Source organism: Erythrolamprus reginae, chromosome 7, assembly GCF_031021105.1.
Source record: "Erythrolamprus reginae isolate rEryReg1 chromosome 7, rEryReg1.hap1, whole genome shotgun sequence".
Lineage (NCBI taxonomy): Eukaryota > Metazoa > Chordata > Lepidosauria > Squamata > Dipsadidae > Erythrolamprus > Erythrolamprus reginae.
The window spans coordinates 55,496,689-55,776,235 of record NC_091956.1 but is presented as its reverse complement, the minus strand read 5'-3'; the positions used below and the strand labels follow the sequence as shown (position 1 = coordinate 55,776,235).

General features: G+C 40.1%; 1 long non-coding RNA gene across 1 annotated transcript; it reads left to right on the top strand.

The window, feature by feature from the left end:
• The first annotated feature begins 36,991 nt into the window (after positions 1-36,991).
• Positions 36,992-250,703, top strand: LOC139170407 (uncharacterized). The gene is made up of 4 exons (XR_011559623.1): positions 36,992-37,074; positions 38,483-38,544; positions 249,155-249,205; positions 250,643-250,703. It is a non-coding gene; the product is annotated as an uncharacterized lncRNA (long non-coding RNA).
• Positions 250,704-279,547: the final 28,844 nt, after the last annotated feature.

Below are 279,547 nucleotides of genomic sequence, written 5' to 3'. Positions count from 1 at the left end.
TAAATATAAATAAATAAATAAATAAATAAATAAATATGCCACCCCTCTCTGTGGACTTCATGAACTCAATACAGAAAGGCTGAAAGTGTTTAGTATATTCTGGTTTCCCAATCTTGGAAGTATAAAGAACAAAAGTATAAAGTTTGAAACCTATTCTTTCAGACTCCAGAATAATTTCACTAGCTTTTGAATAAAACCCTCCAGTTTATGTGAGTAGCCTTTCTATCTTTTAATGCTTCCCAAAAAGTCTCCTGGCAAAAAGAAACCATTCTATTTCCCCCACTCTTTAACAAATTTACAGTCGTAAGAGAAAAAAAAAGATGGAAGAATTAGGAAGAAACCATCAAATATTTACAAATTGTAATAGGAATGTTTAGCTGACCTTGGGAATAGAGAAGGAAGGAGCAAGCCATTAAAGGAAGAAATGATCACACAGTTTTGAGAAAGCAGAAAAAAAGTGAGAAAGAAATTCACAACAATTCCACCTTGATTTTGTATACTATAAGATGTAACAGTGAGAAACTAGGACAGGCTTTCAAGATTCCTTACCATGCTGAAAAGCATTTATGAATCCCTGCTGTGCCTGTTTTTTGATCTGGCCTGTCTCAAAAGGCTGGTACAAAAAGATGTCTAGGCCTTTTTAAGCTGGGCAAAAATGCACTTGTCTGGAAATATACTCTATGAAAATAAGGCAGTCTCTATAAAGTTGTGGATTAAGCAAATGTGATGTGATTCCTCCAAAGCAGATGAGCTAAGGGCAGATTACAAAAAAAAGAATATTTTTTTTCTGAATAATTTTACTAAAGGTTATATTATTTGTGTTATTTAATGTATTAATTTGTTAAAGTTTGTTTTCATTCTGCATTTATTGTTATTTAATAATAAATAAGTCAAGGTAGTGAACATACTGAGTTTATCTTTCTCCTATTTTCTCCACAAAAACAACCCTGTGAAGTGGGTTAAGCTAAGAGAGAGTGACTAGTACAAAGACACCCAGCTTTTTGTTTTACTTTATACAAAAAAATTATGCAACTACAGAATTTTTTTTAAAAAATACATTACAAATTGTAAGGAATGTGCAGAAGAATAAAACAGAAAAAAAGAAAGAAACATCCTTTATCCCAGTAAGAATAATCAACCTTAACCATTTATTACTACCTCTTAATGTATAAATCCTTCCTTTCCCTTTAAATAAATCCCTCCATTTCCCTTTCAAATAATCTAAGTTTAGTCTCACTCAAAAAAAAGAACGGAACATTGCCAGAAGTAATCACCATCATCCAATTCTAATATTAAACTTTTAAACTTCCCTGAAAAGAACAAACCGTTTCTGTAACTTCAGTCAAATAAACCAATTCTATATTCTTTCTTCAAACAAACTCTAATATTCTCAATGGAAGTTTTTAACATCTGTCTTCCTATAAGCTTCTCACAAAATTGTTGTCTTCATCTGCCCCTTTGTAGGGGCAGCAGTGCAGCAACTCCAGCAAATCCCTCCTGTAAATTCACTATAATGAGATAATCCAGATTGCTTATCTGATTTCTATTTCTGTTTCTTTTTTCAATTTTCAACTTTCATTTGTAAATCCATTATTTCCATCTTGTTCTTGTAAGCTGCAATTTTTCATTCCACCTGTTCAATTGTATTCAATGGGACTTGTTCCTCTACAATAGCATCAATTGATGCTACAAAAGGGTTGTATGTTCTCCTTTCTGTGTAGCTATCTAGCGCCCTCTAATGTTTAATCTTTAAAGTCTTATATCAAAATAACCATGGCAACAGCACTTAGATTTATGCACCATTCAATAGTGCTTTATCTCTAAACGGTTTACAAAGTCAGCATATTGCCCCAACAATCTGGGCCCTCATTTTCCTAACCTTGGAAGGCTGAATAGACCTTGAACTGGTCAGGATTGAACTTCTGGGTGTGGGCAGAGTTAGCTTGCAATACTGCATTTTAACCACTGCATTACCATGGCTGATGAAAGCAAAGGATTTTCGAGAAACCGTTGGATCAACTTAAAAAACTTAAATTAAGTCCAGCTGAGCCTTTAATGCATACATAATTAACAAAGGAGCATTTTTGTAGCTCAGGGTTGAAATGAGGGATCCTTTGTGTTTTTTGAGCTTGCTTGTTTTCATGCAGATGCTTCATTACCTGTTGTAGTTGGCTCTGGCCCAGCTCCTGCCCCAAGGAATGTGGAGGTGGATGCAGGAGAAACATCAACATGTCATAGGCCTGTTTTATTGCCGACAGAGTCGGGTAGTGCAGTTTCCTTGGACGAAGAAGGGGGGGGGTGACTTGGAAGAGGGGGGCTTGGCACACAGCCTAGGAAGCCAATCTCCATTATCTTCGGTTGATTCCGATGAGGAAGTATTACACCCACGCATGCAAAGAATTATGCATAGAAGAGACCAATTGCAGAAATATTACAGGAGATAAGAGAGGCCACCTGTGTTTGGGTGGGGCTCCAGTAATTAGAGCTGCTGATATAAATAGCAGTGTGTTGGTTTGGCCGTTGTGGAAGATTATCTGAGCGTTGTTCTTCAGGACTGTGCCTTGCTGTTTCCGGACTTTGTTTGTTGATTTTTCACGACTTTGAAACCAAAGCAGAGCAAAGTGTGTGTGTGTTTCACTTTATGGAAGAAGAAGGGCTGTGACGGTTCTTCACAGCTGCTAGCTAAGTACTTAAAGACTGATTAAGGGGATTGTACAGACTACCAGGTTGTTTTGGGACAAGTGCTCTTTGCAATACAAAAAGGGTGCATTGTTTCTTTTGAATCTTAGTGATAAAGAACGTTGTTTTTGAACTTTCAAGAGTGTGTGTCTGAAATTTGTACCCTTGAATTTTCTGGAGACTCTTACCATAGAGCCAGGCAGAACCTTACCCAAAGTAGGTAACATCATCAATGTACTGATGATTTTACCTAGTTTTGGTAATGAAACATCTGCAAAAAACCCCAAGCAAGTTCAGAGAGCACCAAGGATCCCCCCCCCCATATAAAATTTTCTAAAGCTGACAAAATCAGCCCTCACTGATTAATATAAAGAATATTATTTATTTTTAATATTTTAAAAAGTGACAATAATTACTTGCATAGTTAGGTTCTTTCCCCAACCCTCTTCTGGGGTGAAATTCAGCAGGGTCCAACAGAATTTGGTACCAGTAGCAGAAATTTTGAGTAGTTTGGAGAACTGGCAAATACCACCAGTGGCTGGCCCCAGAGTAGGGTGGTAATGGAGATTTGCAGTATCTTTCCCCTGCCATGCCCACCAAGTCATGCCCACAGAACCAGCAGGGAAAACTTTTGAATTTCACCCTTGGTTTCTCCCCATTTTAAAGGAGAAGAAGGAACGGGGAGAAGACAATGAGCAGCAAGATGGATAAACTCAACTATAATAGTGATGGGTGGACTAGTGGAAGACCTGTAGGACCAGGTGATTGGGAACAGAATATCCTGGAGATTAGCTATATGGTTTATAGGAGTTGACAGTGATGCATAATCAATAGCAAGCTGTATCATTATAGTTCAGAGATAAAAGAGCAAGCTATAACAGCAAAGAAGCTACCAGAACTACTGTTTCTGAAGACAGCAATTTATACCGCAATTTATTGGCTGGTATCTTTTAAAATACATACACCAAACTTTCAATTTACCAGTTATTTAAATGATGGGAGAAATTCGTCTTCTTGATAGTAATGGAAAGAGGTGGGTGTGCCTGTTGTCAAAATTAGAAAATAAGCCAATTTTTAAAAATTGCAACTGAATTTTCCTGCTGGCTCAGAAGTTGTTCTAATTCTCCAAGGCTGTAGATGAAATGGATGAACACAGTGTGGTTTGAAAATTGTGTGTGAAGATGGGTATTCACTTTTTTAAAAAGTGGGTTATTAAGCTTCATTGAGATCACTTTGCATCCTATGTTAGTCATGAAAATTGTGGTGGCCAAATTTCATCAGCACAATTTGGAAGGAAAACATAAGTTTGAAGGAGGCCATTCTTGTGTCAGAACAATATGTGCATCCAATGTATCATAATTTGACAGTGCTTTAAATAGCTGTTATATACAGCCTAATAACCTCCAGTTTAGTCCTTTGACACTCAAATGTTAGTTTTCTGCTTGCTTATCCTTGCATCTCGACGCTATGTATGGTAGCATCTTTTTTGTCTAGATTAGTTTTTGCAGTAGCTTATCTTCTGCAAGAGCTCTAGATAATCTTACCTAGGTTACCTTTTCCAAGAGCTCAAGCCTATAACAGATCAATTGCATTTCCTAAAGCTTGGAATGCTCCCAGATTGTATTTCTATATTATGATGATGATGATGATGATGATGATGATGATGATGATGATAATAATAATAATAATAATAATAAAGCTCAGTTCAGATAAAATACAACATTGCTAATGTTCTTGATGTGGGCATACAATTATCGTGATGGAACAATCAAGTTACTTACTAAATCATGTATTCAAACTGAGTTTCCTCTGAATTTTGTACAATCTGAATGGTTTATGGCTTTTTAATGACTAGTTAGAATGTAGGAGTCTTTTAATAAAACCTAGCAACTCTGTATATTTCCCAGCAAATTTTTAGAAATACCCTATTCTCTCATTGTTCGTGAAGTGAGAGTGTAACAATGTGGTGGCATATATTTTACTGCTGTATTAAAGAAGAACAAATTGCATCCTGCTGCTTTTTTGCCTTATTAATATTGAACATTTGGTGCTGGATAATCTATCCTCCAAACCCAAGCTTAGGAGGCAATGCTACGGGTCATTGATAGTTTTTCTTGGCACCTGTTTTGCCAGGAAGTAAATAATGAAAATGATAGGATGCAAATATTTGCTGCCGCTGCACTTTGCAGGAAAAAGAAAACATTTTAAATCATTTGAAAAGTATTTTAGATGTCTTCCAAAGGGTCTGTAAGCAGTGGTGGGCTACTAGCCAGAACGCTAAATTGCATTCACCGCCACGGCTCGTAAGTGCTTGTGGGGCCAGCGTGATTGTGCTTCTGCACCTATGGAGGTAGCAAAATCGTGCATGGAGCCGGAGGTCAGCCCGTGTTTCGGCATGCACGGAAGCAAAAAACCCTCGCTGAAACATGGGTGCACCTGCAGCTCCATGCGCGATTTTGCTACATCCACAGGTGCAGAAGAACAATCGCACTGGCCCCACAAGCACTTACAAGCCATGGCGGTGAGTGCAATTTAGCATTCTGGCTAGTAGCCCACCACTGCTTACAGACCCTTTGGAAGACATCTAAAATACTTTTCAAATGATTTAAAATGGTTTTTTTTTCCTGTAAAGTACAGCGGCAGCAAATATTTGCATCCTATCATTTTCATTCCCGGCTCCCTACAAGGAGGCACTAGTGCACCCCCTTCTCAAGAAGCCTTCCCTGGACCCAGCCATTCTCAACAACAATTGTCCAGTCTCCAACCTTCCCTTTATGGGGAAGGTTCTTGAGAAGGTGGTGGCACTCCAGCTCCAGTGGTCCTTGGAAGAAGCCGATTATCTAGACCCTCAGCAGTCAGGATTCAGGCCCGGCTACAGCACGGAAACTGCTTTGGTCACATTGATGGATGATCTCTGGCGGGCCTGGGACAGGGGTTTATCATCTGTCCTGGTGCTTCTTGACCTCTCAGCGGCTTTCGATACCATCGACCATGGTATCCTTCTGTGCCGGCTGGAGGGCTTACGAGTGGGAGGCACTGTTCTTCAGTGGTTCTCCTCCTACCTCTCCAGTTGGTTGCATCAGTGTTAGTAGGGTGTCAGAGGTCGACCTCTAGGTTCCTCCCTTGTGGGGTGCCTCAGGGGTCGGTTCTCTCCCCCCTGCTATTTAATATCTACATGAAACCGCTGGACGAGATCATCCAGGGGCATGAGGTGATACCCAGCTGTACATCTCCACCCCATGTCCAGGAAATGTACACAGTACACGGATGATACCCAGCTGTACATCTCCACCCCATGTCCAGTCAATGAAGCAGTGGAAGTGATATGCCGGTGCCTGGAGGCTGTTAGGGTCTGGATGGGTGTCAACAGACTCAAACTAAATCCTGATAAGACAGAGTAGCTGTGGGTTTTACCTTCCAAGGACAATTCCATCTGTCTGTCCATCACCCTGGGGGGGGAATTACTGACCCCCGCAGAGAGGGTCCGCAACTTGGGCATCCTCCTCGATCCACAGCTTATATTAGAGAACCATCTTTCAGCTGTGGCAAGGGGGGCATTTGCCCAGGTTCGCTTGGGGCACCAGTTGCGGCCCTACCTGGACCAGGACTCACTGCTCATGCCCTCATCACCTCGAGGTTCAACTACTGTAACGCTCTCTACATGGGGCTACCTTTGAAGAGTGTTCGGAAACTTCAGATCGTGAAAAATGCAGCTGCGAAAGCAATCATGGGCTTCCCCAGGTATGCCCATGTCACACCAACACTCTGCGGTCTGCATTGGTTGTCGATCAGTTTCCGGTCACAATTCAAAGTGTTAGTTATGACCTATAAAGCCCTTCATGGCATCGGACCAGAATATCTCTGAGACCGCCTTCTGCCACACGAATTGACTGGTTAGGTCCCACAGAGTTGGCCTTCTCCAGGTGCCATCGATGAAACAATGTCGTCTGACGGCCCCGACCCTCTGGAACCAACTCCCCGAAGAGATTAGGATTGCCCCACCCTCCTTGCCTTTCGCAAACTGCAAGCCACCTCTGCCGTTAGGCATGGGGAAATTGATTCCCCAGGGCCGTTTCCACTTTACGTATGGTTTGTATGAGACGTATGATTGTGTTTTATATAAAGGGTTTTAAATTGTTTTTAACTATTGGATTTGTATTGTTCTGTTGTTGTGAGCCGCTCCGAGTCTCCGGAGAGGGGCAGCATACAAACCTAATAAATAAATAAATAAATAAATAAATAAATAAATAAATAAAAAATAAATATATGTTTCTATATTCTTATCTCCAAATGTCAATAAATTAAGTCAACTCTTTGGGTTAGAACAGTGTATCTCAACTTTGGCAGTTGTAAGATGTGTGGACTTTAACTCCCAAAATTCCCCAGCCAGAATTTATTTTATTGAAGACAGGACTCAAAAAAGACACAGAGGTCTACCCTCTAGAGCAATAAATTATGTAATTCATTTTCAGAATTCTGAAACTTAGTTTTTGAGCAAAACAAGCTTTTTTTGTAGAATAAATTCTATTTATTTATTTATTGCATGCTTTTAAAGAAGTTATTTATTCTACTTTTTAGAATTTATTTATTCTATAAAGAAGATTTTTGGGACAATCCACTTGGATGCAAGATGATTATTTAGTCCTGAGTTGGCCAGGATAAGTTTTTAAATGTCCTGTTATTTATTCAATGTACAATTCTGACACCGAGAAGAGTTGTATCAAAATAGCTAACCATCACTTATTGCAGGGGAGATCCTAACTCCCAATTCAGAGATCCTAACTCCCAATTCAAAGGCTACTTGGAGATAGCCATGACTTTACAGGGAGAAATGCTATTCCAAAGAGGGAGAGTAATAGTTGAAAAGTCCTGCCTTTATGACCCCAGAAGATAACATCTAATGAAAATAATGAGCCTCTGAAGGATCTAGCAAAAAAGTCAAGATAACAGCCTCCATCATGTAATAGAAACTCTGCCTGTTTTATTTACATTGCACATCTAACACACTTTTTTTTAAAAAATAACACAGCTTCAGTTGCATCAAGCTGGCTCCCATCATGATTGATTTGACCATACCTTTCAGATATACTGCTTCCAAATCTTGTTGGATGAGCAGATATTGTGAACAGCGGGCAGAATCTTATCCAGGTGTTCAGCCAGGTGACCTTGAATCTCACCCAAAATTACATGTGGAGATCAAAGCCTCGTTACATTGTATCTTCAGATGTTGAGAAGTCTTTTGTGCTGATTGATTTCAAATGAATTTGAGTGTTACAAATCAGTCTGCGAAAGTTGTACGTTTCAAAGGTGCTAAAAGAGGGAGGTAAAATGCATGCCTGACATTCTTCAAAGGCATAACTTTTGAATTGTTTCAATTTTTTCAGGATGTATTTGTCTTCTGAGTTTGTTATAAGCCACCGTGGACAATTGCTGAATGACATCACTGTCTTTGTTGTCATCTAAAAGGCATCTGACTTTTTCCAGTCCAGGTACGGTAGACTTAATTCTGAATGGTTGAAACAGATTAGGTTAAGAATTCAGAACTACAGTTTTAGAAGGAAGAGATGCTACCCAAATTAACCATGGATGTCAAAATGTATGCAAAGTTTCTGTTCTCCTAACAGGGAGGGTATGCATATATGCCCAAACATGTTGGAAAATAGGATAGCATTAGAGTAAAAAGATGGTTGCACCAGCCTTTCTGAATTGGATCTTCTCCAGATATACAATTTTCACTTCTCAGAGTTTCCAAGTCATTATTATCTTTTTTGGAGATTCCAATGCTACAGTCTGAAATCCCTAAGATTGGGAAAGACTGTGTTATACTATTGACTTGCAGGACATTTTTGTTAATTGAAATCCTTACCCAAACTGATGTTTACTGAATTAAAAAAGAATTTCAGGGCCTGGCCTAAAATTTAAGATTTCAACCTACACCACAGGTAAGATAACTCAGGATGTTAAGTAATAGCTTGATAAAAAATATTGGATAGGCATCCAAAAATATTGGATTTGTTATCGATTTTCTTCTTTTGGGACGAGTATGTTTTTTTAATCCTTGATAATCTAACAAGCCGGTGCAGATCTGGGGACTGTCCCAATTTTGTTACTTTTTTAAAGTGCCCATTTCATTTATAGTAGTCATTATTTATGCAGGGTGGTCCTTTTTTAAACAACAACAATAACAACAACAAATACTGTGGGGAGATGAAATGAGAGGTTGATTGGTTCAGGGCTCTCATCATTTCTGCTCCCTCATTCTGTCTCTAGATTAATTCCAGTCTGCCTGTTCATTAGCATTTTGCAAAAGATAGCAGCCTGTGCTGAATCAATAAAGCATTGTTGCAGGTTTAGAAGGAAAAGGCATATGAAAACAGGATGATTTAAATCTCTTTAAGTTATTTATACCTTTTAAAATATCCCCAAAGCGGTTACCTTTTTGATGTATGTATTGCTTGATTGATTTGGATTCCTCTAACAGGAGGCACACTTCATTTGGAGCTTTCTCAAGGCTGTGAAATGAATAGATTTGTTTTAGTTGCAAACCACTAGGAGTTAATCAATTGTGTACAAAATAGCAGTGCTGCCTGTGTTGGGTTGGACTTTGAAGGGTTTAATACTAATCGGGCGGATAGCTACACCTGCTTAGCATTTGTTTAGCAATAAGAGTTGATAAGGTGTTGATTTAAAACAAAACCCTAAGCGTAGCTGCAGCACTCTCTTGGATTGTTAGACTGTTGGATTGTAAATGTCACAGAATTAAATGATTTATTCTTTATTTATATACAAGCTTTATTACTGTTTTATTACTTTCTGTGGTTTTACAATGGAAAGCATGTAAGAAAATGGTATAATTTAAGCGGCGTTAAAACAGAAATAACCAAGCCTACCTATTCCCACCCCTTCACCTTCCCCCCACAAACAAATTTCCAGTTCCACTCACACAAGTGCTATGACCCAACTAATATGAGCCAGCAGTGTGCAGCAGCTGCCAAAAAAAAGCCCACACTGCATTAATAGAGGCATAGAATCAAGATCAAGTGAAGTGTTAATACTACTTTATAATGCCTTGATAAGGCCATACTTGGAATACTGCATTTGGTTTGTTTGTTTGTCTGTTTATTTATTTGATTTGATTTGATTTGTATGCCGCCCCTCTCCGTAGACTCGGGGCGGCTAACAACAATAATAAAAACAGCGTTTGACAAATATAATAGCTAAAATAGCTAAAAACCCTTATTAAAAAACCCCAAACATACACACAAATATACCATGCATAAATTGTATAGGCCTGGGGGGAAGGAATATCTCAATTCCCCCATGCCTGATGACAGAGGTGGGTTTTAAGGAGCTTACGAAAGGCGAGGAGAGTGGGGGCAATTCTGATCTCTGGGGGGAGTTGGTTCCAGAGGGTTGGGGCCACCACAGAGAAGGCTCTTCTCCTGGGTCCCGCCAGACGACATTGTTTAGTCGACGGGACCCGGAGAAGGCCCACTCTGTGGGACCTAACCGGTCACTGGGATTTTTGCGGCAGAAGGCGGTCCTGGAGATATTCTGGTCCGATGCCATGAAGGGCTTTATAGGTCATATCCAACACTTTGAATTGTGAATGGAAACTGATTGGCAACCAATGAAGACTGCGGAGTGTTGGTGTAACATGGCCATACTTAGGGAAGCCCATGATTGCTCTCGCAGCTGCATTCTGCACGATCTGAAGTTTCCGAACACTTTTTAAAGGTAGCCCCATGTAGAGAGTGTTACAGTAGTCGAGCCTCGAGGTGATGAGGGCATGAGTGACTGTGAGCAATGACTCCCGGTCCAAATAGGGCCGCAACTGGTGCACTAGGAGAACTTGGGCAAACGCCCCCCTCGCCATAGCTGAAAGATGTTTCTCTAATGTGAGCTCTGGATCAAGGAGGATGCCCAAGTTGCGGACCCTCTCTGAGGGGGTCAATGATTCCCCCCCCAGGGTGATGGAAGGACAGATGGAATTGTCCCTGGGAGGCAAAACCCACAGCCACTCCGTCTTATCAGGGTTGAATTTGAGTCTGTTGACACCCATCCAGACCGTAACAGCCTCCAGGCACTGGCACATCACATCCACTGCTTTGTTGACTGGACATGGGGTGGAGATGTACAACTGGGTATCATCTGCGTACTGATGATAACTCACCCCATGCCCTTGGATGATCTTGCCCAGCGGTTTCATGTAGATATTAAATAGCGGGGGGGAGAGGACCGACCCCTGAGGCACCCCACAAGGGAGAAGCCTAGAGGTCGACTTCTGACCCCCCACTAACACCGACTGTGACCAACCGAAGAGGTAGGAGGAGAACCAATGGAGAACAGTGCCTCCCACTCCCAATCCCTCCATCCGGCGCAGAAGGATACCCTGGTCGATGGTATCGAAAGCCGCTGAGAGGTCAAGAAGCACCATGTAAACTGGATGTCGAAAAACTGCAGAGAAGTGCAACAAAGATAATTAGAGGACTGGGGGCTAAAACCTATAAAGAATGGTTTCTAGAACTGGATATGTCTATTTTAATGAAAAGAAGGACTAGGGGAGACATGATAACAGTGTTCCAATATCTCAGGGGTTGCCACAAAGAAGAAGTAATCAAACAATTCTCCAAGGCACCTGAGGGTAGGTCAAGAAGCAATGGGTGGAAATTAATCAAGGAGAGAAGGTAAGGAGAAATTCCCTGATAGTTAGAACAATTAAGCATTGGAACAGCTTGCCTCCAGAATGTTCCAACACTGGAAGTTTTTAATAAGATGTTGGATAATCATTTGTCTGAAGTGTTGTAGGGTTTCCTGCCTAAGCAGGAAGTTAGACTAGAAGACCTCCAAGGTCCCTTCCAATTCAGTGTTGTTGTTGTTATTGTTATTGTTGTTGTTGTTGTTGTTTATTTCATCAAGTTTGCTGTCTTTCCAGGAAGTTGGACTAGAAGACCTCCAAGGTCCCTTCCAACTCACTGTTGTTGTTTATTTCATCATCAAGTTTGCTGTCTTTCCAGGAAGTTGGACTAGAAGACCTCCAAGGTCCCTTCCAACTCACTGTTGTTGTCGTTGTTTATTTCATCATCAAGTTTGCTGTCTTTCCAGGGAGTTGGACTAGAAGACCTCCAAGGTCCCTTCCAACTCATTGTTGTTGTTATTGTTGTTGTTGTTGTTTATTTCATCATCAAGTTTGCTGTCTTTCCAAGAAGGGAGTTTTAGATAACCTGCAGCCTCTGGTCATCAAAAGTTTACCCTTGCCTATATTGCCAGCATATTTATAACCTGCTCTAGCCTATAAATGTTTTGACTGCCCCATTATTTAACAGCTCAGCAACTGCAAAAAGGGGGAGGTTGCCATGGCATCCGAGTCACTGTTCTTCTCTCCTCTGCAAGAAATTAAAAAGGCAAGGGAGTCCAAAGGAGATAACCAGTTCAGTCCCGAAACAACATATATTATGGTGGAGTCAAAATAATTTGAAATGCTGTCTTCACTTACTTGTCAAGTGCTGAAAGGGAAAGCTTTAAAGCAGGCAGCAGTTAGGATCAGGGTAATGTGCGTGGGTCATTTTCACATTTAAGTGCTTTTCACCCCATGCCTTGATTCATCGATGCACAATTTGACAATTATATTGGAATTGTTTGAAGCAATGTGACATACTCATCATGGATCATAGATGGTGTGTTGCTAAAATAGGGAAGCTTATTCAAGAACACAAATGAAGCTTCAAATATGTAAAATTTATTTGATTGTGACATTTTGAGAGTGACAGAAGAGGCGGCTTAGTAATAATCTATTACAATTCCTAATAAAAGTCATTGAGAGATAATGAAGCCTAGGAGATGACACGGAACAAAGAATGTGCTAAGAAATGGCTAGGGGGGAATCTTTCAAATTTTACACGTAATTGATTTTCAATTGTACATGTTTAGACCAAAGATGGATAAAGCATGTGGCAAACCGAATGCAAATTACTCAACCACACTTTAATTTAGAAACAGAATAGAATTTGTGGATGTTCTTGGGGGACAAGAGAAATAAATGCTGCATAGGGAATTCTCAGACAAGGGAGGGAGGAACCCACTTAACTTCCCACCCAAATAGATCAGATGGTAAAAAGAGACAGTGGGAAGTTTGAACCTTTCGTCTATGGGTGTCAGGTTTGCTACATCATGATGCAGTCACATGCCATTTTACGCTGTTTTCCCCCTTCACAGAACTGGGGTAAGTATGGACTACACATGACGCATCCAGCCCGCGGCCACCAGTTGGATACCCCTGCTTTAGTCCTACAAGATTCTGTTAATGCAGCTTTACAATAAAATAGATTTAATTCATCTAATTCTGTTTCCTGTCTTAGCTAATATTTTACATCAAGGCTTTATAAATGATCTCAGTGGTTTTGTAACTGGATGATGACTTAATGGTCAAAAAGGCATCTGTATTTAGCCAGTTCCCATAGCTCCATCTGTAATAGTAGATGATAACCCTATAGTGGCACAAATCCAGTGGTCAATCAAGTGCATTTTGGAAACTCCTAAGCATGGATCAGGAAATGATACCTCTCTTCCACTATTATTCCCTGGGAGCTGATATGCAAGAGTTAGGGTTAAGAATTCAGAAGATTTTACCCAATTATTAGGAATCCTGTAGTAGCTTTTCTCACCTAATGTTCTAATTTGTCAAATCATCTAAACTTAGGGTCATTATTACATATGGCAGCAGGGAATTCATCAATTTTACTAGGCTTCATGTAAGAATTAGGAAATACTGCTTTGTTTAGCTTATATATATATTTATTAGATTTGTATGCCGCCCCTCTCCTCAGACTTGGAGTGGCTCACAACAATAATAAAACATGAATGAACAAATGAACAAATCTAATATTTAAAAGAAAATATCTAAAAACCCATTATTTAAAAAACGTACAACACAAGCATACCATACATAAAACTATATAAGCCTAGGGGAGATGTCTTAATTCCCACATGCCTGGCGATATAGGTGGGTCTTAAGCAATTTACGAAAGACAAGGAGGGTGGGGGCAGTTCTGATCTCTGGGGGGGAGTTGATTCCAGAGAGCCAGGGCCACCACAGAGAAGACTCTTCCCCTGGGGCCTGCCAGATGACATTGTTTAGTCGACAGGACCTGGAGAAGACCAACTCTGTGGGACCTTATCGGCCGCTGGGATTCGTGCGGCAGAAAACGGTCTCGGAGGTATTCTGCTCTGAGAATACTGGTGAATACAGTGATCCCCCGAGTTTCGCGATCTCGATCTTTGCGAAATGCTATATCGCGATTTTTCCACCCGATGACGTCACTCCCTTCCTTTCTCATCTTTATTTCTCTCTCTCTTTCTCTATCTTGCTTCTTCCTCTCTCACACTCTCTTCCTCCCTCTCTCATCTCTTTCTTTCCTTCTCTCTCTTTCTCTATCTCTCCCCCTCTTGCTCGGCGGGCGGGTGAACGGGCAAGCGAGCAGCCGGGTGGGCGGGCGAACGGGCAAGCGGAGCGGCCGGGCGGGCGGGTGAACGGGCAAGCGGAGCAGCCGGGAGGGCGGGCGAATGGGCAAGCGGAGCGGCTGGGCGGGCGGGTGAACGGGCAAGCGAGCAGCCGGACGGGCGGGTGAACGGGCAAGCGGCAAGCGATCTTGGGGTTTCCCCTTTGCCTGGGCGGCGGGAAGACCCAGGGAAGGTTCCTTCGGCCACCCAACAGCTGATCTGCTCCGCAGCGCGGCAGCAGCGAGGAGTCGAAGATGGGGTTTCCCCGTTGCCTGTATATTTATGGGAGTAGAAATTATTTTTGTTCTGGATAAATTAATAAAATAGGCAGCTAATGTAGATGTTAGATCAGACTAAATGGAAAGATACGTGTTGGCCTGATTCATCTTTATTTGGAATTGGCCCATGTAACAAAGTAACCAGTAACAGTAGTGAATTTAAGTTCGCGGCAAAAGAAAAAGGTCTCTGTATTTAAAGGGCTTTCTGATTGTAGGCACAGCTTTGACAGCCATTTGGATTTTCCCACCCGCGATTTAGTCAATCAGCGGGTGGGTATGTAGATGAGTAGATTTAAACAGATATTAACATAACTTAGTGACATATCCTTATTTACATAGGTGCATAACAGTAGGTGTCAGTTCCTGTCAGTTCAGTGTTATCATGATACCTTGTAATACAGAAATGAGTTCAATTTTCCAGAGACAGAAACATGGAATAAACATAGCTGTGAATAATTGTCTTGATTATTTGCAGTTGCATACATGGAACAAGGTAGACTTTGATCTCCTGTGAACGTCAAGGATGAGAACAAGCTGTTTCCCCCCTGGAAAACATGGGTGAAACAGCTGATCAAAGAAGTCCTTAGCTTCAATATCAGATGGTTCTTTTTGTAGTCTCATGAGTAAAAATGGAAGTAGAGATGGAAACCTTCAGACTATCCCCAGAATTATGATGATTAAATCGGAGTCATGACTCATAATGACCCAATTTAATTATTCTGTAAATCAATTTGGGAGCTAATAGACATCATGCAAGAGATATTAATTAATTAATTAATTAGAGGAGCGGCTAAAAACAATAATAAAAACAGCATATAACGAATCTAATATTTAAAATAATTAAAAAACCCTTATTAAAAACCAAACAAGCACACAGAGAAACATACCATGTATAAATTGTATAGGCCTAGGGGGAAAGGATATCTCAGTTCCCCCATGCCTGATGACAGAGGTGGGTTTTAAGGAGCTTACGAAAGGCGAGGGTGGGGGCAATTCTGATCTCTGAGGGGAGCTGGTTTCATAGAGCCAGGGCTGCCACAGAGAAGGCTTTTCCCCTGGGTCCCGCCAATCGACATTGTTTGAATATCTATCTAATCTTAATTTCTGCTAGCATCTTTGTTTATTTAGATTTGTGAATACATAATACATAGCCCAATAAGGAAGGCATGGGGGAAAACCTCAGAAATGGGCATGAGGATTCTGCAATTATTTGCCACATCCTACTGTCTCCATGAGGTTGAAGAATGTATATAAATCAGTATTCTGTTATGCCTCATATTTTAGTAGTTCAAAGCCTAATTTAATAGCTTAGAAAGATATTCAAAGGAATGCCTCTAACTAAAATTTTGAATGGGCCAGATTATAGATAAGCTTATGAAATGGGTACCAATGGGTATTTAATAAAAATATACATTAAAAAAATGAAGTTGCTTCCTATCATTCTCTGTAGTTACCCAGAATATTCTGTACTGTTTTATCTCTTTTCTCTTTTTCATGGTAGATATGTACATGTTGAAACAGAAAATGAGAAGGATCTTCCTCCCAATTTCTACTCTTTAGAAGTACTTTTGGATCTATGTGGATCTGGAGAATTCTCAGCTTTCTGATTCAAGCATATTTACATGTACAGTAGTGGCCAAAATTGTGAAAACCTTTTGGGGAAAATGTATTTTTGAGATTTGATGGCTAATAACACCACTTTGTTTTTTGGAGTAGTACCATAAAATTGTATATCAATGGAAAGATAATTTAATCAAGAATGTAATGCAACAACATTTGTTCAATTATCTGTATTCTATGAAAAGTTATAGCCAAATAATCAGAAAAGGGAAGCACAACTTGCTTAGGTTGATATCAGGTTGCTTCATGTGATTGTAGCCAATGAGCAATGTAGAATAGTGGAGAGCCAATGAGGTGTCATCTTGTTTTGACAATGAGCCAATCAGATCAAAGTAGTATTCAGTTATTGATGTCATGTATTGAGGCTGATAGGAAGACATTTGTCAGTGTGTTATATGATCGCTATCAAGTTGGTTACGTTTTTTGTGTTCTTTCATTTAGTGAGCTTGTAAAATATAATAAAATTAAAGTAATGGTGCAAAAAAGTTGACTAGCTGCCCAGAAAGCAATGTAAAATAGTATGATTAAGTGAACAAGGCTACAGTTATAAAGAAATAGAAGAAAAATTGGTGGAAATTTAACCAATTTCTAAGTTTTTGAAGGGGTATAAGGATAGTCAGTCACTAAAAAACCACACTGGTAAAGGCAGGAAAAGGTGCACAACAGCAAGTGATATTAGAATTAAGAGACTGTGCCTACATGATAGAAGAAAATCATCTGGGTGTATACAAGATGAAATGGCACAATGTAATGTGCAAGGACTTTTTGGCGCAGATTTCAGGAAATTGGCCTAAAATCTAGAATTCTATGAAAAAAGTCACTTTTACCTCTCAAACAAAGGTTGAAAACTCTAAATTGGATTAAAACCCATGTTACCTGGACAGAAGAACAATGCAACAGTGTTGAGACCAAGATCTTGCTGTTTGCTAGTGATGGCATAAAAATACACTTTTCCCAAAAGGTTTCCACAATTTTGTCCAATACTGTATATGCATGCACACACACAGCATGTAAGAGAAACAAATTAGAATTTTAAAATACATTTACCTTAGTTCCCTGGTGGAAGCCCTGGCTTCAGTTTCATTTTTCAAACTCAAGGGAGAATTTGTTTGTCTTAATTATGAACAGTAATTTTAATATTTTTCTTACTTTTGTCTATTGTTCAGTGATATTTCCAGATAATCAAGCCGTAAATTCATCACATCACATTATACTATAGCCATCTGGACATTTCTAAAAAGTAAAACAACAACAACGTTTGTCATACTTTCATTTCTGTAGAACCATAGGCCACTTACAAATTCAGGAAGTTAAAGCTAGATTTAAAAGATGTTGGTGAGTTCTTTAGCTGATCAATTGTCTTGATCTGCTAAACATAATCTCTACAGAAGATTTATTTTTTTATTTTATTGGATTTGTATGCCGCCCCTCTCCGAGGACTCAGGGCGGCTCACAACATATATAAATAATACAATCCAAATAATACATAAAAACAATCCTTAAAAATCTACTTTAAAAACTTCCATTACCATTCATTCAACAAGATGATGTTTTCCTCTCAAACCTCAGAAGTCTACAAATCCTAAAGAGTCATGGTTCTAAAAAATTGAACATTTTATCTAAGAGCTGGATGATCTCCATAAAATCAGTAATAAAAAAGCTCCTGCTGCTGTTATAGAGAGTAAATGCAACTTTTCAAAAAAGTTAAACTTCTTGTGACCTAACTCCATTAATAAAACAATATGGCAAGGGTGTCAAATTCAAGGGCCACAGGCTGCAGCCGCCCTGTTGGGTGCTTAGATCTGGCCTCTGGGCCACCTTGGAAATAGTGAAGGACTGCCAGGGGTGGGCTACTGCCCGGACCGGGGGGGGGGGGGGATGCGGATGCAGTGGGTTAGCGAAAATGGAGCTCCACCCCAAAGCACCCAATTTGCACTGAAAGATGTTGAAAGAAAGTGCAGGGCATTCTGCATAAGCCACAGTGGGTAGTAAAAATTTTGGTAGCCCTTCACTGAGGACTGCCCATGGTACCTCTGCCAATGAAAATGGAGCTTTGTTTTCACTGGCAGGAGGATTCCCCCCAGCCCTGCCCAGGCCATCACATGTGCTCCTGACACAAGTGATATTGAGCTGGCCCTGCCCAACCTAGCCTTCCGACCCCTTAGGTCAAACACAACCCTGATGTGGCCCTCCATGAAATTGAGTTTGACACCCCTGCCTTATGGCAATTAATAATAAATTAATAATTACCATCATTAAATGATTCTATTTTACTTAAATAAAGTAAGAAGCCTTAGTGAGAAAAATAGTATGGATATTTTTAGATATCTTTAAACAGTCTCAGGTTAAATCTTTTTCTGTTATTTTTTTTCCCCAAAGAATATGAAAATCCAACGTAAAATACTGTATATGAAGTTTTTTCAGAACAATTTTTTGAGTTCTCTTTTCGAGATGTTTCCCAAATACAGCTTTGTGAGGCAAATATGAGGGCTGCAGTATAGAACATGATCTTCTATTATCTGCTTAAATTATGTTTAAAAACAACAAGCAAGAAACCGAGCTATAGCTCATTTTTTATGATCATAGTAAAAAAATGGCCTTTCCTCTAGCTATTTATGCCACTGGGATTTAGCAAAGCCAAGGAGATAATAAAGCGATTATGGTGTATTATGCTCTAGACAATTCCCCAGCCGTTTCTCTATATTCTTTGGAGGTCTAAAAACTAAGAAGACTGTTTTTATTGGTACATCTTGATGGGCTGATAATTCCAGTGGAAAATATCCCATCTCTTCCTATGCTGCTCCCTTTCAATGGCAGTAACGACACTCTTATAAGTCTTCCTACTACTGAATTCCTAGGATCATTCAGCTGGCTTTATGTGTTTTGCTTATTACCAGGGCCAAGCATAGGTCATACATGAAAGGTAGTTACATTTTGTGTGATAGTTTGTCACCAACAAAGGTTAATGTCTGCTTTAAGCTGAGAGTTGCCACTAGGTAACAAAATATTTCTTTCTCCTTTCTTCTAGCTTTGATTTTTTTTTTCAAAATCATTTTTCTTAAGGATGGTTTGGTTATGCTGATCTTGTAATTGCAGAAAATAGAGTTAAAATAAGCAAATGCAATTTATCAGATTATTCTAACCATATTGTTTGCTAGATATTGTTTTGCATGCTGATCTTTCCCAATTATTTTGCCTGCTTTTCTTTTAATATTTGTGTAACTCTTAGGGGGAAGGAACCCATAAATGAATTGGCAACCAATACAGATCCAGCAACTTTGGAAAAATGCACTCCAGAAAGCAATTATAAGAGGGTCAGCTGGCAGTATTATTTTGCATCTGTTGGAAGTTGCTGAGCAGCACTGTAAATTATGCATCCAAAATGCCTTTCCTGGATCTATTCCTCTCCAGATCTGTGGAATTCAGTGTTCCATATTCTGGCTGGGAAGCATACAGTTAAGGAATGAGACAAATGAGGATAAATAAGTCAGACCTATGGAAACTGCATAGATCTAAAACTTACTGGATGATGTGTATACTTTCAGTAGCAGAGAGTATGAAAGGTTATCAGTCTTTTTTATTTCACTTTGGATAGGAAACAAAAGTAAAAAAAATATTCTTTTGGAAATGGCATCATTTGGATAAAAATGAACATCATTGCATGGTTTTCATACTTCATAAGATCCTTGATTTTAAGTCTGGAATTGTGGCAATATATATGGAATTATTATGTGTAAAATATGTGCATTTTAAAAATACTATCTGTGCGCTAAATGACAAAACTTTTCTTGGATGCAGATTTGCCTTTCATCATTCTAGCTATTGTCCATCCACTGCAGGATGAAAGTGTCTTCTGCATGTTTCCAACCAATACTGTCTTAAACTTTCATTTTGCCAATTGGGCTTGCAATACTTGTTGATGTCATCACTCCATCTTGTTTTCAGTCTCTTTTGTGGATGCTTTTTATCATGAAATCTATTCTATGACTGCCTTAGTCTACCTACTATCAGTTAACTGCCTTTATTACTGGTTATATGGGGAACTTTATCTTGCTTTATAAGTGCTTGCTGTTTTTTATACTTCTCATGATTAGGCTGAAGTTTAGGAATTATTCTAGTTTTACTAACATTACTTCTAGGGACCCAACGTTTAGAAGCACCAGCCTGATATTCATTAGAACCTTAGCGTGGGTTTATATGTCACATCAAACTACATAATTGTGAATCATAATTTACTAAATAAATACAATGAACAGTTTTTCACATTATACAGTACCAAGTGCTAAACAAACCACATTTAAGGGGGAAGGAGGTAAATTTGATCCTCTGTAGGAAGTAACATGTGAAATCATAGTTTGAATTATAGTTCAAGGTTACATTGTCATATTCATAATCTAGATTTTCAGAGGTTTATAGCATAGGGCATTTAAAAAAAAATTCACCCATGATTGGGAAAAAAAGAGCTGGGCATAAAGTCATGTTATGACAGTGAAGAATCTAAACTGCATATTCAACTTTCATTTGTATGTGTGCGTAAGCAATCATAGCACTTTGCTATACAGATATTGTTTACAACTCCATGAAATGGAAAGGCATTGATAAAATTCAGTGATATGGTTGTAATATACAAAATGACTATTTTTGTTCATAGTTCTACTATTCTAAGTGCATTTATTCCTAAAATACATTTTACTTATAATCTTTTAACCTGATTTTTGGCATTAAAAAAGAAATCCAAAAAACCATTGTGGTTGTAACCTAAGTTTTAGTTATCTAGGCAGTGCTCAGATTTGCTTGTTTTATGATTTATACAATAAATATCTATAAAAGCCAGCAATGCGTGCATGCAGCAAAGCAAAACAAAACCAGAAATATCCTTGTTATCAGATTAGATAAAATGAACCTGTTTTTTATTTATTTAGCATATTTATATAGCCACTCATCTCCTAAAAATAACTCTGGTGTAAACAATTTAACACAGCAATACACTTTTAAAAACAGGCATTATTAAAAATGGAAAAACAATTCATGTTTAATGTAATATACCAAGCATAGGAGAGATAAATGATATGAACAGTGATGGAGCCATCTTAAAATGTCATTGGTCTTCTGGGACCCCCAGTCCTGCTTGACATAGTTAGGTTTTGAGGGACTTCTAGACCAGGGCTTTCAAACCTTAGCAACTTTAAGACTTGTGGACTTCAACTCCCAGAATTCCTCAGCCAGGAAGGAAGGAGCTACCCTCATTTAGCATGGGTGGGAGAGTATTAGGTTGGTGTCACAGCAGATAAACTTTCCTCCTAGGACTCATTAATGAAGGAGTTGCTGGTATATGGGACTCTTAGCATGCTTTCGATGCCAGATCTGATGGGGTAATTGAAGAGAGGAAGTCCCTCAGATAGCCTGGTCCCATGTCATGAAAGGATTTTAAAAATTTAAACCTTGAATTGGACCCAGGAGCATACTACAACCAAAGCAGCTTGCCTCACAAAAAAACCTGGGTTCCTCCCAGTTCAGACTGGTTCGCCTGAACCATTAGCAATCTGCTGGTGACATCATGATGATGTAACAGGATTGGTTTGGTCATTGCCAGTCCATGGACGCCACCATCTTTTATTTATTTATTTGTATTTATTTTATTTGGGGGGAATATTTTTCCAGTTATTTTTTTCTAGGTGTGCATGTGCTGTTTTGCAAGCATACACACCTGCCTGCACCACTGCAGTCTGCACTAGTGGAGCCTTAGACAACTGTGTGGCTTGAAGCCACAGATCCTGGACTCTACGGTCCCAAGGCAGTGATTTATTCACAGCCGCCTGCATTCGGAAGGCTTCATCTTATTGAAGCCAAGTGGTCCCCACAAACTCATAATAAGCTCTCAAGATAATGTCTTGATATTTCACCAGAACTGGAGACTGGGCAAGATCTTTTTCTATCACCACCACACGGTAGATCATAAAAGAGTAAAGCCGTATGCTAAGATATTTCTCCACCTTCTGTTTCTTAGGACGATCTGTATCCTTATCCTCCTCCTTCTCCTTTTTACCGTATCACTGTATAATAGGGAGAAAATGTCTACATACTCCCCCCTCCAAATCTTCTCCTTAGTGCGGGGAGTAGATGAAAACCTAGAGGTGTGCTTAAGAGCTTAGGTATGCATTAAGAACTTAGTGTTCTTAATGGCTCCATTGTGGTTGAGAACTTGATGTCTTCTCCTCTTTTTTCTCTGACCTGTGGGAGAATTACTGTTTTGCAGTCTTCTCATAAGGAGCAGGCACCTGGAGTACAACTGGGTGATCCCTCATCTTCTTATTGTCCAGAGAGTCTGTCAAACAAAGTTGCTGATGATCCATCAGTCATAGACATGTCATTGTCTCTGCAAATCCAGAGACATCTAAATTGCTAATTTTCTTGCCCAGAAGACTGATTTTGAGGTCTCTGAGGTACAGTTTTTCTACATAATTTTTCATCTATTATTTCAATCTTCTTTCTTAATCAGATATTTGCTTGCCAGGTCTTTTTTTAAATGACCATCTTTGTATAACATTTCCTTTGATTTCTATAATTTTAAAATCGATCTCTTTTCCTTTTGTTTTGATAGTTGCTCTCAATTTCTTTGCATTGTGTATTGAGATGTATCTGTTTTCTTCTTTTCTGGAATTTGGAATGTATTTTGAAATTATTTGTTGCTTTTTCTTTTCATCTCTCCATGGCTGTTATTAACTGATAGACAAATTTAATGTTTTGATTTTTGTAGTGTGGAATATTTTTAATTGCTTTATCTTTGATGATATTATATTATTGGTCCAGAGGTCTTCATGTGCTTTGTCAAATCTGATGTCAGCCCTGGAGTGAACCTGGCTGAGGCCATCTTTATGGCTTCAGGATTGCTACAAGATGTGAGGGGGGAAAATAGATAGCTGGTGCTTTGTAGCCAAAATATAGTTTTCCTATTGGAACCAAGGACATTTCAGCAGGTGGCTGGAAAGAGGAGGAACAGAGTAGCCAACCAATGGGGCATCACTTCTATTGGACAATGTGGTGGATGATTAAGAAACTTTCATTTTTTGAATTAGGTGAAAACTGTGGGAACTTTCAGAGTTGGTTTTCACCAGTTGTGCCAATGTGATATATCCAATAAATAGTTCTTTGAGGAATCTAGAGCCGGAGTGGCGACTCAGTCTTCCATCCTTTCGAGGCGGGTAAAGTGAGGACCCGAATTGTGGGGGCATTATTTATTTACTTACTTACTTACTTACTTTACTTACTTACTTACTTACTTACTTACTTACTTACTTACTTACTTATTTGATTTGTATGTCGCCCCTCTCCGTAGACTCTGGGCGGCTCACAACAACAATAAAACAATTCAAGACAAATCTAATAATTTAAAAACATTAAAAAAAAAACCCGTCATTAAAGCAGACATACACAATATGCTGGCTCTTTTAAAAAGTGCTATTGCTAACATGTTTTAAGCTGCCCTGAGTCTAAGGAGAACGGTGGCATAAAATTGAATAAATAAAATAAATAAATAAAATAAATCTACCTGCCTCAGAGTTCGACTTTCAATGCGTGCATTACTTGGAACGCTGACATCTGGTTCATTACATTTCTTTCTTTTCTTGTTCTGAATTCTTATCTGGAATATTGTTTCGATCCCATATTGTTGGCTTTCATAGTCATCAAAAAAGACCCAGCAAGCAAAGATCTGTTTAAGAAAGAAGATCCAGTGAATAGAATTATGTAGAAAAACAGTACCTCAGAGACCCAAATCAGATTTGCTTGCTTTGTTTAGTTTCAATTGGAATTTTGCAAAAATGAATTCCTGTTTTAAATATAGTAAACATCAACTCTGCAGAATTTACCATCTTTGCCTGCAACTTATATAATTAATCTAATTTTAAGATTGCTCATCAATTGATGTGCATGTGTTGAGCTTCCTTTTACATTATTGGAAAAAGATTTAATATAAACATGTTTTCCTGGCAGGACTTTATTAGTCTGTCACTGTCAGCTGTTTTGTTTCTTATACTAAAAACAAAATTTCCAATTATTCCAAATGCTCATTTATTTATTAATTTATTTTTTATCTCATATATGTTGAGTTTGATATCTTTATTTGGGGTGTAGGTGGATCTTGTATTGACAAGCTGTCACAGCTGGGCAAATAATTGTTCAGTAACTGCTTCACTGCATCTGTGTATTGACGTTAGCACTCTTATACAGAATAGAATATAGAATACATAATAAAAGAGTTGGAAAGGATCTTGGAAGTCTTCTAATCCAAACCCGTCATTCTGATATCTGATATCATTCTAGACAAATGGCTGTCCAATTTCTTCTTAAAAACCTGCAATAATGAGGCTCCAACAACTTTTGGAGCCAAGCTGTTCTATTGATTAATTGTTTTGTCAGGAAATCTCTCCTTAATTCTAGGTTGAATCTCTCTTTGATAATCTTCCCTCCATTTCATCTTGTTCGGTTCTCAGGTGATTTGGAAAATAGGTTGACCATTCTTCTCTCAAATATTGGAAGACTGCTATCATGTCACCCCTAGTTCTTCTCCTTGTTAGATTGAACACACCTAGTTATTTTTCTCTGCATATTTTCTAGAGTATCAAATCTTTAAAAAAATACTGTGGTGACCAGAACGTATTGCAATACTTCAAATGTGGTGCATTACCAGTGCAGTATAAAGCTTATACTGATTCTTCATGTCATCTTTATACTATTCCTCTGTTGATGTAGCCTTGTACTTCATTGGCTTTTTTTGAGGCTGTAGCATACTGCTGGCTTATACTTGTGGTTTTTCACTATGACACTTATACTTTATATTTATTAATTTGTCCAATACACAATACATATTGAAGAGAATAGACATGTAGTATTATATATAAGGAAAAGGATAGAAGAAAGCATATAAAAAAAGAGGAGAAGATATATGAAAGGAAGAAAAGATATATGAGATATGAGATAAGGAGAGACAATTGGACAGGGGACGAAAGGCACACTAGTGCACTTATGTACGCCCCTTACTGACCTCTTAGGAACCTGGAGAGGTCAATCATGGATAGTCTAAGGGAGAAAACTGACTACTGAGTCCGGTAATGAGTTCCACGCTTCGACAACTCGATTGCTAAAGTCATATTTTTTACAGTCAAGTTTGGAGCGATTAATATTAAGTTTGAATCTGTTGCGTGCTCTTGTGTGTTGCGGTTGAAGCTGAAGTAGTCATTGACAGGCAGGATGTTGCAGCATATGATCTTGTGGGCAATACTTAAATCATGTTTTAGGCATTGTAGTTCTAAGCTTTCTAGATCCAGGATTGTTAGTCTATTTTCATACGGTATTCTGTTTCGAGAGGAGGAATGAAGGGCTCTTCTGGTGAAGTATCTTTGGACGTGTTCGAGGGCGTTGATGTGAGAGATGTGGTATGGGTTCCAGACAGATGAGCTGTATTCAAGGATGGGTCTGGCAAATGTTTTGTAGGCTCTGGTGAGTAGTGTGAGAATGCCAGAGCAGAAGCTACGTAGGATCAGGTTAACAACTCTAGAAGCCCTTTTGGCGATATTGTTGTTAGATCCATTGAGCCATTTGCCGCTTATTGTATACCTGCACATTTGGTTTTTCTTGTCTGTCTAAGATCTTACTTTTCTAAAGAGTTTGTCTTCTAAATGTTGGCTACCCCCCCCCAGCTTTAGCACTTGTGTAAATATGGCTTCTTAACCCTAATCCTATGCTCTTGTCTATATGACCCAAAATGAAATTTGAGACCTTGTAGATTATTTGTCATGCGGATCTGAAATTTGTGATTAATTGACTTTTTCAAGGGTTTCTTACTATGAATGTGGGTTTTTTTTTGTTTACTTTTTCCTACACACTGATTGTTACAAATTAATTACACCCAAAACAGTACAAGTGTATAGCAAATGCGAACAAAACAACAGTTAATTTCTTCTGTGATTTTCTTGTACACTGTAGAAGAGTTGGTGTGCCTTTGATGTGATATGATACATTCTAGTTTATTTCAGTTTTTGATTCCTAGTATCTCAATTTTCAAGATCTTGATGATCTTAGATGAGCTTAGAGAGGGCTGTAAAGCACTGTGAAGCAGTATATAAATCTAAGTCCTATTGCTATTACTATCTTGTTCTGACATCAAGATTGTCTTGTTTTATGTTTCTGACACTACACGTACCAGTACCATATACATTTTTCCAGCTTCAAACCTGTTTTACTCTACATAACCTCAGTGCTACTCTGAACAGTCGTCTGTTCTTTCTGAGTGAGTCATTGAATAACTTCAAACCAGTGGCTTCATTTTCCTCTTCAATAACACCTTTGTAGTTATTGTCCTAACTCTGAGTATCTATTTGTTTTCTTGGCAAAAAACTAGACTGGGTTTCCTTCCCTTTTCTAAGAGGAACATGTAGTGAAGGGCCACCAAACCTTTTACTACCACACTGTGGGCATGGCTTATACAAGAGGTCCTGCATTTTCTTTCAACATCTTTCAGTGCAAATTGGGTGCTTTGGGGTGGAGCTCCATTTTTGCCCCCCGCCCCATCCAGGCAGTAGCTCATCCCTGGGAACACGCTTAGTCTATCCCATTATGTATGCACATCCAACATGAGTATTCTTCTGGGGCTGCTTATTCCCAACAAAGCTCACAGGGTGATCAGCATGTACAAACATCTTCAGCACCAGAAAGTGGTTCATGAAGAGGGCTATGAAGGGGAATATGAAGGAGATTCATGAACAGGATATTTGACTAAGCCATCCTGAGCTACACATTGAGCTTGATGGGATGCAATAAGAAAAGTATGCTTTTCCTTCTACTTCATGGATGAAACACATTTTGTATTCAATTGATTAGAGTTATTACACCATGCCCTGGAACTAACCCAGCATAATCTGTGATCACTTATACCAGTAATATTCATCTTGAGCACCACTTCCAAACAGACAGCAAAAACAGAGTATTGAATGGCTAGTGGTTATAATTGGCTAGATAGATTGCAAGTTTCAAAAGCCTCAACCCGAAGGCACAAAATATTTTCAAAGGAATGATCCCTAATTAAGCACAAACATTTACAAGACCTCTGATGAATTGGGAGTGCCTCTGTGCTTGTGTATTGCAACTTAAATTCCTCAAACACTGTTGGACCACATTAAACATTTTACTAAAGCATTTGATTTTATTACTGCTCCAGAAACCCAGTTGCTTATGTACACGCAGAGCTGGCAGTGTTTGAATGGGGAAATATTCAAAAAAGCACCACCAGGAGAGATTTTTTGAAAAGCAACTGTTGTAAATCTCACTGGATATAAAAGGCTTGAAGAGTGGCACATAATCCTGGAGTTGGCAAGGTCTTTTTAACCTTGCCCTTATTTTATTCTTCATTCTTGTTTTTAATTATACAGTATGCCTTTGATACATTTTGTTGTGTGTTTCTTGCAAGCCATCCAGAGTCAGTTGGATAGTGAACAGGGTTGTGTCTAAATATGATAAATAAATAATCAAACAATGTGATTCCTTGATTCACAGGGCACAAAACCACGTAGGGCATTGAGCCTGCTATTTTACTTTTTCTACCTGCTGATCCAAAGCCAGGCTGTTAATTCTCCAGCACGCAGTGTACATTTTTTAGAAGAAAGTCCTTCTGGTACCATTGGCAGACATCATATACATGCTAGTCCAACTGACTTAGCATGGGGTCACATTGGTGGCAGTAAATAATGATAGAATTCCTTCTCCAGCACTATTTCAATTTTATGCTAGGATGAAAAACCCTCATTTTCAAAGCTGCACATGCTTATGTGACTTTATAAATGGAAAATATCAATACTGGATTTGACAAATATTTCTCAGTCAGATGAATGACAAGCTGAATACACCTGTGGAAATATTGCACAGTACTGGAAGCCTGACATGTGATCCTTTTAGACCCAGATGATACGAAGCCAATAAAACATTAGGCAGTTGTTACAAAGTAGAGGTGTGCATGTGTGGCTGTCCATGATTACTTTATAAAGTATGCACAATTACAAATTCCCTGAACTTTCCAAAAAATAAGTGGCATGTCACCTGTAATTAAAAAAAACACATCTCACAGTGAGGTCTCCTTCTAAGTACATGTTTTGTCACTATCTTTTAGGATAAATATAAGTCATTCTTTTGGAGGATGGGTTCCATTCAGTTAGCAGTTAGAAGCAAGAAATAATATAAAGCTGCAGCAAGCAGCATAGCCTTCACGTAGCCTTTTAAAATTAATAGACAACTTCAAAAACAAATAATGTGAGTGTTGTACATACTCCTGGTCAGTTGGAGGATGATGAAGAACTTGAGGACTCTGATACAGATGGTGTTTATGAATTATTGGTGGGCCCGGGGTTACAGGTAGTAGAACAGGTGGGAGGCCAGCCACAGGATGTTGCTATGAGTCCAGAATCTAGTGAGGAAGAATCAGACGTTCGTTGGGTCGATCCTAAATTCAGAAGGGTCCAAAAACGTAAGGAACAAGTGTTTGGAAGAAGATATTAAGGGGAGGAATGGGTTAAATACTGGAGTGATGTAGTTGGTACATCAGGGGGTCAGTGGGGAAGAAGGGTGGAGTTTCAATGTTGTAGAACAAAAATGGAAGGTGTTCCCGTTCAGCTTGCAAGCAAGCAAACTCATTCTGTGTTATTTTCTAGTCATTTTTGTTGTTTTTGAATCATGCTGTGAGTACATAAATCTTGGTGAATGGAGGAGGCTGGGAGGAATGCAAAAGGAATGTAATTATGAGAGATAACGGGAGAACAAGAAATGTGCTAGTATGAAGTGTATTTTGAATACAGAAGGAAGAAAATAAAGATGGAGTTTCTTTGTTTATGAAATACTGCATTTAGTAAGTTATTTGTAATAGCTAAAATTCTACCAGAAACCAGAACAGTGAGGAAGTATTATGATATTTTTTTTGCATGTAAATGAATTATTTTATATGTTGGAGATAAACCACATTCCACATTTGACAGATATTCTTTTTAAACTCAGTGTAAACCGCTCGAAACTCGACTGCAGAAAATACGACTACAGCAAAAGAGCGACCAATGCCTGGAATATGCTACCTGACTCTGTGGTTTCTTCCTCAACGCCCCAAAAACTTTAAGCTTAGACTGTCTACAATCGACCTCACCCCATACCTAATAGGTCTGTAAGGGGTATGCATACGCACATCATTGTGCCTACCATCCCTGACGTACTGTCCTATTGTCCAAATTTACCTGTACCTACTTTTCTTTTGTTTATGTTCATACCAATACCTGCTATCTTGTACATGTTTTGATTGACTGACTAACTAACTAACTAACTAACTAACTAACTAACTAACTAACTAACTAACTAACTAATATTCGCATTTGCAAAATGCTGCAAAGAATGTACAATATTTCAAGTTTGCCAGTATTCTTCATAAGGTAAAGAGCAAATTTTACAGGAGGATCTGAAAAGCAAAGAATTTTCAGATCCACATTATTATAGTCACAAGTGGATGTCATACTTTCACACCCACAATTTGGGATAGAAAATCAATAGCTATCACACCTAATTCTAATAACACAAAAGCTTGGGTTAGATATGTCCCCTTTCTTGTATAAATTTTAAAAAACTCCTTGGCTTGGTATACTTGTCCAAATAAAATGAAACAAATTTCATTTTATATTAGTGGATGGAATTCTTAAAACCATTTAAATAATTAATAAGTATCATTTTTTTGTTGCCAAAAATCTGACTCCCCTTCCCTTTTGTAGGCTCACTGCTGCTCATTATCTCAAGGAGGTGAAACAGAGGAGAAACATCTGGAGTGCCGCTAAAGGAAGATTCATAATATAGGTTATCAATTTTTAAAGTATGTAATTTTAAATAAATGGAAGGATTAGAGAAGACATCTGGTTTCAGGTAACTTTCCATCTTAAGACAAATGCTGGTGAAGCTTTCACTGTCTCTGTCACACAATACTAGGATGAGGGGGCATTCCATAAAGCTCATAGGTAAGAAAGTGAGGACAAATAAAGGGAAATATTTCTTCACCCAGAAGGTTATTGGTACAGAATTCACTTCCAGAAGAGGTCGTGACAGCTGTCAGCCTTGATAGCTTCAAGCAGGATTAGACAGATTCATGGATGCCAAGTGTATCGGTGGTTATTGAAATGGATGTCCAAGTGCCGCCTCTATGTTGGTTGAGGCAGGCAGGATTCCCTTGGGTACCATTTGTTGGGGGTCAGGGGAAAGGGAGGGTTTTGCCTTCTCTTTCTGCACAAGATCCCCATGTACAATTGGTGGGCCACTGTGTGATACACAATGCTGGACTCGATGGGCTTTGGCCTGATTCAGCATGGCTTTTCTTATGTTCTTATGTTCACTGCTTCATTAATATGAAAATTCCCCTTTCAGTTTTGATAGCTCACCAAGTTGCAATGCTGATATTAAACAGCCATTTTGAATCTGGGGGATATTTTTTTCCTAATGACCAGATCCATATAAGAAGCAGAATCACATCAGCTCCTGCAACTTGGACTGATGAGTTACTGATGAGTTATTCAACACTTTATATCAGCAAGCATTTTGAAAGTGCTGTTATATCCATGCCCAATTATTTCATTAAAGCATTTACTGAAAGAAATGGTATGCTTAGCCAGAAAACCAGTAAGGATTAATGTTTCTTTGTGACCCATAATGATGGTGACTTTCAGCATTTTGTTTAGCAAAACAAGATCTGCTGAAACAAATCTGTTCTGGGAAATGCCAGCTCTAATTCACATTATAATCAAATAAATTAAGTCTTAGGTCAATGATGGCGAATTTATGGCACAAGTGCCACAAGTGACATTTGGAGCCATATCTGCTGGCACGCAAGCCATTGCCCTAGCTCAGCTGCAGCACACATGTGGGTGCCCACCAGCTGGTTTTTGGCTTGCACAGTGGCTCTGGGAAGGCATTTTTGCCTCCAGAGCGCCTCCAGGGAGGCAGGAGATGGCATATTGCTCTCTCAAGCTCCAAGAAAGCCTTTGGAGCCTTGGGAGGGTGAAAAATGGGCCTATTGGGCCCATTGGAAATCAGAAAATGGGAGAGCAGGGGCACTTGAAAAGCATTGAATATGGGTGTGGGCATGCACACTCATGCGGTAGCGCACACAGGCACTATTTTGACACTCAAGGAAAGAAAGGTTCTCCATCACTCTCTTTGGTCTTAATAAAGTCACAGGAGTCTTCTGAGCTATTGATATTTCATATTTATTGAGGAAGTAAGAAATTCATACCATTTTTAATAGTATACAGTACATAAATTACAATCAATCTGACAAATACATTTCCCTTTTATCAAGCAGTGTATAATTAAGCAAGACTGGGATTCTTTGAATTATTTGAGACTATGCTCTCTTCTTGTGGTCAATGTTCCCTCTAATTTTTCCCCGATGTGGGCGGAAAAGTATAGTGTCTGAGCTGCAGTCCCTTTGGGACTGGGCGGCATAGAAGTATAAACAAACAAACAAACAAACAAACAAACAAACAAATAAATAAGAAAAAATTCCCTTCTTTTTTATTAAAAGAAATTAATAATAAAACAAAACCAAAATCTATTACTATTATTACTATCTTCTCTTTTTCCATCCCTGTCTCCTCCCCTCTTGTGTGTGTGTGTGTGTGAACTCTTGGACCATTTCCAGTAACAGGTGAGCTATTGGAAATGGTTCAATAGTTCACACACACACACACATACACAAACGGCTGGGTTTTTTTCCTTTGTTATTATTTGGGTGTTTTTTACCATATGCTTTAAATCAAGAGTCATTTCTCTCTCTTTCTCATTCTCTCTCCCCCTCTTGCTCTCTCTCTCTTTTTTCACTTTCTCTGTCCCTCTCTTTCTATCTCTCTCCCCCTCTTTCTCTCTCTTTCTCTGTTTTCTTTCTCTCTCTATTGCTTTCTTTCTTTCTCTCTCTCTTTCTATCTCTTTCTTTCTTTCTCTCTCTCTTTCTTTCTCTTCTCTCTCTTGCTATGTCTCTCTCCCTGCTCTTTCTCTCTCTCTCTCTCTCACTTCTCCCGCGGCGGTGGCTGCAGCTTCTCCTCCTCCTCCACTTCTGCGCTCCCAGCCAGGGGGCTGCGAGAGAGGGCTTTCTCCGTGCGCTTCAGGAATGCCCGCCCCACCCCTCTCGCAGCCCCTTCGCTGAGAGCGCTTTCCTCCCGAGCTTTCAGCAAGGGGGCTGTGAGAGCGCTTTCTCCGAGTTCTTCGGGAACGCCTGCCCTGCCTCTACTGCAGCCCCCTTGCTGAAAGCTCAGGAGGAAAGTGCTCCCAGCGAAGGGGCTGTGAGAGAGGTGGGGCAGGCATTCCCGAAGCACGCGGAGAAAACTCTCTCTTGCAGCCCCCTGGCTGGGAGCGCAGGAGGTGGAGGAGGAGGAGAGGGGGTGGATCGGGTGGGCGGGGGGCAGGGCCGAGAGGCCAGGGGCACGGTGGGGAGGCAGGGGCGGCTGCGGCTCCCTTTCCTTTTACTGCCGGTGCCTCCCCGCCCCCCCGCGGGCTGGCAGGGGGATGGGGAGCACGCGCCCATGGAAAAGGGCATGTGCGGGGGTATTTGGGGGTGCGCGCCTGCTCACAGGCGCAGCTTACGGGGAACGGTGCTTGTGGTCCTAGGATTACCTTTAAGTTGCTGAGCTCCACACCATGCCTCAAGTCTAAAGTCAAATCAGATGAGGAGAATGGCACCAATTCCTCCTCACCAACCCTGTTGGTAGATCCTGAAATGGTTACCAGCCAAGAATTAGACCTTCCGAACTAAGGTCTATGCTGCTACCTTGCTAGGACCAGAGTGGCACAGTTGTTAGCTAACTGCTAGTTGTAGTTCAGCGGTTCAAATCTCATCACCAGCTCAAAGTTGACTCAGCCTTCCATCCTTCAGAGGTGGGTAAAATGAGGACCCAGATTGTTAAGGGAAATATGCTGATTCTGTAAACCACTTAGAGAGGACTGCAAAAAGCACCAGGAAGCGGTATATAAGTCTAAATGCTATTGCTATTGCTATTGCAAAAAGGATAGAATTAGGTTTTACATGTATGAGGAGTATATCTTAAGAAACGTCTGGTTCCTGCTTTCCTCATGATTCATCAGGAAAGCAGGAACCAGAGGAGTCCTGGCAGATGCGGTGAGCTGTTTCATCCTTGCACTGGAGTGGACCCCGACCTCCGCGGACGGGTCGCAGATAGCGGATGGGCTGGTCACAGACAGCGGGCAGGCCGGATGCAACCTGCGTGCCGCCCCTTGCCCAGGTCTGCTCTAAAGAAATCTGTGATATTTTTGAACAATGGAATTCTTGACTTCCAATTTAATATATTCTAATATATGCTGGTATTAAATCAATACTAAATAATTCTGGCAACAAGTTCCTTTATTTCCATATCACACTGATCAAAATATTATTAATAATTTCTGCCAAAGCCAAAATATCGACTTTGTACCACTTATCAAAACCTGAAATACCTGCCTCAATCTGAGTTCAAAACAGGAAATATTTCTAGGCACCAATACAAAATCTGTTCAATTGGGAATGACAAGCAAGGTAAATTATGTAGTGAAATAACAAAAACAAGGAATGGACTATGTTTTGTGTATGGAGCTGACGAGAGGAAAAGAGAGAAAGAAAAAGGAGTTATTGGTAAAATCAGAATAATCCTAGGAATCTTTTTACAGTGTAAAGAGTAAGTAAATGTAAGGTAATGAGTATTACCTGCCCTTCCAGGAAAAAAGCTTTCCTGGACATCCATATTAAACCAGTTAAACTAGATTCACTAAGAGAGAATCCATGCTACACAGAAGTTAAACTTCAAAACATCTTTGGGTCCTAAACAAGCAACATTAATTTTTTCCTCTTAGGGGTGGGTTAGTCTTTGCCTTTTCTGGGGGAAAAAGAGTAATAAATATATGCAGTACACCTATGAAATTTTCATACCCTATTTTTTCTGCACACAACTGTAAATCCATTTCACTTGTCTACCACTTTTTAAAACCAATTCATCCTGGAAGGAAAACTACAACATGTAATATAGAACATCACAGCAGCAGACAAGCTCCATTTCCATTTTCTATCATATTCTAGCTTTGAAGTTCAGGATAACATGCTGTGTCTAATTATATTTTAGATTGAATCAAGTTTACTTTAAAGAACAACCTTCTCTTTGAAAAGTCTGTGTGTATCTCTTTCTAAGTATAAAATCAGTTTATACATCTCTAATCAGTTTTATGATTAGTTGAAGGGTGGTCATGAAAGGTGGTCAGAACTGCAGAAAAAACAATTGCTGCCAACCTGCCTTCCATTGAGGACCTGTATACTGCATGAGTCAAAAAGAGGGCAGTTAAAATATCTACTGACCCCTCACATCCTGGACACCAATTGTTTCAATCCCTACCCTCAAAACGTCGCTACAGAACACTGCACACCAAGACAACTAGACACAAGAACAGTTTTCCCCCCAACACCATCACTCTACTAAATAAATAATTCCCTCGACACTGTCAAACTTTTTACTAAGTCTGCACTTCTATTTCTACTAGTTTTTTCTCATCATTCCTATCATCCTTTTCCTCCCACTTAGGACTGTATGACTGTAACTTGTTGCTTGTATCCTAAGTTTTTTATTAATATTGATTGCTTCTTCATTGCTTATTTGACTCCTAGGACAATAATTAAGTGTTGTACCACATGATTCTTGACAAATGTATCTTTTTCTTTTATGTACATTGAGAGCATATGCACCAAGACAAATTCCTTGTGTGTCCAATCACGCTTGGCCAATAAAGAATTCCATTCCATTCTATTCCATTCCATTCAATTCTATTCTATTCGCCAACATTTACATCTTAGAAGGGCAACATTTGATGAACAGAGTTTTCTTTTGTAAAAGAACAGTTCACATTTTATGTGGGGAAACCCATAAGGAGTGGAGTATGGATGAGGAAAGGCCTTTGTGCAGTCTGCTTATCTTTTGTATTCTAATTTAATACAAACATAAAATTAGCTTTCCTGATTGCTGATCCGTCTCCTGCCTATATTGCTTATTGCAGGGTACTTCATATGCCTCCAAGATAATAGACTGACAGATTTTGGACTTTATGAGGCTACCTTTAGATGGTATCGCAATGAAAAGGAAACTACTGCTTTAAGAATGAAGGTCATAGCTAGTGTTGGGCGAACCAAACTTGCACAATTCGGGTCTGTACCGAATTTTGTGCCATTCGTGACACCGAACTCAAACCCGAATTTTTTTAAAATTTTGGGCAAAGTTCGGATTTGGGTTCTGCTTGGGTTCTCCCATCATGGCATTCCCCACCTCCTTTTGCTTGCCGCGCTGCAAGCAAAAGGAGCTGGGAAACCCCACAATGGAATTCCGGGGGCAAAGCTTTGACATCACATATACTTCTTCCTGACCTCCCTTTACTTGCTTGGAAGATAGGGCAAAAGCAACGCTAGTTTTATGGTGCGATGGTTAGCACTCTGGACTTTGAATCCTGCGATCCGGGTTCAAAACTCGGTGGAACCTCCTTTTTAAAAAAATTGTTTAATTTTAATTTATTTATTTATTTATTTATTTATCATCATCATCATCATCATCATCATCATCATCATGCTTCTTTATATAATAAAAAAGGTTTGGGTCCTTTTAATGGTTTCTTAGCGGGAAAAAAAGAAAGCATTAAAAGGACCCTCCAGCTCTTTGGGGGCAAAAGGGAATCTTCCCGATGTGCCCATGGAAATAATTAATAAATGATGATGATGATGATGATGATGATGATAATAAATAAATAAATAAATAAAAAAGTAAAAAAGTAAAAACAAGGTTCCACCGAGATTTGAACCCGGATCACTGGATTCAAAGTCCAGAATGCTAACCATCACACCATAGAACTAATGATGCTTTTGCCTTATCTTCCAAGCAAAACAAAGGGAGGTCCTTTCAGCAAAAGGAACTGGGAAATCCCACAATGGGATTCTGGGGACGGAGTTTCGATATCACAGAGTGTTCAGGTTCGGGTTTGGGTTTGGCCGAGCTCACCCGAAATTCATGGCAAGTTCAGCAGAACTTGCCGAACCTGAACACCATTGGGTTTGCCCATCACTAGTCATAGTAAAGGACAATGACATAGGATTGCATCACTTAAAACCTGGGAATGGGATCAAGGTAGCTTGATGGGGAAATGGTGAGAAAAGATGCCAAGTTATCAGCCTTGAAGAATATCCCTGCTGGACAGTGATTCTCCAAGACAAATGTAATAGTATAGGGCAGTGATGGTGAACCTATGGCATGGGTGCCACAGATGGCATGTGGAGCCATAACTGCTGGCACACGAGCCATTGCCCTAGCTCAGCTCCAATGTGCATGTGTGTGCCAGCCAGCCGAATTTTGGCTTGTACAGAGGCTCTCGGAGAGTGTTTTTGGCTTCCAGAGAGCCTCCGGGGGATGGGGAGAGTGTTTTTACCTTGCCCCAGCTCCAGGGAAGCCTTTGAAGCCTGGGGAGGGTGAAACATGAGCCTACTGGGCCCACAAGAAATTGGAAACAGGCCATTTCCAGCCTCCAGAGAGGCTCCAGGTAGCAGGGGAAGCTATTTTCACCCTCCTCAGGTATTGAATTATGGGTGTAGGCACTCACGTATGTACGATAGAGTGCGCATACTCTTTTTGGCACCTGAGGAAAAAAAGGTTTGCTATCACTGGTATAGGGGATTGACGTATAATATCAGGGTAATCAGACATATAGTATCAGGGTAATGGTGATTTAAAGCTGACCTGCTGATGTAAGGCTGTAAATTGAAATGCTGATGCAATGAGAATGACTTAGCAGGGTTACTGCCACTTTAAGAAGCTGTCTATATAAGGGAGACCATGAGAGGAGATCTCTCTCTCTTTCTCCTCATGTTCAATCTGCCTTGTAGTTCTTCGTATAGAGTTGAAGACTGAATGTTTGCCTGGTATGTGCCTACCATGTGTATGTATGCATGTAGAAATCTTGCAAATAAACCATTGTTAGTAAGACAAACCTCTGTTTACTGTATTTTTCTCCTGGGCTGTCTCAAAATAGTAGTCACACTGTTCAGTCTGACAGGTTATGGGTCCAGTCCAGAGGGAAGGCCAGAGTGACTAGAGGGACTGGAAAGAAGAGAAACCCAGTGAGCGCTTGCACCAGAGCCAGAGGGATTAGCTTTACTAGATAAATGGTCAAAGCAATGGAAACTGCAGTTTAATGTTTCCAAATGTAAAATAATGCACTTGGGGAAAAGGAATCCTCAATCTGAGTATTGCATTGGCAGTTCAGTGTTGGCAAATACTTCAAAAGAAAAGGATTTAGGGGTAGTGATTTCTGACAGTCTCAAAATGGGTGAACAGTGCGGTCGGGCGGTAGGAAAAGCAAGTAGGATGCTTGGCTGCATAGCTAGAGGTATAACAAGCAGGAAGAGGGAGATTGAGATCCCCTTATATAGAGCGCTGGTGAAACCACATTTGGGATACTGTGTTCAGTTCTGGAGACCTCACCTACAAAAAGATATTGACAAAATTGAACGGGTCCAAAGACGGGCTACAAGAATGGTGGAAGGTCTTAAGCATAAAACGTATCAGGAAAGACTTCATGAACTCAATCTGTATAGTCTGGAGGACAGAAGGAAAAGGGGGGACATGATCGAAACATTTAAATATGTTAAAGGGTTAAATAAGGTTCAGGAGGGAAGTGTTTTTAATAGGAAAGTGAACACAAGAACAAGGGGACACAATCTGAGGGGAGATTGGGGGAAGTTGGGGGAAAGATCAAAAGCAACATGAGAAAATATTATTTTAACTGAAAGAGTAGTAGATCCTTGGAACAAACTTCCAGCAGACGTGGTTGATAAATCCACAGTAACTGAATTTAAACATGCCTGGGATAAACATATATCCATTGTAAGATAAAATACAGGAAATAGTATAAGGGCAGACTAGATGGACCATGTGGTCTTTTTCTGCCGTCAGTCTTCTATGTTTCTATGTTTCTATGATTGTGTAACGTGGTTTGATAGTGGTTAGTGGCTTGTGAAAAAAAGCAGGCAACATGGCCTTTTCATCCTTTCCATCCCTCAGCAAACACCATGTACTTTCAAAAAATATCTATTTGCTGTTTTAGAAGTTCAGTTATGGGCCACTCTGTTTGACATAAATGGTGTGATGACTCAGCAATTAAAGATTGCTGAGTCTTTATGTCCCCACCGTACATGGGGGGGGGGGGGTTGTCCCTCTCATTGTCATAAAGCAATGAGCAGCATCCCTTTTCATAGGGTGAGTCTAATGGGACATCTAATCTAAAATATAAGCTTTACATATATTTCTTTTAAAATCCTTATCTTCTAGGCCAAAACAAAGATCGCTGTTGCAGATATGATTCTAACAGGAGCTTTAAAATGACAGCCAGGGTAAGCTTTGCATCAGAATTCTACAGAGTTGGAATTTAATTTTTGTTTACCATGCGTAATGCTGAGAGAGAGCTTGGATGAAAATACCTGCTTAACAAAAAGAGTTTCTTTGCAGATTTGTTGTGCTGCGCAAAAGAATAAGCCCTTGGCAGGTGGCTGCTATGCACTCTTTGTGCTACCAATCTGATACTTTGTCCCAGAACTTCAAAGCTCTCTCTTACTGGGGACAAAGAACACAATAAAAGGAAAGACTTACCCTTGTGCTTCTTTCTCTCCAGATGTTTACAAAGCATTTATTATAGTTGTTACAAATTGCACTATGATCCTAAAGTGAAAGTAGGTAATAAATAAGGCTGTTCACGTTCTCCACCTTTCATTATACAGTGACCATAAGGCCAAGTAAATGTATTAGTAGAGAGGAAGGCCATTTGAAGAATGTTGTGAAAAAGGCCTCAGCAAAATACCAGAGCCCTGATTCTTTTGACACAGGCCGTAGGTTTAAATCCAGTTAGGATAATATCAGAGAATACATGTACACCATACAGCTACACCTACACATATACACCTACAAATACACATATACATATAATACATATGCCGGGGTAGTGCAGCAGGTAGAGTGCTGTACTGCAGGGCACTGAAGCTGACTGTAGATCTGAAGGTCAGCGGTTCAAATCTCATCACCGGCTCAAGGTTGATTCAGCCTTCCATCCTTCCGAGGTGGGTAAAATGAGGACCCGAATTGTGGGGGCAATAGCCTAGCTCTGTTAAAAAGTGCTATTGCTAACATGTTGTAAGCCGCCCTGAGTCTAAGGAGAAGGGCAGCATAAAAATTGAATAAATAAATAAATATACATAAGAGCTGTATGCACATTGCGACATTTCACACATGCACGTTCCCCAGTGTGATTTTGCTTCCGCGCATGCGCAGACAGATGATTTTTCTTTTGCGCATGCAGAGAGAGCCGAAAAATCACCAAAATATGAAAAAAAGAGATGGCGACGTGCAAGGACCGGCAAAGATAGCACCAGAGCGGTTGTGCCAAAATTGTAAAAATTAGCAGGCTACTACTGCAACGGGCTACTACTGGAGCACCAGTAGGAATCCACCTCTGATACACATACAGATATACACACTGTATGTGTGATGGACAGACTTTCTCTGTCCATCTGTCCATCATCTTGTCTGTCTGTCTGTCTGCCAGTCTGTCTGTCTGTCTGTCTGTCTCTCTCTACATACATACATACATACATACATACATACATACATACATACATTAACTGTAAATTAATTGAGTCTATGTTTATCATCAGACCAATGCTAGAAGAGGAACAGTAGATTTCCTATTCTAATATTGTGTAATAATTATTTCCCATGGCTAAAAAAAAAAGCAACCCACTATTCTTGTAATTTTGACAGATTTCCAAACACTGTGGTTATGGTTAACAAGAACATGTGCGTCTTTAATAAACAGCAGTTGGTCCAGAATGATATTAGCAGTCCTGTCAATGTCAGTTTCAAACGTAGCTCTAATTGGACAAGACCACACCATATGGAGTAAGGTTCCAATTCCTGAATTCTTCACCAAAGCAGGATGATTGGAACCAACTTTTATTCAACTTCTATCTCTGAAACATTCAGTATACATAGAGCACATTGTTACTATTATCCTCGTTTAAATTCTCAGGAAATGTATTTTACATTACTTAATGTGATTATACACTCATTTATCAGGAGCTTCCTGAATTCAGAATCTGCAGTATATCTATCAAAAGTAGTAGGGCTATGTACGTTTTGAAAATAGTTAATAAGAAATGCTACAAATCTCTGACAAGCACATACTTCTCTGGTTCTTGTTCTGTCTGGGTCACTCCAGAAGCCAAGACCAACCCAAAAAGAGAAGCCCGACACACCGGTAAAAGGCAAAGGCAGTTTATAAAATTCAAGAAAAACACAGGTAACAGAAAATGTCCTTACAAACAGGAAAACGCTGTATCTTCAGATATATCCACGAAGACAAAAGTCCATGCAGCAATACAGGATTCTTGCTGCCAAGACGAGGCTGTAGATAGCAGACCTACACCTCCCACGGGTCTTTCAAACTGCTGGGCCACAAGCCAGGAACAGAGATGTCGAGAACAAAGCAGGACACCATAACTCCAATTGAAAACACTCCACCTGGCTTCAAGGGCTTGCCTGCCTTTTAAACCCTGCTAAGGAGGACCACACCCAAGCCCAGCTGTTCCTAATTCAGTGCTGATAATACTTCTTTAATTGCTCCTTTCTTTGATCTGAACGTCTCTGTCGCATGTCAATGACGGCTTGTGCGTCATCACCTAATGACTCCAAGCTACTGGCTGGGGAGAGTCCCCCCCTGGGGCTCTCATGCTGTTCTCCTTCATCCCATTCCTGACTTTCCTCTCCCCCGTCCAACTGTTCAGCCCTCTCCTCTTCGCTGTCCTCCTCCTCCGGGCATGGAGCCAGCAGAGACACAGCTGGTCCCTGAGCAGCCTCAGGCTGAATCACAACAGTTCTCATCAGCTTTTATACAAATCTGAGGGTGGTGGTGGTGGTGAGAGAAGATACCAAGGACTTTAGATTTTAGAAGAGAATATGTATAGTTCAGTGTTAAACTGTGGTACATTTGGGTATTCTGAGCTGCAGACATTTCATTACCAGATAATATCTTCAGTGTTCTTCAGTGCAGTGACTTTAATTAGCTGACTCTTTAAAGGAAAGACAGTGACTTGTGCAGAAGTTTGGAAAAAGACCTGGCTGCATTAATTATTAGCCGAAAAGCATTTCTTCTGATCATTATTGAAGTACATAAACCCTTAAAGTTCAGCTAACCAACAATAACAGCGGATTAAATCTGGAACATTGGTATGGTCTTTATCTTTACTTTCCCACTATGGGTTTCTTTGATGAGCGAAAAGTCTATACGGAAGAACATTCTAAATCAATAATTTTCCTTAATAAGATTTTGGAATGAATAAAGAACCTATTACTTTCACCTCCTGTGCAACTCTAATGGTGCCAGTGGCATTCATTTCCCAGTTTAAATTACTCTGATGCTTGTTACAGCAAAAGACAGGGATATGTTTATTGCTTTATTAAAAAATCATCCTTGGCTGAAAGGTGCACTTGTTCACTGTGATTGATGAGAAAGGAGTCTTTGCTTTTCCCTCTTTTTCAAAATCAAGTATGCATAATCAATTTGTCATTAAAATGGAAATAAGTTCAGGTAATGATAACCCGTAGAAATTAATGCATTCCAGCATAAGAATAAATGTTATATATTCATTATAAAATCGAGCTCCCAATTTAAAGGTGATTCAATTTTTTCCAGACTTGCAAAAAAGTCCACAAAAGTTACTGGTTTGCTAAGTTTGTGTGTTTAAATAAATAAATAAATTAAATTCTTCATCTTCTGTTGTCTCCTGATATTAATATATCAATTATCCACACATTCTTATTTCCAACCACACTTAAATATGGTATGTTAGGCATCAAGACTTTATCAATATGTATTTGGAAATGCCATAATATTGTAACTTGCTCATTTTCAACTTCTGTTTCATCTGCCATATATATTCCCACCAAATTTTCAATATTGACGTGATAATTTTTATGGATGTTCCAGTGAATGGATTTGGTGACTGTATAATATTATTGTTTATAATCAATTTATTCAATCTTCTTTATTAGTCACATTTCATGCTTGATATCATCCAACTGTAAACTGTTCAGAAAGTTGTAGATTTGATCCAGATGGCTTCTGAAGGTTTGGCCATTTGGCATTTAAACTCCATTATGGATTTCCCCCCCAATTTATTGCACCTGTGTCACATTTCTCTAAACTATGTTCCATTGTCATATCATTGCTAAAAATTCTTACTATGTTTGTCAGTTAATGGATTACAATTTCTGATTTTCCTAAAGTTCTAGATCAACCATATATATAGCAAATGTGGGATTTTATTAATATTTTCTGTATTAGGCAAACTTTGTTTATTTAAAAATGACTGAATATGGGATCATGGTAATCACAAATAGTAAGGATGACAATGAATTACTCCAGAAGATGCCTTTTCTAATGTTGACAAATCCATATTTTTCATTTGCAATCACCAATTCTGTCTTCCACAGCTTCATTATTATTAATTTTTTAAATAAACATTGTAGTGTTTTTTACTGATGCAAATTGCTTCCAAACGTTTGATGATCCAACTGTGAGATAATGAATCAAACACCTTTTTATAATCTATCCAGATTTCATGTAAATTGGTTGTTTGGTTTTTGAAATTCTTCAAAATTACTTTGTCAGTCAGAACCTGATCTTTGTAACTCACCCTTTCCTTTCCTTTCCTTTCCTTTCCGTTCTACTCAAAGAATATTATTTTCTTCTGTCTACTATTATGCCTGTGTATAATTTAAATAATATAGGCAAGTATATAAGCATATTGTTTCCTGATGTTGTCCTTTTCACTGGATCCTTTCGAAACAGGTATATTTTGCCCATTAATAACCAGTTGCAGATGTTTCCTTTATGTAATGTTTCATTAAACTACTTAGCTGTAATTGGATGCAAGCTAGTCCAATATAGGAGCCCCAAGCCATACAATCGATCATTTTAAAGAGATTTCAAGTTTTTAATTCTTATCACTTGATTTTTTAACAATTTCTGCTGTTATTATTACTTATTCCATGTGACTTTTACTAAATTCATCTTCAAATTCTTCCATTCATTGAGAATTTTTATTATACTTGTTTTCAGTTTCCCATGCATTTCCCCAAAACTGGATTGCTTCCTTTTTTCTATTTTCAGAATTTCTATTGCTATTTATATGTTGGTGGAATTATCTCTGATCTGACTAACGTAGCTGATTTTGCTAAAATTGGATGATTCGTGCCTCATAATAGTCAATTTTCCCCAATGATTTGTCTGTGATTTCCAGAGCTTCTTCAGGTTGACCATCCTTGGTCTGATCTTGGTTGTTTTCTTGCAGACATTTCATTACTCAAACTAGATAATTATTAGTGACTAGCACTGATGATATTACCTAGTTGGGATAATGAACTACCAAGCTCAAAGACTACTATGGATACCTCATTTAAACCCAAGCTACAAATATTCTCCTTTATTGGTTTCTTCAAATTTTATGGTGCTGACCATTAAAAAAAACTTTTTAAAAATTGTGTTAAACCTTAAGATTCTTCAAAATTCGTTGTTTCATATTCTTTAAATTGCTTGCACCTGAACTTTCTTTATCTTGGCCTCCTGTTCAGTGGTGACAGAACGATGGGGAGATTGAAGAGAGGTTCTGACAGGATGGGTGGGAGAGGAAATGGAAGGATTGAGTAGCTGGTCAGTCATTTGGTCATTAGCACTCTCCCTGAGAGCCATTGAGGCCACTTGTGCCCTCAGGGTCACCTGAATCTTGGAGGGGATTATGCATTAAAAAAAACCCCTTAAGGCCTGATCATTAGCAAACTATTTTTCTCCACTTTCATTCCTAGCCTGTAAATCTTTTATAACTCAATGATAAAACCGTAGACATTAACATTTTCAAGAAAGATACAAAATGGAAAAGAACACAAATACAGAAAATCAGTCAAACAAGGAAGGAAGGAAAAAATGAAGGAATTATAATTAGCACCAGAAAATATCACTGTTATGATTACTTTCCTTTTCCAGCTTTTCTTTTCTTATTGGGTTTCTTATGACTTTTCACAGCTGACATTCCCAAACTGCTTCATGGGGCATCCATTTCAATACAGAAAGTTGCATTGTCTGTATCAAAAGGCATAGTGCTCAGTGAGAGGACTCTTTTCTAATAGGCTTTTTGTAGTGTTCTTTCCCTTAAAGTGGACTAAAATGGTTTTCATTATCTTCATTTCATTTCAATTTTTTAATTTCATGTCATTCTTTAATTTAATTTAATTTAATTTAATTTAATTTAATTTAATTTAATTTAATTTAATTTAATTTAATTTAATTTAATTTAATTTAATTTAATTTAATTTAATTTAATTTAATTTAATTTAATTTAATTTAATTTAATTTAATTTAATTTAATTTAATTTAATTTAATTTAATTTAATTTAATTTAATTTAATTTAATTTAATTTAATTTAATTTAATTTAATTTAATTTAATTTAATTTAATTTAATTTAATTTAATTTAATTTAATTTTTTAATTTAATTTAATTTTTTATTTCATTTCATTTCATTTCATTTTATTATTTTATTATTTTATTATTTTATTATTTTATTTTATTTATTTCACTCCAAAACGGACTCAGAGGGGCTAACAACAATCATAAATATAATAGTAATAAAAAAGTAATAAAATACAACAATAAAATCAACAATGCAGTAAAAATAATATCATAAAAAAACCCATACATACTTGCAGTCAATCCTAATTCCTGCCAGAAAAACCAGTTTCCTTCAAAAAAGAAACTCATCGCTTAAATCAATGCTCAGATGCCACCTTCTTTTGCCAAGTAGATCAAACATGGGTTTTGTGGAGACTGAACATCTTTGTTACAAAAAATGAAGAAGGGGGAAGGAAGAAAAGCAGCTATTTGTGTAGGGCAGAGTTAAAGTTATTAGAAACGGCCCTGGGTCACAGGGGGTCGGTGAGAAATGACCACTTAAGTTCCTCCAGCTTTCAAGTTGAAAGGGTGAGGGTTGCTTTGGAGAAGAAAGGATACCAATGTCATCGGCGGGATGCCCATTTTTCTACAGGAATAATAAAAAAGTGTAGATCTAGGTGAATTAAGAGAATGAAAAAGCACCACATCATGCTGAATTGTGTGTTTGACAGTAGCCCTATATACCTGCAGTGTTTAAAATTTAGCCATTTAAGCTTCAATGCACTGGTAAGTCAAAGGTTCAAGGGAAGAAAAGACCAAGGTTGAATTTCTTGAGGTTTTATTCTCTACAAATTCTATGTAATTCTAAGTACTGTATCTGCATTCACTAAGTCTATCTTAAATATCAACACCTATACAGTGGAACCTCGACATACGAGCAGCTCTACTTACGAGCTACTCGAGATAAGAGCTGGGAGGGGAGCGACATTTTTGTTCACCTCCCGAGCTCACATTCGGGATACGAGCGCCAAGGAGCTGTCTCCTGAAGCCGAACGCTAACTTCCGCGTTCGGCTTCAGGAGACAGCTCCTTGGCGCTCGTATCCCGCGTGTTTTAAAAGGTTGCAGCCGGCCTGGGGGGCTCGCTGGGGTGCTGGCAAGCCCCCCAGGCCGGCTGCAACCTTTTAAAACACGCGTGCCGCTTCGCAGCTGTCTCCTGAAGCCGAACGCTAACTTCCGCGTTTGGCTTCAGGAGACAGCTGCGAAGCGGCGCAGGTGTTTTAAAATGTCGCAGCCGGCCTGGGGGGCTCGGGGGCTTCCCCCCGAGCCCCCCAGGCCGGCTGCGACGTTTTAAAACACGCGCGCCACTTCGCAGCTGTCTCCTGAAGCCAAACGCGGAAGTTAGCGTTTGGCTTCAGGAGACAGCTGCGAAGTGGCGCGGGTGTTTTAAAACGTCGCAGCCAGCCTGGGGGGCTCGGGGGGAAGCCCTCGAGCCCCCGAGGCCGGCTGCGACGTTTTAAAACACCCGCGCCGCTCCGCAGCTGTCTCCTGAAGCCAAACGCTAACTTCCGCGTTCGGCGGCAGCGGTTTTTTTTGTTGTTGCACGGATTAATTGACTTTACATTGTTTCCTATGGGAAACAATGTTTCGTCATACGAGCGTTCCGACTTACGAGCCTCCTTCCGGAACCAATTAGTCTCGTAAGTCGGGGTTCTACTGTATTCACAAGTGACCAATCTTTCACAGTCTATGCAATAACTTTTCTTACATCTCAGCCCTAAACATGTTCATTCTGAAGTTTATTTATTTTGCTTCTGTATTGCCTAATCTAAGTGACTTGTGCTTTGCAGGATAAATGTGATCAATAATAAGATCATAGTTATTAATCTTGAGAGTTTAGTTAAAAACATACCTAATACATGTAGTTCTTGACTGACAATCATTCACTTAACAACCGTTTGGAAGCTTCAGGCTTCCAAAATTTTCACTATCACACTGTGGGCGTGGCTTATGCAGGGCGCCCTGCATTTTCTTTCAACATCTTTCAGTGCAAATTGGATGTTTTGGGGTGGAGCTCCATTTTCGCTACCCCATTGCGTTCCCCACTGTCCAGGAAGTAGCCTATCCCTGGTCTGAAGCTACAATGACATGGGAAAAAACTGAATTACAACTGGTTCTCACTTTTATGACCATCTTAGCATCCCCATGATAACATAATTAAAATCCAGGCTCTTGGAAACTTACAGTGTTCCTGGGATAATGTAATTACCATTTGCAAGCTTCCCAGGTGGCTTCCAAGGTAAGCTTGATTTGCTTAAATGACTGAATGATTGACAGTGAAAATTCTGACCCTTATTTTATCATTTCATTTCAATTTTTTTATTTCATTTCATTCATTATTTTATTTTATTTTATTTTATTTTATGTTATGTTATGTTATGTTTTGTTTTGTTATGTTATGTTATTTTATTTTATTTTATTTATTTTATTTTATTTTATTTTATTTTATTTTATTTTTTATTTTATTTTATTTTATTTTATTTTATTTTATTTTATTTTATTTTATTTTATTTTATTTTATTTTATTTTATTTTATTTTATTTTATTTTATTATTTTATTTCATTTCATTTCATTTCATTTTATTTTATTTTATTTATTTCACTCCAAAACGGACTCAGAGGGGCTAACAACAATCATAAATACAATAGTAATAAAAAAGCAATTAAATACAACAATAAGATCAACAATGCAGTAAAAACAATATCATAAAAAAACCCATACATACTTGCAGTCAATCCTAATTCCTGACAGAAAAACCAGGTCTTAACAGCTTTCCAGAAGACCGCTAGGGAGGAGATAGTGCGGATCTCTGGGGGCAGTTGATTTCACAGGGTCAAAGCCACCACAGAGAAGGCTCTTCTTTGAGGTCCCACCAACTGACATTGTTTGGCGCATGGGACCTGGAGAAGGCCAACTCTGTAGCCCCTTACTGGTCTCAGCAAGGTATGAGGGAGGATTGTAAGTCAAGTACTACCTGTAAAAAAATATGAATGCATTCCAGCCATTCCAATGAGGCATATGTGCATTTCTCATTTAGTATCCTGAAATTTAGAAACATTGGTTGCTCTCCTGTAATCTTTGAGAATTCAATAATGTTCTGTTTTAGATCTTTCTTTCTCGCAGCCTGAAGTGCTTTGCTGTGAGAAATGTAATACTTAATGGTTTCTGGGTTTCAGCAAACAGATATACCTGGCTGACCTTGTCTCTGCTCACAATTTAAGCTGTGTTGGATCTAATTAGTACAGTTGGGTTCCCAGGCTGAACAGTAGACAGGGAAAATAAAACAAAATTCCAAAGAAGGCAGTTCCAAACCACGTCTATTCAATCACCAGGAAAACCATTTGGCTATGTACATTCAATTCTATCAAAGCTAAACTTGACTCAAATACATTTTTACCATGTCCTAACTTTCCCAAGTGACTTATATACTTTTTGAAACTTTGTAGTGATAAGCTCCATGATTTTTCTTTTAAAATATTGTGAAACTGCAATCTTTTATAAAAAAAAAATTGCATACTCATTGCAATTATTTTGACCTTAGGAGGGTTTCTCATGGAAGCGGAGTCTAATTTTGATTTCATTTATGATTTTTAAAATATAAAATGGATATTTATTAACTATAAAGTTATAAAAATTGCATTAAAACGGGAAAGAGGCAAGACAAAAACTAAGTAAAAGGCACTCTTTGGAGGTAAGCCTGATAGCCATTTTCACTAAAATATATATGATAAGCTCTTCCCCAAGATTTAATATTGTTATTATTTATTACTAATATTTTGGTTGAGTATTTTCTTTAATATAAGAAAAATAACCTACTATATTTGAAGAGTTTCGATACTGCTAAACTGGGTGCTTACATCTTTCATTTTGGTTCAAATTACAATGTGCATAAAGATGAGTTAAATGTTTTTAGTGTCCATTAGCTCTGGCAAATAAATGAAGTATGAAGTGGCAATGCCTCCCTTGTGAAAAAAAAATCAGGTGCATTGACAGTCTGGGTGAACCCATTTCATGGTCTTGATTATAGTAAATGGATGTTCTTAGCTGTTATGCTATTTTTTTGTCATTTTAAATTTGGGATATTTTTACTATGTTTTTGTTGTGTTTTTAACTGTTAGCTGTCCACATATAATGAGATGATTGGACCTAACAATTTATTCAATAAATATAAAGTAAGTAAATAAAGGACTTCTAGAGATCTCTAGCCAGTCATAGTCCAGAATTGGCTTTTGGATCAGATGAACCTGTAGCCTAATCCAACAAGATGGGTGTTAGACAGGGTGAATGGAATGTCAGAAGTTGCTTCAAAACAACAGCTCTTTATTTGGCAACTATTTACAACCCAGCAAAGGCTCTGTCTGACAGCCAGCCTCCAGGGGGTAGGGAAGGTGTTTTTGCCCTCCCCAAGCTCCAAGAAAGCCTCTGGAGACTGGGGAGGGCGAAAAAGGGGACTACAGGGCACATTGGAAGACAGGAAATGGGCTGTTTCCAGCCTCCAGAGGGCCTTTAGCAGGCAGGGAGGCAACTTTCACCCTGGGGAGGGTGAAAAACAAGCCTACTGGGACCACCAGAAGTCAGGAAACGGGGGCGCTAGAGGGTCATGTGCGCATGTGTGGGAGTTGGGGGAGCACGGGATGGTCATTGTTATTATTATTTATTAGATTTGTGTGCCGCCCCTCTCTTTAGACTCGGGGAGGCTCACAGCATACAATAAAACAATTCATAACAAATCTAATAAATTTAAAAAACATTAAAAAACCCCATTATTAAACCAGACATACACACAGACATACCATACATAAATCGTATAGGCCCGGGGGAGGGGGGAATGCCTTAATTCCCCCATGCCTGACGGCAGAGGTGAGTTTTAAGGAGTTTACGGAAGGCAAGGAGGGTGGGGGCAGTTCTAATCTCCAGGGGGAGCTGGGTCCCGAGAGTTGGGGCCGCCACAGAGAAGGCTCTTCCCCTGGGACCCACCAGATGACATTGTTTAGTCGAAAGGACCCAGAGAAGGCCAACTCTGTGGGACCTAATCGGTTGCTGGGATTCGTGCGGCAGAAGGCGGTCCCAGAGATATTCTGGTCCGATGCCATGAAGGACTTTATAGGTCATAACCAACACTTTGAATTGTGACCGGAAATTGATCAGCAACCAATACAGACTGCAGAGTGTTGGCATAACATGGGCATACCTGGGGAAGCCCATGATTGCTCTTGCAGCTGCATTCTGCACGATCTGAAGTTTCCGAACACTTTTCAAAGGTAGCCCCATGTATAAGCACGTATAAGCATGGGTGTATGGCACACGGGGGTATTGAATTATGGGCGTGGGCACACATGCACACAAGGTAGTGTGCACATGCGTGCTTTCAGACCCAAGGAAAAAAAGGTTCACCATTACTGGTCTAGCCAATCAGCAGTCAGAATGAAGGACCTGAGAATGAGAACCAATAATAAGCTCTCAACTCAAATTCCATGCACGTGGGCTCCCCAAAGAGTGAGGATGAATTGTGAGTGAAAGAGTTTACCCTTTCCTTTGTCCCTCCCTCCCTCCCTGTGAAGAACCCCAAAAGGTCTTTGGTAGCAGGAAGAAAAACCAGATGTTTTGAAACGGAGAACACACTGGCAATCTGGCATTTTTAGAACTCCATTGTTGATTACCTTAGCCTAAATAGGATAGCTTAGCAGCCACTTACAATAAGCTTTCCATGCACGTGGGGATCCCCAAGCAGCGAGGGCTTCTTTCTTTCTTTCTTTCTTTCTTTCTTTCTTTCTTTCTTTCTTTCTTTCTTTTTCCTTCCTTCCTTCCTTCCTTCCTTCTTTTCTTCCTCCCTTTGAAGCCCCCCTCCCCCCTTTTGAGCCTAGCAAGCTCTCTACAGCCTCCAAAGAGCAAAGAGAGCACAGTGGGCCTGCTGCACACTCCCGCACCCCATTTTGGGCCTAGCAAACTCCTACAATTCCCCTGGGAGCCAAAAGGGGTTGGGGGGACCCTGGAAGCAGGGGTGGGGTCTAAGTTACCTTGATGCTGGTTCGCTTCCTACTGCATACCTGGCAAAAAACCAAAGCCAAAACACAAATGGTGACCGCATGCACACTGTCAGAACTCGGCTTCTGCTTATGCACAGAAGGAAAAATAAATAAATATATATATATATTTAAAAAGATGGTGGTGCCCACGGACCGGCATTGATGGATCCGGTTCAGTGACATCATTGTGATGTCACCAGTAGATGGCTACCGGTTCGGGTGAACCAGTCTGAACCAGGAGGAACCCACCCCTGAGCTAATCCTCCTCAAAATATTTTAAAACCTTAAATAAAACCTTAAATGCCCAGATTTTCAATAGTGCATCATCATTGTCCCTTTTATTTGTGTTAGCTTTGCTCATTGTCCCTTTTATTTGTGTTTGCTTTGCATTTGCAAGGCTTATCACTATTTGTGATTCACATTGTGTTGCAAAATAACAAGGATTTCATAAATCAAACTCTTTTCAACCGTATCAAAGCTATTATGGTTGGAAAATTTTGTTTTGCCTTTATCTATATTCCCATAGCTTGCCTTGCTGAAATGTGTGGGTTTAAGATTGACCATATGGTTCTCCGTAAAATAATATGGTGTCTTTGTTCTCACAATCTTATTGCTAATTAAAAGAAGTAAGAATATAAAATGCAGGCCATCTGCTTATAAGTCTCATAACAACTGACTTTTAGCATTAATAGTTAAAACGATCACTTATGGATATATAGTATGAAACTATATTTTATTCATGATTAATACATCACATTTATGGCATAATTCAGTTTCTTTAGTTCCAGTTTAGCATGCAATCTAAGACACCCTGGATTATAAACTATCATATCTGCTACCTATAAGACAGGGGTCAGAACTTTCAGAAGTTGGGGACCATTAAATTAATAATTTTAAATCTTGCGGACCACTTATGTTAATTTAAAAAAAAAAGATAAATAGTATTTAATGCAATAAAAATGCAAATAATTTTTCTACGGACCACCAAAATTTTCTCGCGGACCACCAGTTCATGGACCATTGGTTGGTGACTGCTGCTATAAAGTATAAATCCAATCATGCTGGTTTATGCACAAATCAATTATAGAAAATAATGCCATAGCGGTATGATTGAATGTAGTTAATAGCCTAAAACAGTGATGGCTATCCTTTTCTGGACCAAGTGCCCAAAGTGTGCATGCACGCAAGTGAATGTGCATGCCTGAACCCCCAAAATGCAGTGGGTGCATGGATTCCATGCATTTTCCCAGACCCTTGTGCATGCATGTATATCCCCCTTGCATGCACCCCACTCTGTGTGCCCCTCACTTGTCCTGTTGCCCTGTGCATGGATGTGCCCCTGCACACACACACACCCATATGGCCCCCTGTGCAGCAGAGACCTGATGACCAGCTGGCTGGCAGGAGGCATGTACACGTGTGACAGAGCTTAACAGAGGTGACAGCTTGCATGCCCACAGAGAGGGCGCTCCATGCCACTTGTGGCACACGTGCCATAGGTTTGCTATCATGGGCCTAAAATATTGATCCTTTAAACGTAGGGAAGTAAATTTTAAAAGTGGGATTCATATTGATTGCCTAATAGCGTGTTTGCCACTCTCTGTGTTGCAAATACTTCAAAAGAAAAGGATTTAGGGGTAGTGATTTCTGACAGTCTCAAAATGGGTGAACAGTGCAGTCAGGCGGTAGGGAAAGCAAGTAGGATGCTTGGCTGCATAGCTAGAGGTATAACAAGCAGGAAGAGGGAGATTATGATCCCGCTATATAGAATGCTGGTGAGACCACATTTGGAATACTGTGTTCAGTTCTGGAGACCTCACCTACAAAAAGATATTGACAAAATTGAATGGGTCCAAAGACGGGCTACAAGAATGGTGGAAGGTCTTAAGCATAAAACGTATCAGGAAAGACTTAATGAACTTAATCTGTATAGTCTGGAGGACAGAAGGAAAAGGGGGGACATGATCGAAACATTTAAATATATTAAAGGGTTAAATAAGGTCCAGGAGGGAAGTGTTTTTAATAGGAAAGTGAACACAAGAACAAGGGGATACAATCTGAAGTTAGTTGGGGGAAAGATCAAAAGCAACATGAGAAAATATTATTTTACTGAAAGAGTAGTAGATCCCTGGAACAAACTTCCAGCAGACGTGGTAGATAAATCCACAGTAACTGAATTTAAACATGCCTGGGATAAACATATATCCATCCTAAGATAAAATACAGAAAATAGTATAAGTGCAGACTAGATGGACCATGAGGTCTTTTTCTGCTGTCAGACTTCTATGTTTCTATGAGTGTTTGTAATCTGAAAAAATAGATTTCCCCCCACTTTCATACCACTGACAAAATCTATCAGGTTAGGAGTAAAGATTTGGACAAAATATTTATCTTGCATCCCATATTCTGATCCAGGATGCCAACTGGTATCACAGATGCTACTCAGTTCACCAGACCAGTGTTTTTCAACCAGTGTGCCGCGGCACACTAGTGTACCGCGAGACTTAGTCAGGTGTGCCACGAAGCTCAGCAAGAGAGAGAAAGAAAGAAAGCAAGAGAGAGAGAGAAAGAAAGCAAGAGAGAGAAAGAAAGAAAGCAAGAGAGAGAGAGAAAGAAAGCGAGAGAGAGAAAGAAAGAGAGAGAGAGAAAGAAAGAAAGAAAGAGAGAGAAAGAAAGCAAGAGAGAGAGAAAGAAAGCGTGAGAGATAAAGAAAGAGAGAGAGAGCAAGCAAGAGAGAGAGAGAAAGAGAGAGAGAGAAAGCAAGAGAGAGAGAGAAAGAAAGCAAGAGAGAGAAAGCAAGAGAGAGAGAGAAAGAAAGCAAGAGAGAGAAAGAAAGCGAGAGAGAAAGAAAGAAAAAGAAAGAGAGAGAGAAAGAGGCAGGGAAGGAGGGAGAGATAGAAAGAGCAAAAAAGAGAGGAAGGAAGGAAGAGAGAAAGAAAGAGGGATGGAGATTGAGAGGAAAGAAGGAAGAGAGAGAAAGAGGAAGAGAGATAGAGCGAAAGGGAGGAAGAAAGAGAGAGAATTTTTTGTCCAAACTTTTTTAGCCCCCCCTCCCCCCCCGCTCAATGTGCCCCATGATTTTGTATATGTAAACAATGTGCCACAGCTCAAAAAAGGTTGAAAATCACTGCACCAGACTATCCTAAGACTCCTGCTGCATGTAGTGCAACCAGACTAATTCACAAGCCAGTTTCACAAGCTGTTTATATCATAATATCTTCTAATCTTTAATCTATCCGTCCGTCCATCCATCCATCCATCCATCCATCCATCTATCTATCTATCTATCTATCTATCTATCTATCTATCTATCTATCTATCTATTTATCTATCTATCTATTTATCTATCTATCTGTAATGGCTAAAATAGAGTCATTGAAAAAAAAGATTTTTGGTTTGGGGGGAAAAATTCATCAGTAGGACAGATTGATCTTTATCAGAACATCTAAGAATGAGGTAGTTGCTTTGCCAATAAAATATCCATACAGAACTAATTAATGCATTCAATGAGATTTCATGTTCTAAGAACTATGAATTATACAAGCACATGTTTTTAATACTGGGTAATAGAAATGTAATGCAAATGTTTTGTGACAGATGTCCCCACCCGATGCTGGAAATATCCAGTTTTTCCTTATATTCAAAGGTGTAATCAAAACTTATATCATTCACATTCACATATGGTGAAAAAGCTGAGCTCATGAAAATTAATTCTTATAAATTGGTGCTTATCAAATCTTTAGCAGCAACATTCTATGAAAAAAGGAGGTCAGCTGGAATTCCCCTCCTTCCCCTATATGATTCTTTTCTTCCTAAGTGAAATATGAAATATGGACCTTTTAGTGTTTCTACCAGAAGGGCTTGAGCTATAAAGGTTTTTTTTAAAGAAAACCTCTTTGAGTCTTTGGACTTAGAAAAGCTATTTTCATACACAGGATTGAACTGGCTAACAAACAACAATTTCTTACTCTGAGGAAGCTGATTTTCTGCTAGATAAGAAGAAGAAAAAAAAGCAAGACTCCCAAAGGGATAGTTTCACAGAGAAGGGGAAAAAAGTACCATAACAATTTCATAACCATTCCCCACTGAGACCCAACTCCTGCCACTTCTCTTATAATAGCCTTGGACTGTCAGTGCTTCATTGCTGTTTACAGTCATTTGAAACAGCTGACAGGCAATCAAACTCTTGCTCAATTTAGCTACCTGTAATCATCAGTGTTCCACAACTAATACATTTTCTTTTTTGTGATTATGGCGATATAAAAATGAAGTACACCTAGGGTAATAAGATGCGCAGTGAATGCATTTCTGAAGCTGGTTTTGGGTGCTTTGCATTTTGCAAATTGATCTGAAAAAGAGGATTTTTCAATCCTGTTATATTTCAGGGGCGTTAGCTTTTTAAGCTTCTTAAAAGATGTTTCCCCACTCATCCTTGAGCAGGCATAAAATAAGGCTGGCTGCTGGCATTATTAGCCGTTGCTAATTTGTATTCAGACTTCACTGCCTTTCTAAGTTATCTGACTTCCTCCAATGTGATAAACCCTTACAGATTTTGATCAAGATTTGGTAGCAGGGTGTCAGAAAAATGAAGAAATACTATTAGCATAAATAACTATCAACTATAATAACATAGCCTGGTAATTACAGTTATGTTTATGTCGGTGGGAGTCAGCTTTCTTAGATAGTTCAGATAGGAAATACGATCAAATGAGCTAATTCTACTTTATTGTAAAGCTACATCAACAGCACATTGCAATATAAAATTACAATTCTCCCACCATTTCTCTTAGTGCCTGATAAATTAGGGAGGTTTCCTTCTAAGGTTTTGTGGTTTTTTTTTACCTGTTATATAGCTATGGGCTCCTCCTAACTCTTATTTGAACCCTCCCTTGGTAGCATCTCCTTCATCCATCTTCCAAAATCATTTCCACATACCATCCTATTATGTAAAGTCAAGATGAAATATATCGGCTGACTTATGATCAGACAGTCACAGGCAAAATTGCAGTAACTCTACTATATCAGTATATTACTGGGCAAATGAAACAATGGCAAACCATGCAAAGAATTGTTGTAGCCCGTTCGCATTCTGCGCAATTAGTTATGGATCCAGAGGATCCAGAGGCAGTGGTGGCGTGGTACAAGTTGCTGTGTTCCTGGTACCCAACCCTGAGAGTGAAGAGGACGCAGTGTCAGAGACGGAAGATCAACGAGGGCCTTCTGCATCTCCCAAAATGCACATGAGTGACTCAGGAGAAGAGGAGGAGTCTCTTCTTGATGCCAGGATTTGCAGAGCTTCTAAGAGGCAAGAGTGGCTACTCAGGAGTGGGCTTCATCATGAGTAGAACTGCAGGCTAATTGGCCTTGCCCTTAGGCTATTTAAGGCTCAATCATGCGGCGCCTTGGCACAGAGGATAATCCTGTTCCATTTCAGAATCTTGCTTCAACTCTTTATCTTTGGCTTCTGATTTTAAAAACCAACATTCTTGCCTTTGCTAATTTGATCCATTCTTCCTGCCAACCTCAGTAAGTCTTTGTAAAATATCTGCTTGAATCAATTAGATACTGTTGTTTTTGCCTATTGCTGGGACTTTGGCCAGCTGTTAAGAAGTCATTAATAGCTCGTCGAAAAACTTATTAGGATTTTCTGTACTTTGAAAAAGACTCAAAACTGCTAAGACATTATTAGGAGTAAAACATTTAGTGTTCCAATCTGTTTGTGTGCATCTTATGGGGGGGGGGGGCTCGCTGCTGGGACAGAACAGGAATACTCTTGGGAGAAACCATAAGGATGCTAACAGATTCAAATGAGACACAGGAAAGCTTTGATCCATGCAGTCACTGCAAGGACTCAAAGAAATGTAACAGTTTTTCCTTTAAGCCCTTAGGAAGTTGTGCCATGGATTCTTATTAAATTTCAGTGATAGGATCTTCAGAAAGGGAACTTGAAGCCAGACAGTTCTTTTCTGGCCCTATGATTCCTAGATCTTTTCAATTTAAGATCAAGATAAACTGCCTGGAAATTACTTTTGGAGTCAGATCAGCTTTCCTGCCCAGAAAAAAGTACAGACGTGATGCTATTAGCAGGTGTAGTTTTGAGGATAGACCTAATTGACCTATGAAGAGACGGATAGTATTATGTACTTCCAAACTTTAATCTGGATAAACTCAGAGATATTATCTTGGAAGTTCAGTGCCATGAGCCAAGAACTCATATTGCTGCTAGCTAATAAACTATTAGTAAGAACATTTGCAGTAGCTGTCATTATGTTTGAGTAATAAACCCCTAGCTTTGGATAACCTTTACTTTTGAGTAATTAACATGAATATATTATCTATGTGAATAAATCTATAATTTAAGGTTATGTAAACCTTTCTCATTCCAAGGAAGGTTGAGCTACAAAGAAATTCTATAAAAGCTGAATGTTTGTCAAGAAATAAATTTGTCCTTTATACCTGCAGAGGATTACCCATTAAGAACCTCTCCAATTGGAGCAGTGATAATGATGACTACCATCATATAGTGGCAGAATAGTTCCAATTGTCTGATAACATCTTACGCTTTGAAGGTATTTAAATAATGCAATGCACATATCCCATGATATAATACATACTGATCACTTAGAAAACATACTGAACACTTAGAAATAGACCAGCTATCCCTTGAGTGGATGCATTAATGAAGAAAAATGAATAAATCTTTAAGTTTCATTTCATTTACATTTTTATATGCCTTTTTTCATTTATAGCTCAAGGTGTTGAACATACCAACTTCTTCCTCTTATTTTCCCACAACAATAGCCCAGTCTGGCAAGCTGAGATGAGAGAGAATGAGTGGCACAAAGTCACCCAGTTGGTTTTTCATGCCTAAAATGGGATTAGAACTCCCAGTAGCCTGGCATCTAGGCTAATAACTTAGCCACTACACCAAAATAGTTTTGGGCTTCTCAGTTTTGGGGTTGTTTCTCACCTTTTAGAATTTATTTTATTTATTTATTTTATTATTTATTATTTAGATTTGTATGCCATCCCTCTCCGCAGAATTAGGTTAATTATATTATTTTTAAATTTTTTAAATTTATTTCTGAAGTTAAAATACAAAAATTGAAAAAAAGAGAAAAAATCATTGATAAACATCAAAAAGCATACAAAACTAATAAATGATAAATATACATTACCATTAATATTAAAAATAAATTGTCCACTCTAATGCTGAAAATATATCTGAAATGTCTGGTACATCCACTTTCCCCCTCCCATAAATGGTCTACGAGTAATTAGAAACTTTGCCATTACATTTAATAAAATATTACGTTGCATGATTTGTCACCAATGTGGATATCTATCAACCCCTTGATCCACCATCTGCTGAATGTATAGTAAGAAGTAAACAGGTAATCCCAAGAATAAAACTAATATTGGAAGCACCCTTTAACTGTTTATTATTATATTTAATGTGTAGAAAGCCCATAAATGGCTTCCAGTCTGTTATACGTATATCTAATCCAGTTAATGCAGTTAATTTTCCCAAATGCAGTTAATTTTCCCATTTCTGCCAGTTCAGTCAAATTTTGTAGATAGATTTAAAGCACCAATTAAAAGACTAAAATACATTCCTAAATTTTAATGTGGATAAAATGAGGATCAAAATAGCTATGCAGTTGAATGCATCATCTCTTGCGGCACCTTTCCAAAGATATGGAGTCACATCAAAACCCTACCTTAAATGTCAAACTGTTGCCCTGCATTCAACTCCACTTGTTTGAAAATAAATTTATTTTCAAACATTCAACTCCACTTGTATGCATGCATGAAGGGGACAGAACCTACATCACGATGGCATTGCTCTATCTTCACCATTTTAATAATATTGGAAGTTTCTGTAGGCATGTGTCTGGTAAAACAACTTAAGCATGAAAAAGCACTCGTCTCTTTATGGGTAGTAACCACCCATTTAGTGGGCATTACTTATGGGTAGTAGTCCTCATTTAGTAACCACAATTGGGAACAACAACTTGATCAGTGAAATTGAAACTGCACTTATGATCAACTTTGCTTTACATATTTGCAAAGGTTGTACATGTGAGATGTGGTTATAAAGTTACTTTATTATCACTTTTGTAACTGTAACTAAATAAGGCTTCTGCTAAATGAGAACTATCTTTGTGTTTAGAATAGTCAAGTTCATTCTGCTTTTTTCCTGACATGAGAACTGTAAAAACCCTTTTTGATTATTTGTAAACCACCGAGACAAGTTCACAAAAGTTCAAAATCCAGGTATAATTCACCAACAGGTAGCCAGCAATCTTTTCAATAACTGAAAAACAACAAGGGGGATTCAAAGACCATGTATGATATTTCTCGTGCAACAGCTTAGCTACTTGCATCGGAGAATATTTAGGTTGAATATGAAGGTTACAACTTCATATGCTTTGATAAAGTAGCCATGAAAGTACAGGCCATTATGAAAGTACCATTTGACTGCAGGAGATGCTGGATGTTAAGGGAAAAAGCTGTGCCAGATAATGTCTTCATCTAATCAGAATCTCAGTGTTGAGTATTATTTTTTAATCTATTCTCACCACCAGTTTTGCATCCAAGGATGAACGCAACAATGATGACACTCCACTTACCTCTCCAAATTCCCAATACAATTTGGGAAGAGATCTCTCTCAGATTTTCATATAGGTGCAAAGCATGATTCCTTGAGCTCTGCATAAATAGTGTGCTGCTGCAAGGTAATGGAGCAATAATTCAGACAAAATGTAATCAGGTGAAGCAGAGCAGTAAAGTTCAATTGGAGTATGGTCAAGATATAAAACTGTGATACATGTGAAGCTGCTTGCCCCTTTCGCAAATACAGAACCCTGCGCTGTCAAATTATGTTGGCTTGGCTAACAGGATTTTCATCTATTGTTGAAATTTGACTTAGCATAGGATTTTCATTGCAGCACTTGATAAATCACCTCAACTACAATGACTTAAAGGACCTGAACTCTCAATTTTTCCCATGCATTAAAAAAGCTAATGTACAGATTATGTCCATTATGACTATTAGTTTATCAATAGGGCAAAGCCACAACAACCTCGGAAAAATGATTTATGACCTGTACTTGCACATATTTATTTATTTATTGGATTTATATGCTGCCCCTCACGGAGGACCCATAAGTGTCGCACCACACCCATGATCATGTGATTGCAATTTAGGCATTTGGTAACTAGTTTATATTGATAACTGGTTATCTATGCTAACACAAAGATAGCCAGGAAAAAAATAATCAATTCTTTATATAATTCTTTTTTTACCCCCTTTACTATATTTTTTCTTTCTTTCCTATTTTTCTTTCTGTTTTTTTATGCATTTTATGTTTTTTCTTCTTATTTGTTTACTTGTTATGTATGTATGTATTTATTTATTAGATTTGTATGCTGCCCCTCTCCGTAGAGTCTGGGCAGCTAACAACAATAATAAAACAGCATATGACAAATCTAATATTTAAAATAATTTTAAAACCCTTATTAAAAACCAAACATACACACAAACATACCATGCATAAATTGTATAGGCTTAGGGGGAAAGGAATATCTCAATTCCCCCATGTCTGATGACAGAGGTGGGTTTTAAGGAGCTTACGAAAGGCGAGGAGGGTGGGGGCAATTCTGATCTCTGGGGGGAGCTGGTTCCAGAGGGTTGGGGCTGCCACACAGAAAGCTCTTCCCTGGGTCCCGCCAAATGACATTGTTTAGTCGACAGGACCCGGAGAAGGCCAACTCTGTGGGACCTAACTGGTCGCTGGGATTCGTGCAGCAGAAGGCAGTCCCGGAGATATTCTGGTCCGATGCCATGAAGGGCTTTATAGGTCATAACCAACACTTTGAATTGTGACCGGAAACTGATTGGCAACCAATGCAGACTGCGGAGTGTTGGTGTGACATGGGCATACTTAGGGAAGCCCATGATTGCTCTCGCAGTGCATTCTGCACGATCTGAAGTTTCGGAATACTTTTCCAAGGTAGCCCCATGTAGAGAGTGTTACAGTAGTCGAGCCTCGAGGTGATGAGGGCATGAGTGACTGTGAGCGGTGACTCCCGGTCCAAATTGGGCCGCAACTGGTGCACCAGGCAAACTTGGGCAAACGCCCCCCTCGCCACAGCTGAAAGATGTTTCTCTAATGTGAGCTGTGGATCGAGGAGGACGCCCAAGTTGCGGACCCTCTCTGAGGGGGTCAATGATTCTCCCCCCCAGGGTTATGGACGGACAGATAGAATTGTCCATGGGAGGCAAAACCCACAGTCACTCCGTCTTATCAGGGTTGAGTTTGAGTCTTTTGACACTCATCCAGACCCCAACAGCTTCCAGGCACCGGCACATCACATCCACTGCTTCATTGACTGGACATGGGGTGAAGATGTACAACTGGGTATCATTCATGTACTGATGATGCCTCACCCCATGCCCCATATGTAATGGGTATTATCTTTGTAATTGTAATTTTATCTCTGTTGCAAGAAAAAGCAAACAGATATGGAATTTGAAGCAAAATATCAGAACATTTAAACCACCCTTAGCTTCTACACATCATCTATTAATATATTGCTTTTGTTTTATTCATTTACTGTTGTCTCCCCCCCCCCAATCGGATATCAGCAAAGCTTAGAAAATCCATATTGCAGAAACATAAATACACAAAAACTGTATATGGGATCTTCTGAATGAAACCTATTCTCTATCTGGTAGGCTTGGATGTTTTCCCAGTATATTTTCAGCTGATTATAACATCCAGTCTTTTATAGCCAGTCTTTGTGTACATCCAGTCTTTGTTTAAAGGAAGGCAAAATGTAAGAATGGAAAAACAAAAGGTAGGACAAACTTTATGAAAGTTATTTTTATTTCATTTTACATTTAGCAGAAGAAATATAAAAAGATATAGGAAGGATTTTAAAGGAACAGATGTATGTACTGACATGTGGCCCCTGGCCAGGGATGAGAAACAAAATGGATCAATATGATAAATCTCAATAAAGACTCCATTTATGTCAGCTCTATCTGACTATGAATTTAACTACTGGAGACAGAGACAGAAAGTGAGAATTTGTAATAGCTAGAATGACATGATCCCTTTATTTCCCGATCGATAATAAAGATAAAGGTCACAACATAAGAGATTCCAAAACTACTATTTCATTTACCTAGTCTATGTCTCCCCACCTCAGATTTGCCCAAACCGACTTCATGGAAAGGCCCCACAAATGTTGCTGAGAAAAAGAAAGCGTGATTTGGATTTAGCACTTAAAAGGAATGCAGTTCAATACATTTGCAAAAATAAGGTCCAATCTACGTTTGCAGTAGGAGATAACATAATATCTACTTGGAGAATGCCAATTCCAGTGAGAGCATAAGGTTCACAATATGACATTTACTTATTTTTTGGAGTATAAGATGCATTGGAGTATAAGACACACCTTAGTTTTTGGGAGGAAAATAGGGAGAAGGATCTGCTTACCAGGTATTCATCTGGCTAGCATTCTTAGCCTGGTCAGCTTCAGCACATTATTTTATCCCCTGGTTAGGGCTTTACTCTGAGAGAGTAACAATGAAAGAGCTTGCAAGCCAGTAAGAGCTGGGAACATCATTAGTACTTGGAAAGAAACATTCAGAACCAGTATAGTAATGTAAAAAAACCTGCAAAGACTTAGGGCTTGGAAAATATTCTTCGCAGAGAGTAACAATGAAAGAGCTTGCAAGCTGGTAAGAGCTGGGAACATTGTTAGCACCTCGTTAGAGCTGGAAAGAAACATTTGGAGCAAGTAAATCAATGAAAAAAACCTTACAAAGACAGAGTTTGGAAAACATTCTTCACATAGAGTAACTAAACTTATTTGGAGCAAGTTAGAGCAATGAAAAAAACCCTGGAAAGACTTAGGGCTTGGAAAACATTCTTTGCACAAAGTAACAATGAAAGAACCTGCAAGATAAGAACTGGGAAAATCTTTAGCAGCTAGTTAAATCCCAGCGACCAATAAGGTCCCACAGAGTTGGCCTTCTCCGGGTCCCGTCGACTAAACAATGTCGTTTGGTGAGCCCCAGGGGAAGAGCCTTTTCTGTGGCAGCCCCGGCCCTCTGGAACCAACTCCCCCCGGAGATTAGAACTGCCCCCACCCTGTCTTTCGTAAGCTACTCAAGACTCATTTATGCCACCAGGCATGGGGGAGTTAAGATATTTCTTCCCCCTAGGCCATTACAAGTTATGCATGGTATGTTTGTGTGTATGTTTGGTTTTATTATAAGGATTTTTAGTTGTTTTATTAATTGGATTTCTACATGCTGTTTTTTGTCATTGTTGTTAGCCGCCCCGAGTCTGCGGAGAGGGGCAGCATACAAATCCAATAAATAATAAATAATAATAATAATAAATAGTTAGTGCCAGGGGGTGTACATTCAGAGTATAAGATGCACTCAAATTATCAGCCTCTTTTAGGGAGGAAAAAGGTGCGTCTTATACTTCAAAAATATGGTATGTCCTTTTAATTAAAACTATAGCTCTACTAATGTGTATATAAACATTTTGCTGAGAGTTGTTAGTAGGTGATTGATGTTCCTTCTCATGTGAGAAACAGTCAAATGTTTAGCTTTGTTGAAAGCAAATTCTGGATTTAAGGGAGGCTCTCCAATTGATTCAGAAAAGATTTTTCTTTGGTACAGATTGAAAAAATGAAAAATTCTGAAAAGGTTCAGAGGGGAATAAATGCATATAGAAAAAGTTTTTTTTCCAGTTTACTAGAAAAAATATAAAAATAATTATTCTTTCCCAACGAGTAGCTTCAAGGCAATTTATTGTTGGATAATTCACAGTGTCCTAATACATTTGGATGACACATGATGAACGAATAAATATTGATGACGATGATATGATGACATCATCTTCAGTATTAGGCATAATCTGACAGTCACTTTTTATTATCCAACCTCCATCACATTCAGAATCTCTTTTCTTCCTCTATGACATGAATATTAATCTGTCGGTCCCATTAGATAGATCAGAACAGAAAATCAGCTCCATAGGAAGATTACTTTTATTGAGATTGACTATAATAACAGAATCTTCTAAGTACATCCTCTTTCTTCTTACAGTGAATTACAGACATTTTGCCTGAGCTGTGGCTGAATATTGCCTTTTTTGTCAGGAATTTAAAAAAATGTTTTACGTATACACTTTTGTATAGAAAATGATTTTTGTGTATTTTCATCCAGGGAATATCTATACAATTAACCCAAATACTACATGCTTCCTTGGATCAAAAACCTAGGCATATGTTTGTGAACCTGTTAAACTAAGCATTCAAATGAAGGGTTGAGAAAGAAGAAGGTAAAATAATAGATTCAAAGCCATAGCAATTAGTGAAGTTGTTTTAATCTGAAAAGCAGGAGGGTTAGGCAACAATAGGAACAAAAGAACCTGTCTTTATGTCTCTGATGATTCATTAGGGAAATTTTGGAAAGAAATCACTCCTGTTTTTGCCTAAGACAAACAAAGCACTGCTTTTATCTACTTATGCTTGATGGTGTCCTTTTAAATAAAGTTAATCAAAAGTAGGAAAGACGTGTTCTATCTGCAGCAACGTTACAAAAATAAAAGAATTAATTTTGTTACATTTTTGGGCCTTTAGGTATTCAAAAAAGCAGGTTGTCATTTACAAGATTTCCAGGAGCCAAACTTTTGTAAACTGTGTTTGTATGTTGTCCTCAAATCAAATCTGTATCTTGGCTCCATCTCTTAAGGCTATTGTACTGCAAGGCTACAACTATGTAAAGGACATTTCTTGACCAACCTCACACATAACCACTGTAAGTTTTAAAGTTGTTCTGCTTGTTTGGATTTGACTCATTATCTTGTACAAAAGTTCTGCTTTAATTGGCTCTCCCTATCCAGTCATAGCTAATAGGATGGTCACCTTACAGGTACCTTGTTCTTGCATCAGTCCATGATAGTGACTTTACTAACCCTAAAAACAAGAACCATAATAATAAAAAGAATATGCTAAGCCTAGAATGGTAAAATCAAAACTAGCATGCATTTATCTCTCTTTGCTTCAGGACCTCCTAGTGTAACACATTCTATTACCTGCTTTTTGTCCTTTCATCTCTCAACAACCAACACCGCCAACAATATCCCAGCATGTTATACTCATACTGTACTTTGGAAATTTGAAAAGTAGCTGCTGGTCAGAAGTGATGTGAAAGGGGAAATCAGTGATGAAGAAAGAGCTCCATATCCCCTGTTCAATTCCTGTGAACCTCTTTTCTGAAGCAACATTGAAGATATGATTTGAAAACAAGTCTAATTGTCATTACGTTTCTGATGTCTATTTTTATTATCTAAACTGAAGACAGGAACAATAAGAAAGTAAAAAGATGGACAAGCTCTTAAGACATTAAAATCTTATGCCATATATATTAACAATTCAGTTGGATGCCAAGGAGCATAGTTTAATTCTAAGAGGAGTTATGATTTTCATATAAAAGTATAAATCTTTGAAAATACACCCAGTTGTTAAAGAGAAGTAGAAATGTTATTGGAAATAAACATAACAGATTACCAGATTTTTATGCATGTGAACTGACAGCTACTCATAAAAAATATTCATTTACTGCATCCACTAGAAATTGCTATGAAGACATAAAAGTGGGGAATGTTTAAAATATACAACTAGTGAAAGAGAATTTACAATAAAATTAAATGAATTGCCCAGTGGATTGTTTGAAGTAAGCCTGTTCAATTATTATTTTTTTTTAAACAAGATTTTGTATATATTCTGAGCCACTTTTATGTTTTCTTTTCCCCGAATCTATCAGTTTGCTGATATTTTTATTCGTATTCCTCTGTAATCCAGTTTTATCTCTGTTAAAAATATATGCAAATGGGAATTAAGTAATGACTATTAGTTTAGTATGGATCAATTGTATATTTGAGGAAGAAAATTTTAACTGGATATCTGTGGACAATTGCACGGGGAGATTTTAAATTACTCTTTTTCTGCTTCCCCTATTTAATTGGAAAATAATAATGCTTCGCTTTTTTCAGGACTCTTGTACTCTCAATTTGTTTCTGACAATTGAAAAAATGATGGACATCTCTAGGCAGTACCAGGAACAATACATAAAGTAGTAAATGGTCTTTCAGGAAAGAGATGAAGTTATATCTTGTTTATTCTGCCTGGTGGGAGGAAGAAAAGTGAATTATTTCCAGACAATACTGTAGTTTCTGTTGCCAGGATAATATATATCTTCTTCTAACATTCTAGTATTCTAGTCTGTTGATTATGTCTAGTGTTAGAATAAGGCTAATCACATTTCATTGCAATCCTAGTTAAAGAATGAGTGGTGCACAACAGCGTTTATTACAAATAGCCAAATGAATTTATATATTTTTCCATTTCATCATTCTTTCTCCCATTTTCAAGTAATCCACTCTTGTTTAATTTTCTTGCTGTATTGGGATTCCTTCACTCTCCTCTCTATCCTGACTTGTGACGATCTTCTAACTTCTTTGACTTACCCCAAAACTTTACCAGAAATACAGAAATTTGTGAGTTGACATTTGCCATCCTGGCATAGAAATTAGATTCAATTTTCATAGACCTCAGTTCTATTTCTAAATAAAACATTTAGAACATTTGGCAAGTTCTAAAACCAATGGTGGAAAGCAGTGATGGGCTACCAAAATTTTTACTACCACACTGTGGGCGTGGCTTATGCATTTTGTTTCAACATCTTTCAGTGCAAATTGGGTGCTCTGGGGTGGAGCTCCAAACTTTGCTACTAGAACTACGTTCCTGACCGTTCCCGTAGTAGCCCATCACTAGTGGAAAGGCATAGGATTTGGAGCCAAAATAATCCCAATGGTTAAAGATTGCCTGAAAAAATGAACTCTAGAGTCATTTGTAAAAGTTGAAGTGGATCCTTCAGGACTTGTCCCTTTTTTGCATGCCTAAACTTATTATAACTTCGGAAGGAATACCACTAGAAAAAGTTGAAAAGATTATGTATCTCAGTTCTAATTCACATGAAAGCTGGAACATGACCACTGAAGTAAAAATAAAGCTAGAATTGCATTCTTCAAAATGAAAAAGGTCATCTGCAGTCACAACGTAAACCTAAGACTGAAAATCAGGCTTGTCAGATGCTACATCTGTTCTATCCTACTCTATGGAGTGGAGACTTGATCTCTGACAGAAAGTCCCTTGAAGAGACTAGAAGTAATTGAAATATGGATTTACAGGTGGCTGTTACGTATAACTTGGATTGACAAAATCAGAAATGAGTTGATAAATCACTTAGAAAAGTCAAGGGAAATAATCAAAACTGTCTTGAATTTTGTTGTGTGTTGTGATATAGAAGGTGTTGTGTCATTTTGCATTCAGAGGTCTGAAACATTTCTGGACCTCTGACGTTGAAAAAAACAAAAGTTAGAATATTTTGGACACGTGATGAAACACCCAGAAAAATATGGCATATTTCACCTAATCCTCCAAGGAAAGATTGAAGGCAAACAAGGTCCAGGCAAAAGAAGAGCTTCAAGCCTTCAAAATTTTAGGGACTGGTTTGAACAAAAGTCAACAGCACTTTTTCGTGCAGCTGTTGATAAAAATAGGGTTGCCAATGTCCAATGATATGGCACATGAAGACAACATTATATATATAGTTAGACATCAGGCTACAAATCAGGAGACCCTGAGTTCAAGTTCCGTCTTAGGCACAAAACCAGCTGAGTAACCTTGGACCAAACATTCTGTCTCCGTCTTAGGTAAGAAGCAAAGCAAATTATTCCTGAGAAATCTTGCCAAGAAAACTGCATACACACACACACACACATTTCTGTACTGTGCGAATCACCTCTTCGTCATCCTCAAAAATGCCTGGCCGGTGGCTTAAACCGCCGGCCGAAATTACCTTCGGAGCCCAGGAGACGCTGCCGGCAGCTCTCTGAGCTCCGTACTTCCGGGTTCCTGAATCGCCCTATTTAAGGGCAATCCGGACAGGACCTCCCCCTTGCTCTGGCTCCCTCCTGAAGCGAACACCCGTCCACCCTCCGCTATCAACAGTGTGTACTGAGGAGGTCGCTTCGGGGCCGAATAGGAATTTTTTTGCGGCCTCCCCTTTAGAGGCGGCCGTTTTTTCGCCTATTCCACACTGATGGTGCGGACTGGATTGGTTAGGGGGTGCAGCGCACTTAGTGGTATAGGCCTCCCTTTGGTCATTGGGGTTTGGCAGGTTGGGGCGGAAATGGGTAATTAGAAGTGACTGGGCATGCTCCTTTTGGGCATCCTTCAAAGGGTGATGGACCACCTTTCTCCAGGAACTAGAGGTTGGAACAACGTCGGGGATTGGATAGAGGATGTCACCAGATCCAATTTCCCACGGGGATTGGAGGGTGAACTCCTCCCTCACGATGAAGGGGCGTGGCTTGGATCCAGGTGAAGGTGGTACCTTCACCTGGTTCAGCAAGGAGTTTTGCCCAAAGTTGCCAAGGAATTTTCTGGTAGGAATTTCCACCCCGTTAGTTTTGGCCTCTGCAGGTCCTTAGTTCGTTCTGAATTTAAATATTTAAATTGACGTATTCAAATTTATTTAAATTTATGTTAATTCAATAAATGACCCGTATTTAATCCACAACATGTCTCAGCGTCGTTACTCGGCTTCCGGGGGTAATGTCTTCCGTGACATTTTGCAACTGAGTCTGCGGAGAGGGGCGGCATATAAATCTAAATAAATAAATAAATAAATAAATAAATAAATAAATAAACTAACCATACTTCTATCGACTGCAGATTCTCCATAAACAGTACACAAATGTTTGTGAATGTTCCCAACAGTTTCTTTCTCTGCAGTGAGAAATTCAGTGATGAAAGGCTGCTTGTAATGTGCATCACTTACAGACGCCATTTCGAAACAGTGCTGTAACTACACTACCTGTCTGAAGAAACGCAAAATTTACACATGCACTTCTGACAATTCAAATAATGTATATCTAAAGTTTCTCATTCATACCATTACTGTAGTCTGAGAAAAAAAAATGTGGTGCATTACTTTCTGGGCGACCCTCGTGTAATCATTTGCATATCTAATTAGATATATCACTTAATATTAAGAATAACGTTAGACCAACAATCAAGAAGCAAACCATACTCCAATCAAGGAACTGTTGAACAAGCTAATAGTAAGCAACAGACCAATCAAGGAAGCACCATAGCTGTTGTGATTCAGCCTGAGGCTCCTCAGGGACCGGCTGCGTCTCTGCTGGATCCAGGCCCGGAGGAGGAGGACAGTGAACAGGAGGGGGAGGACCAGGCAGACGGGGGAGAGGAAAGTCAGGAAGAGGATGAGGGGGAGCAGCCTGAGAGCCCCAGGGGGGGCCTCTCCCCAGCCAGTAGCCTGGCCTCATTGGATGAGGAAGCACAGGCTATAATTGACATGAGACAGCGACGTGCAGCTCAGAGACAGGACCAATTAGAAAGGATTGGCATCACTGAATTGGCAACAGCTGGGTTTGGGTGTGGTTCTCCTCAGCAGGGTTTAAAAGGCAGGCAAGCCCTTTCAGCCATGTGGAGCGTTATCAACTGGAAGTTCTGTGACCCTGCTTTGCTTCTCGGCGTCTCTGATCTTGGCTTGTGGCCTAGAAGATTGGAAGACTTGGGAGAGGCATATGTTTGTTATCTCCAGCGTTGTTTTTGACAGCAAGAATCCTGTTTTACTTCATGGCCTTCGTGTAACATCTTTGAAGTTTCAGCGTGTTCCTGTTTGTAAGGACATTTTCTGTTACCTGTGTTTGCTTTGAATTCTATAAACTGCCTTTGATTTTTACCAGTGTGTCTGGCTTCTCTTTTTGGGTTGGTGTTTGCTTCTGGAGGGACCCAGGCAGAACAATAGCTACTCTTACTCAAAAGACTAGGCAAATAACTAGAACATAAAATAAGAGCAAATCCTACTCCCTATTAGCACTGATGATGTTACCTAATTTGGTAATGCAATGTATAACTCAAAGAACACCAAACCCCCCACAGATATACCGTTGCTTCCTTTCTTCTGATCTTATTTCATGATATATATATATATATATATTTTAAAAAGAATTAAGGAGACAGTAATGCTACATCCTAAAGATGGTTTGATAACTTCCCAGATGCTTCTCCAGATGCCTCTATTATTTTAGAGGAGGATGAGCCAATTCTAGGCACATCAGAAGGAGAGGTGGATGATGGCTCCAAGGCAGTGACTAAGAGTCCAAGCAAGATGGAGAGGCCATAAGGAGAGTGACCAGATGAGCAGTTGGCTGAAAGTGGGATAGTTGAGGCACAGCTGCAGCAGGACAGCCCTGAGGCTTTGGGTGAGAGGAACACACAGCTTACAAGTCAGCAATGAGGAAAAGGAAATAAGGCAAAGCAGTAGAGGTCAGCATGATTACTGGCAATTACTTACCCTCCCTAATGGGCTGCATTGGGAGCTGGTTATTTAGCACAAAGGAAGGAGGGAATGATGCTGGGGACAAGGTATCAGTTTCCTGGCTCTGTGTGCCCCTGTGCTCCTTGTCTTGGACCTCAGATCGAGTTTTGTGAACTCTGGGCTTGTCTGCTCTGTAGATTTAATTTAACTTTGTGCACTACTTGCCTTGGATTTGCAGACTTGCCTTGAACTCTTTGAGGATGTTCTTCAGAGGACAATCAGAACTGCAGAAAAAGCAACTGCTGCCAACCTGCCTTCCATTGAGGACCTGTATATTGCACAAGTCAAAAAGAGGGCAGGGAAAATATTTACTGACCCCTCACATCCTGGACTAAACTGTTTCAACTCCTACCCTCAAAACGTCGCTACAGAGCACTGCACACCAAGACAACTAGACACAAGAACAGTTTTTTCCCGAACGCCATCACTCTACTAAACAAATAATTCCCTCAACATTGTCAGACTTTCTACTAAATCTGCACTTCTATTCTACTAGTTTTTTTCATCATTCCTATCACCCATTTCCTCCCATGTTGACTGTATGACTGTAACTTGTTGCTTATATCCTAAGATTTTTATTAATATTGCTTCTTCATTGCTTATTGACCCCTATGACAATCATTAAGTGTCGTACCACATGATTCTTGACAAATGTATATTTTATTTTATGTATGCTGAGAGCATATGCACCAAGACAAATTCCTTGTGTGTCCAATCACACTTGGCCAATAAAATTATATTCTATTCTATTTGTTAGTGAAGGGAATTTCAGGGAAACATTAGTTCAGAGTTGGAATCATCAATAGACTCCTAACTCCTCAATATGTGGGTGGGTGTGACGGGAACTGGAAAACTCACTTCATCTGATTAGGTTGAATATTTATTCTAGTCTGCTGATTCCTCCCCCACTCCATCTCAGGTAATATTGCTATTGTATTCTGTGAAAATTAAATGTAGAGCCTGGAGAGGGCAGTAAAGGCATATGTCTATATCATAAATGCATTTTTACTGTCTTGAATTTTGTTGTGTGTTGTGATATAGAAGGTGTTGTGTCATTTTGCATTCAGAGGTCTGAAACATTTCTGGACCTCTGACGTTGAAAATATATTGTTGGCTCAATGAAATGTTTTGTCAGGATTTATCTACCCATATTTCTTTCGTTCACTTGATAATGCAGAATTGGAAGTCTTGTTCATCCCTCATATTCTGCAAGTAATTGATAGGTAATGCATCTCATAAGCCAACCAAAGTTCAGGGATTTTGACTGAGATAATTTATTTGTGCCAATGGCTAAAAGTAATTATTTTATAGGTTGGCATGAATAAAACGTTATTTTTTTATAATTTGCTTGTAACCATTTCAGAGAGGCTAATTCTCACAGAAAAAACAAATAAAAGGATTTCATGAGGTGGATTGAGGTTTAATTATTTTCCATTTATCTTTTCTGGGGACAGCTTGGCAGTCCATCTTAAATGGAAAACAAGTCTATACAGTCTTTTCCTTCCCTTAGATTTTGGGAAGGAAAATAAGAAAAAAATCTGTCTACCAGCCAGGGGTGGGTTCCTCCTGGTTTGGGCCGGTAGCGACCCACTGGTGATGAACTGGTAGCGACCAGCTGGTGATGTTATGATAACATCACCAAACCGATGGGTGCTGGAAATGAGAAGGAAAATATTACATAAGTGGTATTACACACGCGTTCAACTCGTATACTTTCAGCAGAATGTTAAAGGTATTTGTTGGCATGGGTGCCAAGATAAAGGAGTATTTATGCATATGTTTTGGGAATGGCTAGTAGTGCAGAATTTTTGGCAAAAAGTGCAAGAGGATATTAATAGGATATTAAATATAAGATGGATAATTACTAAGGAAATGGCAGTATTAGTTAAAAGTAATGAGATGGGAGAATTCAGAGAAATAAAAGAAGCAGCGATAGTAAGCGCTCAGGCAGTCCCATCTGGAAAGCCTGCACATTCCCAGGGCCCAGTGGCCCTGTTGTGGAAAAACAGCAAAGGGGAGAAACAGTCACTTTTCCCCATACTAAGTTTAAGTGCAAAAGCAGCCAGCAGCCATGAAGGCAGAGAAAGGAATATGGAGAGATGTCCTCCAGTCAGTGTCTCAGGATGGAGTGTTTCCCCATTTTCCTCTTGTTGCCTCCATGGCTGCTGGCTGCTTTTGCACTTAAACATAGCACGGAGAAAAGTCTCCCAACAAAGGCCTTCTTCTAACTACCAACTTCTTAGTAGCTGAACATCATCTAAAAGTGTACTATTTCCATTTAAAAGAAGAATTGCAATTGTGTTTCCACAATGTGATAAAAGTCATATTGTAAAAATGATATTGCCAAGGACAATATTTTTCAAGTGATTTGGAAAGTTTAAGAGGTGGAATTGAATGACCTAAATAACCAAATTACCATGGATGGCAGAAAAAAGATGGAATGAGATCTGTACTGCTCACATACACTGTTTTAAACACAACATTTTAAAATGCCATCTCAACAACCAGGAGGCTGAACGGAAAAGCTAACAATTCATTTTTAGATTTCAATATTTTTATCATTTCGTGCGAAAGAAATATTGATTCATTTGGATGCCATGCAAAATCACACCCAAAGCATGTTACACATTTTATTAATTCACTAATTTCTATTAGTGATTCTGGTCAGCAAACATTCATAAAATTACCAACATATGAAATGTACATGGGATTATGTTAGTATTCTATTATTTCTTATTACTGGGAATCCACAGTGAAGGATTATTGGGGGCATGGTGGCCCAGAGGTGAAGGCATTGGACTTGTTGACTGGAAGGCTGGCAGTTTGATAGCCAGGCACTTCTGAGAGCTTCTGTTCTTGCCCCAGCTTTTGACAATCTATTTTCTTTCTTTCTTTCTTTCTTTCTTTCTTTCTTTCTTTCTTTCTTTCTTTCTTTCTTTCTTTCTTTCTTTCTTTCATTTGTCAAGTACGTATTAGTAGTACACAAGAGATAACACTGCTTATACTGTATATACTAATAAAATAGAAACTTAGGACAGGGATGGTAGGCACACATGTGCACTTATGTACGCCCCTTACTGACCTCTGATCTGGTGAGGTCAACAATGTTTCCTTGTTTTGGCCATCCTCCACCCAAGCATCTCTAAAATCCTGATGCCCCTCCCATGACATATAATTCGTACTATTCAAAAAGCGAACTCTACACATGCAGAGGAAGCCTAAAAGGCCATTAACTTGGTTAAACAAGGCTCCAATTGCCCCCATTAAAAATCCTATTGCCCCCCTGTAGGGAGTGGGCCCCAGGTTGGGAACCAGGGGTCTTAAGTAAAGTTTTGGGGGTTTGGTGATAAAACAACAGAGTTTGGTAGTGAGTTCCATGCATTAACAACTTGGTTGCTAAAGTCATGTTTTCTACAGTCGTGTTTGGAGTGGTTTACTTTGAGTTTGTATCTGCTATGTGCTTGTGTATTGTTGTGGTTGAAGCTGAAGTAGTCATTGACAGGAAGAACATTGTAGCAGATGATTTTATCTGCTATGCTTAGGTCGTGTTTCTAAGACTAGGATTTCAAGACTCATTGCATATGAATTGCATATGCATTGTTACAAGTAGAGGAGTGGTGGACTCTTCTCGTAAAGTATCTCTGGATGTTTTTTTAATGTATTTATGACTGAAATGCGGATGAGCTGTATTCAAGGATTGGTCTGGCAAAAGTTTTGTATGCTTTGGTTAGTAGAGTGAGGACTTGGAAAGCACACAGGTCAATAAATAGGTACCACTTTGGTAGGAAGATAACAATATTGCCTCTGCCTCAGCATATACTCATGCCAGCCACTTGACCAGGGACGTATCTTCAAACACCGCTGGTTCTCTTAGCTAGAAAATGGCTCCCTTAGCACCATCTCCTTGAATCAGACATGATTGAAAAGGGGAAACTTTTTTTTAAGAGCTTATATAGATAGCTGGGATAGAATCTGTACCAAGTTTTCCATAGCTCCATAACTCCATGTGTATGCTGTTGAAAAATTACAAATATTATAAATATTTATATATAGTTAAACTGATGCCTCAGATTAGTATTGTAACTCAGGTAGCTTTGTATAGCCCCTTACATCACCTTCCAAAATGTTACCACTACTTGTGATGTTCAAAAGAGGATATTACAAAATCTATTATTATAGCTATTATTATAGTGCACTTGAAATAGTGAAAAACATTTTTCCTTGAAAGATGAAAATAACAAAGTTCATCAGATTAATTTCTTTAAAAATCTGATTACATTATCATGCTGGATAATTCATGAGCACAATCACTGATATGCTTTCAAAATTGTGATTTCCACGATTTTCTAGAGTCTATAATTCACTCTAATCTTTCCTTTATAGCAGTGAATGAGATATGACATATTTGGTATGCTGATCTTTCAAAACACAAAACAAGGATGTATCTTCATTAATATTTTTATGAAAGTTTAATATTTATGGTCAAAAAGGTACTCTTTGCATAAAAAGGATATTATAAAGTTTTTGAAACAGCATCCATTAGATATTGATCGAGAACTTTTGCTGAATTGTAATGGACAGGAATGGTCAGGTTGGAGAATAGAACATAAGAAAAGAAGGGCACCTGATAGATAAACAAAGATTGCCTAATGAAAAATGTTAATCAACACCATCCTTATTTTTATTCAGTGGTTTTTATCTGTATAGTATGCTGCATGACTACAGATACAGAACTATGGTAATCTCTTTTGAATAGCCTAATTAGTAAAATACCGTGTTCATTTATTGGCTGCAGAACATTGAATTTTCAAGCAGGATTTCCCCCATCTTTTTCTTCTTCAGAAGAAATTCTGAGAATTAAATCTAAGACATTCTGCATATATAATTGATGCCTTGCTTTGAACAATCAACAATTCCATTAAAGTGAACAAGAGATTCTGAAATAACTACCGTATACTCTTATACTCTGAATGCAGCTTTTTTCAAAGCTTTTTTTCCTAACTAGGCGCTAACAATCTTCCCACCTCTTATCTTGCAGGTTCTTTCATTGTTACTCTTTGCGAAGAATATTTTCCAAGCCCTAAGTCTTTGCAGGGTTTTTTTCATTGCTCTAACTTGCTCCAAATGTTTCTTTCCAGCCCTGATCAGGTGCTAATGATGTTTCCAGAACTTATCCACTTGCAAGCTCTTTCATTGTTACTCTCTGTGAAGAATGTTTTTCAAACCCTGTCTTTGTAGGGTTTTTTAAAATTGCTTAACTTGCTCCAAATGTTTTTTTTCAGCCCTAACCAGGTGCTAATGATTTTCCCAACTCTTACTGACTTGCAGGCTCTTTCATTGCTACTCTCTGTTAATAAGTTTTTTTTAAAGCCCTAACCAGGGGATAAAATAATGTGCTGAAGCTGACCAGACTAAGGATGCTAGCCAGATGAATATCTGTAAGCAGATTCTTTTCCCTATTTTCCTCCCCAAAAACTAAGGTGCGTCTTATACTCCATTGTGTTTTATACTCCAAAAATACAGTATGTACAGTACTGGAGTCTCATTTGCTCAAACAATAAGGTGGACCTACATATCAAGCCTACATTAGATATTAACTATGAGTACCTGTCACTGCTGTCAATAATGAGGTCGACAAAGAAAGATCCAATAATTCTCAGACTAGACGTGTCAATTATATAAACATAATCATAATTACCTGATATCAGACCTACCAAATTCTGCATGAAGATAATGGGCAGAGAAAACTCCAAGGCATTTGTTTGTTTGTTTGCTTGTTTATTTGATTTGATTTCAATGCATCTTGCATTACAGTGGCCATTCAATGATTATATAAATAGTTTCCTTTTGTTCTGGAATTAAGATTCTTTTCTAGCCAAACCATGCCTGTGTATCTCCTGTATTCAAACTAAGCATGGTTCACTTACTATGAATTAACCAAACCTTTTACATATTAAATCAACAAACCATGATTTATAACCACAAACCTCAGCCTCTTCTGCATGCCACATTAAAACCAAAACATATTAGAAGTTAATCTGTTGTGAATTATGCTACTGTAGAATTGGGTTCTTCTCAAGTTTGAACTTTCTTATGTACTGAAATCCCTACTATGTTTTTCAAAGTGGGGTCTATCTAAGGGGAAGAGTCTGTGAAAATTAATTTCCTTTTGCCCTGTTGCTCTTATAATTTTAGTTCAGATCTTCCTGCCCTATGACATACATGGCCCAAAACTGATATACGGTTTTCCCCTGTAGACTTTTTTGCAATGTAAACTGTGAAAAGAGGGCTTCAGATAACGCAATTCAAATTGCTTATTTCAAGCTACTTAGACCATTTATAACTAAGATTTGAATTCTGGATTTTTAGCATCCAATTCAGTATATTTCATTCATTGCTAAGGTAAAATTAGATGCCATTCCAAATGCATAAATGAAAGCTGCATCTCTTTTAAAATTGGTTTGCAGGAATCTCATTCTATTAGGATGGAAATCATGAGACACAGCAAGAATTCTATAAATTGGAGGGGGTTTTTTTTTTTTTTTTGCTATGGCTTGAAATCTATTCATATTGCAATGGAAATTCCTACAAGTTCTAATGGAATTCTCTATTAATTGATAGCAGCTAGGTGGCATTTTTACTAGGATTCTAGGATGCAAGGCAGAGGGATAGAGAGAAATATATATATTCCAATTATGGGTCTAGTAATTTCAGTTCACTCCTAGAATTCTTTAAGATCATTATCCTCTGCTAATGCGTTACTTTTGCCCTTATAAGGCATGCAAGAAAGCTGTACTCATGGAATTCAACTCCATCTGCAAAGGTTAGTGATTTCAGTCTTGCATAGCCTTGCATCAAATTCCTACTTCCATTCTGCAGTGTTATAAACAGGTACAGTTGCTTATATTATGGTAAATTTAACACATTGATATGCACATAGCTGCTCACTGTCATCACTCTTGCATATCGCTGGCTGTTTTTTTTTTAAAGCCAGAAGTATCTGGTTTACTTTTCATAGCCTGGGTGGTCTCTTTCCTCCCTTAAAGGCACCATGGAAAGGTAATAGATATTTGATTCAGCGTCTCTGACAAATCAATGTACTATCAGGAAGATGCAATGCTATTACGAAGTTTGACTTGTGTACAATGCTTATAGGGTTTTATAGTGTATCTCTGCATGGCATATTAAAAATGGGCATTAATGAATTTTGAAGAAATTTATGTTCAGCAGCTGAATGTTAGGATAAATAGTAGAAATATTTTAGATAAATGAATCCACTTAAGAGTGAATGCTGGCTAATAGATAGTAGAAAAGGGAGTTTGATTTTCTAGTAATTGCAACTTTGTCTTCCTGTCCTCATAGTATATTGACTAGTTTGTAATCTTGGCTTTTTGTTTCTATGCTATCTTTACTGATAGCCCAAGGTGATTTCCCCATAACTTGCTGTCTGTAAATAGTTTAGATTCCAATTCTCAACATATCCAATCTAGCTGGTTGGAAAAAATGGAAATTGAAATCCAGCAATTGTAGCATGGAATAGAATTTCTTACCATTTCTTTTATTGGTGGGCAATCTTTTTGTGGCTGGAGACACGGCTAACTTACCTTTCTCTTTTTAGAAAAGTGAAGATTGCAGTGCACAAACATTGATACAATAAATATCTGCACCACTTGCTTGAAATGGGCATGTACAGGATTTGAATGAATGATTAAACGAATAAATAAATAAATATCTGACATTTGTAAGCAGCTATCCAATCTTCCCTTTAAGAAACGAAGCTAATTTATGTTGTGTACCTGGTAGGCTCTTCTGCTTTGTCCATCACAATAACAAATACCGTAAATGATAAGAATCTTGCTATAAAGTCAACGAGTTAAGCTTGACTCAAAGAAGACTTTTCTATTACAATAAGTAATAAACTAAAACCCCAATATTTTCCCAGCAGGGAATTAAAATTCACAAGTGTTTTAGAAAAGTCCAAATAAAATGTAGGACCCTAATACACAAAGCAATTTCAGTGGCAGCGCAGTGATTATGCTCTTTATGTCATGAAAGATTAACACCATGGCATTCGATTCTACTCAACTATTAAGCATCAAAGCACTTCCTTCAAGGTATATATTTTTTCAGATATGACAGTGTATAATCAAAACTTTGTGACTTTGCCAGCCTAAAACCTTTAGTCCTTTTAGTAGTCAGATTTTATGGCAGAAGTTATTTTGTAGATTTTCTCTTCAGAGCAAGGTAATGCATTACAGTGTATAAATTATTTTAAGTGATTGCTATTTCAAAAATTATTTTAAGTAAAGCCTATTTCACAAATTAGTTGCACAGTGTTTTTTTAAGTGATCATTCTTAAATTTAGTTTTTTTGAGGGTATGTGTGTGTGAAGGCTGACAAGAGAAAGACATCATTGTTGGTGATCACCTATAAAGCCCTACATGGCATTGGACCAGAATACTTATGGGACCACCTTCTGCCGCATACATCCCAGCAGCCGATTAGGTTCCACAGAGTTGCCCTTCTCCAGGACCTGTCGACCAAACAATGTCGTCTGGCAGGGCCTAGGGGAATAGCCTTCTCTGTGGTGGCCCTGGCCCTCTGGAAATAACTCCTCCCGGAGATTTGAACTGCTTCCACCCTCCTCGCCTTTTGCAAGAGCCTGAAGACCTATCTATGTCGCCAGGCATGGGGTAACTAATGTATCCCCTTTTCTGACCATTAAAGTTATGAGTGGGTATAATTGTGTAGTATCGATTGTCTTTAAGGTAATGGGTTTTAATTATTAGATTTGTTCTATATTGTTTTATTGTTGTTGTGAGCGGAGAGGGGCGGCATACAAGTCTAATAAATTATTATTATTATTATTATTATTATTATCATTATTATTATTATTATTATGTCAATACAACACAGCAAACGAGATCACTATGCTGGATTTTGTATTTCATCACCAGTCGGGCACTTCCCAAGCACCTAGGACTGCGTGATGTAGCGGCGAATTATGTTTGCCAATCCCAGTAAAGCGGCCTTTTGCAATTGACAGATGGAGATTTTGTCAATTCCGGTGGCTTTCAAATGTCCGCTGAGATCCTTTGGCACTGCGCCCAGTGTGCCAAGTACCACTGGGATCACTTTCACTGGCTTATGCCAGAGTCGTTGCAGCTCGATTTTTAGATCTTCATATTTCACTAATTTCTCTAGCTGTTTCTCCACAATTCTGCTGTCCCCTGGGATTGCGATGTCGATGATCCATACTTTCTTTTTCTTCACAATCAGGATGTCTGGTGTCTTATGCTTCAGAATTTGGTCAGTCTGACATCGGAAGTCCCACAGTAGTTTTGCTTGCTCATTTTCGACCACTTTTTCGGGCTTATGATCCCATCAGTTCTTTGCCACTGGTAAATGGTAGTTCCGGCACAAGTTCCAGTGGATCATCTGTGCCACAGCATCATGTCTATGCTTGTAGTCAGTCTGTGTGATCTTTTTGCAGCAGCTGAGTATGTGATTGATTGTTTCATCTGTTTCTTTACAGAGTCTGCACTTTGGATCTTCTGTTGATTTTTCTATTATTATTATTATTATTATTATTATTATTATTATTATTATTATCATAAATCAGATGGCAGCATGCCATTTGAGCATTGGGTTTATCTATCCACCAAATCCAGATGCTCACTCTCCCAGACCTTTCCACAAGGCATTCACACTGTTCACACTGTTTATTAAAACCTCTCCTTGTACTGTAGCTGTTTTAATGGAATATTTTTGATTAATAGCCCCTTTGGAGTTTAACTCCTTTGCACTTCATTAAAACTAGATTATACCAAAGGTTACTTCAATTAAACTGAAACCACAGCTTTAAATCTATATAGATTTTGGAAAATAAAATGAAGGAATATTATGCTGTTCCATCGGGATTAACAAGGCAACTTCCTTTCTACTAAATATAAAAAGAAATATTTATGCCTGGCCCGAGTCAGCTACTCATTTTGTGTTGATGTTTTATGAGAAATTAGAAATCAAAAGAGCTTTTTTAAAAAGAGGAGTTAATGGCAAATGGGAGAACTCGAATAAGCTTGAGTATTTCAGGGTTTACATGAATGCCCAACATTTTTTAGCATTTGTCTGTCTGCGTAGTTATGAGGGAATTGCCATGCTCTTTATAGCTTCAGTAAACTATAATACAGTTCCCTGCTGCTATGAAATTATTTTATTATTGATGGAGTGAAAGTGCTTTATATATTTAATCGACTCATAAGCAACTACCCTGGTTGTTTTTTTGAGTGGACAGCTAGCTCCACATGCATTTCCTAACAGTTTCCATAAATTATATTTAATGAAACAAATATAACTTTGCCAGTGGGGAAAATAAAATAGCATACCATGTGCTTCACTGTCACTGAAAAGGAAATGTTGAAGTTGGCATCCAGTTTTCCTTCATGGGAACAAGAAATCTGATCAGCACAACTCCTGCCCCTATAGAGAAACTCTAGTTCAGTGTTTCCCAACCTTGGCAACTTGAAGATATCTGGACTTCAACTCCCAGAATTCCCCAGCCAGCATTCGCTGGCTGGGGAATTCTGGGAGTTGAAGTCCAGATATCTTCAAGTTGCCAAGGTTGGGAAACACTGCTCTAGTTACATTGTATAGGTTCAAATATATTATGTGAGTAGGTGTAGAGACAGCTGTGGACTGCTCCCGGTTCAGCCTGGTTCTTCAAACTGGTAGCGCTGGTGGTGGGATGTTCCACCCACCCAGCTGGGATGCTCTGTCCACCCACCCAGGATGCTCCTCCCACCCTTTCAGGACACTTCTGTGCACGTTCCTCTAAATTACTGAGATTTACAAACTGGTAGCAAAGGATTTTAGAAGCCACTACTGTGTAGGGACTTCAGACTAATGGCAACTGTGTAACATCCAAGAAAAAAGGCATGGGTTTTAGCATCTTAAAATCTAATGAAACATAGAAACATAGAAACATAGAAACATAGAAACATAGAAACATAGAAGACTGACGGCAGAAAAAGACCTCATGGTCCATCTAGTCTGCCCTTATACTATTTCCTGTATTTTATCTTACAATGGATATATGTTTATCCCAGGCATGTTTAAATTCAGTTACTGTGGATTTACCAACCAGGTCTGCTGGAAGTTTGTTGCAAGGATCTACTACTCTTTCAGTAAAATAATATTTTCTCATGTTGCTTTTGATCTTTCCCCCAACTAACTTCAGATTGTATCCCGTTGTTCTTGTGTTCACTTTCTTATTAAAAACACTTCCCTCCTGAACCTTATGTAACCCTTTAACATATTTAAATGTTTCGATCATGTCCCCCCTTTTCCTTCTGTCCTCCAGACTATACAGATTGAGTTCATTAAGTCTTTCCTGATACGTTTTATACTTAAGACCTTCCACCATTCTTGTAGCCCGTCTTTGGACCCGTTCAATTTTGTCAATATCTTTTTGTAGGTGAGGTCTCCAGAACTGAGCACTGTACTCCAAATGTGGTCTCACCAGTGCTCTATATAGTGGAATCATAATCTCCCTCTTCCTGTTTGTTATACCTCTAGCTATGCAGCCAAGCATCCTACTTGCTTTTCCTACCGCCCGACCACACTGCTCACCCATTTTGAGACTGTCAGAAATCACTACCCCTAAATCCTTCTCTTCTGAAGTTTTTGCTAACACAGGTTCCCTTAGCACTAACGGGCAGGATATTGGAGTGGTTTTTTAGATTAAGAGTGGACAAAAAACAGGTGCTACTTGTTGAGTACTCTGTATATTTCTGTGTAAACTGTTACCGGGGAAACTATGTAAATAGGTTGCGCCTGATTGGTTAAGGCGCTGACAGCTCGTTTTGAGCGGGAAAAAAATTTGTATAAATAGAGCCGGCTTTTCCCTTGCCAGCTGAGACGCGTTCCAGCTGGTAGTCACTTCCTAAAGAGCTGATAATAAAGAGAACCATCTCGTTACTGGCTGTCTCGAGTCACTTCACCTGGCGACGACGGAAGAACGAGCTTTCGCTTGCCGCTATGGATTCCATTATTCCAAACTATTGTCACCCATAGGGGAGCTTTCCGATGCACCCAATTGCAATTTGGAGTCAGTGTAGCCCCGGGAATTTTCCAGAGTTTGATGGAACGACTGCTAACAGGAATAGGGGGAACCATACCTTACTTTGATGACATTCTAATTTCTGGAAGGGATCAGACCCAGTTAAACTCGAGAATAAGACAAGTTCTAACCAGACTGCAGGACAAGGGCCTCAGAGTTAAACCTGGCAAATGCGTATGGGGAACCAAAAGCGTTAATTTTTTGGGTTACACCATTGATTGCGAAGGGATCCATCCCACTAGTGATAAGGTCAGGGCAATACAAGACGCCCCAGAGCCCAAGAGTAAGTCTGAATTGCAAGCCTTTTTAGGGTTACTTAACTTCTATTCTGTTTTTTTGAGGCAGAAGGCCACAGCAGCAGAACCCCTACACCGGCTGCTTCAGAAGGAAGTTCCTTGGCAATGGGGGAAAATTGAAAGTGAAGCATTTTCCCGAATAAAGAATCTCTTAACGTCCAAAAGCGTAGTGGTACAGTACAGTTCGTTACTTCCCCTACGTCTTACGTGCGATGCTTCACCCTATGGGGTGGGTAGTGTACTGGCTCATGTGCTGCCTAACAGTACGGAGGCCCCTATCGCATTCTTCTCCAGAACGTTGTCCAGCACAGAAAGGAACTACAGTCAGCTGGACAAAGAGGCTTTAGCATTAGTATCAGGGGTTAAAAAATTCCACAACTACATTTTTGGTCGGAAATTTCAATTAGTAACCGATCACAAACCATTGTTAGGCCTTCTAGCCCCAGACAGACCAACTCCACCATTCATGTCCCCTCGCTTACTACGATGGGGTATTTTTTTGTCAGGATACCAATATGAGCTAATTCATAAAGGAGGGACAACCATTAACCATGCGGATGGCCTTAGCAGATGCCCCATTCCTGATTTAGTAGAAGACCCTGCCCCCTCTGCTGATGTCTTACTAATAGAGTTAGCTGATAACCCCCTGACAACTGCCAAACAAGTGGCAGAGCATACAACTAAAGACCCCACTCTCATGAAGGTTGTTAATTGTGTTCTAAAGGGATGGAACAATGAAAATTTGGGGGCAGACCTGTCTGAGTTCAAAAGTAAAAGGTTAGAACTATCCTATATTAAGGGATGCCTATTGTGGAGTGACCGGGTCGTAATTCCAGAAAATTTAAAGTCTAAAGTTTTGAATATGCTGCATGTGGGTCATCCAGGCATCGTAAGGATGAAGGGGCTAGCAAGGGGGCATTTCTGGTGGCCAGGACTTGATGCCGACATTGAGAGGTGGGTGTCCAAGTGTGACCCCTGTCAGGAGTCAAGGCCAAGACCTCCAAAAACAACGCCTATGGACTGGGATCAACCCCAGAGGCCCTGGTCTAGATTGCACATAGATTTCGCTGGCCCCATTGATTCAAAATATTTCTTAATTGTAGTAGATGCATATTCTAAGTGGGTCGAGATAATATTAATGCATAACATCACCACATGTTCAACTATAAAAGCTTTACGCCATCTTTTTGCCACGCATGGCTGTCCAGATGTGTTAGTTTCTGATAATGGGCCCCAACTGACAGCCAGACAGTTTGAACTCTTCCTAGACCAGTTAGGGGTAAGGCACGCCCTCATATCTCCTTTTTCGCCATGGGCGAACGGATTGGCAGAGAGATATGTTCGGGTTGCCAAAGAGGCATTAAAAAGGGCTGGCCCTGGGGAGGTGCAAGAGCATCTAGATGAATTCCTATTGGCACAACATATAACTCCCAATGCAAAAACCAACAGGAGCCCTGCAGAAATTCTCATGGGCAGGAAACTCAGGTCAACCTTGGATAGATTACACCCTGTGTTTTGTACAAAGAATTATATGACTGAAAATGCTGAGAGACATATGTTTATGGGGCAATGTGTATTTGCAAGAAGTTTTGATGGAGGCCTTAAGTGGCTTAAGGGCACTGTGTTACAACAAAAAGCACCAAAAACATATTTAATTTTGTTAAACGATGGCTGAGTTTGGACTAGGCACATCGATCATTTAAGGAGGTGCCCAGAAACTGAGCCTAGTGTTAAAACACCGATTGTACACGCAGACAAACCGATGGTGAACAACGCAACTCCAACATTAATGGATCTAAATGTAGACTCACCGCTTCGAAGCTGTTCGGCCAGCACCACGGAGCCATCTTCGTCAGCAGAGGTCGGTGATGTGCCAGCCAGCTCAACTCTGGGGGCCGGAGCTCAGCCTGGGCCCGTGGAAGCCAGAGGAGGTACCGACGAACCGACCTCCTCTCCTGCCGACGACGAAGGACTAACTGAATTGCGCAGGTCCACAAGGAACACCCAAAGACCACACCGATTGGCTGAATATATCACATGGCTCTCTGAGTAATCTGTATGGTTTTTTTTTCTAGGAAGGGAGGGGTGTTGAGTACTCTGTATATTTCTGTGTAAACTGTTACCGGGGAAACTATGTAAATAGGTTGCGCCTGATTGGTTAAGGCGCTGACAGCTCGTTTTGAGCGGGAAAAAAAATTGTTTAAATAGAGCCGGCTTTTCCCTTGCCAGCTGAGACGCGTTCCAGCTGGTAGTCACTTCCTAAAGAGCTGATAATAAAGAGAACCGTCTCGTTACTGGCTGTCTCGAGTCACTTCACTAGTCTCTCTCACTAAAGCTCACTAGGTGTCTTTCATCAGTCCATATTACCTTACAAGGTTTTCATTGTTGTAGGAAAAATAGGAGGTGGGAGACTATATTAGCTAAAGCTTCAAAAGGAAACGCTGAATGTAAAACAAAAAAATACAGTTTCATGCTGATGTTTGAAAAGAGCAAATGTGTTGTGCACATTTATGAATATATATGCATTTCTCTGTTTTATTTTTGTAGCATGGATTTTGGGAATTTTAGGACTTGAGATGGAAGTTTACAACCCACCAAACAGAGGTGGTTTGGTACCGGTGCGGTAGATGACTTTGCACTGGTGGCAGCCGCCAGATTACACAATTTGCATGAAACCGCTCCAGTGCTGATCCTTCAGGCACCACCATCTTCTTGAATTTTTGGTCTTTTCTTGAACATGTGCAGGAGCAAAATTTCATGAGGGGATGCTTACGCATGTGAGATTTTGGCGATTTTTTGCTTCCGTACATGCACGGAAGTAAAAAGTCTCTCAAATCTCACGCACACAAGCATCAGCACATTTTTTCTTCCTGTGCATGCATGGAAGCAAAATCACACTTGGGCTGTGCACATGCATGTGTGCATAGTGTGTGCACACATGTGAGAATCCTCATGCTGCATGCGCAGTGCACCGGTAGCAGCAGGTAAGAGGAATCTGCCCCTGTCACCAAATACAATGAAGAGAAATATACATAGAACACAACATGTATAGGCTGTTGTATTTTGAAAGAAAGGATAAATATGTATTATTGTCTCAAGAACTCTAGACTTTAGTAGCCGAAGAATAATTCTCTAGCTGCATGCTGTGAATGAAATCTCATTTTGAAGCTTTCCACAGAAACTGGAAAGCTTTAAGGTGTCAAATAAATAACAGGAAAGAAAATGGATTTTTAAACACCTTTCTGCAATGGGATTCTGTGCCTGGAACAATGACTTGTTTTGCTATTTTCCAGCTCTGTTTCTTAGCCTCTTTGCACGAAATTGTATCCTCACTCATGTCAATTCTAGAAGTACCTGACAACTATATGTTATTATAGTTGAAATGATTAGAGTTTGTTTCAAAAATCAAAACCAGAAGCACACACAGATGACTGATTCAGCTGGATTCATAAATTTCTTTATAAACATAGTAACAGATGAATTTACAGTACCATTAGCAGAGTTCTTCTTCAAGCAGGTACAGACAGCAGAGAGGAGTTAGTTTCATTTCAGCATTCAGAGTGAGGGAGTACAGAGTGTGGACTTGGAGCCATGCCCAGCCTTAAGCTTAAGCTTTCAGTTTCGATTTTCAGCACAGATTCAGATACGTTTAGCTCCCATTGGCTTACTTAGTTGCTATGCTTATTCATTGGCTGACCTTGTTAACATGGATCTTCCAGTTCATGAATATCTTGACGGAAAAGAGAAGTGCAGGTTTTGCATGCAATTGCTTTCCCATTCTGCTTTTAGAAACAAAGAAGACTTATTTATAATTTCTTCAGTCTTAAACCATGCTGGTATGAGGATCTCACTGAATGGAAGCCTACAAAACAATGAAAAATAAACATTTCATGAGGTTGCTCATGTATTTGAGGAACTATCATGTCTTAAGCTTCCTTTGGTTGGAACCATCAGAACTTTCTTCCAACTCTTCTGTTGAGTTATAGCCCAAGAAACATGCCCAATATATGAGTTTTCTTTAAGCTGTTTCTTGACAAACTTTGAAAAATCTCCCCCCTCCCAGGAAAAACCGTGTGCAAAATGTAGTTTTCTGATTTGTTGCAAGAATTAGTATTTCACAATTCCATCACAACTTTCATCTTTGTACTATTGTGGGGTTGCAATTTTTGGACAAATTCACCTACTTTCTTCTTTTTCTTAGAAAGGAGAAAGGTAATTAGTTTTTAAGTATGTCGTCTTCCTTTTCAATGGCATCTATTTGCAGCACTTCATGGAATACTAAACAATGTTCTGAGTAAAATAGATGGGTGGACGAGGCTGGTTCAGGACAAATAGAGTTTATCACCTCATTGTGCTATTTATCAAAAAAAGAATCACACCTTTTTATTGTTCTGTGGCAGCAGCCAATAATTAGGAAGACCAGTTCACAAAGAGACACAGAAAGAATGAAAATGAGAAGGGTGGGAATTTATTGATCTATCCACTTTACCCCAAATAAGGCACTAGTACTTTTCCGCCTCCTCATATATATCACAACAAAATTAATTTACAATGACTTGATAAAAGATTACAGTTGAAAAGATAAAAAATATATAAACTGAAAATATAAGAGAAAAAAGAAAAAATGAAACTGCAGAAAAGAAGACAATATTGAGAGAAAATAGAAAAGAAATAAAAATAAAAATAAATGTATAATGAATAACTTTCCCTTTCATCACAACAACTATAAACAATTTTAATAATATATCCTATTCTCTTAGTGACAACAAATGCTCTTTTCTAACACAGTAACACCTCATCTTATGAACTTAATTGGTGCTGGGAGGAGGTTCGTAAGGTGAAAGGTTCGTAAGATGAAACATTATTTCCCATAGGAATCAATGGAAAAGCGATTAATGCGTGCAAGCCCAAAAATCAGAAACCGGCCGCCACCACCGAAGGAGGCTTGAGCCTCCCGATCCTCCCCGCCCCTTTGCCATGCATGTCATCCTGCATGCACGATGCCATGCAGTCAGGAAGATTCCCCCCCCAGCCAAAAACCCAAAGGCAGTCTGCTGCCACCCGCTTAAGCCAGGATGACAGGCAGGGCGTGGAGGAATGGGAAGCTCAAACGCCGGCGGCTTCAGCTTCCCATTCCTCCATGCACTTCGCCCTGCCTGCCTCCTGGCTCAAGCGGGTGGCAGCAGACCGCCTTTGGATTTTTGGCTCAGGGGGAGGGAGTTAGGAAGGTCCTCCTGCTCGCCTGGTTACCTTGTGTGCGCTGCAGAACGGGACGAGCCGGCGATGTGTGCCATGCCTCTCCCACCCTGGCTGCGGGCCGTCTGCGCCGCTGCTCCACTCGGTCGGCGGTCCTGGAGAGGCAGGAGCCGGGCGCTGGCCTGCTTTTTGTCCCCAGCCACCGCCCGCTGGCTGCGAGCGCTCTGCCAGGCGGCTCCCCCCACTCCGCGCCTCCTTTCTGTTTGTTTTGTCTCTGGGTCTGCGGAGGGAGGGAGGGAAGCAGAGCGGAATCTCTGCTTGCCAAGCGCAGCGGGGAAGGAGGGAGAAAGAAGCAGGTGGGCAGCAGCTGCGGTGGAGGCCAAGTCTCGCTCCGGGCTGTGCCCCATCCGAGCGCTCACCGCCCCCGCCTGGGAAACCGGAGCATCCTTCCCCTCCACGCACTTCGCCCTGAATGCCTCCTGGCTCAAGCCGGAGGCGGCAGACCGCCTTTGGGTTTTCGGCTCGGGGAGGAGCAGGAGGACCTTCCTAACTCCTTCCCCCCCAAGTAGAAAACCCAAAGGTGGTCTGCTGCCACCCGCTTGAACCAGGAGACATTCAGGGCGAAGTGCATAGAGGAATGGGAAGCTGAAGTCGCCGGCGTTTGAGCTTCCCATTCCTCCATGCCCTGAATGCCTCCTGGCTCAAGCTGGTGGCAGCAGACCACCTTTGGGTTTTCGGCTCGGAGCAGGAGGACCTTCCTAACTCCGTCCCCCCCGAGCCGAAAACCCAAAGGCGGTCTGCCGCTACCCGTTTGAACCAGGAGGCATTCAGGGCCAAGTGCATAGAGGAATGGGAAGCTGAAGTCGCCGGCGTTTGAGCTTCCCATTCCTCCACACCCTGAATGCCTCCTGGCTCAAGCGGGTGGCAGCAGACTGCCTTTGGGTTTTTGGCTTGGGGGGAGGGAGTTAGGAAGGTCCTCCTGCTCCCCCCCAAGCTGAAAACCCAAAGGCGGTCTGCTGTCGCCTGCTTGAGCCAGGCGGCAGGCAGTGCTAAGTGCATGGAGGAATGGGAAGCTGAAGCCGTCAGCGTTTGAGCTTCCCATTCCTCCACGCCCTGCCTGTCATCCTGGCTCAAGTGGGCGGCAGCAGACAGCCTTTGGGTTTTCAGCTCGGGGGGAGGGAGTTAGGAAGGTCCTCCTGCTACCCCCCGAGCCGAAAACCCAAAGGCGGTCTGCCGCCGCCGGCTTGAGCCAGGAGGCATTCAGGGTGAAGTGCGTGGAGGGTTTGGCATTCGGGTTTGGCATTTGGGTTTGGCGTTCGGGTTCAGGAGGCTGCTGTGAAGCCTCCCGGCTGTTTTAAAAAGTGACAGCCGGGCTGCGGGGCTTCCCAGCAGCCTCCCAAACCCCGAACTTTTGCCGAACCTCTGGGTTCGGGTTCGGGAGGCTGCTGGGAAGACCCGCCGCCTGGCTGTCACCTTTTAAAACAGCCGGGGGGCTTCTCTGAGGCCTCCCAACGCCGAACCGGGAAGCTCGGGTTTGGCATTTGGGTTTAGTAAGACGCTGGGAAGCCCCCCGGCTGTTTTAAAAGGTGACAGCCGGGCACGGGGCTTCTTGGCGGCGGTGGAGGCAGGGGTTCATAAGAAGAAAAAAGTTCGTAAGAAGAGGCAAAATTTTTCTGAACCCCGGGTTCATATCTCAGGTTGTTCGTAAGACGAGGGGTTCGTATCATGAGGTACCACTGTGTTCTGTCTGGGTTCCCCCAGACGTCAACACCAACTAACTGAATGTTAAAATAATTCATTTTCATTCATTAATTCTTGGTCAACAACTAAGAGCTATCAGAAATATTTTACCTTGGTCAAAGAATTCAACTTTAAATACTTTCTCTGTACTTTCAACAGCAGGAGTGAGTTCCTCCCAATTTGGACCAGATCACCAAAACATTAGTGACCCACTGATGATGTGACGATGGTGTCATGGATCCAGTTCAGTCGGTGCCAGTCTATGGGCACCACCATCTTTTTTCTTAATTTTTGGTGAATTAGTTTTACTGTTTTGAAGGTTTTTCCTGTGCTGCTGCTTGTAAAACAGCCATTCTTAAAATTAACTTCTGAGTCTGTTCACCAACTATGATGGGATGTATATATGTAGCAGCAGCAACAGTATAAGATGATTTTGCCAACTCAGACCTTTTCCAGATCAAGAGACTGGATAGTCCTGAGATGTAAAGTTCAGGAGAAAAGAGGTTCAGGAAACATAATCTAGAATCTCTCCACCTGTATCTGGTAGTAACTTAGAAATTTATAGCTTTGGTTTGGAAAGATGATGTCTATTAGGCAGTGAAGGGCTGCAAAATTTTTTACTACCACACTATGGATGTGGCTTATTCTGTGGGTATGGCTCGCTGGCCATGTGAGCAGGTGGGAGTGACTTGATGATCATGTGACCTGGGGGGTGGCATAAGGTCATGTGACTGGATTAAAGGTGGCCAACTTGAAATGATTCACGTCAAGGGTTTGGGTTAGGGTTAGGGTGCCTGGCCTCTCCTTGCTTCAAAGAGATTCAATTTCCCTATCTATTTACTATTACTGAACATCCAAAATATACTATTTAATTCTATATATATATGCCATATGTGTACATATATATTACACACAGGCACACAAAAGTATGCATTATCTACTATATAAACTATATGTGTATGTACACGCACACACAGACACATGCATACACAGCTCTTCTAAAGTTATACACATTCAACCTCATTTAGAAAAAACATACCCAGAGCCCAGAAGGGAAAGAAAGAAAAAAATTCAAAATGTTTCTACTGGTTCTGTGCACCTGACCAAAGTTTTTCTACCGTTCTGCGTACTTGACCATACCCGTAGGAGCCCATTACTGCTATTAGGTGTGACCAAATAAAGGATTGGATTCAATTGCATTACTGGTATATTGTTTATCTCTGAGCTTCAGCCTGACACATCCAGTGTTAACGTATTTCAAAACATCCAGTTTTAAAATAGTTCATTGTAATAAAAAGAATTATTAATAATTGCTTCTAAATACTTATAACATGAGAAGACCTTAGTCAGGTGAGCCCAGCAGGAAAGGTTCCAGAACTTAATCACAAAGAAACCTGAAAAAAGGGATTTAAAATAGCGCCGGCGGATTTACCCGCCGGTGCCTTTTGTAGGAGGGCTCGGGGAGACCGGACACATGGCATAGCCGCCATGTTGTTCTCGGCTGAAGTCTCGCTAGATCGCGAGACTTCAGCCGACGATCAGGCCAGAGTGGCCTGATCGATGACGTGTCCGGGAGGGCCCTGCCAACCCTATAAAAGGGCGGGCAGACCCGGGCTCAGCCTTTTCGCCTGGACATCGTCTTAGAGCAGACACTTGGCTGGGTGTCTGCTCTTCGTCGCCATTTTGGGGTGGCCTCGTGTTGCGGCCGCCATTTTGAGAGCCTCATCGGAGGCTCGTGGAGCGGTTTGGTGACAGCGGGTCTGGCGGGAAGGCTGTGGGCAGCAGATTGGCTTGGTTGGGCCACTTCTGCTGTTGCGTTGTCCCCTTCGGGAGCGCGGGAGGATCGATCTGAGGGCGCAGTTGGGGGGCGAGGGCTCGCTGCCTATTGCGGGGTGTGTGTGTGTGTGTGCAGCCCGCCTTTTTCCTCGGGACCGAGGAAGGCTATAAAGGGCTGTGTGAGCCCCTGCACGGTGGGCCGTTAGGCCCCTTTGGTGGCAGCTCCGCTGCTTCTTCCTCTGCCTGCTTGGGGCAGAGTCCACCTGCTCCCTCTTTTGGGGCTTGGGCCTTTTCGGCTCCAGCTTCATTGTATAATAAAAAATAAAAATAACATAAAATAATAATAATAATAAAAAAACAATTGATAATAGTGTTATTAATATTATAAATACATAAATCAATTGAGTAGCCCGATGGGCCCTAAGAGGCAGAAGGCCTCGGCCACGCTGGCCTAGCCGGTGGTCAGGCCTAGGACGGCACTGAGGCCCTCGGCCTGGGCCAGGGCTAGCATGGAAGGGGCCCCCGTGGGGGTCCCGATTGAGGGAATGGGGTTGGCGCCACCCGGTTCTCAGCACGATATATCTTCTTCTCTCTCTTGGGCCAGGGTCCTCGAGCGCTTAGATGAGCTCGAGCGCTGGAGGTCCAGATCCGGCACGGGAGGTGCCTCCGCGTCGGTGGCCCTGGGGAGAGATCTGGAGGACGCAGCAGCCCAGTCCGGGTGAAGGGCCCAGCCTGGGCAGATGGTGACATGGCCGGGCCCACCCTGGATGTCTTCTACCCCTTATGGGGCAGGTGAGGTCACACCACACATGCCATCCACTTTGCTGCCCCCTTTACCCGGTCAGGCCTTTGTCCCGCCAGGTGTTGGGAGTGGGGCCAATTTTTTAGGGTCTCTGGTAGGCACCTGTAGCCAGGTTTGGTTCCCAACAGCTCCTGCTGCGGTTGCGCAGGCCCCTGGGGCGGTTTTTCCATTGGGGCCTGGGGTATCGGGGGCGGGGGGTTGGACCCCACCTGCCCTGGCCGCAATGCCTCCGCCCCCCTTAATGGCTTACCCGTCGGGGCCGGGGGTGCTGGGGATGGGCGCTACCACGGTGTGGGACCCATTTGCTAGTCTTAAGGCAGGGGCTATCCCATGCGGGTTGTCAGCTAGTCCCCTGGGGTTCCACCTTCACCCATCGGTCAAGGAGGCCATATGGAAGGGGGAGTACGTGGACCTCTTTTACCTGCTGAATAGGGAGGTCCCTAAGAAGGATAAGGAGGAAATAACGGGGGAGAAGCCCAAGAAAACTAAGGTCAGTAAGTGTTTCAGCTCTTGGCTGTACGCTTTTCTGACCTACGCCACTGTAGTACTCCAGAGGCAGCCGGCTAGGGCCACTGCCATGCTCAAGTATATAGACCTTATAGACAGGGCTCATTTCGAATACAAGGGCACCATTTGGAGGCATTACGATAGGGGGTTCAGGATGCGGGTAGCCTCTGACCCCACACTGCCATGGGACATGGTGGTTCCTGACCTGTGGTTCCAGGCGACCTACATGTCAGGGAAGGAGGGCTGTGATAGAACTGATAGTGGGCACTATATGGAGAAAGAGCCCCCAGCGTCCACCCCAGCTAAGGCGGCCACGGGGGGGTCTAGGGAAGGGTGCCTCCCCCGCATGTCATGAATTTGCTGCAAAGGGGGCTTGTTTTCGTCCCTTTTGTAAGTATAAACATGCGTGCGGAAATTGCGGGGGCACCCATGCCGCGGCTGTGTGCCCCCGGCCTAAAAAGGGGATGGACAAGAAGGGAGGGGGTCCGGCAAAGCAGCCCCCACCTGCTGGGGGAAAAGGGGCCCAGCCCAATTAATATTTCTGTATTGAAGGGTTGGTTAAAGAACTACCACGCTCGCTCGAGGACGGATGCTCTCCTGCTAGGTTTTTCCGAGGGATTTAAAATCCCTTATGTGGGGGTTAGGAAAGCCTTCATGTCCGACAACCTTAGATCGGTTGTGGGACATGAAGACATTGTTAGGGCAAAGATACGCAAGGAAGTGGCCGAGGGCAGGGTTCTGGGGCCTTTCTCAGAGCCGCCCTCCCCAACTCTGAGGGTGTCCCCTTTAGGTGTAGTCCCCAAAAAAGCGAGTGGTGAATTTAGGTTGATTCACCATTTGTCTTTTCCGAAAGGGGAGTCAGTGAATGACTTCATTCCTGACGAACTTTGTTCAGTCCGGTACGCATCCTTTGATACGGCTGTGGCCATGGTTAGGAAGTGTGGGGTTGGAGCCCTTATGGGTAAATGCGACATTAAGTCGGCATTCCGGCTCCTCACCATTCACCCAGATGACTTCGAGCTCTTGGGCTTCCACTTTGAAGGTGGTTTCTATGTAGACAGGGCTTTGCCTATGGGTTGCTCTGTCTCATGCTATCTTTTCGAGAGCTTTAGCACCTTTTTGGAGTGGGTGCTCAGGAGGCGCAGTGGTCTGGGTTTGGTTGTTCACTACCTTGATGATTTCTTGATGGCAGGGCCCGCGCGTTCAGAGCAATGCTTTGCTCTAATGCAGGACTTCGAAGCCCTTTGTGCTCAGTTGGGGGTGTCTTTAGCCCCCGAGAAGACTGAGTGCCCTGCCACCAGGATTACCTTTCTGGGTATTGAATTGGACTCAGAGGAGCAATCTTCTAGATTGCCCCTGGACAAATTAGTCAAGATTCGGGGTAAGCTCGATCTAGTTTTGGGCTGCAGGAAGGTCACCCTTAGGCAGTTCCAGGAATTACTGGGATTCTTAATTTTGCCTGCCAGGTCATTGTGCCTGGCCGGGCTTTTTCACAAAGGTTGTACAGTGTGATGAAGGGGCTCCGTTTGCCCCATCATCGTACCCGCTTATGCGCTGGGGTCAGGGCTGACCTCTGTGTATGGCGGGAAATCTTAGAACAGTTTAATGGGTTGTCATTTTGGAGGCATGAGCTTCTTTTGGAAGCTGAGTTGCAGTTGTATTCAGATGCTGCGGGGACTTGTGGCTTTGGGGTTGTGTTAGGTGACCAGTGGTGCTGGTCTGCTTGGCCTCTGGGATGGAGGGCCTCCCCCCTGGTTAAGGACTTGACCTTTTTAGAGCTCTTTCCCTTGGTAGTGGCCTTAGAGCTTTGGGGGGAGCAGTTTAGGGACAAAACTGTGCACTTTTGGTGCGACAACCTGACCGTTGTCCATGTTGTGAATGCCCTGTCCTCTAAGAGTGACAGGGTCATGCGGCTTGTCCGCCATTTTGTGCACAGGTCTTTGTCCCTAAATGCCTTGTTTTTGGCTAGACATGTCCCCGGGTTAGACAACGGGATTGCTGACGCCTTGTCCCGTGGTCAGTTGTCCAGGTTTCGGACCCTGGCCCCGTGGGCCCAAGCGTCACCAGAGGCTTTTCCCGACCACCTTTGGAGCCTGGGCGGGCTCCCGAGCAGTGGAGAGAAGAGGCCTGCAGGGCTATGGCCCTCTCAGTGGCTCCAGGCACCCTGAGGGCTTACCAGCATGCAGGTAAGGAGTTTGGGGATTTCAGGCAGGATAGGGGTTACCCCCATAGTGGGCCTGCCCCAGTGGATCTCCTGGTTGAATTTGGTGTCCAGCTTAGGCAGTGTGGCCTTTCAGTTAGGAAAATTAGGTCCAAGTTAGCCGGTCTCGCCTTTCTGTTCAAGGCGGGTGGTTTGTGGACTTCTTTGGTGACTTCCGCATTCGGAAGATGCTGGAAGGCTGGGTGAGGGAGTGACAGGGGACCCCTTCTGATAGTCGCCAGGCTCTGACGGTGCAGCAGCTGTCGCTTTTTAATCAAGCTTGGGACAGTCTGTGTGCCTCTCTGTACGAGGCCCGTCTTTTTAGGGCAGCGACTTGTGTCAGGTTTTTGGGGCCCTGCGGGTCAGCGAGGCTATGGCCTCATCGCAGGCTGACAGGTTGCTCCGTGCCTTCCAGTTCGCTGATTCAGTTTAGTTGGGTTTTAGTGTCCAGGGTTCTGGCCGGGCTAGGTATTGACCCCGCCGGCTATGGAACCCTTGTTCCATATCGGCGCCGTCACTGGTGCGGCAATTAGGGGTTTCTTGATACGGAGGATTCGTGAAACTGACCGCTGGTGGTCAGCGGCCTGTTTAGGGTACGAACGGCCGGCTGAGGGTCTGGGGTAAGGTCTTAGGCTAGGTTACCTCTCTTGGCCCTCTTCTAGTGGGCCCCGCCTGTTCGACACCGATGGGTTGCTTTGCGGTCACGGTAATGATCCTGGGCCGGCCGCTCAGCAGCTTAACTGCTGGGGGGACCCAACTCTCTTTGGGAGGACGGGTCAATGTCATCTGGCTGGGGAGAAGAGGCATGCGGTGGGAAAGGTTTTCTACCGCTATTCCTGGGAGGGCGGCATCCCATTGCTGCGCCCGGGTGGTGCTGGAATGGTGGCATCCCATTGCGGTGCCCAGTTGGTGCTGGGAGGGCAGCATCCCATTGCTGCGCCCAGATGGTGCTGGGAGGGCGGCATCCCACTGCTGCGCCCAGGTGGTACTGGGAGGGCGGCATCTTGTTGCTGCACCCAGGAGGTACTGGGAGGGCAGCATCCCACTGCTGCGCCCAGGTGGTACTGGGACGGCGGCATCTTGTTGCTGCACCCAGGTGGTACTGGGAGGGCGGCATCCCATTGCTGCGCCCAGGGGACAGGTATTGCACCTCAGTGGCAATGACCTGTGATCGCTTGGAGGTCTGCCTTGATCTGCCAGGCTGGCGAAGGCCTGCGGTGTCTTTGCACTGTGTGGCCCGCCACGCAAGTGGTGTGGTCTCCGATCCTCCCGAGGATCACTTGGAGGGTCGCCATTTCCCTTAGGGCCATTCACCTGGGTTAGACGGAGTTAATGAGGCCCTGGGTACGATAGTCAGGGAGTTATCACAATAGATCAGCCATGGCTTTACTGGGCTGTCGGTATTCACCTGTCAGAACAGGGGAACGCCATCTTTCTTACAGGACCTGCAGCGGTCACTGCGCGAGCTGGTGCAGTTAGAAGGGGGGAGTCGGGGGGCCAAGATAGAGATCTGACCCCCGCTCCGTGGCAGGTTAGGGGCGGAAAACTGGGTGGTGGTTTAGCAACTGCGTGTTCTCCGTTGGGCATCTTTGGGGATGATTGACAGGTTCTATCCAATCTTGTGGTGGTGACAACCTGAGCAATTGGGGGGAACCTGTCTTTGGGTCCCGCACATTTAATTCCCCTGTTAGGGGTTAGCCGGCGGGACCTCCCACATGCAAGTGCATGGCAGGGTCTCAGGTGAGGGAGGGGTCCCTCACCTGGACTAGCATGGAGCTACACCCATGAGTTGCCCCGGAAGTTTATTCTACGTCATTTTCCGCCCCGGAAGCAATTGTTTGACCCTGCAGGTCCATTGTTAGGGTCATAGTTAGTTATGTTAATTATGCTAATTTATTTAAATAAATTATGCAGATTTATTTTAATAAAAATGACCCAGTTTTAAATCCAGCTCTTGTGTCCGTGTCGTTACTCCGTCTCTTCTGCAAAAGGAGTTAGCTCCTTTTATTGTTTTTAATATTTGACTTAACTTATGTACTGTATTGCTATTATTGTAAGCTGCCTTGAGTCCTGCGGGACTGGGTGGCATATAAGTCAAATAGATAGATAGATAGACAGACAGACAGACAGACAGACAGACTAAGAAACACACTGATCATTACAAAAATGTTCCCCACTTCTCTTCCCATAGGAATCCTCACCACGTTTCTTTCATAACTAGCAAGGAGACTGATATTGAAGAGGAAGAGATTACAAGAAAGTAAACAAGAACAAAGTTAGGAATTGAAATGAATATCTTGGCATGAACTATCTGCTTAGCCTGCTGCTGGCCACTTAGGAACAAAAGGAAGCTTTTTGAGTGAAACTGATTAGGATCATGCTAATTTCAAATAGCAGCAAAAGCCAAGGGTAGTGATTAACTAATCAGGAAAGCTGCTTCAAAGGAAAGCAGTTTAGGAAGAGAGAGTTTGTTCAAGTGATCCCACCCTACTGCAAAGCCGGAAATTTTGCAGTTAAGTAATCAGGCACAAGACAAACAGAGAAGGATGGATTTATCTGAATTGAAATAATATTTTTCAGTGTGCTGTTTGGTTTGGTTGAAAGAGTGGGTGCTGCTGAGAAACATAGAAACGTAGAAGATTGCGGCAGAAAAAGACCTCATGGTCCATCTAGTCTGCCCTTAGGATGGATATATGTTTATCCCAGGCATGTTTAAATTCAGTTACGGTGGATTTACCAACCACATCTGTTGGAAGTTTGTTCCAAGCATCTACTACTCTTTCAGTAAAATAATATTTTCCCATGTTGCTTCTGATCTTTCCTCCAACTCACCTCAGATTGTGCCCCCTTGTTCTTGTGTTCACTTTCCTATTAAAAACAATTCCCTCCTGAACCTTATTTAACCCTTTAACATATTTAAATGTTTCGATCATATCCCCCCTTTCCCTTCTGTCCTCCACACTATATAGATTGAGTTTATTAAGTCTTTCCTGATAAGTTTTATGATTAAGACCTTCTACCAATTTTGTAGCCCGTCTTAGGACCCATTCAATTTTATCAAAGTCGAAAGGGCAGAGAATAGAGTGGACCTGGAGCCACACCCAGCTTTAAGCTTAAATTCCAGTTTTGATTCTCTGCACAGACTCAGAAGTTGTTAGTTCCCTTTGGCTTATTTAGTTGCTATTCCTATTCATTGGCTATATCATTGGATATAACCTTGTTAACATGGCTCTCCCAGTCATGACTATGTTAACAATCTAACCAAGACACTCTGAAGTGATAAAGCAGTGATTGCTTTCAGCTAGAATTTATTGCCACCATCTTCCTTCTTCTCAACCATGATGATTGGAGTAATGACAAACAAAATAAAATGACAAACAAAAAGCACTTTAAATACAATATCTGGTAGTCAACCTGGCACTTCTCCAGATTATAATTCTTCAGGGCATTAATTGGCACTAAAAGGATCTGTTGAAACACATGACAGCCAAAAAAACAACAACCCACACAAATGGATGCTAGGTTTAAAGAATGTCAGAAATGGTTTAAGCATCAGATTAAAAATCAGCTTTCAAAATAAATAGGTACTTGTACTTAATACATACAAAATCTAGCCAACATATAGTCTATTTGGTTATGCACAGAATGTAGAAAATACATGGATTTAAATTACTTTCCACTTGCTAAGGAACTTAGATTTATTTCTTTTCTTCTCCATAATCATCTGGAAAATACCATAACATTGAGCAGGCTCTTCAAGGGAACAGGGGATTGTTTTTATTTGAACTTCCATTCTTCAAGATTTTTCATACTAATGTGTTCTGCCGGCGTGTCTCAACCGCCCGTAATTACAGGGTAATTAGTCCAGGAAGAAACACACCACATGATAAAAGGAAAACCCAAAAGTTTTTATAAACAGAAAAACAGAAACAGCTCCCTTTTTAAATGTCAAAGGGATTTTCTGGTACACACAAGGCACAGGTTAAATGCAATCCAATTGCTCACCCAATAACTGGGAAATTGAGTCCAATTCTAAGGTCCAGAAAGTCCACATACAATCTTGAACAACAAAAACCACGATCTTGACGAAACAATGAATCAGATAAACTGCCATGAGGCTAAAACACCAGGCTGCTCTTTTATCTGTAGCAGTAATTACAGCAGCCCAACCCAACCACAGGTGGCCTCATTTATCTCCTGTAATAATCCTTCAATTGTTGTCTCCTATGCATCACTCTACGCATGCGTGGATATGTGATAACGTCTTGTTCCGAATCCAAGGATGATAGGGATGATTGATTTCCTCCTGGGCTGTCTGCCAAACTCCCCTCTTCCCTGTCACTCACGCTTCCTTGGTCAGAGGAGACTTCGTAGGCAGATTCCATCGGGAGCAAAACACACCCACCTCCACATTCCTTGGGGCAGGAGCTGGGCCAGAGCTAACCACAACACTAATGTAGATAGAATTATTGTACATGGAATTGTGGATATGTGAAAAATTAGTGAGAATATCTAAAATCTTGCATTGCTAGCTTCTTTTTACCAAAGGCATTTCTAAAATACCTTTATTAATAAACAGTTTGACTACAAAAAATAATCCAAGACAGTTTAAAGTCATCCATTGCTAGGAATGTTGTAATTGTAAGGAATTTTATTAGAAAATTTTTAGGTAATTAGCTTAAATATGTAAATGGGAAAAAAAAAAATCTCTGGACAGCTATGGAACCATCAGATGTGATGGGAAACCTTCTCTATGTGGGACGGGAGAAATCTATAAATAGTCCTTCCTGGACTGGAGCAAGGTCCACTGTTATGACTGTCCCATCAATAAGGCTTTGTCAATGATATGACCATCATAAGACAGGTATATAGATAAATTACTAGATTTTAGATAGATTTGTTCTTATAATAGAACTAAGATGAGTAGCAGTTCAGTAAGGGAAAATGTCCAACAATGCAATGTCTAAATTAACTACACTGAATTACTTTTTTCAGATAAATATGTATAGGATTGCAGCCAGTGCCATTATGTTAACATTTCTGGCTGTATGAAAATGTATTGTTCAGTCACTTGGGTTCTTTACACAGACTGCATAGTGATTAGCAGGTTAACTCCAAGGTCTCATGTTAATCTTCAAAGGCCTTCATGGCATTGGTACAAATAACATCAATGTCTCCCTTCCTTTTTTTGTCTACAGCCATTCTTGACAACTGTATTCCACAGGAATTATGAAGCTGTCAGTCTCAAGGTGATGAATCCCAAGGCAGTAATAGACAGCGGCTTCTTAGCAGAATAATTGAGATTTCATGACATATAATCACAGAAGCAAGAATTATCACTAATCTTCCTGCCTTGTGAACAATGAGTAAAAACTTTTCCCTCAGCAAAGTTTTATTTTTTTTAAAAAGAGAAAGTTTAAGAGAAAAGGTCAGAAAGGAACAACATGAGAAAATATCCTGATACATTTTAGCTAAGTTCAATGAAGCAGAAATTAAAATAATCAAATGAAATATTTGATGCCATGAAAGAATTAATTTAGGTGTTGGGTCAATCTCAGGTTCTAGTTTGCTCTTAGCTTCAGAAACTCAATGGGAGGATTTGGGTTAGTTCCCTTTTCTCAGCCTCACTTGCCTCTTGAGTTTGTTGTTATGCAGCAAAATGGGAAGGAAAAGTGCAGCTTAAGAACATAAGCACATAAGAAGAGCCATGCTGAATCAGGCCAAAGCCCATCGAGTCCAGCATTCTGTGACACACAGTGGCCCACCCATTGTACATGGGGATCTTGAGCAGAAAGAGAAGGCAAAATCCTCCCTTTCCCTTGACCCCCAACAAATGGTACTCAAGGGAATCCTGCCTGCCTCAACCAACATAGAGGCGGCACATGGATATCCGTTTCAATACCACAGATACACTTGCCATCCATGAATCTATCTGCCTTGAAGCTATCCAGGCTGACAGCTGTCACAATATCTTCTGGAAGTAATTCCATAAACCAACAACCCTCTGGGTGAAGAAATATTTTCCCTTATTTGTTCTCACTTTCTTACCTATGAGCTTTAGGGAGTGCCTCCCCCGTCCTAGTATTGTGTGATACAGAAAAGATTTTTTCTCTATCCACCTTTTCTATCCCACACATGATTTTATACACTTCTATCAATTCACCTCTTAAACGCCGTCTTTCAAGGCTGAAGAGACTAAGGTGTTGCAACCTGGTTTCATAAGGGAGGTGCTCCATTTCCTTGATCATTCTTGTTCCTTTTTTTGCACCTTTTCCAGTTCCATTATATCCTTCTTGAGGTGTGGTGACCAGAACTATACACAATACTCCAAGTGTGGTCTCACCATCGATTTCTACCGAGGCAATACAACACTTGCCGACCTATTTTTGATTCCCTTTCTAATCATGCCAAGCATGGAACTTGTTTTTTTTTACTGCTACTGCACACTGGGTTGACATCTTCATTGAGCTGTCCACCAAAATCTCAAGATTCCTTTCTTGGGTTGTTTCAGAAAGCTTGGTCCCCATCAGTTGGTAGGTATAATTGGGGTTCTTTGCCCCGATATGCATAACTTTGCAATTGTTTGGATAAAATGCATTTGCCACTTTGTTGCTCACTCACTCAATTTCAAGAGATCTTTCTGGAGCTCCCAACAATCAGTTTCACTTTTCACTACCCGGAACAATTTAGTGTTATCAGTAAACTTTTCTACTTCACTATTTACTTTTACATCCAGATAATTAATGAATAAATTAAAAAGTAAAGGTACCAAACTGAACCTTGGGGTACACCACTTCTCACTTCTTTCTATTTGTTGCCATCCTTTGCTTCCTACAATTTAGCCAGTTACCAATTTGTCAAAAGCCTTTTGAAAGTCAAGATATACAATATCAACTGTGTCCCCTTTATCTATGTGTTTATTTACACCCTCAAAGAATTCTAACAAGTTAGTAAGACATGATTTGCCTTTGCAGAAACCATGTTGATTTTCTTTCAACAATGCCTGTTTTTCTATGTGCCCAGTAATTTTATCTTTAATAATGATTTCCATCACCTTGCCCAGAACTGAGGTTAAACTGACTGGTCTATAATTTCCTGGATCACCTCTGGATCCTTTCTTGAAGATCGGGTTACATTTGCCTCCCTCCAATCCTCAGGTACAGTGCCTGATCTTAGAGAAAGTTTATATATTTTAGCTAGAAGTTCAGCAATTTCACACTTAAGTTTCTTAAGAACTCTAGGGTGGATGCCTTCTGGACCTGGCGATTTGTTGACATTTAGTTTAGAACATCTTCCTTGTTTATCTCTATCTGGTTTAATTCTTCCAATTCCCTCCCTGAGAAAACTAATTCAGTGACAGGCAAATGCTTTCTATCCTCCTCAGTGAAAACAGAGGCAAAGAAGTCATTTAGCTTCTCAGCAGTCTCCTTGTCTTCTCTGATCATCCCCTTCTGACCATTGTCATCGAGTGGCTCAACTGTTTTTCTGGTTGGTTTCCTGCTTACTTCCTCCTGAAGTCTTGAAGCAAAAGTGAGAGATAAGTCAAACAAACTGTTGAATAGTCAGGCAGCATAAAATTGGTTAGTTGTGTGCATTTTTGTACTCTAGCGAATTTCCGTTTGTAGATGTTGAAATAAGTATGATAAAGCAAGGTTATAAGGAATATTCTTTTTATTATAAGGGAGTTTGAATTCTTTTAAAGACTGTGAAATATCCTTTAAAAAAAGCCTTATTAGAGCAAAGATTAGATGTCATTAGTTGACATTAGTTGACATCTAATCTCTTTATACATGGTAGACAAGCAATAAAATCCAAGGAAACTTATCCCAAAAAACTTGTTCTAAAGATAAAAAAATATTTGCAAAAGGTCACCGTAGCATATAATCTATTGTTTGAATAGAATTCTGTTTAACCAGCCAGTCTTTCTGTCTTTTAGGAGATTAAATAGTATTCACTTTTGTAATACAACAATTTTTGTCTCTTGAACAAACCTACTCTTTACAGGGATGGTTCAGAGACTCTTTTCCTTTTTTCATTCTTTGTATTTCTGAAAAACATTGGCTTGTCCCCAATCTGCTAATCTTTTCCTTTTTTACAGAGATGGAACTGTTCTTATGATATAAAAGCCACTGTTAGTAGATGAGTTTGTCATATAGGATTTAGTCATAAAACATGGGTTATGAATATATTAATAAAAATAGTACATTCATTTTTATGCATTTTAGAAAGAAATAACAAGTCCCATTATTATTTCTGAGAAATGGATCATATATTTCTAGATACATATCTTTCCAGATGCCATGGCTAAATTTATCATTCATATATTTGGCACCAGTAATGAAGTATAGTATGCATAAATAAACCTCAAGATGTTTGTCAAAATAGTACAATCTGGAGCTGAATTTGTGAAAAAGCAGAAAAAAATTATACAAATGGATTTTCTTTTATTTTAAAAGTATTTAAGTAGTTTCCAGTAATAATATCACTTTTGGAGAATTGGCAACATTAAGCTATGCTAAATTCAGCAAATTTACTTGCCTATAAACATAGCAAAAATGGATGCTTCACATTGTTCTTCCTAGCTAGTTATTATTTTAAAAGCTATCATATCTTCTCATATTACTTTCATCTCTTTGCATCTTTGCATTTTACAACACTATTGTGCAATTCCGTTGCTGAGGAGCAAAAATAATAATAATGGAAATAGAAAGAGGCAGATGGATAAAATGAATCATTCTAGATTCACACATCCAATAGCTACAAAATTTAAACTCTTCTCGGTTATTTACTGTGACTCAAAATGGTATTACAAAAAGTGTATGGTCATTAATGTTTAGCAAATTTTGGCATGGACAATGGCAATTCTGGTTTATTTATTTGATTTAGTTCTCAACTTCTATTGGTTGAACATTTTATTTAACAATTGATTTATATTTCACATTTCAATTATAAGATCAAATTATATATGATGCAAAAAGGATGTTGAGACTCTAGAAAAAGTGCAGAGAAGAACGACAAAGATGATTAGGGGACTAGAGGCTAAAACATATGAAGAACGGTTGCAAGAACTGGGCATGGCTAGTTTAATGAAAAGAAGGACTAGGAAGACATGATAGCAATGTTCTAATATCTCAGGGGCTGTCACAAAAAAGAAGGAGTCAACCTATTCTTCAAAGCACTTGAGGGTAGAATAAGAAGCAATGGGTGGAAGCTGAACAAGGAGAGAAGCAATTTAGAACTAAGGAGAAATTTCCTGACAGTCAGAACAATTAATCAGTGGAACAACTTGCCTCCAGAACTGGAAGTTTTAAAGAAGATATCGGATTAACCATCTGTCTCAAATAGTGTAGGGTTTCCCGCCTATGCAGGGGGTTAGACTAGAAGACCTCCAAGGTCCCTTCCAACTCTGTTGTTGTTATAGAGTATATCCTCTATTCCTTCATCTAGTTTTCCCACCACAATCTTATGGGCAGATTGGATTAAGAGAACGTAACTGGCACAAACACAACCAGTGAACTTTATTTTATTTTTATTTATGTATTTATTTTAGTTTGTCAGGCATTTATGAGAAAACAATTATAAGTATGAACATAACATATAAACATATAAGTATAAATAGGTAAAGTATATGTATAAGAAATGAGTACGAATAATGGCAACAGTAAGACAGGGACGGTAGGCATGCTGGTGCTTTACTATTAAAATACAGTAGATATTATAAGCAAGTTGGGGACAAATCTGTCACCATAATCATTATGCTTGGGCACAAAAGCACATAAATCTATTTTTACGCAGTGGATGATCTTTGATGGGCTCCAGCAATGACTCTGAACTGTGAATATACTTGCGTGGACAGTCTGGAGTCTTCTCATTTTTCAATTGGAAAATGTTGGTTCAAAGTACAAAACTTTCCATGAGAACAAACCCAGTGACCAAGTGTTAATAGCATGCATACACTTATAAAGCTGTGGTTTCCATTACGTATACCTAATTATACAAAATAATCATAAAACCATTATTAAGAGTAGTGATTTTGAAAATTTTTATGACAATGGATGTAAACATTAGCCAGATAGTTTGGGGGAGGGGGAAGATTTATTATTATGTTACATTAATCTAGCAAGACGCTAGAAAAATGGTGGGAAAGCCTACCTATCGTGTATTCATCTGGTTGGCATTCTTAATCTTTTCAGCTTCAGCACATTATTTTCTCCCCTGGCTAGGGCTGAAAAAGCCTTTTTCAGCGGAAGTAGGAATGAAAACAAGCTTACAAAGACTTAGGGTAGGAAAAAACCTTTTTCGGAGGGAATGGGAAGCCGGGAAGATTGTTAGCACCTAGTTAGGGCTGGGGGGAAAAAGCTTCAAAAAAAGCTACACTCGGAGACGCACCCAAATTTTCAACCTCTTTTAAAGAGGAAAAAGTTGCATCTTATACTCTGAAAAATACAGTAACTTTCTGCCATTAAAATAAAGCGTAAGAAAGAAGAATTTCTTTTTGGGAAGGTCTCTGTGGACTCAACTGCACAGCCCAGTAATTTCTATTAAGATCACACCAAATACAAGTTTAGTTTAATCCAAAAGCTTATCTCCAGGCCCAGAGGAATTCTAGGTCATTCTACACTCCAGCCTTCAATTTTATTGATGTACTTTAAGTTTCAGAGCTTCACATTGATCTTTCAAACTGTCTGTGTTTAAGATTCCCATCTGGAACATCACTGGAAATCAATAGCATTGCTAGATGTGTCTGCTTCTCTCTGTTTCCAATATTAATGGCTTTTTTAAAAAAAAGCTGGCATTCTTGGTTTATGGGAGAAATTTACTTTAATTTTCAAAGAAGATATATTTGCTTCCATTGTATCTTGTTTTATATTTGAAAAAACAAATATATAATCTAATAACAAAAGCATAAATGCTAATACTACAAAGATTAGACAATCATTATTTGAGTACTTATAAAAACCCATTCACACATTTGCAATACCTGTTTGCAATAAACACAGTTGAATATGTATAAATTATAATTTATTATGAATTTGTATATATTTTATTTTGAAATACAGACATATAGCATTTAGAAGGAGAATATGCTATATTCCATAAAAAACAAGCTATTTAAAGTACTCCTGTTTCTTTTTAAAATGATTTAATTTCATCCTGTTGCATCTATGGGACTATTCTTTGAGGAATCTACATGGCTCAGAGTTTTGTTTGCTATGGATAATTTACCTGGAACCCTGACATTCTCTTTGGAAGTATTTCAGAAATCAGGTGATTTGTCAACGCAGATCATTTTCACCACAAGCAGCAGAATTGTGCAGCTCATATAATTTATCTGCTCTCAATTTGAGTGCTGTATATGTATTTCTTTTTTTCAAATGAAAACATTAAGAACAAACTTTGGCATAGTAAATGTAAGAACAAACAGGAGAAGGTGATCTAAATAAAACTTACTGATGGCATCTATACAGGAAACATACAGTAGACATAGACTTGGAACTAAGACCCTATCCAACCATCCATCCATCAATCAGGCTTGATGATTGTTTGAAGAGGGAAAATGCTCAATGAAAAAGCAGAGATGGATGGAACAAAGTAGGGCATCTGGAATTCTAATGAAAGACCTCCATTCCACAATAGTTTGTTTTATGTTTCATTTTGTGAAATATATGCTTTTCTGTATGTTTTTTAAAAAGAAACATAGAGGCCATTATTTCAAGAGACAAAATGCAAGACTTTATTTTCTTTACATGAGTTTCTTCAATAATACATTTTGAAGTGAAAACATCTTTCCATGTCCCATTCCTCTCAGTGTGATATGCACATAATCCAGGTTGTTTTGTTATTTGCAGAACTATGCAGAGATCAAGACCCTATCAACATGATTATATTTGTAATTTGTGGATTTAGAATACGTAGAGGACTACCAGCCAATCAGTGTTTGTCTATTTTGGTCAATACTGAAGTAGATAGAGTTGATAGCCAATAAACATTCATGTGTTTTTCTTTCAGAGTGGCAGGACCTGATGCCTTATGCTGCCCTTCAGGTTCAGAAAACATATTCATAACAAACATCCCCATCCTCCCTCCCATCCCCCCTTTGCAGATGGACAAAGAAATGTGTTTGTGGTAGAATTTCTGGTTAGAGTGGGGAGGAGGGTAAGGAGAATGACTAGCTCAAAGTCATTCTATACAAGGAATCTTTAAACATTTATCTGACTGTTCCTAAGAGAATGCCATTATTCTGTGCAAGATTCTTGTAAAAAGGAGAACAACATTAAAGAAACAACTTTGATATGCTCACAGAACATTCTCATTCCTTCTGCCTGATAATTTCATTTCTATCCCTTGTTGCACTCAATGTTTTTACTGATGGATATTTATGTTTACAAGACTAAGGCAACTTTGTGCTACAAGAGGAAGATAGTTGTTAACCAGAATAAACTAGTCTGAGGGATCCTTGGTGCTCTATGAGCTTGGTTATTTATGTGTAGACATATCATTACCCAAGCTAGGTAACATCATCAGTGTTAGTAAGGAGTGGACTTTTGACTCAATTCATTTCACTTCATTCTAGTGGCTTGCCATATCAGTTTTGCTGGCGGTGTTCATAGAGGTTCTTTGACTGGGCTGTTTACTGGGTTGTTTGGCAGTCCCTTGTTTACTTGAATGTTGGCTTGATGTTAATCTTAGAATTAATTTATGATCATCTGAGTGATAATTGCTGATGGGGAGCTCTTGTCTAGTTCTGTCTTGTTGATTGTCTCTTTTGCATAGTATGTAGGTATTATACCATATTTATGTGTCTATTGATGGCTAGTTTGTCAGAGACCTAGGCTTCTAGAAGTTCCCTAGCATTTTTGGACTTGGCTTGGTAAAGATAGTCAGTTATCCAATTGAAACTATGGAAAATGAAATTAGAATTTTCATCATGTTTTCCGACTGCAAATTGGTGTTTAAGGATGTGTTCTGTCAGTCTTCTGTCTGTTTGACTTGGAGATTCTGGGAGTTGAAGTCCATACAGGTTAAGATGCTGGGATTGGAAACACTGCTTGGCGCAAACATACTGAGCATCAGTTGTGAAATGTTTGTGAGGAGTAGGAATTTATGCACTTGAACCAAGTTACTTTTTTACTAAGAATTAAACATTAAATAATAGTTATCAGATCAGGAAATTAAACTCCATGTAAACCATGAAGTGGAAGTTTTGTGAAAACACCTGCGCTACTCTCGTGTCTACATAAAAGAGGAGGCTGTGGATGGTGAAGTCTCTAATTAATCTTTTGGCCTAGAAATAGAAAATGAGATCCCCATTGCAGCTGTTGCCTATGGCACATGATGGAATGGATAAATACTGTTTAAAAGCAGGCAAAACCCATGCTAAAGGAAAGATAGATCTGATTCAGAATATGGGGGGAAATGAGCAAACTAGATGAAGTTTTTTGTCTGGCATAGACTTCACAGTAGTTTGATGCAGTACTCTAAAATATCACCATTGGTTCCTATTTATTTATCCTTGATTAGATTCCACATGGTTAGTAAGTTTCAGATTGAAAAATAATAGAACATATTCTTCTTGAATAATTTCTTTATTGAGGGTTGGATTGGTATAAAAGAAATCAGCCCATCTAAAGAATGTTGTCAGAATATAAATTCACTCACTGATGGTTATGTCCAGCCATTTTGGAGGCCAGACAGTCAGGTACCAGAATTATGTCTTTCCAAGCTTATTTTGGCAAGCCAGAAAATTGACAGTCTCTCCATCAAAGTAGCTACTGCTATTATTGTCACAAAGAACTCTTGGAACAAGTCCCATATGGCCAAAATCCTGAACATGTTATGAATGAGCTTGAAATAGTACAAGTGCACTAGAGTGCCTTCCGTCCCCTGTCCTATTACTCTCCTATATCTCCTATATCTCTTCTTCTATTCTATCATGATATACTCTATTCCTATATATGTATATGTGTGTGTGTGTGTGTGTGTGTGTGTGTATATATATATATATATATATATATATATATATATATATATGTATATGTATATATATATATATGTGTGTGTGTGTATATATATATATATGTGTGTGTGTATATATGTGTGTATGTATATATATGTATATATGTATGTATATATATATAATTTTAATTTTCAAATTCAGCAAAAAACCCCAAAAAAAACCATGTGACACACATATATATATATATATATATATATATATATATATATATATATATATTCTGTTACTATATTCTATATATTCTATATATTCTATTCCTATATATTCTATTCCTATATCTTCTTTTCTATTCTTTCTTAGATATATTTTACTATGAGTATCTCCTCTATAAACTTCATCATGTATTTTACTATGTGTATATTGATATATACTCACTAAAACCTTCATTGTGTATTGGACAAAATAAATAAATAAATAAAAATAAATAAATAGTTCTTCCAGGAGCCACCAGATGCTGGTCTAGAAATTCTAATATTTGAGATAGGCATCAGCGCACCAATGCAGTTAAGAAATGAATAGTTGCAAAGGACGGCATGAATGAAATGAAAATCAAGATAAGTTTTTACAAGTGCTTCATACAGAACCCAGATGGCTGATTAGCAGACTATGTAGAGCTGCAATGTGCAGAATAACATCACCTAAACAAAAACATAGTCTGTTTTATTTCCATCGGGTTGCAGAAGACTTCCCCAACTTGATGGCCTCACAGAAATTGGGATTTCAGTTGTCATAATTGTACAGTCTTCAAGATGATTGGCTATACTATTGTTTTGGGATTGTGAAAGCTAAAGTCCACAAACCTGGGAGACATCTAATGTCTGACAGCCTTGGACAGAATGATTTGTTTCAGTAGTGGATTCTAAAACCCTTTACTAGTGGTCTGCTCATGCACTTGTGTGCGTGACACTTCTACATATGTGCAAAAACGTCTGCACATGCGCAGAACCGTCCCAAATGGGTGGTGGAGCCTCCCGTCATCAGTGCTGCTGGTTCTAAGGGAGCAACCTACCGCTGATTTGTTTGGCCAATCAAGTTTGCTGTAGCCAAGGAGGAAATCTTATGCATGCAAAAGTGTCTGCCTCCAGATTGAGACTAGTTATACTTTGGCTGAGTAATTGTTATTTTATAAAGAAATTAAGGGTAATAATAGCTTCATGGTTCCTCCTAATTTATTCATGCATTTGGTATATCTAGCAGGACTGCTTTAGCCTGCTTAGGTAGTGTTCTGCCGGGCTCTCTGGTAGAAGCCTCCCAAAAATTCATGGGTACAAATTTCAGACAAACACACATTTGAAAATTCAAAACAATGTCCTTTATCACAAAATTCAAAAGGAACAAAGCACCCTTTTTGTATTGCAAAGAGCACTCTTCCCCAAAAAACCTTGTCTGCTGTACAAGTTCCTTAATCAGTCCTTAAGTACTTAGCTAGTAGCTGTGAAGAAACATCACAGCCCTCCGTCTTCCACAAAGTGAAACACACACACACACACTTTACTCTGCTTTGGTGTCAAAGGCGTGAAAAATCCACAAACAAAGTTCAGACACAGCGAGGCACGATCCTGGAGAACTGCGATCAAATAATCTTCCACAACGGCCAAACTAGCACACTGCTATTTATAGCAGCAGCTCTAATTACTGGAGCCCCACCCAAACACAGGTGGCCTCTCTTATCTCCTGTAATATTTCCTCAATTGGTCTCTTCGATGTATAAGTCTACGCCTGCGTGGGTCTAACACTTCGTCATCCGAATCGACTGAAGATAATGGTGATTGGCTTCCTGGGCTGTGTGTCAAGCCCCCCTCTTCCAAGTCACCCCCACCTTCTTCTTCATCCGAGGAAACTGCACTCCCTGACTCTGCCGGCAACAAAACAGGCCTATGACATGTTGACATTTCCCCTGCCTCCACCTCCACATTCCCTGGGGCAGGAGCTGGGCCAGAGCCAACCACAACAGGTAGAATAAGAAATATCCATCAAGTTGGCTAAACTAAAAAATAACTGTTAAATTAGCCATTACCGAATCATGTTCTACAACTCATTTATTTCTTTTAGCATGTTTCTGTGACAGCTTACCTTAGACTTCTATGCTTATGAAGCTTTCCAGTTATATTAGATCAATTTTATGGACAATGTATTTGAGGAATTCCAGGTTGAGATACACACATACATAAGACACATGGCTATTTATTATTAGTTCGATTAGTTTTATTTATTAGTTCAATTAGTTCAATTATTCCTTGCCCTCCTGGATCAAATAGGTAAGACATTCTTTTCTACATGATTGTGCCAGTAACTGGGAGATTGACGTGAGAAAGATGATTCACAAAAGCTTGGCATTTGTGAATCATCTTTCTCACGTCAATCTTATGCAGTTTACTTGTTGCATACAAAGTACTGAATTTAAATGTCTTTAAATTAAGTCTCCAGTTTTTAAAAGAGCTCAATGTATTAAATTGCTATTGATACACAAGCTGGGCCATTTCATCCCAGTGGGACTAGCCCCCTGTCATTCCAGCATAAAAAAATATTTTTTCTTGTGGGGAGGATCATGTCTGCCAGAGAATTCTGTCTGATGGGGTCCAAAAGAAGAAGTATTTCTGCTGCTGCTGCTCCCACCCTCTGGAACATTGTCCCACCAGAGGTGAGATCTGCTCCTTCACTCCTGGCTTCCTAGAAGAGCATATTGTCTTGGTTTTTAGCTTTTCTCTTTAATGCTCCTAATTCAATGGTGGGTTGCTGCCAGTTTGGACTGGTTATTTAGAACCAATAGTGGAATTTTACTGCTGCTTACTGAACCGGTAGCAATGACCGGTGGTCCACGCTGCCAAACTGGTCCTATGTTTGCTGTGGCTTGCAAAAAAACCCCCCTCTGTGCATGTATAAAGGCTTCTGCGCATGCACAGAGGGTAATTTCCATGAAGTGATGAAGGTGTGCATGTGGATGAAGAGTGCGCATGTGTAAAACAAGCACTTCCATCACGATGCGAACCAGTAGGGAAGGTAAGTGGAACCCACCTCTGTGAGGCTGGATGGCTGCCGAGCAGCTGGGAGAGCTCGGGGCGAAGGCATGGAGGATTTCCCTCGGCATGTGGGTGGTGGGGAAGACCCAGAGGGGTTTCCCTCGGCTGCCGAGTGGCTGAGGAACTCGGCAGCGGTGCGGTGGCAGCGTGGGCAGTGGAGGGCGCTCCGGTGGCCCGAGTAGGAGGGAAAGTTTAGCGGTTTCGTTTCCCTGGGTTACCTTTCTCTGGTGGTCGTTTCCTCGTCGCCGGATGTTATATCCTTACTGAATGAAGGACTGCACAATTGTGGTGAGTAACGGTTCTTTATTAACAACGAGTAACGGTTGCAGAATAAAACAACAGACAACATGGCCGTGCCTGGCAGCTATATATATGCCGGGCTGCCAGGCTGAGCCAACCAATCACCTTGTAGTATTTTCCCACCCAAAGAATGTGGGGCGGGTACAAGGCCTAACTGTCCTCTGGACATAACAGTCCCAATATGAATTACCTTTTATTAACTTTTACAAAACTTTTATACTGTATTGTAAGTTGTCCAGAGTTACTGTCTCAGCGAAATGGGCAGCATAAAAAATTAATTAATAAACAGTCAAAAATTAAATATGGCTCTTAACTGTAACAAGAATCTTCAGGAGATTACTAGCTCTCTTCAGCTGTCTACAACTAATGTATTCCCTTTAATAGATGCTGGCGTGTTTGCCCACCCCAATGAATGACAAACTACCCATCGCCTTTTAGCTGGGGTGAGATTAGTTTATAGTGTGCACACGCAGCAAACTCACAGAAATGGTGGACTCTGACAATTGCTTAAAAGACAAAATGCTTATCACTAATAGCTTATGGCTACAGCAGAATAATAATGGCAACATTGGGTCCAAATGAGACCACTCCATCATCTTGTTCTTTAAATTAAGCCTGGTGCTGTTTTTGTCTGGGAGACATCTTAATGAAGCATACTTGCTGAGTAACATTGGTGAATCATTTATGGGATGCTTTCATCTATGGCTAAATAATTTATTCATCAGTATCCTCAAATTTTAATATATAAAAAGTCAACATTTGGATAGTTCTTTGTTCTGTTTTCTATGAAATGCAGTCTTTTTAAAAGCAAGTTTTCCTCACTATCTGACAAACTATAGCAAAGAATAGATTAAAACTTGTAAATGATTCAGATGATATCAGCATAATAAACATATATTATTGGATGCATTAATATCTGACAGGTCAAGATGCCAACAGTGTAATAGTTTATTATCTGTAGTTCCAACACATTCTGAGAAATGTGTTACCTTGTAAGTGACCTTCAAACCCAGGACAAATAGATATACATTTGTTTGTTTGTTTTATTGGTAAAGAATGGGACCCCTTTAGTAAAAACACTGATGATTGCATGGGGTTATGGTTAAAGTGCCTTTTCTATTTATACAATTCAAGAGTCTCTAGAAACAAGGGTGTCAAACTGGCAGTCCAGGGGCTGTAAGCATCATGCACAGGCCACATCCATCCCAGCTCTGTGAAGAGAAACATCACATGATAGCAATAGTTTGACTTGGAGACAAGTGTGCAAATGGACATGAGCCTTTGCAGGAAACAACTTTGTTCATTCTTGTTGTTTTAACTCAGCAGCTCCATTTTGACTCTGTGTTCCATTTGGCCTTGCAGAGCTACTTGCCAATTAGGTCTTTGTCAGAACATCAAGAGAGATAAGGGTGGGTAATTATCAGTCTTCTGTTGAAAGACTTCTGTCGGACTAATTAAAACTGTTTGAGACTCTCAGGGCTGTGAGTGAACATAATTCGTAGCTGTTGAAATAAAAAGAGGAGTTTTTTGGACTACATTTGTGATTTATGCTCTCTCAGGAACAGGGACATTTCTTAGTTACCTTATGACAATTCTCTTAGCTAGATCACAGGTGTCAAAGTTGCAGCATCACGTTGCCACCATGTGACATTTCATGATGTTTTTTTCTCTTCGCAGAGCTGAGGTAGGGATGGCCCATGCATGATACATCCAGCCTATTGGCCACTTGTTTGCAGCCTAGATCAACATTATCCCCCAACCTCACCCAATTCTTAAACAAGCAATTTGAAGCTCACCATAAAGAGGTTTTGGCCAAATACTTTGACATGTCTGTCATTAACGGGTCAAAATCCTTTTTGGGGAGAAAAGTGGTTTTCTATCCGTTCCAGTTTAAATAAATGTAATTAATTATAGTTTTTAAGGTTTGCAAACAGCCATAAACAATTACTTCTTGAGTTTTGCAAATGTGCTTCAGTTAACTCCCTTTCATCTTTCTGAAAATTTGTTACCATTAATTACAGTGATGCAAAATGTGCATAAGATAACAGCAATAAAAAGGAATTAACAGTCACCTTTAATTTAATTGGCTTTACCTTCGAGTTTAGCAGGGTAATAGAGTATAATTGCCATCTAAAATCACTGTGGTCTATTTCTGCATGCTAATAAGCTGATTTCTGAGTCTGGCAACCTTTCAGAAGTGAGCAAAATAGGAGTAAACAATGCAGTGATTTAAAAGCAGTAAATGTGGCATGCAAGATATAAAGAGGATTTTGGAATGCCTTGAAGACACATAAACTTTTAAAAGTCCGTATAGTATTTGTAGGTCCAATGTTGGACTTTTGAACTACCTAAACAAGCAATCATTATATGGAAAATGCTTCCTGCAAAGGGTTGGAGAAGCTTAATTTCTCTTGGCATCTATTTATTAGGCAGAACAACTGTTGGATAGGATAACCTCCCATGAATTGAAGCAGACTTTAAAAAGACCTGGTTTTTGTTCATTTTTGTTGGTGCTGATCATACTTAATAAGCATCTCTCTATGTCATCGGATGCCAGAAAATATATTGGCCATGAGCAAAACCATCCCATAACTTCAGTAGTGGGAGTTTTGTGGAACTGAAACACCTTCTACCCAGATGGCTGCTTTTATAACAACCTCCATAAAAGGCTCAGGACTACAGGGTGAGCCCTCAAAAGCTGGCATTCAGAAACCCTAAGGGCCAAAACTCAGTTTTTTGTTAGTAAAGAATAATTATCATGAATTTACAGCATAGAAAGAGAAGAATAGTTTTCTATGTTGAAGTCTATTACTACATCAGTGTCCTTTTCACAAACCATGAGCAACTCCAGAGATAACTTTGTTCTCTGGTTTTCTTTGGAAGATTTTCTACCCATGTTCCATTTTTTTGGAACGTGCAATCCTTACTTCCCATAATAAACAGTTATTGATTGTTAATGCCCAGTGAGTTTGAAGTGCATGACAATCTATAAACAGTACATGTCTCTGTGATCTCTGTCTCTATTATCTCCATCTCTATGATCTCCCCCCCCCCCCACACCCTCTAAGACTGTGAGGTCTCAATTCAAATCCTGAACTCAGCCTTAAATAAAACTCTTTTGATGATTTGGAGTTTAAATGTTTGCTTAGACCATAAGATTATTCTGAAGAAATCTGGTTCCTCTTAAATATATCCAGTGGATGAAATTGTTTGTCATTTTTATTTGGTACATTATGAGAATAACAACAAAACAATATTGTGTTAATATGACAACATCTTGTACATCTAAATGTATATTTTAATAAAACATTCTTAAGTCTTTCCCGCTTACTTTTCCTTTCCATCTTCTCCTTGAAAGAAATAATGAATAAAGGTATCAAAGATAGGCCTTACCTAGTCTATTAAAGTAAACTGCCTGTTCAACAAGATGCCAAAATTATTGTTTATGCACACTCTAAACAGTATCATCACCGTTCTTCCAGCATCAATATTAAAAAGTTCAAATTGTATTTAGTAACAGAGTTATTTATGATAGGTTCTAGTAAGAACACTGTGAATTTAGTTCAAAATAATTTCCCGGTTTGTATGTGTGTGTCTTCCAGAAACTGCTAAAAATAATTCAAACCGTAAGCAGCTTGAACAATTGTTGGCCTATAATGTGTATAATTACCCTCAAAGCAGCTTCTGGTTTCACAGAGTTCTTGAAGCCTACTGTGCTACCTCCTTTTTTATGTTTTGTCCTTTTTGAAGGGCATCTTGTTGTGATCACTACAGATATCAAAAAAATTGTTGTAGTTAAAGTATTGTTGGGTGCTTGCTTGTCATAAAGAAAAGTTAAATAGAGTGGAAACAACCACACCAAACAGGGGCTAAATGGTACTCCATGCATAATAGCTGTTTGCTGGTTGCTCTGAAGCAAGCTGGAGTCTCCCGGGAGCTCAGTTTGACTGTATTGAAGCGTTTCAACCGTGCAGATCATAACCATTGAATAGGAAATCTTTTTTTTGTAATAATGCAGCTGCCAAGACTGTATGCTGCTGAGATGGAGTGTCATAATAGGGATTACTCCTGTGATGTGGCAATTAGTTTCCATCATGCATCCAAGACCAAAAACAAACAAACAAACAACCAGGAGCACATTTTTTATAGTGTCAACTCCTTCATGGAAAAATTATAGAAAATGTGGATATTGGCACAGGTTTTTCTTTGTTATACAATTTGAGAACAAGAGAACAGGAACATACTTGATGTTCATGAGGACAGGAACATACTAGATGTTTAAGCAATATTTTATCTGCTTAGTATTGGTTCTTTGGCAGCTATTTGCAACAATGCAGGTATATTTTGGCTACCACAGAATTTGGACCCTAATTTAATTACCAAAATGTTTCTCCACAATCCCTTTTCTCTAAACAGTTGGAAACATGCAGATTCATTAGCAAGCAGCCAAAAGGTGTCAACAGACATCAATACTTTAAAGAACCATTTTTAGATATAAGCTGTTCCTAAAACCCAAAGCAAGCACAATAACATTCTCACTATAATTTGACACACAGCCACATAAATCTAGGCTGTTCTTCTAACATATCTCATAATACAAATAGATTCTACTTTAAAGTAAACTGAAGTCCAAAGCACAGATGTATTTCTATAAAGCCAGATCATAGCTTGAACCATACTTAGACATCGGTCCTGTTATTGCTTTCCCCCTCTGGTGCATTAAAAACAACAAACCCAAGGAATACAATAGATCTCTCATTTAATAGTTGCTTCCAGATTTAGTGCTCTATCCATTCATCATTTTGTCACCAAGGATAATTGCGAGCAACTTTCTGCACAGTTGGGAATGTGGCACTTTTATCAACTATGTACATCACACTCTGTCCCATAAACTTTATTGAATGTGACAGAGTAGTGTGTACATTCACTTAAATAAAGTAGAAGATTTGTAATACTGTAGTTTCTTTCTATTCTTTTTTTTTGGGGGGTGTTTTAAAACAGGGCATAGACACAAAATGGCTTTGTGCCAATTCAGGAAGAAATTCTAAACTTCTGTGATCTCCCATTAAGTAGCTGAGCGCACCGGCTGAAACCAATTTATTTCTGACTCTGTTGTGGTATAACCTGAATTGAGAAAATGAGGATCTTGTTGTAATAACAAAGCTCTGATGAGCTTGGGGGTGTTGGGTTTCTCCATTGGACACAACTTTTCTTTCATCCTGCTTTAAGCCCTTGAGATTCAGCTGCTTTAGGAGGTCTTGTAAGAGGAATACTGACTTGACGTAGCATTAGGGAAATTAGAAGTATTTCATTTTTCATTTTATGTAGTTCTGGGATTTTGACAGTTCCAGGGGAAGGGAAAAGGTAGTGTGGTGGAAGGATAGCCGCCCCGAGTCTACGAAGAGGGACGGCATACAAATTTGATAAATAAATAAATAAATAAATAAATAAATAAAAAATACTTGCAACATGCTTTTTTTCTTTCACTGTAATTACTAATGCAGCCTACAGTTTTTATGAAATACACCTGATGAAAAACGGCAGACCTGCCGTTGTAATTTCAAGCTTTTCCTGCTCTCTATAACAGTTGGAAAAATTTAAAATATAAACTTGATAGTTAAGCAGTTCCATCTCACTAGTAATTCCTTCCTTCCTTCCTTCCTTCCTTCCTTCCTTCCTTCCTTCCTTCCTTCCTTCCTTCCTTCCTTCCTTCCTTCCTTCCTTCCTTCTTCCCTCCCTCCCTCCCTTTCTTCCTCCCTCTTAAGAAATGTGTAAGGTCCACAGTAGACAGTTTAAGGTAAAAGGTATGGGGATTAGAGAAATTAACAACAGGATCAGATAGAGTGTTCCAGACATTTACTACTCTATTGCAGAAATCATATTTTCTGTAATCAAGATTAGTGTGGATTACATTTAGTTTGTATCTATTGATAGCCCTAGTATTATTGCAAGTGAAATTAAAGTAGTCATTAACAGGTAGGATGTTAAGGTAGATGATTTTGTGTATTAAGCTTAGGTCGGGATGTAGACAGTATAATTAAAGGTTATCCGGGCCTAAAATTTCAAGCTACTGGAGTAAGGAATTTTATTGCAAGCAGGGGAGTTTGTAAAATTGGACCTCTGGACCATGTTTAATATATTAATGTACGAAATACAGTGTGGGTTCCAGGCAGGGGAGCAATATTCAAGGATAGATCTGGCAAGGGTTTTGTATGCCCTAATTAAAACATTTAAAAGTTATTTTAAATTTTAATATTTAAACTTTAAACTTTGATATTTAAAAGTTGTAATCTTTTTATAAGGTTTTAGGGGGCTTTAGCTGATGTTCTGTCATAGTTTGTCAGCTTTCTCTAATGTAAATAAACTATAGATATTATTATATATTATTATTATTATTATTATTATTATTATTATTATTTTATTAATGGTGCCCCTCTCTGAGGACTAGGGGCAGCTCACAACATATAATGCACAGTATACAAAATCTTGAACCCAATTAATTAATTAAGAATCTCCCCCCCCCCCAAAAGCATAAAAAATCAATCATTCCATTCACTCAACATTCTCTCAACACATTCATTGGCCAGGAGGCAAAGATCATGGCCCCAGGCCTGCCAGTATAAATGAGTTTTCAGACTTACGGAAGGTGAGGAGGGTGGTGGCCATATGAATCTCCGGGGGGAGTTGATTCCAGAGGGCCGTATCCCGCACAGAGAAGGCTCTCCCCGTAGGCCCTGCCAAATGACATTGTCTAGTTGACGGAACCTGGAGAAGGCCGACTCTGTGGGACCTGACCGGTCGCTGGGATTCATGCGGCAGAAGGCGGTCTCGGAGGTATTCTGGTCCCAACTTGAACTTCCATAATTCTTATAAATGGTCAGGCTTGACTGGGGAATTATGGGACCTGTAGTCTACATACCTGGAGATAGAGAAAATTACTCTCTTCCACTGCCATTAATTCAATAATAAAAGGATAGGGAAATAAAACAGTTTCTTCCCAGGAATTTATCTCTTAACAAGTCTTCTGCTTTTGTCCCCAGTGCAGAAATCATAGATCTCACTTTGGCCGGTTTTGATTTGTAACTGTGAAAAACCATCATTAGAACATATCCAGAGTTATAAAATTCTTCCAGACAGCTAAGGCTTCCTGTTTTTCATTTAACAGATTCCAGTGAAAAACACATTTGATCTGAACGTTAGATCTGTTTGGACATCAGAATGCTCTAAGTATGGACATAAAATTATATTCTTATAAATCTAGAGTTTACAAGAAACCCTTAGTCAATCAGTTTTTATTTCCTTCAGTCAAGAAATGAGTTTGGAGACTTACCATCAATTAGGGCACACATACCAGCTGATAATTGAATTCCTTGCTTTGGCTCTTTACAATTATTCTGCAAAGAATAAATTATTAGAATGAGTGTCTTTCTTCCCCATCATAACAGAAAACATCTATTCTAAATTCTTAATTCTGGCATGCTGATAATTCTGCATTTATTTGTTTATTTGTTTGTTTGACTTCTATGCCGCCCAATCCTATAGGAGTTCCCTTTACCCAAATATGTCAACATACTGTTAGAGAATAAGAGCTTGAGTACATTGCACTGTAGGAGATGACCCGTGGGAGGTGTCAAACATGTTATCAGTCACAAATCCCTTCATGCTCACAAGAGATATAAGTCCAGCCAACTTTGAATTCCACGGATTCTTGTCTACTGTAGAAGAGGCTTCTGCAATGTGGAAAACAGTGGCATGCTTGTCATTGCTCTTTAGCTCCGCAGCCGCGGCTTGGGCAACTTCAAAAGTTTGTGCTGCTTTAATGACATCCTGTAGCGAGGATTCCTCCTCAGAGAGGAGCTTGTTCCGGATCGTAATGTTACGCATGCCAAAGATTAAGGCATCAGTGAGACGAGCCTCTGGATTATCGAATTGGCATTTAGAGAGAACAGTTCTGAGGCGAGTCGCGAACTGATTGATCGTTTCCCCCTCTGCTTGTGACATCCGGGAGAATTGATGGCGAAAAACTCTAGCTGGCTTCGTAGGCTTGAAGTGAGCGGCTAGCTTGGACGATAGAGCGTCCCAGGAAACTGAGTTCGCCGGTTCAGGGTCAGTGAAGGTTTCTGCCAGCTCAAAAATCTGTGTGCCACAGTAATTGAGGAAAAGGGCATGCTTGCGGCCGCTGTTGGTGTCTTTCATGCCGGCCGCTTCCAAAAATATTTCAAACTTTGCCATGTAGGCTGTCCAGGTCATTCTTTCTGGGTCGAAGAATTCAGGTGGCTGAACTACCGACGGAGTAGCAATGATAGCACACGGAGGGTCGGTTTCCTCGTCGCCAATGTAATAACTCTCAAAGCAAGGTTGAATCAAGCAAGGTTTATTTCGCTAACAGGACAAGGAAGTCAATTCAGTCAAGAAGCAATGGAGTATTGAGAGCTCTATACAATGACAGTTTTCCTATTTATACAATCTAGCCCAGCAACAGGGCAGTTTTACAAAGATACATTTTAAGCACCAAAAGAAGGCAACCAATCAACATGCAATAAACAAATCTGAACTTTTGACTTTTACCCTGTCTGGGTAGGTCACCCAGGCAAATATCTAAAAGTTAGTAGTTCATATTTTGGTAGAGAGATTACGCTTGCAATAAATCTTTTACCCAGGGGTGGGCTTTAAAACTTTTAACATGGAGTTCTCTGCCCAGTTGCTGTGTGGGCGTGGCCACAGTGGGCATGGCTTAGTCTGCTTTCTGTATTATGGAGGACATTTTTGCCCTCCCTGGGTTCCGGAAGCTAGCCTGAAGTGGGATTTGGGGGTACTTTGAACTACACAGAATATTATCTAGATGTTTTCCTGAAGCAGGGGTGGGTTCCTGACACTTCAGACCAAATTGCCCAAACTGGTAGTAACCTGCTGGTGACATCACAATGACATCATGGATCCGGTTTGTTCTCGTCTGGTTCATGGGCATCATCTTTTTTTGGATTTTTCCCTATTTCTTTTTACTTTGTTGAAGTTTTATTCCTCTGCTGCTGCTTGAAAAAGCCCCCCCCCCATACCTTTATTCCTTTGCCAGAAACACAGCTGAGCAACTCCTCAGTTGTGTTTCAGGGTAATTATAGCTATTGAAATGTGAAATGCAGAACTGTAAGAGGGGATGCACTTGTGTGTGCAAGTGGAGCACACATGCACAACGTCACAATGTGAACTGGTAAATAGAACCCACCTTCCTGAACACCTGCAAACCCCCTGCAGCCCACTCATGTTTATACTCATTTGAACTGTGTGATCTTCTTATTTGCCTGATACTTGACATGCACTTTTCCCACTGGGACCACAATTTAGACTATCAAACAGAAGGCAATAGTATATTGCTATTTGTGAATCACTATTCTCTGCTTTAAAATGACATTTCCCATTGATTCTTACAATCCACCAGAAAAGTGTTATATTATGATTAGAATTGCAAAAAAGCTGGATTGGGAGATTTCATCTCATTGCAGTATGAAGCTACCTTTAAAAGATCTAAAGATCTTTTGAATCAGCTGAAAAGTATGACAACATGATCAAGCAGGTGACATAGGAAACCCACAAATAACATTTCCTTCTTTTTTTGCTTCCAGCATTTATTCAGCAATAGATACTTTAAAAAAGCTTAGTGCAAGTGATAGTGCTGTGCTTTATGCGGTTGTCTAAAAGGGTATTTCTGAAACTTGTCACTTGTAAGATGTATGGACTTTAACTCCCAGAATTCCCAAACCAGCCAATTTGAGATATGCTCTGTGCATTAACAGTTTCTTGGCCACGTAAGTGTACTTTTTTAAAATTGGAAAACCTAGTGCAAAGAGTAACATTAACTGTCTTTCTGTTCATGCTTTGGTTCAGAAGTGCAAAATTACATTTGGCTGCATTCAGGTGTGGCTTCATCAGATATCTCCTTGATGCTTACCTTCAGCATCACTTAGTTTAAAGCAGGGATATTTCTTCAGTGCCTCTCTTCTCATACCATGGATCATTGCCTGTTTTCCACACTCCCTTCCATCTGGTCCACAAGTTTTTTTCTTCACTAGCTTATTTTCTACACTATTTTAAAAATCAGTCAAGTACCTGTCCATTGTGTTAATATGCACAAAGATATTTGGCTGATTGGCTCAGTGTGTATCAACCTTATGAAGACAGATGTGGATAACCCACTGAATTCAATTTGTGATGGATATTGGAGAGTATAATTATTTCTCATAAACAAGGATATCCAAGGTTGCATGTACACTACAGAACAAAGATATCCTATAATATGTTTATCAGCCACTCAGAGTCTGTTTGGAGTAAGTGTCATATAAATACAATAAATAAATAAATAAATAATAAATAAATAAATAAATAAATAAATAAATAAATAAATAAAATAAATAAATAAAATAAATGTTATAAAGTATTTTATAAAATCCCCTATCTGATTGGCATATGACAAGTACATTCAACATAGTGCTTTCATTTTTTCTTTTAGTCAAGGAGATAATAATAATAATAATAGTAATAATAATAATAATAATAATTTATTAGATTTGTATGCCGCCCCTCTCCGTAGACACAGAGAGGTTCACAACAGTAATAAATAATGCACACCTCCCCCATGGGGAGCGGGACAAGGCCTTCAATCTGGCTCCCTCCCGCTTCCTTAGTCCACCGCTGCGAGAGAGGGAAAAGGGAAGAGACTGAACCACCACCTTCTCCCTCAGCAATTGACGTGGCACCCAACGCCCGCATGCAGAGACACCCCCTCCCCTCTGAGAGAAGCGACTCCCTGCCCTCCGCCGTTAGCAGTTTAAAAGAAGCCTGCCCGCAGAGAAACCGCCCACATTACAGAGAGATGCTGGTGCTCCACCCCACTCCTCCTCCTCCCTCCGGGATTTCCTCTCTCCCACCCCAGATTTTCCCTTATTCCCCCTGCAAACAACGCGGGGGGAACTAGGCATTTCACCTCCCGCTTGTTCCTGGCCATGCTTGTCCGATGGCTGTTCTCTCCAGCACCCGGGCTGGGCGGCTCAGGGGACAGCGTGATGCTTTCCTCTGGCCTCAGCCCAGCCTGGCCTGGCCTTCACGCCAAGCAGTTTCTCAGCTGCTGGCGAGACTGTTCCCTCAGCAGGGGTGGAGTGGGGAGGATGAGGATGACTGGTTGCCCGGCACATTGAAAATGCTGCCGCCGCCCCACTCAGCAGGGGCAGAGTGGGGAGGAGCCAGACCATGGTGGGTGGGAAAATGTAATTGCGCACACATAAAAAGTTCTGCGCCAAGACTTCCCATTGTCTGCGCTAGCACATGCTGCACAACTTATGAGGAACAGTGGCTCCATGTAGAGAGTGTTACAGTAGTCGAACCTCGAGATGATGAGGGCATGAGTGACTGTGAGCAATGACTCCCTGTCCAAATAGGGTTGCAATTGGTGCACCAGGTGGACCTGAGTAAATGCTCTCCTTGCCACAGCCGAAAGATGGTCCTCTAATGTTAGCTGTGGATTGAGGAAGATGCCTAAGTTGCAAACCCTCTCCGAGTGATCCCCCTTGGGTAATGGGCGGACAAATGGGATTGTCCTTGCGAGGCAAAACCCACAGCCACTCCATCTTGTCAGGGTTGGGGTTGACCCTGTTAACACCCATCCAGACCCTAACAGCGTCCAGGCACTGACACATCACTTCCACTGCTTCACCAACTGGACACAGTGTGGAGATGTATAACTGGGTATCATTAGCATATTGATGATATCTCACCCCATGCCCCTGGATGATCTCACCCAGTGGTTTCATGTAGATTTTAAATGGTAAGGGTGGGAGGACCAACCCCTGAGGCACCCCACAAGGGAGAGACCTAGAGGTCGACCTCTGACCCCACACTAACACCGACTGCGACCCACCAGAGAGGTAGGAGGGAACCACTGCAGAATAGTTCCTCCCACTCCCAACCCCTCCAGCCGGCACAGAAGGATACCATGGTCGATGGTATAGAATGCCGCTGAGAGGTCAAGAAGCACCAGGACAGAAGATAAACCCGTCCCAGGCCTGCCAGAGATCATCCATCAGCATAACCAAAGCAGTTTCCATGCTGTAGCTAGGCCTGAATCCTGACTGCTGAGGGTCTAGATAATTGGCTTTTTCCAAGGACCACTGGAACTGGAGTGACCCCCCCCTTCTCGACAGCCTTCCCCCCGACGATAGTTATTAAGTATGGCTGGGTCCAGGGAAGGCTTCTTGAGGAGGGGGTGCACAAATGCCTCCTTGTAGGAAGCTGGAAAGGACCCCCTCCTCAGAGAAGCGCTGACAATCTCCTGGACCCATCTCCGTGTCACCTCTCTGCTGGTTGAAACCAGCCAAGAGGGACACAGATCCAGTAAACAGGTGGTGGAACTCACAGCTCCAATTGCCTTGTCCACTTCATCAGGTGTCACCAGGTAAAACTCCTCCAAGACAGATAGACAAGGACAGGCCCCAGTCACCTTGACTGACTCATTGTCAGCTGACACTACTATCCAATTGGAATCAAGAGCAGTCCGGATCCGAGCGATTTTATCAGCAAAAAATGTATTAAAATCCTCAGCACTGCTCTGCAAGGGCTTCCCAGCTTCCCCCTTGTTAAGAAGGGAGCAAGTCACCCTAAACAGAGTGGCTGGGTGAGATTCCACTGATGCAATTAAAGCAGCATGGTACGCGCATCTTGCTGCCTTATGCGCCACTTTGTAAGTCTTAATATGAGCTCTTACAAGTGTTCGATTGGACTTGGATTTACTTTTCCTTCATCACTTCTCTACACGTCTCTTCTGGCGTTTTAACTCCTGGAGTTCCTCGGTGAACCAAGGAGCCCTCTGGGGTCTAGTGCCACAGAGAGGTCTCAATGGTGCAAACCAGTCAAGAGCCTCCATTGCAGCCTTGTTCCAGGCCAAGGCAAGAGACTGTGCTGAACTGTGATTGAGTGAATCTGTTAAAACCCCAAGCGCCTCCTGAAAGGCCTCTGGGTCCCTTAGGCATCTGGGGTGGAACTACCTAATTGGTTCCACCTTCCTGCAGGGGAGGATTGGAGCATTGAAGTTAAGCCGTAGCAGAAAATAGTCTGACCATGACAAAGGCAAAATATCTAAGCCCCTTAGTCTCAGACCATCACTCAGCTGCTCTGAGAGAAACATCATGTCAGGTGCGTGTCCCCCCTCGTGAGTCGGACCCTGAACTACTTGGATCAGGTCCATGGCTCTCATGGTGGCCATGAACTCCTGCACTAACCTGGAGGATTCACCGAGTGATGGTATATTCAAGTCCCCCAAGACAATAAGCCTGGGGAAATCCACCACCAGCCCGGCTACCTCCTGGAGCAGTACAGGCAGGGCTGTTGACATGCAGCTGGGAGGCAGGTATGTGAGCAACAAGCCCACCTGAACCCCTAGATCTAACTTCACAAGGAGGGACTCACAACCCCAATCTCAGGAGCAGCAAGTCTGCATAGGCTAATAGTCTCCTTGGCTATAATAGCCACTCCTCCCCACCTTCCCTGGGGTCATGGCTGATGCCATTCCTGAAACCTGGCTGGGCATATTTCAGAGAGAAGAACTCCTCCCTCTGGGCCCAGCCAGGTTTCAGTCACTGATACCAGGTCAACCTCCTCCTCCAGGATGAAATCCCGGATGCGGAGAGCATTGTTCACAACTGACCTGGCATTGAGCAGCAGCAGCCTGAGTCCAGGGCCCGGATTACACTCATCACCAGAGCCTTGGTCTGAGTCCATGGGGGTGGAACAGGGGATCGCTTTCAAGATCCATTGGTTATGTTCCATAATGTCCTACTAACCAATGAGAAAGGATTACCGTATTTTTCGCTCTATAAGACGCACCTGCTGATAAGACGCACCTAGATTTTAGAGGAGGAAAATAGAAAAAAAATATTTTGAGCCAAAAAGGGGAGAGGAAGAGAGGAAGGAGTGAAAGAAGGGAGTGAGGGAGGGAAGAAGGGAGGAAGGGAGGAAGGAAAAGGAAAGCAAGAAATGGAGGGAGGAAAGGAAGGAAGGAAAGAAAGAAAGAAAGAAAGGGGGAAGGGACAGGAACAGAGGAAGGAAGCAAGGAAACTTATGAAAGGGGAGAGTAAGAGAGGAAGGACTGAAGGGAGGGAGGGAAGAAGGTAGGAAGGAGAAAGAAAAGAAGAAATAGAGGAAGGGAAGGTAAAAGAGAGAAAGAAAAAGAGCAAGAAAGAAAGCAAGAAAGAGAGAAAGAAAGAAAATGAAAGAGAAATAAAAATAGAGAGGGGGAATGAAAGAAATGGAATGAGGGAAGGAAGGAGAGAAAGAAAGCAAGAGAAAGAAAAAAGAATGAAAGAGCAAGAGAGCAAGAGAGAAAAAGAAAGAAGGAAAGAAAGAAAGAAAGAAAGAAAGAAAGAAAGAAAGGCAACTTCAAAGAAAGGCTCACTGAGCATCTCTCACTCTCTCTCTCTTTCTATCCCTCTTTCTTTCTTTCTTTCTCTTCCTTTCTCTCTCTCCTCTTTCTTTATCTCCTCTCTCTCCCTCCCTCTCTCTTTCTCTCCCCCCTCTCTCCCCCTTTCCCTCTCTCTTTCTCTCTCTCTCTTGCTATCTCTCCCCCCTCTCCCACTCTCTTTCTCCCTCTTCCTCTCTTTCTCTCTCTCCCCCTCTCTCTTTCTCTCTCCCCCCCCTCTTTCTCTCTCTTCTTCTCACTTTCTCTCTCTTGTTTCCTTTCTGTCTGGGCAGATGGCTGCCTTCTGCCTTGGGGCGCGATTCGCCCCCTTTCCTCCGCCGCCGCCACCTTCTGCCTTGGGGCGTGATCCGCCCCCTCTCCTCCTCCGCCGCTTCCTGCCTTGGGCGAGCAATCCCGGAGTCCGGGACTGTGTGGCTTTGCGCCATGAAGAGGAAACGGCTCCGGCAGCAGGGAAAAGTCGGCCGTTTTCTCTTCATGGCGTAAAGCCACCCTGTCCCGGATTGCTCACCCAAGGCAGGGGGCGGCGGAGGAGGAGAGGGGGCGAATCGCGCCCCAAGGCAGAAGGCGGCGGCGGCGGAGGAGGAGGAGAGGGGGCGAATCGCGCCCCAAGGCAGAAGGCAGCGACGTTGGAGAGGGGGCAGATTGCGCCCCAAGGCAGGAGGAGGCAGCAGAGGAGAGGAGGCAGATCGCGCCCAAACGCAGGAGGTGGCAGAGGAGGCGGTTCGGGCGGGCAATAGGGCAGCGTGGAGAAGCCCGCCCCCGCCCACCTCCCCGCGGGCTGGCAGGGGGATGGGGAGCACGCGCCCGTGGAAAAGGGTGCTCGGGTGTATTTGGGGGTGCACGCCTGCTCACGGGCGTAGCTTACGGGGAACGGTGGGCCAGGCAGCAGCTAGCCAGCCAGCCGGCGGGATGGCGCTTCCGAATTCGCAGCCTCCCCCCCCCTCCCTGCCTGCATCTTCGCTCCATAAGACGAGGCTGATTTTTCATCCTACTTTGGGAGGAAAAAAACTGCGTCTTATGGAGCGAAAAATACGGTACTACTCAAAAATCTAGGTTGGTTCTACTTGTTTTAGAGCCTGAAGTAAAGATCTCATTGGTCAGCTCATTCTCATTCAAGAGTCAAGTGATTTGAGAACTAACTTCTTGGAGATGAATAATATGCAGCACTTGAAGGAGTAGTAGTAGTAGAGAAGTCACATGACTTATCCAACCTTTTACTTCAAAGTAGCTTTATGCCTGGCTGATTACCTTCTTAATGCCAAATGCCAAATGCAAATGAATGAGCCAGCCTTAACCAGGGTCATGTAATCAATCTTATTTGTGATCATAGAAAACCTCTTTAATCAATATTTATCTTGCCAATTCACTGTTCTATGACTGAGCGAGAAGTTTAATAAATGAGACCTTATGCTATACATGTCTAATCTTGAGCTTGTTTTTCTCTGTGATTTAGGAATTTAGGGGAAAGATGAAAGTCACACACAAATACAATATTTGTGTCACATATATACTTGTGCACTAGTGGTACTCCTTTGTTCTATTTTCAGTTTCAGATTTTGCATGGACCATCTTGCACCCACAGGGTGCTATACATTGAATTTCAGTAATTAAAGTTTGTCTTCATTTTATAGCTGCCAGATGCAAGCTGAAAATATCAAAATCACATAAGGATACAGAGTAGTCTTTGCTGCTACTTTGGGTAGTCAGCCAGTTTTATGTCAGCCTCTCCTTCCCTGCATTACTTTGCTAATTGGGCTGGACAGACCTTTTTGCTAAGTGAGCAAGTTGTGTTAAGTAGTGGATTATGAAACAGGGAGTAGAATTGGTGTTGCTGTATAGGCTGTGTGGCTGTCATGAAAAGCTTGCTGGCTTGTATCTTCATTGTAACCATATTATCCAAAATACTATGAATGTCTTGACACTCTACTACTCTATTACTTCCCAGAAAACACGTTTTTCTTAGGCATGACTGTAAATGAAAACCTATCCAGCTTTTTCAAACAACTTTTTAAAGGATCAGGGTAAGCACTATTAACAAGAGGATGATTAGACGGGATATATAAATCCCACTTTTAAGCCCAGTATGTATATGTGATGGTTGACTGATCATGTGTGAAATGAGAAAGTTATACAGTATATATCTGAGCCTAGAAGGTGAACATTGGTTCATTCTTTGTTATTTACCATCCCTAGCTGCACTCTTTGGTATTTGCCCCATAAGCTACCAACAGAGGCATCCTAGGGAATTAAAAAGTCAAGAAGGCATCCATGATTGTGCAATTCGATATCCTGAACCTTTTTCACGGAACTTCCGTCATCCATTGCAGCCATCATCTTGCCAGATAATTTTTTTTCTATGGATGATTTTGCCCCTACAAAGAAATTTGGTGCAAATCAGCATGGCATATGATGCCTAGTTTTCCAAGCATTTCAAATGGCTTATTTCTCTTCTTTATTTTATTCTACGCCACAATGAAATATCATACTTTAGTCCACCCTTACTTTGATCTTCACTGTGGACAGTTTTAATGGGTTGTGTTGATTCTGTTCTTTTTTGAATTCATACCTAGTTGACAGGTGGATAGCTTATATTCTTTATTAATTCTGTATTCCTTTTCCCTGTATTTGAAAGATAGCCTGTATCACATTCCTTAAAAAAAAGAGGATGTTCCATCCAGATGTCAGATAGATTATATTTTTAAAAATAAACTATATAAGAATCAATTTATAGGCTTAGGAAAATATTAATTGCATCAAAAATGGTCCAGGTCAGGAAGTCGTGATGTAATAATCTGTAATGCTTGTATGGCTTTAGAGGGAATAGTTCATAGTATAAAAATGAAATATATGCCAAGAAAAAAATTATTCTTTTATTAATCAGAGATATTTCTTTTTTGTAACACGCTGTATGCTGTTATCTCAGGTTTCTGTGAGAATAGAATATCCAAGCTGAATAACACAGTGGCCTTGATTTTTTAATAGCAGGCAGAAATGAGACAATCAATAGTCTTTCTCATTAAGAATGATTTAAAAAAAAAAACAACCCATTGGCTCCAAAACTCCTTTGTAAATTGTCTAGAAATCCTGTTAAAATATGTCTGGTTTCCCATCTGAAAAATATTTGGACTGGGTTACAGTCTGTTTTGCAGTACATTGAATTTCTATCTCACTGCAAAAGAGTTTTCTCTCTCAGTTTCAGAAAATGTTAAAATCTTTTCATAGTTTTTTCCCCCTGAAGAGTTTTGGGCTAATTCTCTGAGATGTTGAAAGACGTGGATGCTGTATTTTTGTGGTTGTGTTTCATGCTTTTCATTCTTTGGCAGCCTTTCTGACTGTCCTAAATTCCTGATCTGGAAAAATTGCATGGATTGAATATCCCCATTTTTGGGGGGGCTGACTTGTGGGTAGCCCAAATGGATGTCTATACAATGAAAAATCTCATCTTTCACTTGGCCACCTTATAAAAATGCAAAAAACTCAGCTTATCATCATTAAAGTTCCATCAAATAGTCACTCTCCTTTGGACATTTATTTTGCAAATGTATATGGCTACTCGTCTTAATTAATAACTCTAGACAGCTAAGAAAACTAGAATAAATATAGTACATAAAAATAATAACAGCATAGCTGAAAAACCTTTTAAAAATCTCTAAAATATACCCCAATGCTGGGGAAAATATTTCTGAAAGATCAATAGCATTGGGGCATTTAAATCTCAGGGAAGAATCTATGGCTTCTGAATCTTTTCAAGGGCATCCCCATATAGAATGCATTGCAATGCTCAACTGAGAAATGACTAAAACATGAGTAGGGATGGGTGCAACTGGAGCACAGGATGGAATTCTTGAAAGGATATCCTGGCCATGCTTGACACTTGTTTTTTTAATGGGAGTTGTTGTGGTTAGCTCTGGCCCAGCTCCTGCCCCAAGGAATGTGCAGGTGGATGTGGGGGAAACATCCACATGCCGCAGGCCTGTTTTGCTCCCAATGGAATCTGCCGATGAAGCCTCCTCTGACCAAGGAAGCGTGAGTGACAGGGAAGAGGGGAGTTTGGCAGACAGCCCAGGAGGAGATCAATCATCTGTATCATCCTTGGATTCTGTACAAGAATTAATGACACATCCACACATGCGTAGCAGATAACAACTGAAGGGTTATTACAAGAGAAAATGAGGCCACCTGTGGTTGTGTGGGGCTGCAGTAATTAGTGCTACAGATAAAAGTGCAACCTGGTGTTTTAGCCTCATGCAGTTTATCTGATTCATTGTTTCATCAAGATCGTGGTTTTTGGGCTGTTCAAGATTGTGGGTGGACTCTCTGGACTTTAGAATTGGACTCAATTTCCCAGTTATTGGTTGAGCAATTGGATTGCATTTAACCTGTGCCTTGTGTGTACCAGAAAATCCCTTTGACATTTAAAAAGGGAGCTGTTTCTGTTTTTCTGTTTATAAAAACCTTTGGGTTTTCCTTTTATTGTGTGGTGTGTGTCTTCCTGGACTAATTACTCTGTAATTACGGGCGGTTGAAACACGCCGGCAGAGCAGGAGCTAAGAGTCCAGATGGGCCCCCAAATTATGTATTAACTCTGTATATAGAATGCTACCTCAGACCAGTGGGGGAATGTAATATTTACAATCTTTCTAAGGGTTGAATTGGAGCCTGTTCTTCCCCATCTAATACTATACTAGGCACTAGGAAAGAAGAACTTTGGTGGTATCTCTACATATGTACATCTTAGCCTACAACCTAATCTGAAACAAAGAGAAGATTGTGCAGGATCCAGTGATGGCCTCTTAAGGAGAAGACTACTGAATCCTTTAAAACATATGGAATCGTACCTTTCCTCAAAAATATATATACCATCACTTTAATCCATCATCACATTATTTTCCAGGATTCCTGGATTAACCTGGATAAATTTGGGCCTTAAATATCGCGAGCAGGACTAAATGTCTCAAGAATCTTGTTCAGTCAAGTTAAATTTTGTCCCAGATGCCTACATAGGATTGCGTTTCAATCAGTTTTATGGGACTTGCATAGGCAGAGTTGAATTTGAGAAAATTCAAGTGACTTTATCTAATAGATGCCTAGAATTGTTTCAGAATGCCTCTGAAAGGTTCCTTCAGTCTCTACTTAAATGGGAGAACTAGATCACCCAAAACAAATATGGTTACCAGCCATATAACTGAAAACTCATTAAAAGTATACACATAAATATGTTCTGCCATCTTATTAAGTGCATAAGCGCACCATTGTGCCTACCGTCCCTGTTCTACTGTCTTATTATTCTACTGTCCTATTACCAAAAGGTAATCATTATTAAATACTATTATTTGAGTTTAATCAGACTTGTTCTTTGTTCCAGTAGTAGCTCAAAAGAAAATAAAAATACATCATTCAATTAATTCTTAATTAATTCTGCAGCAGCATCTGAGTGCTGTGGTGGCTCAGTGATTAGAATACAGTACTGCAAGCTATTTCTGCTACCTGCCAGCTGCCTGCAATTTGGCAGTTCGAATCTCACCAGGCTCTAGGTTGACTCCGTCTTCCATCCCTCCAAAGTGGGTAAAATGAGGACTGAGCTTGTTGGGGGCAATATATTGATTTTTTACACCACTTAGAGAGGGCTGCAAAAATACTGTGAAATGGTACAGAAGTCTAAGTGCTATTGCTATCTGCTGTTTGGAAAGAGTTGTTCCCTGAGATCTAAACGACCCTCACTCTTGGGATATTTGGAAAAGCTGAGAGGAACAAGCTCTTTAATCCAACTTTAGGCAAGGGGAAGGGAAAGCTCCCACTTCATTGCACTTTCCATCTTTATATGTTTTATTGATTTTAATGTAATTTATCAGAGCTGCCCACAGTTGTTGAGTCAGGCAGCAACCGAGTTTAATAAAATATTATCAATATAATATGTAATACAGTTTGGTAGTATAGACCATGTTTATGAAGTTGAATAGTAAGGCATACGTAGTTCAAACATGGAACTAAGAATTCCTCTCTCTGTACCTACCTGATCCTCTCCCATGCATATGGTATCAAGGCAGAAAAGAACATTTTTAATGCTAAAATTATATTTCCAGCTGCCAAGTTTGTTATTACAAAACATTGGAAAAGTAAATTATTCCTCTCTTTGGTTCAGTGTTACTTCAAAGTGTGAGAAATTGCCTTGGGCTGAGAAAACATTATGAAAACAAAGAACTCTGAAATACTCTATAATGCAAGAGAGGTTCACTCAATTTTAGTTACCATTTATTAACTAAATTAATGATTATTTTCTGTTTAGATTATTTTGATATATAAATGCACTCTGCACAGAAATATTATGTATTTTTTAAATGTTTATTGCTCTCCACAAGGACATAGTCCATAGATGTGTGTGTGTAATTTTATGTTCTCTTTTTACTTCTAGTTATTTTTCAGTTCTGTGTTTTTAAAATTTATCTTTTTGTTTAGAACAATAAAATAACAAGGAAACCATTACTTCCTACATTTCTGAAATTATACCATGCTCCATTCTTTTCTACAGTATTAACAAACTGTTGTAGCTTGTTATATTTTTTCCAAAGAATGTTTAATCTCTTCACTGTGATGAATGAAATTATGCTGGGGAAGAAATTATGCAAAGGTGAAATTATGCTCATAGAAGAAATGAAACTTGCCAATTACATTGGTGAAATATGGGTTATTGGTTTTACCAAATAGGAAAGAATATCATGATTTTATAACAAAAAGATTCTTATCCACCTTGATGCTCTCAGTAGGTTAGAACTTATCATGTTGAAAAGTGCTGAAGGTTTTATAGATCACTTTTTTCCCTTCCACTGTATTCCCATCCTGCTGTGAAGATATCTGTGAAATCACTAATTAATCATTAGATTGAAAGATTAATTATGATAGATGATGTTCTTTTAGTTAATTACAGAACATCAAGTACCCTCTAGCCCCATCATTCTAAATAAAAGGAAATGAAGAAAGTTCTTCTCAGAAATTTTATTTTGAATTATGGATGAAATCAATCTCATAATGAAGGGAATATAACCCAAAAATATCTTATTCTGAATTTTAGACAGGTGTAGGCATAAGTTTGAATATATTTTCCTTAGGTTGTTTTCTTATGGAGACTTTTTGTCGTGATAATAGACTTTACATAATATAACTGCAGCAAAAATGCCCTGGCAAACTTTGTTTTTTGTGCTCACACATGATGTCTAATTCTAACTTGTTCTTAAGGCTACCTTAAGTTGGCTGTAGCTGTAAATTGTTGCCACTGAGAGTTTGTCACCTCACTGACACAGGATTTTTGTGGCTATAATGTGATGTACTTAGTTGACCATTCTCTCAGTGATGCTGCCATTTGACCCTTAAGCAGTGGAGTCAATTTGGCATCTGTTGGCTGTTTCAGATACACCCCTCTCTCTAGTCTCTAGATTCTGTGTGTCAGGACAATTCTGCTTTGGGCACTGGGGATGATTTTTTTCAAATCATTTCATGGAGACCTGGATCAGTCATAGCTGATCAGCTATAGTTTCACATTTCCCAGTTTTTGGCGTTCTCTTCCATAAGAAAACTTAACTTCCTGCCCTGAGTCCCAGGAGAAGGGGGGGGCGGCATAGAAATCTGATAAATAAATAAATAAATAAATAAATAAATAAATAAATAAATAAATATTAATAAACTTGCCCTCATCTACTTTTGATGCTATTCTGCAATTGAGTTAAAGCTATGCTTATCTATTTTTGAACATTTTTCTAGAATAGGGAATTTATGTGTTGCAGAGTTCAACAGCTGATATTTGTACTTCCTTTAAATGTATCTGCACAGAACACTTGCAGTATGAAGATGGACAATTAGCTAAACTCACCAGTCTAGCCTTTTTCAAAGCACACATCTCTATTTGCATCCACATTGAAGAGGATGGTGAAGGATGTTTTCCTGTTGGCAGATAACATTTTATGGGAGAAGAGAAACAAAGAAGAAAAATCCAGCACTAAGTACATCCCTGTACTTAGTAAATTGGACCACAGCCTCTTCTGCCATCACAATTAAGGCAGAATAGGCATTTTAATATATATATATGAAAGACAAACTTTGTAAATACATTTAAAATCTCTCAGACTTTATGGACTGAAAATTTTAGAAGAACCACTGATTAAGATAAGTCATTGAACTAAAGTAAGCTAAACATGTAAGAAAAGCCTGAACATCTACTCTTTTTGTTTACAAATAGCAGAGGCAAAAGATGTGATAGAATTTTTTTTTTAATCTTTGTATAATAATAAAAAATATTTTTTTTTAAAAAAAGAAAGAAACTGAAGTACTATAGTAGACATGTTTGTAAATTTGCCCATTGCTGACCATCGCCCTGTTGGGCGAACCGAACCTGCAAAGTTCGGGTTCATACCGAACTTTGCATGGTTTGGCATATCGAATCCAAACCCGAACTCTTGCAAAAGTTCGGCAAAAGTTCGGGTCTGGGTTCGGGTGCCAAACCCGAACTTTTTTTAAAATCCGGGTGCCGAACCCGAACCTGAACTTTGTTGGGTTCCCCCAACACTACTGACTAATAGTTAAATGAAAGTAAAGGGGAGTTGTCATTAGATAATGGATGTGTAAAATGTCTTATACTATGTTAGGTATGGAAATTCCAGCAGGTCTCATCTATTTACCAAACACTGAAAAGCTGTCTAATCTCCTGATGGACAGTTTGTCAATATTCCCTCTGTTTTGTTTTCTTCTAAGATTTGCTTGATCTTTCCCTGCTTTTTAAGTGCACTAATTTCTCCAAGGCATTGGAGCTAATAACCATCACTGTTAAGATTGCTTCCAGTTATATTTTTGAGTCATCAAAGAGGCTGTATTTGCATAAAGAGAAAAACATCCCAGCATGGTATACGGGAGAGAAGATCAGTTTTAGATCAGTCAAGATAGTAAAGTTATCTATAAAGTGATTAGATAGACCAAGCTCTGTTTCATAACTAGAACCTGAACCTAGATTGAAGTAGATCAAAGGTAATTGTTCTTGTCAAGAAACCTCTAGTCTGAAGAGAATAATCTATTTGATCTCGGAGAAGATCTTTGCTGAGGACCTCATCCTCTAGAGCGGTGTTTTTCAACCAGTGTGCCGCGAGACATGGTCAGGCTAAGACTAATATGACAATTTTATCTGTTTCTTGAGATGTAATTAGAGCTTTATCATTTATTTTTTATTATAAGATATTTTAAGCACTACTAGGAGCATAAATATGATATTTAAATAAAATCAACTAATAATTTCTTTAAAACTATCACATGCCTACCTCATCCAATGTGTGCTGAATTGTTTGTGTATTTTTGGTAAAATCAGAACATTTTGAGATAAGCAGCTTTTCCATATCCCAAATCCTTACTTTACATATGAAATGGAACAGGACTAGTTCTAGCTCAGTTTTGTACTACATGTCTTTAACATTTGTTAAATAATACAGAACATAAAGAGCTAATGAGAGCATATACTTCTGGCCACTATCTTGGCCAGTCTGTGGTCTATAATATGTCAAAAACTGAATGCTTTATCCTGTTCTTATTTTACCATTAAAAAAGAATTCTCTTTCCCTACAAAATAAATAGCAGATTAAAAGACTACAAACTTCACATCTGTTTATTTTGATGATATATCTTTGAAATGCTGCTTTCTTCTTTTTGCTGTGTCTATGTCCAATGGATGGTTAATTGCTACCATGTCTGCATGTTAGAAGAGGAAATTGCTTGGAAATTCATAAGGCCATTAACACAAGGCCTTATGAATACAGCACAAGGATAAGGTGACCAGACATCCTGCTTTCCGCAGGACAGTCACACTTTTTTGCAATTTGTCCCACATCCCGGGGCATTTTTTAAAAAGTCCCAATTTTTTGAAACAAGTCACTGGGAAACCATGAAGAAGGAAGCTCAGCTTCCGGTCTCCAACTTTTTGCTCTTTGTCTCCTCAGCTTCCCCGCAGTCGTCGAGTAACACATCCGCCCCCCTTCCTGCCTTTCTCCCCCCTTTTTATTTTTCTTTCTTTTATTTTTATTTTTATTTGCTCGCTTCCCCCCTCTTCCTCTTCCACTCTTGCTCACTCCTCACCCCCGGCTCCACACCTTCCCGTGGCCACTGTCATGGGACTGAACTGCCCAGGCAGGAGGGCTCGCTGGCCGAGACAGCAAAGGTGGGGGAAGGAAAGGGAAGAGCGGCCAAAGCATTTAACCCCCTCTTCCTCTGACAGCCCATCTGCTGTGCTTGGAGGCAGGTGGGCAGAGCGGCATTTGTGCTGGGAGGAAAAACCTATCTGCTCCTTCCCAGCAGCTGGCCCGTCAAAGACAGGTGGCTCCATCCCATCCTGGCATTCACCCCGAAGCCACCACTTGAGCGACTGAACATGCTCTGCTTCTGCCTCTGGGTCGGCGTCACCTTGGAAGCAGGTGAGAGAGGCAACACAGGAGCTGCCATCAATGGAGAGAGAGAGAGAGAGAAGAAAGGAAGAGAGAGAAAGAGAGACAGCAAGAGAAAGAGAGAAAGCAAGAAAGCAAGAGCGAGAGCAAGAGACAGAAAGAGAGAGAGAGAGCAAGAGACAGAGAGAGAGAGAAAGAGAGAAAGAGAGTGATGGAGGAGAGAGAAAGAGTGAGAAAGAGAGAGAGAGTGAGAAAGAGAGAAAGAAAGAGGGGAGAGAGTGAGAAAGAGGGGAGAAAGAGAGAGAGAAAGAGAGAGAGAAAGCAAGCAAGAGAGAGAGAGACAGAAAGAAAAAGAGAGAGAGAGCAAGAGAGAGAGAAAAATAGAGAGAGGGAGAGAGAAAGAGAGAGAAAAGGAGGAAGGAAGAGAGAGAGAAAAAATGAGAGAAAGGAAGAGAGATAGAGATCGAGAGAGATAGAGAGATAGAGAGAGATATTTTTTTGGCTAAACTCACCCCCTGCTCAATGGTGCCCCTCTTTCCCAGTCTTAAAATCTGGTCACTTTACACAAGAAAGGTACATTGAAATGCAGAATAGGCTCGGGACCGCCTTCTCCTGCATGAATCACAGCGACTGATTAGGTCCCACAGAGTTGGCCTTCTCTGGGTTCTGTCGACAAAACGATGTTGTCTGGCGGGACCCAGAGGAAGAGCCTTCTCTGTGGTGGCCCCAACCCTCTGGAATTAACTCCCCCCGGAGATTAGGAGTGACCCCACCCTCCTAGCCTTTCGTAAACTCCTGAAAACCCACCTGTGTCACCAGACATTGGGTAATTGATATACCCCTCAGCTGATCCACTTTATGTATGATTTGTTTCGATTGCATGATTGTTCTTAATAAGGGTTTTAATATTGTTTTTAATATTGGATTTGTATATGTATTGTTTGTTGTATTGTTTGTTGCGAGCCACTCCAAGTCCTCGGAGGAGGGTGGCATACAAATCTTATAAATTATTATTAAATTATTATTATTATGATAATGGACATTGATTGCATTGGCTGATCTACCAGTGCATAGGGCACAGCTTGATAAATATTGTCTTGATAAAAACTTCATGACTTCATGTTTTAGGGCAGGAGGATAAATTTAATTTTGAGATCCTCTGTTTTGGTCAGTGCCAATGCAAACAGATTTTGGCCTATTAAGAGTACCAACCATGTTCAACTGATTATATTTGCATTAATATTCATCACCATCATTCTCATATTAACAGGTGCAGACTCAATAATAATAGACTTCAAAGTGTAGATCACAAGTCATGTTAGTGTTTTCCATCACAACTTTAATGGACCATCATTTTGCCTCTAGGTGATAGCTACCTAATCAGATGTTAAGCATTGATAATGACTCTGTTGTCAGGTGTGATTGTGTTAATAGTAATTGTTGCATGACAAAATATTTCAGCCAGTGAGATTATAGACAAGCTAATAAATGACTTTGGATTGGTGTCTACACAGCTCAGTACACAACATTTCAAGCAACTAATATCTGCTCTTCCAGCTGTTCCCCTCAAGATTTATCTGGATGATGGCGTCCCTCAGAAATTTTTGCCCTCCTGCCCCCAGGCATCTCCCTCCAAGTTGCTGTAATGTTATTCCCAGCCAGATTGACTGCAATCTTAATGTCATGTCACTTACTAATCATTAGCAGAATTTATCGTGAAGCAACAATAATAAATATAACAAAAATATTATGGTATCTTGGTAGCTGTTAAAGGTCTTCTATTCATTTATAGATTTAAAAAACCTCAATCTATCACAACTATCTTTAAAGTTGTAAGTCTTTAGTGATATTTAGTGTGAATTGATAGGGAAGGAGATGGCTTTGCTTTGTTGTTGTTAGCTGTGAAGTCATGTCCGACTTATCATGACCCAACGGACAACATTCCTCCAGGCCTTCCTGTCCTCTAACACCCTCCGGAGTCCATTTAAGCTCATGCGTATGGCTTCAGTGACTCCATCCAGCCACTTCATTCTCTGTCGTCCACTTCTTTTTTTGCCCTCAATCTTTCGCAGTATTAAGTTCTTCTCCAGTGAGTCCTTCCTTCTCATTAGGTGACCAAAGTATTAAGTTTTATCTTCAGAATCTTCTAAAGGGCAGTCAGGGTTGATCTTCTATAGGACTGATTGCCTTGATCACCTTACGGTCTAAGGGATTCACAGGAGTCTCTTCCAGCACCATAGTTCAAAGGCCTCAATTCTTTGGGGCTCAGCCTTCCTTATGGTCTAACTTTCACAGCCATCCATTGCAACTGGGAAAACATAGCCTTGACTATATGCACTTTTGTCAGCAGAGTGCATAGCTCTGCTTTTTAGTATGCTGTCTAGCTTTGCCATAGCTTTCCTCCCCATAGATTAATAAATGGCTAAATATTCTTTGGAAGCAGAAAAAGAATTAGATGAGACTTTCTGTTGAGGGACCAAATCAGGATAAAACCCCATTTCAATCCCCTGCACCGTCTTCACTATTGGTCCTTCTTCTATCATGAAAAGCTTATCTGTATCCAGTCCTACTATACAGACATCAGAAGAATAATGATTCATATTTCTGCAGTAGACTAAGACTGCAGGTAGTCCTTGATTTGCGACCATTTGTTTGGTGACTGTTCAAATTGACGATTGGTGCTTTAACAAGTGACTTTCTACTTGTCCTCGCATTTATGATGGTTGCAGCATTCCTGCATTCCTGCAGTCACATCACAGTGTCCCTCTTATCACACAGTTATTATTTGAGTGCCTCTTAACCGGCATTTATTTATAAGGTTTGCAATACACTGGGGTCACATGATAATAATTTCCAATTGGTTTTGACAAGCAAAGTCATGGAGAAACCACACAAATTGCTTAACAAGCATGGCAAAAAAAAATTGTAAGATCAGATGCGGTTATGCTGTACCTCTCTTAATGGTTGCATTGCTTAATGAATTTTCTGGTCCCTATTGTGGTCACAAATCAAGGATTAACTCTACTGAAGAATGATCAAATGCACACAAGTTAGAATTTTTATATTTGCATTTTTTGGAGAAATGTCAAGACATAGTCCACCTTTGTACATTTGTTTATTCCCTCCCTTCTTCCTGACTATAACCCTCCCTAATCAGGTTGCATCTCATCCTCATTTTTAAGTTTAGCTGTAAGAAACTACTATATTCTCCATGGGTCTTCACCTGGCATCTTTGCCAGTCCCTGATTGATTTCTCCCCTGCTATTTATTTGTCTGCAAGGATGTCCTGTTAAATGACTCATGCATGCCCCTTGGAGAACTGAACATCTCACACTGCTCAAAAACACATTAAGAAGATGAAGCACAAGAATAAAAAGTGTTTATGTCCACTGAATTGCTATAGGTACAATTGAGAAGGCACTGACATCCATTCAATTCAAGCCACCTATGGAAGTGCTATTATCATTGACTTTTGGCACATGTAATCTGTATGTAGGCATTCAGACTTGCAGGAGTGAAAGTCTGTGTCCCAGCCCTAAGTTTTGATATTTCCTTGCAATTGGTTCTTTTATTGAGTCTTATTAATGGGGCATTAAGTTCCAAAAATAGTTGAAAGCACAACCAGCTTAGTGAATATACTCTATGTTTAGAATTATGCCCAGAGTTTGCCAAAACAAGGCCCCTTGTATTTTAAACATTTCTCTTATTAACTGCTATCATAATTTCTTCAATCACCTTAAAATCACATTTGTCCTATCTTTTCTTTCATTACTCCATATTACTGCATTAGATGATCGTGGTATAAGGTAGATAGTTTTTTATTTTTCATATTTTTATTGTAAAAGAAAATTTATCAGGCAGTTCTGTGTTTTCCTTGGCATAATTATCTTCCATTGCAACTTATCAATTATCAGCTAAGGAAGTAGATGATAGTGGGAATGGATGAAAGTCAATGAATTGAAAAACATTTATTTTATTTATTTATATATATTTGTCATACAAGTGTAGAATTATAGTTTGTATTAACATAACAAATAACATCTTCTCCATGTCCTCTTCCATGAGAAGAAGCAAAGAAGCTTGAAAAATGATTTCTTTTAACTTACTTTCATTGATGATTGACTTTATCTTGATGGCAAAGAGAATCAGGAACAAAGTTAGCTATTACATACTCTTGTCCAAGTTTCAACAATATCACAGGTGATTCAACACCCTCTTGACAGAAAACACCTTATTTTATTAAAGAAAACATATATGCACCTATACTGGGTTCTAAAACCCTTTGGTACGGGTTTGTGCTTCTGTGCGTATGCAATGCTTCTTATATATTTCCATTGCTATCTCTCTCTCTCTCTCTCTCTCTGTGTGTCATAATAGTATTTTCTTTCTATCTTCTGATCCAGTATCCCTAGTAGAAATGCTTCTGGCTTCATAATTATCTTTTGCTTTGTAATTTCTTGAAGCCAAATTTGTATTTTTATCCAGAATTGTTTAATTACTGAGCAGGTCCACTACATATGGTAGTATGATCCATCCTCATGTTGACATTTCCAGTATTTCAGATTTAGGTTCTGATATATTTTGGGCAATCTCGCTGGTGCTAGGTGCCATCTATTATACATTTTATAAAGGTTTTCTTTATATGTGGTTAATTTAGTTGCCATATTTTTCAGAATATAAGATGCACCTTCCCCCCCGAAGTGTCGGTGCATCTTATACACCAAACACAGACATTTTTGCTGTCCTGAAGTCCCAGGACTTTTACATATTTCCTTTTGATTGTATGATGAAGTATGGACATTGACACATACCATAAGTAATTTCATTGTAAGTAAATGAAAACTGCCCTTTACTCATCATAAATTGTTCTTCACTCTTTAACACTCTTTCCAATTTTTTATAAAAAATAATAAAATCTCTGCTTTTACTTCTTTATAAACGAAAGTTAAGGTGAGATAAAAAACAAAATGTCCAAAATTCTTTTTCTCTTTGAAAGAAGGAAGCTTTTTCTATGTGCCATTCAAATATAGAAAGCCCTTCACAGCTTGGTTTATCTGCTGGAATTTTAACTAATATAAAGATGAGTATCCTCCCACCTCCCAGCTATCCAATTTCTCTTGCTCTTCCCAGCTCTTTTGCTGATTTCACTATAATTCCTTAGAATATTTTGTAATATTAGCTATAGTTTTTAGCTATAGCTTTTATTATTGGATTTGTACTGCATTGTTTATTGTTGTGATCCACTCTGAGTCTTCGGAGAGGGGCAGCATAAAAATCTAATAAATTATTAATAATAATAATTATTAATAAATGTATATAAGTCAAACTGGTAAGTAAATTCATTTATCCTATTCCCTCTGAACTAACCAGAACTAGATTGTTTCAACAGGGCACATCACAGCAGGGCCACTATATTTTTGGAGAACACTTGAAACAAAAATCTTCTCTTTATCATTTCATTGTGGTTGCCACTCGGAGAGATAAAATCATACACTGTAATCTGGGAATTACAGCCTAGTGTCAAAGAATACTATTTGATAATATTAACTGTAGCATAGGTGTAAGAGAAAATAATTTGGTTCATATTTTAATATGAAGTTCTTTTCCTATTTTCTGGACTAGTCCATAAATACCCTCACTTTTTAAAACACCAGAACAATGACTATTGGCTACATGTTTTATTTATGTTCTGCCTTCAGGAATTCATGATGTGAGTTGCATTTCTACACCCTGAACTATAGTTGAAGACATAGGTTGTTGGACCAAGAGATCAACTTGCTTAAAAGAATGGTAGTAAAAAAGTAATACTACTAGTAGAACATAGCAAGTTTCTGTGACTGAGAGGGTTGGAAGGGATTTTGGAGGTCTTCTAGTTCAACCACCTGCCCAAGGCACATGTGCTCATACTATCCAGACAAATGATTGTTCAAACTTTTCTTGAAAACCTCAAGTGATGGAGCACTTATTTCAGGCAGCAAGCTGTTTCATTAATTGAATGCTCTCATTGTCAGTAAATTCGTCCTTAGTCCCAATTCTCCCTCTGACAAGCTTCTACTCTCAGGTACTATGAAGAACTAATCGACTCCCTGTTTCCTGTAAAAGTTGTGCAATATTAGAGAACCACTATCATGTCACTCCTAAACCTTCTCTTTTTTAGGCTAGTTTTCTTAGCCATTCATTGTACGATTTATCCTCCAGACCCCTTATAATCTTTGTTGCTTTCCTCTGTACTCTTTCTAGGGTTTCTGCATCTATTTGTATCATGATGACCAGAACTGGATACAATATTCCACGTGTATGAAAGTGTACAGTATGCCTCACCAGTGAAGTACGACTCTACGACTCTCATGATCTAGATGTTATGCTGTAGCTGTAGTACACTGCTGACTCATACTTTAGAAGTGGTCCATCAGGACACATGGGTCCATCTCACAGAAGTTACTGTTGAGCCACACACTGCTTTTTAGGTACCCTGAATATTTGTTGTTTTTTTCCCTGCATAGATGCAGGAGCTTATTTTTTATCATCACTGAATTCCATGTTGTTGCATAGATGTAGTGATGGGATTCAATAGAATCACTACCTATTTTTTTGCTGAGTTTGGCGAACTGGTTATGTTCTTGAAAATCTGTGTTTTCCGGAACATGTCTGGTTTTCGTTCAACTTCCTATCAGGTGGTGGGAAAAAACCTTCCCAAAAAGTTTAAGAGGGTAGCGACAGAAACCAAATGGAGACATGGTGCCTTCAATCACATCAGTCCGTTGAAAACTGTCTTATTTTATAGCAAGTGGCGGGGACAGCTCAGGTCCTGCTCATAAGGCAGCAGCCCAGGGCCAAAGTGCTGGTGGAATAGCAGAGGATCAGGGAGGCAACTGGGCATCCTGCCTAGAGCACCCATGCCAGCTGGCCCTCCCAGCCAGAGCTGGAATGCCGGTAGATGTTGGCCTTCCCTCCAGTGGGCCTGGGCAGCTGTTTGAGAGAGAGACGTAACTATTTCAATGCCTGGATCCCAGCTGCCTCACTTCCCCCCAGCTAACCTTATTTCCAGATCCATCGCATTTTTCCATCACATTTCTCGCCATCATATGCAGGGAAAGAAAAGTATGTGAGACTAAAAAGAAGTTCAACCAATCAATTCAATTTCCTAAGATCTTTTTTTCATTGGAAGTTGGAATTGATTGATTGAACTTTTTTTAGTTCCACAAACTTTTCTTTCCCTGCACACAACAGTGAGAAACATGATGGAGGAATGTGATGGATTTGGAAATGAGGTTGGCAAAGAAATGCTTGGGGGAAATGAAGGCATCTGGGTGGTGGTAGGTGGGGCAAGCTCAGCAGTGTGGCACTGCAATGGAGAAACAGAAAATGGAGTGGCCATTGTGAAGGAAGGAAGAGAAGCAATGAGAAGAAAGAGGGAAAGCGGCTCCTCCTTCTCCAGCACTGGCTGCTCCATTTCCTATTTCTCCACTGCAGTGCAGTGACAATGGGAAGTGTGTAATTTAACAGCCAGTTTGCCCAGGATCAGATTGGCCATTGGAGGAGAGTCATCCTGAAAGTACAGCAGAGCTGGAGGATGTTTTAAGGTTAGGGTTAGAGATGAGCCACACCCCTCACAATGGACAATCTGATCCTGGGTGAACCAGTTGTTAAATTATTTGAATCCCTCCGTTGGATAGATGGATATATTTGGGGCTACTATGACACCTTAAACATGATCTAAGTATTGCCCACAAGATCATACGCTGCAATGTCATGCCTATCAAATACTACTTCAGCTTCAACCACAGCAACACAAGAGCACACAACAGATTCAAGCTTAATATTAACCGCTCCAAACTTGACTGTAAAAAATACGAGTTTAGCAATCGAGTTGTTGAAGCGTGGAACTCATTAATGGACTCCATAGTATCATCCCCTAACCCCCAACACTTTACCCTTAGACTATCCACAGTTGACCTCTCCAGATTCCTAAGAGGTCAGTAAGGGGCGTACATAAGCGCACTAGAGTGCCTTCCGTTCCCTGTCCTATAGTCTCTCCTGTATCTCATATATCTTCTCTACTATATCTCTATAAGCTTCATTGTATATTATTGTGTATTGGACAAAATAAAAAAAATAAAAAGATAATAATAATCCTAGAACAGAATCTTATATATATTGGCTCTTAGAAGAATTTTCCTGCTATCTACTTCAAGGAAAGATCCACTCTTTCTACATTATTTGTCCCTGTAGGATAGTATACTGATTTGGCAAAATGTATATCTGAATATTTTTAAAAAAACCAATTCTATTTGTAAATCTTATGAAAGCCTTGTATAATTATATAACCTGAACTTTTTGCTTTATATTTTTGATAGATATAAGATATTTCTATAACAACAAAGTTAATATAGCCATCAAAAACTAAAATCAAATTTTGATTTTTTTTTCTGTTTTGGGCATGTTGCCTAGCAGAGGTTTCTAAGTACCATGTTTCCCTGAAAATAGGACATGTCCTGATATTAAGCCCAACAGGGTACACACTGAAATAAGCTCCCCCAAAATAAGCCACCCAACTACTTTCCAGGGAAAGGGGGGGACATGCCCCACACACTTGAGCCAATTCCACTTGGGTATGACACAGGCAGCCACTCCCATACCTGGTGGCTCCCATTTGTTCCAAGCTCCCCATATTTTCCTTGGAAAGGCAGAAGCAGCAGCAGCAACAACAACTCACCTCATGAGAGGAAATGTTTAATTCAGGCCCAGTGACATGGTGCAGTGATCAGTGGTGGGAAAGAATTGAGGCAGCAGGAGGGCCCCACCTCTAAGACCAATGAGAGAGCTGCCTACCAAGACAGATGTACAAGGAGGTGGATTCTGGGATGGGCAGGTGGAAAGGGACTTTTGCATCTCTCCATGTCACTGTGGGGCTGGAGCTCTCCCCCACTCCCACCATGGAGGCTTCCAAAGCCTTGATTCCTGCCTTGCCTCCTCCTCCCAGGCAGGAGTGCATTTCAAATGCTGCTGGAGGCAGAGCTCAGAGCTTGTCTCCTGCATCCTGAAAATAATAAGACACTCCCTCTCCACTCAAGAAGAAAGCCAAGTCCATATTTCATGCGTCAAAAAAATAATAAAAAAATAAGACAGGGTCTTATTTCTGGGGAAACATAGTTGAAACAAAACTTGATAAATTCTTCAATTTAATCAATGGCAAACAGTTTTGCCATCTCTGCTAACTCCATCACTTTTTCATGTCCAAGTCTCACTTCAGAACATATATAAGTTGGATTGTTTTTGATTTCATATATTATCTCCCCAGTTGTTTCTTTTGGAAACCCACCATGTGTAGTGAAGAGCTAGTTGGGAGATTTTTCCCACTTATTTGTAATCAAAGTAGAGATTTTGCACGCACCTGCTAGAAATGATTTCTTAACTGCTATTCTATAAAGAGAAAGGAAGTATAGCAAGTCAACAGTGACATGCCTATATAGCAAAACCTTCCTTCACTTTATTTTTTAAGGGCAAAAAAGAACAGAAGGACTCCAACAGTATAATGTCACTTCTAATTGTAGAGAGGAAATGGCATCTCCCTGGGAACATCCCCTGCTGTCTAAGTTTTCTCTGCCAGTGTTTGTTTGACTTCATGATGTGTGCCAGCAGGCATGACATGTCACACTTTGCATCATCTTCAACTTACTTCCTGCTGTTTGGTGTCCAATCATATCAATGGATTCCTTTTGGAACTATTCCAGCCAGTGCTGTCTAATGAGCAGAAGGTTGGGAATAAGTTTGGAACTCTGTCCTTATGAATCTTGGAAATGGTTGCTATCATGCTGTGGTAGCAGATGTATGTCATCACGGGAGAATAGGCTGCAAAATAGGAAGCTTTAGCAAACAGTGAAGATACATGTAGGAGGGACAACAACATGCCAAATTTCAAGTTTGCTTCACATGGTAGGATTGGAACAATCTTGGCAATGCTTTGTGCAAAAAAAATAATTATTTATTTTATTTTATTTTTTTTATAATTACACATGCTGTAGAAAGACAGTGAGCATTTAAAAGGAAGCATTAGCTTTTCATTTGCTAGCTACTCCCCCATGAGAGGTGAACAACAAAGCAATAGGAAAAGATGGTGGATCTAAACTATGAGGGACAACATTGCAAGTTGTGTAATAACTTGTGGAATCAGCTCCCTCCAGAGATTCACACTACCCCCACCCTCCTCGTCTTTCGCAAGAACCTCAAGACCCATCTATGTCACCAGGCATGGGGCAGTTAGATCATGCCCCCCTTTTCTGACCATTAATGTTGTGTGTGGATGTGATTGAGTTATTGACTGCTTTTTAATGTAATGGGATTTTAACTTATAGTTTTAAATTATTAGATTTGTACACATATTGTTTTTGTATTGTGTTCAGTGAGCTGGCCCGAGTCTTCGGAGAGGGGCGACATAAAAGTCTAAATAATAATAATAACAACAACAACAATAATAATAATGGCTTACATGGCTTACAAGTGAAACACTCAAAAAGGAGACAGAAGGACTGATACTGGCGGCACAAGAACATGCCATTAGAACAAATGCTGTCAAAGCGAGAATTGAAAAATCAACAGACAATCCAAAGTGCAGACTCTGTAAAGGAACAAATGAAACAATCGATCACATACTCAGCTGCTGCAAAAAGATCGCACAGACTGACTACAAGCATAGGCATGATGCTGTGGCACAGATGATCCACTGGAACTTGTGCCGGAATTACTATTTACCAGTGGCAAAGAACTGATGGGATCATAAGCCCGAAAAAGGGATCAAAAATGAGCAAGCAAAACTACTGTGGGACTTCAGACTTCAGACTGACCGAATTCTGAAGCATAACATACCAGACATTGTGATCGTGGAGAAAAAGAAAGTATGGATCATTGACATCGCAATCCCAGGAGACAGCAGAATTGAGGAGAAGCAACTAGAGAAATTAGTGAAATACGAAGATCTAAAAATTGAGCTGCAATGACTCTGGCATAAGCCAGTGAAAGTGGTCCCAGTGGTGCTTGGCACGCTGGGCGCAGTACCAAAGGATCTCAGCAGACATTTGAAAACCATTGGAATTGACAAAATCTCCATCTGTCAATTGCAAAAGGCCACTTTCCTGGGATCGGCAAACATAATTCGCCGCTACATCATGCAGTCCTAGGTGCTTGGGAAGCGCCCGACTGGTGATTAAATACGAAATCCAGCATAGTGATCTCGTTTGCTGTGTTGTACTGACATAATAATAACAATTTTTAAAAGGTGTTTGTGTTACTTTTAATGGTTTAAATGTGTTTTAAGGCTATTTGTTTAAAAGATGAAAGTTTTAGTATGTGAATAGAACATGAACTGGCACAGATGGCCTTTTGAAATTGTTCATCCAAAGTGGAAAAAAGCTCAATTAAGCATTCTGAAATAATTTATCAAGAGAAGAACTTCTTTTTACAGAAGACAGAAGTATTGAAAAAAAAATCCAATGGTGGAGCTTCTCATGAAGTCTTATATTGAGAGTTTAAGTGCATCATGAGAAGCCAGGCAGACTGCAGGCTACTGAAGAAACAACTTTTGCGGAGGTTATTATATGCGACTTTTGCACAGGAAATCTGATCTATTAACGATCAAGTCAAATTGGTGCAAAAAAAAGGAGAAGACTTAATGGGATTCACAGGGAGATGGACTTAGGTCTTCTGTGACTGCATAAATATTCCAGATGATGATGCATTTGACTCCACCTTCAGGCTCTGTCTGTTATCTCCTAGAGAAAGATTGCTATCTATTTTTCAAAGCATGAAAGAATGTGCAGATGTTTTCACTTCCAGGCTATCTTCCTTTCTTTCAGGCAACAAGAGCAACATAATATGCATACATATATTTTCTATTGTTCCCTACATTTATTTATGATGGTACGTGTCAGATGTCCACCAACACTTACAAAGAGATGAAAATCTCAGAAAACAGTTTACAACTTACGCAAATCTTACTAATGAAAGTGTTTTTAAAATTCCCATCAGCAATCACAAATCATATCCTCATGAACCAAGCAGTACATCTTTCATTTAAAAGAGTAAGTAAGTGAGTGAGTGAGTGAGTGAGGAAGGAAGGAAGGAAAGGAGGGAGGAGGGAAGGAAGGAAGGAAGACAAACTTCTCTGACATGAGAATAATGTAATGCCAGATGAATAACCTTAAGAACATTCATAAACAGGATTTAGTGAGCAAGAAAGCACTTTCACAGGTTTGACCTGATTAATTTCAGATGGCACAGCACTGCAGAAGGATATGAACAGAATTTATTATATTTCCATATCTTCAAGATATGGAGATACAATGAAGATTCGGAGATATAATAGATTCTGTTCATACCCTTCTGCAGTGCTGTGCCATTGAAAACATTATACTGATTACTGAGCAATGTTTAGATGAAAATAACTTATTATCATGAAAGCTTGCGAGGGAGTAGATATTTTACCCTTTTGGGTTTCGCGGAGAGGTGTTGATGATTTACAATAGATCTTTTAGGCTTAAATTACCAAGTTTCTATTTACTGTCCTTCCTAATGCTCTATAACTTAGTTGATGAAACAAACTCATTCTTGGCAGATTGTTTTAGATTCCATGGAATCCAGAAAGTGATCACTTTGGCGTCCTTAGCAACCTGCCGGTATACGTGACGTCAAAGTTCCGCCCCCGGAATCTCTTCGCGGGAGGAATTCCCCAGCTCCTTCAAAGGGAGGTCTTTTCATGTAATTTTTTTTATTTTTACAAAAAAGAACGCCACAGCGGCACTGCAAGCAAAGGGAGGTCTTTTCATTTAAAAATAAAAGTTTTCATGTAAAAAGACCTCCCTTTGCTTGCGGCGCCACTGCAGTGTCCTTTTTCGTAAAAATAAAAATAAATAAAAATAAAAAATCTGTAAAAATAAAAAACGATGGGATGCCGGGGGCGGAGCTTTGGCGCCACGAACCATTCAGGTTCAGGTTCGGCCGAATTTTGTGCAAAGTTCATCCAAACATGCCGAACCCAAACACCGTTGGGTTTGCCCATCACTACACAGTAGGTTTAGCTAATTAGCAGCATATATTTTAGTGAGACATAGTTGATTTTGGAGTGCTCTTATTTTTTGAGCACATTCTTCTCAAAACACTTCTAAAATGTCCACAGTTAAGACTTTCCTTACGCATATTTGTTGTTCTGAAAGTTTCAGGAGGTTTTGGAAGAAACTGATAAACTTCTCTGAAAAACTATATTTTAGAAAATTATAATTATTATAATTTATTGGATTTGTATGCCACCTCTCTCCGTAGGCAGAAAGGAACCTGCAATACCTTATGATGCATGGGGCAGAGAATCCCTGCTTATCTATGGAAGCATAGATTTGAATTCAGAAAGATGTGTAGAAATTCTGGGTCAACCTGCACATAACTTTATCTTCTCTGTAACACTGCAATTTCAATTTCTTAGCCTCAAAAATTTATAATCAATGGATGATAGGCATCTTTTAAATTACTTTTAAAACACTGCCAAATTAACATGCAACATAATGAGTTAATTGTGATATTTGTTATTGCATTAAAATGTCTCTTTTCACACAAATATTAGATTAAGGGTGGAATGTGGAATGCTGGTAATTGTATTATAACTGTGGATATGAAGATTTTGCCTGTATAGTGGAAATATTAGTTACTGGAATGTTTTGTTTTGTTTTTTACTATTACAGTAAAATATACAATAAAGCAGTATTATATTGTTTTAAATCTAGAAGCTGCCTTTGGTGAATGGGTGCCCTTAGGCACTGATCACATAAATATGCAATGACAAATCTAATCCTATGCTATAATTCTGAGTATTTTAATATTTCATTGTTGCAAACAAACCAAGATTAAGCTCCTATGAAATAAGTTCAATGGTTGACTAAAACTTTCGTCCCGTCATATTGTTTCTTTATATTTTTTTTTACTTTTTAAATTTTTTTACTAGCATCATGTATTATTTCTAATGTTTTTCTAATCTTTTATCTCTTTACTGGTGTCATGTATATAAATACTATTATATTTTAACATACCTCCATTATGTACTAGACAAAATAAGTAAGTAAGTAAGTAAGTAAGTAAGTAAGTAAGTAAGTAAGTAAGTAAGTAAGTAAGTAAGTAAGTAAGTAAGTAAATAAAATAAAATAAAATAAAATAGAATAGAAATAGAAATACAGTGATCCCTCGATTTTCGCGATCTCGATCTTCGCGAAACGCTACACCACGGTTTTTCAAAAAATAATAAATTAAAAATACGTCCGCGGTTTTTTTGCTATACCGCGGTTTTTCCCACCTGATGACGTCACTCTCTTCCTTCCTTTCTCGTCTTCCTTTCTCTCTCTCTTTCTCTATCTTGCTTCTTCCTCTCTCACACTCTCTTCCTCCCTCTCTCATCTCTTTCTTTCCTTCTCTCTCTTTCTCTATCTCTCCCCCTCTTGCTCTCGAGCGGCGGGCGGGCGGGAGAGTGGCGGGCGGGCAGCAGCGAGGAGCCGAAGATCGGGGTTTCCCCTTTGCGTGGGCGGCGGGGAAGACCCAGGGAAGGTTTCTTCGGCTGCCCAGCAGCTGATCTGCTCGGCAGCGCTGCTGCAGGAGGACCCGTGTCCGAAAGCCGGTGAGAGGGGTGGATCGGGCGGGCGGGCGAGCGGCGAGCGGCAGGCGGGCAGTAGCGGCGAAGGCGCCGGACGCGCTGGGGGGGCGGGGGCAGCCGACATTCAAAGCAATCTTTGTCGGCTTCCGCACTTTCATCGCTCCCTGGCTCCACCATCTGTGCATGCGCGGCCATGGAAAAAGGGTGCGCATGCGCAGATAGTGTTTTTACTTCCGCACCACTATATCGTGGATAATCGATTTTCGCGGGAGGTCTTGGAACGTAACCCCCGCGAAAATCAAGGGATCACTGTACTAATCCATGAGTCCACAAACATTATGTCATATGCTTATATGAATGTTTTTGAAACAATTATGTTATATTATGTTAAACAGTTATAACATTCTTTGAAACACTTATGTTGTATTACTTCTTTAGGTCCATTTTTCTTGTTCATGGTCATATCTTCTTATTAAATCTTCTCAGCAGTTGTGTTGCTAGTCAAAGGCCCCTGATTCTCCTGACGTTGTTGAACTCCATTTATCCCCTTCCCTGCTCTGCAGAGGAATTACAGGCATGTTGGTATATATAATCTAACATCTGTATCATCTGTCACTTCTCTATCATTATATTGATAAGTTTCATTTATGTATCTCTATGTTTGGCCCTATGTAATACCTATTGAAGATCTTGTTACACTGTATTAAGAAAGAACTTGCTCTTGTCAGTTACACAGAGTTTAACTTTCCCGCATAGACTATTTGGCATGCATATTAATATAAGTATTGTTGAATATTCATAAAGTTGCTGTTTTAAAAATCAAAACAGCACTGAGATATATGACACATCTGTGAAAAAGGCATATTTATAACATATCAAATCTGAATATGCTTGTTTTAATACTTGTATAAAAGAATTTCTGAATTATTATTTCTTTACCTATTTACAAGAGATTGACTCTCATGCAGGATATTTGTAAATCTGGATTTGTGTTTGTGTGTATATGTATGTGTGTGTGAAATTCTCAAGCCCACAGAAACAGCACTCTTGCTTTTTTGAAAGGAATGGGGAGGAGAGAGAGAGAGAGAGAGAGAGAGAGAGACAGAGGAAAGAAAGACTTTGTTGGTAGAAGGGTCTATGAAATGATAATATTTTCCACTCAGAGCTATAGTCATTTTTATTGAGAGTTATAAAGAATGAAGGAATCTGAGGCAAAGGCACGTAGGGCCCAATATATTTGATTGGTTAAGGTGACAGGTGTTAAACTGTGAATAAAAGTTTGTTATTTTGAGATTATTTGGTGCAATAAGTGTCAAAAAATGGTTTATAAGTTTTATTTTTTATCATTAGAACTAATAAAATGGTTCTGTTCTTTCTGAAAATGCTTGTGGGGACAATGCAGCTGCTGTCAAACAGTTTTGTATTGCAATTTTGTTTAAAACAGTTCACCAGCAGTCTGAAGAGCCTTAGGGTTGGATTTTGTTTTGTTTTTTGTTTTTTAAAAACAGCCTCATCTGTTTCATAAACTTGCTGTTCATATAGGTCAGGAGTTTCAGTGTAGGATTTTCTCACCTTTTTATAAATATTAATATTTTTCTCAGGAGAATCTTTGAACCTAATTTTTGGGTGCACAACAAGGCATGGACCACAACCCCATGTTATTGGTGCTTTAAAGGCATTGGCAACAAGGGTTAATGTCAGCTTAATACAATGGCTATCTGTTGGCCAAGAAAAGAAATGTGGAAAACAACTATCAGAAGCAGATTTCAGACTTTTGATGTCTCTTCTATCCAAACCAGTAGTGGATTCTAAAACCCGTTGCTACCGGTTTGCATACGCGCTTATCCCAGGTGGGCAGGTGGCTTTTAAAGAAATTTTTTTGCCTTAAAATCTGAACTACTGCATAGTCCTATTAATATTTTTTTAGAAATGCTAAATCTTTGTGGTGTGTGTGTGTGTGTGTGTGTGTGTGTATGTATGTGTGTGTGTGAGAGAGACAGAGAGAGAGAGACAGAGAGAGAGAGAGAGAGAGAAAGCCAGACAGATGGATAGACAGACTTTGTGTGGTGTGTGTGCATTCATATGTGTGTGTGTGTATGTATATGTACAGTATGTGTTCATGTGTGGGTACACATATATATGTATATGTATACATATGTTCATAATATTTTACAACCTTATTAGGAAGTTTTATGATTGATTTCTGCTGCTTTTCAGTTTCTTTTGCATAATATCCAATGCAGGAACATCACATCCATACAATATATGGAGAAATCTTGGGGGTGGTTGAGTAGTATGATGCTTCTTTTACATACCTATTGTGCTAAATATGGCTAACAAGTCACAGCTTTGATGCAACTGAAGCACTGATTTAGGCAACAGTTTATCTCACTTACTGTTCTTCATCCACCTGTTTGCAATCTAAGTACAGTACTTCACCTAAGCTATTCATATGCTGTTATGCTGGGCCTTTGGGAATTAGCCCCCAGTGAGTTTGGAATGAGTTTCAAACACACACACACAGTCCCAAAGATATTAAAGCAAGTTTATCACGCAATCTTGAAAACACAAATTCAAAGAGGAGTTAAATTACTCCTACCCGAACAAGTCCTTGAATGCGGCAGCATGCCAAAAACAAAAGAGCAGATAAGATGACTGTAAATCTCCAGAGCCACCCATGCCAAAAAAATCTCAAAAGTTCTTTAACTATGAAGGTCCAAAGTTCAGTAGAAGCCCTTGAATAATATGAGCTGTAGCAATGTTTCTTCAGGAGTCTCTTTCTCAAATGGATGAACGCCCACACTCCCACTCCCCAACGCCCTTAATTTATCACAAACACATTAACGTAATTACCCCTTGAATAGGTGTGCTCACTTACCTTCTGAGATGCCTGCGCAACTGGTCCCTTCTTGCCATAAACCTGCACACATGGACATCCACAAGTGGGTCCTCCTCTGATTCTGATGACTCACTAATTGGAGCACTGACTGGTGGGCTGGCTGCACCCATCTCCCCGTCTGATTCCTCTCCCCCACTGTCTATCCTTGGCTGTGAATCAACTTCACTGTCTGATTCTGCTGGCAATAAAACAGGTCTCTGGTAACCTGAGGATTCCCCTAAACCAACATCCAAATTCCCCACTGCAGGAGCTGGCCAAGAGCCAACCACAACATATGCTAGATTCAACAGAGTCAATTTACTTCCATTTTCTTTTCTCACTCCACTATAAACTAGCTACAGTGGTATGATCTGCGTCTGCAATTAATAGTAAAGGGAAGAAAATCTCTTTTGCAGCACACAGAACCAGACTCCAATTTTACACCTGTCAGAAAGAATAAAATAAATAAAATAACATATTCTTCCAATTTAGCCCAACTGGCTATATAACATCTGTAAACTGAACCCTGTCAATTATAAGATCCTTCTGAGGTTGGGTGATCTTGAAAACCAGCTATGCTAACTCTCTTGACTATAAAATAAATAAAATAAAAATCACTTCAACATCAACAACAAAGCACATTGCCCCACAGTGGAAAGTTACGGTCATTCTAATTCTAATGATAATTTTTCAATGTTAAGCCAGGCCTGAAACTCCCTTTCCAATTTGGAAGCTGTTAATTTTCTCCTTAGTCATCCCAGCTTCTTCTATCCTAAAAGAAGTTATCAAGGAGGTATTAAAAAAATTGTAGAGTAGGAACTTAACAAGGTTAATGTCTTCTGAAACAGGGGTCTCCATCCTTGGTAACTTTAAGCCTGGTGGACTTCTGTAGATGAAATTCAAATCTTGGAGGAGCTTGAATAAGATTTGGTTGACCTTAATTCTGAATCACAAATGGAACAGATTCTGCACTTTGTGTATGTAGAAACTGTAATTCAAAATAAGGTTGATTTATACAGTTGTAATAGACATAGAGGCACAATGCATGAATTGAACTGTTCAAGTTTTCATACACTTAAACTGAGTGACAACATGCTACCTACAATGGATTTGGAGAGGGGGCTGTATTTAATCATTGCCCTCACTTCCTATGAGCAAAAAACAAAGCAAATGCTATCATTTTCATCATTATAAATTGTACCCAAAGGGCAAGAAAACATGGCTAGTTCTGTATTGAATTATGTCTCAAGAGATTTTTGGCCTATTATCTGTCTGTGCCTTAGATCTCATTTCTGACTTCCAACTGTCTCATTTCCTCAGCTGAAAATTACAGGTTATTATGGTACTTCTTTACCTTGTAGGGGCATTTTTGAGGATAAATGATTGAAGAAGTACAGATAATGACTGATGTTATATAGGTGGACAGATCCATATGTCAGTACTGCAAATGGGAATCACCGACCTTTGGAATAGACATAATTCAGTGAAAGATGGTCTCAAAAATGTTTTGTAAAAGTTGGTATATTTTTTTGGCAGCCAATGAAAGAAAATTGCCAGATAGTAAATGTATATTTTTTTTCCGGGAGGAAAATAGATTTGAATAACATGGACTAGATAAAAAGCCACATATCATGTTTGTAATTTTCTGGCATAAGATTAGAATTGTTAGGCATGATAAGCAGTAGAAACATTAGATGTTCTACTCTTCATTTAGTAATATTTCTTTAGTTAATTACAAATATTGCAAAGAATAGGTTGATCTGTTCCATTCTACCAAGTATTCAGTTTTCAAGTCATTCTGAAACTGTCTCATTTTGCCCTCAGCACCTTGGGGAACTGAAATGTATTTAGCATGCCAATGAGCTCATATGACCACTTTCAACACTGTCTTTCTCTAACTATATTATTCAATAGATGAACACTGAAATTGTTGGGCTTTTAATAGAAACCCCAGCGATGACATTTCCTTCTTCTTTTTTTGTAAAAATGGAAACAAAGAAAAAAGCTTTATTTCACCATTGTGCTTTTCAGCACTTTTTTTTTGCAAAATGTGCTTGCATAAACAGATTATGCAAGCCAACAAATGTGCTTATTTACCCTCTTTTAACTCACATTGGCCCATATTGGAGATGGATTAGTAGCTAAATTAACAAACATGCAGTCTAATCAGTTGAAATGCCCATAAAAACAATATGGTCTTGCTTTATCATCTCTAAAAAGGCCTATGAGAGCATGTTTTAAAACTGTCAGGACAAATAAGGGAAGAAGTTACTTTGGAAGAATTTTGCTGCTGGTAGGAATGTGTTTAATAGAACTGGTACAGTATATTGACTCATGTTAGGATTCATTATTGCCCATATTCTAATCTCTTTCATTGCATAATTTTGGGATCTAGAATTTTCCCAGATTCTAGCAGAGGTGAATGGCTCTCTGTTCTGACTTCTATGTAGATGCTAGTGCAAGTGGTTGACCATTTGGTCAACTGCTATCCTGATGTCAGGATTCGGGATTACCATATTTTTAGTGTATAAGATGCATCACCACCACCCCGCCAAAGAGGGTGAAAATTTGGGTGCATTTTATATTCTGAATATAGCTTTTTTGAAGCTTTCCCCCCAGTCCTAACAAGGCGCTAACGATCTTTCCTGGCTCTTCCTGTTTGCAAGCTTTTTCATTGCTACTCATTCCAAATAATATTTTTTCCAGCCCTAAGACTTTGCAGACTTTTTTTCATTGCTACTTGCTCCAAATAATATTTTTTCCAGCCTTAAGCAGGGGATAAAATAATATGCTTGTGCCATCACGGGACTCTTCCATAAACTGGGATTAGTCTGAGGCTAAAACTTATTACCTTCATGCTTAATGGGAGGGGGGGGGAAGACAGATGGTTCATGCTTGTTTTTCTTTTTTTGGGGGAATGTCCACCCTGTTCACTGCTTTAGCAGGGAAAAGGGAACACTCATAACATTGGGTAAAGAATCCATATTACCCACTTTATGATCAGATTTGGATTAAATTATTAGTTTTCCTCTTTTTGCGGAGAGACATCAGGCATATGGGGAGTATGGATCAAATAGATAACCATTGCACCTTGTCACCGCATCCTGAAATTTATTTTCTTTGGGGTTTGAACTTTCTTGCCTCTTCCCCAGTCTTTTTGCAGTTATTTTCTGCTAACAGTAAAATATCTTTGTAACAGTAACTCGCTCACACTGAAGGATTTTTAAAAAAAATGTCACATTACTCTTAATATGGCAAAACAATGGTTGGTTGGTTGTAGAATATTATAGTGGGGAAACAACTTTGTATTTAATATTTTACAACTCCATCAAAAGCTGTTCAAGTATCTGTCCCACAAGATGTGTTTTGACTAAGCTGGGACGTAGGTCTACAACTTAACAAATTCTGTACTCCAATGTTCCATCTCTAATAGCTCAGTGTGGGTGGCTGATTCCATCTTCATCAAGGGAATTGAAAACATATGTAGATCTGAATGAACAAAGCAGAATACATGGGACTTCACACTTAATCATACATGTTTCATTGCCTTTGTCTAAAAACCTCATTCCCAGTCTTTATCAACTCTAGTTCTACAAGAACTATGAAGCCACAGCAAAATTATGTTAATCAAGATACAGAGGGAAAGGAAAAAAAATCTTTGAAGGGATTTAAAGATGGAACATTTCTAACTTAGTAACCAACAATCCTAACTACTAACTGTTCTGCCTGACTGGGCTCAGGCAATGCGTACCAGTCCAAGGAAAAGAAATCAAACACACATGTGCTCTGCTAATCAGCAAACTTGTATTAAATAAACAAAAAAGGGTTACTGAAAACAGTCCTTAGTGTCCAAAAGCAATGATAGTGCAAGGCTTACTTCAGCCACATACAAAAACACAGGAAAAAACAAACAAAGACAACCTGAAATGAGCAAAGACATTTCAGGAGTCCTTTTGAATCTTTGGAGGAAACAGCAAGTCCCAGAGGTTTCACCTCCCACGTGTCTGAAAAAGCTGGGTTGAAAACTCCAAAGGCACGGAACAGAAACTTCAGAGCAGGAACCACAAAATAACACAGATAAACAGCCACAGTTTGCCTTGTGCCTTTGTTCCCTTTTATACCTTTAGCCCTCATTAAGGGAACCACACCCAGTCCTCAGTATAAGAACCACACCCAGCCCAGGTGCTACTCTGATGACTTGTAATAATCCTTCAATCGATCCCTCCTTGCATAGCTCTTCGGCTACGCAGATCAATATATTGATCTGCAGAAGAATCCAAGGACGAAAAACTGTCTGAGGGACTGCCTGCCAAATCCCCTGGGCTGTCTGCTGAATCCTGCGAACCAGTGGCCTCATTCTCCTGGCTGTCTGCCACGTCTTCCTGGCTGTCTGCCACATCTTCCTGGCTGTCTGCCACATCTTCCTGGCTGTCAGCCAGGCTTTCGCACTCACATCTGTGGGAGCAATGGCTGGCCCAGGCCCAAACACAACACTAACTACTGAAGATCAGAGAAAATGTGAAAAAATAGGAATTACGGTAGTCAAAAGATTAAGCACCAGATACATAATTAGTTAACTATTTTCAAAAAAGGATTCATTCATATATGTTTGGTGTTTATATGACATATCTAACAATTTCTACATACACAAGATGAAATGGAGAGTAAAAAGGGAATGTGAATTTTAAAAAATGAAAGTAAGATACTAATGCTTAATGGTGTGAATCTTTTATTCTCAATTTTTAGTTCTAATGTTTATGTTAATGTGGTATTTCTTCTGTTCTGATAAATAACTTAATAGAAAAAATAACATCTCCTATCTGTTCATAAGCTTTCTTATCCTAGTCGTTTGTTATGCTTTTGAGATATTTTGAAATTGGAATAATTTAGGCAGATTTCCAAATCCAAAAAATTTGAACATATATGAAGTGGCTTGTGGATTGGGTGCCTTAAATCTTGGGATGGCTTAGCATCCATTTTGTTACTTAATCCTGAATAGGTTTATTTTTTTAGGTGGAGGGAAGGGGTGCCTTGCAGAGACTGAAAAAAACCCACAAGCCTCAACCAGTCTCCAAATCTGAATTAAATTATCACTTTTCCTCTTTGGAGGGACATGATGCACATGCAAAATCATTTCTTGTAGTAGGAGTTGGACATAGTGCTTGAATTTTCCAAGTTACAGTCTCAACCACAACAAAAATAAAACAATAACGGACAGAAAAAATTGGAACCATCGAATCTAGGTATTTGATTATGTCACTGATTGTTCTTCAGGAAAGGAGTGGGAGAATGGTGTTTGCTGATGACAAAAAAAATGCCCATTTTTCTTAGCACTATCGTGGAATGCCTGCTCATTTGATAAGTCTTGTATTAAACTGAATATTCCTGATGTGTGGAAAAGCCATTTTGCCACTTTTTCTTTATCTCTTCTTAAGAATGGTAAAGCCGAATAATAATAATAAAAAACCTCAAACCCACAGAGATTCATGAAAAATGATAACATAGAATAAGATAAGAAAAATGCAGGGATAGGATTTATTTTCTACAGTTGAGGAAAGCGGATTCCTGGCATATTTTTACAAGCTCTCTAGATTTACTGGAAGATGCCTCTTTAGTGGGGCTTTTTGCCCCTTAAAGTTTTCATTGTGTGGTTCTCCCAATTATAGATGCTTTATAATTTTAAATGGTGACCGTTCATTTTTTATTCTATTAGAATTTTAAAAAAAGAAGTTGTAATTTTACTTTCTATAACAGAAATGAAAAAATTAAAAAAACATGTTTAGAAGTTGTAATTTTACTTTCTATAACAGAAATTAAAAAATTAAAAAAACATGTTTAGAAAACATCTGGGAAAAATAGATAAGGAATTCAATTGATTCTCGTCACTATGGTCCCATTGTTAATTTTTGATGCTTGTCTTCTGGTAAGTATCCACCTTCATTACCTGCTCTTTTTCTAATGTGGTTACCTTTGGTGTCTACCATGCACAACTTTGTTTTCCTGTTTATATTCTCCTTGTTATAAAAGTGCCAAATAAACTACATACTCACTCTTAATACCAAATAGCTGGTTATTAGAGCCATAACCTTTCAATCTATCTTGATAACATTTCTAAGATGCATGCTCTATATGATTACTATTTGGATGAAAGGTTACAGTGTGAATGCCACTATCCCATCTTCATAGAATAATACTAGTATACTTTAAATCTTACATATGATAGTCGTAAAAGGGAATTGGTTCATGACTATGGCATCTACTAACAAAATGGGAAGGTCTTCTTGTTCCAGTTTGTGGTTTTTCTTATTTATTTACTGTCAGGTGTGGAAACTTCTCAAAATGACATAAGACATAATATAAATACTTTGGATGATCATCTTGAAAATATGATCCATGTTGATCATGCACAGATTTAATAAACATATTACTGCAAACATGCTAAAATCTGCTTCTGAAACTTGCATAATATGCAAAAGTTAGGGGTGGCTTAGTCTGGTGTACCAAAGAGTTGGGCCCAAAGTATTTATATTATGTCTTATGTCAATTTGAGAAGCTCTCACACTTGACAATGACACTTGAATAAATAAATAAAACCACAAACGGGAACAAGAAGGCTTTCCATTTTGTTAGCAGATGCCATAGTAATGAACCAATTCCCATTTATATAAGATTTAAAGTATACTAGTATTTGGTGGTGGAAAATGCAATAATGAAGAAAAATGTTCTTATAACTGGACTATGCCAATATGAGCTCAAGTGTTTTCTCATTTCATTATACAGTTGCCCCAAGTCCCATGAATTGGTCTAAGTCAGGACTGTCAAACTCCCAGCTTGTAGGCCATATGTGTTTCATGCTAATCACATCCAGGCCCAATTTAGCAAAGGGGAAAAAACTCCCGATACATTACGTGATGCTGCCATGATGCCACGAGTTTGACACCCTTGCTCTAAGTTAAGGTTGAACTGTCTGTACTCGAGGGTCACGTATGTGATATGAAATAGTAACTTTTAATATAATACATATTTGTGGTTTTATGGTATACAGTGTTCCCTCGATTTTCGTGGGTTCGAACTTCGCGGAACGTCTATACCACGGTTTTTCAAAAAATATTAATTAAAAAATACTTCGCGGTTTCCCCCCCTATACCACGGTTTTTCCCGCCCGATGACATCATATGTCATTGCCAAACTTTTGTCTGCCTTTAAAAAACATTTTTTTAATAAACTTTAATAAATAAACATGGTGAGTAATAATCTAAATGGTTGCTAAGGGAATGGGAAATTGTAATTTGGGGGTTTAAAGTGTTAAGGGAAGGCTTGTAATACTGTTCATAGCCAAAAATAGTGTATTTACTTCCGCATCTCTACTTCGCAGAAATTCAACTTTTGCGGGCGGTCTCGGAACGCATCCCCCGCGAAAATCGAGGGAACACTGTACTATACTTTATATGTAGATCTATACAATTTTTACATTTACAAAAGTCTGGTCTTTTCTGAAATCTGATTATATTTAATTGATATGTAGGTCCTAAGCAGAATTTTTAAAAATTACATAGTTAATTTCATATCTTCTTGTTATATGTGAAGAGATATAAATACAAACTTTCCTTGTCTTTGCTTTTCCATTATTTGGCAATCAAATCTGACAGAAGAACAGTCATGGAAGACAACTGTTTTATGCTGAAAATTGAAAACCTGCAATTTTGTCACTTCAAATTATATAAATATGAATTCTTTATTATAATATTTATTGTAATATTTATTGACTGCCATGAGAAACTCCACATTATTAATACATACTGTAATTTGAAGATAGATATTCAAATTGCTAACGTAGCCATCCTATACTTTTCTACCTTAGAATAAATCCCATTGGAATTACTTTGAACTAGACTTGTATAAGGCTGCACTATAAATATTAATTTTATGAAAAGAGACTTTATGACAGAATGATAGCTCACTGATTCATATAACACACACATAATCTGTGTAAAAGATGATTTTTAATATACATTTCCCTTCCTTCCCCCAGAGCTTTTATTGATGTTTTATACATTAAATACAGGAAGCATTGAATAACTAAAATAACAGCGATTTTAGCTGAAGCATTCTTCACTTGGGACTTACGATTAGGAATAGTCCTGAGGACATCCTGCTAAGTAATTAGTGCTTCCTTGTGCATTCCTATTGTAGAAGGTATTGTATCATTTCCCAGTCCTTCATCAAATGCATGCTGAGCTGTCTGGAGAACATATTAAAGAATGTCAGCAGCATACATATTCATTTTGAACTAGGTAGATTTGACAGAGTGATTATTCTCATTAAAACTGGCTGCATTTTTGCCAGCCTATAATAGAACTATATGTAAACTTCTCCTTTTCATTAGCTATTCTTTGGATTTTGCTTTCTACCAGAGTATTGTCCTATTAGAATATTTCTGTAATTGACAGGTGATAAACTTCAGTGATTTGTGCAGTGCATTTTGAGATTGAGTCATTCTAAACACTTACTGTTGTTGAATTCAGAAGGTCAAATCCAGGATTTTTGTAATTTGAGATGAGGTACATTGGACAAGGCTTTCTCAGCTGGAAAATGCAAGAAAGATCTCCTGAAACTTTTTTCCATCTTATTTCTAATCTCTAGGGGGATAATTTTTGGTTTGATGCCTTTTTAACAGTCAGAATTTTCTTTTAGGACACCTGTTACTATATGAAGTAAACTGATAATTAGAAATAGATAGATAGATATGGAAAATAAATTATAAGCTGACACTATCTATACCATATAAAGAAAATCTACATAAAATGTTTTACCGATGGAATTATGCCTCAGCACGCTTAGCCAAAATACACCCGAGTATAAGTAACAAATGCTGGAAGTGCAAAACAAACATTGGAACATATTATCACATTTGGTGGTTATGTCCGGAAGCAAGGAAATTTTGGATTAGAACTCAGACCTGGCTGGAAGAAATATTGGAATACAAATTAGAAACAAAACCTGAAATGTATTTATTAGGAATAATCAGAGACCAACACAGCAAAGAAGACTATTACCTAATAACACGCATACTAACATCAGCAAGATTGGCATTCGCACAAACCTGGAAACAAGAAAAGATATCAGATGGTGATTAAGAAAATGTTAGACTGCGCTAAATTAAGTAAATTAACGTATGAAATACAGAACAAACAAAATAAGAACTACTATAGAGTGTGGGAGAAACTGTATAACTGGATAGAAAGAAAAGAAAAGAAAGGGAATTAGTATTAAGGGAACATAAGATATTTAAAACAGAATTGTAAGATATTAGTCATTATGTATATAAATAAGTTTAAATGTTTAATGTTGTTTGTATGTTTGTCAATATAAAAAAAATAAGAAATAAATAGATAGATAGATGGAAAGATAGATATAGAAAGATAGATAGACAGACAGACAGACAGACAGACAGACAGACAGATAGATAGATAGATAGATAGATAGACGGCTAACCCCCCCTCTTTTACTAATTGCCTTTTATCTTATATAATATCTCCCAGTAGAATTATGAATAATCCTTACCTGCGCTCAATAGAGTGAATACATTTATCAACAAACCAAGAACAGGTAGTCGTATTCATTTACATTTTACACCCCTGGACCTTTGGCTGTGCCTGTCCAGCTCTGTGAAAACAATTGGGAATTAGAAATCAAATGTAAGTACCGTTGCTGCACGGGACGGGACAAGAAGCTGAGTTGGGTCTGGCTTTGTACAGATGCTTTGTGCTCTTTCAATCAGCTGGAGACTGAGGAGAGAAACTATTTTTTGCACCTGTGCAATGCTTGCTCCTCAGATGGAGCAGCTTGAGAGGTTGAAATGATGGCGTTTGAGAACATCAAATGAGGTTACATATGTCTGGCCCTCCACAACAGTCCCATTTCCCCCTCAGTCTTATTGATAGTTGGCAAAAGTATGTTTTATGGTAATTTTACATACTTAATACATTAATTTAATTTATATCTCTTCCAACTTTGCTATTCTGTTTTTTTTATTATATAGGCATATAAATAGTACATAGGCTGGCTTCTCCTGACTCAATAGGCCAATAGCCTTTCTAATGCTGAGACCCCTTAATACAGTTCCTCATCTTGTGGTAACCCCCCAACTATAAGTTTATTTATTTATTTATTTATGTATTTATTTATTTATTAAATTTGTATGCCACCCCTCTCCGTAGACTCGGGGCGGCTCACAACAGTAATAGAAAAACAATGTACAATACAAATCCAATAATTAAAACTAAAAACCCATAATTTAAAAAATATGCATACATAAACAATATAGGCATGGGGAAGTTATCTCAGTTCCCCCATGCCTGACGGCAGAGTTTGACGCCAATTCTTCCAAAAGATCTTTAAGCTGATTGGCAAGAGGTCAGAGAGACACCTCCCTGTAAACGTCTGATTGGTTGGATTGTAAAAATATGTTCCGAGATGCCGGAATAGAAGATTTGGTTGCTAACACCATTGGAAATTTGTCTTTCTTCCATGATCTCAGGCGACCCCTGTGAAATGGTCATTCGACTCCAAAAGGGGTCCTGACCCCAAGGTTGAGAACCACTGCAATAGGCTATAAGAGGGAAGAAAAGTAAAACACAAGAAGCTTTACAATATTCTGTTACTATAGTTTATCTCAATAAGGTATAGTTCTAGTTTTACTGTAGAGATTATTTCTTTGTCTGGTCTCCGATCTTAAAAGACTGTCAGCAGCCAGCTCAAGCCAGCCCAGCCTGGCTCAGTGCAGACTAAGTATATGTGGTATTTAGCATTAAAAGAAGAAATAAATCTGAAGGTCACTATGAGCAGAGTTGCCAAGTTGCCAAGGCATTTCCCTGTGTTACTGGCACCCTGCATTTCCAGCAGTAAAACTTTAATTGTGAAGCCACCTCTACATGGTGCAAGATAGCTCAGGAGATGGAAAACAGGAAAAGCAAGAATTGTTACCATGAGAAAATGACCCATTAAATCCTGCAGGGCTTTCACATTTCAAGATGCCAGCCAGGTGCAGAGAGTTTACTTTTAGTGGAAAGACAGTGGGTAGTTAAATCAGCTTATCTGCCTAACACAGATTAAAAAAAGGGGAGTTAAATACAAGTAGATATGTTCATAGTTTGCTTAGCAGAACTTGTTTTCTTATGATCTTAGTGGAAAGTGTTTTGTTGATGTGCATGACTTGTGTTATTGGTTCATCATTGGAATATTATATTTTCATGCTTCATACTATTAGGAAAAGCACAGCACACACTTCTTTGGGTAATATATGCCATCCTTTAAAAACCCCCCATCAGAACTACCCAATTGTTAGCTTGGGAAAAGTGATTTGTTACAACCCTAAATTTGAATTCAGAGTCTCTAAAAAAGCATCAATTTTCCACACGCTGGCAGAGGCTGACATGACAAAATATCTAGAGGTAGGCACTGGATTAGTTGGAGTTAGTTGGAATTTTATTGGTCTGAATGTTAATTTTAAAGTATGTATGTTAAGGGAAGTTTTAAAAAAAGATGTATTGCAATGTCTTGATATTAGAAATGTTTTAAAGAAAAGCTTAGTGTGTTAAAATGGATGAAAAAAGTATTTTTCCATTAAAGGTTAAAGAATCTGAAAGAATACAATGAATTTTATTAATATAAATGGTGATAGTTTATAAATATTTTTGTGTGTGTAATTTTTTTATTTTTTTCCACCGTGAAAAATAAAAACAATACATAATTATAAACACTAAAAACAATGCTTATAATAAAATATATAGAATTTTTTTTCTTTTTCTGTTGATCATTCAATGGAGGCTCTTGTCTCTCTTTCCTCAACTACAAATTCTACAAAACTTATATAACATTATCAATTAATATGCCTCTAAATAAAAAATCTTTTCTCTACCCTACAATAAGAGATTACATTTAATCAATATAAGCAATATAAAAATATCTTTTAATTCAAACATTAAACTCTTTTAATTCAAATCTTAATTCAAACTTTCATTTCTCCACTAAACTATTTAATCCAATATAAACTTATCCTATAATTAATAGAGATTATATATTATATGATTAGACACAAAAATATGTAACCCTTCCCTGGTGCAGAGCTGAAGGGATTGGATACTGTAGCCTAGAGGATAATTCTCTGCCTTACAAGGCAAAGGTTGCAGGTTCAAGTCCCAGTGGGTATGGCTAGCTGATGAGGCCAAAATAAGGCCAAAATAGATCTATCCTAGTCTCCCTTAATTTTCAAATTCAGCAAAAAAACATGTGACACATACAGATAGAATTGTCGGCTATCAATAAAATTAACTGCCTTGGAAATGGCTCTGGGTTGGGCCGAGAGGCAAAATAAGGAGCTGTGATGTTCCTTCAATACACCAGGGTGATTCAACACAAAAATATGTAACCCTTCCCTGGTGCAGAGCTGAAGGGATTGGATACTGTAGCCTAGAGGATAATTCTCTGCCTTACACACAAGAAAGAATGATGTTTCTTCTACATTCCCTATTTTTCCACCTAATCTCTGTCCCGTTCTATGGCCTTCCTCCAGCAAGACACAAGGGTGCTTGTTCTGGTCACAAAGCCATTTCTGCACTGTGCAAATCACCTCTTCTTTATTCTCAATGGTCTCACCCTCTGTGCCCAGAGACTAGCTGTACTTGTGTCGACTGCAGATTCTCCAGAAACTATACACAAACGTTTGTGAATGTTCCCAAGTTTCTTTCAGTGAGAAATTCAATGATGACACACTGCTTGTGACGTACATAACTTACAGACACCATTTCGAAACACTGCTGCAGCTACGCTGTCTGAAGAAACGCAAAATTTACACATGCACTCCTGACAATTCAAATAATGTATATCTAAAGTTTCACATTTGTACCATTACTGTAGACTGAGAAAAAAATGTGGTGCATTGCTTTCTGGGTGATCCTTATAACTGCTAGCTGTAGTTCAGGAATTCAAATCTCACCACCGGCTCATGGTTGACTCAGCCTTCCATCCTTTTGATGGATAAATGAGGACCCAGATTGTTGGGGAAATATGCTGATTCTGTAAACCACTTAGAGAGGGTTGTAAAAGCACTATGAAGTCTAAATGTTATTACTATTGCTATTTCAAAGAACATAGTGACTTTTATATTTTGAAATCTAATTTATCTTGGAAACTATGAATTATAATTTGACTTATGAACTTGTCCCTTATCTAAAGTTTAGGTTTTTCTTAACCTTAGGGTTTAATATATTGTATTAGCTTTTGCTTGATTGTTAAATGAGAACAGATTTTTTAAAAAGACGGTAACAACTTGTTAATTGTTCCTTGTTATTTATGTGTCGTACTGGCTATTTTTGTTAATTATGATTTTAATAATAATTCTCAGTCTGATATAAAGTACTAACCAATCTTATTTTAAACATTTTGTTCAATTTTATACAGATTGTACTGAAGTATCTATCCTCTTTGCTTTTCTTGTTCTTGTTCTTCATTTACTTTTGGTTATACTTTTAAAAATCCACTAAAACAACAAATACTTTGAGAAGAGATTTTTTCCCCACACTAATAGATTTTTCAAAGCTTCCCATTTTAAGGGCTGCCATATCAAATACTTTGTATGAGTATTTTTAGGGAACAGATTTTGCAAAAGTAAAATAAAATGGGAAGTTAAAATTTGGTGTTATTTAAGATGCAAAATATACATTTATTTTTAGTAGGTTTTTGCAAACGATATCCACCATATGAAATATTCTTTCTCTTAATATGGCATTACTTACATTTTATTTCTTTTTCTAAGAAATGTTTCTGTTTCCTAGAAAACAATGTGAATGCAACTGGAAATCATAGCAAAGTCCTAAAAAGTCTTGCTTTTCATTCACAAGTCTGTTCCAATTCTTTAGAGCGACAGAAATGGGCATTCTTTCAATAGATTTAATAATCTGAAATGTGGATTGGCCATTGAATAAAACAAATAATGAATGAATATCAGCTATATTTCAGCTTTCCTGTGTTCACCATATAAACATAACTGTCTGCAGATGCTTAGAGGAGGCAATGTGCAAAATGTAAAAAAACCCAGTTTGAATAAAAATTGAGATTTGAAATGTTATAGCTATATTATTACTTCCTGTGTGCAGTATGTTTTCAATTTATAAAAGTTATGATGATGATGATGATAGTGATAAGAATAATAACAATAAATATAGGGTAAGCTTGGAGGTGAGTAAAATCCCCAGTAATGGTTCCATTATTTGGAAGAACTACCAGTAATAGCTTTAATTTTCAGATTTAATGCCTATGAGTTCAATTTACAATAATTTGTAAATCCTTCAGGAACACTATTAAACTGCTGTTACCCTCAACAGTGATCTGACATAGATTGATTTATTTTGATTTGTAAGAGGGTGGGTTTTTTTGGTAAGTAAGACTTTTACCCCTAAGTAAATATCTATCAAAATGTAGCTTCAAAAAAGTCATAATTGTTTAGAATGTGTTTTACAATTCTGACTTTAGAAATATTGTATAAATAATCTTTAAACTTGGAAATTTTGATATTTAATTACATGTGTTTCCTTTTTGTTTATTTTATCCAAATTACAACAAGTTTATACTATCACATAGGATATTATGAGAAAGATGCAGGATTTCCTTCTCTTTTATGTGAATAGAAAGTTTCAGTACATAGATTTCAATATTATGAGTACATTTGTGCTCCATTCTGAGTTAAAAGCAAATAGGCAGCTGACTTTTCTTAATTGTGAATGAGAGAATGTGTTCGGACTGTTTTTTTGGTCTGTTTTTTGGCAATTTTGGATGTTTAGTAGTAGTAAATTTACTACTACTGAACATGTAAAATGCCCCCCAAAACAGCTGAAAAATGGGCTGAAAATGGCTGAAAAATGGGCCAAAAAACAGGTGGGAATGGGGCCAGCCAATAGTGGGATGAGCCAGTTCACCAAATTTGCCCGAAATAGTCTGAACCAGCTGAACCAGCTGAAGGCCACTTCTGCATATGGCCCTCATCAGCTAGAATGACAAACTGCAAGCATCAAATTGGAATTAATATTTTAAGTATTGTCATCGATTGTATTGCATTGTGTCTGTTTCTGTGTGATTTTTAGGCTCAATAGGAATTAAACTTTTTTTCCCTCTAGGAATATAAACAATATCTGCAGACAGAAATTTTGCTCTTCATGGCATGCTCTTCATAGCCTGCAAGATCTCAGCAGACAAATAGATTTAGTATTTGTTTTTCCTGGTGAAAGGTTTGCTAAGGGCCAATTGCACTTACTTTAAGGTTTTTTTAAACTAGTTTGGGGCTTTTTCAAGTTCTTTTTCTGTATGTAAACAGTTTGGGACCTTGTGTACAGAAAAAATATTGGCATTCTTTTGTTCACTTACTGTGGTCTGTATTTGGTAAACAGAACCAAGATGATTAACACATTCTACAAGCAAATATCCTAGGTCCCAAAGGCCAGATAAGAAAGTTTACTAAGGAAACTTCACATATGGTAGAAAGCTTGTATGCCTATGTCTTCATTCTTCTTTATGAAGGAAAAGAGGAGGCAGTTTCTATTTTTTGTAGAAAGTATATAAAGGGAAGAATGTATGTAATCTTCCTCCTAGCTTACTTAAAATCCTTTCTATCACAAACAGAAAACTAAACTGACACAGATTTCAAAGTCTCCACTACTAGTGATGGGCGAACCGAACTCGCACAATTTGGGTCCGTACCAAATTTTGCGGTGTTCAGTATGCCGCACACGAACTCGAATTTTTTTGAAACTTCGGGCAAAGTTCGGGGTCGTGTTCGGCATTCAGAGCTTTAACATCACCGGCAGGTTGCTAATCCAGGAAGTGATCACCTTGGCATCCTTAGCAACCTACCGGTATACGTGACGTCAAAGCTCCGCCCCCGAATCTCTTGGTGGGATTTCCCATTCGGGTTTGGGTTCAGTTCGGGTTCGGCCGAATTTTGCCTAAAGTTCATTGGAATTTGCTGTACCTGAACACCATTGGGTTCGCCCATCACTATCCACTACCAATGGCAATTGCATTTATTTTATCTTGCAGCTGGGGGATAGTGTTCTTGCTCCTGTAAAAAAGTCTGCTATTCTGTCTTCAACATTACCAACTGTAAGAATAGCCAGCTGCCAATTGTAACACTGCTAATAGTTGTCTTCAACCTACAGTTCAACAGTAACAGAGTTAATTTCTCCTTATCTATAGGGTTGGGGTGGTGCAGGGGTGGGCAGCAGGCAGGATGGGGTGGAACACAGTTCTACCAGCAGAAAAGAAGCTGCATGCCCAGCTCCAGCTGACCAGTGGCAGTCACTTCTGTGATTACATGTCTTGGCTGGGCTTTCCTTTCCCCCCCTGCTGCTGTGTCTGCATCTGCGCTCCTCGCTTTTTTCCTCTTTCCTCTTTCCTGGCCTCAGACGAGCTTTCCTCTATCCTGCCCGGCTCCCCTCCAGCCTCACACGGCCACCTCCCAAGGCCAGGAAGGAGGAAAGAGGAAAAAAGCAAGGAGCGTGCTGCAGCAGCAGCAGGGGAAAAAAGGAGAGCTGAACCACGCCGAGCCAAGCCCTGCCAAAGCGGTCTGGGCTGCGGTCTTTTCTCCCCTTGCGAAGCCCTCACTCTGCCTGCAGCTGAGATGAAAAGGCATTGTGTGGCAATAATAACCTTGTAACTCTCCCTCGGCTTTCCAATGTTTTTAAATCCCCCTCCCATTCTCCTCCTCCTCCTCCTCAGAAAGCGGCAGCAAGACCAGCACCGGCAGGAGTTTCAGGGGGTCCTTTTTCTCCCACCTCTTTTCTCAACAGCTAATCACTTAGCTACCCAGCCTGAGGCAGGGGGCAACCAGGAAGGAGAGCGCGGGAAATGCAAAGGAAATTGTCACCCCAGTGAGTGACACTGGTGAAGTTGTAAGTCAAGGACTTAACAGTTCACTTGAACGATGATGATCGTTCAAGCCACTCCCACCTGATCACACGGCCGGCAAGCCACTCCTACCCAGTCACATGACAATCAAACCACACCCACAAAATAAGCCACACCCGCAGTGTGGCAGTAACAATTTTGGCTTCCCATCACTGGGGTGGTATATGTGAGGCAAGGTGGGTATAATAACCTGTCTAAACTTTTTCCATTCACTTGCCATTTCTTCTGTAACTAGAGATCAGCTGCTTAGAATGAAATTGAAAGGATTTTAGCCATTATGTTCTATTCTTTTGGACCAATTTACCTTCAGCCCTGGCAGCTGCTCCATAGCCTGTAGAAGGCAGCAAGTGAAATGTTAAGCTCTCCAAAAGCTGATTGCCATGAGGAGAGGACTGCATTATGCAGTAGAACTGATTCCTTCAGAGCACAGCACAGCACAATCCCATAACGAAGGTGTTAATTTGGTTATTTTAAACATGAGTTTAATGCTAATGTGAGTTTATGAAAGGCTTGGAAAAAAGTTACAGGGCATCAAAATCTGCCAAATGCTGCCAGTTATCCCAGTTTTAAAATGGGTTTAGCATCTTATTCAAAGTGTGCTAAACTTGCCTTTAAGAAAAATCCAACTAACAGCTGGGTTTGTGTAGGGTTAACTAGTATGAAGATTGATCAACCATTAATCTTGTAGTCAGGAAAATTAGAGCAAAAACAAAGAAAGAGGAATAAAGTCCAAATTTCTTTCTTGACATTTATGTCCCTCAGTAGTCACTATATTAAAAAGTGACTCTGCAAAGCCCTTGCAGCTACTTACAACCAAGATAGTTAGATTCTTGTGGTTTTATTAACATGATCATTCTATATCTAAATTCAGTGTTCCCTCTAATTTTTTTTGGGGGTGGGCGGAAAAGTATAGTGTCTGAGCGGCAGTCCCTTCGGGACTGGGCAGCAGAGAAATATTAAACAAACAAACAAATAAAAAACCCACCCTGTTTTGCCTCAGAGAATTTCAAAATAAAATACTGTACTGTGTGTCTATAACAGTGAGCTCATAATAGGGCAACTCTATCAATATCAAAATGCCACTTAAATAGTTGAGCTAGTTTCAAACTAGATTTTGATTTTCTTTCTCTCTTCCTTACTCCCATTCTTTTTCTTTCTCTTTTTCTTCTTCTCTTTTTTCTATCTGTTTCTCTCTCTTCCTCTCTTCCTCTCTCTCTCCTTCCCTCTCACTCTTTCCCTCTCGGCTTCTGGGCAGGTTTGGAAAACTCTGAGTTGATGATGATTTTTAAGTGAGCGATTGCTCACTGCTCAGCTTAGAGGGAACTATGTCTAAATTAGTCAGATTTTTATTAATCTTCTTGCTAACTGTCAGGTATTTGGCTAATAAAATAGGAAGGTGCAAGAATTCCATATCATTCTATATTTTGCAGATAATGATTGTCTTCCTCCGGTTCTGCAAAGTCTATTATATGATGCTTCTGTAGCTGCATCTCTACTATTTTCTTCTGTTAATTGAAGGAAGATGAGTATTCCAGAAAGCAGCATTTCCTACTTACCACATTTTTTGGTGTATAAGACGCACCAGTGTATAAGACACGCCTAGATTTTAGAGGAGAAAATCAAGGAAAAAAGTATTCTGAACCAAATGGTGTAGTATTATATTGTTTAATAAAATACCAGTGTAGCAGAATATTTTTTACAACCATGTTTACTTTTTAAAACCATGTACACTTTTTACAAACTTTAAACTTGACAGCTTCAAGACTTGTTTCCTTAAACCTGCCAAGTTTGAAGACCCTTGCACTCCTAACCTCTAAATTAGGGGCCTTCAAACTTGACAGCTTTAAGACTTGTGGACTTCAACTCCCAGAATTCCTCCACCAGTCATGCCAGACTCAGCTCTCCTCCTGGTTCTCTACCCCCCCCAATACCCCCCCCCCCCACGGTTCAGATTCACACTCCCTTTTGCTCTAGCTTCTGGAGAGCTGAGTCTGCAACTGCATGACATGAAGACATAGCATCCATGAGTGGGAAACCAAGCTCAGCTGAGGAAGATCTGAGGAAGGCTAAGCGCCTGAGATCGACTGGAGTGTGAGTTCGACTGGGGGCGGCTAGCTTTCCACCAGGTTCTTTTCTTTTAGAGAGAGAGAGAGAGAGAAAGAGAAAGAAGGGGGCGAATAACCACCTTCTCTAGAGAAAGAAATGTGTATCTTCCATCAATTGCAATGTAATTCTGTCTTTCTTTCTGTCTTTCTGTCTTTACACTGCAATTGATGGGAGATACACATTTCTTCCTCTAGAGAAGCTGGTAACTCACCTGCCCCCTTTTAAAAGAAAAGAACCTGGTGGAAAGCTAGCCACTTCCATCTGAACTCATACCCCAGCCGATCCCAGGTGCATAGCCTTCCTCAGATCTTCCTTACATTACAAGTAGAGCAATGGAAAAAACCCTGCAAAGACTTAGGGCTTGGAAAACATTCTTCTTTGTAGAGAGTAACAGTGAAAGAGCTTGCAAGCAGGTAAGAGCTGGGAACATTGTTAACATCTGGTTAGGGCTAGAAAGAAAGTTCAACCCTGATGGAGTGACTGTGGGTTTTGCCTCCCAAGGATAATTTCATCTGTCCATCCATTACCCTGTGGGGGGGAATCATTGACCCCCTCAGAGAGGTCTGCAACTTGGGTATCCTTCTTGATCCACAGCTGATGTTAGAACACCATATTTTGGCTGTGGCAAGGGGGGGTGCTCGCCCAGGTTTGCCTGGGGCACCAGTTGCAGCCCTATTTGGTCAGGCAGTCCCTGCTCACAATCACTCATGCCCTTATCACCTTGAGTTCGACTACTGAAATGCTCTCTACATGGGACTACCTTTGAAGAGTGCTCAGAAACTTCAAATCGTGCAGAATGCGGCTGCGCGAGCCGTCATGGGTCTTCCCAGATACACCAATGTTTCTCGAACACTTTGCAGACTGCATTGGCTGCCGATCAGTTTCCAGTCACAATTCAAAGTGTTGGTGATAACCTATAAAGCCCTACATGGCATGGACCAGATTACTTATGGGACAGCCTTCTGCAGCGCAAATCCCAGTGGCCAATAAGGTCCCACAGAGTTGGCCTTCTCCAGGTCCCATCGACCAGGCAAAATAAGTTAGAGTAATTAAAAAAACCCTGCAAATACTTAGGGCTTGGAAAACATTCTTTGTAGAGAGAAACAATGAAAGAGCCTGCAAAGTAAGAGCTGGGAAGATTGTTAGCAGCTAGCTGGGCTGAAAAAAAACTTGCATTCAGTGTGTAAGACACACCCTAATTATCAGCCTTTTTTAGGGAGGGAAAAGGTGCGTCTTATACACCAAAAATATGGTATATCATGCAAATTCTACTGGTTTCCATGGACATTACTGTCCACAAGGCTTCCTGGAATGTCAAAGTTTTCCAATGAACCATTGATAAACACAAAGGTTCATGGAGATGAGGGAGAGAAGCCACAAGACGGCAAAAAAGCATTCAATTATGCATTTTATTGTTGCTTGCATCTATCAAAAAGAATAGTACTTGTATACTAATATTTGGTTCGCCATTTTGACAAAATCGTAATATTTTTCAGATGCCTATGTTGATGGCTTGTGAGGCCAGCGCGATTTTGCTGCTGCACCTGTGGAGGTAGCAAAATTGTGCATGGAGCCGTAGGTGCACCCATGTTTCGGCATGCTTGGAAGCAAAAATCCTGCACCAAAACACGGGTGCACCGTGCACGATTTTGCTATCTTCACAGGTGCAGCAACAAAATCGTACTGGCCCCGCAAGAAGTTACGAGCCATGGCGGCGAGTGCAATTTAGCATTCAGGCTTGTAGCCCACTGCTGTTCTGAACCAACAAATTTCATATCCACCCCCCCAAATCTCTTCTTACATTTGACTGTTTCTTAATCCTACACACATTTTTTATACTGCTGTGCAGAGTTCCACATATACTGATGATTAATAGTAGTAGCAGTGACATTTATACAAAATGGGAAATCAAAATCTGTGTCGTGTTTTCCAGTATATAGATTAAGTATGCTATTTAATACTGATTCTTAGAACAGCCGTGTAAGATAAATTAACATTATTATTTTGCACTTCGGTTATGGTAGGATGACAACTGAAGCAGAGAAAGAATAGCTTCAGAACAACTCAAGAGCCTGTGGAATAGGAAAATTTGAACCATGACTTTCTGATTCATAGATTTAGAATTTTAAAAATCCATTACACATCAACTGTGCATCATTTTCAGGAGTTTAGTTCCTAATAGATGACTGTATTGGGGAGAAAATAGTGTACAGCTTTGACATTAACTTTCGATGAAGTACAAAAAGAATGCATAGTTACTGCCATTCAATCAATATGTGCGCAAGTTTAGGGAGCAATAAAAAATTATAACATTGGAAATATATTGTAGGTTTTCTGGGACAGAAAGGGCAGCAAATAGAATTTCATCCTTAGATCCTGAATAAAAAAATTAAGCAGCTTCCTAGAGCAGGGGTCTCAAAACTTGGCAACTTTAAGACTTGTTGATTTCAACTCCCAGAATTCCTCAGCCAGTTTTGAAGTTTGTGAGGTTGAAGTCCACAAGTCTTAAAGTTGCCAAGGTTGGAGACCCCTGCTCTAGAAATCAGTTTCTTTCTTTTCTTTTCTTGCCCCAGTGCTTATTTTTACACTGTTTTTTTTTTTTTTTAGTTTGAATCAGATTGCTTACATGAACTGGTAGATACTTTCTTCTTTCATTATGTGGCTTCTGTTTGAATGAACAAAGATTTATTATAGTTGGAAGATCCCATAAATCTGAAGTACATTTCGTGGGCGTTGAAATTCTAAAGAACTCAGAAGTCTGCTGCTTTGTTTTGTTTTATGCCCAAAAGTGGTTCAGTTAATGTAGTATTTGAATTTCTTTTCTTTTACCTATAATTTTATTGGCCTTACTCTTTTATTTCCTTCCCAACATCTCTTTCACTTATTAGTGTAGTATTCCCAATTGTTCTCCTGAAACATCAACATGCCATTAAGAAATATGATTGCTGGAATTGATTAGCTAACCAGTAGAATACAGTCAGGTCACTAGCAAATCTTGGTAGCTAAGATAGCAGATGTAGAATAAAGCTGTAGTTAACACATGATTAATTGGTCACAGGTTGTAGGTACAAATTAACTAATTAAAAACAAAACCCTATCAGCAATATTATATTGGAGTAATTCCTCTCTAATGTTTCTGTTTTTGTCCATGAAAACATTGAGCAAAAACAATGGTTCACAATCCACTTAATTCTATACAAGTGCTAGGAATATTAATAGGTTTTGGAGATTATTTTTGAGTCCTTCTATTCATATATCATCTCCATATCACCAATTTCATAAATGAATTTGAAAGCTTAGCATTTCACCTTAAGGTAAAAAAATTTAAGATTTAAAACATATTTGTTTCAATGGGTCATGTTAAAAGTTATCGAATTCTTTGGGATCCTAATTTCAAAGATACTATATTCCTTTTTTTAAAGAGTGTCCTACTTCTATGTAGGTAATATAGGCAAATGCAGCCAATAAAAGAAACAGCTTGGCAACAGCTAAGATGCTATCTTTCCCTTGCATTCATTTTCTGTAACCATCTTCTTCATATAGTATGAGTCATAAATATGCACATAATCCATGGAACAGATTTTCCCCCCCTCCAGCTGTTCAAAGCAATTTATCTGCTTCAAGTATTTACATACAGACTTTCAAAACTGCAATGTTAGAATCAACTCCCAATTAAAAGCTTCCTACATAATTAACTGGCGTGTACAAGCACAATTTGTATAGCAGGAGAAGATGAAATAAAATCTGAAAGAGTCCATCAATAAGAGCTTCAGTAGCCAATATTATATTTAAAACTTCAGACAATGAAAGGAAGTCCTACATCCTTAAAAATTAGGATTACTAGAGTTATGCAGATCAGATCCAGTTCTGAATATTTGGCTGAATCTGAACCTGTGAACTTGATTGTTGAATCAAGCTCGTTTGTCTTAGAAAATCAGTATTTGTTTGGGGGAAAATTACTTTTCTGAAAATGTGAAAAAGGCTATTAAATGTTGGATTGGTACAGAAACACTAATTTGGAAAGTTCATTTGTTGCAGTGGTTACAGTGAAGGCCTGCAAAATTTTTTACTACCACACTATGGGTGTGGCTTATTTTGTGGGTGTGGCTTGCTGGCCATGTGACCGGGTGGGATTGGCTTGACAATCATGTGACCAGGGAGTAGCTTAAAGGTCATGTGACTGGCTTAGAGGTGGTAAACTTGATGCCACTCATGTCCAGGTTTAGGATGCCTACTAGTTTTTTTTCATCATTCCTATCATCCTTTTCCTACCACTTAGGACTGTATGACTGTGATTTGTTGCTTGTATCCTAAGATTTTTATTAATATTGATTGTTTCTTCATTGCTTATTTGACCTCTATGATAATCATTAAGTGTTGTACCACATGATTCTTGACAAATGTATCTTTTTCTTTTATGTACCCTGAGAGCATATGCACCAAGACAAATTCCTTGTGTGTCCAGTCACACTTGGCCAATAAAGAATTCTATTCTATTCTATTCTATTCTATTCTATGACAATGTGCATAATGATAGATGATAATGATAGTAATAGCTATCCCATGTTTCTTCTATGAAGAACCAATATATATGCTGAAAAATCTAATAAAAGAGGACAATCATGTTTGAAAACATTGATTTCAATATATTAAAAGCATATCTGCTTTTCTCCTAGAAAGACAACTTTTTCTTCTGTTAAAAGGAGTAAAAACAATGTCTGGGTGGGCTCCAATTTATTATTAGTGCATGGTATTTAAACGTTTTTTTTCTAGCAGTGAAAAGTGATTCTTATTTAAATTTTAAAAGACATATTCTATTCTATTCTATTCTTAGGCATTAAATATCAGCTCTTGAAGCAGATCAAGTTCTTTAGTTTGCTGAAAAGCATATTTCATCTCTAATTTATCTACATTTCATTTCCAAAAGGAACAGCTGATCTTTCTGGGTCAGATGAAAAAACTTCCAAATTAACAAAATACACTTAGCAATGATAGATGGAAGTGGGAACTCTTAATGCCTTTTGTAAACAATGAATTAGACAAAGTCTACAAATCTGCATTGTATCAGAAGGCTTATTTGTCAGGTTCCCTGACAGTCCCTGACTTAAGCATGGAAAAGGAAATTGGAAAAAAGGAAGAGATAATTCATAAGACCCTGGATTTTGGAAACCTGCAGTGTACTGTGATACCTACACTGAAGAGAAACGCCAGGGAGTTATTACATTTTAAAGAAATGTTTGTTCCCTCCTCTTCTACCAAAGACAACAACAGTGCTTCTCAAACAGCATGAGATAAAAGAACCAGCACATGAAGAATACATTTGGAGCCAATGAAATGAAGTCTCCATATAATAGAATAAAAATGTTACTGACTATTTAATATGATAGCCTATTACAGTGATGGCAAATCTTTTTTGGGTCGGGGGCCAAAAGGGTGCATGCATGCACAATAGCGTGTGTGTGCATGCCCACACCCATAATGCAATGCTCCCTCCGCACACATGCGCACAACCCCTGCACTGCCCCTCCACATGCGCACAACTTCCCCATGCACAGCCCCTCGTGGATGCACAGAGGCCTCACTGAAGCCTCTGGTCTTCCGGGAGGCTTGCTTGGCCATTTCCCCCTATCCTTTCAGGTTTTCCTGAAGCCTAGGGAAAGAGAATACAGCTGAAAAGAAGGCAGAAAAAAAGCTGGCCAGTGCACACAGGTGGAGCTGACATAGGGCAATGCTTTGCCTGCCCTCAGATATGGCTCTGTGTGTACCTATAGCACATATGTTTGTCATTACTGGCCTATTATACAGATAGTCCTTGATAGTTCTTCAGCATAAATTTTCTGTTGCTGAGTGAGACATTTGTTAATTTTGCCCCATTTTCCAACCTTTTCTTGCCACAATTGTTAAGTGAATCACTGCAATTGTTAAGTTAGCAACAAAAAGTTGCTTAAGTGAGTCTGGCTTCCCCATTGACTTTGCTTGACAGAAGGTCACAAAATGGGATTTATTTATTTATTTATTAGATTTGTATGCCACCCCTCTCTGTAGACTCGAGGCGGCTCACAACACAATAAAACAGTTCATGACAAATCTAATAATTTTCAATTTAACATTTAAAATATTTAAAAAACCCCATTATTAAGCAGACATACATACAAACAAACATACCACACATAAATTATATAGGCCCGGGGGAAATATCTCAGTTCCCCCATGCCTGACGACAAAGGTGGGTTTTAAGGAGTTTACGAAAGGCAAGGAGGGTAGGGGCAGTTCTAATCTCTGGGGGGAGCTGGTTCCAGAGAGTCGGGGCCGCCACAGAGAAGGCTCTTCCCCTGGGGCCCGCCAACCGACACTGTTTAGTTGACGGGACCCGGAGAAGGCCCACCCTGTGGGACCTAATCGGTCGCTGGGATTCGTGCAGCAGAAGGCGGTCTCGGAGATATTCTGGTCCGATGCCATGAAGGGCTTTATAGGTCATAACCAACACTTTGAATTGTGACCGGGATCCTGGGATCCTGGGACACTTCAATTGTCATAAAGATGAGTCAGTGGCTAAGCACCTGGATTTTGATCATGTGATCATGAGGATGCTGCAATGGTCGTAAGTGTGAAAAACAAGTCATAAGTCACTTTTTCAATCCTATTGTAACTTTGAATGGTCACTAAATTAACTGTTGTAAGTCAAGAACTATCTGTGAATTAACTATGTGTTCATCCGCTATTAAATGAATAATAATGAAACTTCTTCTGAGCAAAAAATGGGGGCTTGCTTCTCTGAGAAGATATATGTGAGGTATGACATAATTCATTAGACTCCATTGTCCTTTCAGATAATGCAAACAAATGTACAATTATTCAATGATTACCAATGCATACTTGCTCCCTTTTATAAGTCACACAGTAAAATCATTGAAACATCAAGTCATATTAAGCTGGTCCATAAATATAACTTGTTGATAGTGAGGAAGCATATACATACATTTATACAGAGAAGGAAGGCCTAGAAGACCAAATAATACATACATGTTGTGGTTAGCTCTGGCCCAGCTCCTTCCCCAAGGACTGTGGATGTGGGGGAGACATCTACATGCTTCAGGCCTGTTTTGCCCCCGGTGGAATCTGCTGATGAAGGCTCTTCTGACCAAGAAGACATGAGTGACAGGGAGGAGGAGAGTGTGGCAGACAGCTCAGAAGGAGATCAATTATCTAGCTCCTCCTTGGATTCGGAACAAGAGTTAATGATACAGCGACGCATGAGGAGAGCGATGCATAGGCAACAACAACTGAGAAATTATTATCAAAGAAAATGAGGACACCTGTGGTTGGGTGGGGCTGTGGTAATTAGTGAGGCTGCTATAAATAGCAGCCTGTGGGTTTGGCCATTGTGGAGGATTATCTGATCATTGTGTTTTGTGCCTGTCTTACTGACTTCGACCCTTGTGTACTGATTTCCCCCCGCTTTGAAACTAAACCAGAGCAAAGTGTGTTTCACTTTGTGAAAGAAGAAGGACTGTGAATTGCCTCACGACTGCAAGCTAAGTATCTCAGAACTGATAAGGGACTTGTACAAATTACCAGTTTGTTTGGAGACGAGTGCTCTTTGATATACAAAAAGAGTGCTTAGTTTATTTGGATTTTCGGTATAAAGAACATTATTTTGAATTTTCAAACGTCTGTGTGTCTGAAATTTGTATCTGTGAATTTTCGGGAGGATTCTACCAGACACCTCGACAGAACACATACATACATACATACATACATACATACATACATACATACACATACACACACACACACACACACATAATACATACATACATACATACATACATACATACATACATACATACATAAATACATGCATACATACAGTCAAAAAATTTAAAAATAACAGATAAAAAATAATCAGAGTTCAGAACTTATGAAAATCCATGTGGTGATTTGAGCTGGAAGCATCCAAAAGTTCAGCTGAATTCTGAATTGAATCATGATGCGTTGGAGAAATTATGGCGGTATATTTTTCTATGGTGAAGTAGATCAACTAACTTGGGCTATGAACAGTGAAGGGCTACCAAAATTGTTACTACCACACTGTGGGCATGGCTTATGCAGGACGCCCTGCATTTTCTTTCAACATCTTTTGGTGCAAATTGGGTGCTCTGGGGTGGAGCTCCATTTTTGCTACCCCACTGCGTTCCTCCCCATCTGGGCAGTAGCCCACTCCTGGCTCTGAACCTTCTCAGAAGATAGCACTTTCTTGACATCAGCAGGTTGTCATTTCTTTCTTCTACAAGACTTTCTGACTCTCCAGATTAGGTACAACTCTGGTTTTTCATTGCTCTGTCCCATTCAACTATTTAGTAGGTCCAAGCCTGCTTACTTTTTGCAATCAGCCAAGGTCAGCTATCTGCAGGACCCTGATGAAGTAATTCAGAGACTGAATTTCTTTTACTATCTGATTATCTAATCATGCAGTGCAGAAAAAATTTCCATTATCTTTCCATTGTTATGCATCTTAGGTTAGCTTTGACGGTAACTGCTACAAAAGCTTCTGTCTATATGTACATTTCTATAATTTGACAGATTTGAAATGATCAAATACTGTAGCACCATATCAAAGCAAGTTTCATTAGAAATTGTTCTTAAAAGAAAAAAGAAAACAGACTTTGCACATCCATATATCTGAAAGCTTGCAGGGTTTATTCCCTATGCTTGAATATGTTAAGGAAAGAGAGAGAAAATAACAGTAATAATAATTAATAACAATAATTTATTAGATTTGTATGTCGTCCCTCTCCGAGGACTTGGAGAGGCTCACAACAGCAACAATAATACAATATAATACAAATTCAATATTAAAAACTAAATTAAAAACTCTTTACTAGTAAAAAGCAATTGATTCTACACAATCACACCACTCTCAAATGCTAAAGTCAGAAGGGTAAGGGAGAAAATTAATCCCCCCATGCCTGGCGGCATTAATGGGTCTTCAACATCTTGGAGAAGGCAAGGAGGGTGGGAGCAATTCGAATATCTGGGGAGAGTTGATTTCAGAGAGCCGGGGCCACCACAGAGTAGGCTCTTCCCCTAGGTCCCACCAGATAATATTGTTTAGTCCAGTGATTTTCAACCTTCTTTGAGCCGCGGCACATTTTTTACATTTACGAAATCCTGGGGCACATTGAGCGGGGCGGGGGGGGGGGCTAAAAAAAGTTTGGACAAAAAAATTTCTCTCTCTCTCTTGTTTTCTTTCTCTCTCTCTCGCTCTTTTGCTTTTTTTCTCTCTCTCTCTTGCTTTCTTTCTCTTTCTTTCTTTCTTTCTCTCTTTCTTTCTTTCTCTCTCTGAGCTTCACGGCACACCTGACCATGTCTCACGGCACACTGGTTGAAAAACACTGGTTTAGTCGACAGGACCCGGAGAAGGCCAACTCTTTATGACCTAAAGAACCCATAACTGTACTATTTTCTAACCGTAAATAAAATCTAGCAATATTTATGTGCTTATTTTCTCTGGGATATCTTTGATTTTACCACAAGAGCCAGTATAATGTATTTATAAATTTCATCCATTCTTCTTAAAACTTAAACTAACATATGGGGATTTCCCATGAGATTCAGGGGGAATCACAATTTTCTGTGTAGAGCTACATCTCATTTTGAGATGATCAGGTAGCTCATGTACCAGTCCCAAATGTCTTTTACAGATCACTGAATTAGTATCAGAGTCACATATTTTTGTTATTATTAAGGATTGTGAGATGAGGAATATTTAAAGAATCCTGTTGCCTCTCTACCTTCACAATTGTTTTGGAAACAAGCTGCATCTTCCTGTCAAGATGCAGTTGCCCAGGACAATTCAAATAACACATGGGTAGAAAAAAATAAGAACGATGGCCTGATTATGTGAACAAAGCATGAAATGAATTAAAAACAAAACAAAACAACAACAAAAATGGGACTCCTCATATGTTTGTGGCCACCATTATGACTACTTTGGACTACAAAATATTGGTAGTTGTGCACTGCACTAGTGTGCTCAAAAGTAGCATTTGCTGACATCGACAGTTGCAGCAGCTCGGTGTCAAGTTTAATAGTTGTAAACAAGCTGTTAAAAATGGCTGTTAATAACTACATAAAATAGATGAAGCATCAAATAAACCTCCTTGCCTTAATGATTACATAATTTAATTAGTACCATTTTATTGAAATTTTAAAGGGAAAATGAGATTTTAATGTAGTCTCATTGAGGCTTATTCTAATTAGGCATATTAATTTATTATGAAACATTTTTTTTACCCATTAACTCATTCCATATGATGTTATTCTATGTGACATATTCCAAACTTGGCTTTATTCTTATGTTTCTTCAATTGAGAGTGTTCTGTTTCCTAATATACAGTAAGGTGAGGAAAAGGAAGATTAATCACCCTACTTATTTGTATTTTAATTAAAACCTATTTTAAAAATGAGCAAAGGTTAAAAAAAAAGGTAAGCTTTTTAGTGGTATAATTCAAAATAGTTAATACCGGTTCTGTGAGTGTGGCTTCATAGGTGTGGCTTGGTGGGCGTGGCAGGAGAAGGATACTGTAAAATCTCCATTTCCTCCCCATTCTAGGGAAGGTTACTGCAAAATCCCCATTTCCTCCAGATCAGCTGGGACTCAGGAGGCAGAGAATAGATGCAAGTGGGGCCAGTCAGAAGTGGTATTTACCAGTTTTCCAAACTACTTAAAATTTCCAGTACAGGTTCTCTAGACCTGGTCAGAACCTGCTGAATCCCACCTCTGGTATTTTTTCCATTAAACTCTTAAGTTTCATTATGGTGTGAACATTGATAGTATTAAGCTTTGAGGTTGTCTTCTTCTAGTAATGCTAAACACATTATTTTCTCTCTATAACTTTGAAGAAGATTTTAAAAAGATGGTAGATCCTTCGTTTTTCCATTTTTTTCACGTGACTCATAAGGGAGACAATCACGGACCATGGCTGGTTTTGTCCTGGTGTGTATTGTACCATCATGCAACACTTTTCTTTCAGCAAATTCTTGAAAGACTTTGTCTCAAATAAAATCAACGAAATTCCTTTCCTCTATTAACTTGCATTTGATCTCCTTGCAAATCACAGAGGGATTAATCATCACAGCTAAGCTCATTAATAAAGATATTTTATGAGGTGCAAATTTATTGGGACAGGTATCTGGTGAGGTCAGCTGATATAGAAAGTCTTTACAATTCATAGCATCATGTTTATATTTTGGCAATATACTCGGGCAAACACTTTTTAGTTAATTTCCCAAGGAATCTTTGCATTTTTGTATAGGAGAAACCAATGAACTGTAATCTAAAGGAACTCTGGTGCTATATGAGGCCTCCAAAGTTAATTTTTGTATGCTTAACCTTCTCAGTTAGTGACATAAATGTATAAAACTGCAACTTTGTAGTATGAATATGCAAAACTGGTGGGACAATTTATCCTCATTTTGAAGCCAGAAGCCCATTTTAAAAATATACCATGTTTTTTTTTAAAAAAAACTCTACCTGCTAACTCAGACTTCAATAATGGATATGATGTAGTGATGCACTTTGCATATTAATCCATGCACCATATCCTCTGCTTCCCCTCATATCCTTTTTTTATATCCTATGAAAAGAAGTGATTAATCATAGGGAGGAAAGCAATGACTTCTTAGACAAGATCATGGAAGATCAGGATATTTTTTATTTCAACAAAGATAATGAAGCAATATTTTCCTCCAATGGTAATATAGGACTGTTAAAAATAGACTCTTGAGAAAGAGCAAGAAATAGACACCTTAACACACTGATTTTGACATATTTTAAGAATATTGCAAAGTTAAATAGACCAAAGAAAGAATGATGGTGATGGACAAATATATAAGCATGTCAGTGTTCAAAATGACATCTAAGTTCAAATCAGAGTCCCGAGCAAAAGTTTCCTCAAAGTTCCAATTTATTCCTAGAGCAATGCTGGTACATCAGTGAGAAATCCAAATCTGATTTCCCAGGGTTTCTCCTTCCACTGTCCCACACCCACAAGTTTGTCACATGGACCATTCATCTTCTGCCAATGGGTCCATACCCTCCCCTTTTCCTCCGGGCAGATGCTGGAAAAAGGATGACCTTGAAAATCTAAAAGGAATTTGTTATGACTATCTCTACCTACTCATGCAACAGCCCCTCCCAAATTCCCACACCAAGAATACATTCCAAAAGAATATACCATAATGTGGCAGGTCAAAGTCTCTAAGCAAATCTGGCTTCGGCCTGACAACTTCCATATTTTCAAAGATGCTTGAGCGGAAGGCATTAGAAGTGAATGAGAAATTGGAAGAGAATGCCAAGTAGACGTACTTCAAATGTTCTTAGAAATTCTGCAGTGACATTGTAAGGATATCAAGCGTCTATGTTTGGATGAGGAGATCTTTCTATTGGATACTTGAAAATAAGAAGCAGCTTAATCTCTCTTTCTCCTATCCCCTACCCCAACTTCTAATATACCACCTGGTTTGTGATTCAGAACTGGGTGGCCAGCTTGTCAAACTGAATCTACAAGCTTATTTAAATACTTGCCATAGAAATAGCTCATATGGCAATGGCAGAACTCACTGTACATCATTACTAAATATACTGTTTCAATACTAACCTTCAGTTTCATGCTGAGAAATAACTTGTATTAAATTATATATTATTTGTTGCAAATTCCACATGGTTTCCAGAGACTTGTGTTTTTCCCTCCTTTTTAAAAAGTAGTTGCACATTTATGAATTTGTGAAAGTTCTTTTTGGTTAGAAACATATGTGCTGAAAAATATGTTCTCAATATGTTACTTTCTATCCTAGCCTGGCATCTTAATTAAGACCTGATTTCCACTTATTTTTGTTAAAACTTGAGAATTAGTTCACATTAGCTCTTTATTCATTTATGGATGCCTGAGCTATGCTGATCTATCTTAGTGTTACTTATAATGGATATAGCTTATAAAATATATTTCATATTGATGTATGGAGGAATCCCAATTAAAGAGAAAGCTTTAGAATTTATGGAGTAGCTAAATAGCCATAATGCTTGAAAGAAACAAATCAGGATCAAGAAAGTAAGATCTTATTTCCAGAGGAGGTTTTTCATTTCTCACTTTTGCAATCTAAGGAGAGGTGTACATGAGAAAAGACAGGGTAATATGTCTTTCTTGGTGAAATGTCCCAGTTTTGCAATAGTTTGCTCAACATAAAATTGTCACTTAGAAGCTTGGTGATATAGCCTGTTTTAAACAAACAATTCCAGTGCTTTCAAGTTATTCATTACTTTTGAAACTTATTTATTTATTATTTAGATTTGTATGCCGCCCCTCTCCGTGAACTCGGGGCGGCTCACAACAGGCATAAACAAATCGTACAAATCCAAATAGATTCAAATAAATTTAAATATTTAAAAAAGTTTTAAAAAGAACCCCGATATACTAACAAGCACACACATAAACATACCATACATAAATTGTACGTGCCCGGGGGAGATGTTTCAGTTCTCCCATGCCTGACGACAAAGGTGGGTTTTAAGAACTTTACGGAAGGCAGGGAGAGTAGGGGCAGTTCTGATCTCTGGGGGGAGTTGGTTCCAGAGAGTCGGGGCCGCCACAGAGAAGGCTCTTCCCCTGGGGCCCGCCAACCGACATTGTTTAGTTGACGGGACCCGGAGAAGGCCCACTCTGTGGGACCTAATCGGTCGCTGGGATTCGTGCGGCAGGAGGCGGTCTCGGAGGTATTCTGGTCCAATGCCATGAAGGGCTTTAAAGGTCATAACCAACACTCTGAATTGTGACCGGAAATTGATCGGAAACCAATGCAGACTGCGGAGTGATGGCGAAACATGGGCATACCTAGCTAAGCCCATGACTGCTCTCGCAGCTGCATTCTGCACGATCTGAAGTTTCCGAACACTTTTCAAAGGTAGCCCCATGTAGAGAGCGTTACAGTAGTCTAATCTTGAGGTGATGAGGGCATGAGTGACTGTGAGCAATGAGTCCCGGTCCAGATAGGGCCGCAACTGGTGCACCAGGCGAACCTGGGCAAACGCCCCCCTCGCCACAGCTGAAAGATGGTTTTCTAATGTGAGCTGTGGATCGAGGATGACGCCCAATTTGCCGACCCTCTCCGAGGGGGGTCAATAATCCCCCCCCCAGGGTAATGGACGGACAGATGGAATTGTCCTTGGGAGGCAGAACCCACAGCCACTCCATCTTAGCCGGGTTGAGTTTGAGTCTGTTGACACCCATCCTGTCTTAAGCTTGCTTTCACTTGTCAATACATTAATATTTAATATATTTATGCAATTTTATTTTAATTTTCCTGTAGAATGATCTTGAAAAAAAATATATATGAGGCAAATATAGAGGTAGAAAAAACATTAGATACCTAATGATAAAATGGTTCTGTTCTGCAGTAATTATATTTATGTAAGATACTTAAAAGGCTGCTGCTTTATTTGGGATTTCTTTCTGATTTCTATGGATAGAACTAACACTGTGGAGTGCCTTAAGGCAATACTTCATCTTTGACAAGACTTGAACTTGACAGAGACGCTAAAAGTCTCAGGATATTAAGATGAGGTATTTTTATGGAAGCCAATTGTCAAGTGATTGCTTTGATAGTTGGGATTTCTTTAAATATTTTGAATGATTTTCAAAAAGCCTACACAATTCCTTTCCCATCCTATCTAAGAAGGATTATGTTAATAGCATTTGGAAGCTGCCTTTGAAATAGAAATGCTTTTAGAAAGGTTGGGACAAAACAGTATGATTTTTTAAATAGTCCTTTTCCCTACATGCACTTGGGTTCTAGTCAGATTTTATACGTTTACAAAGAAAATGAGAAGTACTCCAAATAAACTATAATATCATTTATGATGACACAAATCATTGGTTTAATTTTTAATAAGTTTGGTGCTCAATTTCAGCAAAGTTATTGGGGTCAGCTGTTTCCTATGTCAAATTTTTTAAAATTAATTTTTTGTTGTAGAAACATAGAAACATAAAGGATTGACTGCAGAAAAAGACCTCATGGTCCATCTAGTCTGCCCTTATACTATTTCTTATATTTTATCTTAGGATGGTTGTAGTCCCCTTTAAGGAAATTTCTTCCCCAGAGTGAATTGTCTCTTCCTGGCTTCAGCATAGAATACATGTAGACTTCATTCCTGTCCTGTCCTAAAAGCACCTTTCAGTATCAGAATTCTTGATTTCCAGGATTGATAGTTCTACTTTCATCTATAATTACTGACATTCTTTTCTAATCTGTGATGGCAACAGGACTGACTAAATATGTAGAAGTCTACCTTTCTGATGGATGCACTTGCAATTACTTTCATCTTTGCAAGTTAGATAAATGTATGTATGACAAGTTGATAGGTGTGAAATAACACTATGTACTATCTCTTATTTACCTGTATGTGCTATCTATTGAAATCTGAAGTCTACCATTGCTTTGCATATTTAAATGCATTCAGGCTCCTACTCTTATCTTATTTCATTTTATTTTGGACACCCTCCATGTACATGGCTTGCATGCAAAAAGCCTCAGATTTAGTCCTCTAGGTATAGGCTTAGAAAACAAATCTTTTCTTAAAAGCCTATTGCTAATCAGTGTTGAAAGTCATGGACTACATAAATTAAATGTTTGATTTCCAGCTACCACCTTGTTAATAAAGATAAAGTCTGCTCCAAGTTGAGCTTGACTCCTGCTGACTTTATGGAGGCATCTATATTGTTTTCTTGACATAAGTATGAAATTGGTTGTCAGGGCTTTGTTCCAGCTTGTTAATAATGTTCTTTAAAAACAAAAAGTTTCAGCTAATATAACCAGAACATAACCATTCACATTATGAATCCCCAGCTACCTTATTTATTTTAACCATTTGATTACCTGCTACAATTTTATTCTACAAAGCAAAGCAATAAAATACATGCATAGATGTATCTGATTAAAATGTAAAATAATATACTAAAAAGGGTGAGAATAAGGATATTTGAATAAACAACAGCTCCAAAATTATTTGAAAATCTTTTGCTTTTGTTGACCATCTCTACCCTATTCAAATACACACCAAGAGGCTAAGCAGGTATAGATTTATCCTTCCAGTGTTGTAACATAATTATTTCAATCCTTTCTTGTGCAAATGGATCCCATTTTCTGATATTTCAGACATATGGGGATGTTGTCAGAAAAACATACGCATTCTTGATACAGAATGTCTGATTTAAAGTGATATTGACAATCTTATGAATTTCAGATCTAGATATGGAAACCTTAGGACATGCCCTAAGGACATGAGTTATTGTTTCCAACTCCTGAACTGTACCTTCATGAACAGGGCTTTTTTCCTCTATAAAAATGCTAGAGTTTATTGGTTGAAAGATGTGGAATAAATGGCATGGCCCCATGCACTTTATGGAGTTAGGATGATCCATCATACTATTCAAATCAATTTCACTACATCATAAAGAATCTGATCTAAAACAGGAAAAGAACCACTCATACAATAGGTTAATTAATTATAAGTTATTATAAGTTAAATAATCAACACAGTGCCATTTTACATAGAAATAAATTATACCGTGCCCCTGACTGATCAGCTTTTATGCTTTAAAACATATTAAAGGTGCTTACAATCCATGTTCTATCTGATTAAAATATTCCTTCCAAATAAAGGATTTAAAATATGAAGCTAAATATAGCTGTTCGTCATCAATGGGAAAAGTTCTAATATGAATATAATCTAATAAATTGCCTCCTGATTGATAAAAGCCTATGTTTGCAAGAAAGAAAAAGCTTTGGTTTTTTAAAAATCATTATTAATATCAAATTGAGATTGTTGTTTCTGAAAGTATTGGGTAAAGGTAAAAGCTTGACCTATTTGCTGGCTACTTGCTGTGTGAAGCTGGCAAACTCAGAGTCCACCCTTTGAGGTCAGGAAACACACACCATATGGATTCCAGGAAAGCTAACTAATTGTGTATGGCATAATAAATAGAATCTTGAAAGCTTGCCAGAATTTTGCACTGGGCCCCTTTATAATAAACAAGTGGGTCTATTTTGAGCTTCTCTCTCTCAAGTCTTCTCCTTTTCCAGAAGGAGAAGTCTCTTATTTTGCCTTAATTGTTCTTGCATATCTTCTTCAAGATCTTTGCATTCCTCTGCACTTAGCACACAAGATCCTTTCTAGACTTCCTGAAAAAAATATTTCTTGCTACAGTAGCAGGGTAAAGTAACAATCTTGAAAGTTTACTCCAATCATTCTTCTGCTCAATATATAGCTGGTGTAATCAAGGTGGTATAACTGATGTAATCAAGATACTCTAACTTTGTCATACTTCCCTTATACCTGGATTCAAGAATCTTTTCTTTACCAGTCCTGTTTCCTCCCTGAAATTTCTTTTTGTTGTATTTCCAAGGTCTGACAGACATTCTGTAGAATATGTGTGTACAGCTGTTTCTTTCTCCCTCTCTCCCCCCCTCTCTTTATCTGTTGTATGTTTGTGTGCATATGTGTGCTTGCATCCATGCACAGGGCCATCCATGTGTTTATGAAAAAGAAAGAAACAAAGATGGAACCAAATAACCAAAGAAAAAATTTTCTAAAAAGGGAAGATAAAGGAGAAGCCAAGAATATATGTATCTCTCTATATATTTTATTACTGTTCTGTCTGGGTTCCCCCAGACGTCAACACCAACTAAAAAGAGTAACCAGACACGCTGGTAAAAAGCAAAGTTATTTTATATCTTTGAAAACAAACACAGATAACAAAAACTGTTCTTACAAACTGGAATGCTATGAAGCTTCACAGAAGAGTCACGACGGCCAGACAATACAACAGGCTTCTTGCTGGCACACACACCACTGTAGATAATAAAACCCACACCTCCCCCAAGTTTTCAGCCTTTGAGGCCACAAGCCAGAATCAGAGACGCCAAGGATCGAAGCAAGGTCACAGGACTCCCAAAAGATAACTCTCCACAATACAGGAAGGGCGGGCCTGCCTTTTCAACCTTTCTGAGGAGAACCACACCCAAACCCAGCTGTTGCCTATTAGGGATGGAAATACCTGGCTAATTGTCCCCTTCTTTGTGCTGCCCTTCTCTGCCTCATATCTATGATGGCTTGTGCATTCTCATATCTAATGACTCTAGGCTACTCGCTGGGGAGAGCTCCCCACCGGGGGTCTCAGGCTGTTCTCCCTCCTCCTCGTCCTGACATTCCTCTTCCCCGTCTGCCTGGTCCTCCTCCTCCTCCTGTTCCTCCCCCTCCCCCTCTGAGCATGGAGCCGGCAGAGTTCCAGCCGTTCCCTGAGGAGCCTCAGACTGAATCACAGCAATTACAGAGAACTCCAAACCTTTGGGCACCAAGGACTGGTTCTGTAGAGAGAGGTTTTTCTGAAGACTAGAGTGGGGCATGGTTTTATATACTACCTGCATCCTGTAGATGAGGTTTTGCTTGCTTGCACCGCCCAGTTTCTGGCATGCCATGCACCGATGCTGATCCATCGACCTGCGGTGGGGAAACCTGTTTTATTCTATTTGCAATAGTCAGTAAACATGCTTAGACTGAATTTTCTGAGCTAGCCTATTTTCTTTTAGTACACGAAATCCTAAAATCAGCAGGATGTTAGTTTATTAGACAAATTATAATTTTTTTGTGTGTGAATTGAATCTCAGATCTTAAACAAGTGTTTCTGTGTGTATGGGTTTGAGGCTGGCTATTGCGCTTAACTCAGATTCATATGATGAATGGAGGCCAAGACATACCAATTGCTAAGAAGTGTAAGTTTTTCATGTTAATTGTATAGGAGGTTAAAATGTACAGAGATAGTAGTTTTTCCTGTACCCCCTTTTTTCTCTCTCTCTCTCTCTCTTTATTGCCTGCTTCATTTATTATAGCAAATTTATCACTCGCCAGGTAATTTTGGATTCAGGGCTTTCTGAGTGCTCAATTTATCACACACCTTGACACAGCTTCTTCTTGCATTCTATCTAAAGTATTATCGGGATATGCCAGACAAGTTTTTCTCTCATGAACTGAATTAGCTGCTAAATCATAATTCATAACTCTGATGCCTACTTTTTTCTTGAAGTAGGCTGCCACCTACGCTGTTGCTCAAAAGGGACTCAAATTTTGCTTCATCTAATTTAATCTTTAGGTGGCCTTCTGCAAACAACAGGATGATACATCATCTCAAGAAGTTTAACCTTTACCTTTTAAAGACATTTTAGCCAATAACTGTTGCTTTCAGAAATTTAGCCAAAACAAATAGGATACCAGTATTAATCAGCTTTAAGTTGAAATCATTAAAGCTGAAATTGGCTTTATTATATTTTTAAATGGGAATGAGGACCTACCTAATATATTATCATCATGCAGATGGTGTAATCATAACTTTTTCAAACTAATGTTTAAGCAAATACATTTTCCATATTCAGCCATGGAATAAATCAGCCTTGTTTTTACATTTTGCATTGGCATCTTTCGGTCTAGAAAGACCATGTTATTATATCATTCACATAGAATCCAAAGATTATAAAGCAGGGATATCAAACTGGCAGCCCGTTAGCCGGATGTGTCACGTGCCAGTTTTGCAAAGGGAAAAAGCATTGCGACGGATGCCTAATGATGCACAGACCCGAAAGCTGGGTAAAAGGGTCTCTTTATTAAAACATAAAACATAAAGACCTGCAGAGGTCGCTAAATGGGGCGGAAATCCCTATGAATAACATACCTGGGCAACTAAATGGGTGTAATTCCTTGCCTGGGCAGTGCAAGGCTATCCAAAGCCAACGCTCAGCCCTGAAAGCCACACCCAAGCATGTGGGAGGGCTCAACCCAATGACCCGGAACCAGAAGTTACATGAGTGAGCCCCAAGGCACCCCCTCTCCACCGCCCTGGTCATGTAGGCAGCTTGGGTTGTGGAAAAAAGGAGCCCATCATCTTACAAAAGATGCCCAAGGGAGAACACACAGTTGCTACTGATATCCTTTTCTTCCCCGTTACTGCCAAAACAGTGACCTAATGGGAAGATTAAACAAAATGTTAGAAATAGCCTATTTAACACATACACACACCAGTAACCCTAAACTCACTTCTCCAACACCCCCCCCCCAGGTGGAGTAGGCGAAAAAACAATTGCGAAAAATTTGTGCTGTGACTGCAAAAAATTCCTACTCGGCCCCCATTCGGGAGACCTTTTTAAACACCCTGGATTGAATGGAGGGTGGGTGGGTGTCTGCTTTCCTTGCAGCCAAGCAGGAAAAAGGGAAGAGCTGGGCAGTTGCAGGCCCTTAAAAAGGCCGCATGCCCCGTCCAGCTTACTTCCTAGTCCCGTGGCAGTGCAGGGCATGCTGGAATGTCTCACGCTTCTGCAAAGTCCTCCCAGCAAAAGCGGAAGTTGGTGCCGTGTTATCAGCACCGATGAAAATATCGGCCTGCGCTAAAAAGTGCCCGGCCTCTCAAATGTGTTATGTCACATGACAACAACATGATGCCACCAGTTTGAGTCTTCAGAGAGGGGCAGCATACAAATTCAATAAATAAATAAAGTGAAAATGCAATTGAGGGTCCTCTAATATAACCTTGTAGTCAATGTAAGATATGCAAGTATATAAGGGTAAGCTATATTATTCCTAATGGATGACTGACACATTCATTCCCCCCAAGCAGGGATTTTGTTCTTTGGCCCAAGTGATATTATCCTATGTATGCTTCTCCAACATTTCAATTTACTCTCTATGTCTAGTAATTATAGTTTGATTTGTGTTAATGGCTTAAATCATTAGCAGTGAAATGGTCAAAAAGATCCCAAAGTTTCCTGCAGAGATCAGCTATCCCGGAAACCCACATTTGAAGATGTGCTCACTAGACTTCAGCAGCTGAAAATCATAACTTTATTTACCTTTAAAGGAGAATATGTATAGTTCAGGGTTGAAATGTGAGCGGTGATGCCCTTGATACTCTCTGCAATTGATTATTCTTTACACACAATCTCAGTTTTGAACAGGAAGGAAAGTCTTCATTTGCATTTCTCCTGTGCTATGGGTCTATTCCTTTTGAGTTTATACTTTCTGTGAAAAAATAAACATATTTTGGTTACTGAAAGGAATCCTAGAATGTTACAACTTTCTTACAAAAATAGGGTCCTTATGACTCTGTTACTGGTAGTCCTTAATGTACAACCATATTTAAGTTCTGTATTACAGATGTAAATCATGGCAGTCATTAAGTGGATCAATTAGCTGACCACCCAATTTTGACACATTTTTAATAGTGGTTATTAAGCAGACATCATGGTTGTTAAGCAAACACCACGGTTGTAAAACAAAACCGTTATCTTAAAAAAAGACTATGCGATGCTACAAATGGCCATTGGATCTCAAGAACTGAGTTCTAAGTAGCTCTGGAGTGGTCCAAAAAGTCAATAAACATGTTGTGGTTGGCTCTGGGCCAGCTCCTGCCCCAAGGACTGAGGGGGTGGATGTGGGTGAATTTTCTCAGTGTCAGAGGCCAGTGTTACTGCCTTGTTCTGCTAACAGTGAACAGTCAGTATCAGGAGGTGAAGAGGAATTGGACTCAGGGGGAGGCAGTGCAGAATCCTCGTTATCATCCCTGGATTCGGATGACGAACCCTTTATTGACACACGCAGCCACAGAGCACTGAATAGAATGGAGCAGCTGCGCAGATATTATCAGAAATAAGAGAATTCACATGTGTTTGGGTGTGGTGCAACTAATTAGGGCTGCTGATAAAAAGGACAGCTTGTCAGCTGCTGCATGTGGAAGAGTATCGGTTTGTCTTTGGAGGAAGAGCCTGGCATTTCAAGAAATCTCTGTTTGTTGATTTTTCAGGACTTTGAAACCAAGCCATAGCAAAGCGTGTTTGTTTCAACTGGTGGAATAAAGAGGGCTGTGACGTTCTTCACAGCTGCTAGCTAAGTACTTCGGGACTGCTTACTGCCTACAAGTTTGTTTGGGAAAGAGTGCTCTTTGCAATACAAAAAGGGTGCTTTGTTTCTTTTGAATTTTGTGAAAAAAACCATTGTTTTTGAATTTTCAAGTGTGTGGTATGTGTCTGACTTTTTTACCCTTGAATTTTCGGGAGGCTCATGTCATAGAGCCCGGTATAACAAAACAAGGACTAACTGTATGGAATTCTGGTCTGGGAATGAAAATGGATATTTCCAGCATACTGCCAAATTTTGTTGCGCTATCAAATTAGAAATTAGCATTTTCTCATTCAAATTAATCATTTGGAAAAAAGAACAAAACCTCTTAAGAAGCTATAAGTGACATAGGAGAACCAAAACATACCAGTGCATAACTGATTTTCAAGATTCTTTCCCCAAATGTCTTACTCATTGCTATAAACATCCCTATTTGAATTTGTGAGTAACTTGCTTTTTGGAGTATGAGTTGCTATACTAGGTTTTATATATTCTTATATATAATTCTCTTGAAACATAATATTTTCCTGATGTGTTTAGCTGGAATTTGGTTCATTGCAAATTTTCACTGGAAAAATTGGTACTTGGCAGCTACAATTTACAGTTCAGCTTGTGAAAATTCTCAAAGCTGGGCTTTTGAGGATGACCTTGCAGTTTGTATAGGAACATAAAGAAAGAAGGATTTCCTCAGATTCAGTGGCCATAAGCTATAGGTTTTATATGCTTAACATATAATGGTTATAAAGAGAGAAATAATGAGTTTGTTTAGTCAAAAGTTATAAAACCAACTGTATAGCTTAGTAGGAATTTAGGATTGCCCAAGTCTTGCTTCATTAACAACTGTTATTCCTGTCTCAGAAGTAGTTTGTACAGTCACAAATTTATGTTGAAAATACTGCAAGAGTGAAATTCAATTTAATTAGGCTGCTTAAGACAGTGGGAAATATTAAGAACAAATATGGTAGATTATTGGTTGAACTGTTGGTTTTTGGCATGCCAGTAATAAAAAAGTATGTGGATTTACAGCCACAACGTTTTTGGTTGTAATAAAAAAGCAATAGAAAAATCTCCATGATAAACAAGAGAAATGTCAAAGAGATAAGCTAAGAAATGGATCTGTGATACACTTAAGGTAATCTTAGTTCAGAGGCACCATAGAAAAATCTCATAGAACCAAATCAAAATGTCCATAGAAAGAAGCAAGAATAAACGAGACAGCAAAGAAAGAACACAGTAATATTATTTGAAATCTTCATGCAGCAACAACTGAATTATTGGAAGCAGAGATAGTTACTCAACATTTTTAATGCTTGAAAAGAGATTTTTTAAAAAAATGTACGTCCTTCCTACTTTTAATTTTGGACCACACATTACATAATAATTCATGAATATTCCACTTTGGTTTCTCTGGCTAATATCTAAACTTGCAACTTGTAACCTACAAATTCTTGTTGATATCCCATATTACTTTCACAAGAGCATATATCCATTTACATTTCATGTTTGGATTTTCTCTCCAAGAAAGTCAGTGCAGTGCACATTGTGCCTTCACAACCCCAAATAACTCTACAGTATAAACCAATTTGAACAACACCTAAATGAACCAGTAAATGAATGGAGATTTTAATCTGATTCTGATTTGATGTTTTAATTTGTCCATCACCAGTTGGTGCTTTTGCTGGTACCTTCAGATTATAATTCCCTAAAATTCTATACTGAAACATTAAAAATGCCTGGAATAATAGTATAACTGGAGGTCATAATCAAACCTTTGTTTATGACTGTCTCTTGACAGAAAACCTTCCAATTAATTAAGGTCCATTATATTTATCCAGATATGTAATCTACTAATTTGGTACAGAAACGAACCTAAATCTTAATTCATTTAAGAGCTTGTCTCAGAATAAAAGGGTCAATTTTAAGATTACAAATGATTTGGAATAGCCAGTGATGTGATTGCTGCAATTGTTATGTTGGATAATACCCTCAACTTTATCTTATTTTTTCTTTGAAATGAGACAGAGAAAGATTACATAATGGTTCCGTGGCTCCCTAAAAGCTTATGCAAGTTTATCAGCATGCCCGTAAAGTCCTTAAAAGTTTGTTTCTGTGAATACAGTGGTACCTCTACCTAAGAACTTAATTCGTTCTGTGACCAGGTTCTTAAGTAGAAACGTTCTTAAGTTCTTAAGCCGGCGCGAGGCTGACTTCCATACATTGCACTAGATAGAGAAACCCAGATGGGTGACAGGGGGAACCTCCTGCTCCTTTGACTGAAAGGCGGCTGCTGCTGCTACCTGCTACTCCTTCCTTTCCATGCTGAAGGGCTCCCCTCTCCTCTCGCTTGTTTGCTTAGTAGCCAGCGCCTTTCCTTCACTGTGGTGACTTATCAGTTTGGCTGAAGACAAATTGATCTGGCCGGGGAGAAGTGCCCCCTTTTGTCTTTCTGTGCCCAAATGCTCCGGGAGGCAACCTTGCACTGGGTGTACGGGAGACGGCGCAAGGGAATTTTTTCCGGGCTCAGGTTCTTAAGTAGAAAATGTTTCTTAAGTAGAGGCAAAAAATTCTTGAACACCCGATTCTTATCTAGAAAAGTTCTTAAATAGAGGCATTCCTAAGTAGAGGTACCACTGTAATCTCCTAGAAAATTTATTTCAAATGTCCCCATTAGAAATGTCACTCACCTTCCAAAGGTGAGACTGAACAGAACATAGAAAGTGACATTGGTTGTGGAACTCTTTTACCTAGGGATATTTTGAGGCTCTAAGCCTTCTGTCTTGAAGTTTAAAGCTTTCATATTAGAGTTGCAATCTGTTGGATGTTGTCCAGATGAGCAAAGGAAATGATTCTTGTCATGTGATAGCAATGGCGATAAACATGCTTGGTTGATAAGCAGGAAGTTATATAATCTAGAAGGGATTTTTAAAATTCTTTTATTTAAAAAGAAATAGTCTAGCAATCATCTTTAAAATATTTTATTTTTATGCCACCAGAGTGTATATATTTATAACTCTTCTTGGAAGTGCAAATATATTTTCGCGCATTTGGAAAACTTGCAAGATTTGAAAATGTTAACAATTCAACAAGGTGGCTGTATGTAATTATCCCTTGGTAATTATGTTAAAGGACTATTGTAGCTAACACCATTCATGAAGTGTCTGTGTTTTTAAATTAAATCTTATGCTATGCTCTGTTCCTCTGAATCTATTCTGAAGTTATTGCAGCTGTTTTTAGTACAATTTCCCCTTCTATCTTTTACTTACCATACTCATCTAGCTTGAAGAACTGAATAGTTATCCAGCTAATACATCTAACTTCAGCACTGTCAACAGGAGACAGATAAAAAGGCAAGTTGGTGGTAATGGTTGGTGGTGATCAAAGTATTCCTTATTGTGCATTTTGATGCCCTATGATGTCTTCTTGCCTTTTTTCACCAACTCTACCTAATGCCAATTTTTATAGTCTTTACATCTTATACCCTCCATTGAAATCATTACCAAGTCCTATTGAGAAATGTTGGGTTTCCTTCATGGGAGTGAAACAAGTCAGTCACCCATTGAAAGCACTTTGATTTTCTAATAATAGATTGTTTGACAAATACGACAATATCCACAGGATTGGAAAGAAAACTGTATCCTGCATTTTAAGAGCTCATCCCTCTGGTATATGTTATTACCTAGTAAAACTTCCTTTTAAGATGAATGGCCCGAATGAAGCAAGACATTCAGCATTATCAACTCTTGGGAGCATAAAGTCACAACTTTTTCAAAGACACGACTGTCACCCAGCACATTCTTGCATCTTGTCTTCCTTTTAGAATAGGCACCATGTGTGTAATTGCAATGGCTTTGCTTGACCTGAACTGCCTGGCCATTTAGAACTGAGGCAGGTAGGCTATTATTCCTCCCTCGCCAGCATCCCATTTCTGCCATCATAGAACAATGACCTTTTCTGTTGACTTCTGTCATCCACAGATAATGTGTGTATGTTTACAAATGATGCACAGGTCTAGGAGACCAAAAGTGACAAAGATTGATGCTCTTTAAGCTAGGATGAATTTGAGATCAGCCCTCTCAAACCTGAAAATAAATCTGAAAATTGGAGGAAGATCTTAAACACATTTTTAAGGAAAGACGGAGATAGGACAAAATGTCTTTTTCATTATAAAGACTTGACAGCTCTTTTTATTCGTATTGCTGGGAGAATAAAATAGTAACACCTAAGACAATATAGTAACAATGGACAGATGGCATTCTTTTTTCTGTGATTAGGAACACCTTTGAAATTTTTCAGGAACCACATAAGCAGTCATGTTTTAAATTATTTTTCTGGTTAATGGGGCATATGCAAAATTTATTCATTCTCACTGACTGATTATTCTACTGTACAAGTTAGCATGCCCACGTTCTGAAATTCAGTCAGAAAGCAAAGCAAAAACCTCAAACAATTGGTTTAAAAGGAAATGATTTGACCATCTTAAATGCTTTTGCTAATTATCTTTCTGCAGGCATTTCTTATGTTCTCATTTTCCAGACAAGAATGTGAGGTCAACTGCAGAGTCACAATTTAAGAAGTAAAACAAAACAACAATGACAATAAAAACAACAGAAACAAGAAAGTATTTGTTATCATCAACTTTGTCAATGGAGGTGAAATTAATTTATAGCTTTGATTCCACAACATTCTAAAAAAGAAAGCATTCTATAAAATAAGCCAGCATATTTGTCATTTTCTGGAATGCCTATGCTTAATAAGTATATGATTCAGAATGATGGCCGAGGTAACTCTCATTCTGATCCAACATAATCTTTTCTTCAGAATCAGATATGAAAAAATTTCTAATGGGAAGCAAATGAAAAAGGTGGTAGATGAACTTAGTGAAACAAATGAGGTGTTTATTCTATGTTCTACTCTACAAACTAACATCATTTATGTAGGAATTATACACAGTTTTATGAACAAAGCAGTTCTGAGCTAGGAAGATCTTCTCTCTGGGCATTAGGTCTTTGATCTTCAAAGACCAGTCTTGCTCAGGACTTGCTGTTTATTCTTATAAAAACTTCTTGTGCACTCAATTACAATGATTGGCTTATCCCAAAGATAGCCAACTAGTAACAGGTTAATATAATATACAGCATACAGATAGATCATATTAAGCAAACAGGTGAGCCAGTGAAGGGCTGCCAAATATTTTACTACCACACTGTGGGTGTGGCTTATGCAGGATACTCTGCATTTTCTTTCAACATCTTTCAGTGCAAATTGGATGCTCTGGGGTAGAGCTCCATTTTCGCTACCCCACAGCCCCCCCCCCAAATCCGGGCAGTAGCTGAGGCGAGCACATGATTGCTAGTTTAACCTTTTGCTCTTAGCTAGAGCAAGTAACTTTGAAACTTAAATAGAACAGAGGAATAGGATGTTTGGTCAATATAATGACAAGATAGGCTTTCTGTATTGTTGGCAATAATTGACAATGACCTACAATTTATATTTAAAAAGTTAATTTTCCATAGTTTCTCCCCCAATGATCAATTATAGCTTGATAGATTGGAAAACTGAAAAAAATCTTTTCGAGGAAGGAAGTACTGTATATCCCGTTCTCTGTACAAGATAAATTCTTATATAATTGTTCCATCTTTTTTTGAGTACAGTATTCATTCCTCTATAACACTACTGGCTAGCCTTTTCGACACCAAGTGTTGAAATGGAAGAGCACAAGAACAAGAAATACATGCACAATTTCTGGTGCACACACATGCATAAAGATCAGCTGAATAACATGCATGCATGGGCCGGAAACCAGAAGCTCAGCTTCTTGATGTGCACATATGCTCCAGGGAACTGTTCTTCCAGTTTCTGGTGCTCCCACATGTGCAAAGACCAGCTGGCTAGCAGGCATATGTGCACCGGTATCCAGAAGAGTAACGGGCAATGGCTGGTATGCCCAGAGAGATGACTCTGTATGTTACATGTATGACATAGGTTTGCCATCATGGCTCTATAGAATTTCACTAGTGATTTTATCAGTGTTGTAAGCCATATTTATTCTCTTAAAATTATATCTTTGTATACCACAAATACATACTTGTTGTGGTTAGCTCTGGCCCGGCTCCTGCCCCAAGGAATGTGCAGGTGGATGTGGGGAAAACATCCACATGCCGCAGGCCTGTTTTGCTCCCGATGGAATCTGCCGACAAAGCCTCCTCTGACCAAGGAAGCGTGAGTGACAGGGAATAGGAGAGTTTGGCAGACAGCCCAGGAGGAGATCAATCATCTGTATCATCCTTGGATTCTGAACAAGAATTAATGACACATCCACGCATGTGTAGAGTGATGCATAGGAGACAACAACTGAAGGATTATTACAAGAGAAAATGAGGCCACCTGTGGTTAGGTGGAGCTGCTGTAATTAGTGCTACAGATAAAAGTGCAACCTGGTGTTTTAGCCTCATGGCAGTTTATCTGATTCATTGTTTCGTCAATATCATGGTTTTTGTGCTGTTCAAGATTGTGTGTGGACTGCCTGGACTTTAGAATTGGACTCAATTTCCCAGTTACTGGGTGAGAAATTGGATTGCATTTAACCTGTGCCTTGTGTGTACCAGAAAATCCCTTTGACATTTAAAACTTTGGGTTTTCCTTTTATCGTGTGGTTTGTGTCTTCCTGGACTAATTACCCTGTAATTACGGGTGGTTGAAACAGGCTGGCAGAACACATACTTAACAAAACAAACAAACAAACAAACAAACAAACAAACAAACACTGATCACTTAGGGTAACCTTGCTTCCAGACATAGTGTAAGTCAAACTCAAATAAACACATATATTAAATTACAATATAATTTCTTCCTGTCTTGTATACAAGTTAATAGTAAGAACTCTGTTATGCTTGAATATTATGGTAAAAAAAATCAATGAACAGGATACTTTTTATAAATTTTATAACGGAACTGCTAATACAAGCTGAAAAATTTGATGGCAGAATATTCCATCATGGCTCCAAGTGTAAAATGAAGTACTGTATTGTTACAAGAGACTGAAGAAATAGATGAGTTGAATTCATAAATAGTGAAGGGAAAGAAACAAAACCTTGTAAGGCTACAAAACAGACTCAGGTTGGAAAATAATAGGGATAATTTATTTGATCCTGAACTGGGGGTGGTTAGATGGCCAGAATAAAGATGAGATAGAATTTATTTCAGACTTGTAATATTTCACATGGGCTGTATATCGAGAATGTCTGTCTGAGTGATTGACATCTATTCCTGTAAGATTCTGGTCTTTCAGAAACATTGTTATCTTCTCATCCCAAGAGTGAGTAAAAATGCCTCCTGACTTGTCCACTAACGGAGCGAAACTAATAAAGGAAAATACTAACAAATTGCAAAGAGATTATTTTGTGAACAGCCTAAATACACTATCAGAAAGCCTTTGATTTTCTTCTTATGTTTATCGATTAAATTACAAGATAAGCCTCAGGACCCACAGCAATGTAGGAGTTATGGGAGGTTTTTTTTTTAAACTATGGGATTCGAGGGGGAAAAAAGCATTGCCCTCAACCCGAGTTGGGGGGGGGGATAAGGGGATGGGAGGGAAGAAAGGCTAAGAGCATATACAATTTCAAACTTGCTTAAAATCATGGATAAAATTGACATTGTTTTTGCTGTGCTGATGCTGAATATATTCCCTTGGGAATGTAAACATATTTGTTATAAAAATGACAATGTATTGCAAAACAAAAAAACAAATACATTTCTATAACAATGTGCACCAATGGTCTGGATTCTAATAGATGTCCTGAAATAATAGAGCTATCAGGGCCTGAGGAAGAGAATGCTATATTTTGAACTGAAAATAAGATATCAGGTGAGGAATACTGGATAATTAAATGTTATATCAGAAACTCTGCTGCAAAAGCTCATTGCATATGGAAGGTAGTTGATTATGCCCCAAATTACAAAATAGAAATCCTGGCTACTTATAATAGTATGTGGTGAGACAGGAGGATGACCTGTAGACTGGACTACCATTATCCAAAAGATATCACAGACCACAAAAAACGAAGGGTGCATGGGAAATATCTCAGAAGGGATCTTCCTTCTGATAAAAAGTAAAGAAGTAGTGAAATATTTTTAAACTTGCAAGATTCTGTTAAGGTAACCTTACAATAAATACAGAACAAGTAGGCATAGTCATGCTTGTCGAGAGAATGTTGAGGGCTATCACTAGCGGACGCTCACTCATGACCAAGTTCTATGATAACATTGTTAATTCTGAACCAATGTTAAAGAAATTTGCAGAACGAAGATCCAAATGCATGTGTGTTTGTGTGTGTGTGTATATACACACACACATTTGTTTTTGTAGAAAACACACACACACACACACATACATTGCTAAAAAAAAAAGGGAACACTCAAAGAACACATCCTAGATTTGAATGAATGGAATATTCTCATTGAATACTTTGTTCTGTACAAAGTTGAATGTGCACAACAGCATGTGGAATTGACTGTCAATCAATGTTGCTTCCTAAGTGGACAGTTTGATTTCACAGACGTTTGATTAATTTGGAGTTATATTATTTTATTTATCTATCTATCTATCTATCTATCTATCTATCTATCTATCTATCTATCTATCTATCTATCTATCTATCTATTTATTAGATTTGTATGCCGCCCCTCTTCATAGACTCGGGGCGGCTAACAACAATAATAAAAACAGCATATAACAAATCTAATATTTAAAATGACTAAAAAATCCTTATTAAAAACCAAACATACCCACAAACATACCATGCATAAATTGTATAGGCCTAGGGGGAAAGAATATCTCAATTCCCTCATGCCTGACGACAGAGGTGGGTTTTTAGGAGCTTGCGAAAGGCGAAGAGGGTGGGGGCAATTCTGATCTCTGGGGGGAGCTGGTTCCAGAGGGTCGGGGCCGCCACAGAGAAGGCTCTTCCCCTGGGTTCTGCCAAATGACATTGTTTAGTTGACGTGCCCCGGAGAAGGCGAACTGTGTGGGACCTAACTGGCTGCTGGGATTTGTGCGGCAGGAGGCGGTCCCGGAGGTATTCTGGTCCGATGCCATGAAGGGCTTTATAGGTCATAACCAACACTTTGAATTGTTACTGGAAACTGATCGGCAACCAATGCAGACTGCGTAGTGTTGGTGTGACATGGGCATACTTATGGAAGCCCATGATTGCTCTCGCAGCTGCATTCTGCACGATCTGAAGTTTCCGAACACTTTTCCAAGGTAGCCCCATGTAGAGAGCGTTACAGTAGTCGAGCCTCGAGATGATGAGCGCATGAGTGACTGTGAGCAGTGACTCCTGGTCCAAATAGGGCCGCAACTGGTGCACCAGGCGAACCTGGGCAAACGCCCCCTTCGCCACAGCTGAAAGATGTTTCTCTAATGTGAGCTGTGGACCGAAGAGGACATCCAAGATGCGGACCATCTCTGAGGGGGTCAATGTTCCTTCCCCCCAGGGTGATGGACGGACAGATGGAATTGTCCCTGGGAGGCAGAACCCACAGCCACTCCGTCTTATCAGGGTTGAGTTTGAGTCTGTTGACTATGTTGTTTAAGTGTTCCCTTTATTTTTTTTGAGCAGTGTCTGTCTGTCTGTCTGTCTGTCTGTAACAATCTGAGTCAGTCACCAGGACCAGAGGTTTAGTCTTCCAAGCTTTCAGACATCTTCAGGGAATTTATCTCTAGCAGAGTGTGTTCTATTGGATAACAAACTCTGCTAGAGAGGAATTCCCTGAGGATGAGCTCCAGTACGTGTCCCTAAACTCAGAAGATTAAATCTCTGGTCCCGGTGACTGACCCAGATTGGAACCTACAACATTATCCTGGAACACGTTTATTAAATTTGATTCACATATAAAATATTTTCCAGAGGCAGCAGTATATGGGAAATATTTTGCAATTTGTTTTAAGGTGAAGATATTTGAGTTTGCTGTTCTTCCCTATTAATAATGAATAATTTACTGCATGTTCAATAGTAAGTTAATTGCATAACACCATTGCATGTGCTACTAGTTTCTTTTATAAATGTTGATGCTGCCCTTAGGTGAAGCGCTTGGATCCACATCTTAAATGGAATGAACAAGAGAATAAAAGTCAAGGCACCGAGTTAAATGTGCAGGTGCTTTCCTGTACTCTCCAGGAAAGTGGACATATTTTATCCAGACGGTGATGCTAATTGTACTGAGATTCAAAAGATATCTGGCTAAAGGGAAATCAGATGTCCTTTCAGTGGAACCAATGAATCTGATAAGCTAAAGAAAAAAATACTTGGTGAGACCAGATGGTATTCATCTAAGAATTGCAAAAGAACTAAAACATAAAGTAGTACAACTACTGAGCATAAAATGCAAGCCATACATTATTCTTATATTTGAAATCTGAAGTGTATGGTGTGATGTGTGTATGTGCAGGTGCATGTGTTAAAATTCCAGATTAGTTTTTTGAAATTAAGTTTAACTAATTTCTTCTGCAAATTGATATTCATTGAAATAGAGCATAAAATTCTTAGTCTTGCTGATAAACATGGTAAGACTTTAAAAAAACCATTTTTTAATAGAGGAAAAAAATCAGAACAGTCATTTCAAACTATGGTGAAGACCTCTGAGCTCAACAGAAGTTAAATACCAAGGAACAGTGGAAGCTTTAAGAATGAAAGAAATCCTCATCACATCATAGAATCATAGGGCTAGATGTACCTTGGAGGTCTTCCAGTCCAACCCCCTGCACAAAACAGAAGTCCTTATACATCCTGGACAATATACAAATCTGTTCCTGAAAACCTCCAGTGATGGAGCACTGACAACTCTGGGAGTCACGATTAATGTCACTGTTAGGACATTTTGATTGTTTACGTTGTCAGGAAATTTCTCCTTGCTTCCAGATTGAATCTTCCTCTGACAAGCTTCCACCCATTGCTTCTTATCCCAATCTCAGGTAATATGGATAATAAATCAATCACTTCTTCCTTATGACAGACTTTCAAATTTTGGAAGATAGCTGTTATGTCTTCTCTTAGTTAGACTAAGCATTATTGCAAGTCTTAGCTTATTCTAAGCCTTAGCGTTCCTGACTCCAAGCTTATAGAGTCAGACTATTTGCTGGTATTATTTTCCTTGTTTCATTTTTCATACTTGTCCTTTTTGTCCCTCAGTTTGTCAGACAGGCTTTTGTGCAATCAGACACATTTCATAGGAGTCTCTTATTTTTATTTCTTGGGTGGTATTCAGGGGTGGGCTGCTGCCCAGACCGGGGGGGGGGGGATACAGTAGGATAGCGAAAATGGAGCTCCACTCCAGAGCACCCAATTTGCCCTGAAAGATATTGAAAGAAAATGTAGGGTGTCCTGCATAAGCCACGCTCACAGTGTGGTAGTAAACATTTTGGTAGCCCTTCACTGGTGGTATTGTTTTTGTTTGGGCATTTATCATCTCAGTTTCCCAAGCACCCAGCACTGTTTGTCTCTCTATACATGGGATACTTTCTAATACTATCCATGAAATTCTATCCATGGAATACTTTCTATTATCTCAGTTTATTAAAGTCTGTTTCCCTAAAATTTCAAACTATCTGATTTTTACCTGTACCTGCATTATGGTTCAGTCTGTATTAATATGGTTACTTTACACCAGAGGTCTTCAAACTTGGCAAGTTTAAACTTGTGGACTTCAACTCCCAGAATTCTCCAGCCAGTATAGCTGGCTAGAGAATTCTGGGAGTTGAAGTCCACAAGTCTTAAACTTGCCAAGTTTGGGGACCCCTGCTTTACACCAAAGTTTCTATAACTTCCACTCTCTCAACCATTTCATACCTATTAGTAAGAATTTAGTCCAGAGAGCTGATCATTTAATTCCTTCCTCCACCTTTTGGATGACAAAGTTGTCAGTTAGGCATGTCAAGAAACTGTTTGATCTTCCATTTACTGCAGTTTGTTTCCTAGTAGATGTCAGGATAGTTAAAGTTCTTCAACACCAATGTCTATTGATTTATTTCCAAAGTATATTCCACACTTTAATGGTTAGAAAAAATTAAGGTGTTCTTTTCACTTGGACTGAAGTCTATTCATTTATCATTTCTTGAGCTCCAGAAGATTTTGTTCCAGTACAAAACTGTGAGGAGGTTGAAAACTTTGGTGCCCTGAAAGAAAGAACGTAAATATATTTTGATGGGATTTCCTTTCCCTAAATTACTCCCTCAAATAAGAACAGCACCTTCACTTTGGATGTTCAGGAAACTAGTAAGACTTCTCTTATCCAGAGAGCATTTGAAGACTAAAGTTGTCGAAGCGTGGAACTCATTACCGGACTCCATAGTGTCATCCCCAAACCCCCAACACTTTACCCTTAGATTATCTACAGTTGACCTATCCAGATTCCTAAGAGGTCAGTAAGGGGCGAGTACAAGTGCACTAGAGTGCCTTCCGTCCCCTGTCCTATTGCTCTCCTATATCTCCTATACCTTTCTTCTATTCCTATATCTCTTCTTCTATTCTTTCATTAATATGTTCTATTACTATATCTTCTTTTCTATTATTTCTTAGATATATTTTACTATGAGTATCTCCTCTATAACCTTCATCATGTATTTTACTATGTGTATATTGATATATACCCACTAAAACCCTCATTGTGTATTGGACAAAATAAATAAATAAATAAATAAATTAATTAATTAATTAAGCTTTCGGTTTTCTACATCAGCTTCTGCAGAAATCAAGATATATCTCTCTCATATATTTCTCTTATTTTTTACTTACTATCTTTATATATATTACTTAATGTCTATTCTCTTCCATTTGTATTGTATATTGGACAAAGAATAAATAAAATAAATAAAATAAAAATAATCTATCTGAAGAACAGAATATATGAATGGAGCTGATCCACACACACAGTATACCTTATTGTACTATAGATTTGATTATATTTTGCATTATTCTCCATTCTTCCCATATGTTTAGTGGCATATTTTGATGATATGGGTTTATACGGTATGCTTTAGTAAACTGGTTAGATATAGTTGACAGAAGTAGCATAGAAATATCTGAAATAAGTAACAGTTGATAAATAGGAACCTCACACGTTCTGCTCAAGTTCTCATTTTTCTCTCTAGGAGAAAAGTAAAAAAACCCCAACACACCTGTTTTTTATTAACTTAATTCTTCATGTTGTGGTTGGCTCTGGCCCAGCTCCTGCCCCAAGGAATATGGAGGTGGATGCAGGGGAAGCATCAACATGTCATAGGCCTGTTTTATTGCCGACAGAGTCAGGTAGTAAAGTTTCTTCGGAAGAAGAAGAAGGTGGGGGTGGCTTGGAAGAGGGGAGTTTGGCAGACAGCCCAGGAGGAGATCAATCATCCTTATCATCCCTGGATTCTGAACAAGAATGTATGACACATCCATGCATGTGTAGAGTGATGCATAGGAGACAACAACTGAAGGATTATTACAGGAGATAAATGAGGCCACCTTTGGTTGGGTGGGGCTGCTGTAATTAGTGCTACAGATAAAAGAGCAGCCTGCTGTTTTAGCCTCATGGCAGTTTATCTGATTCATAGTTTCGTCAAGATCGTGGTTTTTGCTGTTCCAGATTGTGTGTGGACTTTCTGGACTTTAGAATTGGACTCAATTTCCCAGTTGTTGGGTGAGCATTTGGATTGCATTTAACCTGTGCCTTGTGTGTACCAGAAAATCCCTTTGACATTTAAAAAGGGAGCTGTTTCTGTTTTTCTGTTGATAAAGACTTTTGGGTTTTCCTTCTATCGTGTGGTGTGTGTCTTCATGGACTAATTACCCTGTAATTACGGGCGGTTGAAACACGCCGGCAGAACACTTTGATAGTGTCCTTTATACTTTTCTTGGGGGAAAAAGGATTTTGTTAACATTGCATTCAGATAGCAGCATTGTCTGTACTAAACTGTTCATATTTCATGCACTGAAAAGGCAGAATATTACTTCAGTGGCAAGAACTGTTGACTAAACTCCCCCAGAAAATGTGTATACAGTCAATGATTAATAATACTTCTGGATCACAATTCTCCCAAATCCTCAAAAACATTTGCTTCAATATATCTAAAGTGGTGAAACAGAATGAAATATTTATTTATCAAGAAAATAATTCTCCACATTTTTTGGTGAAGATTGTTATGGAGTAAATGTAATGGTGATGTTCTCTGCTTTGTGCACGTATTTTTACCTGATGGATTTATTTGATTTAAATAAAACCAAAAGTGAGAAAAACTCTGCTACCTGATCATTTTAAGTCGAATGCTTAATGGAAAGTGCATTATCAAGTGCCCAGGATTACTTGATATTTGTGGATGGATGGATGGATCTGGTCTAGATTGAAAACAAACAAGCAAACAACTAAATAAAAAAGTAATTATACCAAAGACAAAAATGTTATCATTCCTAAAGTCTTTTCATACTTGACAGTCTATCATCAATATGACATTTTATTCAATTCTCCTGTTCTTTCTTTTGATTTGCCTGCCAATTTTTTCTCATTTTCCCTTGCTTATATCTTTTTACATTTTTTATATTTCCTCTCATTCCTTGATTATTATTATTAGTTTAATAGTGATAAAAAAATCTCATAAGGCAAACAGACTCTGAAGCTTTTGGATTTCTCATAAAAAAGCAAGTAAACATTGTTTTTTTAAAAAATACCCTCTGATTTATAGTATACTGCACTAGCCTAGCTGGTTGCAGCAGATGTAATTTGATTTCTTATGTCAGGATTAGGATATTATTCCCCCCCCCCAGTTAGACTGTTTCTACTTAAACTCCAGTGTAAAAGAGTCTTTTTCAACTTCTCACCCAACGCCTGCTCACATTTGAACTGACAGCGTTTGAGCGTTTGCATTATCTTGCCTCGCTTCGGTGTCTTATGCTAGTGACAGATGATAAGGATTTATATGAAGAAAAACCTGCAGAGAAAATGCTCTGCATTCTGTGATTGTTTTTCTTTACCACAAAAGGCTGGGAAGAATAAAGAAATGCCTCAGAAGAAATAGTTTGATATCCCTGCCCTCGATAATTGTATTTTTTCCAGAATGATGTGTGAGTGCACTGAAGACTGCCCCCTCCTTTGTGTGGTTTATACACAAGCGTGATTGATGCTAATTTCAGAAAGTAAAGAAATTGTTGTGGTTAGCTCTGGCCCAGCTCCTGCCCCAAGGACTGTGGATGTGGGGGAGACATCCACATGCCGCAGGCCTGTTTTGCTCCTGGTGGAATCTGCTGATGAAGGCTCCTCCTCTGACCAAGAAGACAGGAGTGACAGGGAGGAGGAGAGCGTGGCAGACAGCTCAGAAGTAGATCATTTATCTAGCTCCTCCTTGGATTCGGAACAAGAGTTAATGATACAGCCACGCATGCGGAGAGCAATGCATAGGTAGCAACAACTGAGAGATTATTATCAAAGAAAATAAGGCCATTAGTGAGGCAGCTATAAAGAGCAGCCTGTGGGTTAGGCCATTGTGGAGGTTTATCTGATCATTGTGTTTCGTGCCTGCCTTGCTGACTTCGACCTTTGCGGGCTGCTTTTTCCCCGCTTTGAAACTGAACCAGAGGCAAGTGTGTTTTCCTTTGTGCAAGAAGAAGGACTGTGAATTGCCTCACAGCTGCAAGATAAGTATCTCAGAACTGATAAGGGACTTGTACAAATTACAAGTTTGTTTGGAGACAAGTGCTCTTTGCTATACAAAAAGAGTGCTTAGTTTATTTGAATTTTCGGTATAAAGAACATTGTTTTGAATTTTTAAACTTGTGTGTGTCTGAAATTTGTATCTGAATTTTCGGGAGGATTCTGCCAGAGAGCTCGACAGAACAGAAATTAAACCCCATTTTAGATTGTTATATTTTTTTGAAGTGCAACTTTGGCAATATCACCACTGTAGGAAATGTTAAAAGAAATATCAGAAGAAATTTCTCCTTCTTTACATTTGGTATACCTTGCACAATTGGGAGGTCTGATTGCTCACATGTGTGCCCTTGTCATGTCATGCAAATGACCCTCAGAAGGGGGCATGGATAGCTGGCCATTGCTGCTGGTTGGGCAAGCAAGTGGAAATTTCCGTCGTAAGTGCAGCAACCTACCACTGGTCTGAATGCATTAAACTACATGTAGGTCTGAATGTATTAACCTACATTACAATCAGTTTCAATAAAATGCCCTCGGGAATATTGTCCCAGATTAAACCTCCACCTCTTCCAGTAAACAAACCATCTGGAGTGCAATTATTAAGAACCAGAAAGAAAATAGCTTTTCCAACACTGCTGAATCACAATCACAATAGATTTTTTAAAATAGGAATTATACTCTGAAAAGGGCTATGTTATCATGGCACTAATTTTTTTTCTTTGCCTAATAAAGACAGGCATAGATTCATAAATTTTAGCATAAAATATAATCATAGGCAAGGGTTTGGTCTGAGACTAGCATGTAGGAAGCTATTCTTAAAATAAATGTGGTTCATCTATCTTTATAGTTGTTAATATAACCATGGAAAATAGTAAGTATGTAATCATGTAATCTTAAAAGGGCATAACAATTTCCTTTTACAATAGAACTGATGAAGTAAGCCCATTTTCTTACTTTCACTGATAGACACCAATGATTAAGGTCTGCAATTACTGGCTCTGCTGGTGCTGCAATTTGATAAAAGAAAAAGAAAATCCAACCTCTAAGCAACTTAAGTTTTTTTTTCACTCATTCCTGTCTTTTATGATTGCCATATATAATTTTGCAACAAAAACTAGCTTGCAACATACATTATAGTTTGTGTTTCAGAAAACTTTGAAAAGTCATATTCTTCAATGATTTGTTTCAAAGTTTATGCTAACAGTTCACATATCAAAATTTCTATTGTCATTATTGAGGTGCAGCTGCATAAATGTAAAAATAACTGAAGGTAGGAACATGTTATGTCTTGGTTTATCTATCTCTTGGAAGCAATTCAGATGACACAAACTCAATAAACCCTGATCAGATGATAAATTGAGGATGCATGGGTGAGGTGTGTTTTGAGCTCCAAGTTTGTGCACAATGTACATTATACAATCTGCAGCTTTTATATACGTAGCTACTGTTTAAGCAGTAATGGGCAGCCAAAATTTTTACTGCCACAGTGTGGGTGTGGCTTGATGGTCATGTGACTGGCTAAGAGTGGCTTGCTGGCCATGTGACCAGGTGGGAGTGGCTTGAAAAATGAACTGTGAACGGTTATTGCTGCACAATGCCTTTTCATCTTAGCTGTGGGCAGAGTGAGGGCTTCGCGAGGGAAAAAGACTACAGACCAGACTACTTCGGCATGGCACAGCTCTCCTGGCATTGGGAGGTGGCCATGTGAGGCTGGAGGGGAGCCGGGCAGGAGAGAAGGAAGCTCGTCTGAGGCCAGAAAGGAGGAAAGAGTAAAAAAGCAAGGAACACACAGCAGCAGCAGCAGGGGAAAAAAGGAGAGCCGAGCTGAGACCAGTAATCCAGAAAATTACTGCCGCCGGTCAGCTGGAGCTGTGCAGGCTGCTTCATTTACGCTGGTGAAACTGCATTCCACCCCTCCTGCCTGCTGCCCACCCCTGTTTTTTAAGACAAAGAGCCAGTTTGACATTATAGTTAAGGCCTGGAAACTAACAAACCATGGGAAAACAAGTTCTTCTGTTTGCTGTAGTGTTCTTCAGTGAGCTTTCTGTGTAGCCAAGTTAGCTAGCTTTTTCTGCTGTTCTGCATGCATATATTGGACTTATTTGCATTCATCTTGATCTCCTTTCCCGTCCTTTAGCTTCCCATTTCATGGAATCCTCCTTGTGCTTCCATTCTCAGTAGGAAAAACTTCTCATCAAGAAACTCAGGAATTTTCTGAAAGAACCATGCTTGATAGGATTTATCACCTGACAGATGTTTGGATAATTAAAATCTGCATCCATTATTACTTTATGCTTCATGAAAAGATTTGCAATTTGCTTTTGGAAGGCATTATGCACATTTTCTTCTTGGGTGGGAAGTGAAAGTAGACACTAACAACAATATTGCTCCTCTGCTTGTTTTAGCCCAGGTGCTCTCTACAACCCCAAGCCAAGTTCATTCACATAGATTTCTGAACAGGAACAAATATTTTAACACACAATAAAATTCTTCTTCATTTTTATAGTTTCTATTCATTTAGAACAAATTGTATCTTTCGACTAAAATATTCTAGTCATGGGAACCATCTTGCAAAATTTTGTTCCAATTATTAAATCACATTTGCTTTCTAAGAGCTCAAGATTATCTCATTCATATTTCATACTCTGAACATTAGTGTATAGATAATGAACACTATGAAGTTTATGGGGAAATATTTTTTCATTTTTCAATGATTTAATAAGTTTCAGTGACATTTCTACTTTCTAAAGTGCTCATGTCTTTATGAAAGGTCCATATTTCATGGTTTCTATTTCCAATTGCCCACAACCAAGATTTGAGTTAAATATGTACTAAATAAGATCAGCATGCTTTAACACAGTGGTTTTCAACCTGGGGGGGTCAAACGACTGTTTCACAGGGGTCGCCTAAGACCATAGGAAAAGACAAATTATTACAATCCGACCAATCAGGCGTTTACAGTGGGGGCTGTCCCTCCGACCTTCTTGCCAGTCTAGACCAGTGATGGCAAACCTTTTTTCTTCTGGTGCCAAAAGCGGATGCGCATGTACATGCGTGCCCACGTGCCCATACCCATAATTCAATACCCCACATGCCCCTCCCTCTGTGAATGTGCACACATGACCCGGCCTGCACTGCCTCCCCCCTCCCTTACATGTGTGTATAAACCACCCTACTTTTCCATTTCCCAACTTCCAGTGGTCCTGGTAGGCCCATTTTTCACCCCTCTCAGGATCCAGAGACTTTCTTGTAGGCCCTCCAGAGGCAGAAAATGCCATCCTACAGCCTTTGCATGAGCCGAGAATCAGCTGATCAGCATGTATGCATAATGGAGCTGCATGCTGAAGCTAAGCTAGGGCAATGCTCGTGTGCCAGCAAATATGGTTCTGCATGAAACCTGTGGCACTCATGCCATAGCTTCGCCTTCATGGATCTTGACTACAATCCCAGACACCAAATGTCTGTTAATACCACAGCTTTCATTTTCTGGTTCTTTTCCATCAGTTGGATGAAACACTAATCTTTTTTCTACCATTTTGTAGAAAACTGTACACACATTCAAATGTGTGAATGATACAAATGAATTATTTATCTACATATCCATAATGTTAATCCTTTCAAGTAGGCCAGATCAAGAAACAGATCCATCCATAAAGAGTGGAGCTCTGCTTTATTATTGTTTACTGTTTTACCTCAGGAAATTAAGACAATGTCAATATGAATTTATTTTTATTATTTTCTATGTCCTATAAGGTCTTTTCTATGGCTTGCTACAGAAACATATAAAATATCTAACACATACAGTAGTCCCTCGCTATATCGCGCTTCACCCACCACGGCTTCACTTCATCGCAGGTTTTGAAGTCAGCATTGGCACAGATATGGCGCTTAGAAGTTTGGAAGGGCAGGACAAGCCAACCAGCCCACGGCTGGGCGAATGATGAGCGGGGCGGGGACTGAGCTCCGGCGGAGGCCTGTCCCCTCATTCAACCCGCCTCGCCAGTGCTGAGAAGGCAGTCTTTGGAGGCGCACTTAGTGGTTGGCGTCGGCGTCGGCGTCGTGCTTGGGGTTGTAGAAAGAGCTGGGAAGGAGGAGAAATTCCCCATCGCGGATTTCACCTATCGCGGCCAGGTCTGGAACGTAACACCAGCGATAGGTGAGGGACTACTGTATATTATACATATATATTTTAATCGTTTTCTGTCATCTAGTAGCGGTCATTAGTTACCATGATTTTGTTGTCTTGTAGGGCCTAGCTACATACACTCTTCCTTTTATGCAAGATGTATATGTTGAGTGACAGCTGTTCATAAGCATTAGTTACAAATAATGTAAGCACTTGACTGTTTTTCAGCTTCAAGGTCAACAAGACACATGAAAATATTTATTTGATATGGAAAGAGTAAGATGAAAAATGTGTGCGTTTGAACCACTCAAGATAAAAGAGGCACTTATTTCTATATATTGTCAGTGGCTCTTTATTCCATTAGTTTTATTTTTGGAACATCAAGAGAACTTGGATTTATTCCAAATTCTGGCCAGTCAGGAACCTTATGAATCCATTATGTTTCATTCTTCATGACTTTTTATTGTCTTCTGGAACATCAGAACCCGTTTCACCTACAAGAGGTTTAAAAAAATGTTTGAATTCCAGTAATGGAGATATTTTCTATGTTTTATACAGATGGTTGTGATTCTCATCCATCAGTCTTGCTTCTGTGTTTGATTACCTTCATATGGATAGTTGCCCACATCAGTTTCTGCTTCTTTGAACTGATAAATCCTTCTCTTCTATCAGTAGAAGTGTGATCATTTGCTGCTCCAGTCCTTTCTATTGTTCATCAAATTTGTCCCAAGCATTGAAAGTCACAACTGCATTTCACTTTTTAAAATTCTCCCAACAGCACCTGTAAAAAGACTGCTTTTTGATATTCCCTTTGAATGTTGTCAGGTTTGCCAACTACAAACTCTTCAATTACCTGGGAAATAAATATTTAAAAGGAGAGTTAGTTTAAGAGTTTATCTTATAGTTTTAAGAATTCAATTGTTTTTCATTTATGAAATTAGTGCATTTAGAAGCTTTTAATTTATTCTTTTTACAGCTTCCTCATACAATCTTTGGGCATGTAGTAATGATTCTGTAGGTAAATTTTCTTATTTCTTTGTTTCATCATGTGTCCGTGAGCTGGTTAGCATATTTAAAGACCTAATTTTAGAATTATTCTGGAAACAACTAGATGTGTCTCACAATACAATGATTTGTATTTTGCTGTTTGAAATTACAATCAGGAGTCCACTTCTTATGACATTATGTAGAATTAGGGTTTTGGATGCAGGTTCATGATAAAAAATTCTAGAATGAAAAAAAAAGATTGAATATTTGGTGCTAAAGGTTTGACTGGAAGAAATTGTATTTCAGGTCTTTTTGGACTTTGGGAGACAATAAGCAACCTGGCACCAATAATAATTATCCTCAAAGGAAACTGGAATGGGAAAATAAAACATGGAAGAAAAGAATCTGCAGCTGGGTTCATGATAGTTTATGTACTGATGCATAATAGCAAGAAACAATTCAGCAGATCAGAGAGGGACTGGAGCTGCAGATAAAAATATTAATAAATTCAGGTAGTAAGTGTTGTGATTCAGCCTGAGGCTGCTCAGGGACCAGCTGTGTCTCTGCTGGCTCCATGCCCGGAGGAGGATGACAGCGCAGAGGAGGGGGCTGAACAGTCGGACGGGGGAGAGGAGAGTCAGGAATGGGATGAAGGAGAACAGCATGAGAGCCCTGGGGGGGGGGGGCTCTCCCCAGCCAGTAGCTTGGAGTCATTAGGTGATGACGCACAAGCTGTCATTGACATGAGACAGAGACGTTCAGAGCAACGAAAGGAGCAGTTAAAGAAATATTATCACCATTGAATTAGAAACAGCTGGGTTTGGGTGTGGTCCTCATCAGCAGGGTTTAAAAAGCGGGCAAGGCCTTGAAGCCATGTGGAGTGTTATCAATTGGAATTGCGGTGACCTTTTTTTGATTCTCAGCGTCTCTGATCTTGGCTTGTGGCCTCGTAGTCTGGAAGACTCGTGGGAGGCGTCTGTTTGCTATCTACAGCTCCGTCTTGGCAGCAAGAATCTGGTATTGCTTCATGGACTATTCCCTTCGTGTATATATTTGAAGTTCCAGCGTTTTTCCTGTTTGTAAGGACATTTTCTGTTACCTGTGTTTTCCTTGAATTATATAAACTGCCTTTGCCTTTTACCAGTGTGTCTGGCTTCTCTTTTTGGGTTGGTATTGGCTTCTGGAGTGACCCAGACAGAACAGTAAGTCAGTCACATTTGACTCTGAAACTTTAAAGGCTAAGGTGATATGGCAAAGAATGTATGGCAGATGCTGCTGATTGGCAAAGAATAAAAAGAACAAGCTTTAGAGATTTCTATTATAAAATCCCTCCAGCCAGATCCTCACCTGTGCCATTTGGCTCACTCTCCCAAACCCAAGTTGAGCTTGCCCAAACTCATTTGTGGGCTATATAAGTGGATAAGAGTGAAATTAATGTCAAAGTTTTGCAAACATTATAAAGAACAAAACTTTAATTGTCTTTATCAACTTTTAATTTTGCTTATCATGTAATATTAGGCTGCTTCTCTGCAGCTTAGCAGTGACTCCATCTTTTTTTTGTTTATTATAAAACAAAAATGTTTAATTCATACAAATATTTCTTTCTAGTAAGATTGCGGTATCTGCATGAAATTCATAAAAAATATAATGGAAAAAATTGGCAGTATTTAAACATAAAAATTACCGAACAAATGATTTAACTAAGCAAAGCAATCCATATAAAAATTAAGAAATTGTAGAAAATAATAAAATGAAATTTGACAAGGATAAATTTAAATATTAATGAAACAGATTAAACTGAATATATTTAAAGTTATCATTATCTCACAGATTTTTGATAGATTTGGGTTTTAGTATGCATGAACATTGCTTAATATAATTTGATGATGTTCATTTTATTTGTAATTAATTATTTTATTAATTATATACAGAGCAAAAGTCAGCATATACTTATCTTATTTCTATAAATAAACTGCAAGAAAGCTAGAACAATCAGCAACCACACTGAAAAGGATTTATTTCTAGCAAAGCACAATCAGTTGACTCTATGGTGGAAAAGATTAATGATATTCTCTATTCTACTCTTTTCTAATGCACAATATTTCATTCAATCAAAGATATTTCAGTTGACTGATCATATAGCAAATTTGATTAAAGTTGCATAAATATGCTTACCAATAAAATGCAACTTTTAAAGATCAAGCATGCCTTGTTTTAAAACTGAATATACATTTTCATATGCTATTAACCATTCCCTCTAAAGGTGAGAGAAGAAGAGATGCAGTTTTTATAAATTTTTTAATGTAGTTAATATTTTAAAATGCCTTAACCTCCAGCCAGATATGCTTTAATTTACTGAAAGGTTGGTTTTATAAAAGTACCATATCCAGTCTTCAGAAATAGCATTTTGAAATTTATAAATACTATAAGATGAATGCTAGAATTATGCTTATTTTAAGCTATTCAGTGAAGGCAAACATTTGGTTATTTTTATCATTTTTATGTTAGGAAGTCTTAAAGGATAATTTTCAGTCTGTCATATGTATTCATATGTATAATATTTAATACGTTTACAATTGACTGTGAACTGTATATAACAATATAACCTTCAAAGAACATCCAAAGTACAAATTAAACCACACACACAAAGACCACGAGGTAGAAAAAACAGAAAATAAAATAGCTTTTGAAGGAGCCTACTGTGACATTGCACACCTGATTTCTTTAAGGTCTAGGCAGGTTGCACATTTCCCAAATAGGCCCATAAAAATTCCTCAGAAAATAGTGAAAATAAATTCCATAGGCTTCTGCCAGTAACATACAATTGTTTGCCATGCAGTGTAATTTCCAATTCCCCCTTTAAAATCTAATGGCTGACAGTTCTGACAGAAACAAATAGAAGGTACCACAACAGATACTTAATTCATTTTGAGGTTTTGTTTTGTTTTAACTTATTCCTCTCTCCCATTTCTTTTATCTAGATGCAGCAGCTGTTTCTTACATAATAATCTGATTCAGACCTTCAGTTCACATAAGATAGTTGTGGGTCATTGTGCTGCTGTTAACACAGCTGGAATTGTATTTACATCTCCCTTCCTCTGAACAACACCCAATCTTTCCTTTTATAACCATACTTAACAGATATTTAATGAATTATCAAAAAGAAGGAGTTTTTTTCTTTATTACTATAGTGGGCAAAAACAATGGAACATGGCATATTGTGCCGAATGCGGAATAACAATGCAGACACAAGGGTGAAAAATGGCTTAGGGTATCGGTTACCTTCTCTCTGGTGCACGTTTCCTCGTCGCCAGATGTTAAATCCTTGGCGGAATGAAGGACTACAATCTGGAATAACAACGGTTCCTTATTAACAGAAATAACGGTTACAGAACTGGAAATGAGACAAGAAAATGGCCATGCCTGGCAGCTATATATATGCCGGGCTGTCAGGCTGAGCCAACCAATCGCCTTGCAGTATTTTCCTGCCCAAGGAATGTGGGGCGGGTACAAGGCCTAACTGTCCTCTGGACACAACAACTTTATTGAAGTTAAAACAATTTAACTGATTATTAACTAATAACCAAGGACCTGCAGAGGCCACTAAAACAAATGGAACGGAAATTATAATATAAACCTTCCTGGGCAACTATGGGCATAGCTCTTTGCTGAACAAGGTGAAGGTACCTACCTTCACCTGGTTCCTGGCCATGCCCTTAAAGCGTGGAGGGGGGAGCTCACTGTACAATCCCCTTCCAGTTATTGGATTAGGTGAGTCCCAAGGGCACCCCCTTTCCAATCACCCAGGTCATGCAGGAGAGGCCGCAAAAAATTCCTATTCGGCCCTCTAGGGCGACCCCATTAAGGCACACTGCAAGATAGAGGAAGGCGGGCAGGTATTTGCGGGTAGGGCGAAAAGGAGGAGGCCCAGGGTGCAACCCTATTTATAGGGCATGCCTGGGACCACCCTCACCTCCCATGAGGCTGTGTGCAATGGCACATGGCCAACAGCGGTGGTCTTGCGATGTCCATGAGACCGCCAGCCTCTTAAATGGCACAAGCGCTAGAGCTGCTTATTCCTGGCTCCGGCGCAAGTTTTGGCCAGCGAGTAAGTGTGCCGGCTGTGCAAGTATATCTAATTATCTTTCGCCTAACTATATTTAATTAATTTTGGTATTTGCATTCTTTTGTTATATTAAGATACATTTCCACAATTGTAACAGCAAAGGGAGTCAGACTAAATGTTTAATGGTGCAGGATCCAATCAGAATATTGAATAGCAAAATTGTTATCTTGGAGTAGACGTATTCTATTGGCCAAATTCATGGGTTGATTTGTTTCTGTTTATGAAAGAAGTTATAGAGAGATCTTCCTAGAAGACATCTTGGATTATATAAGTAAGGTCTTTTGGGGAAGTAGAACAAAGAAGATATTGGGACCAAAATAAATAAGGATGGTTTAAAACAGAGGTCCCCAACCTTTTTTGCACCAGGGACCGGCTTTAAGCTAGACCAGTTTTCTATGGCCCGGTGGGGGGGGGAGCTAGCTGTCAGCCGCGCCGTAAAAGGGGCGATCAAGAGAGGAATGGGTGAATGAATGGACGGAGGGTGGGAAGGAAGGAAGGAAAGAGGGAAGGGACAGGAACAGAAGAAGGGTGCAAAGAAAGCAAGGAAAGGTGTGAAAGGGGAGAGTAAGAGAGGAAGGAGTGAAAGAAGGGAATGAGGGAGGAAAGAAGGGAGCAAGGAAAAGGAAAGCAAGAAATGGAGGGAGGAAAGGAAGGAAGGAAAGAAAGAAAGAAAGAAAGAAAGGGGGAAGGGACAGGAACAGAGGAAGGAAGCAAGGAAACTTATAAAAGGGGAGAGTAAGAGAGGAAGGACTGAAGGGAGGGAGGGAGGGAAGAAGGTAGGAAGGAGAAAGAAAAGAAGAAATAGAGGAAGGGAAGGTAAAAGAGAGAAAGAAAAAGAGCAAGAAAGAAAGCAAGAAAGAGAAAGAAAGAAAGGCAACTTCAAAGAAAGGCTCACTGAGCATCTCTCACTCTCTCTCTCTTTCTATCCCTCTTTCTTTCTTTCTCTTCCTTTCTCTCTCTCCTCTTCCTTTATCTCCTTTCTCTCTCTCCCTCTCTCTTTCTCTCCCCCCTCTCTCCCCCTTTCCCTCTCTCTTTCTCTCTCTCCCTCTCTTGCTATCTCTCCCCCCTCTCCCTCTCTCTTTCTCTCTCTCCCTCTCTTGCTATCTCTCCCCCCTTTCCCTCTCTCTTTCTCTCTCTCCCTCTCTTTCTCTCTCTCCCCCCTCTCCCTCTCTCTTTCTCCCTCTCCCTCTCTTTCTCTCTCTCCCCTCTCTCCCTCTCTCTTTCTCTCTCTCCCTCTCTTGCTATCTCTCCCCCTTTCCCTCTCTCTTTCTCTCTCTCCCTCTCTTTCTCTCTCTCCCCCCTCTCCCTCTCTCTTTCTCCCTCTCCCTCTCTTTCTCTCTCTCCCCCCCCCCTCTCTCTCTCTCTCCCCCTCTTTCTCTCTCCCCCCTCTTTCTCTCTCTTCTCACTTTCTCTCTCTTGTTTTCTTTCTGTCTCTTTTGCTTTCTCTCTCTCTCACTCTTTCTCTCTTGTTTTCTTTCTCACGCTCTTTCTCTCTCTTGTTCTCTCTCTCTTGCTATCTTTTTCTCTCCCCCCTTTCTCTCAGTCTCTCTTTCTCACTTTCTCTCTATCTTGCTGTCTGTTGCTCTCACTCACTCTCGTTCTCTCTCCGTTCTTCTCAGCGGTGACGCGCGCACGCCCTGCCTGTCTCACCTTTGCCGAGAGCACTTTTGTCCCGGGGTCTCAGCAAGGGGGTTGCAGGAGAGGCGGGCCCGGCGAAGGTGATATTCAATGTCGGGGGCGCTCGGGCGGTTGCGCGCGCTCCCTATCTCCCTGCTAGCCCACTCGGAATATTCAAAATAAGAAAAGCCTTTGCTGGCGAAGGTTTTTCTTATTTTGAATATTCCGAGTGGGCTAGCAGGGAGATAGGGAGCGCGTGCAACCGCCCGAGCGCCCCCGACATTGAATATCACCTTCGCTGGGCCCGCCTCTCCTGCAACCCCCTTGCTGAGACGCCGGGACGAAAGTGCTCTCGGCAAAGGTGAGGCGGGCAGGGCATGCGTTCCGGGTGCGGGAGGAGCTGCGGTGAAAGGCAGGAGGTGGAGGAGGAGCAGAGGGGGCAGATCGGCTGGCGGTGTGCAGCGCGGAAAGGTCGAGGGGGCCCTGGCGCCGCAGACCAGCTGAAAAACCCCAACGGCCCGGTCCTGGTCCGCGGACCGGCGGTTGGAGACCTCTGGTTTAAAAGATGGGAAGTCATTTTTGGACTGCTCCTTATTAAAAAGAATTTATCCTGTTATGGTGTAGAAATGGCTGCTTTTTGGCTTTTCCTCATTTTATTTTTTTAAAGAAAAAAATATGTTGTAAGCTGCCCCGAGTCTTATAAATTTTAATAATAATAATAATAATAATAATAATAATAATACCAAATATTCAGGACTCTACAAAGACATTTAGCCTCTAAAGTAGAATGATTCCTTACTCTTCCATCTATGCAGAGAAACTAAAGCCAGGGAAATTATTTTAGTATTTTAAGCAGAAAATCCGAGTCAGTTTTTCTATTCCCATATTTGAAATATGGATAAGTAAGCAACTTACTGAAATGAGTAAGCAAGGATTTGCTTCACTTTTATGACAGCAAAAAACTATAATCTATTTGAGTTGATTTAACTGATTAGGCTGAAGTTGATTTAACTGATTAGGCTGAATGGTAGTTCTCTAGGATTATCAATATAAACCATATAATTTTCCATTGATTAGCCCAGTGTTTCCCAACCTTTTTTGAGCCGCGGCACATTATTCATATTTTCAAAATTCTGGGGAACACTGAACGGGGGGGCGGGGGGGCTAAAGAAAAGTTTGGACAAAAAAAAAATCTCTTCCTCCATTTCACTCTATTTCTCCCTCCCTCTTTCTCTCTCTTCCTTCCTTCCCTTCTTTCTCTTTCTCTATCCCTCTTTCTTTCTTCCTCTCTTTTTTGCTCTCTTTCTCTCTCCCTCCTTCCCTCCCTCTATGTCTTTCCCTCTCCCTCCTTCCCCCCTCTCTTTCTCTCTCTCTCTTGCTTTCTTTCCCTCTCTTTCTCTTGCTTTCTTTCTCTCTCATTCTCTCTCCCCTCCTTTTTTTCTCTCTCTCTTTCTCTCTCATTCACCATGCCAGCAACAGAGAGAAAAAGAAAGAGAGAGAGAGAGCTGGAGAGAGAATGGAGGGCGCCGTTGTCTTTGCCTCCGCCCGCCGGCTCTGCAGCTAAGAAGCAGCAGCCATCAGCCCCCTTGCCCTCCCAGATGTCCCCAGCGCCCGGCCACGTGCCGCCTCCCGTTAGCCCGGCCGACTTTTCCCTGCTGCCTTTTCTCTTCATGGCTCAAAGCCACACAGTCCCGGACTCCCGTATCGCTCACTTCTCCGGCCAGCAAGCCGGCTGCCCGGCGCGGCGCTTTCCTGGGCAGATGGCTTTGCTGACCGGAGAAGCGAGTGATCCGGGAGTCCGGGACTGTGTGGCTTTGCGCCATGAAGAGAAAACGGCAGCAGGAAAAGTTGGCCGGGCTAACGGGAGGCGGCACGTGGCTGGGCGCTGGGGACGTCTGGGAGGGCAAGGGGGTTGATGGTTGCTGCCTCTTAGTTGCAGAGCCGGCGGGCGGAGGCGAAGACAACGGCGCCCTACATTCTCTCTCTGGCGGCGGAGGAGAGGGGGCAGATAGCGCCCCAAGACAGGAGGCGGCGGCGGCGAGTGGGCAGATCAGGCGGGCAATGGGGCAGGGCAGAGAAGCCAGGGGCGTGTTTGGCCGGAGGCACCGTGGGGAGGCAGTGGCGGCGGCGGCTCCCTTTACTCCTACTGCCGCACCTCCCCGCCCCTGCCTCCTTTTCCCCGCCTTCCTTCTTTGGGGCCCAGCAGGAGAGCGCCAGAAACAGCTGCATCGCGCAGCAGCCGGGGGACAGCTGCAAGTGGGAGCTCCAGGTCGGAGGCACTGGCGGTCTGGCACTGGCAGCGCCCCACCCAGCTGGAGCTTCCAAAGACTTCGCGGCACACCTGGCCGTGTCTCGCGGCACACTAGTGTGCTGCGGCACACCGGTTGGGAAACGCTGGATTAGCCCTTCAAAGAAAATCAGGGAAAAAAAGAGACTTTGGGCAGGACTTTGGGATGGGTTTTATTTTTATTCTGGGTTTTTTTTGTTTTTGTTTTTGGCCTGTCAGTATTCAGTCTCTTCATAAAACAGTTTTAAAGAATTTATTACCTTTTAAACCAAGGTGAACCTTGCATCAAATCAAGCAGTTAATCTAATAATTATAGCAAAACTTTATAGCAAACATTTCTAGACTCCAGACACGAACCAATCTTTGTTGTATATGTATAAATGTATCTTTCTTGGCTTAAAAAACATATAGTGTATGCACTTAGTAATGACCAGAATTTATGAATATATCTTACAAATTGTGCTAATGTTAATTATAGATACACCATCTATGAAAATTAATTCAATTATTTATGTAAATGTTTATAAATTCATAGCTTTTGGCTTAGAATTACAAAATAGGTACAAATATATCAATGGAATGATGGCAAAATGTATCACCTTGGTCTTGTTGATCATATATGAGAATGAATCCTGAAGCTACTTTTTTATTTGCCCCAAAATGATAAACGAAGAGATCAAATCACAAAAGTGAGGTGCAATAAATTTATTGGGGCAGTGTTCTCAATCTATTGAAAACTAGTTTTATGATTATTGTTGAATGTATCTTGTCTTTTTTGAATGTAGACTGAAAGCATATTCACCAAAGAAAATTCCTTGTGTGTCCAATCACACTTGGACCAATAATGAATTCTATTCTATTCTATTCTATTCTATTCTATTCTATTCTATTCTATTCTACTCTACTCTACTCTACTCTACTCTACTCTACTCTACACAATTGTGGAACAAACTTTGGATTTAAGACAGGGAAACAAATTCATATCTCCTGAACAAGATCTGGGAAAGTGCTCAAATTAAGCTGGTTTTATTACAACTTAAAATCTGGAACATTTATTGCAGCACACATTTTTTGTTGAGATGTGCAGTGTGTTATCACGGGTTGCAAGTACAGCTGCGAAAGGCATGTAATATGAGTAGTATGAAATGAAATTGAGAAAAAAACAAGACAGTGATAATTAGATAATTAAAAGTGACTCTAAAAAGTTTTGGGCACAAGTATTTTTCTAGTGGTACATTAATTTACATTTACAAGAAAAGAAATTGCTTTTCATGTACATGCCCCAGGAAACAATCTTTGATTAACAATATTAACTTATTTCGTTTTAAAATTCATCTTTATCAAATTGATGTCCCTATTTATTTTGAAGTGGACATGTTTGGGCAAATAATGGCATTTATCATTTTGGAAGATAAGCAGAGATATAAATCTCTGTTAATGTATTAAATGACTTGAATGGCAGGGCAAAGTATTTAGATAAATATCAATCTTTAGAATGATTTCCATACATGTGATATTTTTGAAGTTCAGGGAAAGTTTACTATAATATATAATTATGCCACATTCTCATCAATCCTTTATTTGTATGGAAGCAACATCAGGCAATAAAATTCCATTAGCAATTTTACTTAGTTCTTCTGTTTTCCCTACGCCAAAACAATTTTGTGAGAATTTGTGCGCTGTCATACTTTCTTTTTGTAAATTGTTAATCATTGCTAAGAAGTGTCTCTTCTGTCTGGGCTCAACAGACAGGAAATGAAGTTCACACACCCAGAAGACAAAGAGGGAACATATAAAAAGATCATATTAATAATAATAGTTCATAGCATTTAAAAATTTCAAAGTGAAAGGAAACTTCTCGGGAACTGGACAGCGGTCCATGATTAATTAGTTGTCCAGGCTGGATTCTAGCAGCTATCAAGTCTCTTGATAGCTATTGAATCATTCCAACCTTATAACATTCTGACAGAGTTTCCGGATAAGCAGTATGCCTTTTCCAAAGCAGGCAAGAAACAAAAGCTGGATTTTCTTCAGCATGAACTAAAACTCCTTGGCATGATTATGAATGGTTGTTTGTCACAAGAATCTCATGAGATTGTCCCTTAAATACCCACAAGGTGTGGCAAAGTGTTCCATAGAACTACTAACACACAGACCCTTTTTTTCTAAGATACTCCTGTCTGCTGAAACTCCTTCTCACTCTTGCGTCCAACCAAGGCTCCGCCTCTGATTCATCATCACCATCCTCTGACTCACTCAACACCAACTCTGCAGGTGCCCCAGTCTCTGGTTGGTGTCCAGTCTCTAACTCCTCATTCTCCTCATTCAGCAGTCAAGAACCCTGGCCTAGGATACCAAGATAGACTTGACTCTGGATCCTCAAAATCCATGATCAGCTGAGTAGGACATGGACCAGCAACAATAGTGGCAATGGCTAAATAAACTTTTAAAATTGCTATAAGTTTATACTTAAAACAGAACTCTAATGAAGAATTCAATTCTAATTGGATTATAATTATATTGTGGGAAGCTTCCCTCCTAGAATATATATATATAGAATATATAGAATACAATATAATACAATATAGAAGAAGTCAATATTTAATATTAAAACTAGACATTAAGTTAATAAAACAATAAAATCCCATTAAAAAATTCACAACAATCCAATCAATCAACATACAAACCTAACCTATTGACACAGCTTGGCTGTGATAGTTGATTGTATTCATGGCCCCCAGGCCTGCCGGCAAAGCCAGGTCTTCACTGCCTTTTGGAAGGCCAGTAGGATGGGAGCAGTACGGACACTGGGGTGGGGGGAGTTGGTTCCATAGAACCAAGGCAGTCACAGGGAAGGCTCTTCCCCATGGCCCTGCCAACCTGCATTGCTTGATGGGACCTGAAGAAGGACAATCCTTTGAGATCTTATTGGTCTCTGGGAGGTATGCGGCAGGAGATGGTCCCGAAAATAATCTGGTCCTAAGCCATGTAGGGCTTTATAGGTAATAATCAACACCTTGAATTGTGCCTGGAGAATAATCAGTGTAGCTCACGGAGCCAGTGTAGCTCACGGAACATTGGTGTTATATGGGTGTATCGAGGTACACCCATAACAGCTCACGCGGCTTCATTCTGGACTATCTGCAGTCTCTGAACACTGTTCAAGGGTAGCTCCATGTTGTTTCCAGCATTTTTCCTCCAACTTGAAACTAAACCAGATGGATTTTCTTTCCTACAATTTGGCACCCTGTTGGAATTGAACTCATGACCCCCAGTTTAGGAACTGATTCATACAGATTTTCCTTCCTACAGTATACATGGACAAACCCCCCAATACTGAGATTTATTTTTAGCTTCAACATTTTAATTTTATAGAAAAATACATCTCTTCTATGGTCTTAATGTATTTGGCACCCCATTTGGGTGCCAAATGGCTTTGAATAGGTATTTATACTAAGTTAATCAGATATTTTAGTTTAAGATTCAATAAAAGTTGTTGATTTCTGTTTTAGTATTTTACAATATTACAAGTGATTAATAGTATTGAAAAGATACATTTTGCAATATTACAAGTATTAATAGTATTTGAGATAAAAGCAGAATTTATATTTTAAACTATTTTAAACTTTCATTATTTGAAATTTGCCCTTATATTTCCTTTTCAAAACTTTGCATTTTTCTTTGCTTATATTATCATCTAATATGTTCAATTAAAAAAAATCAACTAGCTGTATATGTTACTTTAGTTAAAAATGGAAATCAATTGACTCGGCATGTCCTAGTCAATTTATTTACATGCCACATTTTCTACTTGTAGACTGTGGGAACCACTTTTGAGTAGAATAGGCAATTTAAATTCCAGCAAAACAAATCCATCAGATTGTATTAACTCTCCTGCAGTTCATTTAAAACACCTTGTAATTCAAATGAACAGAAAGCAATTGTGTAACAATATGCACTACCAACAATATCCACACGACATCACTAAACATTTCCTTCAATTTTTAATAATACAACAGTTCCAACAAAAAAATTCTTTGTCCTAGTCAAATAAAAAATAGTTGCTAGAAAGATGAAGCAGTAATCACAAGGTATTTTATACAGCCTATCAGAAGAAAATCTTTTTCTGCAAGTCCTATATACTGAACTAACTGGTCACTCTCATTCTCATTGTAATTTCTCTAGACAGCTGAACAGCTGGAAGAACAAGATTAAACACAACATTCTTCCTGACATGGGCAAACGGGACAGCTGGTAGAAGCAACAAAATCTTGTTCTCAAGCGCCTAATTAGTCCTTCTACCATTAACATTTTCCCCAGAGGTATCTTCCTTAAGTTACTGAACATCAACTCCCAGTGTCTCAACCAATATGGCCAATGGTTAGATATGCATCGATGTAGTTCATCAACATATGGCTGGCTGGATATTTTTATTCAATTGTATTCATACAATATATTAAAATGTGTTCAGAAATCCTGACTACTATCACACTATCTACATTCAAGATAATGAATGTTGGCTGCATATTTGAAATAGGGCAGCACACCGAGGTCACCAAACTTGAGTCAGAGGACTCTTGATTTATGAATATATAAATTTAAATTTTATCGAATATATTAATTTCTGACATATAGTAAACTAGTACATTACGGGAAAGGGATAATATAATTCTTATTGTGATAGCTACATACAGAGTGTTTTGACATGAAAAAAATCGCTGATCTATTGTATGCATGCATGTGCGTGCGCATACACACAAACACACTAAGTGATTACATATTTTATTTTTTTAAATAAAACTCAGGCAATATTTATTTCATTAATTATAAGACATTAGTGATTTTAAGAACAGTTACAAGATCAGGCACAAGAAATACTTAGGTTTCATTTATAAGGATAGCCTATTAAAAGAAATAGTTTTCAATAGGCTCATCTGATATTTCTACGTATTAGCATCTGGCTTTCAATCAGTGGGGAGTTGGGGAGCCCTTGCAGAGTAGTGCTGAGGCATTTAACAAGTTTTTTGCAAATAAAATCGCTCAGATCCGGACTGGTCTTGACTCCAATTGGAATGCAGAGTCGGCTGACAAGGAGTCAGTCGAGGTGACAGGGACTCATCTTGGTCCACCTTGGGCCCATCCTTGTCCATCTGTCTGGGAGCAAGTTTGACCTGGTGACACCTGATGAAATGGACAAGGCCATTGGAGCTGTGAGTTCCGCCACCTGCTTGTTGGACCCGTGTCCCTCCTGGCTGGTCTCGGCCAGCAGGGAAGTGACACGGAGCTGGGTCCAGGAGATTACCAATGCTTCTTTGAGAGAGGGGTCCTTTCCAGCTCTGTATAAGGAGGAACTTGTGTGCCCCCTGCTCAAGAAACCTTCCCTGGACCCAGCCATATTTAACAACTATCGTTTATCTCCAACCTTCCCTTTATGGGGAAAGTTGTTGAGAAGGTGGTATCACTCCAGCTCCAGCAATCCTTGGAAGAAGCCGATTATCTAGGCCCTCGGCAGTCAGAAATCAGACCTGGCTACAGCATGGAAACTGCTTTGGTTGCAGTGATGGATGATCTCTGGCGGGTCCAGGACAGGGGTTTATCCTCTGTCTTTGTGTTTCTTGACCTCTCAGCGGCTTTAGATACCATTGATCATAATATCCTTCTGTGCCGACTGGAGGGGCTGGGAGTGGGAGGCACCATCTTATGGTGGTTTTCCTCCTACCTCTCTGGTTGGTCACAGTTGGTGTTAGTATGGGGGAGTCAGAGGTCAACTCCTAAGTCCCTACTCAGCTGTACATCTCCACCCCGTGTCCATTCAGTGAAGCAGTGGAAGTGATGTGCCATCTTTGGAGGCTGTCAGGGTCTGGATGGATGCCAATAGGCTCAAGCTCAATTCAGACAAGACAGAGTGGCTTTAGGTACTTTCTCCCAAGGACACTTCCATCTGTCCAGATTATTATCCCCCTCAGAGAGGGTCCACAACTTGGGTATCCTCCTAGATCTCAGCTGACTTTAGAACACCAACTTTCGGCTGTTGCAAAGGGGGTGTTTGCCTAGGTTTGCCTGGTGCATCAGTTGCGGCTCTATTTCGACAGGGAGTCTTTGCTCACGGTCACTCATGCCCTTATCACCTCGAGGTTTGATTACTGCAATGCTCTCTACATGCTTTATCATTCTTTGAAGAGTGTTCAGAAACTTAAAATCATCCAAAATGCAGCTGCGTGAGCGGTATTGGGCCTCCTGAGGCATGCCCATATCTCAACATCACTCCACGGACTGCACTGGCTGCCAATTGGTTTCCGGGCACAATTCACAGTGTTGGTTATGACCTCTAAAGCCGTACATGGCATAGGACCAGATTCTCTCCGAGACCACCTTCTGCCACGCAAATCCCACAGAGTGGGTCTTCTCAGGGTGCCATCAGCCAGACAATACCGGCTGGTGGAGCCTAGGGAAAGGGCCTTCTCTGTGGGGGCCCTGGCCTTCTGGAACCAGCTCCCCCCAGAGATTTACACTGCCCCCACCCTCGTTGCTTTCCAAAAAAGGTTTGAAAACTCTTTTCCGCCAGGCCTGGGGCCACTAGATCTCCCCCACCAGACTAATGAATGTGTTTAGAGTGACCTATTGAGTGAATGATAAATTGAAAGTTTTAAAGTTTTTAGGATCTTTTAAAGTCTTTTAATTGTAATTAATTGGATCAAATTGTTTTACTATTTATTCTATGTTTATTGTGAGTCGTCCCGAGTCCACTATAAATATAAATAAATAAATAAATAAATAAATAAATTTTCCAAAAATGGTTTTAAAAACCATTTTAAAACAACTTAATATTGCCATCAATCTGAACAAAACCTCTTTGCCTGATATACTTGGAATCATGTTCCTTTTCTTCATTCAGTGTAGAGAAATATTTAGTTATTCTGGTGTTTTAGACTAGTAATGCTTCAAGACAGCCTATTAAATAAGATGAGAATCAATTGTCTTCTTTATTAAGTATTTGTTTTAATTTGTGTGCTCTTTCTACTGACAGAGAGTAATTTTTGCATGGCAGGAAAACTCATTAGAGATCTTTATTGTGGTTTCTACAGATCTTCTTTATTAAACTGTCTAAAACAAATTCCACTAAATGTGATTTGAATTTGATTGAATGTGTGATGTGTGTGTGTGGGGGGGAGCCCTTAGTTCTGCACATTAATATGTGAGAAATCATGTATTTGAATATATTATCATTGTTAATTACTGCAAAAATTAAAAGCTTGATAAAAATTGAATTGGCATTTATTTCAACTGGAAAGATACCATATCCAATAATCAGCCTTATCCATCATATAAAATTGGTGGGATTATTAAGTAGCATAATCTTATTCATGTTAAAAAGCAGGAAAGACATCAAGGGTCTAGCTTCTTGATGAGCGTTGATGGCGCAGTGGTTAGAGTGCAGTACTGCAAGATGGTTCTGCAGACTGCTGGCTGTAGTTCACCAGTTCAAATCTCACCAGGCTCAAGGTTGACACAGCTTTCCATCCTTCTGAAGTGGGTAAAACAAGGACCCAAGTTGTTGGGGGTGATATGCTGACTTGTAAACCATTTAGAGAGAGCTGTAAAACACTGTGAAGCAGTATATAAGTCTAAATGCTATTGTTATTCTTTTTGGCATCTGGCCTTTATTTTCCATTCTGCACAACTGTATTCTGTGCTACAGAATGTGTAGGAGCATACAATTTTGTATAGCACACTTTATTTTGGGACAGATATCTTCAAACTTGACAACTTTAAGACTTGTGGACTTCAACTCCCAGAATAGCTGGCTGGAGAATTCTTGGAATTAAAGTCCACAAGTCTTAAAGATTTAAGATTAAGATTTATTATATTTGTATGCCAAGTTTGGGGACTCCTGTTAGGACAATAAATTTTAGTTTTGAAACACCTAAGTAATGTTAATAAAATCTGTCCAAATGCATAAACCAAACCTTCTGTCTTTCTTCTCCCATTGTTGCTAACCTATTGTAACATGTTGCAGGTATTGCAGCAGAGGCGGAGTAACGACACGGACACAAGAGCTGGATTTAAACTGGGTCATTTTTATTAATTAAATTTGCATAATTTATTTAAATAAATTTGCATAAATTAACTATAACCCTAAACAAGGACCCGCAGGGTCAAACAATTGCTTCCGGAGCGGAAAATGACGTAATAAAAACTTCTGGGGCAACTATGGGCGTAGCTCCATGCTGATCCAGGTGAGGGGCCATGCCCTCACCTGACTCACTGCCATGCGCTTGCATATGGGAGGTCCCGCCGTCTATCCCATACAAGGGGAAAGCAATGGGCGGGACCCAAAGACAGGTTCCCCCCAATTGCTCAGGTCGCTTCCACCACAAGCCTTTGGAGAGAACCTGTCAATCATTCCCAAAGATGCCCAACGGAGAACACGCAGTTGCTAAACCACCACCCAGTTTTGCGCCCCTAACCTGCTTACCCAAATGACCAAAGGTATGCCAATTAGCCTGAACTTAAGCGAAGCATCCCCTAACCGCATATCCGTCACCGCAGTGTGGAATAGGCAAAAAAACGGTCGCAGAAAATACCGCGACCGCCAAAAATTCCTATTCGGCCCCCCGAGGGGCGACCCCCACTGGCACACTGAAAGATAGGGAGGGCGGGTGGGTGTTCGCCTCTTGTCATCCAGGGCGAAAAGGAGGCCCTGGAGCCTGTCCAGACCTTTTATAGGGCTGCAGGCTCCACCCTCGATGACATCACTGGGAAGGCCAGGAGGTGGCCGAGATCTCATGAAATCTCACGAGATCTCGGCCGAAGAGACAAGATGGCTGCCTTACCGAAGGTCAGTGTCTCCCTGGCCCTGCAGCAAAATGGGCCGGGGATAAGTCACCGGCCTTGTATTATAAGAGGCATTTAGGGACTGGATACAAGGATTCAAAGCTCAGATGGATAGCAGTTGTGATGGCCATAGGTCTGACAATTTTTCTTAGTTGATGCAGTTCATTCTGATGTCTCTGTATCTCTGATCTTGTGTGAACCTTAAGGAGAAATGCCCCCATTCCCCATGCTTGATTTCTGTTCCAAACTGCCCATCCCTACACTGCTTCTAATTCAACAGGGGAATTTTCCCTTCACTCCTTTTTAAATAGATGAACTAACAGGAATTGAGGTTTTCTCAGAAAAGGGCTGGTGCTTCTTTCCTGGCATGGATGGGAGAGATAAACAGGGAGTAGGGAGTGAATATGGAAATTTATCAACTCTGGAATTATTGTAAGACAGAGAGAACATCTGACCAAAGAGGTAGAAGAGATTGAAATTTAGGAATATCTTAAAACAGCATTTCAAATTGAAGCATGTATAGAAGACAAGCAATTAAAGACTTCAATTGAAATTGGTTTCCTGATGGAAGAGGAACGGAATAAGAAACATATTCTAGTAACAATACTATCAGTGTGTACAGTATTAAGCTTACATTTTAAATATAAGCAATTTATGCATTTTATCTTATCTTAATTATCTTATTATATTAATTATTAATTTTAAAATGCCTCCTGTGTCATAGATATGCATCAGCATGATGTAATTAGATACTAATGCCTGGACTCCCCATTTCTAAGAAGCAGTTGGATTAAAGACTGTCTCTGTGTTTTGATTTTTTTAGCCCATTAGTGAAGTGTTGCATTGTGGAGTACTACAATTTCAAAACAGGTCATTCTATAGCCTCTTCAATTTAGATTAAGCTATTTAAAGTTTAAAGATAACCAAGCATATAAAGAACAGTTTAAACAGAAAAGAAATACTTTGCTTAATTTGTTCATAAACCTTATATTCATTTCTGGGCAAGTCATTCACAATCCATACATTTTCGTATAATTATTGCAATAATAACGCCGGCTGACTTACCGGCCCCACGGCGATGTTGCTGAAGGGCCGGGCAGACTCGGACCCTTCAGATGGCGGCCGCCATCTTGTTTTCGGCCGAAATCTCGCGAGACGAGATTTCGGCCGGGAATGCCCTGCCCACGTGGCCGGGCATGACGTCGGGTCCGGGCGGGGCCTGCTGGCCCTATTTAAGGGGCAGCAGGCCGGGAAACAGCCTTTTCGCCCGGACCTGGTTGCCTGAGCAGACACTTGTTTGGTGCTGCTCGGCCGCCATTTTGTGTCTCCCTCGTGTTGCGGCCGCCATTTTGTGGCCTACCGAGGGGGCGAAAAGTGCTGTTTGCTAATTACTTCTCTTGCTGCAAGACGACGTTGAGGCCTTACTCCTTTCACTCGGAGCTGTCTTCAGCGATCCCCCTCGGGCCCGAGGGGGACTGGTAACCTCCTCCCGGCTGGGAGGAGGGCGCGGTGGGGGGTGTTGGGTCTGGGCCCCCGGTCTTGGGCGGTTGTTGTTTGCAGGCCTTTTTAAGGCCTGCCTGCGCAGGGGCTTGCCAATAGCAACATTATACAACAATACTAAATACTGTATCAATATAGATATAATTATAAACATTTATAATACAATAAAGGGGTCGAGGGGGTAGCAGGGGCTTCCCCTCCCCTTTTTTTTCTGGAACCAGGCCCTAGGTAGGGCCCTGTGGTGGGGGATTTGTGCCTGCCACCTGTTCAGTGGGTTTGGTCCTAGGCTGTTTTGGTGGCTCATTGCATTCTAGGGGAAAACCTGTGATGGCTCCTAAGAAGAGGCCTGCCACTGCTCCTATGGCTCCGCCAGCGGCGCGCCCCAGGAGGGCCCTTAGGCCTTCTGCCCGGGCTCGGGCCAGTAGGGAGGGGACTGCGGGGGTGGTCCCTGACCAGGGGGGGGCGGTCGCGTTGCCTCCTGCCCCTCAACCTGATCTTTCTCCTGCTATGTCTTGGGCCAGGGTGTTGGAGAGGCTCGACGAGCTCGAGCAGTGGAGGAGCGGTGCGGTCCCCGGAGCGTCCAGCGATCCAGTACCCGCGGCGTTGGGGAGAGATCCGGCGGCGGCCCAGGCTGGGCAGATGGCTCCGTTTGGACGACAGGCCCCGGCAGGGCCTATGGCGGCTTTCCCGGGCCCTGCAGCATTGGGTCCCCCGTGGATGTCTTCAACCCCGTACGGGGCAGGTGAGGCTGCACCACACACTACATCACTGTCCTTTCTTCCTCCCCCCGCCCCGGGTTTCCCCCCGGCGGGGGTCGGGAGTGGGTCCAGCTTTTTGGGGGCCACCGCGGGCACCTGCGGGCAGGTATGGGCCCCGCCGGTTCCCCCTCCGGGGCCGCAGACGGCCGGTGCTGCCCAGCTGTCCGGGACGGGCCCTGCGGGGACACCTGCGGTGCCAGGTACAGGGGGGTGGGTTCCCCCGGCCCCTCCTGTCATGCCCCCGCTCCCGGTTTTCCCTTATCCTCACGGGGCGGGAGTTTTTGGTGTGGCGGCCAACTCGATATGGGACCCGTTCGCTTGTATTAAAGCGGGGGCCATACCGTGCGGGTTGCCGTCCACCCCTCTAGGATGCCACCTTCACCCGTCGGTCAAGGAGGCTATTTGGCGGGGTGAATACGTGGATCTTTTTTCGCTTTTGAACCGTGAGGTTCCCAAGCAGGAGAAAGAGATTGTCCCGGGGGAGAAAACGAAGAAGACCAAGGTAACGAAATGCTTCAGCTCCTGGCTGTATGCTTTTCTTACCTATGGGTCGGTGGTGATCCAAAGGCAGCCGGCCATGGCCTCTGCCATGTTTAAGTATATAGACTTAATTGCCAGGGCCCATTTTGAATATAAGGGCACCATCTGGCACCATTATGATAAGGGTTTCCGTATGAGGATGTCGGTGGAGCCTAACTTGCCATGGGATATGGTGGTCCCGGACCTGTGGTTCCGGGCCACGCATATGTCTGGGAAGGAAGGGTGTGAGCGCACGGATAGTGGGCACTTTATGGAGGAGGAGCCTGGCGCGGCTTCGCCGGCCAAGGCGACTCCGGGTGTGGCTGGCAAGGGGGCCTCGCCCGCTTGTCATGAGTTTGCTGCAAAAGGGGCGTGTTTTCGTCCCTTTTGTAAGTACAAGCATGCCTGCGGGAATTGTGGGGGGTCCCATGCAGCTTCAGTCTGTCCCCGCCCCAAGAAAGGGGGGGAAAAGAAGGGCGGGGGTCCAGGAAAACCTCCCCCACCAGCTGGGGGAAAAGGGGCCCAGTCCAATTAGGGTGTCTGTGCTCGAGGGTTGGTTGTTCGACTACCACCCTCGCCCGAGAGCCGAGTTGCTCTTGAGGGGCTTCTCCGAGGGATTTAGGATCCCTTATGTGGGTATTAGGAGGGCCTTCATGTCCGACAACCTCAGGTCGGTTGTCGGACATGAAGACATTGTACGGGCTAAGATTCGGAAGGAGGTGGCTGAGGGCAGGGTCCTTGGGCCCTTCCCGGAGCCGCCCTTTCCGAATCTTCGTGTGTCCCCCTTAGGTGTGGTCCCCAAAAAGGCGAGTGGTGAATTTAGGTTGATTCACCATTTGTCTTTTCCGAAAGGGGAGTCAGTGAATGACTTCATTCCTGACGAGCTTTGTTCTGTCCGGTACGCATCCTTTGATGCGGCCGTGGCTATGGTTAGGGAGTGTGGGGTGGGAGCCCTTATGGGTAAATGCGACATTAAGTCGGCATTTCGGCTCCTCCCCATTCACCCAGGCGACTTCGAGCTGCTGGGCTTCCATTTCGAAGGTGGGTTTTACGTAGATAGGGCATTGCCTATGGGCTGCTCTATTTCCTGCTCCCTGTTTGAGAGCTTTAGTACCTTCCTGGAGTGGGTGCTCAGGAGGCGGAGTGGCCTGGGGTCCGTCGTTCATTACCTTGATGATTTCTTGATGGCCGGGCCTGCGCAATCGGAGCAATGCTTTGCTTTGATGCGGGACTTCGAAGCCCTTTGTGCTCAATTGGGGGTGCCTTTAGCCTCCGAGAAGACCGAAGGCCCTGCCACCAGGATTACCTTCCTTGGTATTGAATTGGATTCAGTGGAGCAATCTTCCAGATTGCCCCTGGATAAGTTGATTAAAATCAGGTCCAAGCTTGAGGCGGTCTTGGGCTGCAGGAAGGTTACTCTTCGGCAGCTCCAGGAGTTGGCTGGGATTCTTAATTTTGCCTGTCGGGTAGTGGTGCCTGGTAGGGCTTTTTCTCGCCGGTTGTATGATGCGATGAAGGGGCTAAGTTTGCCCCACCATCGTACCCGCTTATGTGCAGGGGTCAGGGCTGACCTCTGCGTGTGGCGGGAGTTTTTGGAACGTTTTAACGGGTTGTCGTTTTGGCGGCAGGAGCTTCTTTTGGAAGCGGAGCTGCAGCTGTGTTCCGACGCCGCAGGGACTTGCGGTTTTGGGGTAGTGTTAGGTGACCAGTGGTGCTGGTCGGCATGGCCTCCGGAATGGAGTGCCTGTTCATTGGTTAAGGACTTAACTTTTTTGGAGCTTTTCCCCTTAATAGTGGCCTTAGAGCTCTGGGGGGAGCAGTTCAGGGATAAGACTGTGCATTTTTGGTGTGACAATCTAGCGGTTGTCCATGTTGTGAACGCCCTGTCCTCTAAGAGTGATAGGGTGATGCGGCTTGTCCGCCATTTTGTGCACAGGTCCTTGTCTTTGAACGCCTTGTTTTTGGCTAGGCACGTCCCTGGTTTAGATAACGGGGTGGCTGACGCCTTGTCCCGTGGTCAGTTGTCCAGGTTTCGGACCCTGGCCCCGTGGGCCCGAGAGTCGCCGGAGGTGTTTCCAGCCCACCTGTGGAGCCTGGGCGGGCTCTCGAGAGCTGGAGAGACGAGGCCTCCAGGGCGATCGCCTTATCGGTAGCTCCTAGTACCCTGCGAGCTTATCAGCGTGCAGGTAAGGAGTTTGGGGATTTCAGGCTGGGTAAGGGTTACCCCCATTGCTGGCCTGCCCCGGTTGAGCACCTAGCTGAATTCTGTGTCCTGCTGAAGGGGCGTGGCCTTTCAGTGAGGACTATCAGGGCTAGGTTAGCCGGCCTCGCCTTTCTGTCCAAGGCGGGGGGGTTTGGTGATTTTACGGGTGATTTTCGCATCCGGAGGATGCTGGAAGGTTGGGTGAGGGAGCGACAGGGGTTTCCCTCTGACACTCGTCGGGCCCTGACGGTTCAGCAGCTGTCTCTGATTAATCAGACACTTGGCAGTCTGTGTGCCTCTCTTTACGAGGCTCGGCTGTTCAGGGCAGCGACTTGCGTTATGTTTTTTGGGGCCCTCAGGGTCAGCGAGGCAATGGCCTCCTCACAGTCTGACTTGTCGCTCCGCGCCTTCCAGCTCGCTGATCTGACCTTTAGACAGGGGGGTGTCTCTCTTCTGGTGAGACACTCCAAGACAGATCAGTTACACAGAGGGGTTAGACTTGAACTTAGCGCAGCCACCGATAAGTCTGTTTGCCCGGTGGCTGCTTTGCAGCAATTTTGTGTTTTGCGTGGGTCAGGGCGTGGGTATCTTTTTATACACCAGGATGGTTCCCCCCTGACCCGGTATCAATTCTGGGCAATAGTGTCTCAGGCAATGTCTCAGGTAGGCATGGATCCCGCCGGCTACGGAACGCATTCGTTCCGTATCGGCGCCGCCACTAGCGCGGCACTTTCTGGTTTCCCGGCCCAACGGATTCAGGAGATCGGCCGCTGGCGGTCAGCGGCATATTTGGGTTATGTTAGGCCCGCTGAGGATTCTGGGCAGGGTTTAGGCTAGGTAACCTCTCTGTGTGTGTCCTCTTCCAGGTTCCCAGTCCAGGCAGAAACCGACGGCGCTGCTGTGTGGCCACAGCATGGTCTTCTGGGCCGGCCGCTCCGCAGCCAGAAGCGCCATCGGGACCCAGCTGTCGTTGGGACGGTGGGTCAATGTTGTTTGGATGGGCCGGAGGGGTATGCGGTGGGAGGGGCTCCTACCGACGTTGCTGGGTACTCAGCATCTCAGGGCGGTACCCGGCGCTGCTGGGCGGGCGGCTACCCAGGGTCGCGCCCAGATGGGACTGGGTGGTCGGCAGCCCATAGCCGCACCCAGATGGCTGGTCTTGCACCTCGGTGGCAATGACCTATGCCTGCTTGGCGGTCTACCGTTGATCGTCCAGGCGCGCGAAGACCTGCGGCGGCTTCGCACGGTATGGCCCACCACGCAAGTGGTGTGGTCAGAGATCCTTCCAAGGATCGTTTGGAGGGACGCCATTTCCCTTAGGCCCATCCACCGGGTTAGACGTAGGGTGAATAAGGCCGTGGGAAAAACTGTCAAAGAATTAGGGGGGATTGTAGTGGCCCATCCCCTCATCACTGTAGATCGGCCGTGGCTTTACCGGGCCGATGGCGTTCACCTGTCAGAACAGGGGAACGCCATTTTCTTACAGGACCTGCAGAGGTCTCTGCGTGAGCTGGCGCAGATAGAGGGGGGAGTCGGGGGGCCAAGATAGAGATCTGACCCCCGCTCCGTGGCAGGTTAGGGGCGGAAATCTGGGTGGTTTCAGCAACTGCGCGTTCTCCCTTGGGCATCTTTGGGGATGATTGACAGGTTCTCTCCAAGCCCATGGTGGGTGCTACCTGCGCACTTGGGGGGAACCTGTCTTTGGGTCCCGCTATTGAAGTCCCAGGGTAGGGGTGAGCCGGCGGGACCCCCCTCATGCGAGTGTATGGCAGGGTCTCAGGTGAGGGAGAGGTCCCTCACCTGGACCAGCATCGATTACGCCCATAGTTGCCCAGGAATGTTGACCTTTTACGTCATTTCCGCCCCGGAAGTGTTTGTTTGACCCTGCAGGTCCATTGTTTCCGGGTCATAGTTGAGTATGTTGATTATGCAAATTTATGCTAATGCATGCTAATTTAATTAATAAATTATGCAAATTTATTATAATAAAAATGACCCAAGTTTAAATCCAGCTCTTGTGTCCGAGTCGTTACTCCGTCTCTTCTGCAATAACGCCGGCTGACTTACCGGCCCCACGGCGATGTTGCTGAAGGGCCGGGCAGACTCGGACCCTTCAGATGGCGGCCGCCATCTTGTTTTCGGCCGAAATCTCGCGAGACGAGATTTCGGCCGGGAATGCCCTGCCCACGTGGCCGGGCATGACGTCGGGTCCGGGCGGGGCCTGCTGGCCCTATTTAAGGGGCAGCAGGCCGGGAAACAGCCTTTTCGCCCGGACCTGGTTGCCTGAGCAGACACCCACCCGCCCTTCCCTATTTTACAGTGTGCCTAGGGGTCGCCTGCGGGGGCCGAATGGGAATTTTTTGCAGCCTCGCCCATTAGGCCAGGCTGTTTTTTCGCCCATTCCACACTGGGGAGATGGATGTGCGGTTAGGGGGTGTTTGCAGTTAATTAGGTTAATTGGCTTACCTCTGGTCATTGGGTAGGCAGGTTAGGGGCGGAAATCTGGGTGGTTTCAGCAACTGCGCGTTCTCCCTTGGGCATCTTTGGGGATGATTGACAGGTTCTCTCCAAGCCCATGGTGGGTGCTACCTGCGCACTTGGGGGGAACCTGTCTTTGGGTCCCGCTATTGAAGTCCCAGGGTAGGGGTGAGCCGGCGGGACCCCCCTCATGCGAGTGTATGGCAGGGTCTCAGGTGAGGGAGAGGTCCCTCACCTGGACCAGCATCGATTACGCCCATAGTTGCCCAGGAATGTTGACCTTTTACGTCATTTCCGCCCCGGAAGTGTTTGTTTGACCCTGCAGGTCCATTGTTTCCGGGTCATAGTTGAGTATGTTGATTATGCAAATTTATGCTAATTCATGCTAATTTAATTAATAAATTATGCAAATTTATTATAATAAAAATGACCCAAGTTTAAATCCAGCTCTTGTGTCCGAGTCGTTACTCCGTCTCTTCTGCAACATTAGCACAGGGAAATGAGGTTTTTAATTCCATGGCAGGTTTGGCTTACTTATTTTTTCCCCTTAGTGCCTCTAACATTAATTTTGTTAAAAGGTAAAAATAATTTAGCTTTCATTAAATTATAAAAGCATCTGGAAAGAATCTGTAAACCATAAGAAGAATGTTTCAAACTTTATTTCTAGCTTTAAAAATATACCAGTCATGAATTTGTCCACCATCTGTCAGTTCTTTCACTTCACCAGGGAACTAAGCTTTGTGATATCCCACTTATAGACAGAGAAGAAATGACTTCTCATTCTCAAGGTGGAGTTCAAGGATTTATTCAGTGTTTCTGCAAACTTCAAGACTTACTCTACAGCATGTTTGTTTTGGAGTTCCATCACATTTTATGATTTTATGAATATTCCAGTTTTCTCCACAAAAAATGTTGATACTTTTTTCTTTATTAAAAAAAGGTAGAACATATATATTTCCAAGAAATCTGACTGAAGATATCATCTTCTTTTGAGTTTGATTATTCATCTATACTCTCATATTATTTCTTTCTTGGTATCTCATCTCTTTGGACAGTTTCTAATACTGCCAGTTTCTTAGAATATGAGAAAATCTACTTTTCCCTGAACAATCATCATCAAGAATACCAGGCTGGTGACTTATCCCGGCCCATTTTGCTGCAGGGCCAGGGAGACACTGACCTTTGGCATGGCCTCCATCTTGTTCCTACCTCCTGGGAAGGCTTTGGCATTCCCAGTGATGTCATCCAGGGCGGAGCCTGCAGCCCTATAAAAGGGCTGGACAGGCTCCAGGGCCTTCTTTTCGCCCTGGATGACAAGAGGTGAACACCCACCCGTCCTCCCTATCTTTCAGTGTGCCAGTGGGGGTCGCCCCTCAGGGGGCCGAATAGGAATTTTTGGTGGTCGCGGTATTTTTTGCAACCGTTTTTTTGCCTATTCCACACTGTGGTGACGGATACGCAGTTAGGGGGTGCTTCGCTCATGCTCAGGCTAATTGGCATACCTTTTGGTCATTTGGGTAGGCAGGTTAGGGGCGGAAAACTGGGTGGTGGTTTAGCAACTGAGTGTTCTCCGTTGGGCATCTTTGGGGATGATTGACAGGTTCTCTCCAAAGGCTTGTGCGGAAGCGACCTGAGCAATTGGGGGGAACCTGTCTTTGGGTCCCGCCCATTGCTTTCCCCTTGCATGGGTAGACGGCGGGACCTCCCACATGCAAGTGCATGGCAGTGAGTCAGGTGAGGGCGTGGCCCCTCACCTGGATCAGCATGGAGCTACGCCCATATGTTGCCCCGGAAGTTTTTATGACATCATTTTCCGCCCCGGAAGCAATTGCTTGACCCTGCGGGTCCTTGTTTAGGGTTATAGTTAATTTATGCAAATTTATTTAAATAAATTATGCAAATTTAATTAATAAAAATGACCCAGTTTAAATCCAGCTCTTGTGTCCGTGTCGTTACTCTGCCTCTGCTGCAAAAGAGGGAACACAAATTAATAATTCATCTGAAAGACTACCATCATTATCACCTGATGGCTAGTGTAATAGATTGGGGTGAGAAGCTGATAGAGAACTTGTGAAAAGATATAAGCCCTGAATGACAAAATATTGATTTAAAAGTATTGGAGAAATATATTTGTGTATGTGTGTTTCAGAGAACTGGAATTTAGTTGGATAAATATCAGTGAAGCAAGTTTAGACCAATGCTGTCTTTAAAAAAAACACACGAAGAGTCTAAAGCCTACAATTTATCATGCAGAATTGGGGCGTGAATATAATTGGAGAGAAAATGACAAAAAGGAAATATCCTGAGATTAGCACCCACATGGATAAGAAACAGAATAAAATCAAAAAAGGACATGAAGCAAATCCCTGATGCTCTATTGAGATGCCCTATTGAATGTTGTGGTCAGTAGGTTGTTAATTGCTAAGGAGTTGGTGACACTAAAGTTACATTTTGAGCAAAAGGCATCTCCTGATTATATTCAGTCAATCCACAGAGCATTAATTTATCACTTTTCAGTTAACATTTTTACTCTAATTATGTTATTCCACGAAGAGATTATTATTTGATGACACTGAAATTTGTTTTAAGAAACATCTTGAGGCGTATTTCTCCCCTGAGAAGACTCATACATTTTAGCTTCTCTTTTATTTAATGACCTTTGAAACTGCTGCTCTGTGAGTTTTATATTAATGTATCTACACTTGTATTCAGAATGCCAGGAAAACCAAACAAAAAGCAGGACTGGTTATTTGACTAATTAATAAAAGCTTTCGGTCAATTCAAGCCATAACATGTTTCCCTGAAAAGAATATTTTTGCATTTCTTGCAGATTTCTTCTTGTAGGCACATTTTTAGCAATCGTCTTCTATTCAGCTTTCCTTGAAGAATTAAAACATATATTTCATGTGTACATGGTCTGTCTGTTGTGCAACACAGTGTTAATTGTCCGATTATGTGCCATCTTTACTTCTGTTTCATTAACTGGGAAAATAAACTGTTAATTGCACTAGGTTGAAGTGGGGTGGGAATGTTATTCTGACACCCTTTTACTATTTGGTTACATTATCCTACTAGCAATCTCTGCATAAATCCAAGTGGTTCTTGTTACCTGAGTTTGCCAGCCTTTCAGGGATTAACAAGGGGAGAGATAGCATTCCTTCTGTCAAAGATGCATTTACCATCAGCCATGCTCAGCCTTTTAGCCTATCTGCCAGATATAACAGGAATCATATCTACAGGTGGCAGACAGTGTGATATACTTTCCAAAGATTAGCACAGTGATTTTGGATATCTCTGCAATATATAACATATGACATCTCAGCTGCATTTGAATATGAAACAACTCAGAAAATAAGTTTCCAGCTTGGTTTTCTGTAATAAGCACTGGTTTCATTGTTCTTACTGTTATTTTATTTATTTATTTATTTATTTATTTATTTATTTATTTATTTATTTATTTATTTATTTATTTATTTATTTATTTATTTATTTATTTATTTATGGTATTCACTCAAGCATCACAGTTCTTATCAGGGATATCTAAAGGAAGGCATGGTGTGTTGTGTTTTAAAAAGATATGGTTAGACACAACCATGATACTAAAGTCCTGCTTCTTTTGTTTTGGCATTGATGTTATGGGCATATATAGAAAATAGGAGGTGGATCATATGTTTCTTCATAACCATCAACTTGACTATTGTGATTCCTGTTATCAATACTGCTACCTTTACCTGTGTTTGGTCATTCATTCATATTCAGAGGGAGATTGTGTATAGAGCGTTGGTGAGACCATATTTGGAATACTGTGTTCAGTTCTGGAGACCTCACCTACAAAAAGATATTGATAAAATTGAACGGGTCCAAAGATGGACTACAAAAATGGTGGAAGGTCTTAAGCATAAAACTTATCAGGAAAGACTTAATGAACTCAATCTGTATAGTCTGGAGGACAGAAGGGAAAGTGGGGACATGATCTAAACATTTAAATATGTTAAAGGATTAAATAAGATTCAGGAGGGAAGTTTTTTTAATAGGAAAGTGAACACAAGAACAAGGGGGCACAATCTGAGGTTAGCTGGGGGAAAGATCAGAAGCAATGTGAGAAAATATTATTTTACTGAAAGAGTAGTAGAAGCTTGGAACAAACGTCCAACAGACGTGCTTGGTAAATCCACTGTAACGGAATTTAAACATGCCTGGGATAAACATATATCCATCCTAAGATAAAATCCAGGAAATAGTATAAGGGCAGACTATGAGGTCTTTTTCTGCTGTCAATCTTCTATTTTTCTTCATCATGCTTCAAACATGGAAATGACATTTCATTTATTCATTGATTAATTATTTAGATAATTTAGATAATTCATAATTTTGATAATTTAGAAATTAATAATATATTATGTATACCACTTAAATCAATTTTAAATCTATTTTATTTATTTATTTATCTTTTCTTTTATGTACATTTAGAGCATGTGCATCAAGACAAATTCCATGTGTGTCCAATCACACTTGGCCAATAAAATTTATTCTATTCTGTTCTGTTCTGTTCTATTTTATTCTATTCTATTCTCATTTGAAAACTTACTTTTAGCATTTTAAAGGTTAAAACAAGATCTGTCTTAACTCTTCTCTTAAACTATCACTAGTATGAGAATAATTCATAAGACTAAAATAAAGTTTAAACTCATAATTGAAATGCTATGTGAAAATTGCAGCCATTGGTACATGGACTGAAGTCAAGCAAATCCAGAAGTTGCATCCAGAGATTGCACTTCTATTCCTGGTGAAGATTGGAGAACAATCCTAGGTAATTCATGAAGCTAGAACAACTTTCTGATTCAAAAGCTTGTTGTTCCACCCCCAATGAAAATGATTTGAGTACATTAAGTCTGGCAGTTGGGCTTGAGGATCTACTTTGAATAGTGGTGTCCTCCCTCTTCAGTAGAAAAGATTAAGTAGAAAGAGAGGTAGATCCAGAAACTAGAATCTCAGCAGTAATAGGTCTATGAGAGATCCATACGCACACATAGAATTAACTGTTAAATTATTTTATTGTTGTGTTATCACAGTTATTGCAGCTTGCAAAAGAGTAGCAACTTTATGTTTTTTCCCCTGATTTGTACATCGAAGGAATTCCATTTTATCTTTTTTTTTGGCAATGTAATAAATCTTGGTATATTTAATTATTTCAATGTAGATTTCAATGGAGCAATATTTATGTTGTATGATTAAAATTATGAACTATTAATTCATAATTATGCTTTTATGTAGAAAGCTTAATATTATGAAGATAAAAATACAAAAGTAAATGCTTTATCAGCATTGTTAACAGTTTAGGTTATCAATAGTATCCCATTCAAGTATTTTGTGAATTCTAAGACATCATTCTAAAGGCTTCTGATTTGGAGTCCTTCCCATGATACAGGGGTCGTGGCAGCTTGACCAGCCAAATAGAAAGCAGAAAATTAATGGCTTAATTTTTTAAAATTAATGTTGGTATTATAAATGACAGTCCTAAGTAGGTAGTACATATTGTCATAGTTAAGCATCACAAAGAATGAATAAATACTATATATATAAATAAAGGTTTGGGATATAAATGTTTCATGCCAAAGCATTCTATGTGACCTCTACAGAGAGGGGCGGAATACAAATCTAATAAATGTTGTGGTTGGCTCTGGCCCAGCTCCTGCCCCAGGGAATGTGGAGGTGGAGGCAGGGGAAACATCAACATGTCCTAGGCCTGTTTTGTTGCCGGCAGAGTCAGGGAGTGCAGTTTCCTCAGACGAAGAAGAAGCTGGGGGTGACTTGGAAGAGGGGGGGCTTGGCACACAGCCCAGGAAGCCAATCACCATTATCTTCGGTCGATTCGGATGACGAAGTGTTAGACCCATGCAGGCACAGACTTATGCATCGAAGAGACCAATTGAGGAAATATTACAGGAGATAAGAGAGGCCACCTGTGTTTGGGTGGGGCTCCAGCAATTAGAGCTGCTGCTATAAATAGCAGCATGCTAGTTTGGCCGTTGTGGAAGATTATCTGATCACAGTTCTTCAGGATCGTGCCTCGCTGTTTCTGAACTTTGTTTGTGGATTTTTCATGCCTTTGACACCAAAGCAGAGTAAAGTGTGTGTGTGTTTCACTTCGTGGGAAGAAGGAGAGCTGTGACGCTTCTTCACAGCTACTAGCTAAGTACTTAAGGACTGATTAAGGGACTTGTACAGCCTACAAGGTTGTTTTGGGGAAGAGTGCTCTTTGTAATACAAAAAGGGTGCTTTGTTTCTTTTGAGTTTTGTGATAAAGGACATTGTTTTGAACTTTCAAACGTGTGTGTGTCTGAAATTTGTACCTGTGAATTTTCGGGAGGCTTCTATCAGAGAGCCTGGCAGAACAATAAATAAATAAATAAAAATAAATAAATTGGCATTTGCTTCTAAACACTGTACCATCAATACAGCTATATCTATTCATTAGCATAGTGCAGAGGGGAATGAATTCCAACTCTAAATTGATCTGAACTTCACTGCTGCAAGAGGTTAGCCCCTTTGTATGATGACCAAAAGTTGGACTTCAGAAGTTATGATTAACTCATGCAAGTAACTAACATACTTGTCTTGAACAGGAGGACAGTGGAAATATCATGGAGATACTGAAAGTAATTTAATTACAAATGGAATTTTTATGACCATGTTAATGGTTCTATCTCCACTAACCTGACAATAAAGGTTCCACCAGCTACAATGACATCTGGCACAGAATCACATTTAGGAATTATGCGGAGGCAATAACAGGCACTTCATTAGCATTGGAAATAGAGTTTCACCATTTATGGGAAGTCGGTGAATTTGCATACAGATACATAATTACATAATTTGCAGCTGTTGTGCTTGTTCTATAAAACCTTGCCATGATATTGATAAAACATGTAAACAAGGCATTAATTTTCTATATTGCTCATATTCTTAGTAGTCTATAAATAAGTAGCAATTTATGGTAACACTGTATGTCTTTTTTATTTAAAGTTTATCTCCTTGTCTCAAAATGATTTGAAAAAAAATAAATATTTAATGACTTAATAGAAAAAGAGGCCTATTAAAATGTTTAGATCCATTCGCCAGTTATTGAGAAGCATTCATTAGCATTTTTAAAATTTTATGTTCTCCATTTTTCTAAAAGTAGCCCATCAATTCCTTTTTTATTTAGTAAATTAGTAATGATAAGGAAAAGGGTTGGCTTTATCTAATGAAATGGTCATCATTTCTGTGGGAAGTCTAAGCAAATGTATCTCTGAGTTCCTCAGAGAATGATAGAACATATGTTACTTTTTAAGGCAAATGACTGAATCAGGAAAGAGAAACTTGCTCTGAAACCCAAGTCATGAAATCACTAATCAGTACACATCAACCTCTCTTAAGTCTATTCAAACTTACAATAGCAATAGCACTTAGTCTTATATACTACTTCACAGTGCTTTACAGCCCTCTCTAAGCGGTTTACAGAGTCAGCATATCTCCCCCAACAATCTGGATGGAAGGCTGAGTCAACCTTGAGCCTGGTGAGATCTGAACTGGTGAACTACAGCCAGCAGTCAGAGAAGCAGCTTGCAGTACTGTACTCTAACCACTGCACCACCAAGGCTCTTGGAAGGGAAAATCATATGGGAAAAGATTGTTGAGCTATGAACATGAGCCATGCCTCATCTCCACCTTTGCTGTTCTATAGTTTATGCCAGGATAACAATAACAATGACAACAGAGTTGGAAGGGACCTTGGAGGTCTTCTAATCCAACTCCCTGTTTAGGCAGGAAACTCTACACTACTTCTGACAGAAGGTTATCCAACATTTTCTTAAAAACTTCCCATGTTGGAGCATTCCCAACTTCTGGAGGCAAGCTGTTCCACTGATGAATTGTTCTAACCGTAAGGAAATTTCTCCTTAGTTCAAAGTTGCTTCTTTCCTTGTTCAGCTTCCACCCATTGCTTCTTGTTCTACCCTTAGGTGCTTTGGAGGATAGGTTGACTCCTTCTTTTTGTGGCAACCTCTGAGATATTGGAACACTGCTATCATGTTCCCCCTGGTCCTTCTTTTCATTAGACTAGCCATACCCAGTTCTTGAAACCATTCTTCAAATGTTTATTCAATGATAATTACCCAAGGGTTGAAACATACTTTAAAGTTAGTTTAGCAATTTCAGAATCCTCATTGTGACTGAAAAGTTAGAATTATGAGTAGGAAAAAAATAAGTCTGGATAATTAAATTGATATTGGAAGGAACATTATTCTTAATAATTTTTCTTAAGTACATTAACTTCTGAAGTGTTGGTGAGTTTTAGAGTGAATCTTATCTTTGCCTAAGATGTTCATATGAGATCATTCTCTTACAGACTATTCTGCTTTGAGATTATCTGCAGGAAAGAAGATTTTATGTTTATATGGTAAGCATTTTGGATTTAAGAGTGCTAGAATGGACTTCTTAAAACTGAGCTTGCTATTTAATGATGATGATGGAACTAGCATTAAACCTAAAATGTATTGAGATTGTTCTTGTAGACTGCTCGGTAGTTGAATTATGTATATACTAAATCAGTGATGGCGAACCTATGGCACTGGTGCCACAGATGGCATGTGGAGCCATACCTGCTGGCACGCGAGCCGTTACCCTAGCTCAGCCGTGTATGTGTGTGTCGGCCAGCTGGTTTTTTTGCTTGCACAGAGGTTCTGGGAAGGTGTTTTTGGCTTCCAGAGAGCATTTTACGCTCCCCTGGCTCCAAGGAAGCCTTTGGAGCTTGGAAAGGGCAAAACATGTGCCTACTGGGCCCACCAGAAGTTGGGAAACATGTAATTTCTGGCCTCCAGAGAGGTTGGGGAAGCTGTTTTAACCCACCCCAGGCATTGAATTATTTTTTACCTGAGATAAAAAAGGTTTGTCATCACTGTACTACACCATGGACAGAAATATTCAATGGCACCTTTGCCATGTTAAGATTTGATAAAACAACTGTATTGGTGAAATTACACCAAGCTATTTTCACTAATGTGAAACTCATATGACTTTAATGAAATATCCAAAGAAAATATTTTCCCAATATATTATATTTACGTGTTGAGAATACAAATTGAGACCATTCTTGGAAGATTCACAGGTTCAGGAAATACATTTCAGCAATAGGTCCACAATTTTTTTAAAAAAAATTATATTATAAAAGACTTTATAAGCACTTGACTCTTACAAGCAGGAATATACAAATGGATAATATGTATGAAAGCTAGCACCAGCTAAAGAATTGGTAGCTGTGACTTCATGTTGTTTTGAGCAGAGAATAAATTACCAACATATCCAGCATAAAATATACCCAGCAAATATAATCATAATGCTGTGGTCATATCAGAAAAGTCCCAAAATTGATGGCAAAATTAGATACCTTTGTCTACTCATTTCCTTGAGAAAGGCTTTCCATTATTCACATGAAGATAAAGTAAAGGATTTGGAAGACTCTCTTTCTATCGCTGTTCTAATTAAAATAGATTTGGAGCCATAGGGCATTGATTTCTTAGACATATAGAACTAACAACCCAAAGAATGTCCATAAAGAGCCATACCACTGCATTCTGAACCAACTACAGCTTCTGAGTATCCATCAACGGCAGCTACATCCAGTTTCAAGGTAACAGAGGCATAAATTATTCTAAGTAGGGTCTTTTGATTTGAAAGACGATACAGTTGGAGCTCTGCAAAGATCTTTGTTGAAGCAGTCCTAGAGCAAGGGTCCCTGCTGCTCCCTGAGCTTGATTTGTTTCTTGCAGATATTTTATTCCTAACTGTGAAAGAGAAGGAAATCATAATTATATATTATTTTCTCTTACACATCCAGAACAAGAAGGAAGAAATAAAACGAAGGAGGAAGTAATCTACTAGCATTGCTAAAATCCTTTCAGGAAGATGCTTTGGAATGTGTAGCTGTGTGAAAAAAAAGCATCTTTTTCCAGGTTAGGTGACCATATCATTCTCTAGGTAAACATATAGAAAAACACAAGAGAGATTCATTGGTATAGAAAAGGGCACTGAGTTTTTAATAATTCAAAAAGCATACAGTGCTTTCTGATTCAAAGGGAAAAGGCAGCCTCTTTTCTGGGGTCATATGTCAGTTGCTGTTTATAGCACAATCTGAGAAAGTGACATATTTGGTTTAGGGAACTGCAGATAGATGTACTTACATTCATGCTGAAATACATTTTGTAGTGCCACACAGTTTAATTATCTGGTGTAGTGGCCTTTTACAAAACAGTTGTTGCATAGCATACAGGGTGTGTTCCAAAAGTAATGCAATTATTTTTTTAAAAAGTAATTTATTGAACAGATTTGCACAAACACTTAAAATTCTTCAAAGTACCGTCCTTGGGCCTCTACACATTTTTTTCCAGTGACTCTGCCATGACCGGTACGCGCCCTGGATGGCGTCTTCGGGGACCTCTCGCAAGGTCTTCGTCACTGCTGATTGGATCTCTTCTATGGATGAAAACTGGGTTCCTTTCAGGGCTGCCTTAATCCGAGGGAACAAAAAGAAGTCTGCTGGAGCAACGTCAGGACTATAGGGGTGGGTGGGCAGCATTGGCACCTGGTGTTTGACCAGGAACCTGCAGATTCATAGCACATTGTAGCAAGGCACGTTGTCACGATGGAGTTGCCAGGTAGCGGAGATGTCTTTTCTCATCCTGATGACCCTTTTTTGGAGTCTTTCCAGCGCATCCATGTAGTAGGCAGCGTTAAATGTCTGTTCTTGAGGAACAAACTCCTTATAGACCACTCCTTTACTGCCCAAAAAGACAATGAGCATTGTTTTCACTTTTCATTTGCTCATTCTTGCCTTTTTGGGCTTGGGGGACTGGTTGGTGTGCCACTCAGAGCTTTGGTGTTTTGTTTCTGGGACATATTCAAAAACCCAAGTTCATCACCAGTGATGATGTCCAAATAATCAGATTCAATTTCTATACATTGCAAAAGTTCACTTGAAATTTCTGCCCAGTTGGTCTTTTGGTCATCTGATAACACCTTGGGCACAAGCTTGCCACACACTTTCCTCATCTCTAAATCTTCAGTAAAAATGCGAAACATAACAGGAAACTTCAGTTCATTGGCAACCATCTTGATACTCAATCGACGGTCAGAGTCCAACAATTGTCGAACACAAGCCACATTGTTGTCGGTTTTGCTGGTTGATGGCCGCCCAGACCGTTGTTTATCATGAACCTCTTTCCGACCCTCCTTAAAAGCCTTTAACCACCTTGAAACTTGTGAGTAGGACAGAGCAGAGTCCCCGTAAGCCTCACGAATCATTTTGTTAGTCTCCTCAAGATATTTTTTCAGTTTAGCACAAAACTTAATCACATAATGTTGCTCGATCATCGATTCCATTTTTTTCGTGACACGGTCAGCGTGCAGAGGTTTATAATAACTGACATCCTGCAGCTTCCACAGCTCGGAGAGCACTGAGACCGGTTTCGCGGCAAAGCTCAGCATCCCCCCCCACCTACACAAAGTCCTACTCCGACCAATAGGAACGGGGCGGGAAATTCAATTGCATTACTTTGGGAATGCAGCCTGTAGATCACAGATAATCTTTACTCGGGAGCTGATCAATGTATGCAATAAGCTTTCCTTGTCTGATATGTATGGATAATTCTTCAAACTCTTAAAAAAACACTTTTAAAGATATCTAAGGAATACATAAGTGATGTTACCAAAATGTTTAATAGTACTGTATCTGTTTTTATGAATTAAAATGATAATCAGGGCAAAATATACTGCAATCTGCTCTAATATCTGCTAAATTTTGAAGCTAAGCACTTCTGACAGATGAAATGCAAAATGGGTGTTAAATTTACAGTCCAATTAAATGCAGTACCATTATATAAAAATGTAAATTAGATACTAAACTCTCATAACAAAGGGCAGGGGGAAAGATTAATTCATCTGGGTAGCATAAAATTCCTTATATTTATGTTTTTATAGGAAAGAATATAGAATAATATTTATTTCTTTCCCCTTTGCCTTCTATGACTTTAGAAAAAATAACTTTTTTTTACTATAATGATGGTGTTTTATATCTAAATTTTATGATATAAGGATAAAATCTTGTATTTTTGCCCAAGAACTTCCAGTACCATGGACAAACAGCTCTCAAACAATTGCTCTATATCAGCTCCATTGCCTAGCTAATTTTCAGCTTTCTTTTTGGCCATTTTTACCCTCCCCAGGTTTTAGGAGGCTTTCCTGAAGCCTGGGGATGCCGAAAAATGGCCCAATAGCCCTCTGGGGGCTTCCTATGTGCATGGGCAGGGGGAGCAGCACAGAGGGATTATTGTGCACATATGCAGGGACAGTGCAGGAGTTGTGTGCATGTGTGTGTGTGTGGGGGGAAAGGCATTGCATTATGGGTGCGGACACACAGACACATATTATCACGACTGGAGACCCAATAAAAACCCAAGCCAGAAAACTCCAATATACCTGTTCTAGTGCATTCCTTAAAATTGAATTTCCATAGCACCAGAGCCACAGAATGTGTCCTTTTTGTATGTATTATATAGATAGCCAAGATTCTGGCAGTGAGAATGTTTGAAAAACATTTAAAAGACAGATCTAAGGAATAATTTGAAGAATGTTATTCTTTCGTTGATGAGAAAAACTGTCAGCTTCAGAGGCAGTCTAAGAAGCACACCCAAAACTGCTTGTTCTAACTTTACTGTAAGATTATCTTAAGAAAATATAGCAATTCTGAAAGTTCATCTTTTACCCCTCACCTCTAGAGACCAAGAAATTAGGGAGTGTCCCTTCTGAGACCTTTGTCATATCCCCATTCCTTCTGTAATTCCCACTTGTCTGACCATTGCCTAATAGTGACTTTTTCTCCTGTCCCCCACTAGCATTGCATAATTAATCAAAGTTTGGGGTAGTTTTGTTTTGCATGTGTTTTTTCCCCTGACTCATGTTTTTACTTTATTGTTCTAGCTTTTTATTTTTATTTTTGCTCTTTTTTTTACTAACTATTCATAGCGCACTATTTGCAGCAGAGGTGGAATAACAACGTGGACACAGAGCTGGATTTAAACTGGGTCATTGTATTAATTAAATTAATTAATTTAATTCAATTCAACCTAACATGGACCTGCAGAGGTCAACTGAAATACTTCCGGGCCAGAAATGACGTAATAAAAACTTCCGGGGCAACTTAGGGCGCAGCTCCATGCTGATCCGGGTGAAGGGGCCATGCCCTCACCTGGATCCCAGCCATGCCATGCATGTGGGAGGTCTCGCCGTCCAATCCCTGGAAGGGAATTGAAATGTGCGAGACCCAGAGGCAGGTTCTCCCCAATTGCTCAGGCCGATTTAAAAGCCACCATGAGCCCTTGGAGAGAGTCTGCCAATCATTCCCAAAGATGCACAACGGAGAACATGCAGTTGCTAAACCCCTCCCAATTTCCGCCCCTAACCTGCCAACCCAATGACCAGAGGTAAGCCAATTAGAACTAATCAGGGAGTGAAAAAACACCCCCTAACCATCCGTCCCGCACCACAGTGTGGAATAGGCGAAAAAACGGTCTCAGAAAAATACCGAGACCGCCAAAAATTCCTATTCGGCCCCATAAGGGCGACCCCTGTAGCACACTGAAATATAGGGAGGGCATGCGGGTGTTTGCCTGCTCGTTGTCCGGGGCGAAAAGGAAGCGCCCCGCCCCGGCAACGTCATTGGTTGGCGCCGATGACAAGGCATGGCCTGGATCTCGTGAAATCTTGTGAGATCCCGGCCCTTCAAGATGGCGGCTATGCCGAGGGCCGCGTTTCCCTGGCCCTGCCACAAATCCTGGCCGGGGGTAAGTCGCCGGCTGGGCAATTCATTTGCATTGTATTCAAACAAAGCTTTGATCAAATTCTACAATTCAAAGTTCCAATCTTCCAACTTGTTTCTCTGGGTTCACAACAAAACATCACATTTCACTCTTAATTCCTAGTTAAAATGAGTTTTCAGTATGGCCTTTGAAATGTTTTCAAGGTCTTAGAAACATTTATAGCCAATATTTAAATAGTATTCATTTTACAACTTATTATCTTACAACCAACACACACAAAGCAACATTTCATCTTTTGCCAAATTATTTGAAATTAAAGTCCTAGATACAATACTTTTCTTCTTCCTTCTCCTAGTACTTTATTTTGTCCCTTCTTTCATTGTGTAGAATTTGTTTTAAATGGCAATTTCCCACTCTTAGGTCTTTTTTCCAAAATGATTAAATTCCCCATATTTTTAATCTTTTCTGTGACGCTTGAATTTCATGGTAAATACTATACTCGCTGCAAGATTTCTTAGGTTCTGTTCCCAATTGGGGCATTTGAGATTGTTTATCAGTTTATTTTGATAACATTTATCATTTATAATAACTAGATATTTTTTAAAGTCCCAAGCCACTTCTTTTGATTTACTGTTATGTCTTCTGGTTGGCAAGTAACTATCACTTTTCCAGAATGAAATCACACATATTCAGTAACCTTGTTGGTATATTTTCCAACCCACATGTAATTCCACAAACAATTTAATTCTTGATAACAGAATATTTCAATCATCGAAATCCATAAGACTCTGATAACAATTTAAAAACTGTCATATAAGAACCATCTTTTTCTTCCTCCAACTGCATTCTTCTAAAATATATATATGCCTCTAATAAGTAACATTTATTAAAGCAATAAGTTGCAAGTAATGCCAAACAAAGCTGATAGCTTTTGTTTATCTGATTAACTCAGAAGGTATTGGTGTTGAATATTGCTGGGGCTGCAATTTTCAGGAATAAAGCTTCTTGAATTTTTTTCAACAAAAGGAATAAAAAGGGGCAGGGAAGGGAAAGTTGTTTCACATCTTCAAAAATTAGGATCATAGAATGCTTTTTATTTAAATGCAAAATAGTGCATTGGAACACATGGATTGAAATGAAATTCAATGCAGAGAAAAGAAAAATACTACACTTAGGAAAGAAAAACAAAAGACATACAAATAAACTGGGTGAACCACACTCAATAGCAGCAACAGAGAGAGGGATCTTGGAGTCTTGGTGGACAACTAACTAAATATGAGCCAGCAATGTGTAGCGGCAGCCAATAAAGCCAATACAATTCTGAGTTGCATTACTAGAAGGATACAATCTCTCATCACAATAAAAATAAATAAATAAATAAATAAATAAAATAAATCTCTAGAGAAAGTTCAGAAGAGATAAACCAGGATGATAAGGGGACAGGAAATTAAAACATAAGAAGAGAGGTTGCAGGAACTGGGCATGGCTAGTCTAGCAAACAAAAGGACCAGGAGAGATGTGATAGCAATGTACCAATACTTAAGGTGATGCCACAGAGAGGGGATAAGGTTGTTTTCCAAAGTATCAGAAGGCCAGACAAGGAGTAACAGATGGAAGCTCACCAGAGATTCAACCTGGAAATAGGGAGGAACTTTCAGATGGTGAAAGTGATCAACCAGTGGAACAGCTTGTCTGCAGAGGTTGTGAGTGCTCCAACACTTGAGATTTTCAAGGGGAGATTGGACTGCCATTTGTCTGAAATGGTATAGGGATTTCTGCTTGAGTTGGATTAGATGACCTACAAGATCCCTTCCAACACAAACAAACAAACAAACAAACAAACAAACAAACAAACTCAATACAATACAATGCAATACCTACCTACGATTGTGGAAGCTCTCTTTTTCTGGGGTATGCTTAAACTGCAGAAATAACTGCACAATACTGAGAAAAGATGCATATCTAAGTCTTGAAAATAGATGTGATATAGATGATGCTACAGTATGTATCATTTTTTGCCTTTAAATCTGAAATGCTGCACTTTCTTCCTAAGTAATAAGTTTTGCTGAGGCTGAAAAAGAAATGCTTGTTAAAGAAATGAATTCTGTCTTGCAGAAATTCTGAGAAAAAAGTGATTCAGAAGAGTCAGATAGACCTTCCTTAATGAACTCACAATAAACCAGGGGTCTCCAAACTCAGTAGCTCTAAGAGTTGTGGACTTCAACTCTTAAAGTTGAAGTCCAGAATTCTTAAAGTTGCTGAGGTTGGAAACCACTGCTATAAAAGAGGTCTATTTCAGTTCTCAAGAATTTGTTCTTTGATTCATAGTTTGGAGATTTAAAAATCATTAAAGAATTTGGTATGAATCTTGTTTTCTTCCCTGTATTCAGCAGTTATAGGGCTTGACACAAACACTGATTTGGTTTCAGTCAATAATGTATGGTTTTGTGTAATCTATTCCTTTGATATGCAGACTTTATGAGAGATACACATTGCTGGAGAGACGGAGTAACGACACGGACACCAGAGCTGGATTTAAAATTGGGTCATTTTTATTAACATAAATTTGCATAATTTATTCAAATACTTTGCATAAATTAGCATAAACAACTATGACCCGGAAATGGACCTGCAGGGTCAAACAACTACTTCCGGGGCGGAAATGACGTTATGCCAACAAAACCTTCCTGGGCAACTCATGGGCGTATCTCGATGCAAGGTCCAGGTGAGGGCCAGGCCGTCACCTGCGACCTTTTCTGCCATGCTGTGCATGAGGGGGGTCCCACCGGCTAACCCGAATCGGGGAATTAAAGGTGCAGGACCCAAAGACAGGTTCCCCCCAGCTGCTCAGGCAGAAACTCCCTCCATGAGCTTGCGGAGAACCTGTCAATCATCCCCAAAGATGCCCAAGGGAGAACGCGTGGTTGCTAAACCACCCCAGTTTTCCGCCCCTAACCTGCCACAGGAGTGGGGGTCAGATCTCTATCTTGGCCCCCGACTCCCCCCTCTAGCTGCGCCAGCTCACGCAGAGACCGCTGCAGGTCCTGTAAGAAAATGGCGTTCCCCCGCTCAGACAGGTGAACGCCATCATCTCGGTAAAGCCATGGCCGGCCTATTGAGATAAGGGGATGGAGTGCTACCACTCCACCCAATTCCCTAACCGTTTTACCCATAGCCCTATTCACCCGTCGCCTAGCCCGGTGAATGGCCCTAAGGGGAGAGGCGTCCCTCCAAACAAGCCTAGGCAATATTTCTGACCACACCACTAGCGTGGTGGGCCAAACCTCACGAAGCCTTCGCAGGTCTTCGCGTGCCTGGATGATCAGCGCCAGGCCTCCCAGTATGCACAGGTCATTGCCACCTAAGTGCAATACCAGCCACCTGGGTGCGGCCACAGGACACTGCCCACCCAAACCCACTTGGGCGCGACTCCAGGAGCCGCCCCCCCATACTGCCGGGTGCAGCCACAAAATGCTGACCGCCCAGCCACGCCGGTAGGAGACCCTCCCACCGCACACCTCTCCGGCCCATCCAGGCAACCCTGACCCACCGCCCCAGGGACTGCTGGGTCCCGACGGCGCTCCTGGCCGCCAGGCGGCCGGCCCAGCAAATCATGCTGTGGCCACACAGCAGCGCCGTCGGTGTCACATCAGCCTGGGGACCTGCAAGAGGAAACACACGCAGAGAGGTCACCTAGCCTAAGCCCTGCCTAGGATCCTCAGCGGGCCTAACATAACCCAAATATGCCGCTGACCGCCAGCGGCCGATCTCCTGAATCCAGTGGGCCGGGAAACCAGAAAGTGCCGTGCTAGTGGCGCCGCCGATACGGAACGAACGCGTTCCATAACCGGCGGGATCCGTGCCCACCTGGGCCATTGCCCTGGGTACTAACGCACAAAATTGTAAACGTGTCAGAAGGGGTACCGTCCCAATGCCTAGACGGGTACCCCGGACCTGACCCCCGCAGAAAACACCAAAGCTGTAGGGCGGCCACCGTACACACCGATTGGTCGGCGGCCGCACTAAGGTAGATGGTAACCCCTCTGCGTAGCTGATCTGACTTAGACCGCCTTACCACAAGGGACCCCCCCCTTGTCTGACGGCCAGATCAGCGTGCTGGAAGGCACGGAGCGAATTGCCAGCCTGAGATGAGGCCAGGCCTCGCTGACCCCAAGGGCCCCACAAGCATGACACCAGTCGCAGCCCCAAAAAGACGGGCCTCTTACAATGAGGAACACAGACTGCCAAAAACCACGTTGATTAAAGACAGCTGCTCCACCGTCAGAGCCTGACGAGTGTCACCAGGGGCCCCCGCTCGCTCCCTCATACAGCCCTCCAGCACCTGCCGGATGCAAAGTCACCCGAAACAAGCAGCAAACCCCCCCGCCTTGGACAGAAAGGCGAGGCCGGCTAACCAGGACCGGATCGTCCCAACTGACAGGCCACGCTGCCCAAGCTGGACGCAGAACCCGGCCAGGCGCTATACAGGGACGGGCCAGCTAAGCTGGTAACCCCTGTCCTGCCTGAAATCCCCAAACTCCTTACCCGCACGCTGGTATGCCCCAAGGGTGCCGGGCGTTACAGACAAGGGGATTGCCCGGGATGCCTCGTCTCTCCACCACTCTGGATCCCTCCCAGACTCCAGAGGTGGCTGGGGAACGCTTCTGGCAACTCTCGGGCCCACGGGGCCAGGGTCCGAAACCTGGACAACTGACCACGGGACAAGGCATCAGCGACCCCGTTATCCAACCCGGGGACATGCCTAGCCAAAAACAATGCGTTTAGGGACAAGGACCTGTGCACAAAATGGCGGACAAGCCGCATGACCCTGTCGCTCTTGGAGGACAGGGCATTCACCACATGGACAACCGCTAGGTTGTCACACCAAAAGTGCACGGTCTTGTCCCTAAACTGCTCCCCCCAAAGCTCTAAGGCCACTATTAAGGGGAAGAGCTCCAAGAACGTCAGGTCCTTAACCAACGAAGAGGCACTCCATTCCGGAGGCCATGCCGACCAGCACCACTGGTCACCTAACACTACCCCGAAACCACAAGTCCCCGCGGCATCAGAGCAGAGCTGCAACTCAGCTTCCAAGAGAAGCTCGTGCCTCCAGAAAGACAAACCATTAAACCTGACCAAAAATTCCCGCCACACGCCGAGGTCAGCCCTGACCCCAGCGCAAAGGCGGGTACGATGATGGGGCAAACGGAGCCCCTTCATCGCATCATACAACCTCCTGGAAAAAGCCCTTCCAGGAACAACTACCCGACAGGCAAAATTAAGAATGCCTGCCAGTTCCTGGAGCTGCCGTAGGGTCACCTTCCGGCAGCCCAGCACCTCATCAAGCTTCCGCTGAATCTTTACCAACTTCTCTAGGGGCAATCTAGAAGATTGCTCCTCTGAGTCCAATTCAATACCCAGAAAGGTAATCCTGGTGGTGGGGCCTTCGGTCTTCTCAGAGGCTAAAGGCACCCCTAATTGAGCACAAAGGGCTTCGAAGTCCCGCATCAAAGCAAAACATTGCTCTGAATGCGCAGGCCCCGCCAACAGGAAATCATCAAGGTAGTGAACGACCGTACCCAGACCACTTTGCCTCCTGAGCGCCCACTCCAAGAAGGTGCTAAAACTCTCGAAAAGCGAGCACGAGACAGAGCACCCCATGGGCAAAGCTCTGTCCACGTAATAACCCCCCTCAAAATGGAAGCCCAACAGCTCAAAGTCATCTGGGTGTATGGGGAGGAGCCGGAATGCCGACTTAATGTCGCATTTACCCATAAGGGCTCCCACCCCACACATCCTAACCATAGTCACGGCTGCATCAAAGGATGCATACCGGACTGAACACAGCTCGTCAGGAATGAAGTCATTCACTGACTCCCCTTTTGGAAAAGACAAATGGTGAATCAACCGAAATTCACCACTCGCCTTTTTGGGGACCACACCTAAGGGAGACACACGAAGATTCGGGAAGGGCGGTTCCGGGAAGGGCCCGAGGACCCTACCCTCGGCCACCTCCTTCCGAATCTTCTCCCTAACAATGTCTTCATGTCCAACAACTGACCTAAGGTTGTCAGACATGAAGGCCCTCCTAACACCCATGTAAGGGATCCTAAATCCCTCCGAAAAACCTAGCAAGAGAGCGGCCGCTCTCGAGCGAGGGTGGTAGTCACCCAACCAACCCTCAAGCACACTCAAATTAATTGGGCTGGGCCCCTTTTCCCCCAGCAGTCGGGGGGGGGGGGCTTTGGGAGACCCGAGCCTTTCTTTTCAACCCCCTTCTTGGGGCGGGGGCACACTGCTGCGGAATGGTTCCCCCCACAACTTCCGCAGGCGTGACGAAACCTGCAAAGGGGACGGAAACACGCCCCCTTTGCAGCGAACTCGTGACACACTAAAGAGGCCCCTTTTCCAACGGCACCCGCCACGACCTTGGCCGGCGCGGGCGTCGCGGGCTCCTCTTCCATAAAGTGACCGCTATCGGTCCTATCGCAGCCCTCCTTCCCTGACATATGCGTGGCCCGGAACCACAGGTCCGGAACCACCATATCCCAAGGCAAGTAGGGGTCATGGGCAATACGCATCCTGACCCCTTGTCGTAATGCCTCCATATGGTGCCCCCATATTCAAAATGGGCCCTCGCTATAAGGTCGATGTACTTCAGCAAGGCAGCGGCCCTACCCGGCTGCCTCTGAATTACCACCGACGCAAAGGTCAGAAAGGCGTACAGCCACGAGCTGAAGCATTTCGTGACCTTTGTCTTTTTAACCTTCTCCCCAGGGACCACCTCCTTGTCCTGCTTATTGACCTCCCTGTTCAAAATGGAGAAAAGATCAACGTACTCCCCCCGCCAGATTGCCTCCTTAACCGACGGGTGAAGATGGTACCCTAAAGGCGTCGCGGGCAACCCACAAGGGATGGCCCCAGGCTTGATGCTGGCGAACGGGTCCCACACCGTGGTGGCCCCCGAGCCCAGCACCCCAAGCCCCGGTGGATACATGAACGGGACCGGTGGCATGATGGCCGGTGGAGGAGGGATCCAACCCCCCACCCCGCCCCGGGTGGGACAGGTACCCCCGCCGCCCCCACTGGCGGAGCCGGCGGGGACCAGACCTGTCCACAGGTGCCTGCAGCAGTCCCCACAAAGCTGCTGCCACCCCCCAAAGCGGGCGGGATGAACCCGGGACCCTGGACGGGCAAGAGCGGTGATGTGCCTACATGTGGTGCAACCTCACCTGTCCCGTAAGGGGTAGAAGCCCCCCACGGTGGGCCCATCCTGGTTGGGCCCTGGAACGATGACCACTGCCCCGACTGGGCCATCTGCCCGGTGTGGGCAGTCTGCCCGGCGTGGCCCGTCTGCCCGGTGCCCGCCATCTGCACGTTGTGGGCCACTTGCCCCTCTGGGGTCGACTCCTCTTCGGGGTCTGCGCCCCATGCTGCTGTGGCAGTCGAGGAAAGCCCCTCCGGGCCTGCCCCCGACCGCCACCTCTCCAAGTCGTCAAGTCGCTCCAAGACCCTGGCCCAGGAGAGAGAAGGGGACATCTCGGGTTGAGGGACTGTGGGCATAAACCCTACAACCCCCCCCGCCAGGATCCCCCCGGGGGGCCCACTGCCGCAGCCCGAGCCCGGGCAGACGGCCTGGCAGCCCTCCTAGGCCGCACCACTGATTGGGCCGGGAGGGCCTTAGCTTGCCGCTTTTTAGGGGCCATAACAGCAACTACCAATCTAATGTTAAACAATAAGGGATAGGGCGGGACCAAGCCCTCTCCCCAAGGACCCTGGACCACTTGGGCAAGGCCTGCCTGAAGCAGCAGGCCACAGCAGCCAAAACCCGCTCAGGAGGCCAATCCCCCCTCCCAATGGCAACAAGGCCCAACACCAGGCCTTTATACCCAGGCCACAAGCCACCCAGCGACCCCCGTGTGACCGCGAGGCCACCAGAAGGCAGCACCACCCACCACCCAAAAACAGGCAATGAGGCTCCAAACCGGAGCGGAGCCCAGCCGATGCTGGCTCCGCTGGTATCAGGAAAGGCTTTTGCTTGAACCACAGGCCACAAAATGGCGCCTCGCACGAGGTCGCCAAATAAAATGGCCGCCGGAGCAGACGAACGAACGTCTGCTCTTCTCTGCAGTCCGGGCGAAAAGGGAGAGCCCCGGGCCTGCTCGCCCTTATATAGGGCAAGCAGGCCCCGCCCGGACCACTCAGGAGCCTGGCCAATCAGGCCCCGATCTCCCGAGCGAAGTCTCGCAACGCGAGACTTCGCCCGGGATCCAAGATGGCGGCCGCCATGAGGGACCGTGTCTCCCGGTCCCTCCAGCAAAGCCTGCCAGCCGGGTAAGTCCGGCGCTGCCCTTTATGTTGCATGGGGAGGAAAGAGTAACCAAGTAACACAGAAATAGTTGTGCCCCTATTTTCAATTGCATCAGACGCGAAATGAATACTCAGAAACCAAGCTGGGTAATAAAGGGGTCATTTTATTAAAATATTTACAGGGAGACCTGGAGAGGTCGTCAAATGGGGTGTGTAAGCCATGCCCCAGCCATGTGGGAGGGCTCACCCCCATGATCTGGAACTGGAAATGACGTAAGTGAGCCCCAAGGGCAACTCCCTTTCACCACTCTGGCCGGGTAGGCATCATGAGTTGTGCAACGGGGGAGCCAATCATCTTCCAAAAAATGCCCAAGGGAGAACACACAGTTGCTACTGATACCCTTTCCTCCATACAGTGACCAATGTTAAGGATCGAATTGATGAATCAACAATCTATTTAAAAACAGATGCACCCCATCACCAAAATTTCCTCCCAGTCTTCCAGGATGGTGTAGGCAAAAAAACAATCTGTACTAAAACGTACTGAGATTGCAAAAAATTCCTACTTGGCCCCTGTTCTGTTGGGCTCTCTGGTAGACTCCTCCCAAAAATTCACAGGTACAAATTTCAGACACACACATGTTTGAAAATTCAAAACAATCTTCTTTATAATGAAAATTCACTTAAACTAAGCCCTCCTTTGGTATAGCAAAGAGCACTCGTCTACAAACAAACTGGTAATTTGTACAAGTCCCTTATCAGTTCTGAGATACTTAGCTTGCAGCTGTGAGGAAATTCACAGTCCTCCTTCTTTCACAAAGTGAAACACACTTGGCTCTGGTTTAGTTTCAAAGTGGGGAAAAAATCAGCACACAAAAGGTCAAAGTCAGTAAAGCAGTCATGAAACACACCGATCAGATAATCCTCCAGCCTCACTAATTACCACAGCCCCACCCAACCACTGGTGGCCTCATTTTCTTTGATAATAATTTCTCAGTTGTTGTTGCCTATGCATCGCTCTCCGCATGCATGGCTGTATCATTAACTCTTGTTCTGAATCCAAGGAGGAGCTAGATAATTGATCTCCTTCTGAGCTGTCTGCCACACTCTCCTCCTCCCTGTCACTCATGTCTTCTTGGTCAGAGGAGCCTTCATCATCAGATTCAACCGGGGGCAAAACAGGCCTGCAGCATGTGGATGCCTCCCCCACATCCACAGTCCTTGGGGCAGGAGCTGGGCCAGAGCTAACCGCAACAGCCCCCAAATTGGGTGACCAATTAAACACCCTGGATTGAGCGGAGGGTGGTTGGGTATCTGAAGGGGAAGTGTGCCTGGCAGAAAAGGAAGATGTGGGTGGCAGGCAGGCTCTAAAATAGGGCAGTAGCCCCACCCATGCCTCCCGACAGCCAGTGCAGCTTGTAAAAGAATTCTGTAAATTGAGCACTGAGCTCCTTCCGCAAATGTTGTGCCTTCCGCAAATGTTGGCCAGGCATTAGATCACCTGGCCTTTCAATTATGGCAAACTAGGCTAGTATGCTTTGTTTTGTACCTTGTTATTCTACCTTATTCTCCACATAAGACAAATGCAGAGATTCTCTGTTATCTACTTATCACTGTGGATGATCACTTGTTAATGAATCGGAAGAAAGTCATGGGGGTTTTGAAAGATGCACAATGTAGGTTGTAAGATTATGGGAAGTTTGGAAGAAATGCTTTGCTTGAATTACATGCTTGAGGTTGATTATAGTGTAAAACTGGTACCCTTTGTTCAAGGATGGAATTAAAATATCCATTTTACTTGGAGCGAAATAACGTTTATCTCAGGCTTACATTATAAAAGGAATTTTCTTTGGCAAGTGCTGAGGGACAAGGCTAATAGAACTGGCTTCTCCTATAGGATTGGCCAAAGGATGCTCCAGATTTCAGAGATCCCACAGAGCATCTAAAGAGCATCTGATAATTCCTTGAAGCTCAACAGCCTTAGTACAGGCTATATAGGAAATCCTCCTTCAGCGTTGCTTAGCAGGTGAGCTTGGCATTCAGTGCAGAAAAGCTCTTTTCATATACTGGACACTCCAATTACTTCTCAGCTCCAGATGCAAAGAAGGATGTGTCCTATTGCATTATCCCTCATGTCAGTAGATGAAAGTGGCACAGAAAAGCTCCTTTTGTATCCCACTACTCTCCTGCTGGTTAATGGCTAAGAGCAGAGGTGGGCTACTGCCTCAAGGGGGGGGGATGCAGTAGGGTAGCGAAAATGAAGCTCCACCCCAGAGTACCCAATTTGCACTGAAAGATGCAAGAAAAGGTTGAAAGAAAATGCATAAGCCACGCCCACAGTGTGGTAGTAAAAATTTTGGTAGCCTTTCACTGGCTAAGAGTGGTTAGCAATACAAAAGCTGATTTCCTGTGGCAGGGCTCTGCCACTGCTTCCAATGGAGCAGTGGTTGAGAAATAAGTTGGGAAAGCCCAATGGCAGGAGAAGATGCTCATCTATTCCCATGTAAGGCAACAGTAAACAAGCTCTTTCAAGGAATATTGCAGGAGAAGCTTGAGATGATACATCTCCCCAGTGTTCTCTGAAGTAGCTCCATGTTGTGTAGGACTGAAAACAGGATTACATTGGTGGCCTCTCAATAATTACAAAAGATCTTTCAAGAAAATCTGACAGGTTTATTTTTGGTGGAATCAGGCCACTTTCACCCAAGGAAGTTCATAGGAGGGCAAGAAGAACAAAGATGCCTCCCCCCCCAAAAAGTAACAATCCTACTAAAGGGTGGGGTTTAGGCCAGGATGTCAGGATGCATGTTAAACAGCTGAAATTGTTTTATCAAAATTGTTCAAGACTAATTAGGTAGTTTATAAAGCTACCTATTCCAACAACTGTCTGGCTGGCACAGAAGTTGGGGAAAAAATTAATGGCTCACCACACTATCAGTAGGAGACCTGATATTTATGGGAAATTGGAAGGGATGATTTTCATGAAGGAGCAGATGCGAGAGGCAAAGCGAGAGGTTCAAAGTCATCCTTTGTCCATCACCTGGGTGGAAGCAGAAGGAGGAATTGCCATGCTGGCACAAGCTGAGTGGGCAATGTGATAGGTTTGAGGGGTGGGGGGTGGGGGTGCAAGGGATGTGAACTTTCAACTGAGTAGGAAAGTTTGGAAGCGTCAGATTTGGGTTTCCCACTTAGTTACCAGAATGCTCTGGCAAAAAATTGGATCTTTGAGGATGGATACTTTGACTTGGACTCTTTAAGCTTTGATGCTATCTGGGACCCTGTCAGCAACTTTTTTTCCAACAACCTTTTTTTCTAAATACCAAAGATGATATTTGAGGACATAAAAACATTCCTTTTGTTACAATGGTATAATCTAATAAGGACATGACTGACAACTTATCTTGAACAGCCAAGATAAGAAAAAAGGTTATAATATTTCAGTATCAATATTAGTAGTTAAAGCTATTTAAAGGCAAAAATATTATTTCATCCATTTTAAATGAATCATACCGGAGAGTTTCTGAATCAGTTTTGTAGTAAAATTAAACTTGGACACAAACTTTTGTATTGTTAATTTCTTATTATTGATTTCTGAAATAGCAATAATATCACAAGATGAGGCATGCAAGTGCCAAAAATATTTTTTCCCGATGATAAAAAAAAGATGTAGCAATATATTTATTGTGCAAAACTGATGATGCTGTTTTTTATGGGACTGAAAATATTTGCATTATTTTTGTTGTAACAAATTTGGCTTTGGAATTAATGTGATTTGTGCTATCTCTCAAGTATTCTTTCATTTTATACATTAGTAATACAACATATTTACACAAAATATTTCAGATGTAATTATTCTTTATTTTGACTTGCCAGGTGTGCCTTGGTACTTTCCTATTGTGTTCCATGGACTGTGGCTGCAATTTCTTTCTCCAGCAATGTTGTTCATTTTACTACATTTTGTTCAAAATTACTCCTCTTCTGTGTGCAGCTATTACTAATGTGTTGCCCATTCATAATGTCATCTGATTTGCACTGTTTTGATGATTGCTTTTGCTATGCTAATAAAGAAGGGAAAGAGGGAAGACAACATAATAATAAAACTGAGAATGCTCTTCAAAAACCACTCGGAGAGGCTCAGAAAAAATGTACTGTAGCGTTGCACATTATTAGACATGTGAGTCATTATGTATTCCTGCTGCCAAATTCTGCATAGATAATACAAGCTAAGGCAGACATGCTAATTATTTCCATTCATTAAGTGTGCAGATAGCTATCCCCTCCCAAAAAACAAAGATTAGTTTGCAATAAACAGCCTTGCAGACTTTTTTTCATGTAAATATCTCTTTTTTTGTGTATTTTGTTTTAGAGCACTGTCTTTTCATGTTTTAAGGAATCCCATAATGACTTGAAAAACTATTACTGACTTGAAATGCAACCTGGGTATCTGATTAATGAGAATGATACAGAGAAATGTCATTGCCAGCTAGGCCTGTCAAGGTTGCAAAGACACAGAAAAAAGAAAAATGAATGTCCTTATACTGAATAATGGTAGTTTAATATTCTATTGTAGTTTAATATTTATATAGCAGAAGATCTCTTTTGGATGTGACCTTACTTTGATAAATGTTATACAAACACATGCAAAAGCTCTGCTTTTCACCAGATGAGCCTTAAAACATATTTTACAACAGACAGGCAAACAGCCTACTGACAGAAATAACTCAAAAGGCTTTTTCCCCAGATGGAAAAGCATTTCACCTGGATAGGTATGCATGGTGGCACAGAGACACAAAAAAGAGAGAAAGAACATATCCTCTTTCACAAAGATGAACTATCATTATGAATTAGTATGAAAGTTGCTGAGATCTTATTAGACTTTATTTAATCCTACCTATATTATTTTTATAAATGACTCAAGACAATAAACACATAAAATTCCCTCCTTTTCTTCTTTTTCCTACAGTGACAACTCTGTGAGATGAATAGTTATTGTTGTACATACTCCTGGTCAGTTGGAGGATGATGAAGAACTTGAGGACTCAGATACAGATAGTGTTTATGAATTAGTGGTGGGCCCGGGGTTACAGGTAGTAGAACAGGTGGGAAGCCAGCTACAGGATTTTGCTATGAGTCCAGAATCTAGCGAGGAAGAATCAGATGTTCGCTGGGTCAATCCTAAATTCAGAAGGGTCCAAAAACATAAGGAACAGGTGTTTGGAAGAAGATATTAAGGGGAGGAATGGGTTAAATACTGGAGTGATGTATTTGGTACATCAGGGGGTCAGTGGGGAAGAAGGGTGGAGTTTCAATGTTGTAGGGCTAAAATGAAAGGTGTTTCCATTCAGCTCCCAAGCAAGCAAATGCATTCTGTGTTATTTTACAGTCATTTCTGCTGTTTTTGAATCATGCTGTGAGTACATAAATCTTGTTAAACGGAGAAGGCTGGGAGGAATGCATGAGGAATGCAATTAAGAAAGATAACGGGAGGAAGAGGAAGAGTCTACGGAGAGGGGCGGCATACAAATCTAATAAATACAAATACAAATACAAATGTGCTAGTATGAACTGTATTTTGAATACGGAAGGGAAGAGAATAAAGATGGAGTTTCTTTGTTTATGAAATACTGCACTTAGTAAGAGTTATTTGTAATAGCTAAAGTTCTACCAGAAACCAGAACAGTTATAGCAACTAATGCCAGCATTGATGCTATCAAGAAAAGTATACCACATTTATTTATTTATTTATTTATTGGATTTGTATGCCAGACTTGCAAGAAATATATAATAATATTGGTACCTTCTAGATAGCGTAGACTTCTGGGGAATACATGGACTTTCTGAAGGATGCCAATGCATGCATGAGAATGGAAGCTCACATATCTAGACCAAGCCTATTTTGGAGAAGATTAGTTAATTAATAAGTGAGAAGGAACTTTCTTTTAAAACTTTGGCTTGTTTTCTCAAAGCAAAATATAATGCTAGTTCAGGTTTTATCATTTCAGGGTAGATTTGAGACTGTTGTACATATTTGGTATGACCAACAACCTCCAGTTTATTGTTAAAAATATATTGAAGTGTTGGTAAGAAATATCTTTGTAATCTCAAGAGAAGAGAGATTAATTTATCATATAGCTCAAGGGTGTACTTCAATTTAACAAGAAGCAAACAAAATATCCATTAAATTATATGCAGTTTTAATTATACTTTCCAGTAAATAGACAGAATGTTATTTGGGGCAAATCCTTATACTAAAACAACAACAACAAGGCAACATTACACATTAGCTAAACAAGCAAAATCCTTTAGGCTATATTACTATAAGGCACTTAGAGAAGCTATTATAGTGATTCTAGGAAATTGAAATCTATTGACATCAAAATATAAATTAAATGTTTGTGCTTTCAAGTACCTCAATGGACTTTAATGACTACATAGATGGGTTTTCTTAATTTTTTTTGAAGAACGTGTTTTTTGAAAAAGACCCAAGAGAAGAAATATTATTCTTTCACTCTAAATGAAAGGAAAACAGGAAACATCTTAAAAGCTACATAACTCTTTGATGGTAAAACGGATTAGAAGAATCCTGTAGAATTCAGTAAAAGAAGATACATTAACTCCCAACATGGTGACTTCTGCAAAGAAATGGTACTAACTTAATAATAAGTAATGCCACTTATCACAATGAGCTCAGAATGATTGAGTCTTGGCAGACTCTTTCTGCATAAAGACACACAGCTTTAGGATAAGAAAAGATACAGATTGGTAATGGCCCATGTAAAATGGTTCTTGGTATTAAAATTATAGCTGATCAAAAGCACTTTAAGTTGGATGAATAGAAATTTCTAAGTAACAAGAATTAATAAATACATTATGTTCTGCACTGGTAAGAAACTATCTAATTATGATTTGTACTGTATCTAATTATCATTTGTAAAAAGGATCCAAATTAAAAACAAAATAATAATAATAATAATGGATGTGTAAGGGAGAACCAGTTGAAATTCAGAAAAGGTACAGACACTAATAGATAAAAAGGATGATCAATTTGGGATTAGAAGTGATCCCTGTTCCTTCAAGGATTGTATTCTTTCAGAAAGAGTAAGATCACAGATTCCTGAATCACCCTCCCTAGATTTACAAGTAGAATCTACTTTTTGCATAAAAAGGTATAGAACAAATTGCAATCCTTCCTGAGCCAATTGGACCCAGAATAGCCTATTTTGTTTTGATAACTTCAGTATGTATGGATGTTTGGAGCTACCCTTGAAAAATGATTTAAAATTTGCAACTGATAGAAAATGCAATGTAGGGCAGTTAAAGGTGTAGAAATAATAGAATAGAAATCATGAAAGGTTTGAGTTGCCTACCAGGAACTGATCTTTAAAATCCTTAAGGCCCAAGTATCTGTTAGCCTTATTAGGCAGACAAGAAGTACAAACAAAGCTACTAGCTCTACTTAATTGTAAGGTTACAGACTTACAGTAATATAATCTTGCAAGTCTTAAAGTACATTTCTCTCCTGTTGCCCTTATATCTCAAAAACTGGAGAGGGTCACTTCTTACATGTTTGTCATACTCACATTCCTTTACAGACTAAGCTGATGTTTTTCCGATAATTGTTGTGGTTGCAGCTCTTTCCTATGTCTCCCAAGGTCATTCCATATAATATTGTATCATCTTTCTCTGACTGTATAAACCTGACTATTTAGTTTTTCCTCTGACTGTAAAAAACAGACTACTTGGATCAGAGCCTGAAAGATAGGCACTGCAGCTGTTGGGGTACTTTGGAGTAATGGGTTCCCCATATGTAATGTGTATTGAAGAAATAGAATTATCATGCATGAGCAAAAAATCAATGGAAGTGGGAGAGATTTCAAAATTTCTATTGGCTTCCCCATTCAGTTTTCTTGTAGAAGACTAGTAGTGGATATTGGAAATTTTCCCTTCCCTTCCCTTCCCCATCCCCATCCCCATCCCTTCTGGTATGTAAGTGACTGCTGCCAGGTGAAGAAGGAAACAAGTAAACGTGTAAGTGCCCAGTGCAAGAGGAGCATAGAGGAACTGGTATAATGATGGAAAGTTAACTAAATCTGAAGTATCATCCATCATGGTCGTCTATCCAAACTCTTAAGCTTTTTACTTGTCTGCAAGTTTTTTTATAGAGGAGATTTTGCTTTTAAAGCAGTAATAGTTTGTATTTCTTAAATGTTATTGATTTTGGATGTTACCATGGTAGAAAAAGAATCATCCTAATAAATGTATTCAGCATCAGCTCTGGCTCCAGGATATTTTTTGACTGATTTATTTCAGCAACTTATAATGTTGATTATATTTTTTCTATCCATGCTTGAAGGTGCTTTTACAGAAGCTTACTGTATAGGCTAGTGATGGAAACTCATTGCCAAGTAGTTGAATTTTATACTTTAGACATAAATTGAATTTAGTAGTAGCATTCAAGGACCGGAAGACCCAGGTTTTCAAGAAATACCAGTTGCCTATAAACAAGAACTGGTGGGACCAGAAAATAGACAAAGTAACAGAAACTGAAAAAAAATGAAGTGCTCTGAGATTTTAGAATACAAACAAACCAGAAGTTGGCTCATAATTCCCCAAACTGAACATTGCTGATAAGGAAGATAAAAAATCTGGATAGTGGATGTTGAAGTACTGGGAAGAGCAAAATAGAAATACAAAATAGAACTAGAACAAAAGAAAACAAAGGGCAAAAGAAAACAAAGTAATAGTGCCCTTGGATATAATCCCCAAACATCTGGAATACCACTTGAACAATATCAGCACTGATAAAATCACCATCAGTCAAATTCAAAAGACAGGTTTACTTAGAACAGCTTACATCATGCAACAATATTTTAACACCCTTCAACAACAACATTGGATAGGTGGTTAAAAATGCCAAATCCAGCCTAAACAGCTTTCAGACCAACCAACCAACCAACCAACCAACCAACCAACCAACCAACCAACCAACCAACCAACCAACCAACCAAAATAATAATAAAACTGATGAATTTTAGGTTTGTGAAAAAAACCTTGTAGATATGATACAAATTTGCTATTATAAGATTTATATATAAATATAATTCTTTATTCTCTGTAATAATATATCTGTACCTATATTTTAAAATGCAAGTAGTCCTTGACTTACAAAATTGTTATTATGACACTGAAAAAAGTCATGACTGTTGCTGCATCCTCATGGTCATTCATCAAAATGTGTATTTACAACAGTTGCAGTGTACTAGGCTCACGTGATTGCCATTTATGACCTCCCAGAGAGCTTCCAATAAGCAAAGTCAATGGTGAATGTCAGGTTCACTTAGTAACCATGTGATTTATTTAACAACTGCGGTGACTTGCTTAACTATGGCAAAGAAAAAAATGGCTGTGACTCACTTAAAAAATTCCTTGCTTAGTAACAGACATTCTGATCCCAATTGGGGTCATTAATCAAGGATTACCTGTGACCAATTACAGTTCAGATTATCTCTTTCTAGAGAATTAAATGCAATGGTTTCCTTCAGTATGGGCCATTGAATATTTGCTTCATACATACATTTCAGTGGAACTTCTTATATCTTAATATGGAATTTACCAATTTCAGGTAAAGCTCTGAGCTCAAGCTTCTTCATCAACTACTAAGCAGCAAAGCTATAACTAAATCTTGGTCTGACATCTAAAAATGTTGCCGAATTCTATAAACTGTCAATGTATCTTCATATCAAAAACAACTGGTATTTTAAGAAAGCATATCATATCAGTGTAGAATGATAAATTATAAAATCTTCCTGCTGGAGTAACAATAATAAATGTAAAGTATACTGAAAGTAGAAAGGGTGCCTAATGTATATACAGTGGTACCTCTACCTAAAAACGCCTCTACTTACAAACTTTTCTCGATAAGAACTGGGTGTTCAAGATTTTTTTGTCCCTTCTCAAGAACCATTTTCCACTTACAAACCTGAGCCTCTGAAACTGTAACCGGAAAAGGCAGGGAGAAGCCTCCGTGGGGCTTCTCTAGGAATCTTCTGGGAGGAAACAGGGGCGGAAGGGGCAGGGAGAAGCCTCTGTGAGGTCTCTTTAGGAATCTCCTGGGAGGAAACAGGGCCAGAAAAACCAGGGAGAAGCCTCCATGAGGCCTCTCTAGTAATCTCCTGGGGGAAAATAGGGCCTCTACCCTCCCGTGGTTTCCCCAATTGCACACATTATTTGCTTTTACATTGATTCTTATGGGAAAAATTGCTTCTTCTTACAAACTTTTCTACTTAAGAACCTGGTCACGGAACGAATTAAGTTTGTAAGTAGAGGTACCACTGTACCATTTTTTTGAATGAATACTTAATACACTGTCTTAAGTTTTAGATAAATAATTTGTTCCTCTGTGACATTTTGGCAAAATATGGTGCTATTATGGTATTATTAGAGTTATATATGAAAATTATTATTTGCCTATCAAGGGCTCATTGAACTCTGTAAAACTTGCTTACCATCATGCTAGACACATGATCTCTATATATTGTTTCATTGAAAAAATTAGTAGACTAGAGTGCATTGAAATTATGGTATTATTTTCTCCTCAAATTGTACAGTAATCAAAACCACTTGGATGAAAAGAATGAGTCTTCTGCTGCTTGGTATGTTAAATGGCTCATATTACCAATGCCTTTTTAACACTTCATTTCTTCAGAAAAAGCTTAGAACTCCAGATGCTTCCAGTCATTACATAACTATTGTCTGAGATAATAGCCACACAATTCTCAAAGCTGAATAAAATCTGAGCCTTATTTTTCCAATGATCTTGGCTTTATATTCAGCATCTATTTATTGGAGACATATCTAGAAAGTGAGTCCTCACTGAGTCTTAAAAGTCTTGTAAATGTGACAAAAGAATATGAATGTCCATCTGTATTCTATGGAAAATAATCTTTGTCTTTTAAATCACTTTGTAGTAATTCCTTGGTAGTAATTCTAGTATATTCTATATGTCAGTGTGGTAACCGGTTTTATTATTTATTTGTTTGTTTATCTGTTTATCTGTTTATCTGTTTATCTATTTATTTATCTATCTATCTATTTATCTATCTATCTATCTATCTATCTATCTATCTATCTATCTATCTATCTATCTATCTATCTATCTATCTATCTATTTAGATTTGTATGCCGCCCATCTCCGTAGACTCGGGGTGGCTAACAGCAATAATAAAACAACATATATTGCTATATATATTCATGTTTTGAAAAGTTTCGCCAAATTGTTTACTGAAAAAGCCATTCAAGGTATACTACTAATGTGAAACAATGATAGAGATCACTTGCTTATTTCCTAGGGGAAAAAAGTTTGCATTCATTGCTTTCTCACTGGACTCTGTGGATTGAACCAAGATCTCATCAGTATTTAAAACATTTTAATTTTGTTCTTTCTTTTTAAAAATCTGCATTTGTCCTCTGGATGGTAGTTCCATAATACCCTTTCATTAAAGAATCTCATTATAGGAAGTTAAGAAATCACAAGCATATATTGTACAAAAGTATTTTATAAAGCATTATTTATAAATATCCTGCTGAATTCAAGGAAATGAATGTTGTTCCATAATGTGTTTGATTGGATTCCTGCTTTGATACAGTAGAATGGTAAGATGCTGAAAATACTATTTTGAATAAAGTAGCGTTGCATTGTATTTGGATGAGTATTACTAATTATAGAAAATAACTGTTAAAGAATAAGACACTAACAACAAGAATTATAGGACATGCAAACCTTAAAAGGAGATGATAGGACTTGCAAAGCTTCAAAGGTTCAATTTGTAAAGGTTCAGGAAATTTCTGGGTTCTAAAGTCAAAGCAAATCTGCTAATGCCATCACTTGGCCTGTGATGTTCACATCACGTGTATTATTATTACACTGTAAATTCCAAAGAAACCTCCAGGCCTTTTTATATTCTGCTCCTAATATGTACATTTTCAGGAAGGAAATATGTGAGCTACTTTCTGAAAGATTTAAAATCAATGGCAGGAGCCAAAGTCTGTGTTGCCACAATAAATATAAAGCATAACTGGTCACAAAAATACCCACTCCTGTTTTATTCATCATTTTAGGTTTAATACATGCTACTATCTTGTATTAGGATATTAGATCTACAATTGCACAGGTCATTTGTTTTATACCTGTTGTGCTAGTATTTTATCTCCTCTCTTTGATTTTACTTTGGCAATACCTTTTATCAAAATTTGCTATTTATTGACTGAATAAACAGTATTTTAATTTCAGCATGTGGTGTAAATAAAAATCTTGGTCAGCTACAGAAATTGACAGAGGGAGACAAAATGACTCCGGGAAGAAAATTGTGTTGCTTCTTTGCCTTGAAGGAAAGAATCATGTTGCCTCCATGCCATAACTATCTTTGCCAACTTGGAGTGCAACCATTTTGCCTAGACTCATTAAATCATTTTCCCTATTATTAGAGCTATCCAAATATTTTTCGGCTCATGAATAATAATTAAGACAGCTTCTGGCTACTTTCTTTTGTATACACACTGCTGGTGGTTTCCTGAAATCAGGAAAAACATCCAAGGAATTAAAACAACCATGGCAATGATACTTAAATTCTAAAATTTAAACAATATAGATCACAATAGCAACAATCATAAAACTAAATACCATGGCCAAAATATTAAATTAAAATGTGTATATGTTAGTTATATCAAAAATAGTCATTGAATCCTTGAGATTTCTTTTAAATAACTTCTGAAATGCTAAGAGTAAACCGCTCTAAACTCAACTGCAGGAAATACGACTTTAGTAACCGAGTAGTTGATGTATGGAACTCACTAGCAGACTCTGTAATTTTAATGAAGCAATTGGAAAAATGAAACTATTGAAAACATAATGCATCTGCTCTGTCCCAGTGCTGAAGCCCCAAATAATTACACAACACACAAACTTGCTTAACAAAACTGAATACTATTATTTTAAAATAATAAGGACTTTGTGTCTGAATGGTCAAACATCTGGCAACTCCAAATCTCAACCATAAAATGCTCTGTCCTACACATTGGCAAAAAGAATCAGAACACCAAATACAAGCTGAATAAACAAGACCTTGCGGACAACCCTTACTTGGTTAAAGACCTTGGAATACTCACATCAAATGACTAAGTGCCAAAGCCCATTGCAACAACATCGCCAAAAGGCTTCAAGAGTTGTTTACCTAATCCTACGTAGCTTCTGCTCCAGAAATCTCACACTACTAACCAGAGCATACAAAACTTTCACCAGACCAATCCTTTAATACAGCTCATCTGTCTGGAACCTGCACCACATTTTGTACATAAACACTCTAGAAAATGTCCAGAGATACTTTACTAGAAGAGCCCTCCACTCCTCCACTCACAACAGAATACCCTAGGCAACCAGACTTACAATCCTAGGTTTAGAAAGGTTAGAACTATGTCATCTTAAACATGACCTAAGCATGGCCCATAAAATCATCTGCTACAACATTCTTCCTGTGAATGACTACTTTAGCTTCAACCACAACAACACACGAGCATACAACAGATACAAACTTAAAGTAAACCGCTCTAAACTCAACTGCAGGAAATACAACTTTAGTAACTGAGTAGTTGATGTATGGAACTCACTACCAGACTCTGTAATATCATCACCTAACCCCAAAAACTTTACTCTTAGATTATCCACTGTGGACCTCTCTTGATTCCTAAGTGCACCAGAGTGCCTTCTGTCCCCTGTCCTAATGTTTCTCTTTTTACTAGTATCATGTATATAAATATTATATCTTTGTATACCATCAATATGTATGTGACAAAACAAATAAATAAATAAAATAATAAATTAATTAATTTGACTAAGGATTTTCTACAGCTAAATATTCTTTCTAAATGTTATGATTGTTTTTAAATTTGGAAAGAATAGGTTTGTTGTATGGTTAAAAAAAATGAATATTCTTGTTTAGTAACCACTGAGAAACACAAAATAGTGTTTTAATGAAGCAATTGGAAAAATGAAACTATTGAAAACATAATGCATCTGCTCTGTCCCAGTGCCGAAGCCCATGGAAGCCAACCATGGAAGCCAAGATTTAAGCCACAAAACAATCTGGAATATTCAGGAATTATGATGCAGCTTTCAAGATTCATGATGCAAGATACAAGATTCACTACACAAGATTCTGGAATGTCATTGTTCCCTGCAATTAGCCTTAGTGTGGTTAAGCCTTAAGTAGTCTTAAGGGCGTGGCCAATTAACCTGTAGCTCTACTCTTGAGTAGACCTCCACCAGAGTAAATATCAGCAGTTGCTGCCTTTACGCAGTCCTGTGTGCTCTCGCATTCCAGCAAGGAGTAGCCCCTCCTTTCTCAGCCCTGCCCAAAGGCACCACAGGCTTTCAAAGATTCTGGCTGCACAGGCTGCTAGGCATGCTACAACAGCATGCTACAACAGGCTGCTAGGCATGCTACAACAGCATCTTAGGAGCATGTAAAAATAACACAAGGTGGGGTTTTCTTGATAAGAGACATATAAATTGAATTTTATCAATGGTGATGGGAAGGCAGGTGAATTAAAGGTCCATAAGATAGGTCAAATGCCATACAGCTTTTTGGAAGAACTAGGTACTATCTGTCACAATCTGCTTTTTGAATAATTCTCTGATCAATAACAAGGTGGTTTAAAAAAACCAAATAACCAAATTGAATGCCATCTACACCAGAGTGTAATCTAAATTTGACAGCAACCAGTTCTTGCAATTCATCAAGAGAAAAAGTCAAATAAATTAGTAGTCAGAATGTACTTCTGAAAGCTCTGTTATTTTACCAGGATAAAAAAGCGAATGAGTTAGAAAAATGCTAACAAGATAGGAGTTCTGAATTACTAAGATTCCAATTGGGAATAACTTTTCTCACCAACTTAGTATCACAAATTCAGGAAAATGATCAAAATAACAGAACTTAACTAACTAAAGTTAAATTCCATGCTTGTTATTGTTCTGAATTTCCCTCAAGACTGTTCAGTTCCCAGGCTTTCAGATTGAAACTACCCCCTAAAATCACTATTTTCAGCTTTTATATCACACTTTTATTGGAATACACAGCATTTTGCAAAAGGCAGTTGGTTAAAGTGTTCAGGGAGTATTTTTTTTTCTTTGCTGCGAAGTTATCAGATTAAGTTCTGGGAAAGGTGCCAGCTGCAGCCTAATGACATTCCAAACGAGATAACAAAGAGAATGCAGCATAGAAGAGAAAAAATCAGCTCACCAATTTTCTAACAGTCCTTCAGCGTCTGGCAAAGAGTTTTTAACATGGCAGAAATCAGGTTTCAGGAGGGGCATCTTGGAGCATCCCAACTCTAATGCATCCTCCATGAAGCAACATTGAAACTCCACTGCGAATTTCCCAAAATCCTTTGCTTTTATCCTACCTGGGAGTGGCATCAAAACCCCAAGAGGTAAAGCTGCAAGCTTATTTCCTTTTATCATACAAGTTCTGTTGTCTTCTCAGTAACCTCCTGTATCTAGCATCTAAAAGTGGGTACATCTAATGTCTGCTTCATCCTCCGACTGGGACTATTCTCCCATTGGTATATCAGCCCCCTCTGGTGGTTCCTCAAGTTGCTCCAGGTCACTTTCTCCCTCACTCTCACTCTTTGCATCAGCTGGCAACCCCACTGGCCCAGGGTATCCAGAGGGGCCTGGTTCATCCTCCTCAGAATCTGACATTACCAGAGGTGGACAAGGAGCACTCACAAGAAAGACCTGGCTATATCAGCAAGGCTGGAGGGTCAGGGCCCAGTAACATTTTAACATGACTCCACTATTGCTAATACTGTATCTACTTTCTTCTGTGTCCAACGGGTCACATTGGGATTCACTGCCATCTCACTTGGGGCTCACAGAAGAGCATGTAAGCTTGGAGTTAGTTAGAACCTTGAAGGCTTTCCCCCTGCCTTTTAAACTTCATTAATTATATATTCATTTTAATTGCCTTCTATTGGAATTCAATATTTATTGGTTTTTATCTTTTAATTATACACTACAAAGAGTGTGAGTGAGATGGACAGTCTCAAATTTAATAAACAAACAAACAAACAAACAAACAAACAAACAAACAAACAAACAAACTGGTAACTAAAGCTAATGGCAATGGTAATATTCAATTCAATTCCATTCAATTTATTAGATTTGTATGCCGCTCTTCTCCGAAAACCCGGGGCGGCTCACAGAATAAATATTAAAGGCTTTTTATTAATTTTATTAAATTTTATTAAATATTAAAAGCATCAGTTCTAATCCTAAATTCGCTGACCATACTCTTGGTTAGAACTAGGTTCACAAAATATAATTATGTAATTAGAATATTATTGCACAAGATAGGTATATATGTTCATGCACATATTTTAGAAATTTTTAGTGCATAAACTACATTATACATATCAGGCTTTGTTAAAGTGAATCAATGTAAGTTATATTAATCACAAACGTTTTGCGTCCCAGTATTTTCAATGTAATTAGAATTTAATTACATGCTGAGGAAAACCAGGAACTGAATCCTATAAAGCTCTAAAGTTTGGCTATTCATGTACAA